This window comes from Centropristis striata, chromosome 5 (genome assembly GCF_030273125.1).
Source record: "Centropristis striata isolate RG_2023a ecotype Rhode Island chromosome 5, C.striata_1.0, whole genome shotgun sequence".
Taxonomy (NCBI): domain Eukaryota; kingdom Metazoa; phylum Chordata; class Actinopteri; order Perciformes; family Serranidae; genus Centropristis; species Centropristis striata.
Window position 1 is genome coordinate 4,313,441 of NC_081521.1, and position 288,358 is coordinate 4,601,798.

The 288,358-nt window shown below is 37.9% G+C and overlaps 7 protein-coding genes across 21 annotated transcripts in view; 4 read left to right on the forward strand and 3 right to left on the reverse strand.

The window, feature by feature from the left end:
• Positions 1-33,992, forward strand: part of huwe1 (HECT, UBA and WWE domain containing E3 ubiquitin protein ligase 1) — a 72,935-nt gene extending 38,943 nt beyond the window's left edge. For 8 of the 11 annotated variants that reach the window (XM_059332603.1, XM_059332613.1, XM_059332608.1 and 5 more), the window contains 37 exons: positions 344-567; positions 954-1,165; positions 1,296-1,478; positions 2,654-2,826; positions 2,915-3,054; positions 3,925-4,000; positions 4,215-4,313; positions 4,433-4,560; positions 5,210-5,369; positions 6,535-6,763; positions 7,659-7,837; positions 8,679-8,768; positions 9,858-10,018; positions 10,123-10,165; positions 11,552-11,923; positions 12,097-12,307; positions 13,092-13,216; positions 13,300-13,520; positions 14,387-14,778; positions 15,604-16,261; positions 17,645-18,359; positions 18,470-18,561; positions 19,145-19,301; positions 19,391-19,522; positions 20,170-20,385; positions 21,506-21,750; positions 23,085-23,187; positions 24,071-24,220; positions 25,339-25,584; positions 26,136-26,253; positions 26,348-26,488; positions 27,958-28,245; positions 29,194-29,299; positions 29,594-29,711; positions 30,666-30,847; positions 32,333-32,523; positions 33,126-33,992. In XM_059332603.1, the coding sequence (XP_059188586.1) occupies positions 344-567; positions 954-1,165; positions 1,296-1,478; positions 2,654-2,826; positions 2,915-3,054; positions 3,925-4,000; positions 4,215-4,313; positions 4,433-4,560; positions 5,210-5,369; positions 6,535-6,763; positions 7,659-7,837; positions 8,679-8,768; positions 9,858-10,018; positions 10,123-10,165; positions 11,552-11,923; positions 12,097-12,307; positions 13,092-13,216; positions 13,300-13,520; positions 14,387-14,778; positions 15,604-16,261; positions 17,645-18,359; positions 18,470-18,561; positions 19,145-19,301; positions 19,391-19,522; positions 20,170-20,385; positions 21,506-21,750; positions 23,085-23,187; positions 24,071-24,220; positions 25,339-25,584; positions 26,136-26,253; positions 26,348-26,488; positions 27,958-28,245; positions 29,194-29,299; positions 29,594-29,711; positions 30,666-30,847; positions 32,333-32,523; positions 33,126-33,228 (7,379 nt within the window). In that variant the 3' untranslated portion in view covers positions 33,229-33,992. Of the gene's footprint in view, positions 1-343; positions 568-953; positions 1,166-1,295; positions 1,479-2,653; positions 2,827-2,914; positions 3,055-3,924; positions 4,001-4,214; positions 4,314-4,432; positions 4,561-5,209; positions 5,370-6,534; positions 6,764-7,658; positions 7,838-8,678; positions 8,769-9,857; positions 10,019-10,122; positions 10,166-11,551; positions 11,924-12,096; positions 12,308-13,091; positions 13,217-13,299; positions 13,521-14,386; positions 14,779-15,603; positions 16,262-17,644; positions 18,360-18,469; positions 18,562-19,144; positions 19,302-19,390; positions 19,524-20,169; positions 20,386-21,505; positions 21,751-23,084; positions 23,188-24,070; positions 24,221-25,338; positions 25,585-26,135; positions 26,254-26,347; positions 26,489-27,957; positions 28,246-29,193; positions 29,300-29,593; positions 29,712-30,665; positions 30,848-32,332; positions 32,524-33,125 lie in introns of all 11 variants that reach the window. The other 3 variants (XM_059332609.1, XM_059332614.1, XM_059332612.1) reach the window with 2 other exon arrangements.
• Positions 33,993-91,193: 57,201 nt separating this feature from the next.
• Positions 91,194-132,332, forward strand: l1cama (L1 cell adhesion molecule, paralog a). 4 transcript variants are annotated; one of them, XM_059333172.1, is made up of 28 exons: positions 91,194-91,876; positions 93,815-93,829; positions 97,454-97,556; positions 98,552-98,754; positions 103,458-103,580; positions 103,988-104,158; positions 107,216-107,330; positions 107,501-107,685; positions 108,574-108,705; positions 110,031-110,177; positions 110,305-110,416; positions 111,087-111,247; positions 111,910-112,069; positions 112,260-112,384; positions 113,458-113,559; positions 114,550-114,747; positions 114,834-114,904; positions 116,966-117,191; positions 118,419-118,534; positions 119,940-120,156; positions 121,374-121,496; positions 122,468-122,644; positions 123,768-123,881; positions 124,336-124,485; positions 125,803-125,934; positions 129,008-129,080; positions 129,237-129,248; positions 130,379-132,332. In XM_059333172.1, the coding sequence occupies exons 1-28, from the start codon at positions 91,750-91,752 to the stop codon at positions 130,620-130,622; spliced, it is 3,834 nt and encodes a 1,277-aa protein (XP_059189155.1). In that variant the 5' UTR covers positions 91,194-91,749; the 3' UTR covers positions 130,623-132,332. The 4 variants fall into 4 exon arrangements, with proteins under 4 accessions (XP_059189155.1, XP_059189152.1, XP_059189153.1 ...); XM_059333169.1 differs by lacking the exons at positions 91,194-91,876; positions 93,815-93,829 and having other exon boundaries at positions 96,901-97,556; positions 125,800-125,934; XM_059333170.1 differs by lacking the exons at positions 91,194-91,876; positions 93,815-93,829; positions 129,237-129,248 and having other exon boundaries at positions 96,901-97,556; positions 125,800-125,934.
• A 1,390-nt stretch (positions 132,333-133,722) lies between these two features.
• ribc1 (RIB43A domain with coiled-coils 1) lies at positions 133,723-141,150 on the reverse strand. The gene is made up of 8 exons (XM_059333799.1): positions 141,055-141,150; positions 140,072-140,290; positions 139,752-139,969; positions 137,996-138,110; positions 137,612-137,730; positions 135,306-135,542; positions 134,257-134,423; positions 133,723-134,121 (listed from the first exon to the last, which is right to left on the reverse strand). The coding sequence occupies exons 2-8, from the start codon at positions 140,268-140,270 to the stop codon at positions 134,040-134,042; spliced, it is 1,137 nt and encodes a 378-aa protein (XP_059189782.1). The 5' UTR covers positions 140,271-140,290; positions 141,055-141,150; the 3' UTR covers positions 133,723-134,039.
• A 504-nt stretch (positions 141,151-141,654) lies between these two features.
• Positions 141,655-163,595, forward strand: smc1a (structural maintenance of chromosomes 1A). Its single transcript, XM_059333702.1, has 26 exons — positions 141,655-142,084; positions 143,997-144,185; positions 144,790-144,902; positions 145,059-145,262; positions 146,070-146,308; positions 147,361-147,619; positions 148,004-148,144; positions 149,323-149,405; positions 149,508-149,607; positions 150,199-150,306; positions 151,141-151,326; positions 152,345-152,524; positions 154,886-155,032; positions 155,222-155,359; positions 155,452-155,568; positions 156,111-156,217; positions 156,308-156,449; positions 157,275-157,420; positions 157,510-157,663; positions 157,758-157,865; positions 158,830-158,986; positions 159,080-159,234; positions 159,914-160,065; positions 160,169-160,238; positions 161,296-161,406; positions 162,711-163,595. Exons 1-26 carry the CDS (start codon positions 141,976-141,978, stop codon positions 162,789-162,791), a joined length of 3,696 nt encoding a protein of 1,231 aa, XP_059189685.1. The 5' UTR covers positions 141,655-141,975; the 3' UTR covers positions 162,792-163,595.
• A 3,472-nt stretch (positions 163,596-167,067) lies between these two features.
• LOC131971831 (dihydropyridine-sensitive L-type skeletal muscle calcium channel subunit alpha-1-like) lies at positions 167,068-207,518 on the reverse strand. The gene is made up of 45 exons (XM_059333463.1): positions 207,181-207,518; positions 201,993-202,098; positions 196,503-196,642; positions 194,725-194,858; positions 194,435-194,587; positions 193,258-193,463; positions 192,430-192,533; positions 192,179-192,324; positions 191,630-191,708; positions 191,373-191,533; positions 190,428-190,653; positions 190,063-190,270; positions 189,795-189,915; positions 188,556-188,670; positions 188,370-188,469; positions 188,218-188,287; positions 187,178-187,310; positions 186,175-186,304; positions 186,028-186,087; positions 185,498-185,604; positions 184,554-184,641; positions 184,194-184,301; positions 184,033-184,085; positions 183,803-183,949; positions 182,386-182,587; positions 181,246-181,404; positions 180,660-180,770; positions 179,654-179,737; positions 177,966-178,013; positions 175,611-175,637; positions 175,386-175,511; positions 175,222-175,287; positions 173,948-174,039; positions 173,711-173,870; positions 173,456-173,583; positions 172,972-173,068; positions 172,164-172,266; positions 171,896-171,997; positions 171,681-171,814; positions 170,467-170,592; positions 169,312-169,520; positions 169,157-169,221; positions 168,787-168,827; positions 168,622-168,696; positions 167,068-167,361 (listed from the first exon to the last, which is right to left on the reverse strand). Exons 1-45 carry the CDS (start codon positions 207,360-207,362, stop codon positions 167,068-167,070), a joined length of 5,526 nt encoding a protein of 1,841 aa, XP_059189446.1. The 5' UTR covers positions 207,363-207,518.
• A 6,318-nt stretch (positions 207,519-213,836) lies between these two features.
• LOC131972362 (deoxynucleoside triphosphate triphosphohydrolase SAMHD1-like) lies at positions 213,837-232,091 on the forward strand. Of its 2 annotated transcripts, XR_009394459.1 has the most exons (17): positions 213,837-214,152; positions 215,548-215,614; positions 215,761-215,833; positions 217,035-217,195; positions 218,900-219,015; positions 220,224-220,294; positions 222,746-222,904; positions 223,999-224,099; positions 225,117-225,225; positions 225,326-225,417; positions 226,559-226,674; positions 227,305-227,444; positions 228,811-228,906; positions 229,616-229,720; positions 229,849-229,986; positions 230,090-230,253; positions 231,062-231,188. XR_009394459.1 is itself a non-coding variant. In XM_059334189.1 (16 exons), the coding sequence occupies exons 1-16, from the start codon at positions 213,972-213,974 to the stop codon at positions 231,206-231,208; spliced, it is 1,872 nt and encodes a 623-aa protein (XP_059190172.1). In that variant the 5' UTR covers positions 213,837-213,971; the 3' UTR covers positions 231,209-232,091. The 2 variants fall into 2 exon arrangements, 1 of the variants encoding a protein (XP_059190172.1); XM_059334189.1 differs by lacking the exon at positions 230,090-230,253 and having other exon boundaries at positions 231,062-232,091.
• Positions 232,092-264,234: 32,143 nt separating this feature from the next.
• Positions 264,235-266,956, reverse strand: snai1b (snail family zinc finger 1b). The gene is made up of 3 exons (XM_059333494.1): positions 266,591-266,956; positions 265,701-266,240; positions 264,235-265,150 (listed from the first exon to the last, which is right to left on the reverse strand). Exons 1-3 carry the CDS (start codon positions 266,670-266,672, stop codon positions 264,969-264,971), a joined length of 804 nt encoding a protein of 267 aa, XP_059189477.1. The 5' UTR covers positions 266,673-266,956; the 3' UTR covers positions 264,235-264,968.
• Positions 266,957-288,358: the final 21,402 nt, after the last annotated feature.

Genomic DNA, 288,358 nt, shown 5'->3' on the forward strand with positions numbered 1-288,358 from the left:
TCATAAAAGCCACAGGTATAAGCTCTCCAATACTTTTGAATTGAATTTCTATCTGCTACAGAGGCTGAAAAATCAATTATTTAGCAGGAAGTGTGACATTTCTGTTGTCTGTTTTTTTTTAGGGGGTTATTTTAAAATCTCCCAGAGGTTTTACAGGCATTTTTTACAGGCGTTTATGCCTAAATGGGTTAAGCCAGAGTTTGTAGGATTCGTCCATTGATCTTTTTGTTTTTCAGTTCAATATAAAGGGGTCATAAGGCTAAAAAATTTGCTTCATATCCACCTTATTAGTGTCACACGTACATGTGTGTATCCTAAAATCTTGTAGTCGTTCCTTCCACAGCTTCCACACCAGAGGAAATGCGGGAGGAAAAGAAGGAACAGGAGGGAGAGAAGAGCACCAGCTCCGAGGAGGGTAAAGCAGCCAAGGTAAAGGCGAGCAAACCTCTGATGCCGACCTCCACCATCCTGAGGCTGCTGGCTGAGCTGGTGCGCTCCTACGTGGGCATCGCCACTCTGATCGCCTCCTACTGCTACACCGCTGGACAGTCCGAGCTGATCAAGGAGGTTGGTAGTTAAAAAAAAATCTTTTGCAGACCAATTTTATAAAGTGTGGGAACCCTATTTGAATTATGTAGAGCCTGATGTCTCTAATATCATGCTGCAGGGATTTTCTTGACTGCTCATACTACACATTATTACTGTAACTGTAATTATTTATACAGATCTGAGCTGATGTTTTTTGTTTTTTTGTTTACTTGTTTATTTTTTTTGCTTTTTATTTCTGTGAACCATATTATGTAACCATCCTTTACTTGTGAAAGTGAAAAATTAATAAAAATGTTGTTAAAAAAATAAATAAAATCTTTTGCAGCCTGTCACACCTCTGTATTGTCATGCCATTACTTAAATAATTCCTCTGAACCCGTTCTGATCTCCCTCTTTCCTAACAGGACTGCAGTGTTCTTGCATTTGTGCTGGACCACCTACTGCCCCACACCCAGAACTCTGAGGACAAGGACACCCCAGCCTTGGCGCGTCTCTTCCTCGCCAGCCTGGCAGCTGCCGGCACCGGCACCGACGCCCAGGTGGCCCTGGTCAACGAGGTCAAGGCCGCCCTGAGTCGAGCCCTGGCCATGGCAGAAGGAGCTGAGAAACACGCCAGGTAAGCAGCACGAAGAACAAGTAAACAAACCTGTAATTGATAGTCTAGCCCTTGATTGGTTATTAATAATTCATAGGGATCTGTGCAAACATTCTCACTCCTCGTTCGTTCTCACACATCTTTTTCACAGGCTTCAGGCAGTGATGTGCATCATCAGCACCATCATGGAGTCGTGTCCCTCCACGTCCAGCTTCTACAGCACAGCAGCAGCCAAGACGCAGCACAACGGCATGAACAACATCATCAGGCTCTTCCTGAAGAAAGGACTGGTCAACGACCTGGCCCGCGTGCCTCACAGCTTGGATTTGTCCAGGTAGTTGATCACACCTTCATTTAATTATTTAGAGTTTGAATGATAGTAGACCAGGAGCCTGTTTCACAAAGTCTGAGCTGTGGTTTATTCACTTCATGGGGCCCTGCAGAATGTTCTTGTAAACAAACAAAAGTTATATTTCTACTTGTGCTATTCACCAGAATGCACTTTGTGTATGTATTATTTTAAACCCTGCATCGATTGCCTCCATGTCTTCCTCTTCCCTGACTTTGTTGTTGCATTGCCACATATTGGTGTGTTACCATCAACTGATGGTTGTTGGAATAGTGTGACAACATTTGTTGAACTGTGTATTGCATCACCAGCATGTTGGCCGATGATCAAAATAGGGACACACTCAAAACATCTCTGTAGTGTTTTGGGTTTTTTTTTAACAATATTTTTATTAGTTTTCAAGTTTTACAATAAAAGGCAAACAAACAATAAAACATAACATACATAAAGAATGCAGAGCAGAACCCAAACCTTCATACACACACACACCCATTTACACCAGGTAGATTTGCACGAAATTATACATGTATACATACACGCACACATACATACACATGCATGCACACGTATGCATACCTAAACAACATGTACATGCATATATTCTTATAAACACCTCTATATACATACTTAAACATACATACATGTAAACATATACACATAATAATAAAGATCATTTGATTTTCATGACCCTATTTTCCAGATGCTATAATGTTCAAATATGGTTCCCACAATTGTACAAATTCCTTCAGCTTTCCTTTGGTAATGTAAGTCAGTCTTTCCAATCCGATGCACTCTGATAGTTCTTTTTTCCATTGTTTTATAGAAGGAGCCTTTTATAGAAGGAGCCTATGTCTGTAGTGTTACTAGAGATCGAGAACTCCACAAGGAACCTTTTACCTGGGGTTAAGCCCTTTTAACGCTTTTTTGGTATCCTGAAGCTAGTTCAAATTAAACTGGGTCAGATCAACATGGCAATTGCTCAAGCCTATTAGTAAACCTGGCTTTCCTGGATCACCAATTCTAAGCTTAGTAAACAAGATAACGTTGAATTAAAGTTGTATTTCAGAATCACATTGTCTTTGCACAAAAAACAAATCCATGCAACGTATAAAACCTGAGTGAATTTAACCATATTTAACTTTTCTATAATCTTGCTTTAGTCCCAACATGGCCAACACAGTGAACGCTGCCCTGAAGCCTCTGGAGACTCTGTCCCGCATCGTTAACCAGCCCAGCAGTCTGTTCGGGGGCAAAGGAGGTTCTAGCAAGAACAAGACAGAACACGACACTGTGGGCACTGCCAGGGACAGCAACAGTAACACTCAGGACCAAGGTATGCTCATCAGATAAGATCCAGTCAACACTCTAGATCCAGTCAGGATAAATATGCCTGTTGCTTATTTGTGGCATCTTTTCTTCAGGAGAATCTGGCGAGGCGGAGCCAGTGGAGGGCAACCACAGGGTCCAGGGGACGGACAACGACCTGATGGACGGAGAGACGGAGGGAGACACCGTGGTTATCGCTGGTCAGCCCGAAGTCCTCAGCACACAGGCTATGCAGGTGATTGACAGTTACACACAACACTTAAAGGGCATTTCACCACATCAGGGTGATTCTCATGAACATGGTGCAGCTCATAGCAAAATTCCAAGAGCATTGAATACATATTTCTTTGACCCTTTATAACATATACAATCTAAAGTCACTGTTTATTATGAATGTATAATCTATTTAAATAATTTTAATGTATTTTCTGACATTTTTAGAGACACTGAGCAAAATTCATTACAGTAACACATATTTAAATAAAAGAGAAACAACGAAAGATTTTTCCCGTGACTAGCGCTTAAATATGCTCAAGGGTCGCTGGTATCACCAAAATTTATTTTATTAAAATATACACATATTTTAATGCAAACCATTCTACCGTAACATTTAACCATTTTTTCTCATCAATTTCCATTCAGATTTTGTTCTTTATACATTGTTAAAAACTATTATATTTGATAATAATTTGTTATATTATAAATTTTTAAACTAATGTATATTTATTTTTATGTTTTTAAGTTTATTAAATATTTATTGTATGTAAGTGTGGGGAAACCAAGACATTTTTATCTGGACACATTACGGTAATGAATTTGTGAATCAAAAATATGTTTGAATATATAGAAAATATTTATCACAATACAATGAATTGTGTCTCATTATGGCTATAGTGTTCACTCATATAAAGGTGAAATACATTTAGTTTAATAAAGTATGTCCTTATAATCTTCACAGACCGAACTTAGACTGGCTTCATGACAATCACCCATTACCTTATTATCTGTACTATCTATAGTTAATGCCTTGAGCTCCAAACTGTCATGTCCCTTTCTCTACTTTATGGCTGACATTGCATTTGTATTTTATTCCCTGTGCTTACAGGTAGAAAATGAGTTGGTGGATCTGATTGATGAGCTGCTGGAGAGAGATGCTGGCACTGTCAACAGCACAATTATAGGTGAGTCACTTGATTAATGTAGAGGGGAAAGAGACGATGCATGGTAAACAGAAAAGGCAAAGCAGAGAGTAGTCGTAGCAGCTGGACATAAGTGGGAAAGTTAGTGCATTCAAAAACATCTATATAGTTGTAATACGCTAGAATCACAGCTTCCTGTATTTCAAACACAGTAAAACTCAGAGCTGATATATCACTTGTGTGTTCTGTCAAACAGTGGGACGCAGCGGTGAAGATGAATCACAAGAAGACGTGTTGATGGATGAGGCCCCCTCCAACATTAGCCAGGCATCCACTCTTCAGGCCAACCGAGAAGGTAACGCATCGTTTATCGTAGTAAATAATAAAACCGTTTTTATGGCTGATTCCACTGCCAGGCTCTCATTTGTTAAGATCTTCTTGTAAAAGAGACTATTTCTCTCTTCTTCTCTTCAGACTCCATGAACATCCTGGAACCAGAGGATGAGGAACACACGCAGGAAGAAGACTCCAGCGGCAGCAACGATGATGAAGACAGTCAGGATGAAGAGGAGGAGGAAGAAGAAGAGGAGGAGGAGGATCAGGTACGGATTAATGCATGAGGTTCAGTAAACAAGTCCAGAGTTCGTACGGGTGCTTGAAATCCTTGAAAATGCTTGAATTTTAATGTTGAATTTCAAGGTTTAAAAAGTGCTTGGATTTCGGATTAAGTGCTTGTAAATGCTTTAAATTCTTACTGTAGTTCTCTTGCAATCTGACTACTACTAGATAACCGCATTTCCAATGGAAAAAAATATTTAAACCTCTTCTCACTGAAGGGAGTTTTTCTAATTCCTAGTGGATGTGAGGGCTCCTGAAGTATTTGTGGGTCTTTCCTCCTAGTTTGGGTCGTGTTTAGTTCCACCAGCTGCTGGTTGATGATTTTTGTGAGCTTACTTTGGCTCCTAGCCCCTAGATTCCCATACCAGTATGTTTTATGAGATTGGCAAACTTCTTTAGTTGTTAAAAGTGTAATACCATTGCTGGTGTTATGGTTAAGTGAAATTACCCCTTTTAGTATCGAAGTACTCATCTAAAACATGTCATTTACAACCGTTGAAAGGTCCTGGAAAAGCATGAAAATGGACCTTAAAGTCATTGAAAAGTGCTTGAATTTGACTACTGAAAAAGTGTAAAAGTGCAAGTCGATGTTTGGTCATCCTGAAGACTCACGGTCTTTTCTTTTTTCTCAAGGATGACGAAGAGGGAGATGAGGATGATGATGATGAAGGTTCAGAGATGGAGTTGGATGAGGACTTCCCTGACATGAATGCTGCGCCACACATCCGCTTCGAAAGGTTTGACAGGGATGATGACCTCATCATAGAGTTTGACAACATGTTCTCCAACAACGGTAAGCAGCTTGATTTATCACCAACATTTAAGGTCAAATTTCCTTTTTCTGATAATGTCCCAAAAAACATGTTCAGCCTGATTCCAAAGATGGGTCCAACCTAAACATTACAACTATCTCTTTCTCACTAAAGCTTGGGACCAAGGTTATTATAGTTAACGAAAACTAACGAAATAACGAAAACTACAATTGAGTTTTTAAAAAAAAAGATAACTAAGTGAAACTGTATTGTGTGGTTACAAAACTAACTGAAATTATAGTTAAAATGTCCTTCATTTTCGTCTTCGTCAACTTTTTTCATACATAATCCAGTGTTTCTATTTCTCTGTGCTGAGTGTGTGTATTCCTGCTTTGTGGGCTTCCAGGAGAAGCGCGAGTGAAATTACCGTAATGAACCATGTTGGCTGTAAAGAGAAACTTCTCAGCTTTCAGAAAACATTGGAATTATCCCGATAACATAAACCGTTTAGTTATTATGGTAAAACACTCAGTAAACTTTGGATGTTGTTCTTTAACTGTGTGAAAGTCTTCAATTCAACCATGAGGTTACAAATCACAGGTTTTTTGCGGTGGCCCTGAAAATCCAGCAGCGACTGCAGAATACATGTAGGGAAACGCTGCATAATACTTTTTGGTTGATATGAAATATATTTATTTAGCTCCAACTAAACAGCTGCTGGTTAGTGAACATGCAGGAACACATGGTAAACATGTTTACTGAGACTGGGATGTCGACACTAGAACCAAAATTCAAAACACCTGGAACTGTAAGAGTTAATAACCTCATTGGGGCTGAGATGGATAAACCAAAGGAAATAAAGGCAACATTTATTATGACCTCTTTGAAACTCGCACCCAACGCATAGCCCATTACAAAAACACTAAAACTAATAAAAACTAAGCTAAAACTAGCAAACTCACTCTAAAAACTAATTAGAACTAACTGAATTTGAAAACAAAAATTCACAACGAAATTAAAACTAAAACTAATGAAAAATCCCAAACTATTATAACTTTGCTTAGGACATCCCAAACTAAGAGAAATACACAAAAACTAGAGATGATGCAGTAAATTAAAGATCTTTTGCTCTATTTTTCATAAAGATAACTGTGGGTTGCTGCCCCCCTAATGTCTGCCTACTGTTTTCTGTTGTTTTCCCACTAGCTGACATCCCTCCCTCCCCAGGCAACATCCCCAGCTCCCACCCACTGATGGTGCGCCACGCGGACCACGGCTCCCTCACTCTGGGTGTGGCCGGCACCAGCAGCCGGCTGGCTCAGGGCATGGGCCGCAGCCAGAGAACGCTGCGCCAACTCACTGCCAACAGTGGACACACCATCCACGTCCACTACCCCGGGAACCGCCAGCCCAACCCCCCACTCATCCTGCAAAGGTGAACGCATGATTTTGTTTTTTACAGGCTTCGTACGGGTGCTTGAAATCCTTGAAAATGCTTAAATTTTACAAAATGTTGTATTTTCAAGGTTTGAAAAGTGCTTGGATTTTGGATAACATGCTTGAAAATGCTTGAAATTCTTACTGTATTTCTCATGCAATCTGACTTTAGATCAGGGATCGGCAATTTAAATGCTGGAGGGGGCCACAATAGGGCCATGCACATAACCAGATATGATGAAACTGCAATTTTCAATGTTTACAGTGCAGTAACTTAACATATTTCATGCTCAAATGCATGTAAAACAGTATAAATAGGAATACAAAAGGGTTGAAGCAAATCAAAAATAACCACTTACTGTGATTTATTTTTTATCAGTGCAAGAACAGCAGACTAACATGTATTGCAAGAAGTAATTTTGTGCATTTTTACACTGCACTTTTAAGATTTCATGCTCAAATGCATGTAGTTGTACTGAGGGCCACTTCAAGTGAGGGTGTGGGCCGTATGTGGCCCCCGGGCCTCCAGTTGCCCATCCCTGCTTTAGATAATCACATGTTCATTGAAAAAAAATTCTAAATTGAATATTGAGATTAGCAAACTGTACTTTTGGTTGTTAAAAGTGTCATACCATCACTGTCTGTATGGTTGAGTGAAATTACCCCTTTTAGCATGCAAGTACTCATCTAAAACATGTAACTTACAACCGTTGTAAGATACTGGAAAAGCTTGAAAATGGACCTTGAAAGTCCTTAAAGTGCTTGAATTTGACCACTAAAAAAGTGTATGAACCTTGTTTTTAAACAAAACTCTTTTTGCAACATCTGTTCCACCACCATTCTTTGTGAGTGATTATGCTAATTAACATAACCGTTCCTTTTAACTGCTCTAGATTGTTGGGCCCCAGTGCTGCAGCAGACATCTTGCAGCTGTCCAGCTCTCTGCCTCTGCAATCTCGTGGTCGGGCGCGCCTGTTGGTCGGAAACGAGGACGTGCATATCATCGCTCGGTCTGATGACGAGCTGTTGGACGACTTTTTCCACGAGCAGAGCAGCACAGGTGGACAAGCAGGTGAGAGTCACAACGGGTTGTCATTAATGAAACAATCTTTTACGTTTACATTTAGTCATTTAGCAGATGCTTTTATCCAAAGCTACTTACAGGAAGAAAAAAGCAAACAATCAAGGTATAGTGCAGTAAGAGCCATTAGTGCAGCAATAAGTGCTAGTGACAATTCTTGAAGGAGTAGAATTATCGTGTGGTGCTAGGAAAGAAGATGCTCTCTGAAGAGCTGGGCCTTCAGGAGTTTATTAGGAGTGTTTCTCAAGGATTTCTCTGTAGTCCAGACCTTTCCTTTTGGCATCTTCTGTGTTATGTCCTTGTAGCAATGGAAGTGGTGTTTCTACCACATTTTTTTCCATGTTAAATATGGAATGAAGCCATTTGCACATATCTCCTTCTTTTGTGACGAGGTTTCAATGGTCTTTCCAATTGCAAGTGAACAATGGCTTCAATAAGAGAGAACATTCCTCTTGAAAGTATGCATGCCGTTGGCAGCTGATGAGTGATCAGTTTGACTGCAATTCATTCTCTCTATGTAACACTTTGCACTGTAGTTGCAGCATCAATGTAAGTACCTTAAAGAAATACAAAGTACCACAGTTAGCACTGGATTTATACTGTTATGGCCACATTCTGTGATAACGCCCAGGGCAGCTTCTGAGACTGCATGTCTAGAAAACAAATCTACATAATGTTTACATAGGAATTCAGTGTATAATCTCAAACCAACTTTAATGCACTTTTCATTTAATCACAGACAGAGACTGAAGTTGAAGTGTGTATCTCACTGAAAAAATGCCAGGCTTATTATTAGTCTAAATTGCTTACCTGATGTTCTTTCTGTCTCTAGGAACCCTCTCTAGTATCCCCACTGCCTTAACCAGATGGACAGATGAGTGTAAAGTGCTGGATGCAGAGAGTATGCACGACTGTGTAGCAGGTAGGTTGCTCTTATTGTTGAAACTCATGAACAACATTTTTTATGATACAGGGACCTTGGTACTGATGTGACAACATTTAGTGGGTGACTGTTTGTGCTCCCAGAAAATATTTACATTTTTGAGAATTTGATCACAATTAATTTGGTTAAATGACCCAGTCGTTTGAAACATTCATATTCGTTCAACCACATTCTTATCGACCATGATCACATCTTGTTTGGAGTCTTTCTACTGATAATGGGATCCTGTAATGTGCTGATGAAGGTTGTGTGGCCAATAAAGTGAGAGACATCCCTAAGTTCAGCAAAAAAACTGTCTTTGAAGCATTAAAGTGATTCGACAGTTTGAGGAACTGCTTTTAAGTTTAGTTTAGTGCTTGGATTGATATAACGGTGCAGCAATTTGCTTTGAAAAGCTGAAGCACCTGCAGTTAATCCTCTAGAGTCTGTGATCTCACCGGCGTGATCACACGACGCGACATTTTCAAAGCGCCGTAAAAAAAAGAGAGATGCAGAAAGAGAAATTAATAGGATTGAATTATATTATAGGGTTGTCAAAAGTATCGATACTAAAACGTTGTATCCGGATACGATACTCATTTTCAAAAGTATCGATACCCCTCCGTGCACAGCATACAACCTCAAAATATCGTTCTAATTGTTATTGTTTATCGTATTTATTTATTTTTTGCACTACCTCAGACCTGAAGCTTGTTATCATAGTTGCAGTTTCTTTTTGCACAACTGTTTTTTATTATAAATATTTAACCTGTGGTTCAGTTCATTTTAACATGTTGCATTTTTCTTGTTAATACAAATATTTCTGTTAAATTTTGGGGTCTTTGTTTTTATCCTTGTGGTATCGAAAATGGTATCGAGTATGGAATATTTTCCTGAGGATCAGTATCGAGTTGAAAATTTTAGTATCGTTACAACCCAATTATATTATGACATTTCTTCACAATGCATTAACAAGGTAGCGTTTATATAGATCAGTGCACCTGGTTTAATGTCTAAAGATGAAGAGTTATTGATTGATTTGTTCCAGCCACAACAACAATGAATTCTGATATGTGTGCCTGCTTTCAGTGGTGAAGGTGCCTATCCTGCAGCATCTGGAGAGCCTACGAGATGAGGAGCTGGAAGAGCGTCGGGAGAAGAGAAGAAGGCAGCTGGCTGAGGAGGAGGAGTCTAAGCAGAACGAGAGGAGAGCCTCTGGAGCAGAACAGGCCAGAGAACAGAGCCTGCAGGTGAGAAAATCATGTTTATTGGCTGTGTAGGATGCTATTGTAAAGGAGTCACAGATAATTTTTTATTCACTTGTTTGCAAATGTCACCTGTGTTTTGTCCGTAGGGTTCTGGATTGGGAACGGTTAACGGTGCAGAGAACACTGCAGGTATTGACTTTTTAATAGATTTTGTCTTTGTTTCTGTCGTAATGTTGAGGTTTTTATCAGGAATGGACACATCTGAGTGAGGAGCAGCAGAGGCGAGCAGCCAGCAGAGCGTGCTGTGGGATGAGGTAGTAGTTTGTATAGTTTTAGGATCACACCAGATCTGGGAGATAACTATACAGTCTACTGTCTTTCTTATGGCTACGCTATACCAGCTGGACACCCCCACCTGCTCTAGGAGATCCTTCTGAACCTGCACATGGCTCAGATAGTTATCCAACTGAAAATGTCTGTTTTCTTAAGCACCTAATTCCACATTCACCCGATATATCTAACAATGTTGCCTCTTTTTTATACTGCGTGCACTGCATTTCCCTGCAGCTGGCTGTGCTGTGGTGAGGTAGTAAGTTGTGTTGTTGTTGGGGATCAGGATTGTGCACCCCGTTCAGGAGATAACTATACAACTTACTGCCTTCCTCAGTGGAGACCTTTGGCATCCGTGCAGGAAACCATCCATTACTAATCAGCATCTTCCTACTTCGGTTCTGTTTGTGCATCTGTGCTTCGTCTTTGAATGTTGAATGATTAAAATGTTTTCTGCTATTGTAAAATGTAAGAGCCAATTGGATGAGTAAGCATTGATAACTGAAACACATTTACAGTTGTATTTTATATTATTATTGTTGTTTTATAATGAGTATTTTACTTTTCATAAACCTTGTAATCTACCGTATTTCCTCAAATAGTAGCCGGGGCTTCTATTAATAAAAATAGTATTAATAGTAAAACAGTTTGGGACCCGGCTAATAATAGGGGCAGGCTATTATTTGAAGGAGGCTTTTATTAAGAAAAGAAAATCAGAGCAGCTCTGACCGGCACTTTTTAGAGTGTTTTACACAGCGCATTGTAGCCAGTAACCCTGATGTCGGCCATATTGGAACAGCACGCTGAATGTTCATTTTAAGCAGGATTTAAAATGTCTAAACTACTAAAAAGCCCAGAAGAACGTGCGTAAATGGCTCGACTTTACAGAGAATGACTAGGACAGCAAGAGAAACAACCATATTTACCTACAGTACTAACTCGTGTGGCCAAACTTCAAAATACATCAATATATCATCTTCATAATATATCGAAGGGGGAACAGACTTTGACATAACACCGGTAAGACACCCGGCTTATAAAAGAGGCCGGCTTTTATTTACTAAAAATAGTTTTTACACCCGGTTACTAAATGAGGCCGGTCATTAATAGGGGCCCGGCTTTAAATTGAGGAAATACGGTATGTTTAATCACTGAAAAAAACAGTCAGTTGGGGGTTTTTCCCCTTAAGACTTTAGAAGAACTATCTCCCTGTCTAAACACAAGTTTTGTGTCTGGATGTTGCAGAGGGTGAGCAGGCTCAGGGTGGTACAGTGTCATGTCTGGACCCACCCAGGGTCTCAGAGGGCTTCCTCACTGCTCCCCCATCTGGAGAGGTCACCCCCACCACACCTGCTCCTCATGAACAGGCCCTAGTCTCCCTGGAGACCGCCATCAGTCAGCAGGTCCACCAGCCAATCGCTGACCTGCTATTGGCTGAGTCGCACGCGAGCTCTCTGGCTGCTCTGGCGGGGGCGGGCCTTCCACCCTTGTCGGCAGCTGACAGGCCAAACAGCGAAGCGGAGGCGTCTCAGATGGAAATGTCCCCGGCACCCACAATTGGTGAGAGAGTCGGAGGAGGTGGTGGTGGAGGAGGAGCGTTGGATGAAGGCAGGGAAGGTAGACTAACTTTGAAAACTGACTTTATAAAGATTGGCCAACAGGAAGGATACACATCTGTCATTTTAGCTAGTATCTGTCATCATCACTGTGAAAAACACCTCAATTACCCAAGGAAAAGTCCCTTTTCTTAGACCATTTCCTTATCTTACCCTCTGTTTTTTCCCCCTCAGCCTCTCTGAGTCCAGACATTGTGGAGACCTCTGAGCCTGCAGTAGTGGGCGTGTCCCAGCTGGAAGGGTCCCCTATGGACACCAGCAGCCCTGCATCCGCCACTCAGGAAGAAGCTGCTCCCAACCCCGCCCAGACCGGCCAGCTGTCTCAGGAGCTGTCTGGCAGCGGGGAGAGTGGGCTGACCGACAGGCAGACAGATGCAGACACTGGGTGAGTAGCTCCAAGTCTCATCCCTCACCAAATTCATTTTCAGAAGCAGTCTCAGGCCCTGTTTACAAGAAGGGAAAACTCAGATATTTCCATGCGGTTTGGCCTCTCATTTACACGAAAACTCTGTTTTTATCACAGAAAAGATTATTTCAGAAAACTCCGGTTATGTGTTGTCGTGTCAACTGAGAGAAACAAACGGGGTTTTAGGTTCTCACGCTCATTCTATGCACCGCTGTCTGTCCACACGAAAGAACCTCGCGCCATATTAGTTGTTTTGAAAGGAACAGGAAGTCGCTTGTGTTAGTCGTTGTTGTTGATTCTGAGGATTCTGATTGGCTTGCATGGCTTTATCCTTCTCCCTACACTGCTGCCCATATAATAGGTTTGGCATAGTTATAATGGCGCTCGACGGGGTATTATGCGGGTTGATGTAAATGACACCTTTTTTGAAAACGGAGGGGGGGGAAATATTCGTTTCTCTAAATACCCTGCTATGTATAAACGTGGCTCTTGGCCAGATGACCATATGTTTTTAGAGTTACACAATGTGTTGAATGCCTACTTTCTGTTGTCACCAGTTCATGTAAAGATTGAGGAAAGCTTCATTTCTCACCAGCTTCTTTTGCAACATTTCAGTTCAGGTTCACTTGGGAAACTTTACATACCTTACATTCTGTTTAAGGTATTTTTTTTGTGAAAAGCAGTATTTTTTTTGTACGGTGGCTTCAATTTGACACAGTGTAAATCAGCTGAGTAATTCATTCCACATATTTAATGTTTCCAGCTCCACTTCTGTCTCGTCACCGGGGGAAACGATGCCCAGGAGTGACAGTGCTGACAGCCAGTCTCAGGCCATCCAGGAAGAGCCCCTCCCATCCACCAGCAATGAAGATGAAGACCCACTTGCAGGTAAAATATATTTCTCTCCTACTTTCTCTGCCCTTTTTCATATTTTTAATAGAATTTGACACCTTATGTTTTTGTCTCTGCAGGCATCAGTCTGCCGGAGGGTGTGGATCCCTCGTTCCTGGCAGCGCTCCCTGAGGACATCCGTCGAGAGGTGCTGCAGAATCAGCTTGGCATCAGACCCCCCTCCCGTCCTCCGGCTGCCACCACCATGCCTGCCACCACTGCTCCTGTACTGGGAGGACCAGGGGTCACAGAGGTCAGCCCCGAGTTCCTGGCCGCCTTGCCACCTGCCATCCAGGAGGAGGTAAGAGATTCTTTGCTGAAATAAGAAAAGATTACAGTAGACTAAATGCTTTAGACCCTCCAACTGGGGAAAATATATAATTTTTTTTTTTATTCACTTTTTATTGAGGGATTTTTAACAGTTGGGGTGGGGGGTACCTAAACCACACAGCATCATCTATTTCAGTGACATTCTGTCCATTTTGAGCAAGTTTTGTAAAATAAGTCCATTTGCAATTTTTTTCCATTTTGTAGATTTCTTGTATAATGTTGATCCAGTCCTCATTTCTTGGTTTCTGAGGCTTGAGCCATCTTCTGCTAATGGCCTTTTGCTTGCTGCTAAAAGAATATAAAGCAGTTTCTTGTCTCCATTACTAAAGCCGTCAAGTATTATTATGTTACAGAGATACACAGTTTCAAATAAAAAGACAATTTTTTCGTTTTCAATCTTTTTTAAGCTGGTGTAATGAAAAAACACAGAATATTTTGTCACTTTTAGAAGCCAACTGGAGACATTTTTATTTGTTCGGGCTTGATTAGTTGCTTTGGGGCTGCTATGGTTGTTTAATTGCTGTTTTTTGGTCTTTTAAAACTTGCTTGTAATTTTTTTTATTTTATTATTATGTTTTATTTTATTTTATTCTTTCTAACTTATTTATCCTCTGTTGGGGTTAACATTAGGTTAATGTGAAGCACTTTGTGACTTCTGTCTGCGAAAGGTGCTATATAAATAAAGTTTACTTAGTTACTATAATATTTTTCAACAAAATTCACGCCAGATATTTGACCCAGTTGAGACCCACTGGATTTAAAATATATATTCCTAAGCAGATTAGTAAAGCAGTCCCAGATAATGAGTTGTAACTAAGCATGCCGTTGGTCTTTTAGGTTCTGGCCCAGCAGCGAGCAGAGCAGCAGCGCAGGGAGCTGGCCCAGCAGCCCCCACAGGGAGACACTCCTCTGGACCCAGTCACCTTCATCCAGACGCTGCCCTCCGAGCTGCGGCGGAGCGTCCTGGAGGACATGGAGGACAGCGTGTTGGCGGTCATGCCCCCAGACATCGCTGCTGAAGCGGCGGCGTTACGTAGAGAGCAAGAGGCTCGTCAGAGGCAGCTGATGCACGAGAGGTTGTTTGGTCACAGCTCGTCTTCGGCCCTTTCCGCCATCCTGCGCTCGCCGGCGTTCACCAGTCGGTTAGGGAGCAACCGTGGCGTCCAGTACACCCGGCTCGCCGTGCAGAGAGGAGGCACCTTTCAGATGGGCGGAGGAACAAACCACAGGTACGAGGCCACTGTGATCTAATTGCATGTTTTAACAAAATCATTAAATACTGCTGACAGTGACTTTTTAAAGATCTAGGCACCCTTTATGTAAAAATTAAAATACAAAAAACATGCAATACATTTTTTTCTCCTCTTAACATAAGTAATCAACTGAGAAAGTTTCATGGTGATATCTATTATTTAATTTTTTTACCCTATTCACCTGTGGTGTCTTTACTTTATTGTCTTATTATGCTAATTATGCAAATTGCCCAAAGTGCAACTTTTAGCAACCAAGTTAAATTCCATCCATTAGGCCTATAGAGGACATTTAAACTTTAGGGTACTCAACATTTCTGGGTTCAAGAAATTACGACTAGACTACGACTACTACTTTAAATACGCTGGTAAAAGACTCACAACTATTGTATTAAAAGGGATGATAGATGGCAATGAGGGAAACTGGCTAACTGATGTTTTTGGGTTATAAGGAAGGACATTTATTAACTTGTAATTATTTTTAATTATCAAAAAAATTTAGCATTTTCTCTCAAAATGGAAATTGAGATTTTTGAAAAAATTGTTAATTTTTTTTTTGTTAATTTTTTAACGACTCTTCACTTCTTTCCAGATGTGTATTTGCTACATCACTGTCAGTCGTAATGGGAGCATTTTCATTGTATTGTCTGTATTACGTAATAAGTCATTGGATATTTGTTTTCTGTGGCCACAGTTTGTTGTTTTTGTCTATGTTGGAAAATGCAATAAAAAATATAAAAAATAAAAAAAAAATACTACTGACAGGTGGCAAAGTGAACATATCTTCCCCTTTTATTCCCTCAGACCCTCCAGCTCCAGCGTGGACTCCTTGCTGCGTCTGCGTGGCCGGTTGCTGCTGGACCACGAGGCTCTGTCCTGCCTGCTGGTGTTACTGTTTGTGGATGAGCCGAAGCTCAACACCAGCCGTCTGCACCGCGTGCTCAGGAACCTGTGCTACCACTCTCAGACTCGCGGCTGGGTCATCCGCAGCCTGCTGTCCATCCTGCAGCGCAGCAGCGAGAGCGAGGTGTGTGTGGAGACCTCACGGCTAGAAGACTCTCGTGGCAAGAGGAGCGCACAGGGAGGCTGCGGAGGAAAAGGCTCCGCTACCTCCTCCCTCTCCTCTTCCTCCTCCTCCTCTTCCTCCTCCTCCTCCTCCTTGGAGCTACTGAACAGGGTGGAGTCTCGCAGCTCCAGCCAGCTCTCCTGGCTCTCTGTTTCTATGGATGCGGCCTTGGGCTGCCGGACGAACATTTTCCAGATTCAGCGAGCGTCAGGTAGGAAGCACGCTGACCGGCACTCAGCCGGAGGCTCCACAGGGTCTGGGACGCTGGGAGGCGTGTCAGGTGCTGCTGCAGGAGTCACGTGTTCTGGAGGAGGGGGTTCCACCGTTCACATCCACCCACAAGCTGCTCCCGTCGTCTGTCGACATGTGTTGGACACGCTCATCCAGCTAGCAAAGGTCAGCATCCACTTCTCTTTACCCGATTCATCGTCAACTGTATATAGATTAACATTCACATTTGGTATCATATCTACCATTTATTCTGTTCTTATAACAGAAAATAAATAGTTTTTTTCTACCTGGACCTATACACTCATTACCATTTATTCTGTTCTTATAACAGAAAATGACCAAAAAAGACACACAATTACTTAAAAAAGACACAAAATGACCAAAAAAAGACACAAAATGACAAAAAAAAAGACACAAAATTACTTAAAAAAGGCACAAAATGACAAAAAAAAGACACAAAATGACCAAATATATAATAGTTTTTTTCTGCCTCGACTTATACACTCATTACCATTTATTCTGTTCTTATAACAGAAAATACATATTTTTTTTCTACCTGGACCTGTACACTCATTTCATAACATTTCTCCTCTACAATGTAGTCTTTTAGCGATGAATGGTGTTAGAATGATGCCATGTATGTCTCAGAGCAAGTACATGTGGTATCTTATTGCAGTAAAAGGTTGTCGGTGCCAAGTTTTGAAAAGTGTAATCACACTTGAGACCACTTTCAGCTCACTAATGCCCTGACTTACTGTGACTTAAACAAGCTGCAGGGGTGATTTAGTCACGTTGTCTCTCTTCTTGACATTCATTCAGTCGTTATCCTTTAACCACTTTACCACACAATTCAGTTGTTACCACTTAACCCATTTAGGCCTTACATGCCTGTAAAACCTCTGGGATTTTAAAATAAGCCCCTAAAACCTGAAGTTTTTCTGGAAATTCAACAGAAGTGTCAACTCTTCCTACTAAATAATAGATTTTTCAGCCTCTGTAGCAGATAGAAATGAAATTCAAAAAGTATTTGAGAGCTCATAGCTGTTATATCTGAGTCCCATGTTGCATTGTGACACTCCCACGTATACTCATTTTGTATTTTTTTTTAGTCATTTTGTGTTTGTTTTTATTAAGTGATTTTGTGTCTTTTTTTTAGTCTGTCTTTTTTGGTCATTTTGACTTTTTGGGGGGTCATTTTGTGTCTGTTTTGGTCATTTTGACTGTTTTTGGGTGATGATTTCAAAGTTCTGGAAAAGTCCCATGTTGCATTGCGACACTCCCACATATATTCTGATGATTCTGAGACCGAAAATAGGTGGAAAAAACTACAAATACTAAAAAACAACGTATCCGCTTTTCAAGCTTTAATGGTAGAATAACACAACAGCACCTCCGGTTTTAATGGTAGAAATGCGATAATGCTTTCCCGCCTTAAAAATGGGTTAAGGTGAAGACTTTGGGACCCAACCCTAATTGTATGTTGTCAACACTAAAACAAATAATTTCTTCAATTATTAAGTCCTTTTAATGTCTTGTCTGTCCCTGCAGGTGTTCCCCAGCCACTTCACCCAGCAGCGCTGTAAGGACCTCTCAGCGTCCTCTTCTGACTTGGACTCTCGTCTTTGTTCCATCTCCTCTGTGGGAGGGGGTGGAGGCGGGGGCTCCAGGTCAGGGTCTCTGAGTAACCCCAGCTCCAACGCCCCCAACACTCAGAACTCCTTTGGCTCCACTGCCGCTACTCTCCAGTCTCTAGGAATCTCCACTGATTTTTGGGACCTGCTGGTCAAGCTGGACAACATGAATGTCAGCCGCAAAGGCAAAGCCTCTATGAAGACAGTGCCTCTGGGGGGCAGTGCGGAGGCCGAGGGGGCTCAGCTGAGCCTGGAGACGTCTCCTCTAGGCCAGCTGATGAACATGCTGTCCCACCCCGTCATCAGACGGAGCTCCTTGCTCACTGAAAAGCTGCTGCGTCTGCTCTCCCTCATATCCATCGCCCTGCCTGACAACAAGGCCACCGAGGTGCCTGCGGGACACCCCACCCCGCAGGCCGCCATCCCCAACACAGCAACCAGCTCAGGAGTCACGGCCCCGATCCCCACGCAGGGCACGGTATCAGCTGGCTCCACCCAGCCCACTGTGTCCGTCCCAGGAGCGTCTGTGGGAGCCGTAGCCCAGGGAACATCCTCAGGGACGAGTCTAGCCGCCTCCCAGACCTCCTCCACAACCATCTCTATACCCACGTCCACTGGAATCACCTCTACAGGTACTGCTCATTTACTCCTAAATATAAAGTAATGAGTTCATTTAGATTTCACAGTAATTTCAGTGGAAAATAATAATAATGTGTCATTTGGGGGTGTTTTGCCAAAACAGGGAAAATGAGGGGCACTACTAGCAGTATAGAGAGCGACAACAAGTTGGCCTCCAGTGGACTCACGGAGAAACAGCTTCAGCTCTCTGTGGAGGTAAACATTAAGTGTCATAGCATGTTTTTATTATGCTGTCATCAAATGTGTGTGTCATGGTTCATACGGGTGCTTAAAGTCCTTCAAAAATGCTTGAATTTAAATGTATTTTCAAGGTTTAAAAAGTGTTCGGATTTTGGATAAAGTGCTTGTAAATGCTAGAAATTCTTACTGTATTTCTCTTGCAATCTGACTATATCCAAATCAGTAATATTTGTAAAAGATATTTTTCCCCCTTCCACTTATGTAATTTGGTATTAGTCCAAACATTACCATCTTGGGATCTTTATTATCAGAGTTCGTACGGGCGCTTGAAATCCTAAAAAAAAGGTTGAATTTAAATGTATTTCCAAGGTTTTAAAAGTGCTTGGATTTTGGATAAAGTGCTTGTAAATGCTTGAAATTCTTAAAAAAAAAAAATTCTTCAGTTTGTTACTTTAACAAAATCCAGTCTTTAAGGTTTGATGAACTGCACCATCTCCCTCAGTGTTTATTTACTCCTGTTCACTGTTGTGAATGCAATGCAAGTCTGTTTTTCTTACACCTCTCTGCAAGTCGAATAATAATTGTTTGTCCTTTCCAGGTGTTGACGTCTCACTCGTGTTCAGAGGAGGGTCTGGAGGATGCAGCTAACATCCTGCTGCAGTTATCTCGAGGAGACGGCTCCACCAGAGACACGGTGCTCAGACTCCTGCTCAGCGGAGCCAGACACCTCGGATACACTCTTTGCAAACAGATCGGTCAGTGCTGCCAAAACTACACAGGTACTTGTTCGCTTGCTCCTGTATAAGCAAATACAGTGTTTAAAAGCCTTTTTTCTCTCTCTCAGGCACATTGCTGGCCGAACTTAGAGAATACAACTTGGAGCAGCAGCGACGGGCGCAAGCTGACTCACATTCCCCAGATGCCCCCCCTGAGGAGTCCTCTATCTCAGGCAGACTGAAGGGCAAGATGACTAGCAGGTTAGCCAGTGAGGGTTCTGGGCCGACTAGGCACTGTGGGTTCAGTAGGCTGAGGTAGACTGGTTCAGTAGTTTATTTAGACCAGGGGTCTGCAACCTTTATTAACAGAAGAGCCATTGTTGGCCAAAAAAAGAGAAAAAATGTTGGAATGGAGCCACAAACCTTATTTTGAGCCTCACAATGAAGATAAAACAACCTACTCAGTCTAAATTAGCATATCAACATTACTAATAGGCCATAATGAGCATTTATTAATATGATTTCGTAAGAAATGTCTCAGGAGATTTGGAATCAAATGCTCGCCAAGCTAGAAAAACTCAAAACTAGACTTGAAATTAAGGATTAAGGCGCTGGCCCTTAGACTTTTGTAAGTTTTGTGAGCTATGATGCAAATTTTTGACTTTGACTTTTTTAATGCCATATATTAGCTGCATATTTTTACAATTGAATAATACAAATGTAAATGGGCTGACGCCATTGATAAATAAAAATGTAAAGGAATTAGTAATTCATTTCGTATAATTATTTTGTCACAGCCTCAGGGAGCCCCTGCAGACGGTCTGAAGTAGAGTAGCTGTGTTATCTGTTTTTGCATGAAAGTGAATTTTCCACAACTACAATTTCCTTTACCTTGTATGCGTTTGTTGGTTGGGGCACAGGTTTGACGGCTCGGAGAGTGTGGTCATTGTGGCTGCACAGAAACGTACACTCGGCGGACGTGAACTTCAGCTTCCCTGCATGAGCTCACTAACCTCCAAGACGTCGACGCAGAAGTTCTTCTTGCGTGTGCTGCAGGTCATCATCCAGCTCCGTGAGGACACACGGCGCGCCAACAAGAAGGCCAAACAGACGGGGCGACTAGGTGAGAAGAAGTTAAATATACACAGTTTACCCCGGGGGTGGGCAACTGGAGGCTTCCCCTACACGTCTGTTATGCTTTGTGTCTGTCTAGCAACACGTCTGCACAAACCAGTGTCGGTTGTGACTAGTAACTGTAGATTAACTTGTGTGTAGTGACTTGTTAACAATAGGTAAATAACGTTATGCTATTAGCTTGTTAGCTCGGTAGCTATAACTTAACCCAGGGGTAAGTGTAAAAATGCACAAAATTACTTCTTGCAATTAATGTTGGTCTGCTGTTCTTGCACTGAAAGTAAAAAAATCACAGTAAGTGGTTATTTTTTATTTGCTTCAAACCTTTTGTATTCCTATTTATACTGTTCTACATGCATTTGAGCATGAAATATGTTAAGTTACTGCACTGTAAACATATTTAAAATTGCAGTTTCATCATATCTGGTGAAGTGCACGGTCCTATATGTGGCCCTGTGGTAGTATTGATGAAAAATTGGGCCCCCCTCCAGCATTTAACCCTTAATATGGCACTCATTGAAATACTTGGAAATTCCAAAGGTTATTGGAGGATATTACATACAGCCAGAATGTGGACTTTTTTCTCCCAGATTTGCCACTTTAAATCTCTTAAATCTGCAACTTTTTTTCTTGTAGATTTGCCACTTTAATCTAGTAAATTTGCAACTTTTTTCTCGAAATGTTACCCCCCTACCCCGGGTTTGTATTTTTATTCATACTTGGCCCTAATATGCCGTCATAGTCAAGTTCTCCTGGTACAAGTCACTGAAGAATAACTCTGTTTGTACGACTGTTTCTTGCAGATTTTTTTTCTAAATTTTTCATTTTTACATTGGAGGTCAATAAAGTTAATAATATCATATCATTATCATACTGATTGGTCAGATGTCATGGTATCACTGTCTGTGACGTAGTCTGATCTTTGCTGATTAGCTGGAAGAAATCCATGTGGTTCTACGACCAAACAGAGAGACATGGGGAGCCAGTTTGATATCCACTGAAGTTACCAAATATAGTTCTTTGCCCATCCCTTGTATTACCTGAAGTGTGCGTTCAGTATTTATCTGTATAAAGCTAAACTCCCCTCTCCTCCCTCTCCTGATGACCAGGCTCCACCAGTTTAGGTTCAGCCAGCAGCATCCAGGCTGCGGTGCGTCAGCTGGAAGCCGAGGCCGACGCCATCATCCAGATGGTGAGAGAGGGTCAGCGGGCACGCCGCCTCCAACAGGCCCCCCCGCCCACCGCCTCATCTGCCTCTGCCGCCGTCGCTGCTGCTGCTGCTGGGTCCTCAGTGGCGGCCCCCCATGCCCCCACTGGTGCTGCTCCCCCTGCTGGCACGGCTGCTGCTGCCACGGTTAGCATGGGCTGCACTGACAGCAGGCGTACTCCTACTCACACACTGCATACACTCACTGTACAGGATCTCTTTAAAACTGGAAATAAGCACATGAATTATATAGAATGACCATCACAGTTATTAGTCATTTCACATGACTCTGGTGGTCATCAAGAGAAATGCTGTCAACATGCTTCATGTCTGATTTGGTCTAGTCTATATTGGTTTTGTGCATTTTGGAAAATTCTAAGCTAACTAATTTTTTATTTTTACATTTTTCATTAAAAAATACTATTATACTCTTTATAGCAGGGGTCTCAAACTCAAATTACCTGGGGGCCGCTGGAGGCAGTATCAAAATGACCCCAAAAAAATGACAGAAAAAAATAAATAAATAACTTAAAAAAGACATAAAATGACTGAAAAAAACACTAAATTACTTTAAAAAGACACAAAATGACAAAAAAATACACAGAATTACTGAAAAAGACACAAAATTATTTTAAAAAGATACAAAATGACCAAAAAAGACACAGAATTACCAAAAAAGACACAAAATGACAGAAAAAACCCTAAATTACTTAAAAAAAGAAACAAAATGACAAAAAAAAGACACAGAATTACCAAAAAGACAAAGGCAAAATTATTTTTTAAAAATGCACAAAATTATTAAAAAAAGACACAATTGTTAAAAAAGACACAATTATTTAAAAGGACAAAACATTTTCTTTTAAAAAGACACAAAATTACCAAGAAAAGTAATTAAAGGGACCTTCCACACACAACACAGTAAAGTGCCATTCATATAAAACTCTCATATCAAGGTGGGGGCCACAAAACATCGTCACGAGGGCCGCGAGTTTGAGACCCATGCTTTATAGGGTATTTCATTGTAACTGTGTACAACATAATGCAGTGTTTAAGCACCATTTATATATATCCTGCTATCAAGTGATTTAGGCATGAAGACAAGTGTTGCCATGACGATCACTGACAGCCCCATTGAGATAAAGAGATGTTTCTATATCAGTGTCTCTGCATTGACTTGTTCCACCAGTGAAATGGTCTAAATGTGGATGTGCTGCCTGCTCCAAACTGTCTGATCTGTTCTCTGATGTTGTCTGTCTGCTGGCTGACATGGCTTCATGCTTCTGGCCCCCCTCCTCCCTGCTCAGTCCCAGCCCCCCTTCTCTCTCAGTGAATCTTGGGAATGTCATTATGCATGGCAATGTCAATGCAGATGGTTACTGTGACAGATTAAAAATGCAAATCATTAATTCTTCCATGTTTCCCCCCCTGTTGTTCATCCTGTGTCTCTGCCTCTCTGGTCCTTCCTGGTTTGTTTTCTCTAGTCTGAAGTGCAGTCGATGTCTGAGGCCCAGGCCGCCCAGAGAGACGATTCTCCCATGGACGTGGATCAGCCGTCTCCTCTGGACCAGGACCCTGCACCTCTGGGTAGGACTCACTTACAAACTGCTAAATGGCATTTTTAACCCATAAGAACCCAGACCCAAATTTCCTTAAAGGAAAGTTATGGGGGGGTATATCACAGACCAAGTGGACCACATAGAACACATTTATGATGTTTTAAAAAAAAAAAAAAAAAAAAAAAAACACTACCCCTAAATGTCAAGGATCTGTGATGTGACATACACGTTACATTGGGCATTTATGCCATTTATGTTTATGATATTTCTTATTTTAAAATTTAAAAAAAGACACATTTTCTACTTACAGAAACACAAATTTGCCTTTTCTCTGCATCTCCACATTTATCAAAATTGTGGCGTTAATAGTGCTGTTTAACAAGTAATTATTTTTCAGATTTGTTTTTAAGTAACAAAATAAGAATAAATCAATAATAAAAACAAATAACCATTTGCCTTTTTCTTTGCATCTCCATAACATATATCAAAATTGTGACTTTAATTTGTTCAGGAAATATGGTCAGAACAAGTTAAATGCAATGCAGGACACCCTATTAAAGGTTAGAATTGTTGAATGGGTTTAATATTAGATTCTAGAAGATTTAAAGTGTTTGTTACAAGGGTGTCTATAAGGGTTCTTATGGGTTAAACCCTTGCAAATGTGCTATATTTTTGTTGTGTTCTGCCCATTATTGACCTGTACATCAAATAAACACAAAGTGTCTCTGATACTAACAGTAATTACTTGAGCAATTTCAAGCCATTTTTTTATTTTTCCGAGTCTATAGAATATGGGCTTGTTCAGCAACACTGAATCAATGTTTCGGCTGTTAAAATGATTGCTCCAGTCGTAGTTCATGACAGCATTACTGATATAACGGTTTAGTCAATATTTGAGCTTTTCTTTTCAGATGAAGATGGAAACGGCCAGTCAGAGAGTGAGGAGAGACTCCCAGACCTCCCACTGCTCAGCGAGCAGCTGCTGCTGGATGAACTGTGGGACATGCTCGGGGAGTGCCTGAAGGAGCTGGAGGAGTCCCACGACCAGCACGCCGTACTGGGTTAGTACAGTCCTCCTCTGGGAATGTGTCTCTTTGTGCTGCATGTGATGTAAAAAATATGGAATTCCCACCTACAGGATTTAAAAGGTTGTACAGATATTAATAGTAGGGCCAGGACTCGATTTAAAAAAAATAATCTAATTAATTAGAGGCTTTGTAATTAATTAATCGAAATTAATCACATTTTAATAGCATATAAATATTTGACCTGAGAACAGTGAGAAGTATTTTTTTCACATGGATTTTTAGTATACCGTTGAATAATGACTGAATACATAAGCTTAAGCAACAAAAATATTGTTTATTTTTGTTCAAGTCCAACAGACCAGTGCAATTTTTGCCATTAAGTGTAGCAACAGCATATTTAGAAATATAGTACATTTCATAAATTCAGGTAGCCTATAGGTAGTTTAAGTCCCGACCCTAATTAATCGATTTTTAAAAAATGAACAGATGCAGAAAAAAATTGTCAATATGTACTGGAAACTTAAACTGATTGTTTATGATCAGTTGTTTTTTTGTTTTTGAGATGTAAACATCTACTTGTATGGGTTTTTGTTTGTTTTTTGTCTTGTCTGTTTGTTTTTGTTTTGTTTTAAGTGTTTTGTTATAATCAAAGTTTTGTTGGTGTAGGCTACTGAACATGAATTGTATGTGATGTCAGACCATCATTTTTTTTATTGTTCAAGTAATAATAATAATAACTTTATTTATATAGCACCTTTAAAAAAACAAGTTATAAGGTGTTGTACAACAGAAATAAAACATATCAAATACAATTTACTGACAACAACAAAATAAAACAACAAGAAGAAATGACATTGGACTTAGAAAATGTAAAATTTAAAATCACCAATCACAACAAGGTAATCATACAACAATAATAAAAGGAAATTAAGACAAGGCCAATCGATAAAAAGTGAGTAGAAGTAGGGGGCAGACAAATATAAGAAATGCTCCTTTCCAATCATGAAGGTGTAGAGTGTGTCTCTGTACACTTTTTGTTGTCCACCTTCATGAAAAGAACAAAATAAATAAATAAAATAAAAAATATATATCGTATTTGTGTGTGGTGAAGGAGCATGGTTGATGTCAAATGTTGTTCTCTGTCCCCTCAGTTCTCCAGCCTGCTGTGGAGGCCTTCTTCCTCGTCCACGCCACAGAGCGAGAGAGCAAACCTCCAGTGAGAGACACCCGAGAGAGCCAGCTGTCTCACATCAAAGACGAGCCTCCACCGCTGTCTCCAGCGCCGCTCACACCAGCTACACCTTCATCCCTCGACCCCTTCTTCTCCAGGGAACCATCTTCCATGCACATCTCTTCAAACCTGCCGCCGGACACCCAGAAGTTCCTCCGCTTTGCTGGTGAGCCTTAAAAGACTTGAAGGTCCCATATTGCAAAGACTGAAATTTTAATGTATTTTTGATCATAAAGCAGGTCACAGGTGCTGTGTAAATACTGTGAAAGTATCAAAACGCTTAACCCACAGAGAAATACACAAAGCCTGTATTCAGAAACTGTGCCTTTAAACAAGCTGTAAGGACTTCTGTGACGTTGTGATGTCACAACTGTACGATATATAAGTAGAAAGTGTTGCTATAATGCAGCTACAGTCATTCCCCGGCTGCTCCAATCAGAGCAAACTGGCCTTTTTTCAGGAGAGGGGTCTTAAAGAGACAGGCGCTAAAACAGAGTGTTTCAGACAGAGGGTGAATACAGATATTCAGACAGACAGTATGAGAGACAATATGTGTTTTTTGAATATTAAGGCATGTAAACATATTCTAGTAGAAACCCAGAAAATACAAAAATGAACCTGAAAATGAACATAATGTCTCCTTTAAATAAGAGTGATAAATCTTTGTCCTCATGTTTGATTCAGTGTCTAAAGGGAGTCATTCTTGTTTCCTTTTAGAAACTCACCGCACAGTGCTCAACCAGATCCTCCGCCAGTCCACCACTCACCTGGCTGATGGACCTTTTGCCGTACTTGTTGACTACATACGCATCCTGGACTTTGACGTGAAGAGAAAGTAAGAGGGATTATCTTACACTTCTTATCCTACTTACTGTTTTATATGCAGGTATTTGTTTATCACTGATGTGCTGTTTTTTTTCTCTCTGCAGGTATTTCCGCCAGGAGTTGGAGCGACTGGATGAAGGTCTGAGGAAGGAGGACATGGCCGTCCACGTGAGGAGAGACCACGTGTTTGAGGACTCCTACAGGGAGCTGCACCGCAAGAGCCCCGAGGACATGAAGAACAGGCTGTAAGGCTCGATATTCGATATATATATCCTGATATTTTTATCGCAAAGTGAGAGCAAATGTTCAGTCAAAGTCAAATATGACATGTCACAAGTAATTTAATTGAAACCATTTATTTAAGTGAACATAAATACTGTATAACACGTGCCTTTTAAAATATATATATAAATATCAAAGCTCCACAAAGTGCACATTTAAGTAAAAAAATATCTTAATTAAAAATAGCCTATGAAATAGAATAGGCCAATGGTGGTGTAATTTGTCCAAAGGTTGCTGAAAAACACAATTTTATCTGTGGCCTCGAGGTTAGGAAATTAGCTTGTTACCACAGGGGTCGCTGGTTCGAATCCCAGGACTCACGAGTCAAGAACTATTTGTCAAATAATAGCAACAAATGACCACATTATGGGATGTCCAAAAATGACTCCCTCGGGGAAAAAAACTCATACTATAGTATGTGTATTTCTGTCAAAAATGGTCAAATTGTACTATGCCTAAAACATGCTTAAAATGGGTCAATTATAGTCTGTTGAAACATATTAGAGCATAATATAGCCAGAAATATTTATACTTATATGAGAAAATAATAAGGAACATTACAAAATAACTAAATAGTACAAACCCTAGTAAGGGCAGCATTTAGATATAAAGGAAGGGGAAAAATTAAACTATATCGATATATGCTCACTTCAGGCTAAACACTGTATAGAAACTTCCTGGAAGAGCACTGAACCTCCCACAGATAAACATTGGACACATTAGAGCTTTTTTAAGCTACGGGGACAATTTATTGAATATCTTGAAAGTCACTGATCAAGATGTTGAACACTTGAAAAGGACAATGAAGTGTATAAAGAAAATGTAATATTCATCACAGCAGCTACATAGGGAATACAGGGTTATAATTTTATTTTATTTCATTTATTTTTATTTTTCGTTTTTGTTTTGTTCTTTGTTTTAGTGGTTCTTGGTCTTTTCTTTATCTATAAATGTGGGCATGTAAACCCTCATTAATGTATGTGTCATGTTAATTCTAAAAACCCAATAAATTAAAAAAAAAAAAAAAAACTATATCGATATATGCAATATGGTCTAATTCCATATCACATCTAAAAATATATCTGTATATATTTTGTATCCAATCCACTTTATTTCTATAGCACAATTTTAGCAAACACAAGGTTTCCAAAGTGCTGCACAAACAATAAATAGATAATAAAATGCAAAGAGATGTAGTAAACAATAGAACAGTAAAATGTAATAAGATAAAATAAATTAAAAATAGGATAAAAATAAATAAAATGTAAAATGTACTGCCCGCACAAAATAAAATATGCATATATATAAATAAAAACAAACAAAACAGAAAAAATCATAAAATTATCGATATATCTTTTATATCTGTACACCTGCATTACCTCTCAGTCAGACCCAGCCAGCCTGAGTCTCACTCTGCTCCTCTGTGTTGCAGCTACATTGTGTTTGAAGGGGAGGAGGGCCAGGATGCTGGCGGCCTGCTGAGGGAGTGGTACATGATCATCTCCAGAGAGATGTTCAACCCCATGTACGCCCTGTTCCGCACTTCACCAGGCGACCGCGTCACCTACACCATCAACCCTTCATCCCACTGCAACCCCAACCACCTCAGCTACTTCAAGTTTGTGGGTCGCGTGGTGGCCAAGGCCGTCTACGACAACCGGTTACTGGAGTGCTACTTCACCCGCAGCTTCTACAAGCACATCCTGGGCAAGAGTGTCAGGTACTTCAACTACTGGCAGTTAGAGAAGAAGCTAATTGTTCAAGATGCCTGTAAAACCTATGTGCGATTTTAAAATATTCCCATAAAACCTGAAGTTTTTAGTCGTCTTCCGCCATGATTTCAATTCTGGAAAAGTCCCATCTTGCATTGCAACACTCCCACGTGTATTCTCATTTTGTGTCTTTTCATGTCTTTTTTGGTCATTTTGTCTTTTTTTTTGTTATTTTGTGTCTTTTTTTTGGTCGTTTTGTCTTTTAGTCGTTTTGTGTCTTTTTTTGGTCATTTTGTGTCCTTTTTTAGTCTTTTGTCTTTTTTTAGTTATTTTGTGTCTTTTTTTGGTCATTTTGTCTTTTTTTTAGTTGTTTTGTGTCTTTTTGTGTCTTTTTTTGTCATTGTGTCTTTTTTTTAGTTGTTTTGTGTCTTTTTGTGTCTTTTTTTGTCATTTTGTGTCCTTTTTTAGTCTTTTGTCTTTTTTTAGTTATTTTGTGTCTTTTTTTGGTCATTTTGTGTCTTTTTTTAGTTGTTTTGTGTCTTTTTGTGTCTTTTTTTTGTCATTTTGTGTCCTTTTTTAGTCTTTTGTCTTTTTTTGGTAATTTTGTGTCTTATTTAGTCGTTTTGTGTCTTTTTGTGTCTTTTTTTGGTCATTTTGTGTCTTTTTTTGGTGATGATTTCAAAGTTCTGGAAAAGTCCCATGTTGCATTGCGACACTCCCACATGTATTCTGATGCATTTCATTGGGCAAAAGAAAATAGGAATAGGAAAATAGGTCGAAAAAACTACAAATACTACAAAACGTCTTTTCCCGGCTTAAATGGGTTAATATCCCCATAAACCTTATCGATCGCTGCACTAAACACCGTGGCAACGAGAGAGCTCATTAGCTTTAATTTGCAGCCTCTTTCTTGAATATGTGCTTATTATTATGGATGTGTTTCTGTGGTGTTGCAGGTACACAGACATGGAGAGTGAGGACTACCCATTCTTCCAGGGCTTGGTGTACTTGTTGGAGAACGACGTGTCCACGCTGGGCTATGAGCTGACATTCAGCACAGAGGTTGGTGTCTCAATTAGCTTCAAGTGGAAAATTGATTCTTGTGCTGTATCCTCTCAGCTGTTGAAAAAAAAAAGACTGTGCTTGGAGGGTTTGAATCCCAAATGCTTCATGCTCTCATATAATAAGTGCTGCAAGAGTGTAATTTGCAATCTGATGGCCTTAAAATACTGTTAATGGACACGGTCTGTGACTTGCATTAAAATACTGAGCTGAAACAAGAGATACTGAAAGTCTGTGTGTGTGCTATGTGTGTGTGTCTGTGTGTGCTGTGTGTGTGTGTGTGTGTGTGTGTAGGTCCAGGAGTTTGGAGTGTGTGAAGTGAGAGACCTCAAGCCAAATGGAGCCAATATCCTGGTCACAGAGGAAAACAAGAAAGAGTATGTGCACTTGGTGTGCCAGATGAAGATGACAGGTGAGATTGTGGTTCTTTCACCAAATATTTCATTTCCTCTCATCAGCAGGGTTGTAATGATACCCAGTATTATTATTTTTTAATGCAATTGGACTTATCTTTTCATCAACAGGCTATTTTCTTTTTTTGTCATTTACTTTTTATTGTTTTTGATTTTACATGTAAATGAACAAACAACCAACATGAAGACCTATAGACAAATACAGAAAACATCAAGAGAAAAGTAAAAGCGTATAAAGGGGATTGGAAAACACCCCACGAAAAATAGAAAAAAGGCAAAGGTACAAAGAAATGAAAGTATTCTGATTGTCCAATCTGAGATTACCTGAAATCATATGCAATCCATGTTTGCCAATTTTCAACAAATACCTCTATTTGTGTTCTTAAATTGAAAGTAATTCTTTCCATTACAAAGATGCTGTATACACTATCAATCCATTCATCTGCACTAGGTGCCTCCCTCTTCAGCCATTTCTTCATTATTGATTTCTTACAGGCCACCAGTAATATTCTCAGGAAATATGTATCTTTATTCCTCCACTCCAGTTCCTCTAGATCCACCAAATATAACAAATTGAAACAAAAAGTTATTGTTGTTGAAAACACAGTCTTTAGAATTTGATGTATGATGCAACAGGCTATTTTAAACCTGTATGTAACTGTCAGTGGTGCAGAATGAAACACTAGGTGGCAGCACTGTGAAGCTGTGAACTGATCAATATGCAGCAGAGACTAAAGGTGTTTCTCTCCTGAAGAAGATGGCTGATTTATCACAAGCAGCAGCCTCCAGCTGCTCCGATACATTATTCACTAAAGCTTTCACTTTTCAGCTGCTTAATTGAAAAAAAACGCTACCGAGTTAATTACTAGAATAACACCAGTTGCATGAAAAGTAAAGAGTGTTCTCCCGATGACAGAAGGTTCCCTGAGTGAATATTTCTTACTTATTTCTAGGTGCGATCCGTAAGCAGCTGGCAGCGTTCCTGGAGGGATTCTACGAGATCATCCCCAAGAGGCTGATCTCCATCTTCACTGAGCAGGAGCTGGAGCTGCTCATCTCCGGTCTGCCCACCATCGACATCGACGACCTGAAGGCCAACACTGAATATCACAAATACCAATCCAGCTCCATTCAGGTAGAAATGAGTAAACACTTGTACAGTAGGGTCGCACATCTCTCTGAGATAAACGTTTCGATTCACATCTAGATACACAGGTTACGATACAATTCAAAAACAATATACTTTTATTATAAACCGATTAGAATCGATACAGTGTAAGAATTATACGATTTTATTTGATTCTATGGTTAATATTTGTTGTAGATAATTGTAGTTCGTCACTCACGTTTTATACTTTATTTATCTTCTGATTAATAACATAATATAAATGCGTTCCGTGTCCCTGAGCAGGTCACAGTTCACATATAAATACACAATGCAGCTTGTTATTCATGTGCAGCTGTTTGTTAAACAGAGAAAACACTCACAAACACACCGATCTCTGATTCTACAACCGATTCATCCAGGAATTCATGGCCGTTTTGTATCGATTGAGGAGGCAGCTAAACTTGTTAAACCGAATATCCGCATACAGCATTATTTTCTGCTTGTTGGTTGTAAACTTTTTGGTTTAGAAGCTTTTATTCATTTCATGGGGGAAAGTATTGCTACAGTGCAGTTATTCATTCCCCAGCTGCAATGATGGTGCAGAACAGGGACGCACCAATGTGGAAGACCCAGAAAAGCTGACTAATCAGAGCAGACTGTCTTTTTCCAAAATAACCCAGAGCGTTAAAGAAGGGTTAATACAGGTTTATTCAGACAGACCCGATGATAAAGATTATATGGTTGTTGTTTTTTTAAAGACCGGGTAAAGTCAGACCATTAACTATTTTTCCCTATTACTGTGTCCAGGATTTAAATCTCTAAATTCAGGGCTAGATGACTCATTGCACCTGATTGTTTACACTTATACTACATTAATTATTGATTCAAATGTGACTTTGTGTTCTTGTGGTGTGGAAAAGTCAGTACAAAGCTGAAATCTGGCCTGATAAATCCCCGTTAGATATCTGCCCAACTGAGAGAACTGATCCGGTTTGTTAAGCATGAAAACATTTTTTTACCGCCTCAGTCAAATGGGGACATTGCTCTTTTACATCCATTTTAATTTTAATGCAGATTTTGCGCTCACCTGTATGTAAGAAAAACAGATGTGGCCACTTTTTTTTTTGTGGAGAAATATTTTCCCAGACTGAAAAACAACAGAGACAAAATGACATTGGGAAATCAGCTCCAATAGCTTCCAGTCTTGTTTGTGCAATAAAATAAGACAAACATAAACATTCCATAAACACAAACTTACTTGGTTTTTCAGTTTAAGGTTACTTGTTTTTATTTTACTGTCACTGGTTTTATTTAACTGTTATTTATACCTCATGTATAAAGTGTTAAAGTTTTTTTTCTCTTTTTGATGTGACCATATGTTTAGTGTTCAAATGTTTTTCTCTTCTCTTGCCATTTCTGTCTGATTTGTTGTTTTGGAGCTGCTGTGACAAACACAATTTCTATTCTATTTCTTTCTAACTCAGCTGCTTTTGTCTTGTGTTCCTGTTTCAGATCCAGTGGTTCTGGAGGGCCTTGAGGTCTTTCGACCAGGCGGACCGGGCCAAATTCCTACAGTTTGTCACCGGCACGTCCAAGGTTCCCCTCCAGGGTTTCGCTGCTCTGGAGGGCATGAACGGCATCCAGAAGTTCCAGATCCACCGTGACGATCGCTCCACTGACCGCCTGCCATCTGCTCATACCTGGTAAACATCCACCATCAGAACAATCACATGTTGTGGAAATGCAACTTAGTTTTTTAACTAAGTTTTTATATTCTATATATTTGCAATAAATTAATTTCATCATTCACTATTGCAGGTTTTCCTCAAATAACTTGTTTTTGATGATCATACATCCACATTTTTTGTTTTCATTTCTTACTTTTTGAATAAAAACTTTTTTTTTTTTTTTTATCACTACGCTTCTAATGCTCAAGGTCATTTTGGACCCACGTTGTGCATTAGAAGGTGTTTATATGTTGTCACCTATTTAAAACCTGACAAAGAAGACACAAATATTAACGATCCTATTTTGCTAAATTGGTGTTTTTCCAATGGAAATTATTATTTGGTGGCTCTAATAAGTCTCAAATGTTAAAATTTGTGATTTTCCAATGTAATCTGGTGGTTCTAACAACTCTTTTAACCCTTTGATGCACAACATACAAACATTTACAAATTTACCTTGAAAATCCTTGAAAAGTGCTTGAATTTGACCACTGCTAAAGTGTACGAACCCTGTTATTAAAAGTTTTCTGGACTACTTTTCTGAAATGTAACTTTAATGTTTTTCCTCTCTTTCTCAGCTTTAACCAGCTGGACCTGCCAGCTTACGAGAGCTACGAGAAGCTGAGACATATGCTGCTGTTGGCCATTCAGGAATGCTCGGAGGGATTCGGACTGGCTTAAACGTTGAGACTCTTAACACACACAGACATGCATACAAACAAACACTTGATTTAGATTTGCCTACTCCTGACACATTCACACTGATAACCTTTGAACGCACGCACACACACTATCATAGACATTACTGGATTACTTGTTGAATGGCCTAGACTTACTGGTTTCTATTCCATATAAAACAGATAAAACCAGCGAGTGAAATGGACTGATTGACATTGCGTACAACACAGAGAGCCTCATATTGACACAATTGTGTCTCCCTTCCCAATTTAATGGCAAATGCAAGCGCGGATTCAGAGGATAAAACATGGACTAATATAAGAGACGTTTTCTTCATTTAGTTTGATTTCTCTGTACAAAAGGTTTGGGAGTTTATTATGTTTAATCTTTTTTGTTCTCTGGCTGTGTAAAAAGAAAAAAAGAGAATGTTGTTTGAACAGGATGGTTATAAAACCTTTGGGGAAAAAATGTTGGTGGTTTCTTGTTGCAAATTTGTGACCTCACAAGCCTTGACGCCGGGGAACGTTTTTATCAGGGGTATATGAACAACTTGAGAAGTTTGAGATATTCACAAAAATGCACTTTTCAAAGTTTTGTGGCATTTTTAAGGAAGGATGGTACAAAAAAATGAAGAGAAAACCTGAAGGAGATTAAAAAAAAAGACATTAACCATAAATTCTAGAGTATTTTTGGCTATTAAATCGCTGACCCAGCCTTGAGCCTTTGAATCAGAGTGGAATAACTACATGAATAAATGCATAAAATTGCGTCTATTGTCTCTTTTAACAGTGTTTTTACCTGCAGTTGAACTAATTTCATCAAAATTGAATGTGTTAAATTTGTCACCAAAGTACTAGTTGATTATTGGGCATTTTAAATCTTTTCTATTAAGTGTGTCCCCAATGATTGTGTGAAATCAATCGCACAGTTTACACCGACCGACATTGATCCCAGCGGTGAATCAGACAAACTGTCCTTCATGATAAAATCTATCAAGTACAGTCAGCTGATGTCTGATGACTGAAGACGTCCTGCAGCACATTTCTCATGCGCTGCCGCCGCAAGCTTTTAGGTTTAAACCAGGGGTCTCAAACTCAAAATGCCTGGAGGAAGTATCAAAATGACCAAAAAAGACAAAATGACTAAAAAAAGACACAAAATGACTAAAAAAAGACACAAAATGACTTAAAAAAAGACACAAAATAACTTCAAAAAGACATAAAGAACACAAAATGACCAGGAAATACACAGAATTACCAAAAGACACAAATATTTAAAAAAACAAAATGACCAAAAAAGACACAAAATTACTAAAAAACAAACACTAAATGACTTTAAAAAGACACAAAATGACCAAAAAAGACACAAATTTATAAAAAAAAAAAAGACACAAAATTACAGAAAAAAAACGAAAATACTTAAAAAAGACAAAATGACAAAAAAGACAGTGACTAAAAAATACACAGAATTACCAAAAAAGACACAAATATTAAAAAGAAACAAAATGACAAAAAAAAGACAATTACCAAAAAAAACACAAGATTATTAAAAGACACACAATTATTAAAAAAAGACACAAAATGACCAAAAAAAGACACAATCACTAAAACAAAGACACAAAATGACAGAAAAAAACAAAATTACTTAAAGACACAAAATAACAAATTACTAAAAGAAGACACAAAATGACAAAAAACGACATAAAATGACCAAAGAAGACACAAAACGACAGAAAAAAAACAAAATCACTTAAAGAAACAAAATGACCAAAAAAAAGATACAGAATTAAAAAAAAAAATTAATAATTATTGAAAAAGAGTTATTAAAAAAAGACACAATTACCCAAAAAAGTAATTAAAGGGACCTTCCACACACAACACTGTAAAGTGCCATTCATATAAAACTCAAATTAAACTTTCATATCAAGGTGGGGGCCACAAAATATCATCATGAGGGCCGCGAGTTTGAGACCCATGATTTAAACCATCAGTCAGGAGGTTAAAATGAGGCGTCTGTCCTCTCGGTGTCCTGCAGCCTGAAACAATCTGTCCTCCTGATGATGTCACACCGTGTCCCGTCTTGGCTGCCTGGCGTCCCTCAGGGCTCTGACTCGACTGTCTCGTCACGGTGCAGACCACAAGAGGATCTGGACTGAAGGATGTAAATGTTCTCAGCAGAAATGTTTGCATGTCAACAGGAGGTTATTGGAACATTAAAATGACTGCAGGGTTTCCTCCAGGATTTGTTTAAACCGTGAGGGAGGTCTGCTGAGTGGAAGAGGGGGGGTTACCACGACAACATGAATTTTGAAATGTGAAATTATGACTATTTCAAACACTGTTTTTCTGAATACGAAAACTTTATTATCCACTGAGTGGAAATTCGTCTTTGGTTTCACCATAGACATGTCTCAAAACAACAGAACAAATAGTAAAACAAAAACATTTCAAGGATAGAAAAAATATATATATAAATAAATAAATATATATAAAAATATAAAATCGCCTACAGCAATAACTGTACTTCACACATCACCCATTCAAATACATTTCATAAAAGCACACCACAGTACAAATCAAGTTTACAATAGTAGGCCTAAGACCTGCCTTATTCAGAGAATAAAACCCTCTGCAAAGGAAAAAAAAAAACATTATTTAGTATACGGTTTCTGGTAAATTAGTTGAAAAAGTTACTTTAAAGGGGGTGAATACTTATGCATTTATTTTACCTCATATATTTTTTTAAACCAGAAAAGTGCTGCTGAGCAGTGCAATCAAAAGTCCAAATTAAGTGCATTTATTGCACTAGGAACAAAGGAAAATGTAAACCTATTGGTTTTTACCCTGGGGGGCCTGTATCTCCGCCCAGAAGAGCTGCCAGGATCGACCCTGCCCTCTACAAAACTTGTCAGTCACAGATATCTGCCAAAGAAAGCGGCTGCATGCCAATTATTTTTCTGGCTACTTTAACAAGACTGAACAAATGATTTTTATTTTGCACAGAGAGGTTCCCTTACCAAGAAATTAAACAAAAGGTTAACATGGACTCAATAAAAGATTTATAAACTAAAGCCATCAGTGTCTTGTCCACATTAAAAGCATTCAGTCTGCACAAAAATGAAGTCTCTGCAGGCCTTTTTTGCAGATTGCAGTTGTGTTAAGGTCATGGTTCAGTTCTTATCGACCTGTTCACAGGTAGTTGTAGCACTCAACCGTCTTTTTTTTAAGAAAGGGAGAGAACTAAAAACATCCTGACAGTGATTTGACTCTGGATCGTCTAAGGCTTGAAGAAACACCTGGTAAAAGGGTCAGTTACTATCCATAAAACAATATTGAATATGCAGTAACACTATAAACAGTGCAGGATTCTTTCTCCTTTCAGTGAAGAATTAAAGGATTATCATGTGCTACTTGGACTTGAATCCAAACTTTACTATGTGCAAACAGTTTAATAGAAAATTGCCCTCACTCAGTAACACTTCATGTAGAAAATGTCACAAGGTATTAACCCTTAATAGGGCACTCATTGAAATACTTCCAAATTTCAACCCTAGAGAATATTGGAGGATATTACATACTGCCAGAATGTGTAAAAATAAGGACCAGGGGAAGGGGGGTTATATTTTGAGAAAAAAAGTTTACGAGATTAAAGTGGCAAATCTACGAGAAAAAATTCACATTTATGAGATTTAAAGTGGTGAATCTGCGGGAAAAATAGCAATTTCCCTACACTTTTTTCTCATAAATCTACGACTTTTTCGCCCGGATTTGCTACTTTAAATCTCTTAAATCTGCAACTTTTTTTCGTGTAGATTTGCCACTTTAATCTAGTAAATTTGCAACTTTTTTCTCGAAATATTACTATTATTATTTGTATTTTCTATTCATACTTGGCCCTAATTTGCCTTCATAGTCAAGTTCTCGACTGTTTCTTGCAGATTTTTTTTCAAAATTTTTCCCTTTTACATTGGAGGTCAAGGTAAATAAAGTTAATGTTATTATATTATTATCATACTGATTGGTCAGATGTCATGGTGTCACCGTCCGTGACGTAGCCTGATCTTTGCTGATTAGCTGGAAGAAATCCATGTGGTTCTACGACCAAACAGGGAGACATGGAGACCCCATTGATATCCACTGAAGTAAAGATAAAGGGTTATAGCTGATAACTTTCTGTGCTCTGTAACCCCAAATCCCCCCCAGAACCAGGACCCTTGTATTTGTTCCGTCTCTCTGGTTCTCTTCTTCTTCTTGAAGCTCTTGCGTGTCTGCAGTTTGCAGCTGTCCTTCCCTCTTTTTCTCTCCCTGTGTATCCATCGTTCACCTGCTCTTGCGTGGTGAATTTGTTCCACTTGAAGACCTTCTACAACAGTGGAAATCGAATCCCCCCCCCTCAACACCACCACTACCACTCCTGCAGGTGTTGCTGCGGTCGTCTTTGACCCTCCCCCTCCCCGACTGGAAGCCGTTTACAGAACACAAAGCGTCCATGTCTGATTTGGTATGTGCTGAGGCGTGATAAATGAAATTACAGTGCTGTCATGCAGGGATTTAGACCCCACACAGTGAGCCCTGCTTTTACAGTGCATCAGTGCACTGGCTAGCACCCACCCCTCTACCCCCCCCCTTCATGTACGAAGCACAGATGCAATTTTACATTGACTATGCTTGATTTACATATTCTGTAAGCATCTGTTGCTGTGTGGAAGCTTTGATTTGCAATTAAAGGAGGAAAATAATTAAGTCATGCAGATTTCACAATACATTTCCTCACAAATGGCGTGACTTTTCTGCTTCTCTGGGGATTTTAGTTTGCAGGAATAAATTCTGTGGCAGCTTTGGCTGAATATCTGTGTGTGTATATATATATATATATCAGGGATGGGAACTTAAATGCTGCAGGGGGCCACAATTTTTCATGGACACTACCACAGGGCCACATATAGGACGGTGCACGTATGATGAAACTGCAATTTTAAATATGTTTACAGTGCAGTAACTTAACATATTTCATGCTCAAATGCATGTAGAACAGTATAAATAGGAATACAAAAGGTTTGAAGCAAATAAAAAATAACCACTTACTGTGATTTCTTTTTTTTTTCAGTGCAAGAACAGCAGACTAACATTAATAACAAGAAGTCATTTTGTGCATTTTTACACTGCACTTTTAAGATTTCATGTTTTTGGTCATTTTGTGTCTTTTTTTGTTCATTTTGTGTCTTTTTTTGATGATGTCATCACTCTAGCCTCTCCATAGGGTAACATTGGGGGGGTTTTTGGTGTGTTTTTGTCTTTTTGTGTCTTTTTTTGTTCATTTTGTGTCTTTTTTTGCTCATTTTGTGCCTTTTTTTGTTCATTTTGTGTCTTTTTGTTCATTTTATGTTTTTTTTTAATTCATTTTGACTCTTTTTCTGTTCATTTAGCGTCTTTTTTCGGTCATTTTGGGTCTTTTTTGGTCATTTTGTGTCTGTTTATTTTGTGTCTATTTGTCTACAGTGCAGTAACTTAACATATTTCATGCTCAAATGCATGTATAACAGTATAAATAGGAATACAAAAGGTTTGAAGCAAATAAAAAATAACCACTTTCTGTGATTTCTTTTTTTTTTCAGTGCAAGAACAGCAGAACAACAATAATTGCAAGAAGTAATTTTGTGCATTTTTACACTGCACTTTTAAGATTTCATGCTCAAATGCATGTAGTTGTACTGAGGGCCACTTCAAGTGAGGGTGCGGGCCGTATGTGGCCCCCGGGCCTCCAGTTGCCCACCCCTGGTGTATATATATATAACTGTCAGTTATAGATGGAGATATCAGGCTGCAGTGCTCTGTGCGGGCGCTGGGTGGATCATCAGGCTGACGGAGCCAACAGGATGTTCCCCGTCACGCTGTCTCACTGTCACAGCGTTTTGGTTTCCAGCAAAGTCACTCTGATGTTTTCCATTTCATGCTCCTGGGGCAATTTAGCGGTGACTCTTACAAGAATTGGAATTATTTGTTTTTTTTCTCTCAGATATTTTTTGTTGAATTTCACAGTTTTTATCCCATCACGTATACATACATGTTCAAACAATGTACGTTTTTCATCGTGATCAAACATAAACACATAAACATCCCTCCCCTCTCACTAGACACATTATTATTATATTATAAACCATTATTATTCCTCAGGATTACTGTTCCTGGAGTGTTATAGGGAACTGCTGGAAGTCAAGTATTGAGTTGAAAGATAAGCAAATAAAAAGAGAGAAAATAAGTAAACAAACAAACAAACAGGCTAAATAGATAAATAAATAGAGGTGAATAAGTAGAAGAAGGCAAATTAAGACTCTGCCTGTGAGGACGTTGAGGAGAGCTTCAGAAATGATACGTTTTTGTCATTACATATACATACATTGTCGTTTATGCACTGATATTTTTGTGCATCTGTGTGTCCTTTAGGAACACTGCAAAAAGGTGTGTCTAAAAACAAGATAAAAACACTAAATCTGAGGGAAATGATCTTGCTGCATGGACAGATAATTTACCTTGACAAGATTTCTTAAATTAAGATTATTAAATCTAGAAATAAGCATGTTGAACGCTTAAAATAAGAAATTAACTCTTAAAACAAGATAAATTAAAGCTGCAAGCAGCGATGAACTGGCCCGAGCAGAGTGACCTGATGATTATTTGTTTCTTACCAAGATAAAAAAAACTTTAGATTTAGAAGTGTTAGATAATTTATCTTGTTTTAAGAGTTAATTTCTCATTTTAACCTTAAAAATGAGACAAACATAGTTACACATATACTCAAATTGTTAATTCAGTGTATCACTTTTTGTATCACTACGCTTCGAATGCACAAGGTCATTTTTGACCCATGTGTGTAAACTTGATGTAATAATACAAAAACGAATTAATTAATTTTAATTATGTATACTTTCATGATTATTATGATTGTGTATTATTGTTTTATTATTATTTATTTCCTCCCCATTTTTTACATTTATTTAAATTTAATTTATTTATTAATATGATTTAATTTAATTAATTTATTATTATTATTATTATTTATTAATACATTTATTTATTTATTTATTATTTTTATTAACTCAAGTATTTGTTTTCCTCCGAGATTACTGTTGGTTATGAGAGGGAGGGATGGGGTTTTATGACTTTATGTTCGTTGTTGTGTTACTTTTTGGGGAAAAAAACTCAATAAATAAAGTTTAAAAAAAAAAAAGATAATTCAAAAACTATTTTTCTTCATAGAATATGGAAGGAAAAATGGATATTGAAATAAAAAAAAAAGATATTCAAACACAGCCAGCATGAAATAACATGGGGAATGAATGAGGGTCATTTTTGACCCATGTTGTGTATTAGAAGGTTTTTATATGTTGTGCATCAAAGGGTTAAAGCATTTTTGCATGGATGCTACTTTTTAAATGTATATTTTAAAATATCATGTACCTCTGGAGTGCCTTCATGTCCCCCCAGGGGTACGCGTACCTCCATTTGAGAACCACTGAACTAGAGAGAATTAGCCTGGCTAACAGCAGACTAATCACAAATGAGATTAGGTCTGGAAACCAGCCGTTCATTTCTCCGTAGAGGAGGTGTGGTTTACGATCCTCCGGAGCCGTTTATTGGACGCTTAGAATGTCTATCAAAGCGTCTGTAGGTAGCTCTTAGCCAATCAGATCAGTTATACCAGATGACGTAGTAGAGCAACAGAAATGGATGTTTGTTGTGTGTGTGTCTGTGAGAGAGTGTTGCTTGCTGCTTTGCTTCTCCAGTTCTCGCTTTCTGCAAGATTATTTATTTTCACGCTTTATTCCCCCTCATGTCATTCTGCCACACACATCCACTGATTTTATGGGCAATAAACAAGCTGCTGGGGGTCTCTGGGGGCTCCGCTGTCCCCCGGCTGGTAGCCAGATCACTGGCGTTACGGTATCGGGGCTAGTAACGGCGGTAGTAGCGGGGCTAGTATCGGCGCTAGTAGCGGCGTTAGTAGCGGGGCTAGTAGCGGCGCTAGTTGGTAGATTAGTAGATTAGACTTTTCCCAAATCCTGTCTGATTTGGCTAAAACAGGCTAAAACATCCTTTTTCGTGGTGAAACAGGAGTGTAAAGTCAAACGTTGTTCTTTTAAAATAAACTTTCGCTCTAAACTGTTTAAAACGCTGTCTACTGCAAGATCGAAAGAGAGTTTCACGTCTGCAGCAGCCATGTTGGATCCGTAAGAAAACTACAAAACTACAAGCTTCTGTCTGCCGAGTAGTACGCGTCATCGTCTTGCCGTCCCTCCCCGCTCTGTGATTGGATCCTAAAACAGGGCTTAGAAACCTCCCTGGTTTCCAGACTGGATGGAGGTTCGAAATGAAATTCGAGCGAGCAAGGCAGTCTGGGTATACCCAGGCTAAGAGAGAATGGCGACTACATTAAAAAAGTAGAACCTGTTAGTGGTTTACAGTAAAGTGAAACTAGCAGCCGTCCTCATCAGTGATAGTGTGGCTGTGGAGGAAGTGAAGCCAGTGCAGCTGATTAATAATGACTACTTTGTGTATGAGCCAGAAAGCTTCCAGCCTAATACATTTTACTGCTGCTGTCTGTAGAATAAATCACAATATTACAGCACTCAGCCAGCGAAATGATAAAAGGCTTCTTTAGCTCAGAGCCCGAACGGGCAAGGGGACAAAATCAGTTCATTAGAGTAATTGGTTCAATGTTTCTAATTAGCTAGAGAGATATTTATACTGAATGAAATTAATGGTAGTGTTTAACCCTTTCTCTGCTCAATGCATCATCTACTTCTGCTCTTTTCTTCAGTTTACTGATCTTCCACAGCACAAGAAGGGGAAAAGGTGATTGATGAATATTCATAATCGTTTGCTTAATTTGCAGCAGAAAGTAGTTAGCAGTGTTGCTATTTGCAGGGTGTGAGCACCACTCTCATCATTGTTTCTTCCCATTAATTCAGTTTATTCATGATCCAAATATAAAGCATCCCAGTGGAAACTTGCAAATGAGACTCATGATGTTGGATTTGTCACATCTTTCTGTCACACTGCAAAAAATGGTGTCTAAAAACAAGATAAAACACTAAATCTGAGGGAAATGATCTTGCTGCATGGACAGATGATTTCACTTGACAAGATTTCTTAAATTAAGATTGTTAAATCTAGAAATAAGCATGTTGAACGCTTAAAATAAGAAATTAACTCTTAAAACAAGATAAATTAAAGCTGCCAGCAGCGATGAACTGGCCCGAGCAGAGTGACCTGATGATTATTTGTTTCTTACCAAGATAAAAAAATACTTTTTGTTGTCTTTTTATGTGTTTTTGGTCATTTTACGTCTTTTTGTGTCTTTTTTTGTTCTTTTTGTGTCTTTTTGGGGGGGGGGTGTTGTGTATTTTTTGTCTTTTGTGTCTTTTTTTGGTCATTTTGTGGGTTTTTTTGGCCATTTTTTGTCTTTTTACATCTTCAAAATGTACAAAAAAGATAAATTAAAGCTGCAAGCAGCGATGAACTGGCCCGAGCAGAGTGACCTGACAATTATTTGTTTCTTACCAAGATGAAAAAACTTTAGAAGTGTTACATAATTTATCTTGTTTTAAGAGTTAATTTCTTATTTTAAGCGTTCAACATGCTTATTTCTAGATTTAATAATCTTAATTTAGGAAATCTTGTCAAGGTAAATTATCTGTCCATGCAGCAAGATCATTTCCCTCAGATTTACTGTTTTATCTTGTTTTTAGACACACCTTTTTTGCAGTGCAGTGTTGCTATTTGCAGGGTGTGAGCACCACTCTCATCATTGTTTCTTCCCATTAATTCAGTTTATTCATGATCCAAATATAAAGCATCCCAGTGGAAACCTGCAAATGAGACTCATGATGTTGGATTTGTCACATCTTTCTTTCACTCAGCAAATGTTGTGCTCCAGTATATTTATATATATAGATGAAGGGAGAGGCTTGACGTATCAGGTTGGACAGGAGCGTCCCTGGTTTTGACAGCGGTGTGACGGGTTAGGGAGGGTGTGATGTTCTGTTGTGAGTCTGTCGGGTTTGTCATCACCTTGTGATTAGGCTGCTATCTCCGCTCTGCCTGTGAGGACGGAGAGGAGAGCAGCAGAGATGACATGTTGTGCTTCACGTTGTCGTTCATGCACTGATATTTTTGTGCATCTGTGTGTCCTTTAGGAACACTGCAAAACAAGGTAAAAACACTAAATCTGAGGGAAATGATCTTGCTGCATGGACAGATAATTTATCTTGACAAGATTTCTTAAATTAAGATTATTAAATCTAGAAATAAGCATGTTGAACACTTAAAATAAGAAATTAACTCTTAAAACAAGATAAATTAAAGCTGGCCCGAGCAGAGTAACCTGTTGATTATTTGTTTCCAAGATTAAAAAAAAAACAACCTTTTTGTGTCTTTCTTTTGTCTTTTTGTTTCTTTTTTTTTGTGATTTTTTTGTCTTTTTATGTGTATTTGGTCATTTACGTCTTTTGTTTCTTTTTTCGTCATTTTACATCATTTTGTGTCTTTTTTTCTGTATTTTTTGGTCTTTTTTTGACAAGATTTCTTAAATTAAGATTATTAAACCTCTGAAGTCCAGGAGATTTTGGTTGACATTTGTCAACTTCCTATGCATTCATTTCTGTCTCTGTTCAGCATCTTTCAGTCTGTCCTTACATCACATGCACGGCTCCTTTTTCTCCACACAAACTTGGCTATCAGTCAGATTTTTCATTTTATTTTAATTAACAAAGTATAAAGCTGCCAGGAACCCAAAATACAAACTAAAGACACAGGTGTCTGTGGAACAGAAGGAGAAAATAATAAATAATAACACTACAAAACAGTCTATTTGCATGTAAATTAAAAATAGTAATAGTTTTCATTGTAGAAAGAAAATTCACATTTTAAAAATGGTCTAGAAACATAAATGTCACATTTTGAAAGCTCCTATGATTGAACTTTTAACTGGCTTTCTCAGCTTGTCTACATATCATATATAAATAAAGTTATTACTGTAAATAAAATGTGTATTTTCAATAAATAGATGGACTCCAGAGGGTTTATTTAGACATAAGCGTGTTGTACACTTAAAATAAGAAATTAACTCTTAAAACAAGATAAATTATCTAACACTTCTAAATCAATCAATAAGGTTTTTTTTATCTTGGTAAGAACCAATAATCATCAGGTCACTCTGCTCGGGCCAGTTCATCACTGCTGGCAGCTTTAATTTATCTTGTTTTAAGAGTTAATTTCTTATTTTAAGCGTTCAGCATGCTTATTTCTAGATTTAATAATCTTAATTTAAGAAATCTTGTCAAGGTAAATTATCTGTCCATGCAGCAAGATCATTTCCCTCAGATTTACTGTTTTATCTTGTTTTTAGACACCTTTTTTGCCTTTTAATTTCATTATAAAGGATTTTTTTCTCCCCCTAAAAATAGAAATGACCCTTTGCTGTCCTTTCTCTTGTATTACAATGCACCGTGTAGCAATTACATCATCCCATGATTTGCATATTTTAGTGCAGTGTAATGTTGCGGCCATGAAAACGCCACAGAGAGCAGAGCGCTGTCATCACTTCCTGCTATATTTACACATAAATAAGCTGTTTATTTCAGACGCTGCCATCAAATCCCACAGCAGTTATTGCCTCCTGCTTTATTACGTCTCTCTCTCTCGCTGGCTCGACTGTATTACTTCTCCAAATGATAACCTTCAGCAGTTGACCGCATTACATGATCCCTAATATGACAGGGCTGAACTCATGCAGCGGCTTACCTGCTGGAAAAGGCCACAAGCTGCCCACTGCTGTGGCACTGAGGGGAGGGGGGGGGGGCTGGTGGGGAGGGGGCTGCAGATGCATTGTGGTAAATAGAGAGAGACTGCAGATAGTTGGGAGCTCAGAGGTAATAAAGACTCTGACCTTTACAGTAGACACACTGTCACTTCAGCTTTGGGTTTAAACTCAGTGCATGTTTCTGTGACCAAAGGCAGCTACACGCTCACCTGAGCCCAAAATCTTTTACACAGCTCATTCTCCACTCCAACACTGCAAAAAAGGTCTAAAAACCAGATAAAAACAGTAAATCTGAGGGAAATGATCTTGCTGCATGGACAGATAATTTACCTTGACAAGATTTCTTAAATTAAGATTATTAAATCTAGAAATAAGCATGTTGAACGCTTAAAATAAGAAAATAACTCTTAAAACAAGATAAATTATCAAACACTTCTAAATGTAAAGTTTTTTTTATCTTGGTAAGAAACAAATAATCATCAGGTCACTCTGCTAGGGCCAGTTCATCGCTGCTTGCAGCTTTAATTCTATCTCTTTTGTACATTTTTTGACTTTTTTGGTCTTTTGTGACCAAAAGAAGATGTAAAAAGACAAAATGGCCAAAGAAAGACACAAAATGACAAAAAAAGACACAAAAAGACCAAACAAAAGACATAAAATGACCAAAAAAACACATAAAAAGACAAAAAAAAGACACAAAAGTCGTAAAATCACCAAAAAAAGACAAAACTTTTTTTTTTATCTAGGTAAGACACAAAAAATCGTCAGGTCACTCTGCTCTGGCCAGTTCATTGCTGCTGGCAGCTTTAATTTATCTTGTTTTAAGAGTTAATTTCTTATTTTTAGCGTACAACATGCTTATTTTTAGATTTAATAATCTTAATTTAAGAAATCTTGTCAAGGTAAATTATCTGTCCATGCAGCAAGATCATTTCCCTCAGATTTACTGTTTTATCTTGTTTTTTTTAGACACACCTTTTTTTTTTGCAGTGCAGAAACAAGTTAGCATCACATCCATTCCTTTACTTTACCAACAAACAAATTCAATGCAAAACCAACATTTGAATGTCATTGAAAATTTGACTACACATAATCTGCATATTGTCTTTTCCCGTCAGTCTGACTGCCCTTTGATTCTCGGTGCTCTAACCTTTGGCCGACCACTGAACATCCATCCTGAGGCTCACTCGTCGCTATTTACATGCAGTTAACATGCTTAATGAGATGTGTTCTGGTGAGTGAAGTGCTGGTCATATCTGGGAGCCGGGCCACTCTAAGCATGGCAGGAAACTAAATCAGAGTCATTTCCCTTCAATTAGTGAGTGATTAACGGCAGGTCAGAGACGGCTGGCTGACCTTCTGGCCTCCTAATGACTTTAACCGGATCAATGGATCTCCAATCGGCAGCAGCCACACCAACCACCACCAGTCACACCCGTCTGTCACCTCTCTCTCTTTCTTTCAGTAAAATTGTCACATCAACCCCCCACCCCTCCTGTATTGTTGTCTCACTGCTATCTTTTTATCTTTTCCTGTCACTCTGTGGCTCCGAGCACCTCCTCAACACTCTCAACACGTTCTCACTCTCTTATTCTTTCTCTTTTAACCCTTTGTTACCTGCATGCTCAAGAGCAGCTGTCCATATTGGGGGTTGCAACAAATGGTTATTTGCAATATTAATCAATTTCATATAAAAATTAAATTTATTAGATTTATCTTTTAACCCTCCAGAAATCTTTGTTTTCTTGAAATTGAAATTGAAATTCTTGCTTGCCCAAAATAATTCTTGCTTGCCCAAAATATGCTGTTTGTCATAGAAAGATACTGTAAAACAGGCATTATCGGCAAAAATGTAAATTTCCAACAGTCTTTGTACCGATCATAAGCCGTGTTCCCACAAAGAGGAAAAGTGTGCACCGGGAAAGTCTCAGGCCACGCCCTCTCAAAAGACCTCTCACTCTGCATCTGCTGATCTGTCTCCATTACAAAAAGGCCCCCAGAGGGATTTAGAGACTTGGAGGTGGAGATTTGGAGGTGACGTATGGTTTTCGACTGTCACGTAATCACTTAGTGACATTTTCGACCGTGATCACATACGTGACGGATTAAACACGGGAGACTCAACTGTGCACAATGTCAGCAGCTGATCATAAACAAAGCAGCATGGCTAATTATGCACAGCGTCTCCACTGATCATAAACATAGTGATGGTGAATTAACCGGCATCACTAACTGTGCACAGAGTGTCTGGTGCTTGTTGTAAACAAACAGAGATCGCTAAGTGAACACCTCCTGCAGCAGCAGCACATACACACTGTACTGCTACAGAGCTAACTGTTAGCCTGTTAGCACATACACACTGTACTGCTACAGAGCTAACTGTTAGCCTGTTAGCACATACACACTGTACTGCTACAGAGCTAACTGTTAGCCTGTTAGCACATACACACTGTACTGCTACAGAGCTAACTGTTAGCCTGTTAGCAATTTGCAGACTGGACGCTGAGGATTAAACATCCCCTCCGGCTCTGCAGCTGGGAGAGACTGCTGCAGGAGGACTGTGCTGCTTCGACTCGTTCTTACTCTTCTTAACGAGCCGCAGCTCGTTAAGAAGAGTAAGAACGAGTCTCAAAGTCTCCAATAACACCAGAAAAAGTCGCTGGATTTGTTTTCAGTCGCTTTTTTGAAAAATAGTCACTAAGGGGGTCTGAAAAGTCGCTAAATATAGCAACAAAGTCGCTAAGTTGGCAACACTGCTTCGCTGGCTTTTACAAATGACGCGTGTTGTTGTAGCGTCGAGTACTACGTCACATCCTGCTTAGCATTCTATCCAATCAGGATCCAAACCAGGCTTTTTTCAGGGGAGAAAAAAGACCCTGCTCTTCTACAGGGACTAAAAAAAGTCCCGACAAAAGTCCGCTCCAGACAGCTCGTATTCAAATTAGGGGCGTTTCAGCGAGTGAGACCCGCCTCATTCCGGGTATTGGGCGGTAGTGGAAACAGCCCTAAAGGGTTAGGAAAGTTTCCAATTGAAAAAGTAACCAATAGAATCTCAAGATATTTCTGTCAAAATAATTTTATTCTACGTCTAATTTAAAGTCACCTAAAATAAACCGGTTGGAATAACTAGATCCTGTTAAAACATTAAATTCTGCTCCTCAGAGACACTGTGAAGACATGATTGATTCGGTCACGTGACAAATATTCACTGAAAATCTCTTTACACAGAGCTGAGAGGAGAGGACAGGAGAGGCTGTAAAATGTAAATGGTTCAATATGTAGAACACAATTTTTTCCAATATTTATGCCACTTGGAAAAGTGTTGTTCATATTTATAAATTCCATTTTTTCACATTTTTTTCAGAGAAATCTTTTTTTTTTAATGATTTATGTCATTATAACTGTTATTCTGCACAAAAGACATATTTGAGTTGTTCCCACTTCTAGCCATGATTGTGCTGATTCCACAGAGCTGCAGGATGACAAAAGAGGCCCTGAAACAGCTTGGGGTTCAGAGGGTTAAGGCCTCTCACACAATGCTGCTGCAAAAAAAGGATTGTTCCAGATGGACCAATTGGGGTAGTTGCTGGAAAATGATTCAGCCTGCAAATATTCTTTTGCTGACAGGAGGATGATGTTTTTTAGGGTCTTAGAGCAACAGACAAGAGTCTTTAATGAAGCACCTGGCTGCTCACACATTTTATCTTTACAGCACCGAGAAGAGACGACGCTTTAATGTGAACCGTTTTACTCTGTTATAAAGAATACCCGGCAGTTTTAACTACAGCTCATGTGCTTAGTTAGTTAGTTAGTTAGTTAGTTAGTTAGTTAGTTAGTAAGTACATTAGTTAGTTAGATAGATAGATAGATAGATAGATAGATAGATAGATAGATAGATAGTTAGTTAGTTAGTTAGTTAGTTAGTTAGTTAGTTAGTAAGCAACTAACTAACTGGATGTAACCCTCTTACATGTTATATTTGCAACCTTTGTTCACATTTGCAACATTCTTTATTGAGCATAATAGTGTTTTGAAAGTAAAAAAAAGACTCATAATCACATTTTATGTTGCACTAAAGGACTAAAAAAGACACAAAATTACTTAAAAAGACACAAAATTACTAAAACAGACACAAAATGACCAAAATTGTTACGCTAAACACACAAGACACAAATAAAATAGAGTCCCACTAGAATAAAAACCAGAGTTAATGACAGGATCACACACAATCACAAGATCACATTTATGTTGGTTTTTCTTTGTTTCTTTTTGGGTCAAAATCTTGATGTTGGTTGGTTGGTTGGTTGGTTGGTTGGTTGGTTAGTTGGTTAGTTAGTTAGTTAGTTAGTTAGTTAGTTAGTTAGTTACTTACTTACTTACTTACTTACTTACTTACTTACTTACTTACTTACTTACTTACTTACTTTATTTATTGTCTCCCTTAGGAGAAATTTGTTTTGGAAACAAGAGAATGACATATGTTGACATCACAAAAGTCTGTTTACATATCACATAAATTCATATATATATATATATATATATATATATATATATATATATATATATATATATATATATATATATTTATGACTCACCATCCTCATCTCCTCTTCTGTTTTAATCTGTTGTGCTCTCCATTCCAACACTAGTTTCCCTCTCCAAACCTCCACACCCATACTGCAGCCATTTACTATATTGCCTCCTTGCTCTTAAAGCTGATGGACTCTCTCTCTCTCTCTCTCTCTCTCTCTCTCTCTCTCTCTCTCTCTCTCTCTCTCTCTCTCTGTCTTTTGCTGACTGCATCTGTTTTTCCTGCAGCTCTGGCCTTTTAAGTTGTTCATTCACATCCTTCCTTCTCCCTCCATCTCTCTCTCTCTCCACGCTCCTCATATATCATTCCATCTCTCCCGCCAGTCTGCCAGCTGACTCACCTACAGTCGACTCGGGAGGAAAAAGAAAATGAGCAGAGAACATTTGCAAGGGCAAGTAAGAAGTCTCTCACAGATGACTGGTTCTGATCGAAGGTGGAAACCGTTGGAGGGAGTGGCAGCCGAGCTAAACGTCTCACAGTTTATACTTCAGAGGTCGGCTGGGGTTACTCTGCTGTTTGAGCTCCTCGTTAACATGAAACTGTGGCCATGAGGAGGTGAAACAATTAGAAAGAGACAGGAGAGACATTATCTCTATTGATCGGTCTGAGTGAGATGCCTTCCACTCGCTGCTGCCTCCTAAATATTACAGTGTGACTTTATGTTTTAATTGCTGTGGAGACGATACGACTGTCAGAATCACACTAACCATAAAGTCTTAATACCTTCCTGTTGATAAGGGAAAGTCCTGTTTTCTCACAGTGGTGGAACAAGTATTTAGATCCTTAACTTAAGTTAAAGTAATATTTACCAGACTGCAAAATGTCTCCACTACACAAAAGTACTTACTTACTTTTCTACCTCCCTCACTGATTGCATCTCTGAAATAAGAACTTGGTTCACCTTAAACTTCCTTAAATTAAACAGTAATAAAACATAGTAAAATAATTTATAGTTGTGAATTAACCGGCATCACTAACTGTGCACAGAGTGCCCGGCGCTTGTTGTAAACAAACAGAGATCGCTAAGTGAACACCTCCTGCAGCAGCAGCACATACACACTGTACTGCTACAGAGCTAACTGTTAGCCTGTTAGCACATACACACTGTACTGCTGCAGAGCTAACTGTTAGCCTGTTAGCACATACACACTGTACTGCTACAGAGCTAACTGTTAGCACATACACACTGTACTGCTACAGAGCTAACTGTTAGCCTGTTAGCACATACACACTGTACTGCTACAGAGCTAACTGTTAGCCTGTTAGCACATACACACTGTACTGCTACAGAGCTAACTGTTAGCCTGTTAGCACATACACACTGTACTGCTACAGAGCTAACTGTTAGCCTGTTAGCACATACACACTGTACTGCTACAGAGCTAACCTATTAGCAATTTTAGCAAATTAACATCCCCTCCGGCTCTGCAGCTGGGAGAGACTGCTGCAGGAGGACTGTGCTGCTTCGACTCGTTCTTACTCTTCTTAACGAGCCTCCGGCCCCCGCAGCTCGTTAAGAAGAATAAGAACGAGTCTCCAAAAGTCTCCAATAACACCAGAAAAAGTTGCTGGATTTGTTGCCAGTCGCTTTCTTGAAAAATAGTCGCTAAACGGGTCTGAAAAGTGGCGTTGAGTACTACGTCACATCCTGCTTAGCGTTCTATCCAATCAGTAACCAGGCTTTTTTCAGGGGAGGAAAAACTGCCCTGCTCTTCAACAGGGACGAAAAAAAGTCCCGACAAAAGTCAAAAGTTGGAGTCAGGAGATAGCAAACCAGTCCAGTCAATGAAACAAGATTTAAATGACGTGTAGAGCTACTTTGGCCTAAAGAAAACATCAACATTGTTTTGAGTTTGATATTCTTATTAGGTATGTGCCTTACATTGTGTTTGTCTATATATATATATATATATATATATATATATATATGGATGCAGATCGTATCACATTTTGCAACAAATCAAGGCAGAAAACGAGGTAATTTCAAAGGGTTCACATCTCCTTGTTACTGTAGTTCTTTTTACATTCTAAGGAACTCATAAAAAAACACATTTTACTGAAAAGTAAAGTTCCTACATCATCATAAAAGCAAATAATAATACAATACAATACAAAAATGAAACTGGCTTAATCTTTAATCTCACCTTAATCACATTTGACCTTTTCTCTTCGTTGACCAACATTTGCGTTTATTATTTGTGCAAAATATCGAATGTGAGACTTTTACTGAGTGAGCAGGATGCTGAAAAACTTGTCATGCTTTTGTTTTGAGTCGTGACATACTTTTTTTACTGCCTATTGCAAAACTACTGAGCATTCATAAAGCTGCTGGCAGGATTTTAACCAAACTAAAAGGAGAGATCATTTAACTCCAGTTTTATGCAGCCTCCTCTGGGCTCCCTCTATCTTTTCCATTGATTTTCAGGTCTTTCTCTCAGTTTTTAAAGCACTGAATGGCCTCGCCTCTTTTTATATCAGGCTTTTTATGATCCTCCACGGACCTTTAAGATTCTCTACATCTGCTCTTCTAACTGTTCCCAAGGTCGCCACAAAAACCTTTGGGGATGCTACTTTTAGCCGCCCCCAGAATATCGAACACGCTGCCTTTAAATATTAGACTTGCTGACCCAGTGGACAGTTTTAAACTCAAATAGTGTCTTTTTAATATAGCCTCCAACCAGTAGCTGTCAGTTTTAATATTTTATGATTTTCTCAATTTTTTAGAAAACAATAACAGCCACTTGTGGATTTTTGCTGCTGTGTCAAGTTTCAAGTGTTATGTGCACGAAAGGTGCTCGAAAAATAAAGTTCATGCATGAATCTCAAGTCTTTTCTCTTAATGAGAAAAGACTTGTGAGATTTGTGCATGCACCCCAATTGGGGTTGCAAGATGATTTCTGGGGGTCGATAAATAATTTTGGAAGTCAGCTCTGTCTCCACTGTGTTAAAGTGTTCATGTGTTAATGTGTTTTAGTCTTTTTGGTCATTTAATGTCTTTTTTTGGTCATTTTGTGGTTTTTTTTTTAGTAATTTTGTGTCTTTTTTGATCATTTTGTTGTCAATTTGTGTCTTTTTAGGTCATTTTGTTTCCTTTTTTTGGTCATTCTGTGTCTTTTTTTAGTCATTTTGTGTCATTTTTTTGGTCATTTTGTGTCTTTTTTGGTCATTTTGTGTCTTTTTTGGTCAATTTGTGGTAATTTTTTGGTCAATTTGAGTCCTTTTTTGCTTAATTGTATGTATTTTTTTGATCATTTTGTGTTTGTTTTTTTTGTAACTTTGTGTCTTTTTTGGTCATTTTGTTTCCTTTTTTGGTCATTCTGTGTCTTTTTTAGTCAATTTGTGTCTTTTGGTCATTTTGTTTCTTTTTCGGTCAATTTGTGTCATTTTGTGTCTTTTTTTTAATCATTTTGTGTCTTTTTTTTAATCATTTTGTGTCATTTTGGGGTCAATTTGATTATTTTTGGGGTAATTTTGTGTCTTTTCTGACAAATCCCAAAGTATCAAGTTCTTACTTTCCAAGGAGTCTCTGGCTTGAAGCTGACTGTTACACACTCAGGAGGTCAGAATGGACCTTTAAACTTACAGCAAAGGACTTAGATTAGAAGGAACAATAAAATATAAAAATAAGGCACAGACAGAGAGATATTTTAGTTGTTGTCTGCTTCATTATTTGTCCAAAATTCATCGTATCAACTGAGTTTGTCTGATCTGAACTGTGAGATTCTGTTCAGTGAGACAACATGATGTTAGATTGGGGGTCGCCACTCATAAAGGTTGAGGACTCCTGCTCTGTCACATGTTCGTCTCCACTCTCCCGTCCAGCCTTTGTCTCTGCTGCTGGCGTCCGTCCAGCCACAGCTCTGACCTCTCAGCCTTCCTTCAGCCACGCAGCCTCTCCCGAGGATAACAGCGAGGTTCTCACCTATCTAATCAATCATTATTCCCATGCCGTCTGCTCCCGTGGCAGCTTTTGTCTGCATGCCTGGCATATCCTCGGGCACCAGTGGCATATGGGCACGCTGGCACCCTCCGGTTGGAGAGGCACAAAGAGAAACTACAGCAGCTCACTGGGAATATGTTGGTTTTTTTCTTCTTCTTCTTTCTGACTGGACATCGTGCTGCCCCAGTTACCTGAATCGTTGTGAGGACTTTATTTTTAGGAACAAGTTTGGAACGAGTGCATATGTTTCCTCATGTCCGTTTGTTTCCCACCTCAAACTTCATCTTTCTTTCTCTTATTTCAGGTGCAGAGAAATTAATTTATCAGGGGTCAGCGCTGCCCAGCTGTCAACAGAGTGCATATGTTATATTTCAACTCAAGTCTGTTTATCTCTATTGCTACCTATACATCAGAAGACTTGGAAAAGACTCCCAGAAAACACCTGCTCACATCTACAGACAAGTGTTTGGAGTTTCTAGTCTCACACTGAGATTTTAGACAGACTGTCAATCTAGCAGGGAAACTATTTACAAGACTACAACTAGATTCTTTTAGCAGTTTTTTCCCATCATGCTCTTAGTAAAAACAAATGGAGGAGAAGCAGCTTTTGGCTCCAGCTGCTCTAGTGTGTGACTCAGTGGTTTGTGTTGAAAAACAAAAAAACAAAAAGAGGAGAAGACGCCACAAAATGCCCCTCACAAAGCTGAAAAGGGGTTTCTGTTTTTCTGACATGAAAAGTTGACTATTTTACAGTAAAAATAGATATAAGGGAGAATAAAGGAAAAGAACATTTAGAAATGAATTCATGATATACATTTATGTGCTTAATTATAATTTATTTAATCAAATAATTATATTTATCAGCTCTATAAACTTTCATTTAGTTAATCATACATTAATCATCGATTATTTATTACTTATTTATGTATACATTTATAACTGGGTCTCCTTACTGTTCTCTTTACTAAGAAACATCTAAATATATGACATCACTATATTTTTATTGAGGCATTATTGTGATGTTCCTTTTTTCTGGTGAAGTGGTTTCACTGGCCGGTCTGAACCGGGGACCTTTCCCCCGCTCATCTATTGGTTGGTGATTGTGTTACATCACTGAGACTTGAGATAATATCAAACACGTTTGATATGATCCAAACCAAGACTAGGAGAAGACTGATATGAAACAGAGCAGATTACTACCTTAAACTGAACCATGGAGATGACGGAGCGCCGTGACTCCAGTAAAACTCCTAGATTTACCAAAGACTTTCAGCTTTTAGTCTGGGACTGGGGACATCTTTTGGTGTAAACCCAGCATATGTTACACACTGGAAAAACAGATATTGTCCAAAGTCCCAGAGTCAGTAGATCAAAATAAAGGAAAATAATTGAGTACATTGATTTCATTATGCAAGTGTGAATTAATTTTGTAGAGGTTAAGAGAATGTGTTAGCATAGTCTGAGAAACACACATATTATAGTTGGTACCTAAAGCATAAAATTTGTTGTAACAAGAACTAGGAAAATGTGATAAATAGTATGCAGCTTTCTCTTGTTGACTTTTACCGGCAGCTAAAAGAAGGTTTCCAGAAATCACATTAATGTAATTGGGGGTCACTCAGTCTTGATCTTAATCTGTTCTTGTTTAAGTTCATGACTGAGAATGTTTGCTCACACAAATACATGCACTGCAAAAAAAGCTATCTTGTATTTTTTGGCCTAAAACAGTGATTTAAGTTGGTAAAACTTGGAAATATAAATTATTGACATTTAGGGCAATAATGTAAGTTAGCACAACAAAGGAAGCCAGTTGTCTGCTCAAAAACAAGTTGGTGAGTTGTTGTTACTTATATCTTTAAGTTGGGGTTCACAACAAGGGACAATAGTTCTGCTAACTCTTATTTCTTTGTTGTGAAATGCGGGAAAGCGGTGAAATTCGGTCATTAGCGAAAGCTAGCGGCTAACTGATGCTAGTGGCTAACTGATGCTAGCGGCTAACTGATGCTAGCGGCGCTGCTTGTTACAGGTACAAGAGTAGCCATTAGCGTATCAATGCTAACTCAAAATTGTGGTCGCAACATTAGCTGACATTTCATAGCGGCGTTACAATCGTGCCAATTCAGCACATTGCAGAAGTTAGCAGAAGTAAGGATTAAAAGTTATTACAATATAAAATTATAAGTTAGTACAACTTACAGTTGATTTGAAAAAAATCTGAATTCAGAGTTGAGCAAACTCAAAAACAAAACTTAAAATATTTAGTTTAATTGTCCAACTTAAAATTTTATCGAAGTTTGTTGCCTTGAAATTTTGAGTTCACCCAACTTTTCTTTTTTTGCAGTGTGGAGCTTAATTAGCTCTGCATTTTCTTAACAAATGATCGCATTTCTGCAAACCTGCTTTTATCCAGCTGGCGGTAAAAGTCAACAGGAGAAAGCTGCTGGTGTTTTCACGGTACTCATCGTCATACTGCAGCTCAATGTGCTCCAGCTGAAGCAAAATCCCAAAGTGCTTGTTAGTTCCACAGAAAGAGATGTTGCAACACTCTTTATTTACGCACCGATGATGTGTGAAACTGTCACTGACCCCTTTCAAAGCTTGGAAGTGTGCCGTGCGGGGCTCTTTTTGTGTCCTTTGAAAAGTTGCAGCTTGGTTCCAAATGCCTCGATGTGAGCGTAAAGCTGGCTCTCCACTGCTTCTTGTCCTTGAAGATTAACATTCAACAAATGCTTCGGTACGTCAACCAAAAAAGCAAACTTTGCCAGCCATAGAAGATCGGACAGTTCTTCCATTGGTTTCACCTTTTCACCCAACAAAATATCCAATTTTCTTTCTGAGAGAGAAAAATCGCTGCATGGCGGACCCCAACTGAGACATCTCACATCGTTGTGATGTATTTAGTTTCCGTATTATGTGATATATATTGGTATATGGATGTCAAGCAAAAACTGCTGAAACCGTCAGTGGTTTAGAGCTTTAGAGCGAATAGATTTGATTGCCTTTACCACTGGTTTCATAACATGGTCAAATATGAGATATTTGTTGCAGAGAGCTGGCTGGTGAATTATCCAGTGGAGTTTTATAGCGTTATCTCTTTCCTTGCTGACTTTATTTCATATCAGTGGTAACAATCTATGCCGCATGAAGAATCAATAGCCGTGTTTCCTTTAGGGGGACGAGTGGCCACCGGGAAAGTCTCAGGCCACGCCCTCTCAAATGTCCGCTCACTCTGCGTGTCTCCATTACAAAAAGCCCCCCAGAGGGATTTAGAGACTCTGGAGGTGATGTTTGGTTTTTGATTGTTGCGTAATCGCTTTGTGACAGTTTCGACCGTGATGTCACATATGCGACGGATTAAACACGGGAGACTCAACTGTGGCCGTCGTCGCTAACTGTGCACAACGTCAGCAGCTGATCATAAACAAAGCAGCATGGCTAATTATGCACAGCGTCTCCGCTGATCATAAACATCGTGATGGTGAATTAACCGGCATCACTAACTGTGCACAGAGTGTCCGGTGCTTGTTGTAAACAAACAGAGATCACTAAGTGAACACCTCCTGCAGCAGCAGCACATACACACTGTACTGCTACAGAGCTAACTGTTAGCCAGACTGGACGCTAAGGGGTTAACATCCCCTCCGGCTCTGCAGCTGGGAGAGAATGCTGCAGGAGGACTTTGCTGCTTCGACTCGTTCTTACTCTTCTTAACGAGCCTCAGTTCCTTAAGAAGAGTAAGAACAAGTCTCCAATAACACCGGAAAAATTCGCTGGATTTGTCGCCAGTCGCCTTTTTTGAAAAATAGTCACTAAAGTCGCTAAATATAGGAACAAAGTCATTAAGCTGGCAACACTGGTTCACCGTCTTTTACAAATGGCGCGTCTAGATGTAGCGTAGAGTACTACGTCACTTCCTGCTTAGCGTTCTATCCAATCAGTAACCAGGCTTTTTTCAGGGGAGAAAAACGGCCCGACAAAAGTCCGCTCCGGACGGCTCGTATTCAAATTTTCGCGTTTCGGCGAGTGAGACCCGCCTCATTCCGGGTATTGGGCGGAATAGGAAACAGCCTTATAGCATTAGAATGGATCTGCCACCATGTGGTTAAAGGGGAAATTACATATGTAAAGATTTATGATTTAACATTAAAGCCATTAACGATACCGTCTTCTTTTATTTCGAAGACCGAAGCTGCGGGCTGTATGAAATCTGACAGGGGCCCATGATTGGCCCCAGGGACATCCCTGCTTTAAAAGCAAGTGAAAGAAGATTGAGTTTAGTGTAACTTAATTCTGGATGAGCTGTAGGGGAATAAGGCCAGCTGACTGTCACAGAAATCCACAGTGATCAAGATACAAAGGGGTAAAAGCATGCAAATGAAAACATCTGTAGATTTCTAATCATTGTGCGTGTTGGATCACTGTCACTCGATGACATTTATCTTGTCACAACAGCAAACAGGCAGACAACAGCCGGATTAGCCGGCTCTTTATTACCCTGAAATCAGTGCATCTCCGCCAGACTCCGATAAGAGACGGCAGTAACTCCTGACACATTTTTATTCGCCAACGTTACGTAACATTCATCCCAGTCATGCCTTTGATTGCACTATAATGAACTGTAGCCCAGTCAATGTCTTAGCTGCAGAATGAATTAAAAGAGCTTATGGAAGTTGAGCCCAGTGGAGCGTAGAGATTACCAACACAAAAACTCCTACGGCCATTATTTCACCTTTGTAGTCTATCAGCTCCTGCAGGAGGAGGGAGAGGAGGTGCTGTGGGGCCATAGGCTGTGTGCTCTATGCTAATGCACACTATGCATTATAATGCTTGGCACTGCACGGCTGAATATAAGAGCAGTAATAATCCAGACTGTATACAGGGAGGAAGAGGAGGACTAGATAGAGGGCAGGAAGGAGGAGCAGGGGGGGTACAATAAAGGAATGGGCAGAGAGAAAGAGAGAGAGAGAGAGGTGAAGAGAGAGTGAGGGAGGGAACAGAGGAGGAGGGAGGGAGGGAGGGAGGCAGAGAAGAAGGGTGATGTCACCTCTAACAGGCAGCCAATGAGAGTCAGGGAGGGAGAGAGAGAGAGCGCGGCCGGAGGAGGGTGTGTTTTTCTATCACTGCAGCATCAGCAGAGAGGAGAGGTGCACAATCAATTTCATAGAGAAGAGCAAGAAAAAGGCAGATAAGAAGGAAGAGAGCAGGGGAAAGAGAAAAAAAGGAGTCAAGGAGTTTCCATAGGAAAGGATCATCACTGAAGAAGGTAAGAGGATGTTTTTGTGCCGAGGCAAACAGTTTGTCATGAGACATGTTGAGAGCGGGAGAGAGCTGGATTAATTAGGCTGTGAGGTGGAGGCGACTTGTTATGGAGTCGCACCTTTGCTTCATCTAACAGTGACGGTAAGAGATGACACTCTTGTTTGTTTAAATCACTTTAACGGGCTCTTTTTTTTATCATGCACTTTGTCCTGTTCTCATCACATGTGTTGATGTTTGGAAAACTGTGAAATTATCTCAGCACACTTCATTAATTAATGTATTCCATGTAATGTAACCAGAGGTTATGGTTTATTATACTGTTACACTGTGTTACTTTGAACTGTAAAAGAAAAAAGGAAGATATATAGACTATTGAAGCCAGGTGTCATTGATAACCTGTTGGTGCTAATTATTATAATTTTTGTCTTTGTGTAATTCTCTTGCTGATTGATCATGCAGTGCATTGCATGCAACAGGGTCTCCTCTGACATTAATATTGAAAATACAGCAGTGTGCTATCGTCCCGCCTCACTGGACACTTTATTGGCCAGATTACGAGATCATTTTACAATGTGTTATCTGATATATTGTGGTTATGAGAAACTAGATGCCACTTGTCTAAAGAAAAATGGGATTTTTAGAGTGTTATGTCTCAATCACTTTGAGTTGCACTTTAAATCTGTTGCACGCCGATATATTTTTTTGCAGAAATGTCCAGACAAATGGCTCCCAAATGAGAAAAATATCATGCAAATATACTTTAAATCCTCTCCTTTGCATTGCATATTGCAACGTGCATTTTTTCTTTTTGCAAAATTTATCAGGCAAATTCTATGCCTCGCCTTCTGCCTTGCTACTTTAATATGAATATTCATTTTCTCTCCACGTTCCCCTCCCCCAGCTAATCGCTGAATGGCTTAATGTTAAGTGTTGCCCATGATTGCAATGTGCCGCCACAATTTTCATAGATGCGGAGAATGAAACTCAGCTGTATGATGAACAGAGCAGCGGAACGGACTACAACAATTTTCTAGTCCACCAATCTTACCTCCAGCAGCTGCAGTGGCTCTGTTTTATCAGAGCAGAGTAACCTGAAACTACAGACCTTTGAGAGGGAAAAAGGAGAAGGAATCTTAAAAAAGAACTGGAAGAGGGAAAGAAAGAGAGAGTCAGATATCAACAGGAGATGGAAAGAGAAAGAGGAGGGAGGTATTTATATTTCTACAGAAGGAGATATGAGGAGGAGTGAAAATCAGGGTGGGGCAGCGCTCGCAGCAGACTATGTGGAGGTGTGCCCATGAAAAGGAGGCGCTCACCTGGCCACATGCCACCCAGCTGTCTGCTGTCACCCTCTGCGGCCTGCTGCACATCTGTTCCACCCAATGGCAGAAACCAGACAATGTTCCCCGAGTTGTGTTAACGATGTAGAACAGTGTTTAGCCAGAAGCATCTGCTATCGGCTTGTTCTGTCTGTACGTTTGTTTGTGCATGTCTGGGTTTAGTAGATCTCTGTGCACATGCTCATTACGTGCAAAATATCACAAAAAATATCACCAAATGTGCAAAGACGTATATGTGCATGTGTGTGCAGGTCAACCTGCCTCCTCCCTCCCTTCCTCCCTCCCTTCCTCCCTTCCTCCCTCCCTCCTTGAATGCCTCAGTTGCCTGCAGCTTGTCCCAGATGAACCCAGTCGAGGGACCGGAGGGGAGGGAAGGCACTGCGCCTGACAATGACTTGTTACCATCTGTACAACATCCATAAACATACTGCACTGCACACATTCACACAATAGATCAAGATACAGCTGCTGCTGCTGTGGAGAGGGCGTGCTGGAGTGACTGTGAGTGTTTGTGTGCGTGCGTGTGCATCTTCTCCGTGGCAGCGAGGCCCCAGAGACCCACTGTTGGTCACATTATCATACTATTTAATGCAGCGGGGTTTGTGTGGCAGTGGATCTCTACGTGGTGTTGGGAGCTGGGGATGGTGTCGGTATAGAGTAGCTGGCTAGACTTGTAGTGTATATGGTTCCACTCGCTACAGAATCGTGTGGTGCAGAATGTAATCTCCCCTCGGACACGGGCTGGTTAATTGAGCTGTTCCATCAAAGAGATGGATGGAAACAGGGATTTATGTGAGGAGAGACGGACAGGGATTTGTAATGAAAAGAGAGAGGAAAGGCACGGGAGGATGGTATAAGCAACATAAAAAAAAGATAAAGGAGATGGTGGACCTTCCTCTGAAAGGCTTTGCATGCTTTAATGCATGTCCACTGTTAGGTACTGAAGAGAGTAAAGAGAAGAGAGAAGGAGGGATCAAGTAGGATATAGAAAAGGGCAAGGTCACAAGGGAGGATGGGCTGGAAAAGAGAAAGAAGCATAGAAATGAAGATTAAAAGGAGGATTCTGATTATGCTTGGCCAAGATTACGAGAGAAATCCCCCGCAATCAGATATTTTTCTCTATTAATTTTTTGCAGGACGATTTTGTCGGAGACTGGCCTGTTTCCAAATGCCTTTAGTCCTGCAGTTGAAGTGAAGAGCTGGTGTTGTGTAGGAGGAGATCTGCTCTCAATCTGCCAGTTAGGAGCAACTCCCGGGAAGAGCAGTGCTGCGCTGGCCCTTTGCTCCTTAACCACCTGTTATTGCCTCAGGGCACCTTTGCCAGTCATCCTGCTCACCAAATAGATACATCAACACACACACACACACACATAAATACATCTGTGCAGGATCCACTTCTGCAATACACACAAACACAAACAAACGCCCTGTGAATACATACACGCTGCAGAGATCCTGTTGCAGTGCGCCAAATTAAAGAATCTGTGATGTTGCCTCCCTGGCCTGATTACTTAAGTGTCTGCGTCTGATCAAAGAGCGCGCTCGCCACTTTCTGGGGATTCAGCTATTAAAGCAGTGACGGGGTAAAATAAGGGTTAAGAGAGAGAACCGTCTCTTAGACTGAAGTGTCAACAATAACTGTTTCATCTCTGGATTCCTTTTTATCCTCCTTTGAGAGTAATAGTTGTAAAGTTACAAACTCACAAACGCAGATTCAAAGGCTCCCGAGTGAACTCCCTCGAGTTATCTTCCACATAGCTCAAGACGTGCAGCTTTTTGATGCCGTGCACGTGCGTGTGTGTGCACGTGTGCATGTGCAGGATGCTGTCAATGTGAAAGCGTCTGTCCCCCCCACCCCCCCTCCCCTCCCCATCCGCCCTTCCTGGTTGCAGCTTGGAGGCTGTTTGATTTAGACTGTGCAGATGGGAGTCAGCCCACAGGGTGTCAAGTGGGGGATCGTGTAGACATGCTGTCAGGGTTTGGTGGAGAATACATTGTGGTGATTTAGGGAGCTAAGGGTCAGATGGATTGACAGGCCAGCCACAGGAAGATGATTATAGAGAATTGACGAGGAGGGACGGAGGCCAGCGAAAGGGTTGGAATGAAATTTGCGGAGGTGAAATGAGGCAGGCAGGGAGGAGAAACTAAAGATGGAAAGGATTGATTTAAAAGGCAGCAGGTTGGTGCAGAGATGGTGAGAGGATAAAGGCTGTTATGGAACATGAGGCAAAGTGGAAGAAGACCGTCACGGCTATTTCCCTGAACCACCTTGTTCTAGTCATCACTTAAGGATCCTGTCCTGAGACAGCCAGAGCGTTTTTTTTCTTCTTCTTCTTCCTTTTACTGCGTCTGTATCTCTTCCCCTGCCATGCTCTTCTTTGGTTTCACTTGTCATATCAGTATTCATGCAGCGGTGGGCTTCACATCGGGGTCTTAATCAAAATAATGACTGAGGCTCCTGTTAGCCTTCCCAGAAAGAGGCTCTCAGACAAAGACTCATAAATCCAACCCTATTACACAATTGGAACCGTGATGGCTACGAGGGCACAAATAGAGGCGTCATGTATGGAAATGAATTTAATTTGGCAGAGTGAATTACCTTATTACAGCCTACAGAAGTGATGGTATGAGGGAGAAGAAGGAATTTTCGAATTCCCCAGGGTGACAAATATGATATTGGCAGTTAGAATTACAAAGCTGGAACCCCGTAGTGGATATTACTCGAAAACCAGGAGATAAATTAATTACTGCCAAACCAATAACGAAATTAGAGACCCAAGATATTGCAAAAAATTGATGGAATATAAAAAAAGCATTCTTTATCACTTTGTTTTATTATTATCGGGGAAAGAAATGTCTAATTCTGTGGATTTAATTGCTTCAGTCCACATTGTTTGGAATAAAAGGAGCAGACAGGAAAAGAGCAAAGCAATAAATCTACACATAAGAATGAATATGAAGTAGGGGAGACATGCAGCTTCATGTCTGACCTTCTCTTCGCCTTCTTGATGCCGTCTTCGTCCCTTTTTTTTGTCTCTGACAAAATTATGTCTTTGTCTCAGTGAAAAGTAGAATTCCCCTTAGCGTCAGTGCTTCTGGACCACAGTCAGCTCTGTTAGAAAGGATTTATTGTCCACATCAGTGACTATAATTGGACTAAATTGACCCTCTGTTCAGTGCGTTTCCCGACTGCGTCTATGAAGTGTTCTGTTGACCGTCAAAGATGTTTCTCTGCACATTTGTGTGCGTGCATGACTCAACGTTAACAGTGGTCAGTATGAAATGACCACATGAATTAATTTACTATACATCAAGTACCAGTGTTGGGTTATTGCCTTCCATTTAAGGAAGATAAGTGTTATTATCAAGGTTATAATAGTTTTGGATTTTTCATTAGTTTTAGTTTTTAATTTCCTTGTGATTTTTTGTTTTCAAATTCAGTTAGTTTTAATGAGTTTTTAGAGTGAGTTTGCTAGTTTTAATTATTTTTTTTATTATTTTTTTGGAAAATGCTCAGTTTTTATTAAGTTTTTATTAGTTTTAGTGTTAGTTTTTTTTTTGTAATGGGGTATTTGTTGGGTGCCAGATTCTAAAAACTCACAATAAATGTTTCCTTTATTTCCTTTGTCTGATCCGTCTCAGCCCCAATAAGTTTATTAAGTCATAAAACCAGATAGATGAGATAGATTACATATCAACCAAAAAGGTTTACGTATGAAAAAAGTTGACAAAGACGAAAATGAAGGACATTTTCGCTATAATTTTAGTTAGTTTAGTGAGTTTTGTAACCACAAAATACAGTTTCAGTTAGTTATCGTTTTATTAAAAACTCCCCTTTTGAAATTTTATTTCAGTTAACAAAAATGTTTTCGTTATTTTGTTAGTTTTCGTGAACTATAATAACCTTGGTTATTAAGTCTAAATTTGAATTAAAGTTTAGGTAATGTACAGGCTGCTACTCTTTCTGCACACAACGTTATTAATTATTTTGTTTTGCCTTTTATTCTTCCCATAAATCTCTATGACACTTAACTAAAGTTATTTTTTTTCACAATCCTTGTAATCATTTATTACTTTTTTTTAAAGATTTAGTCAGAAACTAAATATATTATGATTATTTTTTTTGTTATGATTATCATTGTAAGATCTGAGGTTCCTTTTTTGCACTTAATGTTCATCTTTTTTCAAAAAAAGTTGGCACTGCTGATGTTTTAAGAACTGTAGGGCCTAAATAATTATATTTATTTAAATCATTTCAACACAAAATTATCAGAAACAGTCATTAAAAAATAATAAAAACACATGGAAAAGGTATATATGGCATTTTGTTATTTTCCCAAGCGATTTACCAAAAAGTGGCCCAATTTAGCTGATATCACCTTACAGATGTTGTTTAATAGTTGCTGAATTAAACATCCACTATGGTGCTTTCATGTGCTTCTGGAAATACCAAAATAGCAGATTTAGAGCCAATAATATTAGGTATTATTTATTATCAACAGGTTTATTTGTTGCTTTGTACCAGTCTGGCTTTGATTACATCGCGCAGGCTGTTTATAAGGGGACGTGACAGCATTGGTTTACTAATTTATTGATTTGTTGCTGAAAGGCCAGCTGCATTTTTAATGAAACTTGGAGGCACGATGTGTCTTAGAGCTGTCGGATACTTCTAGCTTTGCTCCAAGTTACATCACAGTGCTCTGCTGATTTTCTTCCCCCCGGAATAATGTTGGAATTTATTCTTCACCTGTTCTCAGTTTCCCCTCTATAATGCTTCTCATTGTCCTTGGCATGACTTTTATTCTCGCCCTGTTTTTTTCAGCCTCTCAGAAGGAGACTGTGAGTGGAATAGCAGTGTTCTTGCCACCATTCATACTTACAGATGAATCAGCTTGGTGCAAAATGGTACATAGGCCACGCCCTCTTAAATGTCCGTTCACTCTGCGTGTCTCCATTACAAAAAGGCCCCCAGAGGGATTTAGAGACTCTGGAGGTGACGTATGGTTTTAGATCGTAGCTTAATCGCTTAGCGACAGTTTCGACCGTGACGACACATACGCGACGGATTAAACACGGGAGACGCAACTGTGGCCGCCGTCGCTAACTGTGCACAACGTCAGCAGCTGATCATAAACAAACCAGCATGGCTAATTATGCACAGCATAAACATAGTGATGGTGAATTAACCGGCATCACTAACTGTGCACAGAGTGTCTGGTGCTTGTTGTAAACAAACAGAGATCGCTAAGTGAACACCTCCTGCAGCAGCAGCACATACACACTGTACTGCTGCAGAGCTAACTGTTAGCCTGTTAGCAATTTGCAGACTGGACACTAAGGGGTTAACATCCCCTCTGGCGCTGCAGCTTGGAGAGACTGCTGCAGGAGGACTGTGCTGCTTCGACTCGTTCTTACTCTCCAAAAGTCTCCAATAACACCAGAAAAAGTCGCTGGATTTGTCTCCACTAGCTTTTTTGAAAAATAGTCGCTAAGGGGGTCTGAAAAGTCATATAATATAGCAACAAAGTTACTAAGTTGGCAACACTGCTTAGCCGGCTTTTACAAATGGCGTGTGTTGTTGTCTCGTAGAGTACTACGTCACATCCTGCTTAGCGTTCTATCCAATCAGTAACCAGGCTTTTTTCAGGGGAGAAAAAAGGCCCCGCCCCCTCGACAGGGACTAAAGAAGTCCACTCCAGACGGCTTGTATTCAAATTAGGGGCGTTTCAGTGAGTGAGACCAGCCTCATTCCGGGTATTTGGCGGTAGTGGAAACAGCCTAAAAGTTAAGGAAGTTCTCCTGACAGAAATTTATGGATGTTCACCACCAAGTAGCTCCATGAACATCTGGACTAGACTGCAATATTGAAGTTTATGCCAAAGTCATTTGAAGCATCACCGAAGCATGTCCAAAAAGTTTTACTGATCAAGATGATATATCAGTTGAACTCTGAATATTCAGTCTGGGAACTTGAGATGGAAATGAACCCTGCAGTTTTCTTTAAAACATCTTCAAAAATACACACATTTATCATAGAAAGAAACTGTTTAAACAGCCATTATTGTAGAAATTTGAACTTTCCGACAGTCCTTGAATGGCTCATGAATTACTAAAGTTTCCGTTAGAAAAAGTAACCAAAACACAGATTTGTGATATTTCTGTCAAAATAACTTTATTCTACATGTCTCATTTAAAACGTTGTCCTAAAATAAACACTGTGATGACATGATTGATTATGCTGATTCATTGAAAATCAGTTTACACAGAGCAGAGAGGAGAGGACAGGAGAGGTTGCAAATAAATGTTGTAAAATGCAAAAAATTCACTATCTACAGCATGTGGAAACCCATTTCTGTGCATGTAACTAGTGGAAACTGACACACCATCCCCGACACGTCCGAAACTGAAGCAAAGGGCTTCTGTGTGTATTGTATCACACGCTGAGGGCTGTGACAAAGCGCCATATCTGACAAGTGTGATGAGAAAGTGTTGATAGGAAGCCATGCTGCGTATGGTGCATAGTCAGAACATAGATGTAGATTTTCTTCCATAAAATGGAAAGAAGATGAAGCAGCTATACACGCACTGCAAAAAAGGTGTGTCTAAAAACAAGATAAAAACACTAAATCTGAGGGAAATGATCTTGCTGCATGGACAGATAATTTTACTTTACAAGATTTCTTAAATTAAGATTATTAAACCTCTGAAGTCCAGGAGATTTTGGTTCAAATTTGTCAACTTCCTATGCATTCATTTTTTGTCTCTGTTAAGCATTTTTCAGCCTGTCCTTACATCACATAGATTCTTGAATTAAGATTGTTAAATCTAGAAATAAGCATGTTGAACGCTTAAAATAAGAAATTAACTCTTAAAACAAGATACATTTTCTTACCAAGATGAAAAAAAACCTTGAGATTTAGAAGTGTTAGATAATTTATCTCGTTTTAAGAGTTATTTCTTATTTTAACCCTTAATAGGGCACTCATTGAAATACTTGCAAAATCCAAATTTCAACCCTAGAGAATATTGGAGGATATTACATTCAGCCAGAATGTATAAAAAAAAACATACATACATATTTTGAGAAAAAAGTTTACCAGATTAAACTGGCAAATATGCTTAAAATTTATTAGATTTAAACTGGTGAATCTGGGAGAAAAAAGTTGCTTTTTTCCCACTTTTCTTCTCGTAAATCTGCAACTTTTTTAGTGCAGATTTGCCACTTTAATCTAGTAAATTTGCAACTTTTTTCTCAAAATATTACCTGACGTTACCAAATATAGTTCTTTGCCTGATAAAGGGTTAAGCGTTCTTAGATTGAAGAAATCTTGTGACCTGTCCATGCAGCAAGATAATTTCCCTCAGATTTAGTGTTTTTATCTTGTTTTTAGACAAAACTTTGAAGCAGGATAGTTTTGTAGACATTTCTGCCATAAATCGGTGCAGGAAAGGATGCAACGGGTGCACAAATTGGTGCACAAATAAAAAAACACCAGAATACAAGTCTTTGATGCTTAAAGTCTCTTGAGGTAAAACCCCCAGGCCCTCCTTTATATGTGTCCCCACAAATGTTGAAAATAAACTCTTGAGTTAGGACAATAACTACAATAACTGTGTTTTTCAGAGTCAGTGTGCTGAATTGAACGTGACAGCTCGACACTGACCGAGTGGCACACATCGTTTGTGTGGTTTGATTGTTTATCTGAATCCTTCTAAAGGCCTATTTATTTGGAGTGTTTATGTTCAAGTATATTGATTTTGTTTCTCTTGTCTCTTCCCCACTCCATACCTACACTTCATTTGAATTAACCATAACTGAAATAGACGGGGCATGAAACACGAGCATCCATACACACTTGAACAGACACTGCAGGTGATAGAAAGCAAAGTCTGTGTTTGTCTCCTTCCTCCGCATGTCTCCATGATGTTGTGACTGTAGTTTCTCGCGGGCCCTTTATCTGCTGTGTCAGCCATGATATATTCATTAGGGTTGGATTACAGAGAGTGGGAGGAGATCAGGTTTGGAGTGGGTTGTAATCCCCATACACTGGCCTAATTTAATCTCACCTACTGTGCCATCCTATTACACACTACACCCACCACATGTGTGCAGGAGCTGGCTGCAGAATAGCAGACTGGGAGGGGGGGCAAGGTTAAAACAGGGTAATGTCAGACAAGAGGCGTGGAGACAAAGAGGGAGGATTTGGAAGAAAAGAGCTCCAGAGGAGGGGAGATTGATTATGAGCAGCAGGAGAGAGATCCAACTATTGAGAAAGAAATGTCAAGGAGTAAAGAAATGTCAGACAAAAGTGGAGACAGATAGGATTTATAGAAGTGTGCTCTTTAAGTTTGTTTTCATGAGAAACGGCATTCGTTCGACAGCGTCCTCTTTCAGATTACACACGAGGACATTTCATGTCTCATGACTTTTTAAACATATAGAAAATAAAGTATATATCTCTAAAATGCCATAAGTTGTTTTTTCTTCTTGGCATTTTAAACCGTATTGAGAGTGACAGCACAGATTGACAGGAAACACATTAAAAAAAAAATGTTTTCGTGACCATAAAGATCAACTTATGCCTCAGCTGGAGGAAAACATAAAGATTATTATCGCCTATTGCTTTCCCATTAACACCATCATAATTATTGTCATTGCATGCAGGATATTTTTTTCACCTTGTGTCCTCTGTCACACCTACCAGCATAATTGGGTTGATTAAAAAAATAAACATATTTTAGTTTGGAAACTGCCCAGTGTGCCTTCTGCTGAGTATATTTTGGGACCTCATTATAATTATTTGGCCATGTTGCAAATAATTTGCATGTCAGGGAGATTTGCACAGTAAAGTTAGGATTTATTTAAGCTTTTCTGTTGTTTTCTTAACTTTTTATGACCTACATCCCTCTCATGATCCTTCCTTATCTGATCATAGCCAGAATAAATGAGGCCATGCTAACCTGATGCACGCGCCACATAAAGAGCAATCTGTGAATCTGTTCTGAATGCAGTCTTTTAAATCAGGTTGGTGTTGGAGTTGTTAGAGTTTGCTCCCTGAATTGATCAGGGGTAATTGGGCATGGCGCTACAGAGAGCCTCGCACAGTGCCCGAGCTGCAATAATGAGCCTCTATATTTAGCTATAAAACTGTCTGTTTACATCAGACATCATGCTCCGTTGCACAGCGGGAAAAATTGAGCTATTGTGTTTTTGTGGCCAAACTTGCAGGGCGCACTTGGTGTAGCAATTTTTGTTAATCATTAGTTGAAATCTGTGGTAAGAGAGGGGCTGACTGATGTAGCAGGAAGCGATAAGGAGACGCAGGGTGAGGCTTCTTGTTAATAGGAGGAGGAGATAAAAGGCACAATCCCCATGAGAAAACACAGGAGCAACAAGGAGGAAAAATAGATTTATTCCGGGGTGCAGATGTCACATCGGGGGAAGGAGAGAGATGAAGAGAGGAAGAGCAGAGAACAAACCACATGGTGATAAAGAGAGATACAGGAGAGAACAGACAGAGGGCCCGGACATTGTTAACGAGCTTAACGAGGTAATTATACACATCAGCAAAGACCTCACCCTCCAGGCCTCACACAGCTGGGTGGGGCAGGAGACAAGGTGGGATACTGATACAAAAGGAAAAGAAAATACTTTTGTTATCAGTAAGCTTTTAATAATTTCGATTACAACACATCGAGTGTGATCGTACTGGAGGCGACGAGCAGGAAGTGTGAGAGTGTGGAGGTTAAAACGGGAGGACAATGTGGGGAAGATAAAGAGGAGGAAGATCCAGGGAGAGAAAGAGAAAGAGAGAAGGGTGGCAGGGGAAAGGACAGAGATCCTGTAGCGATTAAAATGTCACTGCGTGCAGGGGCATGCACACCTGCCAGGCACACACACACATTCACACACACATTCACACACACCTGCATCTTCTCCGGCTGTGTACAGAGCCACTCTGTGACACTTGGCCTATTAAATCAGCAACACGAAAGCAAACCCAAACAGTAGGACTGCCTACTGACAGGATAAAATGCGGCATGGGTGACTTTATCCTCGATGGTTACCATATATCATCCATCTCTACACTGCAAAAAAGGTGTGTCTGAAAACCAGATAAAAACACTAAATCTGAGGGAAATGATCTTGCTGCATGGACAGATAATTTCACTTGACAAGATTTTTTAAATTAAGATGATTTAATCTATAAATAAGCATGTTGAACGCTTAAAATAAGAAATTAACTCTTAAAACAAGATAAATTATCTTCCATCCATCCATTTTCTTCCGCTTATCCGGGGCCGGGTCGCGGGGGCAGCAGGATAAGCAGGGCATTCCAGGCGCCCCTCCTAAATCTAAAGTTTTTTTTTTATCTTGGTAAGAAACAAATTATTCGCAGTGCACTCTGTTCAGGCCAGTTCATCGCTGCTTGCAGCTTTAATTTATTTTGGTTTTCTAAGCGTTAATTTCATATTTTAAGCGCACAACATGTTTATTTCTTATCCGCAACCCGGCCCCGGATAAGCGGAAGAAAATGGATGGATGGAAGATAATTAATCTTGTTTTAAGAGTTAATTTCTTATTTTAAGCGTTCAACATGCTTATTTCTAGATTAAATCATCTTAATTTAAGAAATCTTGTCAAGTGAAATGATCTGTCCATGCAGCAAGATCATTTCCCTCAGATTTAGTGTTTTTATCTTGTTTTTAGACACACCTTTTTGCAGTGTACACATTCCTCGAATCTCTTTCCCTCCCCCATCCCTTTTGTCTTTCTATCCCTCCTTCCGTCTCTCCAGTCCAGACAGTGTGTGTTTTATTTATGATGTGTAGTGAACGCTGCTTTGACCAGCCTGTAGTTCAGAGAGGGACAAACAATCCAACAGTAAACGTAAGTGACAGGGCTGTTACTAGCCGTGCGGCCGTACTGTTCCCAGTGTTTCGGGCCCTCGGCCTGCCAGCCTACGGGGCCCGTCCGCCTCCACAAGTGTCAGAAAAGCTGCCTTTCAGTTTGAATAAAAGCAAAAAAAGACTGAGGTGTTTGAGAAATGTTGTCATGCAAAAAAAAAAAGCTGTTTGTTTGGCTCTGGAGTTGCTGACGTGCCGTGTGGGTGTCCTATATAGGAAGCAGCACCATCAGCATGTTTTTAAAGCATGCTATCATGGGATGGAGATGATTTATATGATATCTGCCACTATAGCAGGAGATTTAGTGGACCAGAACACTGCCACCGGTCTATTTTCTCCCTGAGAAGGTGTGAATAAGCGTAGCTCACATATTTGACTGTGGGAGTAAACACAGGAGTATCAACAGCTGGCTGCAAGCATCTTTGTTTTGTATAGATGTGGATTGTCAGACCTTGTTGGCCTTACTCTCTATGAAAAGCTCATCAGCTGGTTGTTTAGCCGCAGGGAAAGGTCACTGCAGCTTCCTTTGCATCCCCGTGGCCACTCTTTCTCTCCGTCTCTCTCTGTTTTTCTTCTCTCTCGCTGGAATTGGGGCCGAACCCTTTCTGTCATCTCTCATAACTGAAGCAAAACGAGAGGGAAAGAGAGATGAAAGAGTGCGGTGGAGTTGTGGCCACAGCTGCACGGGGCAATACCCCAGGAGGAAAAGAAGGGGGGAGAAGAGAAGAAAAAAAAAAGATGATGCAGGAGGAAGGCGAGGCGCAGTGAAACTCTGCAAAACAATATAAATAGAGAGGAAATGAAACCGCTTCCTCACTTTTTTTTCCTTTCTTTTTTTGCTTATTCACTGTCTGCCTCCCTGAATAGATAAATTGAAGGCAGATATACTTGTCACTCCCTTTAACCGTCTGACAGCAGATGACGCACAAACAGGCGGGAAGGAACAGGTTGTCTGTTTACTCTCTTTCATATTGCGCCTCGCTAGAAAATTGCTGCGCGTTCCGGAAATGTCACGTCCTTGATCTCCTTGCACCACTACACAGTGGAGCGTGCGTGTGTGGAGGGGCTAGAGCTGTGTGGAGACGTGGGGAGGGGGATTTGCAGAGACAGGGGTCTGCAGCAGAGACGGGGCTGTGCGCCTCAGATAACACTGCAGCCTTTGATGGAGCCTGGCCCTCCTCTGTTGGAGAGCACAAGCTGCTCCGCCTCAAATAGATCTCCGCTGCCGACTCCATTGGTAATGATTGGATTTAGTTACAGAGCAGAAATGGTTTGCTGATGATAATGATAACAGATGCGATGGGAGTTAGTCAGCCTCTTAGGGTCCGGGGATTGTATCGACGCCGTGCCAGCCTGCAAATTTCCCCTCAGACTGGACCGTCTCTCTCTCAGGCTGGATAAAAGTTGATGGCAGAGGTTGATAGAATGCTACCTGTAATTGCATTGTGTATGATGTTGGCTTGGAGGTTGTAATGAAGATGTAGTGCAGCACAGATGGAAGACAGAGTTCCATAAGCTGCTTTCTATAGGTAAGGAGACAGGCAGCAAGTAAAGGAGTTCAGGGAGAGGAGAAAGGGGAGTTTCATGCTGATGATGCAACTATTTAACACTCTGGAGTCTCCAAAAGCGCCACAGAAGCATGGAGCCCTACTGTAAATTTACCTCTAAAGTTAAAGAAAAAAAGAAGATTCAAAATCACATCTTATGTTGGACTAAAGGACTAAAAAAGACACAAAATTACCAAAAAAGACAATAAATTACTAAAAGAAAGACACAAAATGACCAAAAAAAGACATTAAATGACTAAAAGAGACATTAAATGATTAAAAGAAAGACACAAAATGACCAAAAAAGACACAAAATGACCAAAAAAAGACACAAAATGACTAAAGAAACACATAGGACACAAAAAAAAGACACAAAATAACTACGAAAAACACAACAACAGACACAAAATGACCAAAAAAGACACAAAAAAGACACAAAATCTTGTATTTAAGGCATCTTATTTTGACAGTCTTCTTGTAAGTTCTGTGGTGGATTCTGTTAACACACTGTGCTCTTATTTTGAAAGCTGCATGTGTTTAGCCACAGAGAGTAAGTAGCTTTTTGTGATTAAAACAACTTTAATTGTTAGCTAATGTTAGCTCGTGGCTAACGAACGGCATAATGCAGCAGTGTGTTTGTAGGGCAGTGGTCGGGGTTTGACTGACGGGTGACAGACATTCAACCTTACGCCACTACATCAAGAAGTAGGAACGTTGCCAATATCATGATATGCATTTTTTTAACCATAAAAAATATACCAATATTATCGTGAAGGATACGATATGGCACAGCCCTACTTGGAGGTTGTAATGAAGATGTGTTCCATAAGCTGCTTTCTATAGGCAAGGAGACAGGCAGGGAGAGAGAGAGGAGGTAAAGGAGTTCAGGGAGAGGAGAAAGGGGAGTTTCATGCTGATATAAGGAGCGAGAGGCAATCAGCGGGGAGCAGAGAATAGAAAAGAGAAGTGAAAGAGATAGAGGAGCACAAATAACAGGCAGACTTTCAGCAAAGACGGCAGTCAGGAAAAAGGGGAAACTCTTTCAAGTGTGGGTAGCATGTAGACATAACAGGGGAGCTGCAGAAAGCCAGAGATGGGGAGAGAGCAGGAGATGGAGACACAGGAGAGAGAGGAGATGAAGGTAGAGAGAGTATAAAGTAGTGATACATGACAGAGAGAGAGGGAGGAGGGAGGAGGGAGGGGGATGGGGTGAGGAGGATGAACATGTTGGAGGGGGAGGGGAGAGACATATTTTCTGTGTGCGGCTGAGCTGGAGTCAGGAGGTTGTCATGGTGATAGCAGGGTGAGAAAAGGAAAGGGAGGTAGGGGTATTGACACCTAGACCCTAGACACCACACACACACACACACACCACACACACACACAAGGGCACACACTACAACAAACAAAATCAGTCATGCATAACAATACTGACCTGTCACATCCTAAGTAAACACACACCTTCTCACACAAACCCACAAGTGCTCTCTCTCTCTCTCTCTCTCTCTCTCTCTCTCTCTCTCTCTCTCTCTCTCTCTCTCTCACACACACACGTACACACACACAAACAGGTGGGGCGTACCAATGAGCGGAGGCCATGTATGAAGCTCAGTAGCCGTATCACCATGCAAACTGTGTTTCTCATGTCTCTCTGATGTGTTTTATCTTCACTCACCTTGATTTGAATGGCAGGCAAATCCCTTTAAACTGACTTGTCTTGCCAGACAATTACCTAAACCAACCCTCAGTCTGCTGCAGCATGCATGTGTGTGCAAGTGTGTGCGAGAGTGTTGTGTGTGTCTGTGTCTGAGTCTGTGTGTATGTGTATGTGTGTCTGTCCTTCTGTCTATGTATCTATCTATCATTTTATCATATCTTATGCATGAATTATAACCTATCAGATTCATGTTTGTAACCAGTCTGTGTGTGTGTGTGTGTGTGTGTGTGTGTATGTGTGTGCAGGTTTGAGTGATGTGTGTGTGAGTCTTCACATATCTGAGTTTTGATGTCTGTCTGTGGGTGTGTGTGTGTGTGTGCGTGTGTGTGTGCGTGAGTGTGTCTGTCCGTCTGTCTATGTTCTATCATCTTATCATATCTTATGCATGAATTATAACCTATCAGATTCATGTTTGTAACCAGTCTGTCTGTCTGTTTGTATATCTGCGTGTGTGTCTGTGTCTGTCTATCTGTGTATATGTGTGTGTGTGTGTGTGTGTCTGTCTGTCTATGTGTCTATCATCTTATCATATCTTATGCATGAATTATAACCTATCAGATTCATTTTTGTAACCAGTCTGTCTGTCTATTTGTCTGTTTGTCTGTTTGTGTGTGTGTGTGTCTGTGTGTGTGTGTGTGTGTGTGTGTGTGTGTGTGTGTGTGTGTCTGTCTGTCTATGTGTCTATCATCTTATCATGTCTTATGTACGAATTATAACCTCAATATGTATCAGATTCATGTTTGTAACCACTCTGTGTGTGTGTGTGTGTGTCTGTGTGTGTCTGTGTGTGTGTGTGTGTGTGTGTGTGTGTGTGTGTGTTTGTGTGTTTGTGTGTGTGCAGGTTTGAGCGATGTGTGTGTCTGAGTCTTCACATATCTGAGCGTTGCTGTTTTCCTGTGTGTGTTGATGACACAGAGAGATGAAACAAGCTGATTCAGAGACAAGAAGCAGCTCCAGTGGGGCATGCTTTTTCTGAGCTGGCGCACACAGAGTTATATAATAATAATTTGTTTTTGTATATCGATTTTTTTTATATTTAAAAACACAAAAATTGCACAGAACAAAGCTGCAGGAGAAAAAGCTTTGAACCTGCAGTTACTGCTGAAAGGTATGTTCAACTTATCACTTCCTGTCACGAGGATTTCCACGGTGTTATATGAACTAAATATAATAGAAAATGTATTTAAAGACAGGAGCAATTTGTTAAGAATCACATGAACTTTAGTGACGTAAGTATTTCTGCAAGTCTGACTGAAAATATCCTGAATTCACACGGATAAATGTGACAGATTGACTTGTCATCGCGGTGTGGTGAGAGACTGTGAAGCATAAAAGAAACAGCAAAGTGCAAACACAGCAGCAGGAAGGAGAAAAAAAAAGATTTCCAACTAGAACAACAAAACAAATCGATAAAATTGCTCCCTCACAATGTAAGCACTTATATAAAATGTGTCTTTAGTTGCAAACTAACAGAAGCCGGTGGTGGGAGGTGGAGCGGGGTTAGATGAATCGATCCACAGTTTAAGATACTGTGATCATTTACTATTTGTCTGTTATTTCACTTCACGCCGTCTCTTTTTTCCTTCTCATCGTCTTCTTCTACTTCCACTCTGATTCCACTCGATAAACATTTACTAGCTGTTTAGGGGCGTTACTTCTCCTGCCTCATCCCCAGAAGACCTTGTATCTGATTAGATGAGGAGCACTTAAAGGGAAGTGCTGCTTTTGCAACTTTTAACAAACTTAATGGGATTGCCAAGAAGACGTTGTTTGACCTGGTTAACTCTATTGAGTCTTAAAGGGCTATTTTGTCCATTTTTGAATCCCTTTCATGTCTTTTTAAGTCATTTTGTGTCTTTTTTGGTCATTTTGTGCCTGTTGTTGTCTTTTTTTAGTTATTTTGTGTCTCTTTTTGGTCATTTTGTGTCTGACAAAAAAACCCCAAGGAGACTTTGGTTTTCTTTTTTTTGTCATTCTGTCTTCTCATTTTGGTCATTTTGTGTCTTCTGTGAGTTTTTTTTTGTCATTCTGTCTTCTTATTTTGTGTCTTTTTTTGGTCATGTTGTGTCTTTTTTAGTCATTTTGTGTCTATTTTTGGTCGTTTTGTGTCTTTTTTTAGTCATTTTGTGTCTTTTTGTGTCTTTTTATAGTCATTTTGTGTCTTTTTTTGGTCATGTTGTGTCTTTTTTAGTCATTTTGTGTCTATTTTTGGTCGTTTTGTGTCTTTTTTTAGTCATTTTGTGTCTTTTTGTGTCTTTTTATAGTCATTTTGTGTCTTTTTTTGACCATTATGTGTCTTTTTTAGTCCTTTAGTCCAACATAAAATGTGATTTTGAATCTTTTTTTACATTCAAAACACTATCATGCTCAACTTTTTTTTTTTAAATGTTGCAAATGTGAACAAAGGTGTCAAATCTAACATATAAGAGGGTTCCATCCAGTTCTATCATTTTATACTAAATCTATTTGAGCTTGTCTCCAGTTTTACTTGGTATATCATCATCAAACTGAAACTGGCCTCATGGAGTTTACAGCCAGAACTTTAGAGGTAAATTTACAGTAGGGCTCCACGCTGCTTTGTTTTCTAGTCTGGATGTCATGAAGAAGTCTTCTGGAGACTCCAGAGGGTTAAATCATTCTGAAGATGTGCATCACCTGGTACAATGGGATGTTTTTCTAAAGCTGCAGTTAACTTGTGATGTTTGACTCGTTATGGTCCAGCTGTTTGCTTTTCTTGTAAAGAATTTGCATTTGCTTTAGTTGCTTTAGTGCTTTAGTGCTTTAGTTACATCTGAGGCCATGCTGGTGGGAGTTTGTATTGTCCATTGTGCATGGGCGTAAACATGCTTGATGTATGTTTTTATACACAGACTTTCTATAATTGTATGTGTGACTTCTTCATGTTCAGCTAGAACAAAAAAAAAAAAAGTCAGCCACTTTCCCACAGTCGTTTAGCCACCGGGGAACTTCCATGCAAATGTGTTAGCAAAGCACTATGTGTGACCTTGCCCTGCCAGCAGCTCATTTCCCTGAAGTGGTGGAAAAGACAGGATTACATCCAACCTAAGGAGACCTTGACAAATGTTTCTGGCAACGTCTAAATCTTAGCAATGAGCTGTCTGCAGGGAAGCTTAGGGCTAAAAATATGACTTTTTAGGGAATATTGTCAAAACAACACATACCTGTAAATACAAACTTTTCTTCAAAACAAAGGCATGTCACAATTTCGCATCAGGCAAATTTGTTTTGTTTCTTCAATAAGGGTGCTTCTTTTAGTACACAGGTTACAGTGATTTTTTTTTTTACCATTACAAAGAACATTTTACAACAAAGTGCCCTTACATTCTCAGTAATAACTAACATGTTTAAATCACAATACAGTAAATTGATAATAATAATAATTATTAGTATAATTAAAAGAAGAAACCATCTATGTAAAATAAAGCAAACACACTGCAACAACCAATTGACAAAAAATAAGAAATAGATAACTAGAATTAAGCAAATACAGGCTTGAAACAAGTAAAAGTATCTGCCAGTGCAGTAAGTAAATGTTTCTTTGTAAGAATTATTTAAATAAGTAAAAAATATCTAGGAACTAGAAAAACCAATGATGTCTTGAAATAAATCCAAATACGCTTATTTTGAGCAATTGTGGCTTGAATAACCCGACTGTAGTAACATTAAAATAAGCCAGAAATACTTGAAACAAGCATGTTTTGGTGATAGAAAATGCTTTTGAAATAACATTAAAACTTCATGCAACTAAAACTCTCAACTGGAGCCAATATTTTAGGTAAAAACTCACAATATTTAACAGTTGAATAGGTTGAAAAGCATGAAAAAGCTCACAATGTCAATCCTAAAAACAAGTCTTTAAACAATAAGATAACTAAATATGCACATAAAGCTATCGTCAGTAGGTAAATTATACTCAAAACAATATAATTAAGATACTATTGCTAGATATAAGAAGAAAATACTTGGTAAGCTTCATGTTTTTTGCAGTGCACAGTTCACACACAAACTTGCAAGGCCCCTGACTGTCACTTCATCTTCTAACTAAATCTTCAGGTCCTCAGAAAGACAAAAGGGAATTCTAATAAATCACCAAGAGGCTAGTTAGGGAGCCTTTATTTTTTTGCCAACCTGTTGTGATAAAGGTCGTAGGTCACATACACACACCCCGCCTCTCCACTCGGGGTGTGGCGTGCTGAACGTCCCTACGGAGTCGCTCACGTGTCCTTGCGTGTCACACGAGTCGCCAGCAGCTGAGTCCTCCATCGCTATACGGGCCACTTATCACCTGACCCCAGAGACCACTCCCTCCTCCTCCTCCTCCTCCTCCTCCTCCTCCTCTCCTCCTCCTCCTCCTCCTCTCCTCTGTCTCACTGCATAGCCCCTCCTTAGACAACACTACCTGCAGCAGCAAACACAAACCTGCCCCCACCCTGTGTTAAATTAATATTTTCTATATTTTAAACATATTTTTGATTCACAAATTCATTACTGTAGTGCGTCCAGATAAAAATGTCATGGTTTCCCCCACACTTACATACAATAAATATTTAATAAACTTTATGAAAATAAATACACATTTGTTTGAAAATGTGTAATTTAACAGAATATAATCAAAAATAATGTTTTTTAACAATGTATAAAGAATAAAATCTGAATGAAAATTGATGAGAATAAATGGTAAATTAATGTTACGGTAATGATAGAATTGCTTGCATTAAAATATGTGTAAATTTTAATAAAATACATTTTGGTGATACCAGCTACCCTTGAGCATATATAAGTGCTTGCCAAAGAAAAAAACGAAAAACAAAAACCCTTTTGTTGTTTTTTTATGTCTATTTAAAAATGTGTTACGGTAATGAATTTTGCTCACAGTGTCTCTAAAAATGTCAGAAAATACCTTAAAAGTGTTTAAATAGACTATAAATTCATATTAAACAGTGACTTTAGATTGTATATGTTATAAAAGGTCAAAGAAAATATGTATTCAATGCTCGATTTTTGCTATTAGAATCACCCATATGCTCCCATTCACACCTGAGGCTCATCAGATAATCTTAGCACTGCTGCCTTCTCTTTGAGGCTTCTGTTTTATACTGTATTCATGCAGAGCTGACTTGAATATCAAGTATGGAAAAAATAAGTAACTCACATATATGCCATACTACAGTGTTGTTATTCAGGCATGTGCTCCTGATTTCCCTCTAGTGCAGTCGTAGCTGGTTTGTCATCTACTACGGTGTTAAGCTGCTGCATCTGGTTTCAGGGCTTACACTGATAGATACCATACTGATGTCAGCTCCTTTTTTACTGGCCTGCCTGGCTCCAATTTGATCCCCAAAGGCTTCACTCACACACACATAAAATCTCCCTTTCACCCGTCTGATCTCCCTCTAATTTCTCTCTCTGAGGGATGAATAAGTGCATACAAACACGTTTACTGAAGGATCTCCTCTGAGCTTCTCTTCCCCCCACAAACAAGTGGTGCATGTCGTCACAACGGTGCAGAGAGAGAAATAAAAGAAAGTGGCAAGTGAAGGTCAAAATGCACGTCAAGTAAGGAAAACACAAGCGAGGCTGTTGGCTCCAGAGGAGGAGGAGAAAAGGGGAGAGGCTGACTGCTAGAGATAAGGAGAGAGAGAGGAGGCACGGGGTGTAGGACGGAGCAGGAAGCATTAAAGGATGCAGGGAGGGGAAACAGGGAAGGTCACTCCTAATAGCTCTCCCACATAATTTCATAATGTCATAATTGCCTCTATTTACTCAAGCTAACGCCATCACTGCACACTAAACCATTCATTCTGCTATGGAAGCTTATAGCATGTATGTGTTCTTCATTGTATGTTGCTGCTGCACACACAGTGCATAACAATGTGCCTGGAGAGCTCAGGGGGGGCTCGTATGCATCGCATCTTATATCTTCTGCATGACACGGAGGGTGTGTCCGTAATTACTGCGCTTTGTGCTGCAGGCGCAGAATCTGACTGATGCTGCCGCTAATGAAGCAAATGATGCCTACAAGCAGCAGTGCAGCAGAGGAGCGAGACTTTATGTGCATTAATGTGTGTGTTTGCACATACAGAATACATGTGTTTCTCATTTAGTGAACAGAAATTAGTTCATTTGTTTCTTTGTTGTTGTCTGTGCTCATTTTTCCAATCAGACCAACTAGTGAGTCTTTCCAAATGTGTTTAGATTACAGGTGAATTGAAAATAAAATCTAAAACAGCACATGTTTTTTTTCATGCACTGGTCAATTTTAAGGTTTGAGGCTATTTTTTCCCCATGACATGTCGTCTTTAATGGGAATAAAACATCCAAAACAAACATTTTGGTGTATATTTGACTATATTTTGTAGCAGTGCAGCAGTGGATGGAGACTTTATGTGCATTAATGTGTGTATTTGCACATACAGAATGCATGTATTTCTCATTTAGTGAACAGAAATTAGTTAATTTGTTTCTTTGTTGTTGTCTGTGCTCATTTTCCAATCAGACCAACTAGTGAATCTTTCCAAATTTGTTTAGATTGCAGGTGAATTGAAAATAAAATTTAAAAAAGCACATGTTTTTTTCATGCACTGGTCAATTTTGAGGTTTGAGGCTATTTTTCCTCCAATAACATGTCTTATTTAATGGGAATAAAACATCCAAAACAAACATTTTGGTGTATATTCTACTAGATTTTGTAGATTTTATAGCAGTGCAGCAGTGGAGGGAGACTTTATGTGCATTAATGTGTGTATTTGCACAAACAGAATACATGTGTTTCTCAATTAGTGAACAGAAATTCGTTTTTTTTCATGCACTAGTCAATTTTGAGGTTTGAGGCTATTTTTCTCCTATAAGGTGTCTTCTTTAATGGGAATAAAACATCCAAAACAAACATTTTAGTGTATATTTGACTATATTTTGTAGATTTTTTAGACTTTATGTGCATTAATGTATATATTTGCACATACAGAATACATGTGTTTCTCATTTAGTGAACAGAAATTAGTTAATTTGTTTCTTTGTTTTTTTCTGTGCTCATTTTTCCAATCAGACCAACCAACGAGTCTTTCCAAATTTGTTTAGATTACAGGTTAATTTAAAATAAAATCTAAAAAAAGATTCAATATTGCAGCACATGTTATGTCTTTTTAAGGCTTTTTAAGTCTTTTTCATGCACTTGTCAATTTTGAGGTTTGAGGCTATTTTTCTCCCATAACATGTCTTCTTGAATGGGAATAAAACATCCAAAACAAACATTTTAGTGTATATTTTACTATATTTTGTAGATTTAAATGTAAATAACAAACTGGGGAAGTTTCGTGGTGATATCTATAAGTTAAATAAAATGGACCCTATTCACCTGTAATGTCTTCTCGTACAAAGCTCTGCAGTCTTGATTTTATCTACCTTCCATTCTGCACCATTGTGTTTATTTTCCCTTTCTGCTTATTGATACCATTCATATCCATTTCCCGTGACTAAGTAACTGACAGGCAGGCCAAAAGCAAATTACCTTATCAGTTGTGGACTTAAGTGAGCAGCAGCTAACATGCTAGAAGCAAAGAGAGAGCTGGAGGCAGCACTCCATCTGCAAGACCAGCTCCATTAGCTGACAAGAGAGATTAGCTGACCTGCTGACACACGGGCTGATCTCTACTGATACACACTGCAACACACATGGAGTCACGTGCACACGAACACACACACATGCAGGGAATCTGATACACTATTGCATTAGGGGGTAACACCCCTGTTTTAGATCGTTACAGAGCTTTTACTGGTCAGTGATCCCTCTTTCCACATCTGTCATTTTTTTTGGTTCTTTCTAGTGGCCGACTGATACAGGTTTTTTAAGGCCGATGCCGATTATTTTGACATTGTAATAGAAATCTGTTGAAAATGTATATGTAGTATAAGCAGTTAATGCACGATCTGGTGACAGGTAGTATTTCAGTTTTCATGGGAAAGGGAAAACTCTTTAGACGAGTCAGCTAAGCATAGCCGAAGCGGATGCTCTGGTTGATACAGTAACATTAGAATAGGAATCTGACCTTCCAAGTGTGCTCTTATATCAAAAGTGGAATATAACAAGAAATTACAGGACATTGAACTTTAGTTACACAGAAATAATGACGCACAAACCTGCAAAGTAAAAAAGATCCTTGTTCTGATCCTTGGAATTGTCTGTCACCTTTGGCATCTGTATCTGTTTTTGATACCTACAGTAAATCCCGCACAAGGCTGTAATTCGAATCTACCTGGTCGTCAAGTGTTTTTCTTTAAAGATTTTCTACGACAACATCATTCTTTACCGATCCCCAATATGTGCTGCCAATTTTTTGGGGCCGATTCTTGAAGTCGATATTGCCTTTTCTCCTTCCATTTACATGATAAAAATGATACAATGATAACAAATGTTACACAAGTCTCAATGTAAACAGAAAAAGAAACATTTATTAACAAAACAAACAAAACATATTAACAGTTGGATTGCAAACAATATATATGTAGTTCTAGGCCCAGTGAAATGGGCTAATTGATTGCTAATGGGCTAATTGATACGCACGTAAAAAACGTAAATATCGGCCGGATGTGTTGGTAGACCTCTAGTTCTTTCCATTCATTCCTATGAATATTTCAGACTTTTGACGTTGTTGTCAATCCTCCCTTTGATCTCCCGCCGCTCGATGTTGCCCTTCTTTCTCTTTGTCTTTGCCTCCTTCCCTCCATCCACCTCTCCTCTCACTTTCTCCAGCCCTCACGATGTCTTAATGAGTCCACTCCCTTCCCCTTCAATTATTCACCACTTCTTTTATTCTACCATTCCCATTGTGTCTTAAGGGGAAAAACATCAATGAATAAATCAGGCCAGAGGTAGCTTCTTTTGTAGTCCTGGCAATAAGGAGAGATGACTGTGTTTGTGTGTGTGTGTGTGTGTGTGTGTGTGTGTGTGTTTATCGGTGTACAAAGCAGAGGGAGATTTGTTCGAGGACTTTGGGAATCTTGTACTTCTGTTTTGTGTTTTAACTTTCAGTTGGATGATTCTGTGAACGATTTCATCTCATAAATCTTTGAGGGAATTTAAAAACTTTCTGCCAAGTTGAAGATGTTACATGCATCCATGTGTCTGTTTAAAGAGACAGTACACCCTCAAATCAAAAATACACATTTTTTTCCTATTACCTGTAGATCTACACCAACAGTTTTCAGGTTATGTTGACCATCAGAATGGTAATAATTCTACTTTATGTTTATTATTGAGGCGGTGTACTGGAGTGCATTATATATATTGTCTCATTTTCTGGCACTACCATGTGCATAAAATATTAGAAACACCTCTTAATTTAATGCACTCTATTCCAAAACTACTGCAAACTGCAACCTCTATAATGCAGATATAGTTAAATTAATTCTAACTTTGACAGTGCCATGGAGATGTTTTATTGGATCACATTAGTTTATACAAGTGGACCTAATAAAGTGGCCAGTTGGCGTATTAACAGTCTTAAATGTTTTGGTGTAAGTTGCAGACTTTTGGTGATATATGTAAAGATTTTATCTAGAATATCATAGTACTAGATAGATTATCTAGACTTTAATAGTACTAGATAGTACTCAGCTTACTCTAAACTCTATTCAAGTTTTTGTTTGATGATGAAAGACCAAGTAAAACTGGAGATAAGGTCAAATACATTTAGAATAAAAAGACTGAACTAGATTTTATCCTCATTTTACCTCTTATATGTTATATTTGCAACCCAATGTTCACATTTAATTCTTCATTGAAGCATCAATGTGTTTTGAAAGTTACAAAAGTATCATTTTCAAAATTTGATTGTATGGTTTTTTTTTTTTAATTCTTTTGGGTACAAAATGTTGATCTCGTAAGTAAGAATAAACAAAGCACTAGAATATAGATATAGATTAAGGCAAGTACTTAAGAAAACAGCAGCTTAATTAGAAAAAAAACATTATTTTCCAAATCTGATTTTATGTTTTTATTTTGTGTGTTTGGTGTTCAAAATGTTGATCTAGTAAGTCAAAGTGAAAAAGATTATCAGGTCATATAGGTGACGTTGTGCTGAAAAAAATGACACCAACATGGCATGGTGAACATTTTTAATTGATATACACATGCAAAATAGCCGAAAACTCCAAAGGGTTAAATATGCATAAATATTTAATGCTATGTATATATACATAGCATAGCCTTCAGTATTTGTACCTAAACATGTATGTGTGTGTGTGTGTGTGTGTGTGTGTGTGTGTGTGTGTGTGTGTGTGTGTGTGTGTGTGTATATGTGCATGTGCATACGTAAGTGATACCGCAAACCCCGTTAGTGTCCGTGTGTGTGTGTGTGTGTGTGTGAATAACTGAATTTGTATGTACAACATGGGGGGGATGCTGTGTGTGTGGAGACACTGTTGTCATGGCAACCAGGAGGATAGAGAGCAGAGAGTGGGCGGCTGCCCTCGCGGCTCCTCTGACAACCTTTATTTTTTCCAGCTTTGTGTCGCTCCAATATTAACCCCTAACCTTTTGACAGAGCGAAGGCAGCGGCGGTGGTGGTGGGAGTGGCCTAGTGGGGTCTTCGAAAAGAGGTGCAGACATTAGTGAAATAAGGTGTGAAGTGATGAGGAAATGTTTGACACTAGTGGGAGTAGCTAAGCATCCAACGACCGAGCTTATGCTAATAACAGTATTGATAAATGTGCTGTCTGTGTACCCTGATTCCAGATAAGCTGCAGATTTTTTCTGCTGGTAAATTTCCATTTGGAGCTGACCATGCATCATCGGTCCTGCAACCACTGTCACTTGGCCTTTTAAATAAAGAGTACCGGCATGTGAGAGATATTGGCTTCCCGCTGTGCTGTAAAGCCCTTTTCCCCATTGAAGTTGCTAATATTGAATTAATCAGCCGCGTTGCCTATTGTCCAAGCCAGAGAGTGCTACCGCAGCAGTTTATTAAATTGACGGAGAGAGAAAAAAAAGGCTGGAAGAAGAGAAGGAGGAGAGTAGGGAGAAAGAGAAAGAGGCGACTAGGAAATGTACTGTGAAAAGTGATCGGAGGGGAATTGAAGAAAGCTTTTAGTGTCAGCTACCAGGGGGGCTGAGAGAGGAGGAGAAGAAGAAGACTGATAAAAAGGTGACAGGGAAATGGGCACTCATCGTTCTTGGACAGCTCCTATTATACAGCTCCACTCCTAAGTAGAAAACGTAGGAAGAAAAAAATAAAAAGAAGGCTTGCAAAGAAATGCAATCATCACTGCGGTGAATGATGAAAGACGTGTCCGTGGAGCTGAGCAGAAACAGGTAGCCGGTATTATTTCACATGATTTGTGGTATTTTTCTGCTGTAGCGACAAAGTGCGTCTGAGACTCGTCTCACTGCAACAGGCTCATGCATTAAGTATGACCCTGGCAGAGAGAGGCAGAGGGGGGGAGGGGGGGGAGGGGGGGGGGGGGGGAGCAGACAGGCAGGTATAGATGGACAGCATCACACTGGGACACGACCAAATGTATGGAGAAGGGGTGTGAATGAATTATGAATTTGGGTGAATTTAGGGCAAATTGTGCCGACAGGAAGGGTATTTCTATGAATAATTCACCCAGTAGGGGGTCTGATCATCTCCCCCCCACCAGCATCACCTTGTTTCACTTTTACTATCCGTTGACCCTTATAATCTAGTCCACGCCCCCCCCCCCCCCCTCCTCTATCAGTCCATTTCTTAGTGAGTGCTCTCTTTGTTTATGACTAAATCACTCCGTCCGTCCTCCCTCCGTCCCTCCGTCCGTCCGTCTCCTCTCAGCCTGATGTGTCTTCAGACAGACGGACCCTGGGGGGAGAGCAGGGGGGTAAAGGGGGGGCATGTATTCATTTATTTTTCTCCCCTCCCTCCTTCCGTCCCGCATCCTCTCCCCCTACACATCTTCACAGCTGGAGGTGGTTAATATTTAAAAGGAAGGCATGACAGGACACAAGCCTTGCACACATGTTTGAACATGCACACACACAGACACACAGACACACACACACACACACACACACACACATACATGTTTAAGTACAAATACTGAAGGCTATGCTATGTATACATATGTAACCCTTTGGAGTTTTGGGCTGTTTTGTCCAACAAAATTCTGCATGTGTATTAATGTGTATATTACTTACTTATTACTAAAATGTTCGGCACACACACAGACACACACACACACACACACACACACATACATGTTTAAGTACAAATACTGAAGGCTATGCTATGTATAATACATATCATATGTAACCCTTTGGAGTTTTGGGCTATTTTGTCCAACAAAATTCTGCATATCTATTAATGTGTATATTACTTTAAAAAATGTTCGCCACACACACACACACACACGCACACAGACACACACACACACACACACACACACACAAATCTGATTAAAGTACGGAGAAGCTCTCAGGATTGATATTTGCATGACTCACTGTGTTGCGAGAAAACACACCAGACTACATTCATCAACACAGCAGCTACTCACAAGAGTATGTGAGGCTATGAAGCAAACAGTAATTCTCTCATGTACATGTGGGTGGTTGGCACGATGGAGATTAGACGAAGTGTGAAACTCACAACATGATTTGACTCTTGAGGTTTGATCTTGTGTGTGTTCCCCTCTGCCGATAAGACTATTCAGCATTCAAAGTCCTTGGCAACACCCAACATGTCTACTTAATGCTAATTACTACATTTTGCAGACGAAGGAAGGGTACAATTTTCTATCTAATGGATGAGAAGGGGGGGTACACACCACAGTGGCATGTGGCAATTCAATTCTGCTAATGATAGCAACACTTGCAGCCAAATAAAAAAACTAAATGTTTGGGTTATTTGTAAGCAAAACGCCTCAAAGCAGGAATTCATGAATAATTGAAGGATGTGCAAAATTGACTTGTTCGATTTGTCTCGTTTGATACATTGCCCGTTGGCGGCTAATTTTCTGCAGTCAGGCTTTCTTCTGGCAAACCGGCCACGCCCACAAATCTAACCGTGCTGCCGCTCATTCTCTCGCTCTACAATCTTTCCCATGATTGAACATCTTCTGATGGCGCCCGTTGACATCCCGGCATTGATAATAGTTTTTAAAAGCACTCAGAAACATCGTTGGTCGGGTCGGGTCAGCTCAGCTGCAAGCAGCCGTCCCAGGCGTGACCTTTGACCCTGTCCAATGAGGCAGGTAACAGGGCTGGGATTGGATCTCTGACAGCTGCACAGTGGACACCCTGAAGGAGTGAAATCAGGCATCTGCTTGGATGTCACTGACTCTCACCTCCGTGATAATGGAGCTCCGCAAGGCTCCATGCCGAGCACACAGCTTGGAAGTGTGTGTGTGTTTGTCTGTGTGTGTTTGTGTGTGTGTGTGCACATCAGTCTGCGCTATCAGCATGTTTGGGTGGCTGGCGGGCTCATTACATGGCAACCTTCCACGCCACCGTCTATCTCTGCCTCTCTCTCTCTCTCAGTCCCTTCCTTTACACTCCCAGCCCATTATAGTGTTCCCCTTTACTGCTCCGACTCAACATGACTGGAATATTCTCTGGCAGGGTCTTCCTCCTGACTGGAGCCACTGGACCATGCCCTTTTATCAGTCTGATCTCTTCTGTCAGACCACTGGAGGTGTCTGTCTGTCTGTCTGCATCCTCCCAGTCTATCCAAGCATTGCAAGCTTCTTTGTATGTCTGCAACTCCCTTCACTAGTGTGTACCTGAGTGTGTGTGTGTGTGTGTGTGTGTGCATGCAGTCCCTTTGTGGATTGTGATCGGCGGTGTGACAAGTGACGGCGTGCCACATCATTAATCAGCTCCCTGCTCCTCTGTTTGGGGGGGTGGGGGGGGGGGGGGGGGGGGGGGGGGGGGCAGGGGGGCATGCAGTGACAGGCAGGCTTCCACCTTAGATCCCATTAACACCAGTACTAATACCCTTACTTGCCTCACTTCATTCATCTGCTTCTAACGGCGTTTTGGAGAGGCCGCTTTTAAGACCGGATCACTGTAATTGGCTCTCGTGTCTCCAGAGAACAACAACCACTAAAGCTGCTGATAAAAACGACAAGAAAAGAAGAAGAAGAAGAAGAGGAAGAAGTGGAACAAGTGAACAAATGATGCATGGTGATTGGAAGAGCTTGCACATGTGTGTGTATGTGTGTGTGCAAGTTGATGGGTAGGATTAACGTCACAGCTGTCACCCTCAGTCATCCCTCCTCCTCCTCCTCCTCCTCCTCCTCCTCCTCCTCCTCTGCTTCCATCACCTCCCTCCTCCCCTCCCTCACCTCCACCTCTCCCTCTCCTCTGCCCTCCACTTCAAACCCTCTTCTCCTCTTCAAGTCCTCCACCTACTTCACCCCTCCCTCCTCCCTTCCTTTCTCCCTCTCTCTCTCTGTTCATTTCTTCTGACAAAGCAAGCAAGTTAGTATAATGGCTCATTTAATCCTAACGCTGTTCTCTTAAACTGCCTTATTAAGGGCTCAGCTCTTGTTTGATCTTTAATTTTAACTAATTTGGCCCTGCTGATTCCTGTTGCTCTTTCTAGGATGTTGTTCGATACATTTTTGCACTGAGGCCCCCGTTTACACAAAGGGAAAACGCAGATATTTCCATGCAGTTTGGTCTCTCATTTACACGAAAACCAAGTTTTTATCTCAGAAAACGATTATTTTTAAAAACTCCAGGCAAAGTGGAGAATTTTGAAAACTCCGAAACAGGGTTTTAGGTTCTCACGCTCATTCTATGCACCAGAAAATGCTTCATGTCATATGTTTACAGTTTGTTTGGCTATCATGGATGCTGTTAAGGTGGTACTCATTTTTACGTTTGTGCAAACGCTTTTGGTCTGTTTGAAATTGAAAATACAACTGCTCTACTATATCGAGAAGCAGAGGCGAAGGAGTGCACGGAGGTCAGCATTTTTACTGCAGCTTTCCCATCCAAGACGTATGTAGATTGCCTGCCAACGTCGCCGCCGCCCATTTTGGATCCGACCTTGGCAACGTATTTATGCGGGTTGATGTAAATGACAACTTTTTTAAAAACGATGTTGTGTGCACAATGTTATTTTTGAAAATGGAGGGGGGGAAATACTTGTTTTTCTAAATACCCTGCTATGGGCGGCTGTGGCTCAGTTGGTAGAGTGGGTTGCGCCCCAACCGAAGGGTTGCTGGGCAACTACTACATGTCAAAGTATCCTTGAGCAAGATACTGAATCCCGATGCTGTGTTCATCGGTGTGTGAATGAATTCCCAATGGTGGCAGGTGGCATCGTTTAGGGTAGCCTCTGCCACCAGTATGAATGTGTGTGTGAACGGGTGAATGAGCACAGTCTGTAGTGTAAAGAGCTTTGAGTGGTCGAAAAGCTCTATATAAGTGCAGGTTCAGTTACCATTTTACCATATGTATAAACGTATAAATGTGGCCTGGGTGACATGGAATTATCCCCCCTAATTAATTGGCCAGTCATTATCCACTGGATAATAAAATTAATGATAATCACATCTCTTCATCCACCATTCTTCTGCATCATCTTCCTCTCTCCCCCTCCAAGGTCAGCCATCACTCTCTGGTGGCGTTGCCAACAAACGGCAGCCTGCAGAGCCAGAACCTTCTCAATCAGGCTGCTGCCGCTGCTGCAGAGCTGCCAAACCAGCTCCCTCTCTCTCTCTATTATCGCCATTTTTCTTTTGTCTCGCATGTACGTCTCAATCATGGTGTGCTTTAACAGCTCTTTGTGTGTGATACTGAGTAGTGTAAACAGTCAGCGGGCTGCGCCACGTGGTGCCTTGGGGGAGGACAGCCTGCATGTTGCGGCGAGAACCAGATCCAAGGGTACAGATGGAGAACGGATAGACTCCTAGCAGGGCCGCCTCGCCTCACTCACCATGACTGATAGCATCTTTATCGCACACTTATCACAGCACTATCACCCAAGTACACTACGGACTGTGCAGTTCGTGCAACGACCAGTTAATCTAATTACCAGCTATTTGTTTGTCTGTCTTGCGTATTATCCGATTTGACACGTCATCCATCTGCATTTGTCTGTCCAAAGCCCATCTGGGTGCTGTGAGGCTCTGTTCAGCTTCTTGTTGAGGTATTCTGTCCATCTGTCCTGCTGACTGCCTCTTCCATATGGGCCACTGCTCGTGTAATTACCCAAATGTAGATTTCTGTTGCAGGAACAGGTTCTCTGATAGGCATTCTTTATGTCGGGATGTGTTGTTGAGCCGTGATTGGCGTGTTAACTCTGTGTATATAGGTCTGACCACATGGTGCACGGTCATTTTTCTCCCATTCTGACACATGGCCCCTTTCTGCCCCTCCCATTTACCCTTCTACCTCTGTCTCTGTTGCTCTGTGCGCAGTACTCCTTTTAGCTACGTAATGTAAATGAATCTCGGGCTCTGTCTCTTTCCCTTAAAGGAGGGGTCTCAAACTCAAATTACCTGGGGGCCAATGGAGGCAGTATCAAAATGACCAAAAAAAGACACAAAATTACAAAAAAAAAAAGACAAAAGTGACCAAAAAAAGACACAAAACGACCAAAAAGACACAAAATTACAAAAAAAAAGACAAAAAATGACCAAAAAAGACACAAAATGACCAAAAAAAGACACAAAATTACAAAAAAGACACAAAATTACTAAAAAAAAGACAAAAGTGACCAAAAAAGACACAAAATGACCAAAAAGACACACAATTACTAAAAAAAGACAAAAAATTACCAAAAAAAAAGACACAAAATTACAAAAAAAGACAAAAATGACCAAAAAAAGACACAAAATTTCCAAAAAAAGACACAAAATGACCAAAAAAAGAAACAAAATGACTCTGTTCAGCTTCTTGTTGAGGTATTCTGTCCATCTGTCCTGCTGACTGCCTCTTCCATATGGGCCACTGCTCGTGTAATTACCCAAATGTAGATTTCTTTTGCAGGAACAGGTTCTCTGATAGGCATTCTTTATGTCGGGATGTGTTGTTGACCCGTGATTGGCGTGTTAACTCTGTGTATATAGGTCTGACCACATGGTGCACGGTCATTTTTCTCCCATTCTGACACATGGCCCCTTTCTGCCCCTCCCTCTCGCTTCTCCACTTGTCCTCCCCTACCCTCACCTCCCTCCCTCCTCCCCCTTTTTCTTTTATGTTTCAGAGAGGAGAGCAGCAGGAGGGCGTGGACCTGACTTATAGAAGACAGCGAAAGGAAAGGAGGAAAAAAAAAAAATAAGGCCAAAGGGAGGCGAAGCCGAGGCCTGGTGGAAAAGAAACAAAGCCCTGTGTGTTGCCCTCTGTGTGCGTTTTACTGTACGTGTGTGTGTGAGCAGGTGGGACTTTGATGGGACAGTGAGCAATGCCTCACACGCAGCGACAGCAGGTTGGCAGTAGGGGGCGGTGCTCCCCTCGCCTCCTCCCCCTCCTCCTCTTCCTCCTCCTCCTCTCCCTCGCTGCCCAAGCAGCCATACACATCCCCTCCAACTGTGAGTACAGATCCACATCGCACCGCTCATAACAATGGCAACTGGTTCAAAGATCTATTTGTTGTGTTAATTACATTGTTGATTCATCAAAGCACGCCTAATAATCATCTTTCATCGTGATTAATTAGTGCAAATGAGCAGAGAGAACATGTGTTTCTCTTTCAGTAACCCCAATATTCAGGGTTGGATTGCGCTATTATGCTCCAAATACTACACTGTCTGAGTTTTTTTTTTCTTTTTTTCTTTGTTTAGTGCTCATCTGTGCCTGTGGTGTGTCTAATTACTTTGTAATTGATCCCCTCATACTGCATTGATTAGTCCCACTATTGATCTGGTTTCCTTGGTGCAAACCAGAATCTGATTGGGGAGTAATTTAATCAACAATCGAGTTATACAACAACAATAATCCAGCAAGGGTTTTTTTCTTCCACACTCACTCTCATTTCTTCCTCCTCCTCCTCCTCGATGCAATATGTGGGCATTAGAAATACAGCTGAGCTTGTGGCCCTGCAGGGAAATTGATCTTCATCTCTTCTGCTGCTGCCGACCTGCCCACAGAGCTCCGAGAGAGAGAGAGAGAGAGAGAGATAGAGAGAGAGGGAATATTGTTTCCACCGCTGCTTTTGTTGTTCTCTCTTTATCTAAGACTCCTTGCAATGAGTCACAGTCCTTCACCACCCACACAGACTTCAAAAGTATGTGTACAAACAAGATATCTCACATGAATAACCTGTAAATGCTGATGAAAAGCAGTAAATCTCCCCGTGTAATTCCCAAAAGGGGCGAGGTGACACAGAGGTGAGAGGGCCGAGGAGGATGATGAGGAAGGGGGGGATGAAGGAGGAAAGGAGGAGCAGGTCAAAGATGTAAAAGGTCAAGGTGTCCCCTGCCTTTCAATTAGCAGAGCCTCTGGCATGTCAATGAGCAGCACCGGGCCACGATCAGGATCAATAAAGGAGATGAGTTAGGATCTGTGACATGGAGGCTAAAAGGTTAAAATCTCTGCTCCATTACAGCAGGAATTACACTGTTTAACTGTCCATGTATCATAATCATTGTTCAATTATCAGTGAAACGTTTAACTATCTATCTATCTATCTATCTATCTATCTATCTATCTATCTATCTATCTATCTATCTATCTATCTATCTATCTATCTACCTATCTTATGCATGAATTATAACCTAAATGTGTTTCAGATTCATGTTTGTAACCAGTTTTTATTACCTAGAATTGCGTGAATTAACCGGCATCACTAACTGTGCACAGAGTGTCCGGTGCTTGTTGTAAACAAACAGAGATCGCTAAGTGAACACCTCCTGCAGCAGCAGCACATACACACTGTACTGCTACAGAGCTAACTGTTAGCCTGTTAGCAATTTGCAGACTGGACGCTAAGGGGTTAACATCCCCTCCGGCTCTGCAGCTGAGAGAGACTGCTGCAGGAGGAATGTGCCACTTCGACTCCAATAACACCAGAAAAAGCCGCTGGATTTGTCGCCAGTCGATTTCTTGACAAATAGTCGCTAAGGGGGTCTGAAAAGTCGCTAAATATAGCAACAAAGTCGCTAAGTTGGCAACACTGCTTCGCCGGCTTTTACAAATGGCGCGTGTTGTTGTCGTGTAGAGTACTACGTCACATCCTGCTTAGCGTTCTATCCAATCAGTAACCAGGCTTTTTTCAGGGGAGAAAAACGACCCTGCTCTTCTACAGGGACTAAAAAAGTCCCGACAAAAGTCTGCTCCGGACTACTCATATTCAAATTAGGGGCGTTTTGGCGAGTGAGCCCCGCCTCATTCCGGGTACTGGGCGGTAGTGGAAACACCCTTTATCTGTCTGTCTATTTATTAACTCTCTCTTTCTCCTTCTTGTTTACTGTAACTAAAATGTTTTTTCCCTCATTGCCCTTTCTCCGGCTCCCACTGTGGACTCACAGACCACATAAGTGATCGTAAGTGCTTTTAACTTTATTGACGTCGATCTGTCTTAATGCAGGTGCTGGCAAAGCTTATTGTAAACACTTTCATTATGCCAGAGAGATCATTTTCCATCCAGCACACAGTAAAAGTCCTGTCGTGTTGTGCTGCACTTTAATAAATAAAGGCATTAGTGTGCATTTGCAGTGTTATGTTTGTGTTTATGCATCTTTCATTTTAAGCAGAGTGCACGTGTGTTTGTATGTGAGGATGTGTCTGTGTGCTGCATTGTGAGCATGCTCCTCTTTCTGTATGTGGGTGTGTGGTGTTTAGCCTCGTCGGCTCCCAGTAGGTGAGATCCCTGCAGGAGAGGAGGGAAGAGGAAGTGTGAGGAGCGGCTGTCTGTCTGTAAAGAGGCAGCAGGGCTGTCAGATCAAAGACACAGGGAAATAAAGAGGAGTTAAAGCTCTAAGCACCGGCTCCTCTCCTCCTCCTCCAATAATGGAGCCGCGCCTGCAGCACAAACTTCAATTTGATCAACTGCGGAAATGGGCTTATTTCCTTCTATCAGTGGGAATTCTTTCATTAAATTCCCCCACTCCAGCTATCCTTCTCTTTCTGAGTCTGTGTGAATCTACCCCTTGTTTGTTTTTCACCCTTCTACCTCTGTCTCTGTGTGCTCTGCTCCTCTGTTGCTCTGCATGCTATTCATCTCCCCTGTCCGCCTCCTTCTCATCTACCGCAGTGCTCCTTTTAGCTACGTAATGTAAATTAATCTGGGGCTCTGTCTCTTTCCCTTAAAGCAGGGGTCTCAAACTCAAATTACCTGGGGGCCACTGGAGGCAGTTTCAAAATGACCAAAAAAAGACACAAAATTACAAAAAAAAGACACAAAATGGCAGAAAAAAAAAAAATTACTTAAAAAAGACATAAAATGGCCAAAACAGACACAAAATGACCAAAAAACACACAAAATCACAAAAAAAAGACACAAAATGACCAAAAAAGACACAAAATGACCAAAAAAAGATACAAAGTTACTAAAAAATACACAAAATGACAGGAAAAAAACTAAATTACTTAAAGAAGAAACAAAATGACCAAAAAAGACACAAAATTATTAGAAAAAGACACAAAATTATAAGAAAAAGACACAAAATTACAAAAAAAGACAAAAAAAATTACAAAAAAAGACACAAAATTACCAAAAAAAGTAATTAAAGGGACCTTCCACACACAACATTATTAGAAAAAGACTCAAAATTGTTTTAAAAAGACAAAATTACTAAAAAAAAAAAAAAAAAGACACAAAATTATTTTAAAAAGACACAAAATTACTAAAAAAAGACACAAAATTACGCCAAAAAAGTAATTAAAGGGACCTTCCACACACAACACAGTAAAGTGCCATTCATATAAAACTCACATTAAACTTTCATATCAAGGTGGGGGCCACAAAATATCGTCACGAGGGCTGCGATTTGCCCGCGGGCCGTGAGTTTGAGACCCGTGCCTTTAAGTCAAATTAAAACCAAGACGTATCAAGCTGTGACCTCTGTCCCCCTGCACTCACTGAAGCTGTGATTTACATTTCTGCCTATAAGTATCGAAAAAACACAACCTAAAAATAGGACACAAGCCATAAAGCATGCAGGAAAATCAAACCCGCTGGTTCAATACAGTACTCACAGCAAATCCCAGCATGTTGGTTTTTATGAGTCTGTTATGGAGTTATTGCTTTATGTCTGTGATGGACAATGGAGGAGAGAGAAGGAGAAACCTCTTCTGGTGGTCATTACTTTTTCCTCTTTTCAGAATCTCTGCTCCATTTCCCCACAGACTCTTTCCTCCCTTTGCCTATCTCTGCGTCTCACAGGGAGCACTGTGGCATATATCTCTTTTACATGGACTCTCCTCTTACATTATGCTATATCAATTTCCTCTCATCTCAACCCATTTTCTCTGTCCGCTCTCTCTCTCTCTGACTTTTTTCCTCGGCCTACATTTCATCTGCTTCTCCTGGGAGTCTTTTTAAGTGATATTGACTGAATATGCTTATCGGCAGCTGTTAAACCATGAAGATGAGTTATATCTCTGGTTATTCTCTGCTGTTTGCTAAGACATTTCCACCAGGCCTACATAGAGAGATGTGTATGACAAAAGGATGGTGCATGTGTGTGTGAAGCAGCATGCAGAATGAAAGCAGGTCATGTGGAGACTGCAGCACTATTCTTAATGTGTCTCTATGTATTTAACCCTCTAAAACCCAACATGTTGAAATGTATGTTTTCTTTAAAAGTTCGCCAAAAATACACTGTTTAACATAGAAAGAAACTGTAAACAGAGAAATTATAACACTGTAAAAAATGTCTAGATTTTACGGTGAAAAACAGCTAAATCATGACAGTAAAAGACGTAAAATGATAAATGGATTAATTCAGTTTCAGTAATAATGAAACACCGTATATGTATATATCAGCCAAAACATTATTTTTAAAATATATATTTTTTAAAATACATTACTCCACTATAAAATAGACTGGCACTATGTTTATAACAAAAAATATACTCTAATATATACAAGCATCACTGTAATTTTTGCATTTATTTTTTGTAAAAATACTTTTTTCTCACTGTTAAATGTACCAAACAGCATATCTCTAACAGAAGTATACTGAAATATTTAATGGTAAAATCGTTTATAAAGTATTTTCTTGTCAATTATATGGCAGAACAGCGTTTCTTTTAATGGAAAAACTTAAAACTAAACACCAAGATTGACCTTCTAAGTGGCTTGGAAGATATATTGGTTCTTATAGATTTTATATGGCTGCCATCTCCGATCCACAATCTTGATGAAGTGGCTCCTACCAAAAATTTGAAACCTATAGTGATAGCGAGCATGTGGAAAAAATCTGATGCTTTTGTCCGGCGTGTCCCCATTCTTCTTAAATCTGGTTCTAATAACCATGATCGTGCTGATTCCATAGAGGTGCAGGGCTTATATAGTATTTTATATATTGCAGTGAAATGCAAGGCCACAGTGAGTAAAATGGTAACTGTAAAAAAAATGTTTACTGTAAAAAAAATTTTAACTGTAAAAAAAAAAAGCAAAAAATGCCTTTAAACGGCTTGTTGGGGTTCAGAGGGTTAAACCCTATAGGTGCTCACCTGCTTCATAACTGTTGTCATGACAACTCTAACTTGGTTTTGATTCCTTGCAGTCAAGAGGCCTCCGATGATCACCATGCAAAAATAAATCGTAAAAAAATACTGTATATTAAAGTAAAAAACCCTAAAACTTTAGTTTTTCTCCGGATATATATTTTTTAAATACAACAAGAGATCAACTGTATATTACCTCCATTTTAAAGTAAATTACCTGTAAAATAACTTAAAAAATAAAATAACTTTTAGTATATATATATATATATATTACAGTGTAGTAAACAGACAACTGAACATAATCATTTGCATGAATGTGTCAAAACATGCACTGTAAAAAAAATTAATGAAATAAAATGAAAAAAAAAAAAAGCCTTTAAATGGCTTGTTGGGGTTCAGAGGGTTAAACCATATAGGTGTGTGATGGCACGTGTACGCTCGCCTGCTTTATATCTGTTGTCATGACGACTCTAACTGGTTTTGGTTCCTTACAGTCAAGAGGCCTCCGATGATCACCACACAGCCGGAGTCTGTCACCGTCTTCAGTGTGGAAGACTTCGTCATGAGCTGTGAAGCCGGCGGCAACCCTCCTCCTGAGTTAGTCAGCACACACACACACACACACACACACACACACCCTTACACCCTTGTACTTCTATCTTTGTGAGGGCCCTCATTGTAACAGTGAATTCCCTTCCAAGGTTATAATAGTTTAGATTTTTTCATTAGTTTTAGTTTTAATTAGGTTGTGAATTTTTGAAATTCAGTTAGTTTTTATTAGTTTTAGTTTTTTTGTAATGGGGTATTTGTTGGGTGGGAGATTAAAAGAGGTCACAGTAAATTTTTCCTTTATTTCCTTTGTCTGATCCATCTTCATTATGTATGAAAAAAGATGACAAAGACGAAAACGAAGGACATTTTCACTATAATTTTAGTTAGTTTTGTAACCACACAATACAGTTTCAGTTAGTTATCATTATCATGTAACCTTTAACCCTTAAAACAAAGTCTGAAATCTCAAAAATCTGTAAAAATGTCCTCACTCTGTGTTGTGGTCCTCACTATGTGGGAAGTACAAGAACACACACACACACACACACACACACACACACACAGACACTCAGAGTGTGATGATGCTACATCAGTGGTGGAGGAGCCCAGTCATTGGTTATCATGGTGACCTTCCCTCTCCTTGTTCAGCTGACATCTACATATTAGTATTACATGAGAGCACAGCTTCTCCCAGTCAGACTTCTCATTTCAACAAGGGATAAATGTCATTAAGCCCTGCAGCAATCTTTTCAGAGTGTCTTAGCTGCTCTGAAGTGGAAAACTGCTCCAATTGCCGAGGAAAAGATGAATATCGCAATTACACAGCACAAGCTTATGAGTCCCGCTGGGGCATCCCGCGTGAATTTTGCATTTTTCATTCATTTGTGCCCTCAAATCCACTGACATGTAAGGACATCTTGTATGTGTTTAAAAAAAAAAAGCTGCTTCTTCAAAAGGCCTGGAGATGATTTTTTTGACTTTGATATCTGAGTGAACACGCTCCCGTCAGTGTTAGTGATGTTTTTTCTTCTTCACTAAAGTTTCAAGTGGACTAAAGATGGAGAGGACTTCGACCCGGGCAGTGACCCGGAGCTGAAGGTCACTGAGCACTCCGGCTCCTTCGCCTTCTACACACTCAGTTACACCATGGACAGCCTGAAGCAGTACCAGGGCAAATACGTCTGCTACGCATCCAACGAGCTGGGGACCGCCGTCTCCAACGAGGCCATACTCACTACTGATGGTAAGAACGCACTGATGGCTGATTATACTCTTTCAGATTGGTACATTCCTCAAATCATCCTCAACATTTGCAAAAGTGTCTTTCTTACAACATGGTCTCACTGGAATCCGGATTTCCTTAACTCAAAATCCGTGGAATAGCCACGGAATCACTCAAATTTCCGTGAAACTGACACGGATTTCGCTACAATGCAAGTTAATGACAGTCATATCCCGTGGCTATTCCAACATACAAAGTGATTATGTACATTCACTGAGTGAATATTTAGAAAAAATATTTCTCACTAGAAATGTGATCAAAATGTATTTATTTTTGTTTTTTTTATGCAGAAACTAAGTCAAAATATAGATTTTTTCACTAAAAAAGAGAGAACTGTCCGCCATGTTTTTTGTTCTGACCGCCGGAACCTTGAAAGTCATGTGACTTGGAACAAACCAATAGGAAAAATAACCCTAGCCCTAACCCTAACTGTAAAAAGTCACTTACTGTCATATTAAAGTAAAAAACCCTAAAACTGAATGTGTCAAAGCATGCACTGTAAAAAAAAAATCTGTTTAATTTACGGTAAAAAACCGGCAGCTCTGTTGTCAAGGAATGTTTTGTACCATGTTCTTTCTTGTTGAATAAAAATAAAGTTAAAAAAAAAAAAAACGCAGCTACTAACCAACTTCACTGTAAAAATTACAGTAAGCAGGTTTTCTACTGTAAATTTAGATGTAAATATCAGCAAAAACTGTAATTTAGACTAAAAAGTCCCTTTATTTTTTTTAGGGTAAATGTGTCCTTGTGACAATATGGTATTTCTCCATTAATTTTACATGAAAATTGTATATTTTTACAGTAAATCTGTGTGTTTTCTACAGTTTTTCAAAAGTTTTGTACTATTCCTTGATTTACGGTAATTAAAAGTGTCTACTACGGTGATATGCAATTTTCAATTTTATGCCTTATTTCTCATGCAATTTGACAGCGTTTTACTGTAATTTCTACAAACATTTTTTACAGCGTGTGCAATGTGTTCACAGAATGAGAAACTGCTGTTTATGATGATGTGGAGGTTGAACGTGTAGTTTGGAGAATTAAAATTCTGATCTGATAAAAGGCACCAAAGAAAGTTAAAAAAAAAATCTGCACGCCTAAAGCAGCCACTGACCAGTTAACGAGACACTCATTAAATTTTGATGCTAAATTTGAATATTTAAATTCCACCATGCTCAGTGAGTATTGCTGATTTGTTATTTTTGGCTTTAGAGGCAAACCGCACCATTTGAAATAACATAAAAACCAATCAAACCCCCCTCTGATACGTTTTCAAACTAATTGCATCACATTAGAGGACTTACAAGTCTTTTATACATGTCAGTTTCAGTGTTTGGGCTCCTGTAAATGCCCTCAAGGTTCAGATTAGAAGCGAGCCATGTTGTTGTTGTTGTTGTTGTTGTTGGTTTTTATCAGCAATAACAGAAAGATTTAAAGAGCTGTGAGAGGCAGCGTGTAAACCTTCTCCTCGCCCTCTTTTATAGGGAGCTCATTTGTTTGCAGGGTGGAGGCTCCGAGTACCACCTAGAACATAATTACATGCAGCAACATGGTAGTTAGCATACACACACACACACACACACACTCACACGGGCCCCTGGGTATATGTAAAGAGCACCTCTGTGCATCCATCCACCTGTGTGACGGGCTCTCCCCTGGGCGACCTCCTTCCTTCACAGTTTCCCTGACAACGGTTTCCCCAGAAACGCTCTTGAGTTGATGTCATGTGAAGCACTCTTCAGTCGCTCCTACGGGGTTATGAACAATGGTCATGAATCATATTCTTCTACTTCTGCAAGGCAAAATGCAACCTGGTGCCTCCCCACACCAAGATTCTTAAAGATCACCTCCATGTTTTCTTATGTTTAGGTCTCATAAGATGTCTGGATTTGACTCTCCTAACTTGGATCTGTGCAGTTTGTCACTAGAGAATGTCTGTGCACTTAATTAAAATCTAAGAAGAAGGCTGAGATAAAAAACAAAACAAAAACAGAAACCTCACTGCAAAAAAGGTGTGTCTAAAAACAAGATAAAAACACTAAATCTTGCTGCATGGACAGATAATTTCACTTGATAAGATTTCTTAAATTAAGATTATTAAATCTAGAAATAAGCATGTTGAACACTTGAAATAATAATTCTCTTAAAAGAAGATAAATTAAAGCTGCAAGCAGCGATGAACTGGCCCGAGCAGAGTGACCTGACAATTATTTGTTTCTTACCAAGATAAAAAAATGTTTTGATAAATTTAAAATTTCAAAATTTTTAATTACCGTAAATCAAGGAATAGTACAAAACTTTTGAAAAACTGTAGAAAACACACAGTTTTACTGTAAAAATATAAAATTTTCATGTAAAATTAAAGGGAGAAATACCATATTGTCACAAGGACACAATTACCCTAAAAAATAAAGGGACTTTTTAGTCTAAATTGCAGTTTTTGCTGATATTTACATTTAAATGTGCAGTATCGAAAACTCGCTCACTGCTGGTATTTTACCGTAAATTAAACAGATTTTTTTTGCAAGCAGCGATGAACTGGCCCGAGCAGAGTGACCTGATGATTATTTGTTTCTTACCAAGATAAAAAAAAATTTGATTTAGAAGTGTTAGATAATTTATCTTGTTTTAAGAGTTAATCCCTTATTTTAAACATACAACATGCTTATTTCTAGATTTAATAATCTTAATTTAAGAAATCTTGTCAAGTGAGATTATCTGTCCATGCAGCAAGATCATTTCCCTCAGATTTAGTGTTTTTATCTTGTTTTTGTAGTGCAGAAACCTCCAGCACAGAGCAACTTGTCAGGACAGAGAGAAAAAACACACGTCACAGCGTATCTTGTTGTCATGGTTCTGGCTTCAATTAACAAGGCCAGGCCATGTCCTGTCATGCAAGTGAAAAACAATTTGTGTGTCTTCCCCGAGAATTGGATCACTCCAGAAATGTAATGGGTTGTTTTCGTAGCCTGTACATGCTTCTACCAAGTTTAATGAATATCAGGCCACTAGTTCTCCCATGATGACACAAACAAGCAAACTGAATATAAAGCATAAACTTCTTCATAAAAATCAGGATGTTATATAATATATCTTAAGATAAGACTTTATTTATTCCGCAGAGGGGCAATTTAGTCATCACAGCAGTTCAAGATACAGACATATAGACATATAGATATGAAAATAGAATAAAGAATAAAAAATAAGACATATACATACATAATATACATAAGTTATATACATAACATACTTACATGGCTGCTGTTTGGCATTTATTTTGTACACACACTACTAATACTGACGAGGGTTCAGAGAGACCCTCAAGACGTTCAGACAAACAAACAAACAAACAACAACTACAACAACCATTATTCATTGCATTATTACATTTGTGGGAACTTATTAAAATATTGAAAGTTGATTTTTTTTCTCTTCCCCACAAATAAGTCCTTGCCAACCTAATAGTTATTACCAGGGTTCATACGGGTGCTTGAAATCCTTGAAAATGCTTGAATTTAAATCTTGTATTTTCAAGGTTTAAAAAGTGCTTGGATGGGTTTTGGATAAAGTGCTTGTAAATGCTTTAAATTCTTACTGTATTTCTCTTGCAATCTGACTATATCCATCTATAGACTATAGATAATCACATGTTCAATGTAAAAAATAATGAGTAGCCTATCTGAAATGAAGACCGTTCCTCCTAAAAGTGTAACACCATCGCTGTTGGTATGTTTAACCCTTTATCGGGCGAAGAACTATATTTGGTAACTTCAGTGGATATCAAAATGGGGTCCCCATGTCTCTCTGTGAGGTCGTAGAACCACATGGACGAGTACGAGGAGAACTTGACTATGACGGCATATTAAGGCCAAGTATGAATAAAAATAAAGATACAAACCGGGGAGGGAGTTGCAAATTTACTAGATTAAAGTGCCAAATCTACAAGAAAAATATGTGTAGATTTAAGAGATTTAAAGTGGCAAATCTGCACGAAAAAAGTTGCAGATTTATGAGACAAAAGTGGGGAAAAAAACATTTTTTTTCTCACAGATTCACCACTTTAAATCTCATAAATCGGCACATTTTTTCCCATAGATTTGCCACTTTTATCTCGTATACTTTTTTCTCAAAATATTACCCCCCTCCCCCGGGTCCGTATGTTTTTTTTACACATTCTGGCTGTATGTAATATCCTCCAATATTCTCTAGGGTTGAAATTTGGAATTTGCAAGTATTTCAATGAGTGAAATCTCCCCCTTTTAGTATGTAAGTACTCATCTAAAACATGCAACTTACAACCGCTGAAAGGTCCTGGAAAAGCTTGAAAATTTACCTTGAAAGTCAATGAAAATTGCTTGAATTTGACCACTCAAAAAGTGTATGAAGCTTTTATTACATTTGTGGGAAATCTCGTGTTACGTTTGTAGCAGGCAGCGGCTATTACGTTTGTGGAAAATGTATTACGTTTGTGGGATTATTACATTAAAAGCTGCAGATTTTTATGACGTCTGTGGTTTATAACGTTGGTGGGCATTATTACATTCGCCTTACAGTCGCCTCAGTAAATCTTTACACGATTCTGTAAATGTAGATGTAAATGTGTGCAGGGGTGATTCTGTACATCTCTGCATGTGTACTAATGTTCGTGTTTTTCTCCCCTTCAGCTCCTCCGATCCAGCAGAAAGAAAAAAAGGTCCATGTGAAGTCTGAAGAGGGAGGCAGCATCGTTCTGAAGTGCAACCCCCCGCAGAGCTCCATGGAGCCCATCATCCACTGGATGGACTGGAGTGAGTACATTACCTTTCCATCTCTCCTTCCATTACATCCTTCCTGTTTCCTCAATAAAACCTCTACTTAGACGGTGTGTGTTTCCTTTCGCTGTCCACTCACATCACAGTGAGGTGCTTGATTATTTATTTATCTCAATGTCCATAATATCCTTTTCATGCATTATCCGTCCCTGGATTTAAATGTCTTCAGTACCTTTTCTAGGAGCCTTTTCTTCCTCCTATTCTCCGACGTCTCTTTATCATCGTTTTTCTATTTCTCTCATCCTATTGTAGCTCTCTCCCATTTCCTCTCACTGTTTTATCCTCTTGTTAAGCTCCTCATTCTCTCTCCCTTGTTCCTCATTTTCCTCGCCGCCTTTATCTGTCATCCATGTCTCTCCCGTTCTGTCTCCGTCTCTCTGCAGGGCTACATCACATCCAGCTCAGTGAGCGGGTGGTGGTGGGGAAGGACGGCAACCTTTACTTTGCCCATTTGACAAGTGACGACAGCAGGGTGGACTACACCTGCAACGTCCAGTACCTGGCAACCCGCACCATTCTGGCAAAGGAACCCATCACTCTGACAGTCAACCCCTGTGAGTTTTGCTCCGGATTAACTGACTGGATTACTGTAGACTGGACTGAAGTCAAGAAATGCATTTAGGGTCAATAGCCGTGTTTCCTTTAGGGGGAAGAGTGGCCGCCGGGAAAGTCTCAGGCCACGCCCTCTCTAAAGTCCGCTCACTCTGCGTGTCTCCATTACAAAAAGGCCTCCAGAGGGATTTAGAGACTCTGGAGGTGACGTTTGGTTTTCACATACATGGTGATCAAATACGTGATGAATTAGCCACGGGAGACGCAACTGTGGCCGCCGTCGCTAACTGTGCACAAAGTCAGCAGCTGATCATAAACAAAGCAGCATGGCTAATTATGCACAGCGTCTCCACTGATCATAAACATAGTGATGGTGAGTTAACCAACATCACTAACTGTGCACAGAGTGTCCGGTGCTTGTTTTAAACAAACAGAGATCACTAAGGGCGCTTTCACACCTATCTCGTCTGGTCCTGACTTCAGGACTTTTCAGTTTGATCCGAACCTATATTCCAGGTGTGAAAGGTGCCGCGGACCACGGTCCGACCAAAGTTTGGTCCGACCAAAGTTTGGTCCGACCAAAAGAGATGGTCTCGGTCCGGACCAAACGAACCAATGTCTGAAGTGTGAAAACAACTTTTTTTATAGTTCAGACCTTCATATCAATGACAGGAAGTTTTTTTCTTCTTCTGCTCTCGAAGTACGATACAGGAAGTTGGATTGCAGGATTGCAAGCCGTTTTCCCCCTTTCTCCTGTCGATGGCGACACAGTTTTGGCATGATGAGGAGGCTCATCTTGCAAATAGAAAGCACTCTCACATATTGCTCATTAAGCTGGTGCTGCTGGCAGCAAAAGAGCAGCTAAAGTATTACCACAGGTAATACTTTACACTCGCTGCATTCATTTAGTGTAAACACATTAAGGAAGTAACACTGAGGTCAGATGCCGGCCGGCCTAACAACGCAGCGTAACCAAAACAAAATGAGCCGCAGAAAGTCCACAGGGAGATGACGTGTCCAGTAGAATTGTCTTGTAAAGTCCGTTATTCCTTTTGTAGCGTGAAACCAAAACCAACAGGACCAAATATAGACAATTAAACAGAACACGGACCTTGGTTCGGACTTTCAGGTGTGAAAACGCCCTAAGTGAACACCTCCTGCAGCAGCAGCACATACACACTGTACTGCTACAGAGCTAACTGTTAGCCTGTTAGCTATTTGCAGACTGGACACTAAGGGGTTAACATCCCCTCCGGCTCTGCAGCTGGGAGAGACTGCTGCAGGAGGATGGTGCCGCTTCGACTTGTTATTACTCTTACAAAACAAGAACAAATAGGTAAAACATATTTGAAAATGACGGACCATCATATAGTTTATGCTGCTGGCACTGTTAAATATATGATTTCAGTAATTTGACTGAACTGAACCTTTAAGATCAAGTTTGTAAAGAACAATTAAAAAAAAAGCCTGTAAAGCATCCTTAAAAATCATCTTTTTTTCTATTCTTTGTATCAGAGAAACAGATAAATACTGTAAAGGTTTCCATGTAATTGGCCCACTGAAAGCCTCATAGTTAAACCAAAGTCAACCGGCCCCCATGTGGTGGCATGTTGTGCTGACCAAAGCAGTATAGCGTATCCGGTAAGTGGTGGCAGGGCCGGCGGGGGGCCCAGCACCTCCTCAGTCCAGCGGTAATGAGATGCAGCTCACACTGAGACGAGGCCGCCGGCATCTGTGGCCCGACTAGAGGTCAGAAGGATGAGCACATGTTAACACGAGACCTCTGAGAGAGAGTAGAATATCTGTAGCCTTATATACTGGAGAGAGGTAAAGGGTTCTCCACATGAGGCCACGCCCTGCCTCTGTGTGTGTGTGTGTGTGTGTGTGTGTCAGCTAAATGACATGTAATGTAAAAAAAATGTGATGTGTGTGTCTCTGCATCTGTGTGTCTGTGTGTGTGTGTGTTTGTGTGTCTGTGTGTGTGTGTGTGTGTGTGTGTGTGTGTCTGCATCAGTGTGTCTGTGTCTGCATCAGTGTGTCTGTGTGTGTGTGTGTGTGTGTGTGTCTCTGCATCTGTGTGTGCGTGTCTGCATCAGTGTGTGTGTGTGTGTGAGTGTGTGTGTGTGTTTGTGTGTGCGTGTCTGCATCAGTGTGTGTGTGTGTGTGTCTGCATCTGTGTGTGTGTGTGTGTGTGTGTGTGTGTGTGTGTCTCTGCATCTGTGTGTCTGTGTGTGTGTGTGTGTGTGTGTGTGTGTGTCTCTCTCTGCATCAGTGTGTCTGTGTGTGTCTCTGCATCTGTGTGTCTGTGTGTGTGTTTGTGTGTGTGTGTGTTTGTGTGTGTGTGTGTGTGTGTGTGTTTGTGTGTGTGTCTGCATCAGTGTGCGTGTGTATGTCTGCATCTGTGTGTGTGTGTGTGTGTGTGTGTGTGTGTCTCTGCATCTGTGTGTGTATGTGTCTCTGCATCTGTGTGTGTGTGTGTGTGTGTGCATCAGTGTGTGTGTCAAGGTTATAATAGTTTTGGATTTTTTATCAGTTTTAGTTTTAATTTCGTTGTCAATTTTTGTCTTTAAATTCAGTTAGTTTTAATGAGTTTTTAGAGTGAGTTTGCTAGTTGTAATTAGTTTTTCATTTTTTGGAATGCTTCAGTTTTAGTTTAGTTTTTATTAGTTTTAGAGTTAGTTAGTTTTTTGTAATGGGGTATTTGTTATTAAAAGAGGTCACAGTAAATTTTGCCTTTATTTCCTTTGTCTTATCCGTCTTCGTTATGTATGAAAAAAGTTGACAAAGACGAAAACGAAGGACAAAAAAATAATCGAAACTAACTGAATTTGAAAGCAAAAATTAACAACCCTATTGAAACTAAAACTAATGAAAAATTAAAAACTATTATAACCTTGCAAGGGAATTCACTGTTCCAATGAGGGCCCTCACAAAGATAGAAGTACAAGAATGTGTGTGTGTGTGTTAGAGTCTCTAAAGCTGTGTCAGCAGCACGCCAATTAAAAAAATGACCCATACATATGTATGAATCTTTCTCTCCGATTGTGTTTCCACCTCAGCCAACTCCGTCCTGCGGAACCGGAGGCCCCACATGATGAGACCTGCTGGAAGCCACAGCACTTACCACGCCCTCAGGGGCCAGACCGTGGAGCTGGAGTGCATCGTCCAAGGCCTGTGAGTGTGTGTGTGTGTGTGTGTGTGTGTGTGTGTGTGTGTGCATGTTTCTGCCTCCATCAATCAGAAAACTAGAGCCGCACCTTTTAATCAATCTGAACCGCCTCTCATCCATCTCTTCCTCTCTCTGGTCCATACATCTTCCTCTCTTCTCTCCTCCTCCTCTTCAGTCCGACTCCCAAAGTTTCCTGGGTGAGGAAAGATGGCGAGATGCCTGAAGCTCGGGCCGTTAGAGACATGTTTGACCGCCGCCTGCGCTTCGGTAACATCTCCGAGAGCGACGGGGGCGAGTACCAGTGTTTAGCTGAGAACTCCCAAGGAAAGGCCATACACACTTACACTGTGACTGTGGAAGGTATGTCACACACACACACACACACACACACACTCCTGTGCAGCACACCACACTGTAAAAAATGTCTGTAGATTTTACGGTGGAAAACTGCCAACATAACTGTTAAATGTACTAAACACCATATCTCTAAAAAAAAAAAAGTATTTTCTTGTCAATTATATGGCAAAACAGCGTTTCTTTTGTTGGAAAAACTTTTTATTCATACAGTAAAATATGGAATAAAATGGCAGTCTTAAACAGGAAATCAAAAGTGCAAATCTCTTTTTACCGTAATATTTTTTAAAATTCTACCGTATTTATTACGGTAAAGTTCTGGCAACTACAGCTGCCGTTTTTTTTACCGTAAAAACAACATATTCTTTTTTACAGTGGAGTAGTACATGCAATATTGCATGTGAGATAAGGATTATTTAAGCATGTATTATGATGCCTGTGGTGGAATAAGTATTCAGATCCATTACTTATGTACACACGGTGAAATTACTCCACTACAAGTAAAAGTCCTGTATTCACAACTTACTGAAGTAAAAGTACAAAAGCATCAGCATCAAAATGTCCTTAAAGTACCAAAAGTAAAAAGTACTACTCAGTGTTGACCAATTATTCCTAAACATTTAATCCAAATGGCTATAATTTAATGGTTTGATTCTGCAAACTGTCTTTTTAATTTAGAATTTAAAAATCCAGAAATACTTGGAGCAGTGTTGCTAGCCATTACTGACTTTAAAGTTTGTTTCATTCGCAGAGGAAGAAAATGAAATCCAAAAAATCTGAAATACTATCGAGTCTTTAATTTATTTGTTGCATGTGGTCATTGGTCATTGGTCATTTTATGTGATTATATTTTTGCTTGTCTTGTCTGTAATAAATATATTCTGGCCCCTGTAGCGGCTCCCTACTGGATCAAGGAGCCCCCCAGTCAGTTATATGCCCCCGGTGAGACTGTCAGACTGGACTGCCAGGCGGACGGGATCCCCTCTCCGACCATCAGCTGGACCATCAACGGGGAACCCCTCACAAGTCAGTACACACACTCATCTTTGAATACAACAACACAACACAACCTCAGCCACTGCACACAGAATCAGAATCAGAAGCCTTTATTGTCATTGCACAGAGTAACAAGTACTAGTACAACGGAATTTGCCATCAATCCGTCCAAAATGTATAAAACACACATACAATATGACAGAGGTGGCATATATGACAGGGAGACAGAGGTTTTTACGGAGGGGTTTGTCTATATATCATTCACAGCCTGATTTATTGAACATTTTGTTCCTAAAATATGACGATTTATTTTTTTTCCGACAGTATTTTCTGATTTATTAAATCAGATCAGACTCAGATTTTCCTTTATTGTAAAGTAATTATTAGAGTAACAAGTACTGGGACAACTAAATTAGCCATCAACTTGTCCAAACGTATAAAACACACATACAATATGACAGAGGTGGACAGGACAGGAAGACAGAGATGAAAGAAAAGAAATACAGCACAACGAGAGGAGAGGAAAGGAGGAAAAACAATGAAAAAACAGCGGAGTCCCGAGTCAAGGGTTTTCTACATGTATAACTAGAGAATGTCTCATTTTGTGTATAACTTTTATTGGACCATATTAGTAACTTACCATCCACTCCCATTACTCCTGCAATGGTTGTCCAAGACACATCCTTTCTATGGTTGTCCTTATATAAAGGATGTGACGGTCATAGATAATTGTATGATTTTGGACCTCCAGAATCAACATCTCCTCATCCATGGTGTCAGTGGAGCGAAAACATGAGTAAAAACCTCTTCAGGTCTGTCCCCGCCCATCATCACGTTTTCAATTTGTGAAATACGATCCGCCGTGAACCCGAGGTGTTTTATTTTGAAAATATACCGGATGTTTTATTTTGTGTCTGTGCACGACTTCCTGCCCCGAACGATCTGCTCTGTGCTGAATTGATGGGCTGACGGATGGCCGTGTGATGTCGGACTCACTACGCAGCGGATACGGAGTTGCTGGAATCTCACACAGTGATTATAATGAATGTGTATCGGCTCCGCTGACGGATCTGCAGCCGTTACGCATTCAGTGGAATTTAGGGGTCAGGCCTGCATTTGCCCAGTACCTAATCAGTCTTCATCTCAGCTCGCTGGAATGACATAAGCGATAACATAGCGGTTGCTATGGAGAGAACCTTACTAGGCCCCAGACAGCAGCAGACAGTCAACAGGTGTCTGTGGGAGGTTGAGGGGGTTAGAGTCTCTCTGCAGTGATCAAACAGGGGAATTTTATCCAGAACAGCCTGATAAAATTGGCCACACCTGCTGACTTCGTGTTTTTATTTGCATTGCAGAATTTGACAAGGACTCCAGACGCTCTCTGACAGCAAGCGGATCGATAATCCTGAAGGATGTAAACTTCAGTGACACTGCCATCTACCAGTGCCAGGCCTCCAACAAGCACGGGTCCATCCTCACCAACACCAACGTCTACGTCATTGGTGAATGGTTTTTTTTATATCACTTATTAACCCTCTGAACCCCGACTACAGGGCATTTCTTGTTGTGTGTGTGTAGGTAGGTCTGTGTGTGTGTGTGTGACATTTCTCTGTGTGTGTGTTGTTTCAGAGCTGCCTCCTCAGATCCTCACTGAGGACGGGAACACATACACATTCACAGAGGGCCAGAACGCCACGCTGGAGTGTGAGACCTTCGGTTCTCCTAAACCTAATGTCGTATGGTGAGGAACCCAACCACCTTGTTCTCTGTTGCTTTGTATCACATTATGTATTATAGCGTGCTGTCTGTCTGGCAGATTCTCATTTTAACAAATTTCACAGGGATGATGTTATTGCGTAGGTAGCTGTTTAAATGCATAAATTAACAGCCAAATACTGTTACATCTGGGCTGTCACTGTGAATTTCACCATCCAACCAGGCTCCAGCTTCTGTACACTGCAAGAAAATTTCACTTGACAGGATTTCTTAAATTAAGATTGATAAATCTAGAAATAAGCATTTTGAACGTTTAAAATAAGAAATTAACTCTTAAAACAAGATGAATTATCTAACACTTCTAAATCTTAAGTTTTTTTTTCTTGGTAAGAAACAAATAATCGTCAGGTCACTCTGCTCGGGCCAGTTCATCGCTGCTTGCAGCTTTAATTTATCTTGTTTTAAGAGTTAATTTCTTATTATAAGTGTTCAACATGCTTATTTCTAGATTTAATAATCTTAATTTAACAGAAATCTTGTCAAGGTAAATTATCTGTCCATGCAGCAAGATCATTTCCCTCAGATTTAGTGTTTTTATCTGGTTTTTAGGCACACCCTTTTTTGTAGTGCAGCTGCTAAAGAAGGTTTGTTTCTTACTCTGCTTATCGTGTTTCTACTGTGTGTTTATTTCCCAGGGAGAGCTCCAGCACTTCGTCCCTTCTGGCTGATCCCAGAGTGAACCAGCTCACCAGCGGAGCGCTGGAGATCTTCAACGTTTCCCGCGATGATCAGGGCTTCTACGGCTGCTCTGTGCTGAACTCTAACCTGTCTGTCAGTGCCGAGCTGGAGGTGCTCAGTGAGTGGACACACACACACACACACACACACACACACACACACATTCTTGTACTTCTATTTTTGTGAGGACCCTCATTGGAACAGTGAATTCCTTTGCAAGGTTATAATAATTTTGTTGTGAATTTTTGTTTTCAAATTCAGTTAGTTTTGATTCGTTTTTAGAGTGAGTTTGCTAGTTTTAGATTAGTATTTATTTTTTGAAATGCTTTAGTTTTAGTTTAGTTTTTATTAGTTTTAGTTTGTTGTAATGGGGTATTTGTTGGGTGGGAGATTTAAAGAGGTCACAGTAAATTTTGCCTTTATTTCCTTTGTCTGATCCATCTTCATTATGTATGAAAAAAGTTGACAAAGACGAAAACGAAGGACATTTTCACTATAATTAGTGTAGTTAGTTAGTTTTGTAACCACACAATACAGTTTGAGTTAATTATCACCATCATGTAACCTTTAACCCTTAAACAAAGTCTGAAATCTCAAAAAAGCCTTTAAAGAAGTGAGGACCGGCTGAAATGTTCTCACTTTGCAAAAATGTCCTCACTCTGTTGGTTAAAAACATGTTCCGGTCCTCACTATGTAGGAAGTACAAGAACACACACACACACACACACACACACAGAGCTTGTCCTCAGCCCATGTGTCTGTGTCTTGTGTCTCCTGCAGACAGGACAATGATCCGGTCTCCTCCGGAGGACGTGAAGCTTCAGCGTGGAGAGACGACCATCTTCACCTGTGAGTCCGTCGTCGACAACAAACTGGGCGCTCCGCTCATCCAGTGGAGGAAGGACGACCACAAGATCTTTGAGTCCCACAGTGATGAAAAGTAAGACTGAAGAACTGACAATAAGGAGGATAGTGTTAGAAATTACTAACAATAATCAAACACTTTTTAGACAACTCTTTTTTGCAGTGCATTAGTTATTTTCCCACTGTAACAATATTTATCTGTATTGGTCATGTTACATAAACATAAGTGGAAGATGAGGATAACAGTTATGACCTTTTTTCCTCAGATACACGTTTGATGGTTCAGACCTGAAAATAACTAACGTGGAAGAAAGTGATGAGGGCGTTTACACCTGCCAGGTCATCACCAAGCACGACATGGCTGAAGCCAGCGCCTCTCTCACTTTATGGGGTAAGATCCCTCATCATATATGATGTTCTGTCTTTCATAAAAAATATGCACTAAAGAAAAAAAAAATCTGAAAAAATGGTAAAAAGTCTGGAAGCAAAAATTTCAATAAGCAACTGTAAGTTATATCACAGATATTTTTTTAAAATACGGATATATACAGTAAAAAATGAATAAATAAATATGTATATATATTTACAGTTAACCTTAAAAATGTCTAATTAAGTATAGAGTAAATATCTATTTAAAAATATATCCGTAGAAAAAGTTTTTTTAAAACTAATATGAAGGTAAGTGATTTGGGTACTGTAAGAAAACTGAAAAATGCCTTAATTTTAAATTTAGCAATATGATGTCATTTTTGGTATTTCTCATACACTGTAAAAAAAAAAAAATGTTGCTTTTACGGTAAACAAACGGCAGCTGTGGTTGCCAGAACTTTACTGTAATAAAATCGGTAGAACTTTTTTTTTTTTTTAATATTACGGTAAAAAGATATTAGCAATGTTGATTTCATGTTTTAAGATTGCCATTTTATTCCATTTTTTATCTTATGAATAAAAAGTGTTTCCATCAAAAGAAATGCTATTTTGCCATATAATTGACAAGAAAATACTTTATAAATGCTGTATACCGGTAAATTAAAGATTTTACCATTAAATATTACAGTATATTTTTGTTAGAGATATGATGTTTAATACATTTAACAGTGAGAAAAATTATTTTTTACAAAAGATAAATGCAAAAATGACAGTGATGCTTGTATATATATATATATTACAGTATATTTTTGTTACAAACACAGTGCCAGCGTATTTTACAGTGGAGTAATGTATTTTTCAAAAAACAAAAAAACTGTAAGAAAATACTGTTTTGGCTGATATAAACATTTACAGTGTTTCATTGTTACTGAAACTGAATTAACCCATTTATCATTTTACGGCCTTTTACTGTCATGGTTTAGCAGTTTTTCACTGTAAAATCTACAGACATTTTTTACAGTGTAGAATTCACTGTAATTGATTACTCCAGAGCATTAAGCCATTGATTGATGATATTATTGTCGTCCCCCTCAGACCGTCCGGACCCTCCCGTCCTCCTCCAGATCTCTGACTCTGAGCGTCGAGCCGTCACCCTCAGCTGGACTCCAGGAGACAACAACAACAGCCCTGTCACAGGTACACAACACACATCTACACACTATGCTGCACACAGCTGACTCTGCTTCTCTTCTCTTCAATGCTAAAGCTCCTTTTATATGCATAGATAGTAGATTATTTTCTTAATTTCTCCTGCTGGGAACCAAGGTTATAATAGTTTTGGATTTTTCATTAGTTTTTGTTTCAATTTCGTTGTGATTTTATGTTTTCAAATTCAGTTCGTTTTAATGAGTTTTTTGAGTGAGTTTGCTAGTTTTAATTATTTTTTATTCCTTGGAAAATGCTTGGTTTTAGTGTTTTTATTATAGTGAAAAATGTCCTTCGTTTTCATCTTTGTCAACTTTTTTCATACGTAAACCTTTTTGGTTGATATGAAATTTATTTCATCTATCTGGTTTTATGACTTAATAAACTTATTGGGGCTGAGATGGATCAGACAGAGGAAATAAAGGAACATTTATTGTGACTTTTTTTTTTTTTTTTTTAAATCTTGCACCCAAAAAATACCCCATTACAAAAAAAACTAAAACTAACACTAAAACTAAGCATTTTCCAAAAAATAAAAACTAATTAAAACTAGCAAACTCACTCTAAAAACTCATTAAAACTAACTGAATTTGAAAACAAAAAATCACAACGAAATTAAAACTAAAACTAATGAAAAATCCAAAACTGTTATAACCTTGGAAACAACAAGGGAGGATACACACACACACACACACACACACACACACACACACACAAACAAACACTAAACACTTGATCTTGTCTAACACTGAACAACAGTCCCGTATCTTTCCTCCCTCTGGCCAAATGAAAGCTGCTCTGTTTATATGACTTGGACAGGATTAATATCTGATCTGCAGCATCACACTCTTATAAAGCTCAAAGTGCCTCAGAATGACTTTATCACCACGCTGAGTGTCTTTTTATGTTTCTATTGCCTCTTTATTGTTTACCCGCTGTCTCTCTCCATCACTCACTGACTCTTTCTTCTTCTCTCTGCAGATTATGTGATAGAGTTTGAGGACCAAGGCTCCAAGGAGAGAGGCTGGGAGGAGCTGAAGCGAGTGAAAGGAGGCGAGGAGCGAGCTCGTCTGTCCCTGTGGCCCTACATGTCCTACCGCTTCCGGGTCATTGCCATCAATGATGTGGGGAAGAGCGACCCCAGCAAGCCATCGGAGATCCACAACACAGAAGCTGAAGGTTAGAGCCCCAGTTTCCAAACTACAAGTTTTCTTTCTGGAAGTGAAGCTCCACTGACTCGACAATGTGTCTGTTTCCGGTCACAGCTCCGGATTATAACCCCGAAGACGTCAGGAGTGAGTCCCACGACCCCGACACCCTGGTCATCACCTGGGAGGTACAACTGTCACCTCTATGCACTTATTATCTAACAAAGACCAATATCAGGCCAATAGATATAGATATATAGATATTTGATAGATATAGATTTGAGTTCTGAAAGGTTTAATGTACACTACTGGTCAAAAGTTTTAGAACACCCCAACTTTTCCAGAATTTTATTGAAAATGATGCAGTTTAATGTCTCAGTGTACTCTGAAATTAATGCATATAACAAATAAACAATTGAAGTTAAAAAAATAAATAATAGAATCAATTTAGAAAGGAAAGTGTGTTCTAAACTTTTGACTCATCAAAGTATCCACCTTAACAGATAGAACAGCTTAACACACTCAATGGAAATCAAATATTCTTCAGAAAGTTCTTCCCAACTCTGTTGCAGAAGTTCCCTTAAATGTGGAGCAACTTGTAGGTTGTAAGTGATCAAGAAAAGTTGGGACACCTGTAGGAATTGGTAGCAACTTGGCAATTTTCAAGGCTTGATCAACCTCCGTTGCTGCAGAACTGCTTTAAGTTTTTAACCCATTTCTTGTTCCCTGAAAAAGGCCTTTTTGTATAATTATGAAATGTACATTATTTTTCAGTTTTGTTAAGCTTACCTTTTTTATTTACCTCTGGCAGTTCACCACTTACCTTTGGACCCTTTCTAGCTGTTCATTGGACTTGAAATTGTGGTGTTCTAAAACTTTTGACCAGTAGTGTATATAGAGCCGACCTTTGACGTGACTGGAGGCTCCTTTTGGATGAGGATTGGTAGATTATAATGTCAATCATTACTCTACAAAGTGGGTCACTGGTAGACTAACATTGGCGCAAAGTGACCCACTTTGTAGAGTAATGACTGACATTAGATCAGGGGTGTCAAACTCAAATACACAGTGGACCAAAATGTAAAACTTGGACAAAGTCGCGGGCCAACATTGATATTTATTGAAGAAAATTGACCTAAACAAGTTTAAACGAAATGGAACAAGCAAAGCTTGATATAACTTAATATTGCAAACATGCAAAATCTAATATAAAATAAAACAAACAAACACATCAATGGCATTCATTTCTTAAATAAAATTTAAATAAAAATTGTATGTCCCTTTATTTTATATGCGGCCTTCTTTAAATTTAAATTTAACAGTAATCTTTTTCCACAGGCTAAAGATAAATGTGAGAATAAAATAACAATAATAAACCAAATGGCTAATAATAATAATATCCTTCAATGAATGTGCAACCATTCAAGCCTTGGACTAGCAAGAAAAAGTGCATAAAGACAACTTTAATTGTTAATCTACTTAGTTCAAGCCAAAACACGAGCAGAGCATTCTGGGATTTGTAGTATTATTTGCGCTGTATAATAATAATAATTTGGTATTGCCTTTCGGGCCAAATATAATTATACTGTGGGCCAAATTTGGCCCGCGGGCCAGAGTTTGACACCTCTGCATTAGATTATGTTGTGAATTAATTTGAAGATGTATTAAATATCAGATATATAGCAGTTTAAAAATGCATCACATATGATTTGACAAACACACAGAATCTGACCAACAGTCACAGTCTCTGTACAGGAAACTCCTGCTTGATTAAAATATGAGCAGCTCTGATTTAGGAAATCCCACTGCACCATTTGGAACAAGAACAGGAAAACATGAGACCTGACACATGAACATTATGTATAATAGTAACAGAAATAGGAAAACTACGCAGTTGCTGTTCACACCAGGGACCTGTTTGTGTATCTTGAATATTGCATCTGTTTTGTGATACTTGTCATTAAATCCCGCAGAGGGCTGTCTTTCTAAGAAATTCTTGTCGTCTATTGAGATTTTCCACTACAATTTCAGTTTTGACTCTAGAACAGTCAGAGGGGTTGGCTCATAGGGAATTAATAATTCTGATACACGGTTAGGAGACGAGCTTTAAAAGTGATTTAAAATTGGACAGGAAGCCAGTGCAAAGATGCTAAAATCGGGGTGATGTAATGTCGTCTGTTAAAAACTTGCTTTTAAAAATAATAAAACTACATGTTGTGAGTCGTTGCTTGATGCTGCTGTCACTGCAGGAAATGGAGAAACGTAACTTCAACGGACCGGAGTTCAAGTACCGCGTGCTGTGGAGGCGAGTGGTGGGCAGCGGGCCCAACTGGCACATCAACTACACAACAGCACCACAACTAACAGTCAGCGACATCGGCAACTTTTCTGCCTTCGAGATCAAAGTCCAGGCCACCAACGACAAAGGAGACGGACCTGAACCTGACCCTGTCATTGGCTACTCAGGAGAAGACGGTAAAATATTCACCTCTTAAAATCATCTTGCCGGTGTTAAGACATCTCTGTCTTTCAGCTGAAGAAGGTTTAGGTTTAAAGCTAGAAGAAAGTGAAAAAAATGAATTTGAATTAATTATATTTGAGCACTTATTGATGCACTAATGGCTCTTACTGCACAATATCTTGATTGTTTTGTTTTTTTCTTCCGGTAAGTCACTTTGGATAAAAGCATCTGCTAAATGACTAAATTTAAATGTAAATGAATTTGAATTCCTAACTTGAATAATTGCATTAAAAACTGAATTTGAATCACACAAATTGAATTTGTATTGTTCAATTTGAATCATTGCATTAAAAAACTGAATCTGAATTATAATTTGACATTGAATTTATTAATTTGGAACTGAACATTCAGTTCTCACAATTCAAATTCAGTTCGCAAAATTCAATTTCAGTTTTCTGTGACGAACATCTGGGTAGTTGAGGCAGAGCAATTGAGCGCAGATACACAGATCGCCTCTTCAGCCAATCAGCACCTCCGTTTTCTGCGCTTGATTGCTCCGCCTCAATTAAACAAGATAAATTTAAGCTGCCAGCAGCGATGAACTGGCCCAAGCAGAGTGACCTGATGATTATTTATTTCTTACCAAGATAAAAAAAAACCTTTAGATTTAGAAGTGTTAGATCATTTATCTTGTTTTAAGAGTTAATTTCTTAATTCAAGTGTTCAACATGCTTATTTCTAGATTTAACAATCTTAATTTAAGAAATCTTGTCAAGGTAAATTATCTGTCCATGCAGCAAGATCATTTCCCTCAGATTTAGTGTTTTTATCTTGGTTTTAGACACACCTTTTTTGAGTGTAGAATAGAATAGAACAGAATAGAATAGAATAGAATAGAATAGAATAGAATAGAATAAAGTACAATAATATTGTGGGTTCTCCACCAAATCAGTGCACAGGAAATATATGAAAGAGCTAAAACAAGATAAATTAGGCACATGCAAAAACGAGTAAGGAAGGACAAAGTCTTGGTAAATATTTAAAGTTCAGTTTAGAAGATAATCCAAGTGACTGACTAGCTCAGTAAAAAGTACATTGCAAGTAAAATGTTGAGTATTGCACGTTAGATATTGTTACAAAAACAGATGCTCTGCAGTTTCTCAGCAGCTTTTCTTTTCCTGTTATGTGATTATTTCTACTTGTTTCTCACCTGTCACCTCCTGTCTCTCACTGCCTCTCAGTGCCGTTGGAGGCTCCCATGAACGTGGCTGTGGAGCTGATAAACAGCACGACCATCAGAGTGAACTGGGCCGCAGTAGACAAAGAGACGGTCAGAGGACACCTGCTGGGATATAAGGTACTGATCCAGATCTCCTCTGTTGTTTGGCCTAACATATTCAGCTCCTGTCCTCATTAATAATACATGCAACTAGATCTGAGCTTGGCAAGAGCTTCAGAGTTCTTTTTTAGTTTCAAGGTTGTGACAAGAAGAGATTTAAAAAAAAAAGAAAAAGTATTTATCTCGCCTTCAGAATGGATCACACTGCTTTGCTTTATCTATTTTAAGTTGTTGATGCATCATCCTTTCAACATCCTCGCCATACTGTAACTGCTTTTTAAAAATACAGTTTTAATGCTTTCAGATAATCTCTCTTGATATGTCATGAATTAATTATAACCCCAAAATGCTGCCGGCAGACTCGAAATGTATGTTTTCTTTAAAAGATTGCAAAAAATACACCATTTATCATAGAAAGAAACTGTAAAAACAGGCAGTTTAGTTGAGATTTCAACTTTCCGACAGTCCTTGAATGGATCATAGGTTAGTAAAATTTCTGTTAGAATAAGTAACCAAAACAAGGCTTGTTTGGATCACTTTATTCTACATGTCTCATTTAAAACATCGGCAGAAAGAAACAGTTCTGAATAACTAGATCCTGCTAAAAACATTCAACTCTGCTCCTCAGTGATGCTGTGAAGCCACGATTGATTCTGCTGAGACAAACGGTCACGTGACAAATATTCACTGAAAATCTGTTTACACAGAGCAGAGAGGAGAGGACAGGAGAACAAATGTTTGTTATGGACCCCAGAAAACTAAACAGCGACTCCTTGGAGTGTCTGTTAGTCCAACCAAACACTGAACAAGACATTTAATGAACAAAACGTTCAGATAAACTGTCATTAAGTGAAAAAAGTGATGAGACCAAACCGCTAAACGTCCTTTTTTATATCTATATAACGTTAGATATAACTTTATTGACACGTTGCCATGGATACGCATTGTTCTGCTTCTCTCCTGATGACGGCTCGCCTTGTCAGTGAGCTGTCAATCAAAGGTAGCCCCGCCCCAAATCATATGATTCTTTATCTTCTATTTTCTTCTAAATGGGGCCATTATTAGAACTATTAACATCAAATTGTCTTGAAGAGATTTTTTACTAGTGATTGAGACCATAGTGTTGTACTGAAAAAAAATTCTGAGGTAATAAATCAAGTGAGAAGTTTTCAAATTTTGCACTGAAATGAATGGACAGATTTTTTTTGCAACCAAACTTAGCACCCCCTGCTGGAATTTTCGGTAGAATGCAGCTTAAGGCACTTCCTGGTTGGCCTCCCTGCTCAGACCCGGAGGTTGCCGCCTGGTCCTGACACCCTGAAGCGGCTTGGGTTTCAGAGGGTTAAAGTTTAACATGTAAATCAGGAACTAACCTACAACTCTCTCGCTCATGATTTAACACCGACTGATTTCGTGGCTTCAGGTTTATTTGACCAGAATCGGCTCCAGGGTCCACCACCGAGGCCGGAGGTCCAGGGAGCCAGAGACCACTGTGGTGGTGGAGACCGGAGCCGGAGAGGAGAAGAAGGTGATCGGGGGCCTCAGACCGTACTCCCACTACACCGTGGCCGTCACCGTGTTCAACAGCAAGGGGGAGGGACCCCCCTCTGAGACGCTGGCCTTCAAGACCGACGAGGGAGGTGAGAAAATGAGAAAAAAATTGCAAGTGCAAGAGGAAAAAGAGGCCCACAAACTGGGAGGAGGGGATAGATCAAGTGGGGGAAGAGGTTTAATTACAGACAGGAAGTGACAAAGATGGGAGGAAGAGTGGATAGTGGATCAGAACAGAGGAAATGACACTGATAGCAGAGATAAAGTGGGAGGAAGAAGGGTGAAACTGATATTATTCAGCAGTGAAAATATTCGTAAAAATTCGTTCGTTCGTTCGTTCGTTCGTTCGTTCGTTCGTTCGTTCGTTCGTTCGTTAAACTGTAAAATGTGAGAAGTTGAGCTTACTTAAAAGAATCTAGGAAACGATTGCAGTAAAAAAAGGTAAGTAAATATAACTGATAGTCTTACGTTAGGTTTACTTGATATCTACTTGTTAAGTTTACTTTAAATCTAAGTGTATTTACTTAATTTTTTGAAGTTAATTAAACTTAAAAACAGTAAGTATTATAAACTTGATCTTTCCAATTGTCACTAACTTAAATAAGCCAAGTTAGTCTGACTTAACTGAACAGTTTGTTTACTTATTTTTGTTAAGTTATTCAACTTAAAAATAGCAAGTATAATGAACTTGATCTTTCTCTCGGTAGTTATTTAGTTAGTTGGTTACTTTATTGTCTCCCTTAGGAGAAATTTGTTTTGGACACAAGAGAATGTCACATGTTCACATATAGCACATCACAAAACACAAACACACACAAAAGGAAGTCTGTTTACATATCACATAAATTCATATCAGCACAGAACACACACACTCTCCATTTGCACTTTTGCAAACACTCTTATTGCATATATACCCATACAACAGCATTAATTCTATTACACTGATTATTCTATTGCACTTCCCTGTAGCATCGTTTTTATTGCACAATCCCTTTGTGAATCTCTCACTCACACACACTATCTTGCGCTATTTAATAATTTAATGGAGATAGGTATGAAGGACAGTTTGTATCTATTTAACTTGCAGTACCTTTTTCCTGAAGGCAACAGCTCATATTCTCTGGAGAGAACATGATTTGGATCACCAGCGATTTTGCGGCTTTGCCTCCTCAAAGATTTCCTGAAGAGAGGATGAGGGTGGCATACCGATTATTTTTCCTGCCCGTCCAACCAGATTCTGCAGTTGTGCCTTTTGTTTTACAGGCAGGTTACCAAAGAGTGTAACCATTGTTTTTTTCCCCGCTAGTTCCTGGTCCTCCTATGTCCCTGAGGCTGGACAGCCCATCAGAGACAGAGATGACCCTCCACTGGACGCCACCTGGCCAGCCCAATGGAGTCCTCATCGGATATCTACTGCAGTACCAACAGAGTGAGCATCATAAAACCCCATAAAAAACAACATCAGGGACAAAAATTCTTCTGTGTAAACTGCAAAAAAGGTGTGTCTAAAAACAAGATAAAAACACTAAATCTGAGGGAAATGATCTTGCTGCATGGACAGATAATTTCACTTGACAAGATTTCTTAAATTAAGATTATTAATCTAGGAATAAACATGTTGAACGCTTAAAATAAGAAATTAACTCTTAAAACAAGATAAATTAAAGCTGCAAGCAGCGATGAACTGGCCCGAGCAGAGTGACCTGATGATTATTTGTTTCTTACCAAGATAAAAAAAACTTTAGATTTAGAAGTGTTCGATAATTGATCTTGTTTTAAGAGTTAATTTATTATTTTAAGCGTTCAACATGCTTTTTTTCTAGATTTAACAATCTTAATTTAAGAAATCTTGTCAAGTGAAATTATCTGTCCATCGAACACAAATAGACACTTTGTAAAAAGGTAAAAAAGTCTGGCAGCAAAAGTGGCTAAATACTTACCATCAAATAATAGTAAACAACCGTAAGTTATTTTACAAATAATTTATTTTTTGAAATATGGATAATATTTATTAAATATATATTTTTTAAATTATATATCTATAGAATATCTAAAGATTTTGTTTGACTTTAATATGACTATTTACATTAAAAAAAATTTCCATGCAGCAAGACAATTTTCCTCAGATTTAGTGTTTTTATCTTGTTTTTAGACTCCTTTTTTGCAGTGTAAAACCCCATAAAAAACAACATCAGGGACAAAAATTCTTCTGTGTAACAAATGATGCATCAAGTGAAAACATCAGTAGTATGAATGACATTTTTAACTGAATCAATAACATAGAAACACGTCAACACACAGCGCCCTAACGATGCTCATCAGTCAGTCAATGTGTCAGCCGTAACGATGTGCTGAAGATCAAGTTGTGATTGAGCGTTTCTTCCTCTTCGCTGTGGTCAGTTGTGGAGACTGATGACAGCCCCATGCAGGTGGAGAAGATAGACGACCCCATGGTCACCCACCTCACGCTGAGCAACCTGGACCGCCACAGCCACTACCGCTTCTTCCTGAGGGGACACACGGCTGCAGGGGACGGAGAGCCCATCATGAGGGAGGGAGCCACCACACTGGATGGAGGTATTAACACTTTGATGCATATCAACATATTGACCCCCCTTCTAATGCACAACATGGGTCAAAAATTACCCGCATTCATTTCCCATGTTATTTCATGCTGCTGTGTGTTTCTGTGCTCTATCTTTTGATATCAACTTAGTTTATGAATATTTATGATTCTACCGCCGTAACTGGATTCATGACTGAAAAATGAAATATGTGGAACAATCTGTACCAAAAAACAAAGGGTTCCCTTTTTTGTCATTAGAATCTGCAGAAAAATCAATGCACATGAGTCATTTTGACCCTTTGATGCATGGGTCAAAAATGACCCGCATTCATGTCCCATGTTATTTAATGCTTACTGTGTGTTTCTGTGATCTTTTGATATCAACTTATTTTATGATTGAATATTCCAAGTATTCTTTAAATATCTTGTTTTTGATCATTATTTCCATTTTGCCTCACATACTTTATGAAGAAAAAAGTTTTTGTATTATTACATAGCTAACTACTTGGCTAAGTAGCTTGCTAAGCTAACTACTTAGCCAAGAAGTGAGCTAAGTAGTTAGCTTAGCAAGCTACTTAGCCAAGAAGTTAGCTAAGTATTTAGCTTAGCAAGCTACTTAGCCAAGAAGTTAGCTAAGTACTGAGCTTAGCAAGCTACTTAGCCAAGAAGTTAGCTAAGAATTTAGCTTAGCAAGCTACTTAGCTAACTACTTCGCCAAGAAGTTAGCTAAGTAGTTAGCTTAGCAAGCTACTTAGCCAAGAAGTTAGCTAATTAGTTAGCTTAGCAAGCCACTTAGCCAAGAAGTTAGCTAAATAGTTAGGTTAGCAAGCTACTTAGCTAAAAAATGGATATGGGTAATTTTTGACCCATGTTGTGCATAGAAGAGTAGTGACACAAAAATAGATTTTATTAAAAAATGAATAAAGGAAAACACAAAATTTGAATGTATGATGATCAAAAACTATTTGAGGAAAACCTGGAATACTGAATGCTGAAAATAATTTATTGCAAAGATATAGAACATAAAGACTCTATCCAGTCACTTTAGACCCATGTTGTGCATCAATCACAGATCTGAAACGAACAGATTGTTCTAGATCCATAATTTGATTCCTCTGTCTGAATATCTTGCAGCACCTCCTGCAAACATCAACCTGACTACTGGGGAGAACTCGGTTAACCTCAGCTGGGTGGCCAAGAAGAGACACCGGAACGTCAGCTTCCAGATCCACTACCTCAGGAAAAATGGTATATTATCTAAACTAATCATTGTATAAGAAAAACCTCATTACACTGTAAAAAACCTGTTGTTTTTACGGTAAAAAAATAGTTAATTTCTTATTTTAAGTGTTCAACATGCTTATTTCTAGATTTCATAGTCTTAATTTAAGAAATTTTGTCAAGTGAAATTATCTGTCCATGCAGCAAGATCATTTCTCTCAGATTTATTGTTTTTATCTTGTTTTTAGACACACCTTTTATTGCAATGGTGCTCTATCTGTGTAACATTAACAGCATTAGTAGATGTGCTCTGTTGTAGTCAGCACTACACAGTGTTAGTTATATAAACATACAGAACTCCCTCTCATCACAGAGAAGATCTCTGTTTAGTCTTTAGTCTGCTACTGCTCTATCTTGGGAATAGTTTCACAATCTTGACGGATAAAAAAACAACATCAAGGCCCGTGTCATGTCTCTGCAGATGGCAGTAAATGGAAGACAACGGAAAAGGTGAACTCCTCTCAGTCTTTCTACCAGCTCCAGGGCCTAACTCCTGGTTCTAATTATCAACTACGCTTCTCCTACAACAACAAGACTTTCTGGGAGGCTGACATCGACACAAAAGGAACAGGTACTATGAGCCTTCATTCATATTCTCTTCTTCTTTCATCTTCTCTGCTCTCTCCTCTGGGCTTCCCACATCTAAATATAAAAACCTGATCCTGCAGAGAGACTCTCGCGGCTCTCTCCTCTGCCTGTGAAGTGCTTTTCAAACACTCGATGTAAAAAGAGAGCTTGGTTAGCCATATGAAATGATCCATTACTCGTGTTTGTTTGGCGTATTGTGCTGTGTTCTTTGGTTCCCACGTGCAATGCCACTCTGTCAGAATGCATAATGTTCTGTTTCTAGATTCTTCTCTCTCTCTTTTATCTGGTTTCTCCTGCCTTTCCACACAGCAAAATCAGGAGTGTTAATTGAACTCACAGAGTGTTAACTTTAACACTTTTTCTGAGTGTATATAGTTCTAACGGATTCTGAGTTAAAATTACACTTTAAAAAGTGTTAATATTTTAACTCTTTAATAGTGTTAACCATCTGGAGTCCACGAAAACGCCGGAGATTTTGTGTCTTTTTTAGTAATTTTGTGTATTTTTTGGGGTGGTCATTTTGTGTCTTTTTTTGGTCATTTTGTGCCTTTTTTAAAGTAATTTAGGTTTTTTTCTTTCATTTTGTGTCTTTTTTTTTGTAATTTTGTGTCATTTTTGGGTAATTTTGTGTCTTTTTAAAAAATAATAATTTTGTGTCTTTTTTGGGTCATTTTGTGTCTTTTAAAAAAATAATTTTGTCTCTTTTTTAGTAATTTTGTGTCTTTTTAAAAATAATAATTTTGTGTCTTTTTTTGGTAATTTTTTTTTGCTGAGATTTTTCTAATTTAGCTTAGTGCATTTAGCATTTGTAATGCAATCTTTTGTGTTTACTGTTTTTAAAAAAATATGTAATTTCTTTGTGTTTTTATGTGGGGTTTTTTATGTGTTTTTTTTTTTTTTAATTTTGTGTGTGTTTTTGTGTAGTTTTTTGTTTGTTTTTCATGTTTTATGTGTTATATGTGTGTTTTTTGTAATTTTTTTGTTTTTTTGTGTGTTTTTTTTGTGTTCAAAATGTTGATCCAGTAAGTCAAAATGAAAAAAATGTCTCTTCTCTCAATAAAACTCAATATTTTCATTAACTTGCATTGTAGCGAAATCCGTGTCAGTTTCACAGAAATTTGAGTTATTCCATGGCTATTCCACGGATTTTGAGTTAAGCGAATCTGTGGCTATTTCACGGATTCCTGTGAGACCAGGTTGGATTTTGCTGTGCTCTCTTCTTGTACTTTCATCCTGTTTCCCCAGCACAAAAAACATACTCTCTTTCTTCCCCACCAACCTTCTTCTTTCCCCTCAGAAGCAGTGACGGAGGTGCAACCCAGCTTTGCGACGCAGGGCTGGTTCATCGGTGTGGTGAGCGCCATCGTGCTGCTGCTGCTCATCCTGCTCATCCTCTGCTTCATCAAGAGGAGTAAAGGGGGGAAGTACTCAGGCAAGTGCAGCCCACTATGATAAATGTGTTATAACCTGTCCTCCCTCTTAGCCTGTGTGTGTTAGAACATTTCAATTTTACACTGCAAAAACCAACTGACAGTAAATAAGGAATAAATAACTAAAATTAAGCAAATACATGCTCGAAACAAGTAAAATTATCTGCCAGTGCAGTAAGTAAATGTTTCCTTGTAAGAATTCTTTAAATAAGTAAAAAAATGTCTAGCCACAGGAAAAACCAATGATGTCTTGAAATAAATCCAAATATACTTATTTTGAGCAATTGTGGCTTGAAAAGGCAGACTGTAATAACATTAAAATAAGCCAGTAATATTTGAAACGAGCATGTTTTGGTGATAGAAAATGCTTTTGAAATAACATTAAAACAACATGCAACTAAAACTCTCAATTGGAGCCAATATTTTAGGTAAAAACTCACCATATTCAACAGTTGAATAGCTTGAAAAGCATGAAAAAGCTCACAATGTCAATCCTAAAAACAAGTCTTTAAACAATAAGATAATTAAATAAGTACATAATAATAATACTAATAATTAAATAAGCACATAAAGCTATGGTCAGTACGTAAATTATACTCAAAACAATATAATTAAGATACTTTTGCTAGATATAAGAAGAAAATACTTGGTAAGCTTTATGTTTTATCAGTGTAGTCTGGCTGCGTCACACTCTGCTCGACCTCTGTTGGTGACACCGGACAGTCTGGAGTCTGGAGCCATAAAACTGTCTGATAATAAAAATGACACCGCGGTAGAAAAAAGAAGCCTTCCAGTTACAGGAATGCTCCTCAATAAACAATATGCTTCTTACTGGAAAAAAAGGACAGTAAAAAAAAGCTACACCATGTTTAGCATTCTGCTTGTGAACCTTGCAGCGGCTACAGCGCCAAATAAATGATGAGGGGTGCGGTCAAATAGTCAAAAAATGACGTTTTATGTCTCCTCTGAACCACTTTAGCTTGACCTCTATGAAAAATGTCTTGAGGTTAAGGAAAGATGTGGAGGAGAATCCAAAAAAGACGATCACGGTGCTCAGATATTATGACTGCAGTTCGACTTTAATTCAGTGACAGGCTCAAATACCAAAACCTATAACTTATAACTACCATTTTGGTAACATTTTATATTAGGGAACACATATTCAACATTAATTAGTTGCTTATTAGCATGCAGACTAACATTGCCGCAAAGTGACCCAGTTAAAAACCAGAATAAAACCAGTTAAAACCAGTTCAAACCACTTAAAACCAGAATAAAACCACATTAAACCAGAATAAAACCATTTAAAACCAGAATAAACCCATATAAAACCAGAATAAAACCAGTTAAAAACCAGAATAAAACCATTTAAAACCAGAATAAAACCAGTTCAAACCGCCTAAAACCAGAATAAAACCATTTAAAACCAGAATAAAACCACATAAAATCAGAATAAAACCAAATAAAACCACTTAAAACCAGAATAAAACCAGTTAACCCTCCTGTGGTCATGGGGTCCTCTTTGACCCAAATCATTTTCAACATACGATTATTAAAGGTTAACTTTCATAGAATTGCTTGAAATTCTTGAAAAAAGTACTTCAGTCAAAAACAGCAGCTTTTAATTATCAGGTCATATAGGTGAGGTTATGCTGGAAAAAAAATATCAATACCATTTACAGGCAGAATGAAAAGGATTAAAAAATGGACAAAATAGCCCAAAACTCAGAAGGGTTAACTACTTGCGGGTCAGTTAGGAACCCCCAAAAAGCAAAAGTGACTCTAAGCCTGCACTACTGTGACAGTAAGAGCCTGAAAAAAACATGAAATACTAATCACAAACCACAGGAGTAACTGCAGCCTGCAGCCTTTCATCCCTTTACACACGAGGGAGAAACAACTCTAAATTTCCTTTTAAACTAAAAGCGAGGACTAACCAAACCCACTGGCACCATACCTCGGAACAATTAAATATTTGAATTGTTTGGGATTTTAACACACATTAAAAGTCAAACTTTAAACCACATAAATAAAGCAATTCTGTCCAAACACAGAGTCTAAATCCTTTAACCCTTTGATGCAAAACATATTGACCTCCCTTCTAATGGACAACATGGGTCAAAAATGACCCTCATTCATTTCCCATGTTATTATTATTAAATGCTTGCTGTGTGTTTCTGTGCTCTATCTTTTGATATCAACTTATTTTATGATTGAATATTCCAAGTATGCTTTAAATATCTTGTTTTTGATCATTATTTACATTTTACCTCTCATGCTTACTACTTAGCCAAGAAGTTAGCTAAGTTGTTAGCTTAGCAAGCTACTTAGCCAACAAGTTAGCTAAGTAGTTAGCTTTGCAAGCTACTTAGCTGAATACTTAGCCAAGAAGTTAGCTAAGTAGTTAGCTTAGGAAGCTACTTAGCTAAATACTTAGCCAAGAAGTTGGCTAAGTAGTTAGCTTAGCAAGCTACTTAGCCAACAAGTTAGCTAAGTAGTTAGCTTTGCAAGCTACTTAGCTGAATACTTAGCCAAGAAGTTAGCTAAGTAGTTAGCTTAGCAAGCTACTTAGCTAAAAATGGATATGGGTCATTTTTCACTTTATTTTATATTATGTTATATTATATTATATTATATTATATTATATTATATTATATCATATTATATTATTTATATTTTATTTTTCATTTCATACAGTCTATGTTTTTCACCCTTGTTGTGCATTAGAAGAGTAGTAACACAAAAAGGCATTTTATTAAAAAAATGAATAAAGGAAAACATAAAAATGAGGATGTATGATGATCAAAAACAAACTAATTGAGAAAAACCTGGAATACTGAATGATGAAAATAATTTATTAAGATATAGAACATAAAAACTCATACATATCGGGTCACTTTAGACCCATGTTGTGCATCAAAGGGTTAACTCCACAGACACAGACGTCTTTCTTTCTCTCGATGTTATCTTGTTGTGTGACAGAATGTCATTATCGATGTCTGGGGCGGTGGCTGAGAGAGAAACATGGCTGAGATCTTCCCGATAATAAAACCCAATAATCTCTTTCTTTTGCAGTGAAAGATAAAGAAGAGGGTCCGATGGATTCAGAGGCACGGCCGATGAAGGATGAGACTTTCGGGGAGTACAGGTTTGTCTGAATTGCCTTTTACATGATGATTCAACGGATCGTTTCTATTGTTCTTCCTAACAAAGGCCTGATTCCCTCAGCACTGTTTGCTTCTCCTCTAACCCTTTGTGTTCCTTTCATTGTCCCTCTTCTCCCCAATGCCTGGCCCTGCTTCAGATCTCTAGAAAGGTATGCTGTGATGTGATGTGCTGTCCCAAACCCACTTTTTATTACACCCTGCCAATGCCTGACTTACATACTCACTTCCCTCTAACATTTGGTTTAATTATAGAGTAATGCATAATGCTGATATGGGCTACAAAAATGTCCTAATCAAATAAGTATATGTGTAAGTTTATATGTAAATACACTGTAAAGAATTTACTGTGATTTTTACAGTAACTTACAGTACAGTCTACACTTTACAGTAGAACTACTGCATTTTTATTTACAGTACTGTTTTTTATACTGTAAAATAAAAACAAACACTGTAATTTCAGTTTTATTTACAGTACTGATTTGTTTACTGTAAGAAAAAAAAAACTGTTAAACACAGATTTTTTATGGTACTGTATATGACAATATGGCACAGTAAACAATGCTGTCAATTTGATAATAGTTTCATCATTATTTTTTTATAGAAATAACTAGTAATTGCAAGTAATTACTCAATACACTAAAGAAAATAATATTAATACATTTACTGTTTTACAATTGATTTCCATACTGTGTTTTGTATGAAAATCTTTAAGTTAAGTTAATTATTTAAACAGCATTTGCAGAGGACTGATTCTGATCAAAATTATGATAAAAATGGAAAAATACAGTAGTCTACTTTACTTTTCATACTGTCTACTGTGTTTTTTCTACAGTAATATTTTAACTACTGTGATTTTATAATATATATATATTATATTACAAGATAAATTAAAGCTGCAAGCAGCGATGAACTGGCCCGAGCAGAGTGACCTGCAAATTATTTGTTTCTTACCAAGATAAAGAAAAACTTTAGATTAAGAAGTGTTAGATAATTGATCTTGTTTTAAGAGTTAAGTTCTTATATTAAGCGTTCAACATGCTTATTTCTAGATTTAATAATCTTAATTTAAGAAATCTTGTCAAGTGAAATTATCTGTCCATGCAGCAAGATCATTTCCCTCAGATTTAGTGTTTTTATCTTGTTTTTAGACACATTTTTTGCAGTGTACACTTTCCATTTGTGCAAAAACTCCTCAAATGTATTCACTTGAGTCTTCAGGGAGAAAGTGCTCCTCCCAGTATTTCTTGCTTCACCTCCTCTGTGCTCTGACCTGCCGCAGTGACCTGGAGGAGAAGCGTACGGCCAGCCTGCCGTCGCTCGGCGAGGAGAGCAAACTGTGCAGCGAGGACAACCTGGACTTCAACGGCAGCAGCGCCATAACCACCGAGCTCAACATGGACGAGTCTCTGGTCAGCCAGTTCAGCCGGCCCAGCGAGGCTCTGCCCGACAACTCGCCGCTCAACCCCACCGCCGTCTCCCCGGCCGCCAACGGCATGCCCAACTCAGTCACCATCCTCGATTAACCCCCGCACCACCACCAAGGGGCCATCAGACCAAAACATGTCAACACATATGTGCCCATACGCTCCTGTTCCCACCTGACCTGCTGATCTGTAGTTTACCGACTGATACACAATCAATATATTGACTGTTCAGATGGCAGTCATCTGATCGACTGGACTGTTTTGACCAAAGGAGAGTCCAAAGTAGTGGACGATGTGATACAAGTTTGACTGACCTGAAGATGTCTTTAGACCTCCCCTAACCCTGTGTAGTTTACAACATATCTTAATGACTAACATTAATTCCTCTTCCTTTCTTCTCTTTCTTTCTCTCTGCAGACAAAGATAATAAAGACAGAATGTTGTACAGGTAGAAATATGAGAGGGATTGTAGGTGCGGTCCGATAGAGAAGCAGAGTAGTTCATTGTAAAAGGAGGAGGCTGGTTAGTGTCGGGGAAAGTGGATAAGTCTTAGATATTTATCATGCCTTATATTATTTAACACATTTGTACGTCCAATGCCATTCAATGTCTCAGATTGTACTTGCCAGTGACATTTTTTTAATTGTATGTAAATACAAAAACATCCTCTTTTGTCATCTGTGATTTTTTTTAATTTATAGCATCACCTTTTTTTATATTGTTTTCTACACTATTTATATAAAAAAAAAACTCATGACTTCTCTTTATTGACATACTCCACAGATCAAGATGTTTTCATTGAAACTAAGTGAAGCCAAGTTTCTTACTATAAATAACATTGGATGCATTAAGGGGAACTTGCTGTGAACATGCTGAGTAGCATCTGGTGTATATAGCTGCATCTACATCTATCTATTTAGCCATAATACAGTATTATAGATATGTACATGCTCCTTATAAGTTTCCTGTGCCTGCTGGGTCTGCATAGAGCACCAGATTGATGTCATTACTCTCTCGCCTTCCCACCAGAAGTGTAATGTCATTATTGGAAATGATATTGTAATTTTTTCGTGTCGAGACCTATGTGTAGCTTTCTGTATCTGTCTTCGTCTCTTTCTACACTGTATTAAAAACATTGTCGTCTCTAATTAACAATCTTTTCATACCTGTCCATCTCATACTTCGCAAAAACTGTTTGAGGAGCAGTATTTATGTATATTTACAGATCAGAGAGTGGAGGCTTGTGCGCAAACACTCTCATGTTTTATTTTCAGACCCTCATCAATGCAAGTTGATATTGCAGACAGGCGTAATGATGATGCCAGTTGATGTATAATAAAGGCAAGCAGTTGGTATTTACATCAAACACAGAGAATGTATTCTTTTCAGAGCTGGGCAGACATTGTATTTACATGCTACTGATTAAAACAAAACCTGAGCTACAAGGTACTGGAGTGGTTATGAGAAGAATTGTTGTTTTTTTCTCCACAGAATGTAAATACAACCCTTAAAAGATTGTTTTGATGAGCCCAAACCATGTTTGATATATAAAAAAAATGTGAAAAATGTGCAGGTTTTGAAACCCACTTAACTTAGTTTAAAAGTGTTGCAAGTTGTCCTTTTTTTCTTTTTTGTACTATTGCTAAAAAAAAAATCAGACTTCCCACTTTTTGAAAAATAATCGCAGTGAGATTTGGCTGTTAAAAAAAACGTTAAAAACCGAAGAAAAAAAATATCCACATTGTTCTGTAGATGTTTGCAAACATTTGAAAAATCAAAAAAATGTACATTAGTGTCATTTAGTGATAACAGTAGTCCCATTATAATGAAAGCTAAGATTGCGTTCATGCCTACAACCATCTTGCAATGCATTGCAGCGCAGTGAATATCTGTGGCGTTTCTGTCTGGTGCAGTTATGAGGCAGGGAGCCGGTTTGTGCATACCACAGGGAGTGTCTATATGCAACGTCGCTGCCTCCCTATTCAAATAAAAGCTTGACACTGGCCAAACACCACCTGACAGTCCCTGAGGTAAAGAATCTGGGATGTCTAACCAGGCCAGTGGCTCTGAAGGAGGTGTGTTTCAGCTCCCTGTTGTTGGTTACACAGACACACTCAGGAAAAAATAAAGCTTTTAAAGAAATCTATTTTCATACAGGAGCGATGAAACACAAAATATGCCAATATTCTAACTTGAATATCTGCTGCTAAACATCTGTGTTTGTCAGTGTTGGGGGCAAATGTTAGCTTTGAATGAGGAATGAGTGTACACACACAGATACTCACTCGACTGCCACTCACTCTTTGCTTTTCATGTGTCTAAGGGGAAAGCTGAGGACGCTGGTCTTTGCTTTTTCGCTGTTGTTTTCCCCCCTTTTTTTAATATTTAAAAGATAAAAACCTATTGAAAAAAAAGTGAATTGGTTTGTTCGGGGAAAAAAAGCAGATTTTAAACAACAATGCCTGAGTGGGAGGGCAGGGGGGAGGAAGCAGGTGCCTCTTTGTGGTGTGTGGGGTGCACAATGGGACTGATGGTTTCTATATGTATCATGGGTGCACGGCAGGAGTTGGGTGGCCAGTATAACTGTAACTGCATTATGATTCTACCGCTGTAACTGGATTTATGACTGAAAAATAAAATACGTGGAACAATCTGTACCAAAAAACAAAGGGTTCCCTTTTTTGTCATTAGAATCTGCAGATAAAATCAATGCATATGTGTCATTTTAACCCTTTGATGCACAACATGGGTCAAAAATGACCCGCATTCATGTCCCATGTTATTTAATGCTTGCTGTGTGTTTCTGTGCTCTATCTTTTGATATCAACTTATTTTAATGATATATTCCAAGTATTCTTTAAATATCTTGTTTTTGATCATTATTTCCATTTTGCCTCTCATACTTTATGAAGAAAAAAAGTTTTTGTATTATTACATAGCTAACTATTTGGCTAAGTAGCTTGCTAAGCTAACTACTTAGCCAAGAAGTTAGCTAAGTAGTTAGCTAGCCAAGAAGTTAGCTAAGTAGTTAGTTAGCAAGTTACTTAGCTAAATACTTAGCCAAGCAGTTAGCTAGTAGTTAGTTTAGCAAGCTACTTAGCCAAGAAGTTAGCTAAGTAGTTAGCTTAGCAAGCTACCTAGCCAATGATTTAGCTCATTAGTTAGCTTAGCAAGCTACTTAGCTAAAAAATGGATATGGGTCTTTTTTCACCCATTTTGTGCATTAGAAGAGTAGTGACACAAAAAGGGATTTTGTTAAAAAATGAATAATGGAAAACATAAAATTAGGATGTATGATGATCAAAAACAAACTAATTGAGGAAAACCTGGAATACTGAATGATGAAAATAATTTATTGCAAAGATATAGAACATAAAAACTCTATCGGGTCACTTTGGACCCATGTTGTGCATCAAAGGGTTAATATAAGCCGCAAGTATTGATTAATCAGAATACAATTGACAATCCATAAATTTTATTAGTGCATTGTCACAAGGGGGAAAGCCTGTGTGGAGGTCAGCGGGAGTTGGTGTTGAACTGATTGAAGTAGTCCTTGCTGGGTTTGTTGGTGTACAGCTTCTTGTTCAGGTACTCCTGACTGGGGCACAGAGACACAGAATATTTTAATCTGCATTCCACATTACAGCACTTCATCACCGACACCCAAAATACATTTGCTGACGTATGTATGTGTGTGTGTGTGTGTGTGTGTGTGTGTGTGTGCAGTGCTCACTGTGCCTGCTGCTCCCGGGCCAGCTGCATGTTGTAACGGTCTGTCTGAATCCTCATCTCTCTCCTCAGCTCTTCTGCTCTCCTCTGCTCCTCCTCTTGTTCCCTGGACTGCTTCAGGAGCTGGAGTTCCCAGGATGCCTCCTGAATCTTCTCGGCATCACGCTGTCTCTGCATATGGTGAGAAATAAAGGTCTGTGTTAATAAAGGGCTGAGTGGAACTGTAATCAGGGGTGCTGGTTTTAAAGGTGCACACTGCAAAAAAAGTCTACAAACAAGATAAAAACACTAAATCTGAGGGGAATTATCTTGCTGCATGGACAGATCATTTCACTTGACAAAATTCCTTAAATAAACATTGTTAATTTCTTATTTTAAACATTCAACATGCTTATTTCTAGATTTAACTCTTAAAACAAGATAAATCATGTAACACTTCTAAATCTAAAGTTTTTCTTTTATCTTGGTAAGAAACAAATAATCATCAGGTCACTCTGCTCGGGCCAGTTCATCGCTGCTTGCAGCTTTAATTTATCTTGTTTTAAGAGTTAATTTCTTATTTTAAGTGTACAACATGCTTATTTTTAGATTTAACAATTTTAACTCCAAAGGGTTAAGTTCATATAATTACAATTAGAGCTGCAACAATTATTCGATTAATCAAACAATAATCAATTATTAAATTAATGGTCAACTTTTTGATAATTGAATAATTGGTTTGAGCAGTTTTTTTTAAAGACAATAAGTCCAAATTCTCTTCCTTTATGACAATAAACTGAATATCTCTTTGGTTTGTGGACAAAACAAGAGATTTGACCACGTCATCTTGTGGTTTGGGAAACACTGATTGATATTTTTCAACATTTTATGACCAAACAACTAATCGATTAATCGTTTAAATAATCTACAGATTAATCAATAATGAAAATAATCGTTAGTTGCAGCCCTAATTACAATACTTAACAATACTTTTATTTGCGTATCACTTTTTCTGATCTGAAGAGCTTGGATCAGAGTAAGATGGGACTTTACTGTGACTGGTGACTCCAGTACCTGTCTCTTGAGCAGCTGCTCCTCTCTCTCTCTCTGGATGTCACTCAGCTGCTCGGGGCTCATTCCCTTCCACCTGTCAATCAGGACGTGGGGGGGCCTCCCTCCTCCCTCCTCTCTCTCCGCTGCCTCTGCACACTCTGTCATCATGTCCGATGTTAAAGTGTGCCACATCTCCGCAACTTTCTCCCTTTCCTCTCTCCGCTGCTGCTCCTTCCGTCTCTCCGTCTGCTCTGCAGCCTGTGGGGAGCAGGACAGGAGGAGAGGCCTTTACCACTGGCTCAGGAACAGCTGATCCATCATTCCCATGGTGGTTAGAATAGCAGGAGCGCTACAAGGAGGTGATGAGCATAGCTCCTCTGGAAAAACTGACTTATACCCTTCATGACAGTGTGGGAGCTTTCACAAGGGTATGGCAACCAGTTCTAGATATTATGGATCCCTCTGGATTGAGCTTCAATGTTCCTCAATAAGTGATGTAACATGGATGACTCTGACATATTTTAGAATTAGGATGTCAATCTGGTGTGTTTATGTTGATGTCTGTGTATGTCTATACGGCATGTAAGCTGCGTTACCTGGCTTTGTTGTAAAAAAAAAATGGTTCTGCAGAAATTATATGTAAAGGATGATATGTGGATTGCTTGAACCTCAATAATATATATATATATATATATATATATATATATATATAAAGAATAGCAGAAAGAATAGGAGTTTCGCGAAACCCACCTCTAATGTGTGGTTACTTCTAACACTGCAAAAAAGGTATGTCTAAAAAAGATAAAAACACTAAATCTGAGGGAAATGATCTTGCTGCATGGACATATAATTTCACTTGCCAAGATTTCTTAAATTAAGTTTATTAAATCTGGAAATAAGCATGTTGATCGTTAAAATAAGAAATTAACTCTTAAAACAAGATAAATTAAAGCTGCAGGCAGTGATGAACTGGCCCGAGCAGTGTGCCCAGCAGAGTGACCTGCAAATTATTTGTTTCTTACCAAGACAAAAAAAACCTTTCGATTTAGAAGTGTTTGATAATTTATCTTGTTTTAAGAGTTAATTTAAGAAATCTTGTCAAGTGAAATTATCTGTCCATGCAGCAAGATCATTTCCCTCAGATTTAAATGGTAAATGGACCTGCACTTATATATCGCTTTTCTAGTCGCTTTGCGAACACTCAAAGCGCTTTATACTACAGACTGCGCTCAATCACCCATTCACACACATTCATACTGGTGGCAGAGGCTACCCTAAACGGTGCCACCTGCCACCATTGGGAATTCATTCACACACCGATGAACGCAGCATCTGGAGCAATCTGGAGTTCAGTATCTTGCTCAAGGATACTTCGACATGTAGGCTGCCATGGTCGGGGATCGAACCACCAACCCTCCGATCAATTGGTGGCCGCTCTACCAACTGAGCCACAGCCGCCCAGATTTAGTGTTTTTATCTTGTTTTTAGACACACCTTTTTTGCAGTGTACTTGTGATCAATGCTGATTAGTGCACCTCAAAAAACATGAAGCTTACCAAGTATTTTCTTCTTATATCTAGCAATAGTATCTTAATGATCTTGTTTTGAGTATAGATTTACCTACTGACCATAGCTTCGTGTGCTTATTTTGAGAACATGAGTCTTTTTTGTCTTGTCATTTTGTAACAAAAAAGAGTGATTAACCCTTCACTAGGATTTCAGTCTTGTTTAAAGACTTCTCTTTATGATTGACATTGTGAGCTTTTTCATGCTTTTCAAGCTATTCCAGTGTTTAATATGGTGAGTTGTTACTTTTTTGCAGTGTAACATCAAACCAAGAGTCAGCCAGATGGTGAATGTCCTCCTGAGAGATCCACTCTGTCAGTTGTATTTGCTTGTGCATTGTGCATGTGAGCGGTTATTAGAGAAACCACATAATTGTCATGAAAAAAATAGCATGACCTGAAGGATTTATAATGATGCCTCCCCATGGAGGATTCAGCCGAGTGCGTTCAGGCTAAATGAAAGCTTTTAAAAAGAGACAGGGCCAATGCATACATCAAAGCAGTTAAACCATCCACGTTGCTTGGTACCTGCTAATATATGATGGCCGCCTTCATGCAGCAAGTGTGTGTACGCATCACTTAACATTCTCAATTAGCTATTTTAATTTCAGAAACCCACTTGAGAACACCGTGTCAGGGCTCAAAACCCCAGTGGATTTTTGCTCTGAGTATCCACATCAGCGGGCGGTGTGTGTGTGCATCTGTTTGTCCATCTGTGTGTGTGTGTGTGTGTGTGTGTGTGTGCACATGCGTGTGCTGTACCAGAGCTTGATTGTAGTCGTCAAGTGCAGTGCGGGCAGCTTTCTTACACTCCTCCTCCAGTGCTTCCAGCTGCACCCCTTTGAGGTCCTGATACACCAGCTCTTTGCTCACGAGCATCTCTGTGACACACAAAAAAGCTGGAAATCACCTACTGTGTGTTTTTTTCACACCTGCGTTATCCATTACCCATTGTGCAAGGCTCTTTAATAACACTCTCACACACACGCTCTGGGAAGAGCATCCATCAATGCCACCTGGAAATAAGGGCTGTGCGTAGGAGTGTGTGATTGTGTGTGCAGGATAGCATGAAGCATGTGTGTGATTTACAGAGGCTGTAGCATGTTAGCTCATCAGTGATTACAGTGTGTGTGTCTCTCTTTTCACCTCTCTGCTTGTCGGCCACACGCCTTCTCTCATCTTCTTCCTTCTGTGCACGCAGATCTCTGTCCGTCTTTTTCATTTGTTCTCTCCTCCTTTGCTCCTCTCCCATGTCCTCTCCCTGTGCATCAAACAAGGAGGTCATTATTTGCCTGTTTTTTGTCACACTGTATTAAAAACACTGTCGTGTTTGAGGAGCAGTATTTATGTATATTTACAGATCAGAGAGTGGAGGCTTGTGCGCAAACACTCTCATGTTTTATTTTCAGACCCTCAATAACCCTCTGAAATCTTTGGCTATTATGTCCTTTAAAAAATCCATTAAAAATCTTTACCATGCCATGTTGGTATCAGGTTTTGACCGTTACCTCACCTATATGTCCTGATAATTAATTTTTTACTTTGACTTACTTGATAAAAAAGTTGAACCCAAAAGAAACAAAAGAAAACATAAAATCTTATCTTGAAAATGATATTTCAATACACAGAATTTTAAATGTTGCAGTTATGAACACAGGTCGCAAATATTACATACAACAGGTAAAATGAGGATAATCTCTAGTTCTATATTTTTAGGCTAAATATATTTGACATTATCTCCGGTTTTACTTGGCCAAATATAATCCAAAAATAATCTGGCATGTAGTTTCAAGCCAGAACTTTAGAGAGAAGCTGATGGAGAGACTCAATGTTGGTTCATTTTTATGTCTTCACGTCATGAAGAAGTAATGTGCCGGTTGTTTCATGGACTCTAGAGGGTTAATGCAAGTTGATATTGCAGACAGGCGTAATGATGATGCCAGTTGATGTATAATAAAGGCAAGCAGTTGGTATTTACATCAAACACAGAGAATGTATTCTTTTCAGAGCTGGGCAGACATTGTATTTACATGCTACTGATTAAAACAAAACCTGAGCTACAAGGTACTGGAGTGGTTATGAGAAGAATTGTTGTTTTTTTCTCCACAGAATGTAAATACAACCCTTAAAAGATTGTTTTGATGAGCAACCATGTTTGATATTTAAAAAAATGTGAAAAATGTGCAGGTTTTGAAACCCACTTACACGTAAAAAAAAAAAAATCTGTTTAATTTACGGTAAAATACCAGCAGCTGTGGTTGCCAGAACTTCACCGTAAAAAATACAGTGAGCGTATTTAAATGTAAATATCAGCAAAAACTGTAATTTATACTGAATAATCCCATTACTTTTAGGATAATTGTGTCATCATGGTATTTCCCCATTAACTTTACATGAAAGTTTTACAGCAAAACTGTGTGTTTTCTACAGTTTATGGTGGTAGAATTTAAAGTTTTATACTGTTCTTTGATTTACAGTAATTAAAAGTATCTACTACGGTGATGTACAATGTTTAATTTTACGACCTATTTCTGACGCTATCTGACAGTGTTTTACTGTAATTTCCACAAACATTTTTTACAGTGTAACTTAGTTTTAAAGTGTTGCAAGTTGTCCATCTTCTTTTTTGTACTATTGTTAAAAAAAAAATCAGACTTCCCACTTTTTGAAAAATAATTGCAGTGAGATTTGGCTGTTAAAAAAAGTTAAAAACCAAAGAAAAAAATCCACATTGTTCTGTAGATGTTTGCAAACATTTCAAAAATCAAAAAAATGTACATGAGTGTCATTTAGTGATAGCAGTAGTCCCATTATAATGAAAGCTAAGATTGCGTTCATGCCCACAACCATCTTGGAGGTAATTATTTGGCTGTTTTTTGTCACATGCACACTGAGCACCTACCTGAAAGATCTTCATACTGGCAGGTCCCAGCTCCCCCTCTGGAATGGTGAACCTGAATGCCCCCTTCAGGCCACACTTGAGATCAGCATCCCTTGAGTCCTCTACACGCTGGTGAGTGGACCAATACTGGGTCAGGTCACTGTGCAGAGCTGCTCGCTTCTCTCCTTCATCAATGTCCTGCTGCAGCAGCACTTCATCCTGAAACACTCTCAGCTTATCTGCAATGCAACAAAATACTTGTGATCAGTGCTGATTAATGGTGAGAGGTGATTTCTGACCCCTCCTTTGATCCCGTCATTTATCTCATCGTTCTCGTTTACCGTAAGCTTTGCCTCGTTGTATCTCTATGAGTTGCTGCTGTTTTTTCTCCTCGACCTGTTGTTTGAGAGCCTCCAGGTCGAGGCCCATCACACGGAGCCGGGTGTTGAAGATCCGGGCCTTGCGTGCAGCTTCTGCAGACTGTCTCCTCTCTACAGCCCTTTTTGTGGACTCGTCTTCAGGCAGATCTAGGCTGTACATTTTCTTAGTTCTTAAAGAGCCTGGAGGGAGGAGACGCAGCAGGACAAAGCTGATTATTATGGCTAATAATCTAATCTTCAGACTTTAAAACATTCAGATTTTAAAAACATTAAATTCTGATCCTCTGCGATGCTGTAAAGCCATGATTGATTCTGCTGTTTACACAGAGCTGAGAGGAGAGGACAGAAGAGGATGTAAAAATGCAAATAGTTCAATAGGGTGGATTCAGGAAATGTGGGACACTTAAGGTTTGGCTGGTTTATTTCCTGCTTAAAGTAAATATAGTCATCAAAACCTTTACTATTGGTCTACCATGGGTGTCATGTGACTGAAATTACATGAAATATTTTTACATTTAGAAAAATATAGCAAAGTCAAAATTGCAAAAAGGGGACCACATTACCCAAATTCACTATATGTATAACATGTTGAGACACAGTTTTGTTTTTCAATATTCATGAAACTTATGGGCACTTGTAAGATTTCGTTTTTATCTTGTTTTTAGACATCCCTTTTTTACAGTGCATTTTTGGGTTGTTCACACTTCTAGCCATGATTGTGCTAACTCCATAGAGATGCAGGACGTGTAAGTTATATTTTATATAGCTATGTTTATATTGCAGTGAAATACAAGGCCACAATGAGTAAAATGTTAAAAAAAAAAAAAAAAGCAAAGAAACTCGTCTGTCAAACGGAGTTCAGAGGGTTAATGACATGCAGATGATCATAGATAATACTCTTCCTACTTTTGGAGATATAGAAAATATAAATGTTGCCAGTTTACCTCATTTGAAATAAAGTTTGGACCCCGGTGGATGAAGCTGCTTCGCTTTTGGATGGATCTTGTTGTGTTTGGACGCCATTGGTAACCATGGTAACTCGTAGTCGTTTTAATTTTACACGCTTCGTTTGACATTCTTTTTTTTCCCTTTTTTTTTTAACATAAAAGGGTAGTGATGCACCTGTGCAAAAACATTAAGGCGTTAAATCAGAAGATAATAACTTTATCACCATAATTATAACAACAGGAACAACAATCTTTTTTTCTGTTTTTCTTTTCTTTATTTATATCAAACAGCAATACATTGCATAGTTAAAAAGAAGAAAAAATTAGTTACGGAAAAATTAACAATGCTAAAAATAAATAGAAATAAATAATAAAAAAAAAACCAAGAGTAATTAAATGGAAAAGAATGAATCTAAAACAAACAAATAAATAATAATAAAATAAAAAGACGCAAGATTACATGTTAGTTAAAGACATTAAAGGCTTCACTTTTGGTGAAGTTTTCTGTGAAGTTTTCCTGCAAAACTTGAAAAAAAGAGTTTTAGGCGATTATTTTAACATGGTGATGATAGATATCCACGGCGAGAACGCCTTCTTGTGTTCTCGCGATAAACTGCGAGGTTTCGTGTCTCGCGCGCTCTAACGTCTTCCTGTCGGATTGTAAAATGGCGCATTGTTGTCACCACCGCGTCGCGTCTATTTGATGAAGATTAAGACGCTATTTAGATCATTAAACTAAGTATGCACTTCATAATGTGACATATGCATCGGCCGGCAACAGCTTGGACAGAGAGCTTCAATTTGTTTTGGCGCACACTTCGTCTGTGTGACGGTAAACATTAGTTGTTAGCGTTAGCCAGCGAGCTAACATCCATTGCAGCTTTTTTCCTGCAGGACAGCGACACAAATATAACCAAGATGGGTTATTTAAAGCTGATAGAGATCGAAAACTTCAAGTCGTATAAAGGGAGACAGATCATTGGACCCTTCCACAAGTTCACCGCTATCATCGGACCCAATGGATCGGGTATGTTATGATTATAAATATTAACTGGCGGCTAATGCTAATGCTGCTAAACACAGTGCAGCAGCAAAGCCCCGCTGTCTCTTCTGCAGTTTATATCTAATGCACAGCTGTTTGACTACCTTTAGTACTAAATATCATCACTCTATCTAACAATACTATCCTGCAATGTTGTTTGTTGTGCTACGATTTATATAGTATCAACGTGTACTGCGTTGTATGTGCATAGTAAATCTTTTATTGTGTTTTCTTGTCTGTAAACTTTGAATTTTGTGACATTTTCTCTTGCAAAGTTATAGTTTGCAGTAAGTGTGGATGCATAGAGTATGTCCAGTATGATTTATGCAGGAGGAGGACAAAATCTGGGATATACCCCTTCTTATGCAATTCAATCAAACTTCAGAACTCAATACAGCCTTTAAAACTACAAGGTTGTAATCAATTAAACAAGAATGGGACAGAAAACTGCACATTATAAAGGTCATGAAGTTGTAAAAGTGTACCAGTAACTTGTATCTGTTTATACCGTGTTTTCATAGTTCCATGACCTAATTTGACTACCTTTAGTACTAATTATCCTTCCATCTAACGCTACTATTATTCTGCACTGTTGTTTGTTATGATGTATGACTCATCAACGTGTACTGCATTGTGTATGTGCAAACTGCATAGCAAATCATTTATTGTGTTTTTTTGTCTGTAAACACTTTAAATTTGATCACATTTCTCTTGCAAAGTTATAATTGGCAGAAAGTGTGGATGCATTGATTACATCCAGCATGATTTATACAGGAGGACAAAATCTGGGATAAACTTCCTCCTTATGCCATTCAAGAAAACATCTGAATTAGATCCAGTAATCAACAAACGAAAGAGGGACAGAAAGGCCATAAAGATCAACTTAGTTGTACAAGTGTACCTAATAAACCAGTAACTAGTATTTGTTGATACTGTGTTTTGATATTAGATTTGCATATGTTGCTAAAAATCTGAATACTTCAGTTTATATCTAATACACAGCTGTTTGACTACCTTTAGTAATAATATCCGTCCATCTAAACGCTACCATTCTGCACTGTTATCTGTTGTGTTATGATTTACGATTAATCAACTTGTACAGTGTTGTATATGTACATATATAATAGAATAGAAAGTCTTTATTGTACAGCAATATATATCAAAATATGGAGTACTGCTCCTCATTTGGTGCCTTTGGGAGACAAGACCAGTGCAAGAAATACAAGAAAATATACTTTAAAGCAATATAACACTATAGTGCACACTGGATTTAGAATGAGTGCAAGTACAAATAGTTCTATGCATGGCTATATTCAAGTATGTAGGAGGATATTTAAGCTTACAGGAGAATGTGCAAAAAGACTGGGATGATGTGGGACAGATGAATAAATAGTGGCACTGCTAAAGTTAGAAATAGCAGCACAAGTGGGTGTAAAATACAGTTTCAATGTGGGAGTTTATCTGAAACTGATGTAACAGGTAGGCAGCACTTTTATGTTTAATGTGCTGCTGGTCCTTGGAATAGCAATTCATTTATTGTATATTTAACAAACTTATTTTTTTCTTTATCACATTTTCTCTTGCAAAGTTATAGTTTGTATTCAGTGAGGATGCATAGGTTATATGCAGCAAGATTTATACAGCAGGAGGACAAAATCTGGGATATGCCATTCAGTGAAACGTCCAAACTCACTACAGCCTTTAAAACTTGAGATTGTAACCAATACACAGGGTAAACTAGACAAACAAGAAAGAATCAAAAATCTGCACATCATAAAGGCCATGAAGATAAACTTAGTGCACGTGTTCCCTGATAAACAAGTAACTCACTTTTGTTTATGGTGTGTTTTTTGCAAGATTTGCATTGGTTACTAAACATCTGAATACCTTGTTGCAGGAAAGTCCAATCTTATGGACGCCATCAGCTTCGTGCTGGCAGAGAAGACCAGCAACCTGCGTGTGAAGACCCTGAAGGATCTAATCCACGGAGCACCTGTAGGGAAGCCAGCTGCCAACAGAGCCTTTGTCAGCATGGTGTACCAGGAGGACAACGGGGAAGAGCGCTCCTTCACAAGAGTCATCATCGGTACGAATCGCCTTAGACAGTCATGTTGAAATGTCTTCTTCAGCTTATGTTAAATATATATATCCTTTATTTTAGCAGGTAAAAGTCTCGTTGAGATTAAAAATCTCTTTTCCAAGAGAGACCTGGCCAAGAAAGCAGCATAAGTTACAACATTTAAACACAGTTATCATAAACAATTAAATACAAATCCAGCATCACAACAACACCGAAGGAGCCTTTTTAGTCATTTTTCATCATTTTTGTCATTTTAATTTTAGTCATGTTGAAATGTCTTCTTCAGCTTATGTTAAATTGTTGATCTAATAACTTTCTTATGTCACATGTTCCAGAAATTAGAAGGCCCTGAAAAATTAGTATAATGTTGCATCTCTGCAGCTGCACAACCATGAGTATCATCACATCATTTTGATGCACTGCCATGAAATTTTACTAGCACTCTTTGCATATTTAAGATTCTAAATTTGCTCAGACTTTGCTTTGCAGGACTATATTTTTGTCATTTTTGTTATTGACAAGTTTAATGAAAGACCCTTGCAGCGATCTGGAATGTGCTTTTGATATCTAATGTTTCTGATTTTTTTTAATCTCTTTTAATGTGCAACAGGTTCCTCCTCTGAGTACCGAATCAACAGTAAGGTGGTGGGCCTGCCTGAATACAGCGAAGAGCTGGAAAAACTGGGAATTCTGATCAAAGCTAGGAACTTCCTTGTGTTCCAGGTGAGAAATCCAAAAAAAATCATTTCTTATTCATCATTCTTTCCTAATTCTCAGGAATCTCGGGAAAGTTATGAATTATTCGCTTTGCTTATTGTAATTATAAAATCAAGATAGCACAAATAATTGAGGCCTTCTTGGTGCTTTTTCTCCCTCCAGGGAGCTGTGGAGTCCATCGCCATGAAGAACCCCAAGGAGCGAACAGCTCTGTTTGAGGAAATCTCACGTTCTGGAGAGCTGGCCCAGGAGTACGACCGCCGGAAGAAGGAAATGGTGAAAGCTGAGGAGGACACACAGTTCAATTACCATCGTAAGAAAAACATTGCTGCTGAGCGCAAAGAAGCCAAGCAAGAGAAAGAGGAGGTATGTATTCAGATTACTTTTCCTTCTGCGCTGCAAAAAAGGTGTGTCTAAAAACAAGATAAACATGCTTATTTCTAGATTTAATAATGTTAATTAAAGAAATCTTGTCAAGGTAAATTATCTGTCCATGCAGCAAGATCATTTCCCTCAGATTTAGTGTTTTTATCTTGTTTTTAGACACACCTTTTTTGCAGTGTGTCTTTTGTGCAGAAAACACAATTATAATGACGTACATAAAATCTAAGTTGAATTTCTTTGACTCTGATCAATTTTTTTTTAAATTGGAAAAAAAAATCTAATTTTAATATACAACAATTTTACAAGTGCCCATAGGTTTCATAAATATTGGAAAACAAAACTGGGTCTAAACATGTTATACATATTGAACGTCCTCTTCTGTCCTCTCCTCTCAGCTCTGTGTAAACAGCAGAATCAATGATAAACTGATTTTTTTTTTTTAAATAAGTAAAATAAATCCAAAGAAAGCACACACTATAAAGAATTTACTGTGATTGTATGTGTGTATTTGTGTTCTGCTTCATGTATCTTTCCCCCCTTGATTTTTAAGTTAATGTTCTGGGAGATGGAGGGTTAGTTGTTAGAATGTTCTGATTAATCCTGTAATCTGATTACCTATGTTGATTTACTGTATATATAGTTTTATTTATCTTCAATACATTTTTTGGTCATGACACTCACTAATCCTAGCGTTGCTTTACTGGTTAAATCAATGTGATAATTATACAAAACGTGTATTATACAACATGACATCATCTTGTTCTGTGTGTCCTCCCATCGTTCCACCAGGCCGAGCGTTACCAGCGTCTGAAAGACGAAGTAGCCAGAGCCAGTGTTCAGCTGCAGCTCTTCAAGCTCTACCACAACGAGACGGAGATCGAGAAGCTGAATAAAGAACTGGGCCAGCGCAACAAGGAGATCGATAAGGACCGTAAGAAGATGGACCACGTGGAGGAGGAGCTGAAGGACAAGAAGAAGGAGCTGGGCAGGTTAATGAGGGAGCAGCAGACCATCGAGAAGGAAATCAAGTAAGTGACACGATGCACTTCTGAGGTGACCTACTGTATCACCAACGCCATTTAAAATCTTTGTTACAGGGTTGGTACGGGGGCTTGGAATCCTTGAAAATGCTTGAATTTTAATGTTGAATTTCAAGGTTTGAAAAGTGCTTTGATTTTGTTATAAGTGCTTATAAATGCTTGAAATTCTTCCTGTATTTCTCTTGCAATCTGACAATAGATAACCGCATTTTCAATGGAAAAAAAACCTGTACCCTGTATCTTCTTACTGAAGGGAGTTTTTCTAGTTCCTAGTGGATGTGAGGGCTCCTGAAGTATTTGTGGGTCTTTCCTCCCGGTTTGGGTCGTGTTTAGTTCCACCAGCTGCTGGTTGATGATTTTTGTGAGCTTCCTTTTGCCCCAAGCCCCTAGATTCCCATACCAGTATGTTTTATGAGATTAGCAAACTACTTGTAGTTGTTAACCCTTTACCGGGCGAAGAACTATATTTGGTAACTTCAGTGGATATCCAAAACGGGGTCCCCATGTCCTTCTGTTTGGGCAAATCTACAAGAAAAAAAGTTGCAGATTTAAGAGATTTAAAGTGGCAAATCATTGCGGAAAAAGTGGCAGATTTACTAGAAAAAATTGAGAAAAAAAACAACTTTTTTCTCACAGATTCACCACTATAAATCTCATAAATCTGAACATTTTTTTCTCGCAGATTTGCCACTTTAATCTCGTAAACTTTTTTCTCAAAATATGACCCCCCTCCCCTGGGTCCGTATGTGTTTTTTACACATTCTGGCTGTATGTAATATCCTCCAATATTCTCTAGGGTTGAAATTTGGAATTTGCAAGTATTTCAATGAGTGCCCTATTAAGGGTTAAAAGTGTAATACCATTGCTGGTGGTATGGTTAAGTGAAATTACCCCTTTTAGTATCAAAGTATTCATCTAAAACATGACATTTGCAAGTGTTGAAAGGTCCTGGAAAAGCTTGAAAGTCTTTGAAAAGTGCTTGAATTTGATCACTGAAAAAGTGTCCGAACCCTGTTGTCATCACCTGCCTCTGCCCACAGAGAGAAAGACTCTGAGTTGAACCAGAAGAGGCCGCAGTACATCAAGGCCAAAGAAAACACCTCACACAAGATCAAGAAGCTGGAGGCGGCCCGCAAGTCTCTGCAAAATGCTCAGAAAATGTACAAGAAGCGCAAGGGGGACATGGACGAGCTGGATAAAGAGATGAGGGCGGTGGAGCTCGCCAAGCAGGAGTTTGAGGAGCGCATGGAGGAGGAGGCGCAGAGCCAAGGCCAGGACCTCACGCTGGAGGAGAACCAGGTCTGATATGTTGCAATGTTGTAAACATTTAACTAGGATTGTCACGATACTAAAATTTTCAACTCGATACCGATACTCAGGAAAATATTCGGTACTCGATACCATTTTCGACACCACAAGGATAAAAACAAAGACCCCAAAATTTAACAGAAATATTCCTTTTGTGTACAATGAGATTTTGTTTGAACAAAAAATAGGTAAGAATTGTTCCGTCGTTCATCGTTATAAATTTATCTTTTTTTTAACCATTTTTTATTTCAGTTAACGAAAATGTTTTTTCAATTCTAGTTTCCATTATTTTGTTAGTTTTCGTTAACTATAATAACCTTAGATTGAGTTTAACATACATTTGACTTTATCTAACCCACCGTTTCTCTCCCCCAGGTGAAACAGTACCATCGTCTGAAGGAGGAGGCCAGTAAACGTGCTGCCACTCTGGCCCAAGAGCTGGAGAAGTTCAACCGCGACCAGAAGGCCGATCAGGACCGCCTCGACCTAGAAGAGAGGAAGAAAGTGGAGACCGAGGTAAACGATGGCAGCGGGACCTGCGCCAGATTGAATAGATTTTTTTTTTATTCTCTTTGCTCTAAAAAGTGGAAGCTTGTCCATAACTTTGTGGCATAATATTGAAACTGTTTTAACTCTATGGAGTCTTGGACTATTTTGTCCATTTTTGAATCCTTTTCATGTCTTTTCGTGTCTTTTTTGTGACTTTTTTTTGTTTTGTTTTTTTGTCATTTTGTGTCTGTTGTGTCTTTTTTTGGTCATTTTGTATCTTCTGTGTCTTTTTTTTGGTCATTTTCTGTCTTTTTTTTTTTGTCATTTTTGTGTCTTTTCTTTGACGTCATGAAGAAGTCGTGCTCCGGCGCTATAATTCTCTTTTTATTTAGAAAGGCACATTTCCATCACATACATCAATTACAGCCGTAGTCATTCAAGGACATAGGAAAGGATGTATGTAGAAAGTTTAAGTGATTTGTCCAAACTGCCCTTCTGGGGTTTCTTTTACAGACCATTCATTTTCAGTTGGGAACAAAAAAGGAAAGAGAAAAAAACAACAACAACCTGTGTCTTCATTTTGTGTCTTCTGTGTCTTTTTTGGTCATTTTGTGTCTTTTTTTTGTCATTTTGTGTCTTTTTTTGGTCATTTTTGTGACTTTTTGTGTGTCTTTTTTTGGTCATTTTGTGTCCGTTGTGTTTTTTTTTTAGTTTTTTGTGTCTTTTCTTGGTCATTTTGTGTCTTTTTTTTTGTCATTTTGTGTCTTTTTTTTGGTCATTTTTGTGTCTTTTTTTTTTTTGACGTAATGAAGAAATCGTGCTCCAGCACTATAATTCTCTTTTTATTTAGAAAGGCACATTTCCATTACAGCCGTAGTCATTCGAGGACATAGGAAAGGATGGGTGTAGAAAGTTTAAGTGATTTGTCCAAACTGCCCTTCTGGGGTTTCTTTTACAGACCATTCATTTTCAGTTGGGAACAAAAAAGGAAAGAGAAAAAAACAACAACCTGGGAGCGCACCATTTGAGACGATCAAAACATCACATAGAAATAAAAATTTTTAAAAGCACAAAGTACAAGTATATTCAAATGAAATCAGATCTGATTGGTTTTACAGTCCATTTGGTCCAGATGTTATAAAAGATTTAATTGATTTTAACTGCTTTGGATGCATATAACCATGTATTTTGTTGTTTGTCTCCAGGCTAAAATCAAACAAAAGATCCGTGAAATTGAGGAAAACCAGAAACGTATTGAGAAATTAGAGGATTACATCACCACCAGCAGGTACGCTGCTTTCATATGTTCTGTTTGAACAGTGTTCAGCTTATTGATTAGAGTTTTTTTATTATACTTCTTCATCGATTCTTTCGTTGTGTTCCCCATCAGGCAGTCACTGGATGAGCAGAAGCGCATGGAGGAGGAGCTGACGGAGGAGGTGGAGATGGCCAAGAGGAGAATAGATGAGATCAACATGGAGCTCAACCAGGTGATATATACACACACAGCAATAAAAAAAAAGGAAATTACTTCAAATGTGTCATCTTAGCTGGCTGTCAATCATTTCAGTGGGCTGTATTTATTTATTTATTTATTTAAGTATTGGATCTCCATTAGCACCAGCACATTAGCATAGCTATTCTTCCTGGAGTCCAAACATTAAGTCAAATTGTCCATTGTCCGAGTTCATCAACAAAAACGACAACAGTCAATACAGTCACAACACATATACAATCATAGACACTGACAAACATCAATATCACAAGACATGACGCAACACGCGGGCCGCAAGTTTGAGATCCCTGATCTAAAGCTAACCTGTGCCCTTTAAGTGAGCAGGAGAAAGCTACATTTCTCCATGTAAATCAGTAGAAATGTCTCACTGCAGACGTTTTCACATACCAGCGAGCATAAAAGCAGCAAGTGTGACCGATAAAATGAATGACGGCTCGGTGTGCCAGCATGCATAACACTGGGGCCTGGCACTGACACTCCTGTTGATAATGTTATTAGCTACACCTGCATTTGACAAGTGAAAAATGTGTATAACAAATCCCATTATTATTGGCTTTTGCTGTAGGTAATGGAGCAGCTGGGAGACGCCAGAATCGACAGGCAGGAGAACAGTCGGCAGCAGCGCAAGGCTGAGATCATGGAGAGCATCAAACGCCTCTACCCCGGCTCTGTGGTGAGGAACTCTGACACTTTATAGCACAATATTAGCACGTTTTATCATGCTTGCAAGACTGCAGTTTTTTTTCTTTTTTTTGTCATGACCTATTTTTTTTCTTTTTTTTTATTTGATTGATTTTTTTAATGTGCAATAATACAATACAGTGACGTAGACAGACAGCGCCTTTGTGTGTGTGTGTGTGTGTGTGTGTGTGTGTGCGTGCGCACGCCTTTGTGTGTGTGTGCCTGTGTGTGCGCCTGTGTGTGTGTGCCTGTGTGTGCCTGTGTGCACGTGCGCGCCTGTGTATGTGTGCCTGTGTGCTAGCCTGTGTGTGTGTGCCTGTGTGCGCGTGCCTGTGTGCGCGCCTGTGTGTGTGTGTGTGCGCGCCTGTGTATATGTGCCTGTGTGCGCGCCTGTGTGTGTGTGCCTGTGTGCGCGCCTGTGTGTGTGTGCGCGCCTGTGTATGTGTGCCTGTGTGCGCGCCTGTGTGTGTGTGTGCGCGCGCCTGTGTGTGTGTGCATGTTTCAGTTATAGATCTAGTAGTTAAGTATTAATATATGATAATAAATATTATGTATCATTATTAGGCAGAGAAAGCAGTACTACTAAAATGTAAATAGAATAAATAAAAAATATATAATATATATATATATATATATAACAATAAAAAAAAAAAGGGAGCATGCATGAGGAACAACAATAATACTAATAATGATAATTACAGGAGAGAGGAGGAAAATAAGACAAAAAAAAAATGACTGCAGTTTTTTGCTTCCCTGGTTCATTTATTGAAAGCGTTCAATAAGCTCCGTTTATAAGAAATACGCTGTTCTCTCTCTCCTCCTGCAGTATGGGCGTCTGATCGACCTGTGCCAGCCCACGCAGAAGAAGTACCAGATCGCTGTGACCAAAGTGTTGGGCAAGAACATGGACGCCATTATTGTTGACTCTGAGAAGACTGGCAGAGACTGTATCCAATACATCAAGGAGCAGAGAGGAGAGCCAGAGACCTTCCTCCCTCTCGATTACCTCGAGGTGAATACTAGAAGTACACATGAAGGCTCTACTCAAGAGTCTTGGATAAAAAAAACGTCACATTTTAACCCTTTGATGCACAACATGGGTCTAAAGTGACCCGACCAAGTTTTTATATTCTATATCTTTGCAATAAATTATTTTCATCTTTCAGCATTGCAGGTTTTCCTCAATTAACTTGTTTTTGATCATCATACATCCTAATTTTTTGTTTTCATTTTTTTACTTTATGAATTTAAGAATTTTTTACTTTATGAATTACTTTATGAATTTTTACTTTATGAAAGGAAAACCCTTTTTTATCACTACGCTCCTAATGCACAAGGTCATTTTTGACTCATGTTGTGCATTAGAAGGTGTTTATATATTGTCACCAATTTAAAACCTGACAAATAAGACACAAATATTAACTATCCTATTTTGTTAAATTGGTGTTTTTCCAATGGGAATTAATATTTGGTGGCTCTAATAAGTGTCAAATGTTAAAATATGTGATTTTCCAATGTAATCTGGTGGTTCTAACAACTCTTTTAAAGTTAAACCTTCAAAATAAGACAAACATAGTTTCACATATACTCACATTGTTAATTCAGTGCATCACTTTTTGTATCACTACGCTTCTAATGCACAAGATCATTTTTGACCCATGTGTGTAAACTTGATGTAATAATACAAAAACTATTTTTCTTCATAAAGTATGAAAGGAAAAATGGATATAATGATCTGTTGTAATAATAAAAAAAGATATTCAAACACACAGCAGCATGAAATAACATGGGGAATGAATGAGGGTAATTTTTGACCCATGTTGTGCATTAGAAGGTGTTTATATGTTGTGCATCAAAGGGTTAACAAACTTGAGAAAGAAGAGGTTTAAATCTGACACACAAAATGTGCCAGTATTTTGGGTTCCTAGTTATCGCTTTTACAGCTGGCTGTAGTAGTTTATTAATGTCTTGAAAAAACAAGTTTTCCTGCAGGAAATGGTTCTCACTTACTCACTCTTGCCTCATCAAAGGTGAAACCAACAGATGAGAAGCTGAGAGAGCTGCGCGGAGCCAAACTGGTGATTGATGTGATTCGTTATGAGCCTCCCCACATCAAGAAAGCCCTGCAGTACGCTTGTGGCAACGCCCTGGTCTGCGAGAACGTCGAGGATGCAAGAAGGATCGCTTTCGGAGGTCCATACAGACACAAGGTAACGTGTTTCCCTTTGATTTATTCAGCAGCCGAGGTTGGAGATGATACATTCAAGAATTATGGCCTCTTTTCTTATCCTCATCTGTCTTATCATACTTTCCTGTCTCACCTACACTGTATGTGGTCCTGTCTTATAATGAAAAACAAGAAGTAAAGTATTGGATTAACCCATTTAAGCTGGGGCGCTGTTATTCTATCATTAAAACCGGGAAAACGGATACGTCGTTTTGTAGTATTTGTAGTTTTTTTCCCACCTATTTTCGGTCTCTTGGCCAATGAAATGCATCAGAATACATGTGGGAGTGTCGCAATGCAACATGTTGATATCTTTAAAAAACTTTACTGAAGGTTTGGACAAATAAACTCAACTTCTCATGAAAACCACGGGTATAAGCTCTCAAATACTTTTTGAATTTCATTTCTATCTGCTACAGAGGCTGAAAAATCTATTATTTAGTAAAAGCGTTGACACTTCTGTTGAATTTCCAGAAAAACTTAAAAATTGCCCAGAGGTTTTACAGGCATTTTTTTCCGGGTGTTTTAGGCCTAAATGGGTTTAACAACCTACAAGAGTAAGTAACTTTATTGTGACCATTATCAGCCTTTTTCCCCAACCAGAGTATTAAACTCACCTGACAATTCAAAATGTCCTTGTTTAAATTATAAGCTAAGTGTTTGAATAGTGACAGCGAGGAAGTTGTGGAAAAATGACATTGAAATATTTGTTCTATAGTAAATACACAAGTTGAAATATATTTGAATTCCTGTTAAATGTTTATTTGGAGAAAAATTAGTGATGATTATTGATGTACCTTAATTAATTACAAACCAGGCCTAACGTGACATTCATGAATAAACCGTGAAACTGCTTCAGATGATCCAGAACCAGTGATCGGAGGGTCGGTGGTTCGATCCCCGACTAGGAAGCCTACATGTCAAAGTATCCTTGAGCAAGATACTGAACCCAAATTGCTCCTGATGCTGCGTTCATCGGTGTGTGAATGAATTCCCGGGTGAATGAGCATAGTGTGTAGTGTAAAGCGCTTTGGATAAAAGCGCTATATAAGTGCACTCCATTTACCATTTACTCCTTAAAGAATTGTCACTAGCATTTATTGCTGTACAAATGGCTCTTACTGCACTATACTTTCATTGTTCCCCTTTTTTCCTGTAAGTCGCTCTGGATAAAAGCGTCTAATGCTAAATGACTAAATGTAAATGTCTCTTCAGTGAGCGTTGTTGTGACAGGTAGGTACCCAGACCGGCAGTTAGACCAGCAGCGTAGTCTGGACTGCAGCCAACTGCACTTTCTAATAACCGTTAAATACTAAATGGTGGCAATGTCTCAGGCTGTTTGGTTTATAAGCCTCGCCTGTTGCATATAGCAGGGCTAATCTTTTAACAGCGGCAGAGTATTCGGCTTAATTTAGGTCTCTAACTGAATAAGTAAGTAAGTACATTTTATTTATAAAGCTCTTTTCACAGGAAAAAACCCCACAAAGTGCTTTACAAGGGTATAAAACAACATACAGGCAAACACAGAAAAACACAATACATCAAGAAAACATAATTAAAGCCTCGACTTCTAGTTCAATAGTTCTCAACCTTTTTGAGTCGAGACCCCCAATTTAACATGCATGACCCCCGATCTCTGAACATAATCTCACACGTACAGTTCAGATCAGACAAACTCAGTTGATAAGACGTATTTTGGACAAATAATGAAGCAGACAACAACTAAAACATCTCTCTGTCTGTGCATTTATATATATTTTTTATATTTTATTGTTACTTTTAATCTAAGTGCTTTGCTATAAGTTTAAAGGTCCATTCTGACCTCCTGAGTGTGTAACTTGCTACTTTGGGATTTGTCAGAAAAGACACAAAATGACCCAAAAAAGAATCAAATTGACCAAAAAATCACAAAAAATGACCACAAAAAGACACATATTGACTGAAAAAAGACATAAAATGACCAAAAAAGACACAAATTGACCACAAAATGATCAAAAAAAGACACAAAATGACCGAAAAAGACACAAAATGACCAAAAAAGACACAAAATTACTTTAAAAAAAACACAAAATGGGCAAAAAAAAGACACAAAATGACCAAAAAAAGGACACAAACACTTCCAAAATGATTTGGCGATCCCCAGAAATCATCTCGCGACCCCAATTGAGAATGGTTGAGAAAAGCTGGTCTAGTTGACCGGGTACATATAGTCACTAATTGCCTGTCTAAATGTTTTTGTGTCATCATAATGGAAATCTTGTAATTCTTGTAAATCTAGCATGTTCACTTGATGATTTGTTAGATGTGACTTTGACGTATTCTCCTCCTGTCTCCCTGTGTCCAGACGGTGGCTCTGGATGGAACTCTGTTCCAGAAGTCTGGAGTCATCTCTGGAGGAGCCAGCGACCTGAAGGCCAAGGCCAGGCGCTGGGACGAAAAGGCCGTGGACAAGCTCAAAGAGAAGAAAGAGAAACTCACTGAAGAGCTCAAGGTAACTGTGATTACTACTAGTCCTCTCTGTCTGTCAATTAGCAGGATTATTTTGATGATTTTTGCGTCAAAATGTTGATTGGCATGCAGTTGACAACCCCGGATCACCTCAACATGTGAACTGGTTTTGATATGAAGTCATTGACTGCCACTTGAAGTAAATTCTTAACAATTTGACTTTTCTTTTTAGGAGCAAATGAAGGCCAAGAGGAAGGAGGCGGAGCTGCGCCAGGTTCAGTCTCAGGCCCACGGGCTGCAGATGAGACTCAAATACTCCCAGAGTGATCTGGAACAGACAAAAACCCGTCACCTCTCCCTCAACATGCAGGTACGCCCTGCTTACACCTCAGTGTTCTTCTCTTCCTGCATGTAGTCGCTCTATTAACTGTTGCTTTAACACGTTTCATTTGTGTCACGCAGGAGAAGTCTAAACTCGAGAGTGAATTGGCAAACTTTGGCCCTCGCATCAACGACATCAAGAGGATCATCCAGTCCCGCGAGAAGGAGATCACTGACCTGCGAGACCGCATGAACCTGGTGAGACTCACAACATGAGGAGCAGATAGAAGCCTGTCTCTGAATTGCAAATTTACTAGATTGAAGTGCAAAATCTGCGCGAAAAAAGTTGCAGATTTGAGAAAAAAGTGGGGAAAAAAGCAACTTTTTCCTCGCATATTCACCACTTTTAATCTCATAAATCTGCACATTTTTTCTCGTAGATTTGCCACTTTAATCTCATAAACTTTTACTCAAAATATAACCCCCCTCCCCTGGGTCTGTATGTTTTTTTACACATTCTGGCTGTATGTAATATCCTCAAATATTCTCTAGGGTTGAAATTTGGAATTTGCAAGTATTTCAATGAGTGCCCTATTAAGGGTTAAAAGTGTAATACCATTGCTGGTGGTATGGTTAAGTGAAATAACCCCTTTTAGTATCAAAGTCCTCATCTAAAACATGACATTTACAACCGTTGAAAGGTCCTGGAAAAGCTTGAAAATGGACCTTGAAAGTGCTTGAATTTGAAAGTGTACGAACCCTGGGCATTGCAGTAAAATATAAATGTTTTTGATCCCCAGGTGGAGGACGAGGTGTTTATTGAGTTCTGTAAGGAGATCGGAGTGAGGAACATCAGAGAGTTTGAGGAGGAGAAGGTGAAGAGGCAGAACGAGATCGCAAAGAAGCGGTGAGTTTCATTTATTTCCCCGTTGGTAGTTTACCTTTGACAGGTTTTTTTCTATGTTGTTTAACCTGACATGCAACATTTTTGCTTCAGTCTCGAGTTTGAGACCCAGAAGACCCGTCTGGGTATCCAGGTCGACTACGAGAAGAATCAACTGAAGGAGGACCAGGAGAAAGTCATGATGTGGGAGCAGACCGTCAAGAAGGACGAGGCTGAAATCGAGCGACTAAAGAAGGTAAAAACATTAATGTGAAGCGTGAAAAGTAGGAGTGTGATGATACTCTCAGCTCACGAGACGAGACGAGATTTTAAGAAAACTACAATGATACATGCACAATGTAGGCATGAGCTTTTAATAAACTTCTTCTTCCACAAAGTGAAACTAAAACTAAATTTATAAAATTTTAAATAAATTATGAGACTCCAGAGCTGACGTATGGATTAAACACGGGAGAAGCAACTGTGGCCGCCGCTGCTAACTTTGAACAACATCAGCAGCTGATGAAAACAAAGCAGCATGGCTAATTATCATAAAAATAGCGATCTTGAATTAACCGACATCGCTAACTGTGCACAGTGTGCCCAGAGTGTCTGGTGCTTGTTGTAAACAAACAGAGATCGCTAAGTGAACACCTCCTGCAGGAGCAGCACATACACACTGTACTGCTACAGAGCTAACTGTTAGCCTGTTAGCACATACACACTGTACTGCTGCAGAGCTAACTGTTAGTCTATTAGCAGGACTGTGCCACTTCGATTCGTTCTTACTCTTCTTAACGAGCCGCCGCCTCCTGCAACGTCATTCTGGCTGCTTACTGCTCCTTCTCCTCTTCTTCTTTTCCTTTTACTGCCCCCACAGGTCACAAATAGTAGTTTGGATAGCTCACAAATCTTGTGAGACTGATTTTTAACACGACGAGAAATATCGTCGAGTTTAATCTCGCGAGATCTTGTGGCACGAGATCTCGTCAAACCCCTAATGAAAAGTGAACTAACATTTACCTTTCCAATTTTTTTAACATCATGTTAATCCCCACTTGTGTCATTGTTGTTCCTGTAGGAGGAGCACAGACACATGAAGATCATTGATGAGACGATGGCCCAACTGCAGGACCTGAAGAACCAACATCTCACCAAGAAATCTGAAGTCAACGATAAGAACCACGACATGGAGGAGATCCGCAAGAAACTGGGCGGCGCCAACAAGTCAGTGGCTGCATCCAACATAAACTTTTTTGTCATCTAATATAATATTTAGTGTTGTGTTTACACCTTTTGTCTGTTGTATCTTCCAGGGAGTTGACTCAGCTGCAGAAGGAGGTGACAGCGATCGAAACCAAACTGGAGCAGAAGCGAAGCGACCGCCACAACCTGCTGCAAGCCTGCAAGATGCAGGACATCAGGCTGCCTCTTAACTCTGGAACAATGGACGACATCAGCCAGGGAGAGGTACAAACAAACAAACAAACAAACAGAGGAGTGAACTTGTATTCCCCTTGGTGTGCAACAGGAATGACATCCTTCTTTTGTTTGGTTCTTCCAGGGGAGCTCACAGAATGACGAGTCGAGCAGCCAGAGGACGTCCAGCACCGTTCTGGCTAAAGAAGCTCTGATAGAGATCGACTACAGCAACCTGTCTGAGGACCTGAAGGTAGAGTCATCACCACATCACAACAGGCCAGCTTCTAATCTTTGGGAATCTTTTAACTAGTTTAAACAAGAACATCATGATAAACAAAGTAGAAATTAACCCTCTGGGACCACTCGCTACATTTTCAGCCCTATTTGTCAATTTTCACTTTTGTTTTGGCCAAATTTTGGCTGTGATACTGCAAATGGCATGATTTTCAGATTTTTATATATATATATATTTACACACACACACACACACGTATATACACACGCATATAAAACCAACCAAATAATAATAAATAAATATAATAAAAAAGCACATTTAGAGGGGGGATCCAGAATGTTTGGAAAAAACAAACAAAGATTAGCTATAACAGTTTGTATATGTTGTTCCTAGAGTTTGACCACCAAATCAACATACCAAAAACAATTACTGGCCATTTAAAAGTTACATCAATTTATCTTAAATGCACAAGGTCATTTTTGACCCATGTTGTGCATTAGAAGGTGTTTATATGTTGTCACCAATTTAAAACCTGACAAAGAAGACACAAATATTAACTATCCTATTTTGGAAAATTGGTGTTTTTCCAATGGAAATTATTATTTGGTGGCTCTAATAAGTCTCAAATGTTAAAATATGTGATTTTCCAATTTAATCTGGTGGTTCTAACAACTCTTTTAAAGTTAAACCTTCAAAATAAGACAAACATAGTTACACATGTACTCAAATTGTTAATTTATTGTGTCACTTTTTGTATCACTACGCTTCTAATGCACAAGGTCATTTTTAGCCCATGTGTGTAAACTTGATGTAATAATACAAAAACTATTTTTCTTCATAAAGTATGAAAGGAAAAATGGATATAATTATCTGTTGTAATAAGATAAAAAGATATTCAAACACACAGCAGCTTGTTGTGCATTAGAAGGTGTTTATATGTTGTGCATCAAAGGGTTAAGCCCTGTGTGTTGTCTTACAGGATGCACTGTCGGAGGAGGAGATCAAAGCAGAGACCAACACGCTGCAGCAGCGTCTCAACGAGCAGCAGAGCATCCTGCAGAGGATCAGCGCTCCCAACATGAAGGCCATGGAGAAGCTGGAGAGCGTCAGGGACAAGTTCCAGGAGACCAGCGACGGTGAGACGGGGTTAAAACCATGCAGGTTACAGAACCGTTCTATGTTCTCCCTGTGTGATCTCACTGCTCTGTGTCTTTGTGTCTTCCTCTCAGAGTTCGAGGCCGCTCGTAAGAGAGCCAAGAAGGCCAAACAAGCCTTCGAGCAGATCAAGAAGGAACGCTTCGATCGCTTCAATAACTGCTTTGAGTCTGTGGCCACCAACATCGATGAGATCTACAAGGCTCTCTCACGCAACAGCAGCGCACAGGTACGTCTAAAAAACATGTTTTAATGTATTGTTTATTGTTTTATTTGGATCCTCATTAGCTGCAGCACAACTGTAGCTATTCTTCCTGGGGTCCGACATATAATATACAGTACATACAACTTAAATTAAAACAAACTTAAAGAGTTAACAATGGGAATAATGAGGCAAAAAAACAAAAAGAAAAACAAAATAAAACCAAGAATATAAAAGATAGCAAAGCATCAAAATCAGGATCTTTTAAACATTCTACATCGTTCTGTTTTAGGATTTCATTCCACATCTTTATGTTTAATATCCATTACTTAAAGATAGATTTCCTGATTTAGATTTAGTTTAATACACTATAGTTATATTCATTGCGTAGTAGTTAATATATCTTACTAACATATTAATCTATATTTTTAATAGTAAATTAATAGTAATAATTTCCATATATATATCCATTTAGGAGATGTTATTTCATCTTTACATTTAATATCCATTACTTAAAGCTCAATGTTATATATAATTCTTGTCTTTATTATTATTGGTAGTGAGAACTTTCCGCTGGCTGCATGTCTCGTCTGAACTAGAATGTAGCTTTTTGTATAGAACATAATATGACTGATATGAATTAAATCCCACACAGTACAAAATGCGGTTTATTCTTTGGCAGTAACATGAGCCTCTTGTTCTGCAGGCTTTCCTGGGCCCAGAGAACCCAGAGGAGCCGTACCTGGACGGCATCAACTACAACTGTGTGGCTCCAGGAAAGAGGTTCAGACCCATGGACAACCTGTCTGGAGGAGAGAAGACGGTCGCTGCCCTGGCTCTGCTCTTTGCTATTCACAGGTGACACAACAGAGCAGCACACAGACTGTTCATTCTTGTTTGATTCATTAAGATTTCTTCAAAGTTGTAGGAACATTGTTAACATCTCTCTGCTCGTCTCCAGCTACAAACCCGCCCCCTTCTTTGTCCTCGATGAGATTGACGCTGCTCTGGATAACACTAACATTGGCAAGGTCTGTATGAATATGTATATTTCAGTCACTTGAGTGTTTTATCAGAAGCCTTTATTGTCATTGCATAGGGCAGTACAATGAAATTAGCCATCAACCCGTCCAAAACGTATAAAAACACACAAACAATATGACAGAGGTGAACAGGACAGGAAGACAGAGATGAAGAGAAAGAAATACAGCACAACGTGAGGAGAGGAAAGGAGGAAAAAACTGTGGGGAAAAAAACATTTTACGTTTATTATACGTTTATTTGAAAGGCAAATTATTATCTAGATGGGGATGAGGTAAAAAAGTGAGAAAGTGATATTAAGACATTTCTTTATAATTTTGAGTTTAAAATTTGCACATCTTTGAATAGAGTTGTTAAACACTTAAAAACACGATTTGAAAATGTTATTCACTAAAAACAAAATATAAAAGCTGAAAGAAGACAACAAGATTACAGTTACTGCACTCTGTTTATCATTACTATTAGAACCTTTTACAGCGATGCAGTAACTACGTTTATGGGGTCAAAGGTCAAATAAATTATGATTTTTGAGCGTAATAATTACATCATCAATACATGTAGAAATAAGTGTCATAGCACTGACCTACCTATAACACTTTTGCGTAGTTACTGCAGTTAGACTTTGTAGAGCAGTATAGTATGACATTATTTCAATACAATGCTAATTTTAATCATACTATAATATGACATTTCTAATAACATTTTCATGTCACACTACACTATGACTTTTTAAATGTTTTATAACATACTATACTTTGACATTTTCATGGCATAGGATACTTTTTCGACATTTTTCACATCATACCATGACTTTTATGGCTGCTTTTATGACATACTACACTTTAACATTCTCTACTACAATCCTGATTTAAAAAAAAGTTGTGATGCTGTGAAACATGAATAAAAACAGAACGCATCAAGGATTTAAGATTCCTGCACTTATCCTGGTGATGCACACACCAATCCATTCTTTGTGTCTTTGTTATTCCTGTTGCTCATCTTGTTACATACAAACTACAACTTGTAATTCCTCTCTTTACCTTTAAGGTGGCCAATTACATTAAAGACCAGTCGGTGATGAACTTCCAGGCCATCGTCATTTCTCTGAAGGAGGAATTTTACACCAAGGCAGACTCACTCATCGGTGTTTATCCAGAGGTATGTTTCTTAATATTAAATTTAAAAAGTACAAATACAGTCATGAAGCTTTGGCCATTGTATATTACAGCCTTTCTGCTGGTAGTGAAAAGACTTAAAAACACTGAATTTTCTTACATTTTATTTAGAAATTCGTTTCTGTAGGGAGATGTTATGTGTGTCCAGATTAGTGTGTTGATGTTTTGTGCATCCTGGAGGCTGTTTAATCCTGTTTATGTTCAGTCATGTCGTAAACAGTCGCTCATATAGAGTCAATTTAGCAAATAATTAACTGAATTAATTGCTTAATCAAAAAGCATTTTTTTTGGGTCAAGTTGATGATGTAACTGAAATTAACATTTATATACAGTTATGAAGTTAATAGATTAACTCCACCAACCCGCCGGCAGAATTATAAATAGGGCTGCACGATTATGGGGAAAATGATAATCACGATTATTGTGATCAATATTGTAATCACGATTATTAATCATGTTCAGGGAAAACATCTGTATTTTTATTGCACTACTTTTAAACAAACAATAGGAACAGTTTTTAGTGTCCGGTGCTTGTTGTAAACAAACAGAGATCACTAAGTGAACACCTCCTGCAGCAGCAGCACATACACACTGTACTGCTACAGAGCTAACTGTTAGCCTGTTAGCACATACACACTGTACTGCTACAGAGCTAACTGTTAGCCTGTTAGCACATACACACTGTACTGCTACAGAACTAACTATTAGCCTGTTAGCAATTTGCAGACTGGACGCTAAGGGGTTAACGTCCCCTCTGGCTCTGCAGCTGGGAGAGACTGCTGCAGGAGGACTGTGCTGCTTCGACTCATTCTTACTCTTCTTAACGAGCCACGGGGGCCGGCGGCTCGTTAAGAAGAGTAAGAACGAGTCTCCAAAAGTCTCCAATAACACCAGAAAAAGTCGCTGGATTTGTCTCCAGTCTCTTTCTTGAAAAATAGTCGCTGAGGGGGTCTGAAAAGTCGCTAAATATAGCAACAAAGTGGCAAAGTTGTTGTGGCGTCGAGTACTACGTCATATCCTGCTTAGCGTTCTATCCAATCAGCAACCAGGCTTTTTTCAGGGAGAAACACGGCCCCGCCCCCTGGTGGTTGGTGGACTACTGGTGTAGAAAGTACTTGATTAGATCTGCAGGAGAGACGCATTTTAAAATGGAAATATCTCAGACGATCAGGTTAATTTAATCATGGCAGCCAAAATCATGATCACGATTAAAATTCTATTAAGTGTTCAGCCCTACATACTATATGATTTAAGTGTTAACTGTTTTTCTTTCTCCTCCACTCACAGCAAGGAGATTGTGTCATCAGCAAAGTGCTGACCTTTGACCTCTCCCAGTATCCTGACGCCAACCCCAACCCCAACGAATAGGACGTACACTCCCAACACTGACATTTTGGCGAGTTGGACTTCATCTGCTACTCTGTCTCTGGATTGCTAACATACTCTGTAGTCACAGATCATGTACTCATTAGGTCCCATATGTTATTTCCTATTGTTTTTTATGTTTATGTATTTTTTGGATATGCTAGAGTAGTGAATTAGTGAGTTTCTTTTAGTTGTTGGGGGGTTTGTTCTTTATAGGCAGCGCAACCAGGATGTATGTACATTTATGAAAATCCAGCCCTTTCTGAATTTGACCATACAAGAGTGATTATAATAATCCATAAACCTCAATTATAATCAAGCGAAAACGAGAGGGAATAAAGTTTTTAACAGACTGTAGAATTTGTATCACGTGGTAAAATGTGTCGAATTTACCTGAAACAAGTTTTTGTTCTCAGAGCTTTTATACTGTTGATGGCCCTCTTTTCAATGTGCTTCAAAGCCTTTGCCTGTCATCTGTCGTGTGTGTACTAAAATATGTATTTGCATTTTCATGTGCTACCTTTTTTTAAAAGCTTAATCAGGAAACTGTTGTTACAGTATGGTGGATACATTCCCGTGTGTGATAGCTAAAGAAAACCCCCACTGAGCCTCAGCTGGCAGTGCTATAATGAGATAATGAAGCTTCGTCAAAACGTCATCTGTAATAATGATAATGAATCTCTTTTTAACTCCTTGAGTGATATTCAGAATCAGCTTTAGGAAAATGGAAAAGTCGATGTGAGACTATCCTGTCAGGTCTGTTTTATTGATTGCTTTGCCTCAATAAATAAAATTTGATTTATTTAAGCTCTTTTTATTTTGTTTACTTTTGATTTGTAATGCTAGCATGCAGCAGGTGCAGCTTTGTGCATTCTTATGTAGCATTTTTAATCATGGTATCAGTATAGTATGCCCAAAAACATGAAAGAAACTGCCATATTATTTTGTCAAGAAATGGAAAAAAGTCCGTCATAGTTTAGATTCTTCAAAAATGCCCCAAAACACAGTAAAATAGCACATTGATCATGGTAAACAAAGTCATAGTTGGTTTATCCAAAAATTCCCCAAAAATGTTTGTCCAAAAAGGCCAAAAAAACACAGAATATCATGTTGATGATGGTAATAGTATGTCTAATTTTTTTTTTTTTAAAACAGCATATTATAGTAAGTCAAGGAATGAAAAATGTCCAAAAAAATTTGAAAAACAAAACCCCGCCATTGTATAGTATGTTGATAAAGGTAAAAAAAAAAAAGAAAACAATTCATAATGTAGTTTATCCAAAAAATTGCCCAAAAATGCCACGAAATTACATGTTAATTTTATAGTATGTTAATTAAAAAAATACATTATATTATGTCCGAAAATCATTAAAAACAACTACCATATCGTAGTAACTGCAGAAATTGCAACAAAAAATGCCATAGTATGTCAAAAAAGGATCATACTGTGTCCAAAAATGCAAAAAAAAACTGCCATAGTATAGTATGTCGGACAAGGCAAAGTAGGGTCATAGTGGAGTATGTCCAAAAATTAGTTTTTTAAAACAGCTTATTATAGTAAGTCAAGGAATGGAAAAAAGTCAAAAATGTCCCAAAAATTGAAAAACAAAACCCGCTATAGTATAGTATGTCGATAAAGGTTAAAAAAAAAAAAAGTCGGTGTAGTTTATCCAAAAAATTGCCCAAAAATGCCACAAAATAGCGTGTTAATTGTATAGTATGTTAATTTAAAAAATACGATATTATATTATGTCCAAAAATCATTTAAAAGAACACCACCATATTATAGTAACTTCAAAAATTGCAACAAAAAAATGGCAATGTCAAAAATGCCCAAAAACTCCATATTATAGTGTAAAAAAACTCACCATATTATAGCATGCAATGCATATGTTTTTCGTGCCTTTATTTAAATCTATAGTGCATCTTGCTGCATTAGTTTCCATCCCATAAGGGGGAGTCCATGCTTCGCTAGGCTAGACTATTTTTAGAGGGTCTCAGTTTTCACACTGTTACTTCTGTTGGGGGCAGCAGCCAAAGCACACACTGATCTGTTCATGGAGGCTCAGTCTGCACTAACTAACTCACAACAAGGTGTTTCTATCATATTTATTATTGTTTATTGGAGCAAACTCACCTGTTCTGTGACAGCTTGTTCCTTCTCCGTTTGTGTCCATCTTTAATTTGTTTGCAGAAAGAAAACTAACACAGAAAATGAATGTTTGGATGATTTATTTCTTTTTGCCATAGTCAAAATGTAACATTAACCATAATGGCATAAATCCAGAAGTGAAGGAGATGTGAAGGTGAGTTTAAAGTTTACTCAAACTATCTCCAGAATTGTGCAACATAGTGTATGTACGACAGCAAAACACAGGCTGATTAGAAGATAATCAGATCATGTAAAAAAAAAAGAAGAAGAAATAAAGTCCTCTGCAGGGACCGTCTCTGTTTGCATCGAGGAACAAAACATGAAACAAGTGCAATAAATTTTGCCCATGCAATTCTAAATAAAGTGTGTTTAAGCCCCGGTGAGCTGAAAAGCTAAATCCACCATACTCCAGGTATGCTGAAGATACAATATCTGTCTGGATCACATGAAGTGATCCCTAACTCAAAGGTTCGACACATTTATGTAAATTAAAAACACAACAGGCAGCAGTGGAGTGACTGAAAAAAATCACACCGACTGCTCGACAAATACTTTAATAAAGCTAAATCTTTGGATAATCGTTATAGAGATGAAATGTACCTCTATGTCCAAAATAAAAAAATATGTTTCCTCTATAAAACTGCTGATACCAACTGCAATAAAGAACAGTGTTGAGCAGGAGAAAACTCATTGATAAGAAATGAAAAGACAGCAAGTCCTAGAGCAGTGATTCCCATTTTTAAGGGGTGTAATAAATCTAATGGGTTGAATTTATACATCTATACCTATACATTTGAAGAAAAAAAAAAGCCAATCTACAAACTCACAACACATGGCAATTCATGCAAGTTTGAATATCTGCGTTTTTCAAAGGTAAGTAATTTAGCATATAAGTCAGGGATGGGCAACTTAAATGCTGGAGGGGGCCACAATTTTTCATGGACACTACCACAGGGCCACATATAGGACCGTGCACTTAACCAGATATGATGGAACTGCAATTTTAAATAGGTTTACAGTGCAGTAACTTAACATATTTCATGCTCAAATGCATGTTTAACAGTATAAATAGGAATACAAAAGGTTTGAAGCAAATAAAAAATAACCACTTACTGTGATTTTTTTCTTTTTATCAGTGCAAGAAAAAAGCAGACTAACATTAATTGGTAAAATGAAAGTAATTTTGTGCATTTTTACACTGCACTTTTAAGATTTCATGCTCAAATGCATGTAGTTGTACTGAGGGCCACTTCAAGTAAGGGCCCCGGGCCTCCAGTTGCCCACCCCTGATATAAGTGTAAATTTAACCTCTTAAAACCGAATGTCCACACAAACTTGGTGTCCCGTGAAAGCAGAAACTACGCTGATTACAAAGATATGTGTCACAGCGAAAACTCAGCTAGCTAGTAGCTACAAGCTAGTAGCTACAAGCTAGTAGCTACAAGCTAGTAGCTACTAGCTACGAGCTAGTAGCTACAAGCTAGTAGCTACTAGCACCAAAGTTTACAATGGTAAAATTGTGGGTCCCTCAAGAAAAAGGTTGGGAATCACTGTCCTAGAGGATGCTGCTTCAACAGAAAAATGTTTTAACTTGCATTGTCACAGTAGCACCGGAGCCCTTTTTAAAAAAGTCTGAACTAAATAGTTGAACTTTTCTGGGCCTGGATGCACAAACTCAGTCTTAATTCTCTCCAAAGTGGAGTCCTTTCCTACTGTCCTCACTTCTCCTCAGTGAGTCAGTCCTTCAGTCACTATCCTCCGTCCGTCTGTCCCTCTGTGAGGCTGCAGTAAGACACTGAGCTCTCTTACATCACATGGTTGTCCCATAAGTCATATGGAATGGATAAACTCATCAAACGCTACAAAGAAAGAAGTGCGTCAATCTGTTCGCTCTGAGATAAGTTCGTATTTTTATTACTTTTCAATAAATCTGAAAATTAAGATGTTCCATCATCAGATATATTGTTTCTCTTTGGTTAAGTTTTAACCACACTTGACAGTATATTGAACCTGAGCCAACCAGCCTTTATGTCTACTAGATACAGACTTGCTTGGTAAAGTGAGGTGAGGTGGAGCCACCTGTGCACAAGTGTAAAAAAATCACAAGATAAAGTCAAGAGACATCCTCTAAACTTTGGAGTCGGCCTCCTTAGCGGAGGGGATGGAGGGGATCGGGCGTTTCTTCCTCCTGACAGCCGGGTCTGGCTGCCCTGTTTCCTGCACCGCCACATTAAGAGCAGGAGGAGGGACGGGGACGGGACGCCTCTTCTTCACCGTGGCCTTGCGCTCGCTGAGGATGGCCTGAGCCACGCTCTCCATGTCGTGCAGAGTGGTGTGCATGGCGTCGGCCATCTCCGTCTTAGCCGCAGAGACGAAGTTTGGGTCCTGGGCCAGCTCCGACAGACCGCCATGAACCAGAGCCTGGAGGGGAAGAGAAGGAACCCACAACTGAGGTTTAATGTTCTTTATAAGCAATTTAATTCTTCACAGTTTGAATAATGTTCTTCATAACTTTATTGAACCCTGCAGATGAAGGTATGCAGACTCTTCTTCTTAAGCACAGTCTCAACAGAAATTAAAATGTGATATCTAAGGAAAAAAGTCCAGTCCGTCATAGTTTAGATTCTTCAAAAAGGCCCCAAAACGCAGTAAAATAGCACATTGATCATGGTAATAGTATAGCATGTCCAAAAAAGTCAAATAAATAGTCATAGTTGGTTTATCCACAAATTCCCTAAAATTGCCACAAAAAAATGCATAGAATATCATGTTGATGATGGTAATAGTATGTCCAAAAATATATTGAAAAACAAAACATAGTATAGTATGTGGATAAAGATAATAAAAATAAAAAAGTCATATCATAATATAATGTAGTTTATCCAAAAAATTGCACAAAAATGGCACAAAATTGCATGTTAATTGTATAGTATGTTAATTAAAAAAAATACAACATTATATTATGTCCAAAAATCATTAAAAAAACACCATATTATAATAACTGCAAAAATTGCAACAAAAAATGCCATAGTATGTCAAGAAAGGATCATACTGTACTTTGTCCAAAAATGACAAAAAAAATCCATATTATAGTATGTCCAAAAAAAAAAAAAAAAAAAAACTCTGTAAAACAGCACTTTAATAGTAAAGTAAAAAATAACATTTGTACTGTAGTTTTTCCAACAATGCATCCAAATATAGCATGGTAATAGTATATAATGAAAATACAAAGAAACTCACCATATTATACAGAAATTAAAATGTGATATTTAAGCTTTAATTCAGCTATAATGAATAGTTTTTCCTTACACTGACTACTGATGTGATAATCTAAAACACTGAATTTGAAACATATTTGGTTTGTAAAGAGCAATAACTGAAGAATCTGCCCTTCACTCATTTGATCCTGTTTTTTTCTAATTAATTTGATACTCATCATGTGAATGGAAGCATTTGTTTGCATGAAATGCCATCATCACTTCTTTTTCCAATTATGTTGGCTGTTTAGCTGTTTGTTTTTTTTAACTTTACTTTCTCTATTGTCTCGAGACTATCTCTTAAGCTACCCTGCACAATATATAACAGAGTGGAGAGATGGTCTCCAAGGTTACAGTGTAACTGTACATTTTAGAGGTTCTTATTAGTGTGTGATTAAAGAAGTGTACAGTGTTTGTCACTGACCTCACTGACGAGCTGGTCGGCTGCTGTACGGGAGCTCTGACTCTCACAGTCTCCGTAGTCAGGCTCATAAGGGAACTGCAAAGAAAAGATATGCATATATATTTATATATACGTCATCATCATTTATTCTGGATGAGATGATCTGAATCGAAGATGAAATATTACCTGTGTTTTGTCTGTTCTCACAATCCAGGAGCGAGCGTTGCCTAAACAAGAGAGAATAAAAGAAAAACGCAATTAATTAATTATACTTAACTGCTGATCTGAACTTGATTTTTCTTTACATTATTATAAATGTAGATGTTTGTGGTCTTTTTGTTGTTCAGACCCACAATAAAAAAGATACATGGTGAATCAGAAGATAAATAAAATATAACCGTGGAATCAAATAAAATTGTATCGTTCTTACACTCAAATCTAATTGATTTGTAATAAAAGTATATCGTTTTTTAATCGAATTGTTACCTGTGTATCTAGATGCAAATCGAATCGCTTATCACAGCTTACAGTCTTATTTTCAGCTTTAAAGTCTTACCTGGCTCTGAATCCTCACTGGGATTATAAAACTCTTCTGGACTTCCTTCTCTATCAAAGGAAAATCTGGAAGAGAAGAAAAGAAAAAGTGTGGTCCATCAGACATGTTCTCCCTGATCTCCCCTCCTGATAGACTGTGTGGTGTTTGGTACTCACTCTGCGAAGGCGTTGTTGTTGGTGTTGGTTTTTTGTGCGGTTGTGGGGAAGAACTCGGTGGTGGGCGTCAAGGCAGCAGAGTTTGGAGGCGACTCCGGCTGACTCTCTGAGAAGATGAGAGGTCTCTGCTGGGTCATCTGCTGGGACTGAGAGCTGACGGGCTCCGCAGAGAACGACTCCACCGGGTTACCGAACAGACCGTGAGTACGCTGGAACACAGAGACAATACACACAGATCAGTGAGCTGACCAGTCATACTTAATAATCTGTGTATTATTTGTTCTTTCCATTTTCAACTGGCAATCAAAAATCAAGTAATGAAAAATTGACTGGTTATTTTGTTATTTGTTTTTTATTATAACACAAAAAACGAAAAAAAAATGCTTGTTTTTTCATATTTCAATATTAGGCTCAGATCAAAAATACGAAACGGAAAAACAGGCACCAGGACTGAATTTGATTTTAATATTTAATTGGTCGGGTTTACGTGACCCGGAAGTTTGACTGTAATATTTTACTGTTCAGTCTATATCCTATCAAAAGGTGTTTTACTTGTAAAAAAAATCCACAGTGAACAATTCTGTGAATATTATGCAATTAATCTTATTTCCATATTTATCTGGTATTTGGGCCTGGTTGTGTAACACTTTACTCACGCCAAACTTAACGTTGACACAACAAATACATTTTTGGTGCGACGCAATTTAATTATTTCACATGGTTAAGTTAAATACTTCATCTCCTCTCTACGGGAAACAGTTTTGTGCTGAAAAAAAGTGAGAAAAAAATGACAGTAAAGTGTTTATCCTTCATGTCAGCTCGCTCTGAGCACTCTCAATTAATTTACCATAAATATCACAATACAGGCGCACTACATTATATATTATTATTGTTGTTATTTGATTAAAATCAAATTCAGTCCTGGTGCCCGTTTTTTTACATTTTGTATATTTGATCTGAGCCTAATATTGAAATATGAGAAAACAAGCATTTTGTTTTGTTTTTTGTGTTATAATAAAAAAACAAATAACAAAATAACCAGTCAATTTTTCATTATCTGATTTTTGATTGCCAATTGAAAATGGAAAGAACGAATGATACACGGATTATTCTTAATTATGTCTGTGTTTTAGTTTTTGTTTATTTGTCCCTCACGTGGTAGATGCCTTCTTCTCCAGCCTCCTCCATGGCTCGGTCCATCTCCTCCTCATTCTGCAGGTCTCCTGAGATGGCCCTGTGCATCTCTGGAGCCGCCTCCTCGTCAATACTCCTCAGGCCCGCCTGGACAAACATGAAGGATCGGAGAGCAAAAGTCACATGGCAGCAAGTTAAATAAAAAATATCACAAGATGTCATATTATAGTATGACATGAAAGATGTCATTAAAAAGTCACAGAATAATATGGTAACAAACTATAGTATTGTTGTTTTTTTATTTGTTTTTTTGGACATTAATTAACATTAAGGTGGCCCTGAGAGCTCACAGCGCTGCTACTTAAGAAAACACAAAACACAACAAAACTGAGAAAACATCTTCATCAATTTGACAACACAACGCAGCATTTAGAAAACGCGCCTCCTTTCCTCTCCTCACGTTGTGCTGTATTTCTTTTTTCTTCATCTCTGTCTTCCTGTCCTGTTCACCTCTATCATATTATATGTGTGTTTTATACGTTTTGGACGGGTTGATGGCACATTTCATTGTACTAGTACTTGTTTCTCTGTGCAATGACAATAAAGGCTTCTCATTCTGAAAGACCACAACACAATAAGAAAAAGAGCTGCAAATAGGTCACAACACAACAGAAGTGTTTCCAGAGGACACTTAAAATTATGATATTTTCATGTTATAACGTGATATAGCGTTAGCCCACTAGCTCGTATCAATCACATTGCAGTTAAACAAATCAAATAAATGAATGATGTGAACCCGCTAATGCTAGCAGGCTATTGATCGCCGGCCATTTTTGGACAAACTATTCTACTCCATGTATCAAGAGACTATAACTATATGATTTTTAGCACGTTTAGGCATTTAAAAATTTGATACTTTTCAACATACTATAGTGTCACTTAAAAAAAACCCATTAGTACAATACATAGTAGGTATCTCATCAAATCTCCTAAAAAACATAGTCAGCAAAATTGCACGAAAAAAATCATATGTCGTCAAATTTTGTGAAATAAAGTCATACTTCAGTATATCCAAAATACCAAAAAATAGCCATATTATGTAAACACGGAAAACACGAAGTAGTATAATATGATGAAAAAAGCGAAAGGACAGTCATTGTGTAGTTTGTCCTAAAATGCCAAAAAAGGTCTGTCACCTCTAACATTATAATCCTGAGGTTATGACCGCTGCTCACCTGGATCTCGGGGCCCGAGGCGCTCTTCTTGCTGGGCCGGTAGCCGTAGTATTCCTCCTGACGCTTCAAGAACTTACGGAAATGATCCTGGAGCAGGAAGGTGGAGTAGAACTTCCCCACAGTCACCTCGTCATCTGCAACCACACAAGTCAGCCTGCTGTCACTGTGTGAAATGATAGAATATTATGTCAATGTAATCATGTCAACATACTGACCTCCTATTGGTGGGATGACCTGGTCCAACAGTTTCATACTGGTGCGTTTCCAGATGGACTTGATGATGGCTCTCAGCTCCTCGTTGGCCTGCTCAAAGTTACCTGTTCAGAGGAATCCAGAGAACATTTCAAGGACGCTATCTACATCACGTTGGAGCACAGAACATACACTTTATGATGCTTTATGACACTTTAAGATGCTTTATAACACTTTATGATGCTTTATGACACTTTAAGATGCTTTATAACACTTTATGATGCTGTGCACCTTCTGTTTTGATCTTGAGCGCCGTCCTGACCAGAGCGAACAGCGTGGCGTTGAAAGTGACGGTGCCGTCGCTGTTGAGAGGCATGTTCATACCCACCAAACGCTGCAGACAGGAACATTTGAGAATTTGGGCACGAAACAAGAAAATACAATACCTTTTTTTAAGAACTAGAGCATGGGTCTCAAACTCACGGCCCGCGGGCCAATTGCGGCCCTTGTGACGATATTTTGTGGCCCCTACCTTGATATGAAAGTTTAATGTGAGTTTTATATGAATGGCACTTTACCGTGTTGTGTGTGGAAGGTCCCTTTAATTACTTTAAAAAAATAATAATTTTGTCTTTTTTTAATAATTTTGTGTCTTTTTTGGTAATTTTTTCTTTATTTATAATCATTTTGTGTCTTTTTTTAAATAATTTTGTGTCTTTTTTAGTGATTTTGTATATTTTTTTGGTCATTTTGTGTCTTTTTTGGGTCATTCTGTGTCTTTTTTTCATAATTTTGTGTCTTTTTGGGTCATTTTGTGTCTTTTTTAAATAATTGTGTGTCTTTTTTGGTAATTCTGTGTATTTTTTTCATTCATTTTGTGTCTTTTTTGTCATTTTGTGTCTTTTTTTGGTCATTTTGATACTGCCTACAGCAGCCCCCAGGTAATTTGAGTTTGAGACCCCTGATCTAAGATATTTCGTCTTACTAAGATTTCAGTTTTTGCAGTACTGATAAATTGGATGAGTTATATATATATATATATATATATATATAAATGTATATATATTTTAGGCCCAACATGGTCTTGTACTGTACGTACTTTGCAAGCAGCACGATGAGGACAGAACTTGCCGAAGCCCAGCGGAGGCTGGAGACGTCGCAGCAGCGTCACCACGTCCAGATGTTTAATTCTCCCCCTGTTAGATCACAGGAACGTCTTATCATTATTATCTGGCCTATATGTTATGAGCACACTGCAAAAAAAACACTAAATCTGAGGGAAATGATCTTGCTGCATGGACAGATAATTTACCTTGACAAGATTTCTTAAATTAAGATTATTAAATCTAGAAATAAGCATGTTGAACACTTAAAATAAGAAATTAACTCTTAAAACAAGATAAATTAAAGCTGCCAGCAGTGATGAACTGGCCCGAGCAGAGTGACCTGATGATTATTTGTTTCTTACCAAGATTAAAATAAACAATTTAAGATTCAGAAGTGTAGGTAGTTGAGTTAGAGTTAATTTCTTATTTAAAGTGTTCAACATGTTTATTTCTAGATTTCTGAACATTCAGGCTCACGTGGCTTCAGGGTCGTATTCAGCCCAGATCTTCTTGAACTCGTCCAGGTGATGTGGACCAAGAAGAGACCAGTCCCGGGTCAGGTAGTCAAAGTTGTCCATGATGACGGCTACAAACAGGTTGAGGATCTGAAGTAGGGAGGAAAAAAAGACACTTATTCACAAAGTTTTAACTTTTTGAGGCAAAGAAAATGATTGTTGAATAAAACATAACAACAGCTACAAATGCAGCTAAAAGACAAATATTTGAGCTCACCAGGAAGGCGCAGATACAGTAGAAGCTGAGGAAGTAGAAAACAGCAAAGTTGGACCCGCAGGTGTACTCCTCTCCTGGCAGGAAGTCAGACTTGGGGTCACATTTCTTCCCGTACATGGACGCCATCATGACCTCCTGCCAAGCCTCTCCAGTAGCACACCTGGAGACGGAAACAACTGTGACATCTCCGCTCTGTTTTTGCAGCTTCTAACCAACGATCGCAGCTCTCACACTCACCGGAATAACATGAGAACAGCCTGAGGGAATGTCTGGAAGTTGTTGTTGCGGTTGACTTGTGTGCCATCCACTAAGGCCACCTTTCCAAAGATCTGAAGGGTTGTTAAAACATCCAGTCAAAATCAGAGAAAAATACAGAAACTCGCCTTAAGCCTCTGAACTCTTGAAACGTATGTTTTCTTTGAAAGATCACCAAACATACACCGTTTATCATAAAAAGAAAATATAAAAACAGGCATTTTTGTCAGAATTTGACTTGACCGACAGTCCATGAATGGATCAAAGGCACAAAAGTTTCAGTTAGTAAAGGTAACTAAGACAAAGCTTAAAATTGTGATAAGCAAGGTTATAATAGTTTTTTATAGTATAATAATTTTCATTAGTTTTAGTTTCGTTGTCAATTTTTGTTTTCAAATTCAGTTAGTTTTAATGAGTTTTTAGAGTGAGTTTGCTAGTTTAAATTAGTTTTTATTTTTTGGAAAATGCTTAGTTTTAGTTTTTTTGTAATGGAGTATTTGTTGGGTGCCAGATTCAATAAGGTCACAATAAATGTTGCCTTTATTTCCTTTGTCTGATCCATCTCAGCCCCAATAAGTTTATTAAGTCATAAAACCAGATAGATGAAATAGATTTAATATCAACCAAAAAGGTTTACGTATGAAAAAAGTTGACAAAGACGAAAACGAAGGACATTTTCACTATAATTTTAGTTAGTTTTAGTTAGTTTTGTAACCACAAAATACAGTTTCAGTTAGTTATCGTTTTTTTTAAAACTCTCGTTTCTGTTTTTATTTCAGTTAACAAAAATGTTTTTGCAATTCTAGTTTTTGTTGTTTTGTTAGTTTTCGTTAACTATAATAACCTTGCACTGGTGGGCACATGTTTTATATATAAAATCAATTTCTTTCCATCTTTTAGAAAATAATTTATCAGAGAAATTCAACTTAGGTTTTTTTCTTTACTTTGTGATTTATGTCATTATTTATTGCACTATACCTTGATTGTTCCCCTTTTTTCCTGTAAGTCACTTTGGATAAAAGCGTCTGCTAAATGACTAAATGTAAATTATAACTGTGTTATTTTGCAAAAACCAACATTTCTGAGTTACTGCTTCTAGCCATGATTGTGCTGATTCTATAGAGCTGCAGGATTTGTATATTGCAATGAAATACAAGGCCAAGAGAAAAGCAAACAACAACCTGAAACGTCTTGGGGTTCAGAGGGTTAATGAGAATAATATTAATAATCTAAAGAAGTTTTCATGTGGTGAGTACCTGCATCCCGATGACAGCGTAGATAAAGAAGAGCATAATGATGAGCAAAGCTACATGAGGGAGAGCCTGGAGACACAAACACAAACAAAGAGCCCATTAAAAACATGTTAAAAGAGGAGATAAAAACAGAAGATGATGATGATGATGGCTGCAGTGTGACAGACCTGGAAGGACTTGATGAAGGTCCACAGCAGGTTCCTGATGCCCTCCGAGCGGTTCAGCAGCTTCACCAGACGCATCACACGGAAGAGTCGGAAGAACGTGATGGAAACTGAAGCATTTTCAGATGCCTACAAACAAGAAGAACCACAGGATTTAAGGGAAATGAAAACTTAACAGAAGCTATCATTATATTTCTGGTATCAACTAGAGGGGAAGTTTAGGCTTACCGCGATCGCTTGCATGGGATTTGTTTCCTGCACAAAGTAGATGAAAAGATGACATACTGTAGATACATGAGTTATGTTTTTATAGAAGTTAAATATCATTAATGAGAGGCACATAGCAGACATAGCACTGACCTGTTAAATAAGTTATGATTTACAACCACAGATTAGGGTTAATGTAAGAAAGTTTCCACCGTTTAAGGGGACCTATTATGCTGCTTTTCCGGGTTTATACCTGTATTTTGGGTTTCACTAAAACCTAATATTTTAATGTTAAAAAAATACTTTTCTTTAAGCCTGAAGGAGCCCAATCTGCTCTGATTGGAGGAGCTATTTGAATTGTGAAAAAAAAAAATCACCAATAAAAGCTTCTAAACCAGAAAACTACACATTCGTACATGTTCCAGCAGGAATAGGAACTGAAATCGAGCGAATAAAAAACAGTTGAGTGTTCAAAACGGTCGGAAACCTGAGGTTACCGTTACGATTAAGGTTGTCAAAAGTATCGATACTAAAACGTTGTATCCGGATACGATGCTCATTTTCAAAAGTATCGAGTATCTGAAGCTTGTTATCATAGTTGCAGTTTCTTTTAGCACAACTGTTTTTTATTATAAATATTTAACCTGTGGTTCTGTTAATCTTTACATGTTGCATTTTTCTTGTTAATAAAAATATTTCTGTTAAATTTTGGGGTCTTTGTTTTTATCTTTGTGGTATCGAAAATGGTATCGAGTATTGAATATTTTCTTGAGTATCGATATCGAGTTGAACATTTTAGTATTGTGACAACCCTACGATACTTCTTCTCTCGCTCCTCTTGTCTCATCTTGTCTTCTGTCTCATACTTTAGAAGACTTTCTCTACACTGCCCTCCAAACTAAAAAAACATGGATTTGATCAACTGGTCTCAACTCAATTGACACCATTTTCTCGATGAGAAGCCTGTGTTCGGGGGAGCCCACCTGCCCTGCCGGGACCTTAACAGTTGGCTACACGATGGACGCCTGGGAGAGGTCGCGTCTCTTTCTGTTGAGGATATTGAAGATCTTTATCTATTCGGAACCTTGATAACAGGTCTTTTGCTGATTGGATGAGGCATTGCTCTGGTTTATCGAGATACACAGAAAACAGTGACAGTTGTCCAAAGCCACGTAATGCTGCCCTTGTTGTACTAGTTCTTGTTACTCTGTGCAATGACAATAAAGGCTTCTGATTCTGATTCTGACAATATTACATAATTATACATCTATATATGACAGCAAATAAAGAAAAGCATATTAAGTCCCCTTTCAGGAATTACAAAGTCTCCAGTTCTTAGTTGCTTAAAACTAGAAGAACAACTGCAACTTCTAACTCATGCACAATAAACTATATATACACAACCACCGTATTATAGTATCTCCATAAAATTGGGGGAAATAAACACACACAAAAAAACCCTTAGCATATTGAAAAAAAAGTCAAAGAACGGTCATAGTGTAGTTTGTCCAAAAATGCCAAAGAACAGTGTGGTATAGCATGTTTATCATGGTAACATAATGGCATGTCCAAAACAAATAAATATGTAGATTGTCCAAAAATGAAAAAACACAAAAAATAAAAACACTGTGAAGTGTGTTGAAAATAAAAAATAAAAAATTGTCGTAGTTTATTTTGTCCAGGAATGCCAAAAATGATTTAAAATGTGTTTTTTTTTCTTCTTCAATTTTTGGATAAAAAACACCATAGTATAATATACTATACTACATATTATAGTATGTCAGAATTTTTGAAAAAGCCATAGTATAGTATGTCGAAAAAAGTAAAAAAAAAAAAAAGCATGTAGTGTAATCTGTCCAAAATATCCCAAAAATGTCGGTATGAAATGAACAGCATTCATTCATTATGGTAAGAAACAAAACAAAACAAAACAAAACAAAACAAAACAAAACAAAACAAAACAAAACAAAACAAAACAAAACAAAACAAAACAAAACAAAACAAAAACAAAACAAAAAACAGTATGTTCAAAAACTGAAGACCCCCCCCCTCCTGTCATGTCAAAAAAAAGTAAAAAAAATTGATAAATAGAAACTTTGAACTCATGCGAAATAAACTCTTCATACACACTTTGTCAAAATATTAAAAGTTTTCAGACAATCCAGCCATCATTAATAGTTTCTGTGTCAAGTCCTGTCGAGTTTAACGTATTCAAACACAAGACATCAAACACCTCGAGGTCTCATCTTACAGCTGCTCTGTCAGATTAGACACACAGTAGAAACACAGACACAGAACTAGAGTTTAGTAGAGAACATAGTGCGGTGCTCACACAGCAGGCTCAGGCTCATGCAGCGGTGCAGTGGAGATATTTACAGCGCAGCCATGGAGACAGTACAGGCCTCCACTGGCGGCCAGGGCGCTCTGTGGAGGATAGACAGATGTGGAGTGAGGTGCAGAGGGATTAAGAGGGAAAATAACAAAAAAAGGAGAGGAGAGATGGAAGAAGAAACAGGTGAGGAGGTGAAACTTGATGGAAAAACTGCTACAAGCTTGTGTTTTGTTGTGGATAAAAAAGGTGAGGACAATGCAGTGAAACAGGCCAGAAAAACATAGTGTTTGTGTAGCAGACCCACTAAATTCTTCACTGCAAAAAAGGTGTAAAAAAACAAGATAAAAACAGTAAATCTGAGGGAAATGATCTTGCTGCATGGACAGATAATTTACCTTGACAAGATTTATTAAATTAAGATTATTAAATCTAAATATTAAATTAAGATTATTAAATCTAGAAATAAGCATGTTGAACACTTAAAATACGAAATTAACTCTTAAAACAAGATAAATTATCTAACACTTCTAAATCTAAAGTTCTCAGGTTTCTATATATATATATATATATATAGAAAAAAATAAAAAATATATTATTCCATATAATATATATATATATATATATATATATATATATGAATATATATATATATATATATATATATATATATATATATATATATATATATATATATATATATATATATATATATATATTCTCTGGTTTTGAATCCATATATATAATAATTTCCTGAACGGCATGCCATAAGATAATTTAAAATTGATTAATTAGCAGAGTGCACTGCAAATTATTTATTTATTACCAAGATAAAAAAAAAACTTTAGATTTAGAAGTGTTAGATAATTTATCATGTTTTAAGAGTTAATTTCTTAAAATAAATTAATTTATTTTATTTTAATTTAATTTGATTTAATTTATTAATTTATTTTATTGTTGGTATATTCCTTGTCTGCGTGCTGTGCTATTTGTTTATTTTTTCCCCTTTTCTGTGGTTTGTCACGTGAGTGCTTTATGTGGGAAATAAAATAATAAATAAATAAATAAGAAAAAAAGAAAAAGAAAAAAGAAAAGATGATTACAAAAAAAGGTGAAAAGACTTTTTAAAGTTGAGATGAAGAAATTAAAGAAAGTCAATGCAATAATTGATTAAAAAGATGGAATTGACTGTTTGTGAAACTGTGTTTACTTTTTAAAATCTCTTCTTTCACATATAAGAATACATTTTACACTTTTTGACAACAAAAAAAGAGTTAATTCCTTTTTTTCAAGCATTCAACATGCTTATTTCTAGATTTAATAATCTTAATCTAAGAAATCTTGTCAAGTGAAATTATCTGTCCATGCAGCAAGATCATTTCCCTCAGATTTAGTGTTTTTATCTTGTTTTTAGACCTTTTTACAGTGTTCACTTTGTGCTCAGTGCTCAGAAAACACACAATCACTGTAGTGTATAACTGTGGGAATAATGGAGAGTTTGGTGGCTTGGTGATGGGAATGGTAATGTTGTGGTGGCCAACAGCAGTACTGACCACGTCCTGTCAGCTAGTTCTGCTGGCACCAATCAGCTGTTTATATGCTTCTGTGTCGGAGCATTGGATCAATACATTTCAAGTCTAATCACTCTATTGACTGGGAATGTCTCATTAAGCCCCTACGATCAGAATCTGAAGTCTGTGGAAAACATTAGAACAGCTCTGTCGCTTTTACTCACATCGACTTCGCTCAGGATGACGTCAACCACGCTGCCGATGACGATGATGAAGTCAAAGACGTTCCAGGGGTCTCCAAAGTAGCCCTGCACACACAGAAACAAACAAACACACAGTGAGCGATTAATAAACCAGATGAAATGTTGCTACTAGTTTCGTAGCATCGACTGAAGGAATCCTCGTGTTTGGAGTCTAAATTAAATAGTGAATCAACGTATTCAGCAGCGTCTTTACCTTCATTATCAGGCAAAAATCTGTGTAGCAGTACAAATCCCATCTTTATTTAACTTTTATTTATCCAGATAAAATACTAATAGGCCTTGTGAAACATACAATAGTATTTGCTGGGATGTTATAGTGTGCTCACATTGTTACAGCCTAATTATTTATTTATGAGAATATATATTAAAAGTCTGAGAATATATAGAGAAACCAGAGAATATATAATAAAAGTCTGAGAATATATATAGAAACCTGAGAATATATATCAAAAGTCTGAGAATATATATTAAAAGTCTGAGAATATATATTGAAACCTGAGAATATATATCAAAAGTCTGAGAATATATATTAAAAGTCTGAGAATATATATTGAAACCTGAGAATATATATCAAAAGCCTGAGAATATATAGAGAAACCAGAGAATATATATTAAAAGTCTGAGAATAGATATAGAAACCTGAGAATATATATTATACCCTGAGAATATATATTAAAACCTTTGGTTAAAATCCTCTATGTATATTCTCAGACTTTTAATAGGATACGTTGACATTTAGGCTGCCATGGTTGGGGATCGAACCATCGACCTTCCGATCAGTGACCGCTTTACCAACTAATGGTATGTGATGTGTGAAACCCTGGCTGTCTATAAATGGTTACTGATACACTCACAACACCGGTTGTTGCTCAGCCATGGAGTTACTTATGTTGTTCAGGCTATGAATTGTAGCATAAAAAACCCACCATATGAATATGTTAATAAGGTTAGAGACTTGATATTTTACCCTCGCTTTGAAGGCCATGAGCTTGAGAATCATCTCCACAGTGAAGAGCACGGTGAAGATCAGGTTCAGCATGTCCGACAGCTTGGTCACATGGTCCGACTGGTTACAGTGCTGTTAAAAAAAGAAAAAAACATCTAATAAAATTATCCTTCAAAGTTCACTTTGACTTTAATGCAAACACGGCTACAGACATCTGACTTCTAGTGGGTCATGAGTGATGATTCAGAGGATAACTTTTGTTTGAGTCTTAAAAATCCTGCACAGTATACCTTTAAAAATCATCCTTACCACAGTTATATCAAAAAAAGTTTCGGAAATTATTTTACAGAAGATTTATGTAGGGCACCCTGCATTAATATGCTCTTAATCCACCCTAATATTAATTAGTCTGGGATTTTGCTGGAAAGTTTTAGTGCCCCATATTTAAAATGCAGCATCAAAGTTTTCACTTTTCTCATTGATTAAATGAATTCTAATTTTGGCTCAGAAATAACTTCACCCACATCAAAAGACTTTCAATATCGTCTCTGAGCCCTGATACAATCTGTAACATTTTTCGGTTGCAACATGACCTTAGCTGACGTACCTGCATCCCCAGACACAAGGTGTTGAGCATAATGAGGAAGAACATGAGGTATTCAAAGTAGCAGGAGGTGACGATGTACCACACTCGGTACTGGTACGGGTTTTTGGGGATGTAGCATCTGAGAGGTCGAGCCTTCAGGGCGTACTGCACACACTGACGCTGAGGGGAGAAGAATCATTTGAGTTATACATGTTTTATATTTCTTTCTGTCTTCACACAGCAAAAAAGGTGTGTCTAAAAACAAGATGAAAACACTAAATCTGAGGGAAATTATCTTCCTGCATGGACAGATAATTTACCTCAGATTTAGTGTTTTTATCTTGTTTTTAGACACACCTTTTTTTGCAGTGTATGGCAAAGCTTCCATTCATGACAATGCAAAATTGCATAACTTCATGTATGGAGCAGGGAGTCCAAAAAGAGATATCATTATCACATGTATATTATGTACCGTTTGTTTTAATTCAATGTTGATTGGAAATGTCATAGCAACATAGTTCTCAGTCCTTTTAATTTGTGACACCAGCTTAGACCCAGTTTCCATCTTTCATGAATATTTTACTGTTAATTACATAAGTGTAAATTACATTTCAAATCAACATTGAATTTAAATTTTTTTTTTACATAATATACATGTGATAATGATATCTCTTTTTGGACTCCCTGCTCTATACATGAAGTTATGCAATTTTGCATTGTCATGAATGGAAGCCTTGCCACACACTGCAAAAAAAAGGTGTGTCTAAAAATAAGATAAAAACAGTAAATCTGAGGGAAATGATCTTGCTGCATGGACAGATAATTTCACTTGACAAGATTTATTAAATTGAGATTATTAAATCTAGAAATAAGCATGTTGAACGCTTAAAATAAGAAATTAACTCCTAAAACATGATAAATTAACTAACACAGTTTTTTTTTATCTTGGTAAGAAACAAATAATCATCAGGTCACTCTGCTCGGGCCAGTTCATCGCTGCTGGCAGCTTTAATTTATCTTGTTTTAAGAGTTAATTTCTTATTCTAAGCGTTCAACATGCTTATTTTTATCTGTCCATGCAGCAAGATCATTTCCCTCAGATTTAGTGTTTTTATCTTGTTTTAGACACACCTTTTTTTGCAGTGTGGTGTCTGTGTGTACCTGGTTCTTGTCCAGCTCACAGTCCTTGTACTCTTCCTCTCCCTGCTCCTGGAAGGTGACGATGACGAAGCCCACGAAGATGTTCATCATGAAGAAGGCGATGAGGATGATGTAGATGATGAAGAAGATGGACACGTCCACACGGTTGTTGAAGACAGGACCCATGTCTTCTTTGTCTGAATCAATGGCTCTGTACAACAGTCTGGGAACAAATGGAGAGATGTTAAGAGATGAGTGGAAGTTGGCAGGACAAAGATCAAAAGATCAGAGAGACCACAAAGCTAATTTATACAGATAAAATGTATCATTTAGTGGATTAACCCTCTGAACCCCAACAAACCATTCCAAGGCGTTTTTGCTCTTTTAAAATATATATATATTTTTTTTTACATTTTATTCACTGTGGCCTCTCCTGTCCTCTCCTCTTAGCTCTGTGTAAATAGATTTTCAGTAAATATTTGGGAATATATTTTATATTCACAACACTTTTCCATGTGCCCACAAGTGGGTCTCCACATGCTGTACATATTGAACTAGTTGCATGTTTCCAGCCTCTCTTGTCCTCTCCTCTCAGCTCTGTGTAAATAGATTTTCAGTGAATATTTGTCAAGTGACCGTTCGACTCAGCAGAATCAATCTTGGCTTCACAGTGTCGCTGAGGAGCAGAGTTTCACGTTTTGAACAGGATCTAGTTATTCAAAAACAATGTTGTTACTTTAGTAACTTGTGAACTGTTCAAGTACTGTCGGAAAGTCCCCATTTCAAAGATCATACCTGTTTTTACAGTTTCTGTCTTTCAGTGCATTTACATGCACAGTTTAATCGAGCTATGCTTAAAAATAGATTTTAGCGTCTAATAGGACTTCTGTCCTTGTCCCAGTTTACATGCAACAGAGAAAACTGAATAACTGACGGGAACGTGTCCTCCTCCTCAACACATAAATCAACTTTCAACACCTTGTACAAACCAAATATGTGAGAAATATGTGGCGTTTCAGCGGGTTAATATGGCGCCTTTTCAGGTTGACCTCAGTTCAACACTTTGTGCCGCAACTGACCAGCTAACGCTACCGGCTTTCTTGGATGTTTTTGTTCCGGGGGCGAAAATCCAATTCCAATTGCATTATCTGCGTGTCCCAATCGGAGTTGGAGAACTGGACATTAGTCAGACTAACACGTTTACATGCACTTCAATTGTCCAGTTATAGTCAGATTAAAGCAATTATTTGTTTTTTTCAAGTGTCATGTACACGTACTCTTTGATAAATGGTGTATTTTTGCTGATCTTTCAAAGAAAACACGTCTCAAAATGGGGTTCAGAGGGTTTAAAAAAAGGCCATATTGGCTCTAAAACATCCCAAAACAGATAGGATAAAAAAAATGCAACTCATCAAATCAAGATTTATCCTGTGCTTACTTGGGCCATCCCTCAAACGTGGAGACAGTGAAGAGAGCCAGCATGCCGTAGAGCACGTTATCAAAGTTGAAGTCACTGTTGAGCCACTCTCTCTTAGCCAGCGCTGTGTCCTGCAGGGAGTTCTCCATGTGCTTCATGAAGTATCCCCTGAGAGCAAACACACAGAACGGTGACTCTAAAATAGCTTTATATGTTTGATGGATGAATTGTGTGGTGTGTGAAAGCCTTACTGGCATTCCTCCCCGGTCGTCTTTGACGGATCCGTGCAGCTGTAGAATTTACCCTGAGAGGGAATTAGGATTAGAGACACATTAAAGCAGCAAGGCCTCTTTATTAGTCAGAGATTATTCTGGAAATGTGACTTTTACAGAGTCATCCTTTGAACAGTTACCTTGAAGAGCTGCACTCCGATACAGGCAAACATGAAGTTCAGCAGCATGGTGACCAGGACGATGTTCCCGATGGTTTTAATGGCCACAAACACGCATTGGACCACATGCTGTCATTAAAAACAAACAAAAACAATAACAATGAATGGAATACCTCTACTGGATGATTTATATTTTCATATCTGTTACTGCCAGTCTCTAGTTCTCCCCTTTTCTATTTTCTATATAATTGCTTCAATTGAATTTGTCTATTTAATTGTGTATATATATGTATGTATGTATGTATGTATGTATGTATATATATATACCGGTATATGTATATAAACATCCTCTACTCCATATACGCTTGTGTTGTGTTGTACCTTTAGGCCCTTGGCTCTGTTGATGGCTCTGAGAGGCCTCAGCACCCTCAGCACCCTGAGAATCTTCACCACAGAGATTGCACTGGATCTGTACACAACACGTGACAAAAGGCAGTCAAATTTGTAATTTAGGGAGAAAAAAACATTACGGATGTTCTATATCTAATACAGCATCTCCAATACCCAGAATGAGGCTTGTCTCACTTGCCAAAATGCCCCTAATTTGAATACGAGCCGTCCAGAGCAGGGTCTTTTTTCTCCCCTGAAGAAAAACTAGTTGCTGATTGGATAGAACGCTAAGCAGGATGTGAGGTAGTACTCTACACCATAACAACACGCGCCATTTGTAAAAGCTGGTGAAGCAGTGTTGCCAACTTAGCGACTTTGTTGCTATATTTAGCGACTTTTCAGACCCCCTTAGAGACTATTTTTCAAGAAAGCGACTGGAGACAAATCCAGTGACTTTTTCTGGTGTTATTGGAGACTTTTGGAGCTGCAGCTCGTTAAGAAGAGTAAGAACGGGTCAAAGCGGAACAGTCCTCCTGCAGCAGTCTCTCCCAGCTGCAGAGCCAGAGGGGATGTTAACCCCTTAGCATCCGGTCTGCAAATTGCTAACAGGCTAACAGTTAGCTCTGTAGCAGTACAGTGTGTATGTGCTGCTGCTGCAGGAGGTGTTCACTTAGCGATCTCTGTTTGTTTACAACAAGAACCGGACACTCTGTGCACAGTTAGTGATGCCGGTTAATTCACCATCACTATGTTTATGATCAGCTGAGACACTGTGCATAATTAGCCATGCTGCTTTGTTTATGATCAGCTGCTGACGTTGTGCACAGTTAGCGATGGCGGCCGCAGTTACGTCTCCCGTGTTTAGACTTTCCCGGTGGCCACTCTTCCCCCTAAAGGAAACACGGCTTATAATACATCTCATAATTTTTACTCACTCCATTCCCATAGAAAGCAGAGAGACTCCAACCACAATCAGATCCAGGATGTTGAAGGAGTTACGGCAGAAGGATCCTTCATGCATGAACGCTCCGTATACCGTCATCTGTCAATCAGACACATTATAGTCAAACACAAAAACAGGCTTATTGTGTAAAGTAAAAGTAAAAAGAGCATAAATCCACTCATTCCACCTTTTTTTGAGCTTATAAAATATTAAACTTAATATCTATTGAACTGTTGTTCTAGGACATTTTATAGACCAAATATTTAATCCATCAATTAAGAAAATGATTGACAGATTCATTGATTAGTGCCAGTTGCAGCCCTAATGTTGAAAATGTTAAGAGTTTATTTCTGCCATTACTGACACACAGATCACTGAGTTTAATGTTTGCAAGTCAGCTGTAAAAAAGTAGGTTTGCATAGATTCTTTCAGGTTCTGAATTTGGTATCTCAGTGGAACAAATGCTGCAAAGAAACCACCCTCACCCTTTAAACACAGTACATAAAATATAAAGTATGTTACCTTCAGTACAATCTCTATGGTGAACACAGTAGTGAAGACAATATCAGCATAGGCCAAGATCTGCAGGAGAAGCACAAAGCTGTTAGCAGATGTTGTCTTCTTTTACCAGATAATGTCACATGTGTAGGTGTGAGAACTGATGGTCACCTGGTTCCTGTAGGACTTGGGGTCGATGGGGTCCTCAGCTGCCAGGGAGATGGAGGAGAGCAGGATGAAGAGGAGGATTAAGTTGGTGAAGGAGGAGGCGTTGATGATCTTGTAGCACAGTTTACGGAACCTGCAACAAATATGTTGATATTGAGTTAAATCAAGTCACAGAGTTGTTGCCAAAATGGGAAGAGTTGTTGCCATAACGCGTAAACGTGCTCCATTTCTCAACCCACAGTTGTTTCATCAAGTAATGAAGCTGTTCATTGGTTTTATGTCATCTTGATTACTGATCAGTTGTTTCGTCTGCTGCATCCAACAGTTTTTTTAAACAGTTTAAAAGTGGCTCAAAAACAAGGCTGCAATAATGGTTCTTGGTTGTTCTCCAAGAAGTAGTGTTGGAGAAATGCATGGACGTCTCACCTGGTTAAGAGTCAAGGATAGACTATCTGCTAATGCTAATGCTAATCTGCTAAATATTTTTATAATAATATAATTTACCGCTCAAATACTCATTTTTATAACACTCAAGGGACAAATAGTGGACTGATTACTCTACCTCTACCTGAGACTGTTTCTTTGAAGTTGTCAGTATTTTATAGGTCGATTACGCTTTGAAACAGTCTTCCAGGTTGGTGAAATAAAGGGAAAGTCTGGTTTTAAAAGAAGATTAAGAATGTATTTGATTCGTATTCGAACACCTTAATTATATCGTCATTTTATTTGAGTGTGGTTGGGCTATGTAATACAAGACTAATGCTTTCTTTTTCTTTTCTTTTTTTCATTTTTATATATTTTTCTAATGACTTGAGTTTGTAATGCCTGTGATATTCTATTAAAAATTATTGTCTGGACACCAGGAAGACTAGCTGTCGTCTTGGCGTCAGCTAATTGGGATCCTTTTAAATAAACAATAAACAAATAAACTGTTGTGCTTGTCATGCAACAGCGTGAGAAAACACTGAAATATAACCACTCTAAGGTTGTGGTGTCTGGTTCCTACTTGTTCTGAGGGCCAAAAATGAAAAAGGAGCTGGCTTCAGGCAGCGGGACGGCTTCTTCCTTCAGCTGCAGGTCGGCCATCGGGCGGGGCCGAGGGCTGATGGGGATCTCAGGCTCCACCTCCTCGTCATCACCTGCCACGTGGAAGAAAAACAGACACAACATCATATAATGCAATGAGAAATTAACTTATTAGCCATCTTAGTCATCCTATATATATATATATGGGTCAATGACGTGATCTAACGCAGTCAGTTGGTGTAACCAGTATTTTTTTCCCCATAAAAATCTGATTATATACAGGAAAATAAATGTGAACTAAAATGAGAAAAAAATACAAACTTTAGAAAAAAAATGGTTGTATTTAGAATATGTTCTGCTCAATATTGACGAAATGTGTAAATGTATAAATACTAAACAAAATAATAATAATTTGATGTTTTTTAAAATGAAATAATTATATGTATAAGTCCCCTTAAATACAATGTAGGTAGATGAAGTATTTAATAGTTACACACAAAAGAAATTACAATAAAAATAGTTTTAAAAAATAATCATCAATCAAAATAATCATTAAGTAATAATAATTTATGTGCATTGGTATGTAGATAAATTCACACATGAAAATCAACTGTTTTCTTATGTACTATTCTTTTGTTGGTTTGTTTATTTATGGTCTTGAAAAAAATAAAAAAATAAGATTTCAATCAATTTCAAGAAAAACGATCCAGCAAATGAAATTAAACTTGTAGGAGTAAGGGAATCTAGACTGAATCCTCTCATAGACTTTATATGGTCGTCAGCAGAGTAGTGTGAAAAAAGCCTAACTTTAGACTGAGCTATAAACTGGCTCCGTCTAATAATAATGACGGCTTACTAAACTTAAACTGTAACATATCCAAGAAAGCAGCGCTGGTGATCTGCCAGTGAAATTAATATTCCATCAGTGACCTCCTTCTGCCACAACTACACCGCTGAGAAATGTCAGAGCTTTAAGAGGTCAAATGCAAAGAAAAAAGTAGAAGTTTAGACATTTATTACCTGGGAAGTCATCAGGTGGGAACGGATCTTTCACTTCATTGACGTTGGACTCAAACTCGTCAACTTTGAGCTGAAGAAACAAAGCAAAAAGCTGAATTAATACTTTATTCCCAAGAGTAAATATAAGATCTGACAGCAGAAACAGCGTGAACCTTTGCTGTAGTGGGCATGCCCTCCATCTTGGCTCTCTGATCCGCCAGTTTCTTCGCCATCCTCTCCCTCTCCTCATCCGTCTTGTCGGGCATTTTGGTCCTGGAACAAAGAGAAGTAGTAATAGTTTAGCTGTGAGGAGACAGAGCAGATCATTAATTGGATTAAATATTATTTTATTCTTTCACCTGCGCAGTTTTCTCTTCAGCTTCTCCTCGGCCTTTTCTTTCTGAGCTGAAGTCAAACTCTCAGCCTCCGCCAGGTTATCCACGGCGATGGCCAAGAACACATTGAGCAGGATATCTGATCGCACTGAGCTCAGGAAAAACAAAAACTAGATCGTTTTTTAACAATATTGTAATGTATATTAGTTTTAGCCAAACTTATGGCAGAGGTCAGTCAGGAGGCCACCACTCTGGTCCAGACTGAAGCCTCTTTCACACTTACACTAGTGCTCACCCAGAAAATGTCTGTGTTGTTTTACATGAAAACAAACTGAATCCAAAATATAGTAAAGACATTTACAAGGGTAGAAATAATCCTTTTTGATCTGTACAAATCTCCATCTTTATCTATAGATACTCAACCAGCCTGAGGAATGCTGGGCTTACACCGAAAGATTTTCCCAGTCCCAGACTAAAAACTAAAAGTCTTTAGTAAATCTACTCTTCTTAACGAGCCGTGGGGGCCGGCGACTCGTTAAGAAGAGTAAGAACGAGTCGAAGCGGCACATTCCTCCTGCAGCAGTCTCTCCCAGCTACAGAGCCAGAGGGGATGTTAACCCCTTATGGTGCAGTCTGCAAATTGCTAATAGGCTAACAGTTAGCTCTGTAGCAGTACAGTGTGTATGTGCTAACAGGCTAACAGTTAGCTCTGTAGCAGTACAGTGTGTATGTGCTGTTGCTGCAGGAGGTGTTCACTTAGCGATCTCTGTTTGTTTACAACAAGCACCAGACACTGTGCACAGTTAGTGATGCCGGTTAATTCACATCACTATGTTTATGATCAGGAGACGCTGTGCATAATTAGCCATGCTGCTTTGTTTATGATCAGCTGCTGACGTTGTGCACAGTTAGCGACGGCGACCACAGTTGCGTCTCTCGTGTTTAATCTGTGACGTCACGGTCGAAACTGTTGCTAAGCGTTTACGCGGCGGTCAAAAACTAAACGTCACCTCCAGAGTCTCTAAATCCCTCTGGAGGCCTTTTTGTAATGGAGACATTCAGAGTCAGCGGACATTGAGAGGGCGTGGCCACTTTTCCCCCTAGTGGAAACACGGCTATTTGAAGTAAGTGTATATGCAGGCAGAATGAAAAATATTAAAAAACAAACAAAATAGCCCCAAACTCCAAAGGGTGAACTAAGCGGTAGCATCTTTTTAGTCTCCTTAAATCCTAGATTACAATGTGAGTGTATGTGAAGGATACAGTTTCCACAGACGAAGAGGACAATAAAGTAAATGGCAACCAGGATCCCAGGAAAGACCGGCCCACCGTAGGCCATGATGCCGTTGTACATGATGGTGGTCCAGTCCTCTCCTGTTAGGACCTAAAAGTGTTAAAAAACAAACGATAACTTATTAATGTCAGATACGAAAGGATGCTGCTCCTGTGGATGCACTTAATTTACACAATGGATCTGAAATCGTTGCTCAGAGTTTAGAGTGTAGATCTAGGAATGAGAGTCTAAACTCACCTGGAACACGCTGATGAGGGCCTGGGGGAAGTTGTCAAAGTTACTACGTTTGGGTCTGTGGTCGGCGAAGTTAAACTTCCCTCCAAACACCTGCATGCCAAGGAGCGAGAAAATGACGATGAAGAGGAAGAGAAGAAGGAGCAAGGAGGCGATGGAGCGCACAGAGTTGAGGAGAGAGGCCACGAGGTTACTCAGAGAGGTCCAGTACCTGCAGAACAGGAAGAAGATTATATTATATTATTATATTAACCTGAACCCTGGAACGTTTCTTTAAAAGCTCACCAAAGATACACAGCTTATCAGAGAAAGAAATCACATTACTATTAATTTAATGCAACATGTTATTTTGAGGGGGCGTGGCTTACTTGGTGACTTTGAGGATCCTCAGCAGTCGGATGCACCTGAGCACAGAGAAACCCAGCGGAGCCACGGCTCCTGCAGAGAACATGATCATCTCCAGGATGCCACACAGCACCACGAAGAAGTCGAAGCGGTTGAACAGGGACATGAAGTATGCTCGGGGACCCAGAGCATACATCTTCACAAACATCTCTATGACAAACAGCACCAGCAGAACCCGACTGGCCACATCTGTTGGGAGGAGAGAGGAGAAGATGAAGAAGCTGGAAACAATTGAACTGATATAAAAAAAAAACCCCAACACATTAGGGCTGGGCGATATGGACCAAAATTCATATCACATTATATATTTAAGCTGAATATCGATATACGATAAATATCCTAATATTATATTTGCAAAGAGCAAATGTCAAGTCAAAGTCAAAGCCAAATATGATATTTCATAAGTAGTTTTATTGAAACCATTTATTTAAGTGAACATAAATACTGTATAACAACAGGAGAACCTTTTAAAAAAAATCAAAGCTCCAATGAAAAAATGTGATATGGAATTAGACCATATATATATCGATATAGTTCAATTTTCTTTCTTTCTTTTATATATAAATGCTGCCCTTACTAGGGTTAGTCATATTTAGTTCTTTTGTAATGTTCATTATTCTTTTCTCATATATATATATATATATATATATATATGCACACACACACACACACACACACACATATATATATATATATGAGAAAAGAATAATGAACATTACAAAAGAACTAAATATGACTAACCCTAGTAAGGGCAGCATTTATATATAAAAGAAAGAAAGAAAATTGAACTATATCGATGCATGCGATTTGGTCTAATTCCACATCACATTTTTTTTTTAAATCAATATATTTTTTTATATCGATATATCGCCCAGCCCTACAACACATGAATAATAAATGTACTAAACCTTGTAGGGCAGTGAGTGACTCTGACTGGTGGTGGTGCTCTGTTGCGATGGTCAGAGTGTTGAGGAGGACGAGGAACATCACCAACCAGTAGAATTTTTTACTTTTCACGTACACCAGACACTTCATCCTGAAGAAACGGTTCCAGCGACGCGCCAGGCGGCTAAACACAAAAACAACCCCAGCTTACTGAACCCAGTCTTTGTGAAACATGCATGTACTGTAAATATTCATACGTTTATAAAAACTGCAGACTCACTAGTAGTAGATGATTTTACTCTTCCCTTCCAGGCCGTACAGGCTGTCGCCATCAGAGTCGCTGGTTAGAGGGAGGAGTCCTGGCAGGAGGAGACATTTTTATTTTTTTTTAATTGATTTTCCTAATTTTGAACATAAAACATATCAGACACTACAGGCACCATGCACATATACAAGAACACGTTTACGTAAAAAGGTAATTTAAGTTGTATTAACAACTCAAAATGAAAAGTAGACAGATTTCCTTCTATTAAGAGCACTTCTATAACTTGCCCTCAGATAATCTGTTCTGGTTAAAATAATCAATAAATGGTTCACAAATTCTATAGAACTTTGTTTCCTGATTTTGAGTAAGAATCTTATTTTCTCCAGCTCTAAATGTCTCATAATTTCTGTGGAGAAGGACATTTTTACTTGGTTTCAACGATTTTTATTATGGAGCATGTCTTCAGAACTAATAAAGGTTTGTGGAGTGATTATCATGGCTTATTCATTTATAAACAAAGTATCTCTACATGTGAAGGGGAGTGAGATGGTTAATCGTGCTGACCTTTGCCCTCTCTGTCGGCGTCCAGGACTTCAGCGTGAGTGATCCACTCCATGTAGCCGTGCACGTCTTCATCCAGCTGCTGACGCTCTCGCAGCTTCTGAAACTCTCCACGCGACCGGGCCTTCTCTCGCTCTTTGGTAAACTCTCTGAGTGTAAAGAAGCAGCATGTAGGTTTTTTTTGGGGGGTTTTTTAGCGTGTGAAAGGCCAGATGGAGACAGTAAGAAAGGATAGAAGGTAGAGGTTGTCTTACCCACTGAGCACGCCCAGAACCAGATTGAGCACAAAGAAGGAACCCAGCAGGATGAGAGGAACAAAGTAGATCCAGGGCCATTCGTTCCCTATGGCATCATTCACCTGAAAGACAGCACATTCTGTTAGGTGAATATTATGATGATTGATGCGATGGGCAGAGCTGTCGCCACTCAGACTGTGGTCACAAACAGCACTTTGGATAAAATCTGGGATAGATTGACGGCCCTGGAAAAGCAACTGGATCGATCCGGAGACCAGTATGGACAATATGAACACTTTCGCCTAAGCCCAAATTCCAATCTTATCTTGCCTCCCCTAAACAGCCCTGGCTCAAGTCTGTTACTGGATAAAATTCCCCTGGATGTGCACTGCAGCAAGACAGATCTTCTCTACTTCCCCTGCCCCCTCAACCTCCTACATACACCTGGTGACTGTCTGCTGCTGTCTGGGGCCTAAGCAAAGCTGTCTCCATAGCAACTGCTATGTTATCGCTTTCCAGCGAGCTGAGACACAGACTGATTAGGTACTGGGCAAAGGCGGGTCTCAGGCTTACACACTCAAACTCTCAAACAGCTACAGATATGCAAACATACATACATTTATCTCTGTCCACCTCTGTCATATTGTATGTGTGTTTTAAGTATACATTTGGACGGGTTGATGGCTAATCTCGTTGTACTAGTACTTGTTACTCTGTGCAATTACAATAAAGGCTTCTGATCTGAGGTATACTTTGCAAAATAAATACTTAAAATGTAGATAAATGTCAGTGTTTTGGAGGCAAAAGCACAAATTCCCCACAAAGTGAAAAACACCAGTGACTGACCCAGTAGAGCACTTTGGTCCATCCCTCCATGGTGATGCACTGGAAGACTGTCAGCATGGCGAAGCCGATGTTATCAAAGTGGGTGATGCCGTTGTTGGGACCCTCCCAGTACGGCCGACACTCTGAGCCGTTGATAATGCAGCGCCGTCCGTTACCCGCCTGAGCACACGGAGCAGGCAGCTCAGCTTCTGCTGTAGCATAGATACCTGCAGGCAACGGAGAAAAGATGAAAATCAGTTTTTAGGGAATTGTTACTGCTAATATATTGACTATAAATGTAGCTGTTCAAGCTGTTTCAGGGTGTTTTTTTCCTTTTTAGTTGCAATATATAAAATCTATAAGTCCTTCAGCTTTGTCGAATCAACACAATCAGTGTGAACAACTGAAAAATGTCTTTTATGCAGAATACCAGATATGATGACATGAATCATAAGGAAAGAAAAAACGCAAGTTTAATTTCTCTGATGAATCCAGCCTGTCCTGTCCTCTCCTCTCAGCTTTGTGTAAACAATATATATAGTATAAAGGTCCTGCACCTCTATGGAATCTGCACAATCATGGCTAGAAGTGTGAACAACTCAAAAATATCCTTTGTGCAGAATAACAGTTATAATGACATAAATCACGACAATAGAAAAAAACGCAAGTTGATTTTATCGAATAAATTATTTTTAAAAAATTTGAATAGAATCAAATGTATATATATACAACGCTTTTTCAAGAGCCCACAAGTGTCATGAATATTGGAAAAAAATTGGGTCTCCACATGCTATACATATTGAGTTATTTCCATTTTTGCAAGCTCTCCTGTCCTCTCCTCTCAGCTCTGTGTAAACGGATTTTCAGTCAATATTTGTCACGTGTTTGTTCGTCTCAGCAGAATCAATCATGGCTTCACAGTGTCTCTGAGGAGCAGAATTTAATGTTTTTAACAGGATCTGGTTATTCCAAATGGTTTATTTTTAGCGATGTGTTAAATGAATAAAGTGATTTTGACAGAAATATCACAATTTTAAGCTTTGTGTTGGTTACTTTTTCTAATGGGAACTTTTGTAACATATCATCCGTTCAAGGAGTGTCTAAAAGTTCAAATTCCAACAATAATGCCAGTTTTTAAAGGTTCAATGGTGTGGTTCAGAGGGTTGAAACAGTAGCTGGTTGTGCCCTTCATTCACACCTGTGCCAGTGTAATAGCAGGTTTTATGCATTTTGCACTTGAAGAGCTCCAGTCCCATGATGGCGTAGATGGTGACCAGTAAGAAGACCAGCAGGGCGATGTGCAGCAGAGGCAGCATGGCTTTGAGGATGGAGTTCATCACCACCTGCAGACCTGGGTGAGAACAGTCAAACAGAGAAAGTCTCAGCAGTTTCTCCAGAAAGCTTTCTCCACACAAACAGAATTTCCACATGAATCACACAGTGTGACACAGGGCTGCAGTATGTTTGGGTTATAAAAGAGGGTCTTACTGGGGACTCCAGAGACGAGACGTAGGGGCCGCAGCACTCTGAAGGCTCTCAGGGCCTTCATGTCGAACCCCCCGCCCTTCTCCATTGGCACACCTGCTATCTTATTGATGGTATCCAATGCAAAGGTAAAGAGACTGGAGGGGGAAACAAAAGTCCAACCATAAGTGTCTACGAATACAAATACTAAAACTTTGTTTTCCACTGAGTGGAAATTCCTCTTTGGTTTCATCATAAACATGTCTCAAAACAAAAGAATAAATAGTAAAACAATAAAGAAAAAAAAATGTCAAGGATATAAAATAGCCTACAGCAATAACTGTACTTCACACATCACCCATTCAAGTACAAAATTTCATAAAAGCACACCACAGTACAAATCAAGTTTACAAATGTAGGTATAAGACCTGTCTACCTACTTTTATAAATTAGGCATGCAGCAGAAAGATCTTGCACTTTTGATGTTGGCCTACACTGCAAAAACATGAAGCCTACCAAGTATTTTCTTCTTATATCTAGCAATAGTGTCTTAATTATATTGTTTTGAGTATAATTTACCTACTGACCATAGCTTTAAGTGCTTATTAGTATTATTATGTGTTTATTTAATTATCTTATTGTTTCAAGACTTATTTTCAGGATTGACATCATGAGCTTTTTCATGCTTTTCAAACTTTTCAACTGTTGAATATCGTGAGTTTTTACCTAAAATATTGGCTCCAATTGAGAGTTTTAGTTGCATGTAGTTTGAATAATATTTTAAAAGCATTTTCTACCACCAAAACGTGCCGTTTCCTTCTTTCCTCTCCTCACGTTGAGCTGTATTTCTTTTCTTTCATCTCTGTCTTCCTGTCCTGTCCACCTCTGTCATATTGTATGTGTGTTTTATATGTTTTGGACGGGTTGATGGCAAATTTCGTTGTACTATTACTTGTTACTCTGTGCAATGACAAAAAAGGCTTCTGATTCACTTGGAAAAGTGAATGTGTTAAGTCCATTTTATTCCAATTAAAAAAAAAATTTATCAGAGAAATCAACTCTTTTTTTTAATGATTTATGTCATTATAACTGTGCTAGAGCTGCAGGACTTAACCCTCTGGAGTCCATCTATTTATTGAATATACACATGTTTAATTTACAGTAATAACTTTATTTATATATGATATGTAGACAAGCTGAGAAAGCCAGTTGAAACTGCAATTATAGGAGCTTTCACAGTGTGACATTTATGTTTCTAGACCATTTTTAAAATGTGAATTTTCTTTCTACAATGAAAACTATTACTATTGTTAATTTACATGCAAAAAGACTGTTTTATAGTTGTATTACTTATTATTTTTTCTTCTGTGTTGTGTGTATAAATAAAAATAAAAAAATAATAAAATAAAAAAAAAAATGGTACATTTCCATAGAAACCTGTGTCTTTTGTTTGTATTTTGGGTTCCTGGCAGCTTTATACTTTGTTAATTAAAATAAAATGAAAAATCTGACTGATAGCCAAGTTTGTGTGGAGAAAAAGGAGCCATGCATGTGATATAAGGACAGACTGAAAGATGCTAATCAGAGACAGAAATGAATGCAGAGGAAGTTGACGAATTTGAACCAAAATCTCCTGGACTTCAGAGGGTTATTATATTGCAATTAAATTCAAGGCCACAGTGAGTATCATGTAAAAAGAGTAAAAAAGAAAAGGCCCTGAAACAGCTTGTTGGAGCTCAGAGGGTTAAAAGGGAAGCTGTGGTGTAGATATATCTCCACCTGCAGCTCAGAGCTCATCTTACCCCATGAAGACGATGACAAAGTCCAATATGTTCCAACAGTTCCGTAAATAGGCGCCTTCATGGAACACGAGCCCGTACGCCACTATCTTCAGAAAGCACTCTAACGTGAATATGATCAGGAAGATGTACTCCAAACTCTCCTGCAGCAAGACACAAACACAATTACATTTTACAAAGATCACAACCTTCATGTTCTCTTCTCTGAGTCACTAAATGACAATTCTGGCATTTAAAGCACCTGCCAGGAGGAAAAGCTATTGATGTTGCTGGAATTAGATGAACTCATTAGCTTTTATAGCCTCTTTGTAGATTAAACACGACCTTAGAAGGTTTTTAAACAGATGGGAGTCACGTTATGATTAATGAAATGAGCTTTAACAAGCTTTGTCTGATGTCTTTTTGTCTAACACAAAGCAAACTGCTGCGACATGTTTTAAGTGCTTTGTTCAGATATTCTGTTTGCACGTCAGGCCCGAATATGTATTTTTATCATGAAGTTTTCAGAGACACAGAGCTGAGTATCATGTCTGTAGCCTTGTTACAACCACAGCACACTGGAAAAAATGTCTGTAGATTTTACAGTGAAAAACTGCTAAACCATGACAGTAAAAGACCGTAAAATGATAAATGGTTTTTTACGGTAAAATATGGAATAAAATGGCAATCTTAAACGTGAAATCAACAGTGCTGATATCGTTTTACCGTAGTATTACAAAAAGTTGCACCATATAAACATGGGAGACACAACTGTGCACAAAGTAAGCAGCTCATCATAAAGAAAGCAGCATGGCTAATTATGCACAGTGTCTCCACTGATCATAAACATAGTGATGGTGAATTAACCGGCATCACTAACTGTGCACAGAGTGTCCGGTGCTTGTTGTAAACAAACAGAGATCGCTAAGTGAACACCTCCTGCAGCAGCAGCACATACACACTGTACTGCTACAGAGCTAACTGTTAGCCTATTAGCAATCTTAGTAAATTAACATCCCCTCCGGCTCTGCAGCTGGGAGAGACTGCTGCAGGAGGACTGTGCCACTCCAAAAGTCTCCAATAACACCAGAAAAAGTCACTGGATTTGTCGCCAGTCGCTTTCTTGAAAAATAGTCTCTAAGGGGGTCTGAAAAGTCGCTAAATATAGCAACAAAGTTGCTAAGTTGGCAACACTGCTTCGCCGGCTTTTACAAATGGCGCGTGTTGTTGTCGTGGAGGGTACTACATCACATCCTGCTTAGCGTTCTATCCAATCAGTAACCAGGCTTTTTTCAGGGGAGAAAAAAGACCCTGCTCTTCTACAGGGACGAAAAAACTCCAGACAAAAGTCCGCTCCGACGGCTCATATTCAAAATAGGGGCGTTTTGGCGAGTGAGACCAGCCTCATTCCGGGTATTGGCCAGTAGTGGAAACAGCTTGTGGTTGTGGTGTGGTTGTGGTTACATGAGGCAACATCTGTGGACTCTCCTGTATGTATCTGCGTCAGTGGGGGGTGATGCTGCCTGGGTCGACCTACTTCTAACAGCACCAGTGGAGGGTGGGGGGGTGAAGCTAACCAGCTCTTCTTACAGCGTTCACCTCTGAGGAATGGCACAGTAAGAAGTAAGAAGGACTTAAGTCGTGTGAGTGGGCCAAAGCAAATATATTAAAGAAATGGGGTCAGGTTCAGGCCCAGGTGCCTGCACTGCAAAAAAGGTGTGTCTAAAAACAAAATGAAAACACTAAATCTGAGGGAAATGATCTTGCTGCATGGAAAGATAATTTCACTTGACAAGATTTCTTAAATTAAGATTATTAGAATTAGAAATAAGCATGTTGAACGCTTAAAATAAGAAATTAACTCTTAAAACAAGATAATTTAAAGCTGCAAGCAGCGATGAACTGGCCCGAGCAGAGTGACCTGACATGTTTCTTACCAAGATAAAAAAAAAACCTTTAGATTTGTAAGTGTTAGAAAATGTATCTTGTTTTAAGAGTTATTTTTTATTTTAAGCGTACAATATGCTTATTTCTAGATTTAATCATCTTAATTTATTAAATCTTGTCAAGTGAAATTATCTGTCCATGCAGCAAGATCATTTCCCTCAGATTTAGTGTTTTTATTTTGTTTTTAGACACACCTTTTTTTGCAGTGTGGTGTTATGGTCTTGAGGAGTCAGAGACTTGATATGTGGATTGGTGTCTCAGACATCCAGCTCAAATGTCAATATACATCACTTTCTCTCCCCCATCCTGCCAATATCTCTACACATCACTGGGTTAAAGCTGTCAATTTTGTTGGTTCCCAACTGATCACACTGCAAAAAAGGTGTGTCTAAAAACCAGATAAAAACACTAAATCTGAGGGAAATGATCTTGCTGCATGGACAGATAATTTACCTTGACAAGATTTCTTAAATTAAGATTATTAAATCTAGAAATAAGCATGTTGAACGCTTAAAATAAGAAAATAACTCTTAAAACAAGATAAATTATCTAACACTTCTAAATCTAAAGTTTTTTTTATCTTGGTAAGAAACAAATAATTGTCAGGTCACTCTGCTCGGGCCAGTTCATCGCTGCTTTAATTTATCTTGTTTTAACCCTTTGATGCACAACATATTGACATCTCTTCTAATGCACAACATGGGTGAACAATGACCCTCATTCATGTCCCATGTTATTTAATGCTGCTGTGTGTTTGTGCTCTATCTTTTGATATCAACTTTTTTTATGATTGAATATTCCAAGTATTCTTTAAATATCTTGTTTTTGATAACAACACATCATTATTTCCATTTTGCCTCTCATACTTTATGAAGAAAAATCGTTTTTGTATTATTACATAGCTAACTACTTGGCTAAGTAGCTTGCTAAGCTAAGTACATAGCCAAGAAGTTAGCTAAGTAGTTAGCTTAGCAAGAAACTTAGCCAAGAAGTAAGCTAAGTAGTTAGCTTAGCACGCTGCTTAGCTAAATACTTAGCCAAGAAGTTAACTAAGTATTTAGCTTAGCAAGCTACTTAGCTAAATACTTAGCCAAGAAGTTAGCTAAGTAGTTAGCTTAGCAAGCTACTTAGCTAAAAAATGGATATGTGTCATTTTTGACCCATGTTGTGCATTAGAAGAGCAGTGACACAAAAAGGGATTTTATTAAAAAAAATAATAAAGGAAAACATAAAATTAGGATGTATGATGATAAAAAACAAACTAATTGAGGAAAACCTGGAATACTGAATGATGAAAATAATTTATTGCAAAGATATAAACATAAAAACTAAGACCCAACTTTAGACCCATGTTGTGCATCAAAGCGTTAAGAGTTATTTCTTATTTTAAGCGTTCAACATGCTTATTTCTAGATTTAATAATCTTAATTTAAGAAATCTTGTGAAGTGAAATTATCTGTCCATGCAGCAAGATAATGTCCCTCAGATTTAGTGCTTTTATCTTGTTTTTAGACACACTTTTTTTTGCAGTGCAGGATGGGGGAGAGCAAGTGATGGCTGCTGTTGTATATTGACATTAGAGCTGGATGTCAGGCCTGTCAGAGACACTAATCCACATATCAAGTCTCTGACACCAGTGTCAATACAAATATCCAGACATCGGCAAGATGTGCACACTGAGCGAGAGCAAACATATATATTTTGTTCACCACAAACAGCACACACACACAGACGCTGTGATCATCTCCGGGTTGTATTCGATCAGTCGCCCACCTTAAACACACATCCACCTCCTCACAGCAGAGCAAACACACACCTGAGGCTGAAATATAATAACAGCTGTAAACATATCAGCAGCATACAGTGTTCAAACACCTGCCGTCAGATGGTTTACACTACTTTAACATGAGAGATGCATGAAGCAGCTGCCAGCTCAAACCCTCAGGCATCATATTTCTTTGATGTTTCCATATTTATTGTATCGTATATTTATTCTAAAAGTCTCCTTAGACAGGATGCTGCTTACTGTTCCAACAGGCTGCATTTTACAAATAGAAACTGACTGTTTTACATTAGAGCAGCAGCAGCAGCTGAGGAACGCAGGTTAGGAACTGTTTTTTGCTTTGAATCACAACTCACATATCTGTTGTTTTTCTGGTTTGTATCAGACATATTATGTACATAATATGTGTTTTTTATGTATGTTTTTTAATTAGTTTCTTCTTGTTTTTATCTTGACTGTGTGTATAATTTTATCTTTTTTTGTGAAGCGATTTTAAACTGTATTTTAAAGTGCTATACAAATGAAGTTATTATTATTATTATTATTGTTGTTGTTGTTGTTGTTGTTGTTGATGATGTATAAAACAAAATTATAAAAAACTAACTAAATTAAAGTCAAGAGAACCCTGATATTATTATTATTTATATTATTATTTATTGTTATTATTTATTATTATAATTATTTAATATTGTATTAATACAAGAATAAACAAAAAGATAAGCAAACCCTGACATTATTATTATTATTATTGTTAGTATTATTATTATTATTAATAATAATAATAATAATAATGATAACAATAATAATGATGTTGATGATGATGATGATGATGATGATGATGATGATGAGGGTTATTATTATCATTATTATTTTCATCATTATTGTTTTTTGCAAAAGGCCAAGCAAACCCTGATGTTATTATTATTATTATTATTATTATTATTATTATTATTATTATTATTATTATTATTATTATTATTATAGTGATGGCTATTATTTATTGTTATTATTCATTATTATAATTATTGTTGTATTCAACAACAACAACAAAATAAAATAAAATAAATAAATAAATAAATAGATAGATAGATAGATAAATAGATGGATAAATAAATAAAAGCCAAGCAAACCCTGACATTATTACTATTATTATTATAATAATGATGATGATGGTTATTATTTATTGTTGTTATTATTATTATTATTATTATTATTATTATTATTATAGTGAAAGTTATTATTTATTGTTATTCTTTTTATTATTATTATAATTATTGCTGTAATTAGCAAAACAACATAAATAAATAAATAAATAAAACCCAAACAAACCTTGTCAACTCATCCACTCACATGTAAGAAGCTCAGTTTTAAATGTTTGTATATTTCAACCAGTCTGGGAGCATTTCACTTCATAAATTCATAAAAACATCATGAAACATTTCTGCACCTAAAAAATATGACACACACATCATCACATCCCACATACTGATCGGTTAAATCCTGCCAAGTATAAACTAATGAACTAACAGCTCAGTTGTTTGGAGTCCAAATAAAGAAGGAGCTTGTGTGTGGAAGCATTTAAATGTGTCATGGCTCTCAGAGCGGTGACCAGCTGGGACTCTCAGATATAACGTGTCTTTAGTTTGAGGCTCAGAGCGCTCGAATCAATCTGGAAAACAGCTGCACAGTCATCGAGGCGTCATGGTGAAAAATACTGTTTCCCTTCATGTCTGAAGAGCCAAAAGCTGAGTCACACATCAAAGAGCAGCTTTGTGTTTACTCACCAGGCTTGTGTTGGTGTTGTTACTGTCTTCTTCAGGCATCGGCAGGAACACGGCCAGAGCGATGCAGTTTGCAAAGATGGTCAATAAAATGATGATTTCAAAGGTTCTGGGTTGGAAAAATCAGGATCATAACAACTGTGCATGATGATAATTTCCTTTCTTTTATACATACACTGTAAAAAATGTTTGTAGAAATTACAGTAAAACCATAGATTGTATATAAATATAAAACACTGCCAAATTACATCAGAAACAGGGCGTAAAATAAAAAATGTAATATCACCACATTAGACACTTTCAATAACCGTAAATCAAAAAATAGCACAAAACTTTTACTTTTGCTGACTACAGTACACTGTAAAAAAAAAGTCTGTTAAATTTTTGGTTAAAAAAAAATGTGGTTGCCGGAAAAAAAATACAGTGAATTTTCTACTGTAAGTTTAAATGTAAATATCTATAAAAACTGTAATTTAGACTGAAGAATCCCGTTATTTTAGGGTAATTGTTTCCTTGTGACATCAAGGTAATTTTCCATTAATTTTACATGAAAATGTTATATTTTTACAGTAAAACTGTGTTTTTTCTACAGTTTAAAAATGTTGTACTATTCCTTGATTTATGGTGATTAAAAACATCTACTACAGTGATATACAATTTTTAATTTCACGCCATATTTCTGATGCAATTTTACAGAGTTGCACTGTAATTTCTACAAACATTTTTTACAGTGTAGGAAGGCCACTCACTGTATGGCAACCACAGCTGCCAGTATTTTACTGTAAATTAAACAGATTTTTTTTACAGTGTATATTGTATTGTATTGTATAATGATTTCTATTGCTTTTATTGTCCTTAGTTGTTGTTGATTATGATTTTGTTTAAATTGTTTCTTGTTTGTTTTTTAATATGTAAAGTGTCTTTGAGTACCTTTTAAAGTACGATACAAACAAAATGTACTATTATTATTATTATTATTATTATTATTATTATTATTATTATTATTATTATTATTATTATATTTTAGTTCATGTGTGCACATGTCAAATAAACAGGCTACCAGTACTGTACTTGTATTTGTACTGTACTACATTTTAGGGGCACATTTTTTTACTTTTTACTCCACTACATTTAGCTGCCAGCCTTTTCAGGTCGAGATTTAACATAAAAAACATGATTAATGTAAAATGATCATGCATGTTATTAATTTAAAGCACTTAACAGTATATTACATGTCAAGTAAACAGGCTACCATTGGTGGAATGTAACAAAAGTACATTTTTTGAAGTACTTAAGTACAATTTTGAGGGAACTTAATCCTTAACTACATTTTGAGGCAAATATTGTACTTTTTTTTTGCTACACTCCATTTAGCTGCCAGCTTTAGTTACTTTTCAGGTCAAGATTAAAATTGAAATAATTAAATGATTACAGATTTAGAATTAAATGTAGTAGTTAAAATGAGCCCTAAGGACGTTAGTAAAATACTGATTTCGTCAATGCATCAAAGATAAAAATGCAATAATATATTTGGCCATTCTGCACAACAAGTACTTTTACTTTTGTTCCTTTAAGTACATTTTGATGCTGATACTTAGTAAGGTCTGAATGCAGGACTTTTACTTGTAGTGGAGTAATTCTGCAGTGTGGTATAAGTACTTGTACTTTACTGAATACTTCTCCCATCACTGCAGGCTGCTAACAAAAGACTTGTGTGGAAGGTCCCTTTAATTACTTTTTTGGTAATTTTGTGTCTTTTTTTTTTTTAGTAATTTTGTGTCTTTTTCTGTCATTTTGTGTCTTTTTTTTGTTGTAATTTTGTGTCTTTTTTTGGTCATTTTGATACCGCCTCCAGCGGCCCCCACATAATTTGAGTTTGAGACCCCTGTGCTAGAAGGTTAGTTTAATATATTGACAATTATGTCAGCTAGAGCTGTTGTAGTAGGATCATGACAATCATTAGTTGTTGCAACCAAAAATGAAATAAAAAATAATAGTGTTGCCTCTCCTAGTCTTCACTGGTGAATACCACATTATGCCATTATAAGTCCTTCATTTAAATCTTTTTAACCCTTTGATGCACAACATGGGTCTAAAGTGACCCGACTAAAGTGAAACGAAAGTTTTTATCTTCTATATCTTTGCAATAAATTAATTTCATCTTTCAGTATTGCAGGTTTTCCTCAATTAACTTGTTTTTGATCATCGTACATCCTAATTTTTTGTTTTCATTTCTTACTTTTTGAATAAAAAAAGTTTTTTTTAATCACTACGCTTCTAATGCACAAAGTCATTTTTGACCCATGTTGTGCATTAGAAGGTGTTTATATGTTGTCACCAATTTAAAACCAAACAAAAAAGACACAAATATTAACTGTCCTATTTTGTTAAATTTGTGTTTTTCCTATGGAAATTATTATTTGGTGGCTCTAATAAGTCTCAAATGTTAAAATATGTCTTATTTTTAAGGTTTAACTTTAAAAGAGTTGTTAGAACCACCAGATTACATTGGAAAATCACAAACATAGTTACACATATATTCAAATTGTTAATTTAGTGTATCACTTTTTGTATCACTACGCTTCTAATGCACAAGGTCATTATTGACCCATGTGTGTAAACTTGATGTAATAATACAAAAACTACTATTATTCATAAAGAATGAAAGGAAAAATGAATATTATGATCTGTTGTAATAAAAAAAAGATATTCAAACACACAGCCAGCATGAAATAACATGGGGAATGAATCATTTTTGACCCATGTTGTGCATCAGAAGGTGTTTACATGTTGTGCATCAAAGGGTTAAAGCACCAACAGCTCCACAGACTCTGCTTACATTGATCAGTGGCTCTAAATTCTGCCTGAAACATCATCCAGCGAGCTGCTCACAGTAAATGTAATCTTGTCTGCTGTGCTGCTTCATTCCCGTCCACAGGGGGCGCTCTGAGAGAATTCCCCTGCCAGGTCAGCATCATGTCTTACTGTGATGCCACACGACAGCTGCACAACCCAAGAATATGACCAAACCATTTAAACTCAGACTGCTCATCAGGGAAAATACCTTCTGGTTATTCTATAATATATATGTATTTATCCTTAAAGCTGTGTAGCATTGACATGACATTTTTAAAGTACAACGAGGAGGATTTAGGGGGTCTGATTGTGTAATTCTGCACTAATCACAGTAAGTTTCTGTGTTACAGAATCACATACCAATGTGATTAAAGTGTTGCAGTAAAAACCAATGACGTAGGTCAGCTTATGGAGTCCAGTCAAACTGTTCAGATAAATCATAATTGTTTACTTACACCCCTAATGTTATAAAACAATAAATCATAATTGTTTACATCCCTGTAGAACCTGATAATGTAATAAATTCCAGATAATGTAATAACCCCGATAATGTAATAAAAATCTGCACTTGAGTCCATTGAATATGTAATAAAACCTGATAATGTAATAACTTCCTGATAATGTAATAAAGTGCATTTCCCAATAATGTAATACACTTTTTTCCCCCTTTTTTTTTTTAACCAATAATGTAATAAAGTATAACACCAAGCACCTTTAGGTTTCAAGAAGCTGTTGAATGCATTCGGTTGTCATGGATACCTCGTTTGTGAAAAACGGATAAACGGGGCAAAAGTGAATAAACATTCAACTTTGACCTGTTGGTGGCGCTAGAGCTCTTGAGCTAGAGTTGATACACAGTTTCACCACTTGAACCCAAGTAATGGGTGGTCTGCTGATAAATTATTACAATATTGGGGAATTATTACATTATCAGGACTTGTGAAATGAAGGCTAACCTGATAATTAAATAACCTCCCATTAATGTTATACTTTATTACATTATTGGTAAAAAGTGTATTACATTATCGGGAATTTATTACATTATCAGGTTCTACAGGCCCTAATGTTATAAAATTGGCATTGAACTCTGTATTGTGGTGACACAGACGTCACTGGATAGATATGATTCTATTTTGGATGCAGAATATGTATTATCCAGGAATGGACTCAGGTCAGGCTAAAAGCAGGATATATATACAAGCTCTATAGGGGCCATAACATCAGTCAGCAGCCGCCTTGTGTTCAGGCTTCTAATCATCTTTCAGAGCTGCTATTTCCACATTAAAAGCGTAATGTCAGCTATCAGGACACTAACAGGCGGCTGACAGATGTAAATAGATCGGATTAAGGAGCTCTGCAGGTGAAAATACGGAGGCTTCCAAACTTGACTTTGACACACGGCTGCAGGATACATAACAAAAGTCTTAACACTTCAGGGATCGCCTTAACACAGATTTGACAGGGACTTGGCCTGGCTGTGTTTGGTACAGGTGAACTACATGCTGATAATTCACCGGCCTGCAGGAACAAGCTGCTCTAAGACATGTGTGGTACATTGGCAATACTTCTAAAACATGCAGGCTTTAAAAACACTTTAAAAGCACATTTTGGACACAAACACAAAGTCTGTGAGGTGTGTATAATGTAGGCAGGTGTGTGTGTTTGTGTGTGTGTGTGTGTGTATGTATGTTCTTGTACTTCCTACATAGTGAGGACCAGAACACATTTTTAACCAACAGAGTGAGGACATTTTTGCAAAGTGAGGACATTTCAGCCGGTCCTCACTTCTTTAAAGGCTTTTTTGAGAGTTCAGACTTTGTTTAAGGGTTAAAGATTACATTAGGTTTATGTAAAGGTAACCATAATAATAAAAAAAAAGAAGAAACTGTATTGTGTGGTTACAAAACTAACTAAAATTATAGTGAAAATGTCCTTCTTTTCCATCTTTGTCAACTTTGTACATACATAATGAAGATGGATAAGACAAAGGAAATAAAGGCAAAATTTACTGTTTCCTCTTTTAATCTCCCACCCAACAAATACCCCATTACAAAAAAACTAAAACTAATAAAAACTTAACTAAAAATAAAGCATTTCAACAAAATAAAAACTAAACTAAAACTAGGAAACTCCCTCTAAGAACTCATTAAAATCAACAGAATTTGAAAACAAAAAATCACAACAAAATTAAAACTAAAACTGATGAAAAATCCAAAACTATTATAACCTTGCAAGGGAATTCACTGTTCCAATGAGGGCCCTCACAAAGATAGAGGTACAAGAATGTGTGTGTGTGTGTGTGTGTGTGTGTGTGTGTGAGTGATTTAAAGGATACTTCCACTCCACAATGCTGGTGCAGGCCTTGCGGAAGGGGTTTTTCAGGTTGAAGAGGAAGAGGGTCCTGGCAGGTCGAGGGTTTCCCCCGGTCGCCTGCATCTTCTTCAGCTTCTCCCTCTGCTTCCTCTTCAGCTCCTCTTCATTCATGATGACCGGCTTGGCCTCCGCGTTGGACGCCATCTTGACGCCTTGGCCCTAAAAGCTGCTCTCAGTCCTGTAGAAACGAGTCTCCTCACTGTCCGTAATCCCACAAAGACTCTTTATACCTCCTGGTTTTTGTGAAAGGCCCCCCTGGGTTCCTGACCGTCGCTGCTCCTCCGCCGGCCGGCCTGTCGTCTCCCCTCGCTCCCTTTGACTCCCTCACACACAACCACAGGCCTCTCCTCCTCCTGGCTGAGGGCCTCTGACTGAAAAACCCCCTTCAGCAGGGAGAAATAACAGGAGCCTGGAGCGGCTGGAGGAGCAGTTGGCCCTGCTGGAGTTTAAATTTAGACTGTGAACCAGTGACAGGCCATGCTTGGGGATGGTTAAGAGGGTGGGGGGGTCGGAGGGGGAAGATGGGAGTAAATGGGATCAAAGGGGGGGGGGCAGGGGGTTGGAGCAGGGCAGCAGAGGCAGACGAGAGCAGAAAGTGGAGTAGTTTGTAGTTTGGGGGGTCTTACAGTACACCGGCCCCCTGAACCTGCACTGGGTTTCAAAACAGACTGAGCTGCTTAACACTGAACTCTAAACTGTGAGAGGAAATATACACTGTGTGACATTGTGCAGGAGGGAATCATTTTTTTTGCACAACCAAAAAATTATTGAGAGACCATTTGAAATTGAAATCCAAACTTTCACACAGTGTGGGAATCGATCTTTGTACAAGAAATGTGAACTGGGTGGTCTGGTTAGCAAGTAATGGTTTATAAGCAGAGCTTAAACACTTGAAAATGTTTTTAAACACACTATAATGTAGATATTATTATGCAACTATAACTCCACCTGCAGAGGAGTGTGTTAAAAAGACTCCAAACAGGTAACACTTTATATTAGGGAACACATATTCAACATTAATTAGTTGCTTTTTAGCATGCAAAAAAGTAACATATTGGCTCTTAATTAGTCCTTATTAAGTAGTTATTAATGCCTTATTCTGCATGGCCTTATTATACAACCAGTAAGACATTAACTAAGAGTTTTACTCAGAATTATTGCTTATTAGCAGTATGAGGAAGTTGTTGTATATGACTTACGATCTTAATATGCTTTACTTACTTTGTAGAGTAATGATTGACATTATAATCTACCAATCCTCATCCAATCATCCAAAAGGAGCAACCAGTCAAATCAAAGGTCTGGAGAAGGTGGCTAATTTGCCGTTTCCATGGTTTCGTTCACCGCTATGTAGAGACTTATAAAGTCCTTACAAAGTAAAGCATGTTAAGATCATAACTCATATACAACAACTTCCTTACGTATTACTAATAAGCAATAATTCTGAGGTTATTGAGGGAAAACTCTTAGTTAATGGCTTACTGGTTGCAAGATAAACTATCTACCACTTCTAAATCTAAAGTTTTTTTATCTTGGTAAGAAACAAATTGTCAGGTCACTCTGCTCGGGCCAGTTCATCGCTGGTTACAGCTTTAATTTATCTTGTTTTAAGAGTTATTTCTTATTTTAAGCATTCAACATGCTTATTTCTAGATTTAATAATCTTAATTTAAGAAATCTTGTCAAGTGAAATTATCTGTCCATGCAGCAAGATCATTTTCCTCAGATTTAGTGTTTTTATCTTGTTTTTAGACACACCTTTTTTGCAGTGTAGTGCTTAGTATGTGGTAAATAGTTTCCAAAGTGTGTCATAATATAGAAAATGCAAAGAAAAATAAGTCATTTAACTGATTAACTTCAACGCCCCATTTTGTCATTTATGATTAACATGTGCTAAGAATCATTCATTTGAACTGCAGAATGTTGCAGAATATATCAAAAATATGCTCATGTCATCACATTTCCATTTAAAGTAGAGTTAATAAATGATATTAATCTAGGGCCAAGCCCTAAAGAAATTAGTTTGGATATTGTTATGTGGATTTTTTGGGGACAAAATGTGTCAGAAACTGACAATATAATGCTCAAATTGTTCCCAAACGCTGAACACCAGATCAGATGTGAGGACTGAGTCACATATTGTGTTCTGTCGCCCCCTACTGACGGTCAACACACTCAGTGGTGACTTCTGCAACAAACAGGAGAAATAGAATGAAAAGAAATCTCATTCAGTGTTTTTATTTTTTTAATGAATTAATCAAACTGAATGTGTAGACATGAGCAGTGTGGTGCTCAAATTAGGCTGGAGATAATGGTAGAATGGTCTTGTCATATTTTTTCATCCTTGTTTTTTTGTATTTGTAATATTTCGAAACAGTAACACTGTCAAATTACATCAGAAATAGGGCGTAACATTAAAAATTGCATATCACCGTAGTAGACACTTTTAATAACCGTGAATCAAAGAATAGCACAAAACTTTTTTCTGTCATAAACTGGAAGAAACACACATTTTTGCTGTAAAAATATAACATTTTCATGCAAAATTAATGGAGAAATAGCATGATGTGTAAATGAATGACATAATTCCCCTAAAAATAACAGGAATATTCAGTCGAAACTTCAGTTTTTGCTGATATTTACATTTAAATTGAAAATATAAAATCCATTTACTGTCATTTTTAAGGTGAAGTTCTGGCAACCACAGCTGCTGGTATTTTACCGTAAATAAAAACAGATTATTTTTTACAGTGCAGCATTGAAGAACAATGAAATTATTTCAATTTAGCCTTGCCAGGCCCCCCTAGGGGTCACGCCCCCCAGTTTGGGAACCACTGTACTAAACATTGATATCACTCATAATTTTAATTAATTATTAATTAATTATACCTAAATCAATGAAACACACTTCAAAAGACAAATAATAAAACTCTGTCAGCTCCCAAATGGCTCTTCATTTTACCATTTATACCTTTTATAATTCAGCCAAATTTAGCGCTGTTTTGACTTGTGATTTGTATTTGAACACATATATCACTTAAATTAACATAAATTGCTGTAGCTAGTCGCATTTACAGTTGTAAAATCCCTTGTTAACTCTCTAACTTGCTTGAAGAAACACTCTACACTACACAAAGCAGATAGAAAATGCCTATAAAAACCTAAGCATAGAAATTAAAAAAGGACAGCTATTGACATTTAAAAAAAAATCTAAACACACACACCTAACAAAACAAGTAAAGTACTGAAAAAATAGAGATTAAATACAGCAATCAAGTAAATGTGCTTTGTTAATGGCAACTACTGACACCTGGACAAAAAAATACAGTTTTTTGTATAGAGTAAAAATAATAATAAATAAACAACATAATAAAAAGAAATGTAATATAATGTGCAAAACAGCAGCATCAAACAGCAACTGTAACTTTTTATTATTTTTTTTCAGGGCGGATTGGCTTTGAGAAGACCAATTATATATATTATTAATATTAATTACTTCAAATTAAATAATATTATTTTATATTATAATAGTTCTGTCATTGTCACCGTCTCAGCTGAAAACATAATGATGCACATGAAGGCCCAACAAAGCCAGGAGGCCTCCTGATTCTGCCATTTAACCGTATTATCAGCAGCTTTACTGCTTTATGACGTCCTCCAGTGAAGATAGCTTTAAAGCTCTGATAAAAGCCACAATTTATCTCTATGCATCGGAAAGTTTGTTCATTTTCTACTGCAAAATACAGGACAAACAAACCTATTTCTAATCTGGTGAATTCACGGTCAAAATTGAATCTACAGAATCAAAATAGAAGGAGTCTCTATCTGTCCTTTGACTATTTAACTGTTCATCCAACTAACTTTACACCAAGTACAGACAAAGAAAGAAACTGAGATGTTACACTGTTGAGTATGAACTCTTGTTCCTGGAAATAGCCTGGTCCCAAATGATGCAAATATAATAATGTCAGTGAAGAGGCCTGTTGCCAAAGGGCACACTGACATAATGCACAAACTTTTTCAAATTGGCATCATCTAGCAACCCTGCAGATCCCTCAGGTGAAGTGTAGCTGGTTTAACTGGTTGGGTCATAACTGGATTGTGTTTTTGATTGTCATGCCAGGTGTTTAATGATCCCATTCACAGGTATGTGGAGTTACACCCTCTGCTCATCAGAATCACTGACACACCTCAGTTCCAGAGACTTCGATACATCAACAACACTTTGTTTACCCAGGAACATGCCACAAACAATTCAACACCTGATTGGGTATGTCCACATGTTATCAGATAGATACAGATATGTGTCTTAAGGTCATCACAGTCTTAATAAAGTTAAGATTGGTTTGCTTTGAAGCACCTTATACAATCAATAAATCAATAAAATCAAAGTAAACACATTGCATGCTGTGTTATAGGTATAATAAAAGTCCATATGACATGTTTGCAGCAGGATGCTGATGTGGTAATTGTGTGATAAATTCTGTTTGGTTAAAGGGTGAGACAGCCGGAACTCACCATCACTGACAGAGACGTCCTTTGTGTGCAGATTGCTGGTCTTTGCCATGATCTGGGTGAGTGATACACATATTTTCACTATTACATGTGATACGTTCTGAATGGCAATTCGAAGGTGTGATTACGAGTAAAAAGGAACGTGAAACTATCCATAAATTATCAAATACCAGTTGCTGTGGATCCAATGTTCAGGGGTCATGCATGTAATGGCTCAAATGGTCACATGAAAATATACAATTTATCTTCTTTAAAAAAAATACAGTTTTCTTATTTCAGTGTTGAGTGACGACCAATTAAAACTCAACTGTTCCTGCAGATCGGAACAATATATTTGAAGCACTTTGAATTACTTGGAGGGATTTTAAGGATTTAATGAGGACTAAGGACTAATTTTGCAAACTTTTCTTTGGTATATTCAAACTCAGTTGGCTTCCATTCTGTTCAAACACATGATCAACAGGACCCGAGGAGCTGGCTGAAGCATGCAGGAGTCTGTACTATTCCATCTCTGAAAACCACTTTCCCAGTGAAATAAATAAAAAATATGAATATTAATATATATATATATATACACATATACACACACACATATAAGTATATATATATATGTGTGTGTGTGTGTGTGTGTGTGTGTGTATGTATATATATATATATATATATATATATATATATATATTCTGACGTGGACCACTCTACATAATCTGTATTTATAATTTTGGCTCTTATAGTAGCATTGTGTAAAATAGTTTCACTTCTTGAATATATAGGACTTCTTCTTATAGCCCAATGCATTTCTACATTGTGGTTCCTTTACTTACGTAAGTTCTTCTTAAATATAGACAACTACAGTGGTGGACTATCTAAATAACATGTCCTGCCATGTGCACAATGCATGTCTGGTGCATTTGCCTATAAAACGGAACATTTTCGGGTCGGTGGTGGCGTTTAACTTACAGTCCTGTTCCTTCAAGTATTAATGCTGGTCTAGCCCTGAACACGTGGACATAAATGACTTCCCTTTACGTTAAATGCGCCAGTAAACAGCTTTCAAAAAAGCCGGCACTGCAAGTCCTTCCTCTTCGTCACTGAACACAATCCGAGAGTGATTTGGCCTCGTTCACTGCACAATATGTGGCTCCACCCACAGCGCGCCAACCAATGGGGAGCGACCTCCGTCAAGTTAACCGCAACCAGCAAGTAAAACATCCAAAGGAAGGTGTTTCACTTGTGAAATAAAATCCTAAAATATGTACCCATATTACATACAGTTTGCTAAAGCGGATTAACATTTATAAGGTTTTAATTAAATATTTATTTGTTTGATTTTAAATTTTCCGTAAAAGCATATATAGACGCCTTTAAGTGGTTTTGTATTAATTGGTAAATACAGCATGATGGAGAAAGGTTTAAGCAAATGAATCCATAATCAAAAAAATAGTTGCAGTTCTATGCAAAACAGTTAAAATAAGTTCCACCTTCCATTTATTTATTTTTTAAATTTCTTCTTCATTGTTGGTTTGTTATGGTAAAAAGAAAAGCATTCAATAACAAACACTATATTTTAAACAAAAAAAAAATGAATACAATAATTATCTTTATTATTGTTAAACACAATTAATGATTACACTAAAAAGGAAAATACGGCAAATATATATATATATTAAAAAAAAGTAAAATACGGCATATATATATATGCCGTATTTTACTTTTTTTTACTTTAAAATATATATATATATATATATATATATATATATATATATATATATATATATATATATATATATATTTTAAAGTAAAAAAAAGTAAAATATATGTCGTATTTACTTTTTAGTGTAATCTAATCTAATATACTTATTGCTATACATAAGCTATATATAAGCTATATATAAGTGCTATACGAAGAAAGTCTGACTGAGTGATTGAAAGCTGAATACTTCCTCGTCCATTGTATGTAGATTAGCATTAGCATTCAGTAGTAGATAAAGTATCATATCAGTATCAGTATAAGCGAGCTTTCAATAGACTTTTATTTTGAAAACCAGTACCGGAAACGTCGGTGTTTCGGTTGGGCTTGACGCAACCGGTTCAGACACTAAAACCCGGGTGTTTTCACCGCCGGACTGTCTTCTGTGCAGATCAGCTGTACCGGTCGACGTGTCTAACGTTACCGGGTGTAATTCTGCGGGTCTCTACTGCCTTCACTAACGGTAGTTACCGTCTGCTTGTTGGACCAACATGGCGAACCGAAAACGACCTTTAGAGACGGTTGTGACCAGTAACGACAGCTTCAAAACCCCGGAGAAGAGAGAGCCGGAGGTCCGGCTGCTGGAGACCGACTACATGGGATGGGGAGTGGAGGACACGTGCCGGTACCTGCACACAGAAGGACTCGGAGAGTGGGAAGATACATTTAGAGGTTGGTTTTGTCATTTTTGATCGTTTAAATGTATCATTTTTGCATGGCGGCGATCTCAATAGCAAAAGTCCGTTGCTAATCCGTGGACAGGACAGATATAAAAAATCTTTCCTGCCACATGCCATCACACTGTACAATAACAAATAATAACCTGGTTTATTACATACTGTCTATGCACTTTATGTGTTTTTATGCACACTGTTCATTGCACCTTATTTGTTTCATAGCACCAACATTTTTATACTGTATATTCATATTTATTCTGCACTGGAATTCTATTCTACTCCTTCTTTAGACACTTTATATTTTATTGTATTTTTATTGTATTTTATATATTTTATTGCTTGAAGTATGCCTAGGTTGTTCTTTTTACTTAATTGTGTTGTTATTGTCTCTGTGTGTAATGCTGCTGCTACACTGTAATTTCCCAGCTTGGGATAAATAAAGTATATCTATCTATCTATCTATCTATCTATCTATCTATCTATCTATCTATCTATCTATCTATCTATCTATCTGTGACTCTAAACTACCATCACTTGTGTTTGCTCTGAAGTCTATTATGCTTATTGTCACCCTGTTAAAATACTCGCCTCATCATTTTCATCAATTACATTTTTCAAGTTTTGCAGGAAACACAAAAAACTTCACCAAAAGTGTAACATATGACATGTATAGATCATTTCACTCAAAAAGGATGTAACAAAGGATGGCTATTGGCATAGTAATAACACTGTGTGTAAATTAGGTAACTTAAGAGAAATAAATGACTTGGTAGCACTTTATTTTGAAGGTGTCTACATAAGAGTGACACAAGCCTGTCAGAAACATGACATGACAAGTATCATGAGCATTAATGTTACTTCAAAGTGTCATTAATGTTCATGACACATCCCATGTCATGTTTATGACACGCTCATGTCACTCTTATGTAGACCCCTTCAAAATAAAGTGTTACCATATCTTGCTTAAGTCACAAAGGCATGTTCAAAAAATTGCCTAAGTCACATTTTATTTTGACTTAGGCATAATAAATCAGCTTAAGTCACACACTTGACATAGGCCATTATCTTAAAGGGGTAAAATCACATGATCTGATCAACTGAGGATGTGGGCGATTTTACCACAGGTGGCAAAAAATGACTTAGGCGATTATTTTAACAGTGTGACGTTATGTTTATGTTGATGAGTTTTTTTTCATTGTTTTTTCCTCCTTTTCTCTCCTCACGTTGTGCTGTATTTCTTTCTTTTCATCTCTGTCTTCCTGTCCTGTTCACCTCTGTCATATTGTTTGTGTGTTTTTATACGTTTGGACGGGTTGATGGCTAATTTCGTCGTACTACCCTGTGTAATGATAATAAAGGCTTCTGATTCTTCTGATTCTCTGTTATCCAGCACAAAAAGTCACAGGTGTCGGGCTGCGGTATCTCAAGGATGCTGACCTGGAGAAGATTGGCGTACAGTAAGTGTGTCCTGGTTTTAATCCCGTTGTGGGGTCTGTTAAAAGGTGCCTGGGGCACTATGAGGAGGAAGGAATGTGGCTAAACCGAAATGCAAAATGCTTCTTCACCTAACTTTCCTGTATCTTTTCATCCTGTTGATGTCAAGTTGCCTCGGTGACCGCCTGAAGATCCTACACAGCCTCAGGAAACTGTGGCACATCGAAACGGAGGCAAACAAGGTAACAGCCGTATCTGAATGGTACATTTTCAAGGCTAACTGGATAAGAAAGACATAACATGATAAAGAAGAGGAAATTGTATGATAAACAGTGAAATGTGAAAATGTACAGGGCTTAGTGCAAGATTGGGCCTTGTGTTCTTATCTTATCCCTTCTCTTACTTCGTCAGTTATAGTTTATTTGGGTTTTAAATTCAAAATCACTTCAAAGTAATGACATATAAATCTATTATTGAACAATGACTCCAACAACAGGCACTTTGGTGACACAACACAAGTTGTCAGACCAGTTTTGACAGCATTGTTTCCTGTTCAATGACCTATTTATCTGCCTCAGATCTGCTCATCCTTAACATCACGCACGTTTAAAATGTAACATACTAGTTTAGCTAAATCTACTTCCTTATATTTTACCCAGTTTTTACTTGGTTGTTTCTCACTGCTTTGTTTTGAGCCTGTCATGCTTTATTCTACTCTTTGTTTTAAATCAGGGGTCTCAAACTCAAATTACCTGGCGGCCGCTGGAGGCAGTATCAAAATGACCAAAAAAAGACACAAAATTACTAAAAAAGGACACAAATGACCAAAAAGTCACAAAATTACAAAAAAAGACAAAATTACCCAAAAAAGACACAAAATTACCAAAAGACACAAAAAAAACCTAAATTACTTAAAATAGAAACAAAATGACCAAAAAAATACACAGATTTACCAAAAAAGAAAAATTAAGAAAGACACAATTATTAAAAAAAGACACAAAATGACACAAAATGACAAAAAAAGAAACAAAATCTTTTTTTTTTTAAAAAAGACAAAATTACAAAAAAAAATAAACAAAATTACCAAAAAAGACACAAAATTATTTTAAAAAGACACAAAATTACTAAAAAAAGTAATTAAAGGGACCTTCCACACACAACACGGTAAAGTGCCATTCATATAAAACTCACATTAAACTTTCATATCAAGGTGAGGGCCACAAAATATCGTCACGAGGGCCGCAATTGGCCTGCGGGCCGCGAGTTTGAGACCCATGTTTTAAATGGTGTAAAACATTTGAAATGTTTATTAGTATATGTATATGTGTTCTATCCTAGTGTCCTAGTGTTGGTTGAAAAACGACTTCAAAGCACCAAAAGATGAACACACATTATGAACTGTGAAGTCAGTTTGTTAACCGTGTGTTGTCGTGTCTCCTGCAGGTGTTTAACGATCCGATCCACGGTCACGTGGAGCTGCACCCTCTGCTCATCAAAATCATCGACACGCCTCAGTTCCAGAGATTGCGACACCTCAAGCAGCTCGGAGGGGCCTACTTTGTGTTTCCTGGTGCATCCCACAACCGCTTTGAACATTGCATAGGGTACGTCCTCTGTTACACACAGGGTCTTAAACATTACGCCTTTAGAATGAGGCATCTCGACTAGGGCTTGACAGTAAACCTTAACTCTGACACTGTAAAAAAAAAATCTGTTTAATTTTCTCTAAAATCCCGACAGCTGTGGTTGCCAGAAATTCACTGTGAAAATTACAGTGAGTGGGTTTTCTACTGTAAATTTAAATGGAAATATCAGGAAAACTTTATCTTAGACTGAAAAGTCCCATTATTTTTAAGGTTATTGTGTCCTTGTGACAATATGGTATTTCTACATTAATTTTACAGGAACATTTCACATTTAACAGTAAAACTTTTTTCTTTCTTTACGGTAATTAAAAGTGTCTACTATGGCTATATGCAATTTTTAATTTTTACGCCCTATTTCTCATGTAATTTGACAGTGTTTTACCCTAATTTCTACAAACATTTTTTACAGTGTAGCTCCAAACTCCTAAAAGAAAAAGGTTTTGGTAAAAAAATTGACCAAAAATGCTACCCGCCCCTACTAAACTGGTATGTTGCATCACTCCAGAGAACATTTTTGGGGAACCAGCTCTCTGCCTTTTGCTTTAGTCATTTGAATTTCCTTTCGCTCTCTGTAAATTACATGTAAATCTGCTCTGGACTTCAGCTACACCATTAATTATGGTGCAGGTGCAGCAGCAGGACAGTCATGTCAAAACTGAAAGCTAAAATCTCGATTGCCCCACCCGTGGCTGGCTGTTAGCTTAAGTTTTCTATGAGTAGTTTAGTTTATTATCAAGATCCCTATTAGCTGCAGCAAAGCCACAGATATTCTTCCTGAGGTCCAACGGTATCAAATATACAGTTGAAAACACAAAACATAAACATTATAAAAATTAAGAACAAAACAAAACAAAAAAAATCACATACTAATCCATATTACACACGTTTCTACATATCATATATGTATACATCATTACATCTACTAAAACATAATACATGTATTGTATATTAGGGTTGTCAAAAGTATCGATACTCAAAAAAGTATTGATAGTAAAACGTTTTATCCGGATACGATACTCATTTTCAAAAGTATAGATAATAAGTTTACATAAATGTTGGTGACTGAAAAGTGTTAAGTCCCAGAATGAAGCAGAGAAAAGTCGACCTGCAACCAAACAGCAACACACACAAAAATATTGTTCTAATTGTTATTGTTTAATGTATTTATTTATTTTTTGCACTACCTCAGACCTGAAGCTTGTTATCATAGTTGCAGTTTCTTTTTGCACAACTGTTTTTTACTATAAATATTTAACCAGTGGTTCTGTTAATTTTTACATGTTGCATTTTTCTTGTAAATACAAATATTTCTGTTAAATTTTAGGGTCTTTTTTATCCTTGTGGTATCGAAAATGGTATCGAATATTTTCCTGAGTATCTGTATCGAGTTGAAAATTTAAATATCGTGACAACCCTATTGTATATACATTCATTCTACAGCATACACATTATAATAACGTATATCATATAGCTATAGAAATATACTATATGAGTAAAGCATGCATTTTAAACAGCAGTATCGCAGTCGATCATATTCATTTGATTGTGGATAGCAAAAACCATGATTTTGTTATATGATTGGTTGTGCTACATAGGCTCTTTGGTCATGTTTTGTTGAACTGACATTGTATATGTGAGGTGTTTGGTTGTGTGTTGGTGCAGGGTGGGACACTTGGCAGGGAGACTCGTCCAAGCTCTGAATGACAGACAGCCAGAACTCCTCATCTCCCGCAGAGACATCCTGTGTGTGCAGATCGCTGGGCTCTGCCACGACCTGGGTGAGCTTTACACCACAAGTCCTCACATGTTTCAGACTCCAACCTCTGGGGATAAGAATGGAAGTGAAACCATATTTATGAACTCCCTTTTTTCCAGAGAGGAATAGAGCACAAGTAACTTAGTGCAGAGTTCAGACACGGTAATAAAAATAAAAAAAACCTTTTATTAAACCCCATATTCAAACCATATTTATTAACATCCTTTTTTCCAGAGAAGAATAGAACACAAGTAAATTAGTTCACATGCAGCAATAAAAATCCAAAAACCTTTTATTAAAACCCATATTGAAACTATATTTATTAACTTCCTTTTTTCCAGAGAAGAATAGAACACAAGTAAATTAGTTCACACGCAGCAATAAAAACTTAGTGCAGAGTTCATACGCAGCAATAAAAATCCAGAAACATTTTATTGAACCCCATATTGAAACAATATTTATTAACTTCCTTTTTTCCAGAGAAGAATAGAACACAAGTAACTTAGTGCAGAGTTCACATGCAGCAATAAAAATCAAAAAAGTTTTAATTGAACCCCATATTTATTAACTTCTTTTTTTCCAGAGTGGAATAGAACACAAGTAACTTAGTGCAGCAATAAACAGCAATAAAAATCAAAAAACCTTTTATTGAACCCCATATTGAAACCATATTTATTAACTTCCTTTTTTCCAGAGAAGAATAGAACACAAGTTACTTAGTGCAGAGTTTACATGCAGCAATAAAAATCAAAAAACCTTTTATTAAACCCCATATTGAAACAATATTTATTAACTTCCTTTTTTCCAGAGAAGAATAGAACACAAGTAAATTAGTTCACACGCAGCAATAAAAATCAAAAAACCTTTTATTGAACCCCATATTGAAACCATATTTATTAACTTCCTTTTTTCCAGAGAAGAATAGTACACAGGGAACTTAAGGCAGAGTTTACCCACAGCAATAAGAATCAGAAAACCTTTTATTGAACCCCATATTTATTAACTTCCTTTTTTCCAGAGTGGAATAGAACACAAGTAAATTAGTGCAGAGTTCACACACAGCAATAAAAATCAGAAAACCTTTTATTGAACCCCATATTGAAACCATATTTATTAACTTCCTTTTTTCCAGAGAGGACTAGAACACAAGTAACTTAGTGCAGAGTTCACATGCAGCAATAAAAATCCAGAAACCTTTTATTGAACCTCCCCCCCTTTTCTATTTTCCAGGACACGGGCCATTTTCCCACATGTATGATGGGATGTTCATCCCCAAAGCACGTCCAGGAATCACCTGGAAGGTAAGCAACAATGTGGTTTAAATTTCTCTTGTCCTTTGCTGAATGTACTAAGTGTCAAAACAAACTTTGAGCCAACGTTGGAGATTATTTAATGGTTTAGTTCATACACTAACTTTGGGTTATTTACTTCGAGTTCATTAGTTGCAAAGGTAGATTATATAAATCCACTTTTTCTTGAAAACGCAGACAAACTGGGAAAGTCTCTTCTAGTCTTCTGACTAATCTGAATCTGTTTAATTCCCTCTGGCCTGTATTGGCCTGTGTTGTTGGCGTGTTCTGTTTTACTGAGGTTTCAGATCCCTGTCATGATTCATCAGAAATGTATTTGACAGTTAAGGACGCAAACAAACAACCTTTTAGTAACAACTGCAACATACTAGCCCAGGCATGCACCATCTGAACCTAATTACTGCAGAGAATGTTTGGTTTTTGCTCTTAAAGTTAGTTTGCAACTGCTTTGGAAAGATATTTTCAAAGAGATGGACATACTGTGTGTAGAAAAAATGGGAAAAGTCAGGCGGACGGATAATAACTACCTTCTGGAAAAAGGCTGGCTATTTTTGAAAAGTTACTGGAATAGGCCTTGAGTAGATAATAGCACTCAGAAGAAAGGCTCTCTTCTGAGTGCTATTATCTACTATGTAATGTGGTCCACTGTAACTTTATTTGTAATTATCTGAGAGTCCAACAAATGTAAAGCTGTTTGCTAGAATGATCTACCTGCCAAACACAGATTCTCTCATCACATAACCCCAAAATCAAATAATAAATTCATCCATCCATCCATTCTCGTCCGCTTATCCGGGGCCGGGTCGCGGGGGCAGCAGGCTATATACAGGGTTCGTACGGATGCTTGAAATCCTTGAAAATGCTTGAATTTAAATGTTGTATTTTCAAGGTTTGAAAAGTGCTTGGATTTTGGATAAAGTGCTTGTAAATGCTTGAAATTCTTCCTGTATTTCTCTTGCAATCCGACTATAGATAACCACATTTTCAATGGAAAAAAATATATAAACTGAACAGCCTATAGCCTATAATCTGAAATGAAGACCGCTCCACCTGCGTCTTCTTGTTTCTGAAATGTTTCTTGTTGCTCTACTCTGTATCTTCTTACTGAAGGCAGTTTTTCTAATTCCTAGTGGATGTGAGGGCTCCTGAAGTAGCCTATTTGTGGGTCTTTCCTCCTAGTTTGGGTCGTGTTTAGTTCCACCAGCTGCCGGTTGATGATTTTTGTGAGCTTCCTTGTGCTCCTAGCCCCTAGATTCCCATACCAGTATGTTTTATGAGATTAGCAAACTACTTTTAGTTTTAAAAGTGTAATACCATTGCTGGTGGCATAGTTAAGTGAAATTACCCCTTTTAGTATCGAAGTACTCATCTAAAACAGCCATTTACAACCGTTGAAATGTTTGAAGCACCTTGAAAAGTGCTTGAATTTGACCACTGAAAAAGTGTACGAACCCTGTATATACACTACCGGTCAAAAGTTTTAGAACACCCCAATTTTTCCAATTTTTTATTGAAATTCAAGCAGTTCAAGTCAAATGAACAGCTTGAAAGGGTACAAAGGTAAGTGGTGAACTGCCAGAGGTAAATAAAAAAAGGTAAGCTTAACCAAAACTGATAAATAATGTACATTTCAGAATTATAAAAGTAGGCCTTTTTAAGTGAACAAGAAATGGGTTAACAACTTAACTCTGTGGAGTCTTGGGCTATTTTGTCCATTTTTGAATTCTTTTCATGTCTTTGTAAGTCATTTTGTGTCTTTTTTTGGTCATTTTGTGTCTTTTTTTTAGTCCTTTAGTCCAACATAAAATGTGATTTTGAATCTTTTTTTTACTTTCAAAACACTATCATGCTCAATCAAGAATTTTAAATGTTGCAAATGTGCATTTCAGAGTACACTGAGACATTAAACTGCATCATTTTCAATTAAATTCTGGAAAAGTTGGTGTGTTCTAAAACTTTTGACCAGTAGTGTATATAAATAATAAATCACCATCTAAAACTCCATCCTTGCGCAAACTATAAGGACACTCTTTGCCCTCTTTTCATTCGTCCTTGACATTGGTTAATTGGTTCATAGTTATAAAGTTTAATCCCGCTCTACAAGAAGGTGTGAAGTTCCAGCAATAAACAGCAAAGGCTGTTTTAAAGACCTTTATAATGACCATGATGTCATTTTAACTGTAAGCATGACCATGTAGGGCTAAGATAGCACTGTTCAGCACGCCAAGTATCACTGATAAGAACTACAAGGTACACACATTATGTATTATAACCACTGACTTGTCGTACGCCAAACGTGAGATAAGACCAGTATTCATTCATATCCTGTCATGTAATTGCTGAGATAAGCTCTTTCTATTTGAGTAATGAGTCTTTGTGCTTTCATTTTCACACTGTGACCATTGACATTACCATATTAATAGGAGTCTGTTTACGTTGCAGCACGAGGAGGCCTCTCTAGAAATGTTTGACTACCTGGTGGAGGACAATGGCCTGAGCCCAGTGATGGAGCAGCACGGCCTGGTGCTGCCTGAGGACCTGGACTTTATTAAGGAACAGATTGCTGGGCCACTGGGCTCTAATGCAGCTCAAGGCCAGAAGGTAGCCAATTCCACCTTAACTCACTTGTTATTTTCGGTTACAAAAAAACAAAGACAACAAAATAAAATCATGTTTTTACGAAAGAATCCATCAGACAGCAACCGAAAAAGGAATAGGCTGAAGCCCCAAGGCTTATTTTTGCCTCTCCTGTACCATCTACATGTATACATTATATATATATTACATTTACTGAATAATTCACATTGTTACAAAACACGATACCTTAAACTGAAAAATCAAATTCAATCAAATTTCATTGTAACCCTTGATAATTTTATACTTTAAAGTCTTCTTGAAAACTAACATAGAATTACACATCTTTATTTCATCATTTAGTCCATAATTCCATAATTTTACACCCAAAACTGACACACATCTGTACTTAAGATTAGTTCTGACTTTGTGAGTTTCAAACATTAGCAACCCCCTTAAGTTATAAATCCGCCGCCTTAATTTAAACATTTTTTTAATACAAACAGGAATTGACATGTTTACCGCTCGAAACATAATTTCTAATGATTTTGAATATACAATGTCCTGAAATTTTAACGTGTGTGATCTTATAAAAAGCTGATTTATAGAATCACGTTATCCAACTTAATTTATTATCCTGATAGCTCTTTTCTGCAGTTTAATTATTGGATCTAGGTTTGTTACACTTACACTTAGAATGGCAGCTTGTTTATTTAAGCCTAGAACCTGAAATCTTATATAGAAACTGTATGTTGTCTATTTGTTGTTTTATACACTGCTTGTACACCTAATAACTAGTAAATAACATATTTGCCTTTGTGTTTGCTTATCTTTTAGTTTTGTTTCCTGGTGTATTTAGCTTTATGTCTTGGTGTACCTCCATCTTCTTATCAATCAATGAAAATCAAATCAAAATCAGAGTTGTATTTGAACAGGAGTGGAGCCAGAACAGTGCCTTGTGGAGCCCCTGTGCTGCTCATTAATGTCCCAGAAACACAGTTTCATCTTATCACTGTATAAGAACACGGAAAGACACCACAACCACAGTCAACTTCCTTGTATGCTTGAACAGGCTTGAACAATGTAACTCATTCTTTGCTGTAATCCTGTCATCTACACAGTGGGCGTATAAAGGCCGCCCAGAAGACAAGTCCTTCCTTTATGAAATCGTGGCCAACAAAAGAAACGGCATCGATGTGGACAAGTGGGACTACTTTGCCAGGTGGGGCTTGTTGATCTGTTTGTTTCTTTAGTAAAAATTAGGGTTGTGAACGACAAACTGACGCGACCGGATATTCGGTTTAACAAGTGAGAGATACAGCTGCGTGGGTAGCAGCTTCCTCAATCGATACAAATCAGCCATGAATTCCTGGATGAATCGGTTGTAGAGTCATAGATCGGGTATCACCAGACTTGGAATCGGTTGGCGGCTTCACAAATTTACAGTTTGCGACATCCGTTTCTAATGACTGCGGCAGCTTTAACAGCTGTAGACATGCACTAATAATAATAATAATAATAATAAAAGTTTTCTCTGTTTAACAAACACCTGCACATGAAGCTGAATTGTACTGTGAACTGTGTCCTGCTCAGGGACACGGGAATGCCTTTATATTATGTTATTCATTTATTAGCCTATTATTTGCGTCTTTATATAGACGATCCTGGTGATAAATTCATTATTTAATATCCCAGCTGAACACTGGCCAATGTTTTATTAGGTTAGATGATTAAGGGAAAGTATAAATTATGTCACTCAGATCAAACCTGCACTCAGGAATTATCAGCCTCACGTGGGACTGAATTGAAATGACAAAAAAAAAAGCTTCTAGAATGATCTTTCTTTTAATTTATTATAAATGTAGAAAGATGTTTGTGGTCTTTTTGTCATTCAGACCCACAATGAAATAGATTTTTAACTCCATGGTGAATCAGAAGATAAATAAAATATAAAACTTGTGAGTGACACACTATAAAATGTCTACAATAAATATTAACCGTAGAATCAAATCGTATCGTTCTCACACTGTATCGAATCGGTTCGTGATAAAAGTATATCGTTTTTTAATTGAATCATAACCTGTGTATCTAGATGCGAATCAAATCGTTTATCACAGAGAGTTAGGCAATTAAACACAAAACATGAATATTCAGTGTATGATTGGGTGCATTTTTACTAGGGTTGCCTAACTGCCTGTTTTTCCACACATTTGTTGACTCTGTCTCCGTGCTCTCTCAGGGACTGCTACCACCTCGGCATCCAGAACAACTTTGACTATCGGCGCTTCCTAAAGTTTGCCAGGGTGTGTGAGGTGGACGGGCAGAAGCACATCTGCACTAGAGACAAGGTGCCCACTTTGTTATATCTGCTCTTTAATCTGCTTTTAAAGCATCCATTCCTTTTGTTGATTAGGTGTGACTAACATTCAGATCATTCTTTTTTAACAGGAGGTGGGAAATCTGTATGACATGTTCCACACGAGGAACTGTCTCCACAGAAGAGCCTACCAGCACAAAGTGGGCAACATCATAGAGACTATGTGAGTAGCTAATCGATTCGATGTATCTTGTTGACTTTGCTTTCATATTAACTTATTAAAAAGGGATAATGTTGGTCAAATGAGTTGAAAGGTCAGGGTACAGAAGAACAATCTGCGGTTACACAGATGAAGACCCACTCAACAGATTATATAAAACAAAAATGGGAAAGAGAGTTGGAAATTGCAATCTCCTCAGAGGAATGGACTGCCAGATGTCGACCACAAACTCACACACTGCAGAAAACGTGTGTCTAAAAACAAGATAATAACACTAAATCTGAGGGAAATGATCTTGCTGCATGGACAGATAATTTCAGACAAGATTTCTTAAATTCAGATTATTAAATCTAGAAATAAGCATGTTGAACGCTTAAAATAAGAAATTAACTCTTAAAACAAGATAAATGATCTAACACTTCTAAATCTAAAGCTTTTTTTATCTTGGTAAGAAACAAATAATTCCTGCTAATTCGTGTTAGCATTAACTGGGATGTTCATTTTGGCTAGCAAAAAACAAAAACAAAATGTAAGTTACTTAACGTTCAAATAAACTGTCATTAAGTGAAAATACAGTGAAAGGGTCAAAGTTATGAGACCAAACCGCTAAACATCCTTTTTTATATCTATATAACGTTATATATAACTTTATTGACAAGTTGCCATGGATACGCCTTGTTCTGCTTCTCTCGCCTTGTTAGTGACCTGTCAATCAAATGTAGCCCCGCCCCAAATCATATGATTCTTTATCTTCTATTTTCTTCTAAATGGGGCCATTATTTGAACTATTAACATGAAATTGTCTTGAAGAAGATTTTTTACTAGTGATTGAGACCATAGTGTTGTCCTTAAAAAAAAAATTCTGAGGTAATAAATCAAGTGAGAAGTTTTCTCATTTTGCATTGAAATGAATGGACAGTGGACAGGTGTTTTTTGCAACCAATCTTAGCGCCCCCTGCTGGGATTTTTTGGCAGAATGCAGCTTAAGGCACTTCCTGGTTTGCCTCCTTGCTCAGACACGGAGGTTGCCGCCTGGCGAGCACTTATGTGTATTATTCAATGTGAAAGAATTTGTGTGTATATGACCCCATGTTTGTGTTATGAAAAGAAAAAAAAAGGGATAATGTTGGCTGTGATTATCCAGGATCACAGAGGCCTTTTTAAAAGCAGACAATCACATCTGGTTTGAAGGCTCAAAAGGGAAGAAGTTCACTCTCTCCACGGCCATCGACGACATGGAGGCCTACACCAAGCTGACAGGTCTGTAGAAACCACTGTGTTCCATATCAACACACTATTTTGTGTTTATTTTTAGGAAAATGCTTAGTTTTAGTTTAGTTTCTGTTAGTTTTAGTTTTTTTGTAATGGGGTATTTGTTGGGTGCAAGATAAAAAAAAGTCACAATAAATGTTTCCTTTATTTCCTTTGTTTATCCATCTTAACCCCAATTAGTTTATTAAGTCATAAAACCAGATAGATGAAATAGATTTCATATCAACCAAAAAGTCTTACGTATGAAAAAAGTTGACAAAGACGAAAATAAAGGACATTTTTACTATAATTTTAGTTCGTTTTGTAACCACCACCTTTTATACAGTTTCAGTTAGTTATCGTTTTTATAAAAACTCTCGTTTCTATTTTTATTTCAGTTAACAAAAATGTTTTTATGTTAACTATAATAACCTTGCTCTGTACATGTATACTTTAGAAAAGAAAAGAAGACGAGCTGGCATCTTACCAAGATACAAAATTTTAAAAAAAAAGTAATTCTTAGTTTTTCATGCTGTCTCTGACGTTTATAAGTAATTTCATCTTTTAAATGATTTCATTTAATGATTTTGTTTCTTCAGTTTGCTTCATCTGACCTGTTCCCCCTATAATGTCCCGTAGATCACGTGTTTGAACAAATCCTCCACTCCTCTACCCCGGAGCTGGCCGAGTCCAGGCAGATTCTACGCAACATCATCTGTCGACGGCTCTACAAGTGTCTCGGACAAACGCAGGCGGATAAACCCATGACTGTCAACAGGGTGTGTGTTTGTGTCTTTTGTATAGCTGTATGGCAACACGCATCCTCTGCAAATTATTATTTTACAGGGTTCATACGGGTGCTTGAAATCCTTGAAAATGCTTGAATTTAAATGTTGTATTTTCAAGGTTTAAAAAGTGCTTTTGGATTTTGGATAAAGTGCTTGTAAATGCTTGAAATTCTTACTGTATTTCTCTTACAATCTGACTATATCCATCTAGAGCAGGGATCTCAAACTCAAATTACCTGGGGGCAGTTTCAAAATGACCAAAAAAAGACACAAAATGACCCAAAAAAAAATACACAAAATGATTGAAAAAACACTAAATTACTAAAAAAGACACAAAATGACCAAAAAGATATAAAATGACAGGAAAAAAAACTAAATTACTTTAAAAAGAAATAAAATGACCAAAAAAAGACACAGAATTACCAAAAAAGACACAAACTTATTTAAAAAAAGAAACAAAATTATTTAAAAAAGACACAAAATTATTTTAAAAAGACACAAAAATTTTCAGAAAAGACACAAAATTACAAAAAAAGACACAAAATTACCAAAAGAAGACATAGATTTACCAAAAAAGTATTAAATAAAAGACACAAAATTATTAAAAAAGACGCAAAATTATTATTTTTTAAAAAGACACAAAATTACCAAAAAGACACAGAATTATAAAAAATACACAATTTTTTTTTTAAAAGACACAAAATTATTAAATCAGACGCAAAATAATAAAAAAAAGACAAAATTATTTAAAAAAGACACAAAAGTGAAATCTCCCCCTTTTTAATATGTAAGTACTCATCTAAAACATGAAATTTACAACAGGTGTAAGATACTGGAAAGGCTTGAAAATTTACCTTGAAAGTCCTTGAAAATTGCTTGAATTTAACCACTGCTAAAGTGTACGAACCCTGATTTTAGTTATAACCACGTTAGTCCCATTTGAATAGTACATCTATAGTAAAAACGACTATTTCAGTGTTTGAGTACTCATATTTTGTGAAGCAATTTGTTGTATTATCCACTTGTTTTTTGTGTGTGTGGTTGTTCGCTGGTCTTGCAATGTATTCTGAGATGCTTTTGTGTTGCCGTGTAGGACTTCAACTAACAATAATTATCATTATTGATTAATTTATCATATCAGTGATCTGTTATTAAATCTAAAACAATGTCAGAATAAGGTGAAAAATGAACTTTGCCAGAGCTTGAGGTGGTTGAATGTATTTTATGTATCACTTTTAATAGCTGAAGTTAAATTGGTACCAATATGATAGAAAGCCATGGTTCAGATGTTATGTAATGTCCCTACAAAGATGAAAAAGTAACACTCCACCACTTCCTGCTCTTTTTTCTATATAAGGAGGTGCTTCGCAGCTGGGAAAAAGAGCTGGCTCGACTGGTCCCTCAGAGCGGCTCCCAGGACGTCGAGCTGCAGCCAGAGGACTTTGTAGTTAACGTAAGTTTTTAATATGATTGCTTTAAATATGTTGCATTTACTAAAACCCATAGACTGTATAAATAATGGACGTAGTCACCGTGACGACACCCATTGGTGAAAACTGAGCAGCGACTCCTTGGAGTGTCTGTTATGAGACCAAACTGCTAAACGTCCTTTTTTCTATCTATATAACGTTATATATAACTTTATTGACACGTTGCCGTGGATACGCATTGTTCTGCTTCTCACCTGATGATGGCTCGCCTTGTCAGTGACCTGTCAATCAAAGGTAGCCCCGCCCCAAATCATACGATTCTTTATCTTCTATTTTCTTCTAAATGGGGCCATTATTAGAACTATTAACATCAGATTGTCTTGAAGAAGATTTTTTACTAGTGATTGAGACCATAGTGTTGTCCTAGAAAAACTTTCTGAGGTAATAAATCAAGTGAGAAATTTTCTCATTTTGCATTGAAATGAATGGACATAAATGTTTTTGCAGCCAAACTTAGCACCCCCTGCTGGAATTTTTGGTAGAATGCAGCTTAAGGCACTTCCTGGTTTGCCTCCCTGCTCAGACCCGGAGGTTGCCGCCTGCTAAAGCCTCAAAACATTATATTTTTCAGTTATGAATTTTATCTCCATTGTATGCTATAAATGGCTTATCCTTTGGGGTTTACAGCATGATGAGCTTGATGATCTAAAAGCTCCTCCTCTTCTCTTTTAGGTCATTTTTATGGACTATGGGATGAAAGAAAAGAACCCCATCAACAATGTGCGTTTCTATTGCAAGGATGACCCAACCACAGCAATCCAGATACGCAAGAACCAGGTCAGAACCGTGGAAGAGACCACATCATTCAAGTCCTTATCTGCCTTTGCGTTTCTTTCTTTATGAGTGTGGAGACACAGTTTGTCTCAAATTGATGCCTCAAAATAAACTGCTGTTGTTCTTGTCAGGTGTCTAAACTTCTCCCGGAGCAGTTTGCCGAGCAGCTGATCAGAGTCCACTGTAAGAAGACAGATGAAAAGAGTCTGGAGGCAGCCAAGAAACACTTTGTCCAGTGGTGCATGAACATGAACTTCTCAAAGCCTCAGGTAAAATTAATTAGCTAGGATGGAGAGAACTGTACAGTTTAATGCAATGACAATGTCCGTTGTTGCCTCAACCCCAATCAGGTTCCCCATTACTCCACTATAGGGCTGTTTCCACTACCGGCCAATACCCGGAATGAGGCGGGTCTCACTTACTGAAGCGCCCCTAATTTGAATACGAGCCGTCCGGAGCAGAGTTTTGCAGGGTCTTTTTTCTCCCTTGAAAAAAGCCTGGTTGCTGATTGGATAGAACGCTAAGCAGGATGTGAGGTAGTACTCTACCCGACAACAACACGCGCCATTTGTAAAATCCAGCGGAGCAGTGTTGCCAACTTAGCGACTTTGTTGCTATATTTAGCGACTTTTCAGACCCCCTTAGTGACTATTTTTCAAGCGACTGGAGACAAATCAAGCGACTTTTTCTTGTGTTTTTGGAGACTTTTGGAGACTCGTTCTTACTCTTCTAACTGCAATGTCAGGCCCTGCAACAGTAATGTTACTTAAACCAAGGTTATTATAGTTAGCGAAAAATAACGAAAAAAATAGAATTAAAAAACATTTTCCTTAACAGAAATAAAAAATAAAAACAAGTTTTTAAAAAATGATATCTAACTGAAACTGTATTTTGTTGTTAGAAAACTAACTAAAATTATAGTGAAAATGTTCTTCGTTTTCGTCTTTGTCAACTTTTTTCATACGTTAACCTTTTTGGTTGATATGAAATCTATTTCATCTATCTGGTTTTATGACTTAATAAACTTATTAGGGTTAAGATGGATAAGACAAAGGAAATAAAGGCAAAATTTATTGTGACCTTATTGAGTCTGGCACCCAACAAATACCCCATTACAAAAAAACTAAAACTAATAAAAACTAAGCATTTTCCAAAAAAATAAAAACGAATTAAAACTAGCAAACTCACTCTAAAAACTCATTAAAACTAACTGAATTTGAAAACAAAAATTGACAATGAAATTAGAACTAAAACTAAAGAAAACTCCAAAACTATTATAACCTTGGTTTAAACTCTATGCTGCTCGTTTTAACGCTGATCTGTGTTGTTTTTTTTCACACACAGGACGGAGACATAATAGCACCTGAGCTGACTCCTCTGAAAGCCAGCTGGTCGAACAACAACGATGGCGACGGCGGCAGCTCGAGGGAGGTCAACGGTGTTAGTGTAAACGGACAAAAGAGAGCCAAAGTTCAGCTCACATTCACCTAAGTAAGAGGAAGAGAACACATCCCCCTCTGTTACACATTCAGTAAATGAGACGGCGTTGTCTGAAAATTATATTTTTCTACGAGTTGTGAGAGGTGAGTGTGTCGGTGAGCACAGCAGAGATTAAAAATAATTATGTTTTGAAGAATTAAATGGCAATTCAGGGCCTGAACTCTGGGTTTTTACACAGATCCCTCATGTCTTTGTTTTACTTTGATCATTTTAATCAGGTTTTTATTTTCCTTTTTTCCATTTGAAGCTTTAAGTTGACACGATAGCTGACTATTCTGTACGCAGTTGTGTTACGAACAACAAATCATGGTGTGTTGGAATGTTTTACTCTGAATATGTGCACAGAAGCTTTCAGGGCAGCGTGTTTTTACAGCCGATGCGTTTCAGGGTATTTCTTTTATTCAGCTTTCAGTTACACTTTGGGTTTGTTTTTGTTTTTCGAGGCTTTTAAAAGAAGTGCATCATGCATCTGCAGTCTAAATGTTTCTGTGCACCGTGCAGGTTCTGACATTTAAAAGCATGCATTCGTTTTACCCGACTTTATTTGAATGTATTTATTTTTCAAAGGTGTTTTCTGGTTGAGTGTGTTTTGTATTACTTTATTTATTGTTCTTACACAAAGAAGCTGTCTCAGAGTTTTTCTCCCCAACTTATAGATCTGCAACATTTTAAATGGAAACTTGGATCACTGTTAAAATGTTTTTCCTCTCAAAGAAATGTGATCTCGTCCCACTTGCCTCATAGCTGCCTGTTTTTATTTTGCTGATTGTGTAAAAAAAGAAAAATATTTTTGGAACAATGCAAAGGGAAGTTTACCTCTGGGTTTTAGTACATATCCTATAACAAGTATTCTTGGTAAAATAAAAAATAAAACTCCTCCCCTTAGTTGTCTCCTTGTAAATGAACTAGTTGTACCACCTCTCTGGGTCAGGTTATCCGCTCACATGGCTTCTCCTATCACCGCTATGCAGATGACACTCCGCTCTATCTGTCATTTCCTCCTGATGACCCATCGGTCTCTGAGCCTCTCTGACATCGCCACTTGAATGAAGGCACATCACCTCCAGCTGAACCTCTCAAAAACTGACCTGCTGCTCCTCCCTGCTAAACCTACAATACACCTCAACATCAAAACTGACTCCAACTCACCTTATCCAGTCATGTCGCCTCAGTTGCCCGGTCATGCCGCTTTGCACTTTACAACATCAGAAAAATCAGACCTTACCTAACTCAACATGCCACTCAACTCTTGACACAAGCTGTCTTTATTTTCTATTATTTATTTCTAGAGCACTTTATACACAACCAAGGTTGACCAAAGTGCTTTACATAAATGAAAAACAACAAAAAATCCAAAAGATGCATAAATGAATAACAATAAAATCATAGATAAAATTAAAAAAGACAGTAATATATGAGATGATATGAACAATAGAACACACATAAACAACTTTTTTCTCACACAGGTTTGAAAGCCTGGGGGAAATGTGAGTTTTAAGAGAAGATTTAAAAATGTCCAAAGTCTCTGACGACCGAATATGCAGCGGTACACTGCATATCCATTTTGGAAAAAAGGGATTTTCTTCTCCATTTAGAGCAATGGAGTGAAAATAAAGTCCGGCGTCAGGGTTAGGGTTAGGGTTAGTATGGATCATCCAGGTATGACTCATTTGCAGACCTCAGGGCTCTGGTCCTCCCTCTCTACCTTTAAAAACCTCCTGAGGACCCAGCTCTTCAGAGAGGACCTTCTCTCCTAGCACCACAGAACAACTCTACTCCTTAAAGAATCCTCACGAGACCTTATTGCTGCACTAATGGCTCTTATTGCACTAGACCTTGATTGTTCCCCTTTTTTCCTGTAAGTCGCCTTGGATAAAAGTGTCTGCTAAATGACTAAAAGTAAATGTATGTTAATTAGTTGAACACCAGAGGGCATCATGCACTCAGTTTACATTAGAGCTAGACTTTCCATGAAAATGTTTTTAGCTTTTTAACCACTTAAAACCTTCCTGCCATCTGCAGGTAAGAAACATGTTTGTTTTAACTGATGTAGTTTATGTTTTGTTTTAACACAAATATCTTAAATTGAAATTAGAAAATGTTACTTTCAAATAAAGCATTATTTATGCATTTTGGCCTTACAAGCCCAAAAATGTTTCGGTGTAACCAACCATACCTCTAAACCCTCGGTGGGTTTTGGAGATTTAACTGTTTCACAATAAAAAGAAAACAAGCACAAATTATCAAACAGGAAAGCTATTCAGAGGTGAACTAAAATCCAACAAAACTCTTCTTTTTTTTTTTTTACTCTGTCACTAAAAAGAACAAATACATCAGTCCAAGAGGGAAGAAATGTATTTTATTGAAGTGGAGAATGTAACTTAAAATAACATCCCTTGTTAATGTCAGTGATGGGGAACAAAATCCACAGTGCTCTTAGAAAATACCATTTTTATGTTTCTATCTGCACCTGACCATATTTTAAGACGGGCTTGAGAAATTATGAGACGACTATCTTTTAAAGCGGCATTTTTGTGTGATGTTTAAACAGCTAGTTACAATGTTTTGTAGTTATTATGACTATACCATTTTAATTGGTTTAATCTGAGTTTAGGGTCTGTATGGAAGCTTTTTGGAGTGCCTGGCTGTCAGGTAGGCGAATGTGAGGCTGCAGGAGAATCAAATCAAATCAACTTTATTTATAAAGCCCTTTAAAACAGCCTCAGCTGATACAAAGTGATGTACATGGCAGAACAGACAGACAATAAAAACAGAGAACAAATAAAAACAACTAAAACAGAGCAAGTCTCATGCTGGGTAAAAAACAGTAAATAAAAATGGGTTTTAAAATTAATTTTAATTTAAAAAAAACCCCAAAACCCCCAGATAAAAACAAATAAAACAGAACAAAGGCTCATGTTGAGTTTAAAGCCAGTGAATAAAAATGGGTTTTAATATTACTTTTACAGTGAGGAGGCCTGCCTGATGTGCAAGGGTAAATTAACAAGGTCTGAACAGTCGTCTGAATTTTCCAACACATAAAGCTTGTCAATTTTGATTTGAGAACAACCCAAATGCAGAAACTGGAGGCCTGAGGACGTAATGACACATGTTGAACACTAGAGGGGGTCATACACATGTGCACCAAGCTGCTGTAAGTCCTGTCAGTGAGCTCAACTCATCAAGGTAATTGATCATTTTAGGATACAATATGAATATCCCTTAACGAAAAAAATGCACATTTGTTGCTTCAGATTGTATAAAGATATACAAGATGTATGACTATGTATAAAGGACATGACATAGGATAAAGCAAACATTTGCTCTATTGGTCTGTGACAGACGGGGAATTACTATTTTGCCATCAAAAAATCCCTAAATAAATAAAAAACAAAATGGATCTGATATGTAAGCTAGATACATATTTACATGTAGACTTCTTCTTTCAAAATACTCTGTATTTTTGAAGTTTTATGCACATTTAATTGATTAAAAACATGGAATGTGGTAATTTAATTGAACCAAGTTTATCTTACAGGGTGTGTGCAGAACTACACCACCACCGTGGGCACACACACACACACACACACACACACACACACACACACACACACACACACACACACACACACACACACACAAACACAAACACACACACACTTGTACTTCTATCTTTGTGAGGACCCTCATTGGAACAGTGGATTCCCTTGCAAGGTTATGATAGTATTGAATTTTCATTAGTTTTAGTTTTAATTTGGTTCTGATTTTTTGTTTTCAAATTCAGTTATATGAAATTTGTTTTAGAGTGAGTTTGCTAGTTTTAGACTAGTATTTATTTTTTGAAATGCTTTAGTTTTAGTTTAGTTTTTTATTAGTTTTAGTTTTTTGTAATGGGGTATTTGTTGGCTGGGAGATTAAAAGAGGTCACAGTAAATTTTGCCTTTATTTCCTTTGTCTGATCCATCTTCACTATGTATGAAAAAAGTTGACAAAGACGAAAATGAAGGACATTTTTTTCTATAATTGTAGTTAGTTTTGTAACCACACAATACAATTTCAGTTAATTATCATTATCATGTAACCTTTAACCCTTAAAACAAGGTCTGAAATCTCATAAAAGCCTTTAAAGAAGTGAGGACCGGCCGAAATGTCCTCACTTTGCAAAAATGTCCTCACTCTGTTGGTTAAAAAACGTGTTGTGGTCCTCACTATGTAGGAAGTACAAGAACACACACACACACACACACAACCACACACACATACACACACACTAACTCTTCCTCATCCTGTGGCACCGTGGCAGGCTAGAAACATCCACCACACACACACACTCCCTCAGTGTGCTCCGGCAGCACCAAGGCCAACTGCCGGCTAGTATTTTTATAATCTTCATCCTCTCTGACCTGTTGCTCCCCTCCTGGCGCCAGTGGTCTCAGCCCTCCCCCTGTGATGCCTCAACCTTACACACACACACACACACACACACACACACTTGCAAACACACATGCTCCTGTACACTCAGCAGCCCCTCCACGGATAATTGAGACCAGCTGTTGCAAGGTGCCTCTTCCCTCGACCCTGCAGCCCTGCAGCCCTGCTTCACCCTGCTGCTGCTGCACTTGCCTTCCTGGCTAAAAGCCCCCTCCCTCTCTTCCCTTTCTCCCTCCTGACTCACACCCTCTCCCTCCCACATGCCTCTCAGTGTGTTTGCCTCTTCCCATCAGTTGTGCTGATTGACAGGTTGTCTTATTATTGATACCTCACAAAAGCTAAACTTGAATCCCTGTCTAGTTTCAAGAATGGGCTGGGATTTCAGCTTCCTGCACTTCAAAAAGGGTGTTTAAGAACAAGATAAAAACACTAAATCTGAGGGAAATGATCTTGCTGCATGGACAGATAACTTCACTTGACAAGATTTCTTAAATTAAGATGATTAGATCTAGAAATAAGCATTATGTACGCTTAAAATTAGAAATTAACTCTTAAAACAAGCAAGCAGTGATGAACTGGCCCGATCAGAGTGCAAAACTTTAGATTTAGAAGTGTTACATAATTTATCTTGTTCTAAGAGTTTATTTCTTATTTAAAGCGTTCAACATGCTTATTTCTAGATACAGATAGATTATTATTATTATTTGCCACACGACATTAACTCTATGGAGTCTTATTTATATTTTGTCCATTTTTGAATCCTTTTCATGTCTTTTTGTGTCTTTGTAAGTCATTTTGTGTCTTTTTTGGTCATTTGTGTCTTTTTTTGGTCATTTTGTGTCTTTAGTTATTTTGTGTCTTTTTTGGTCATTTTGGTCATTTTGTGTCTTTCTCTTTTTGTGATTTTGAATCTTTTTTTTTTAACTTTCAAAACACTATCATGCTCATTAAACAAAATAAATGTTGCAAATGTGAACAAAGGTTGCAAACACAACATATAAGAGGGTTCCATCCAGTTCTATCATTTTATACTAAATCTATTTGAGCTTGTCTCCAGTTTTACTTGGTATATCATCATCAAACTGAAACTGGCCTCATGGAGTTTACAGCCAGAACTTTAGAGGTAAATTTACAGTAGGGCTCCACGAAGTCACGTGTGCTCCTGACTTTAAGGACATGGCTGTCTTGCTCTCCTTGCCCCCCTGGTCTGAGGTGTATTTGGGAGGTGAGACATGAGCCGCTGCTCCGCGGCTGGAATTTGTGGAGTTTGGGAGAGGAATGGAGGAGGCGAGTGGGAGGGGGAAGAGGAGGAGGAGGAGGAGGAGGAGGGAGAGGCATGTCTGACTCTCTTCTCCAGCTGGTCCTGAGGGGTCAAACTGTGTGTGGATGTGTGCATGTCATGGCCTCTCATTAGGGGGTGAGACGCTGCGGCTCCAGACCCCCATGGTAGGATCGCTGGGTGAGTCTGCAGTGATCCTGCCACTTTGATGCCCCTGACCCCCCCACACACCCCCTCCCCCCCACCAGGAGGTTAATGAGCCACAGTGAGCTGTGTGTGTGTGTGTGTGTGTGATTTGAGGTGGGGGCTGTCAAAAGAGGTGCAAGAACTCTCCAGACCCCTGATATGCTTTTACTGTTACAGATCACATGACGTCTGTGTATGTTTGGGTGAGAATACCTTCATACATTTTAAACAGCACCTGCTCCATGTGGTGGCTTTCTTCCATTCCTGCAAAGTGAATAAAAATATAACATGAAACGTTGTAATAACTTAAACAGCATCGAAGGTGCATAACATAAGATTTTGTGTCATTGAGTACACTGCAAAAAAAGTGTGTCTAAAAACAAAATAAAAACACCAAATCTGAGGGAAATGATCTTGCTGCATGGACAGATAATTTCACTTGACAAGATTTCTTAAATTAAGATTATTAAATCTAGAGATAAGCATGTTGAACGCTTAAAATAAGAAATTAACTCTTAAAACAAGATCAATTAAAGCTGCAAGCAGTGATGAACTGGCAGAGTGACCTGACAATTATTTGTTTCTTACCAAGATAAAAAAAAAACAATTAGATTTAGAAGTGTTAGATAAATGATCATGTTTTAAGAGTTAATTTCTTATTTTAAGCGTTCAACATGCTTATTTCTAGATTCAAAAATCTTAATTTAAGAAATCTTGTCAAGGTAAATTATCTGTCCATGCAGCAAGATCATTTCCCTCAGATTTAGTGTTTTTATCTTGTTTTTAGACACACCTTTTTTGCAGTGCAGTATTCTCAAACTGCTGATTAATGATGATATTCAGAGCTGCCAAATGTTGCTAAAATGACCCACCTTTGCAGGAGTGTTTATGATAAAGTTTATCTATACATCTCATGCATGCAAAGGCCTCTGTTAGGCAAAATGAGGACCCCTGTGGGCCCAAAGTTCAGTTCAATTCACGACTTTAACCACCAGCAATTACTGAGCATAATTACTAGACCATCTTGAACTTTTTCCCCGTTTCTGTTTGCCTCTAACCTCTGAGAATGACCCAGCACTACCTCACATAGCTGAACAGGCAGTGAGACCTGACTGTTGTTTGGGGCGTGGGCAACACAAGCCCTGGCCTGCAAAAAAAGGAAGGCATGGCAGTCTAAAACAGGTGCTCAGACTCTCTTCTTTTTTTTCTTGTTTCTTTTCATCCTTCACTCCCTTTCCCTCTTTCTTCTCTCCACACCTGTTGAAGTGTGAGGACTCATGCTGGTTCAGTCAAGCAGCTTAATCAAACCTTAGCTTAGGTTGTGGGGGGTTGAGTTGAGTTGAGTTGTGGGTAATTACTTAACATGTATATACTTTATCTGCTTTGACACCTCTTTTCTGCCGGCCCCCAGTCAGGCCCTGCTGTCCCTTGATGCAAGGCAGGGGTCTCAAACTCTAATTACCTGGGGGCCGCTGGAGGCAGTATCAAAATTACTAAAAAAAGAGGCACAAAATGACCAAAAAAGACACAAAATTACAAACAAACAGACACAAAATGACAAACAAAAAGACACAAAATGACAAACAAAAAGACAAAATTACCAAAAAAAGACACACAATTATTTTTTAAAAAGACACAAAATCACTTTAAAAAAGACACAAAAATATTTAAAAAAAGACACAAAATTATTAAAAAAGACACAACATTATTAAAAAAGACACAAAATTACCAAAAAAGACACTGATTTACCAAAAAAGACACAAAATTATTTTTTTAAAAAAAGACACAAAATCACTAAAAAAAGACACAAAATTACCAAAAAAAGACACAGAATTACCAAAAAAGACACAAAATTATTTTTAAAAAGACACAAAATCACAAAAAAGGCACAAAATTACCAAAAAAGACACATTATTAAAAAAGACACAAAATTAGCCCCCAAAAAAGTAATTAAAGGGACCTTCCACACACAACATGGTAAAGTGCCATTCATATTAAACTCACATTAAACTTTCATATCAAGGTGGGGGCCACAAAATATCGTCACGAGGGCCACAATTGGCCCGCGGGCCGCAAGTTTGACACCCTTGGGTTAGAGGCAAACAGAAACAGGGAAAAAGTTCAAGATGGTCTAGTAATTATGCTCAGTAATTACTGGTGGTTAAAGCAGTGATGTAAGGTGTTACTCTGGGATTTATTTGTTCGTGCTGCAGCTGAGGATGAAAAGGGGGAAGGGGCAGAAAGGTTGAAGTGGGAGTTTGACCTGCTGTGGGAAACCCCATAATTACTTTTATTTAAGAATACAGATAGAACATATAGAGGGAAAAATCAATGACACAGTGAGTTATATTACAAACGTGGCGTTAAAGAGCTCCACTGATTGTTTTGGTGTGACTGATGGCTGACGGAGGGTCTCTGCCCCCTGGTGAAGCACCTCACTGGGCCCACTCTTATTCTTCGGCCCCCCGTCTGTTGTCACCATGACAGGATCAAGGTTTACCCAGCTGTTTGGATCTGTGGGTAAATAAGTGGCTGAGAGAGTTTGCTCTACAAAAGAGTGATTTGAAAACCACATTTGATGATGAATTTTGAAGGATTACATGTTCCTTTATGGCAGGGGTGTCAAACTCTGGCCCGCGGGCCAAATTTGGCCTGCAGTGTAATTTTATTTGGCTTGCGAGGCAATACCAAATTATTATATTATTATTGTACTATAAAAGCTGACCCGCCGGTAAAAGGTTTATTTGTTCAATGTTGGCCCGCGATTTTATTCAAGTTTTAAATTTTGGCCCATTGTGTATTTGAGTTTGACACCCCTGCTTTATGGGTTGAGGAAATGTTCATACTTCTTGAGTTAAATAAGACAATTAAAAAAACTGCTTTGTCACAAAACCTCATAGGTCATGAAAACTTTTGAATGTTTGTGGATTTGACAGGATGGTAAATAATTACGCTGAGGCAGAACCAAGGTGTTGACTCATCTCATCTGAAGTCTATGTAGCCTACCTATCTTTAGGAGTTTTAAAGTGGCTACAAGGTTTGATTTTCCAATAATATTCTAATAGTTTCCAGCGAATATCAACGTTTAACGTGTATGTGCTGGATGGTGTGGTACCTTATGAAAAGTAAGTGTTTCATGGAGTTGCAGACGTTGTAGTGGTCTGCATAGCCACAATATATAAAACACAATAGTTATCAATCAATCTACACATTCCACATTAACACACCTAATAACTCTTACTCACATCCATCTGTTTGTGCTGCATGTAAACTTCTTCCCTCCTATATCTGTGTCTGTATATATGTCTAACCATGTTGAATGATTAAGTTTCTTTTTCTTAAAATAACTATTTCTCTGTCTCTTTATATCTCGATGTACATCCATGTATTACCCAATATGCACTTTGTATATTAACACTACGCATCAAGAGTATTACACCTCATTGTACATCCCACTTTCACACACAACCTCATTTGGCCATAATTGAAAAATCTACACTGTAAAAAATGTTTGTAGAAATAACAGTAAAACACTGTCAAATACATCAGAAATGGGGCGTAAAATTAAAAATTGTACATCACCGTATTAGACACCATTAATTACCGTAAATCAAAGAATAGCACAAACCTTTTACTTTTTCTGTCATAAACTGGAAGAAACACACAGTTTTGCTGTAAAAATATAACATTTTCACACAAATTTATGGAGAAACACCGTGATGTGTGAATAAATGACACAATTACCCTAAAAATAATAATTATTATTATTCAGTCTAAATTAGTTTTTGCTGATATTTACATTTAAATTTAGAATAGCTGCCGGTATTTTTCCGTAAATTAAACAGATTATGTTTTACAGTGTACTTAATCTCCCACTATACGAATACATACTTCCTACATACACCTGCACTAGTTCTACAAATGCACCATTAACTGCACCCGCTTTATTTATTTTATCTATTAAATGTGATCAAATTTAGAGGTGAATCTCAGTGGAGTGACATCATTCCAGTGAAACTGATTTGGGCACATGTGACATCTGGAAAGGCTTTGAGGGATGATTCCAATTTCAAATACTCAGTTACTGTGTGTGTGTGTGTGTGTGTGTGTGTGTGTGTGTGTGTGTGTCATGTGGGAATCCTCTCAGTATTCTCCACAGGAGGCTGTTGTCTTTGGCTTTCAAAAAAACAAGAAGCTCTCAGGTAATGACTTCAGTGTGTCGCTGTGTTTTTATTCCACTCGTGTGACACCAAATTCACTTTAATCCGCTCAGACAGACGCACCAGGTGCAGCTGCTCTCCTCCAGGATTCCTCTGCAGCATCCACAGTGTCCTTGAGTGTTTTTTAATAGATGCTGCAGGTCTGTAAACCCAGTGTTTGTGCTTGTTTGGGCACATGTGCGTGCATGCATGCCACCCTGTGCTCCTCTCATCTGGCCTGGCCCTCTAGCTGGTAATCTGAGCATAGAGATTAGAAAGAAAAACAGCAGAGAAGAATGTCTTTGGTTGAGCCAGCGAGGAATTTACAATGGCCTTCAGGCTGATTTGACCTCTCCCTCCCTTTCTCTCTCCCACTCTCTCTCCCTCCTCACACTAAAATACCAAAAGGAACATTCATTTTTTTAATAGAGCTCATTTCATACCTCTGGATATCATTTTTTTATAATTACATTTTGCTCACCGATTTATAAAAAATCAATATAAAAAATCTTTCCTGCCACATGCCGTACTATCACACTGTACAATAACAAAAAGTCTGGTTCATTACATACCGTCGTTATGCACTTTATGTGTTTTTTATGCACACTTTATTTGTGACATTTGTAACATGTTTATACTGCATATTCATATTTATTCTGCACTGGAATTCTACTCCTTAATACATACTCCTTCTTTAGACACTTTGTTTTTCATTGTATTTTTGTATTTTATTGCTTGAAGTATGCCTAGGTTGTTCTTTTTATTTAATTGTGTTGTTATTGTCTCTGTGTGTAATGTTGCTGCTACACTGTAATTTCCCAGCTTGGGATAAATGAAGTCTATCTATCTATCTATCTATCTATCTATCTATCTATCTATCTATCTATCTATCTATCTATCTATCTATCTATCTATCTATCTATCTATCTATCTATCTATCTATCTATCTATCTATCTATCTATCTATCTATCTATCTATCTATCTATCTATCTATCTATCTATCTATCTATCTATCTAACTTCAGTAAAGGTCTCAGTGACATCACTATAAAGGAGAGCCAACAGGCCCAGCAACACGCTCGTCATATGATCACACAGCTTATAAACAAACCACAGACTGTGTTACCTCATTTGTTGGAGCTAAATCAAAAGTGGCACACCTGGCACACAGCGTGCTTATGTAAGAATTATTTATATCTAAAAAAAACCCCAACTACATCCACTCCAACTCATTCACAGTGGAATTAAATGTGAACAGTTAAGTCAAAGTTTATTTATAGACCACATGTCCTGCTTAGCCTGGTTCCCCCGCGACCCGGCCCCGGATAAGCGGACGAGAATGGATGGATTTAAAAACAAGCTCAGTTGACCAAAGTGCTGTACAGTTATTTAAATACAATAAAAATCATGCACAAATATAGTTATACATTTTATTTAAATTGAAAAAGTTTAAGTGGACATCTGGCAAAAAAAACACATTTTATTCAATTTTATAATTTTAATTTATTTTATTCTATTTTTATTTTTTATTCTATACATCAGCTTCCCTCTAAAGTTCTGGCCTGAAACTCCATGCCAGATTTTTTTTGGATGATATTTGGCCAAGTAAAACCAGAGATAATATCAAATATATTTAGTATAAAGATATAGAACAAGATTATCCTCATTTTACCTCTTATATGTAATATTTGCAACCTGTGTTCATAATTGCAACATTTAAAATTCTGTGCATTGAAATATAATTTTCAAGATAAGATTTATGTTTCCTTTGTTTCTTTTGGGTTCAACATTTTTATCAAGTAAGTCAAAGTTAAACATTAATCATCAGGACATATAGGTGAGGTAACGGTCAAAACCTGATACCAACATGGCATGGTAAAGATTTTTAATGGATTTTTTTAAAGGACATAATAGCCCAAGATTTCAGAGGGTTAACAGCATTTTTATTGTTCTTGGATATAGAGATAAGATATGTTTTGATACGTTTCCATCTGTTGCCGCGGGGATGTAATGGTCCAACAGCTTGCAGCATGCTCACCGTGTGGCAGAGAGGACACCAGGCTGCAGGAAGTTTGAATCGGGCACTTCGATGGAGTTCTAGTTTCAGGGGGACAGCTGTGTGATTACTCAAGACAAACTAGACCACCTGATCTGATCCCCTCGCTCCGTCACAGCTCAGCAACCTGCCTTCCTCCTAGACAAACCTCAGCCACTCTGTGTGTGTGTGTGTGTGTGTGTGTGTGTGTGTGTGAGGAGGGGTATACAGGTCCTTGCACAGACGAAGGGGACAGGTGTTGGGACAGGAGGTGCCGTGCTGCCCGGGGGTGTGGTCAGGTGGTGACACACCTGTCCCTGCTTGCACAAGAGGGTCCAGTTACACCGACACAAGCATGCACATCAGCCTGACCATGTGTCCTGACATGCAACGCTAAACCAACTCGCCTCTCATGCAATGTGAACCTGCTCTCCATGACGAACCAGGGCCGGTTCCTCTCATGCCAAAGAAAACACGGCAAGCTCAACTCTGCAGCAAAGTAATGTTATCATTATGCCAGGGATGATGGGACATTCAGCAGTGGATATGCAACACAAAGCTCAGAGATGTGGAGATTTGGTTACCTTAATAGAGAGTGTGCGTGTGTGTGTGTGTGTGTGTGTGTGTGTGTGTGTGTGTGTGTGTGTGACAGGGAGAAAGCGGCAGCGAGTCTATGGTTTTGATTAATTATTGCTCTTAATGCACGGAGGCTTAAGTGTCTCCATGCTCTCTGTGGATCATGTGGCTTGTTGTTCTGGAGAAAAAAGGGAGCAAATAGATCCATGAAAGGTCAACTTTTTGTTGACTTTGCTGATTTATTTAGGTTTAGTTTAGGTTTGTATGAAACTACCGAGAAAACTGCTAAAATGCACCTATTTGAGCAATGCACTTAAATGAGCATGCTAACCAGCTAGCCCCGGCCCATCCTGTCTTGTAATATTGTAACATCACTTGCACCTCACAGTCCCTTTCATTAAGGTGTTTCCACTACCCCCCTAATAACCATCATGAGGTGAAACACCCCTAATTTGAATACGAGCCGTCAGCAGTGGTCTTTTTACGGGACATTTTTAGTCCCTGTCGAAGAGCAGGGCCGTTTTTCTCCCCTGAAAAAAGCCTGGTTGCTGATTGGATATACAGGCAGGATGTTACGTAGTACTCAACGCCACAACAACACGCAACATTTGTAAAAGCCGGCGAAGCAGTGTTACCAACTTAGCTATATTTAGCGACTTTTCAGACCCCCTTAGCAACTATTTTTCAAGAAAGCGACTGGAGACAAATCCAGCAACTTTTTCTGGTGTTTTTGGAGACTTTTGGAGACTCGTTCTTACTCTTCTTAACGAGCAGCCGGCCCCAGCAGCACAGTCCTCCTGCAGCAGTCTCTCCCAGCTGCTGGAGCTGGAGGGGATGTTAACCCCTTAGCGTCCAGTCTTTCAATTGCTAATAGGCTAACAGTTAGCTCTGTAGCAGTACAGTGTGTATGTGCTGCTGCTGCAGGAGGTGTTCACTTAGCGATCTCTGTTTGTTTACAACAAGCACCAGACACTCTGTGCACAGTTAGTGATGCTGGTTAATTCACCATCACTATGTTTATGATCAGCGGAGAAGCTGTGCATAATTAGCCATGCAGCATAGTCAAGCAGCAATCCGGTCCTGCAGCCATTTGAGGTGCTGTCACAGACCCCCTTTAAGCACTTTTACTGTTGAACTCACAACGGGCACTTTAAAGGTAAAACTATCAAAATTGATGCAACAAATGCAGATGTTGTTTGTTTTTTGTAATTCCACGTGTTGTTCTTCCTCCACATCCCAAGATATTTTTCATACTTGTTAGTCTTCAGCTCTGAACATTTATCAGATTTCACTCTTGACCACAAAATCTTTTTTTTTCTTCTTACAAATGCATTCGTTCTACCAAAGACCTGTTAACAGACCTTTCGTGTATAAAATGTAGAGTACAACACAACTTGATGTCCCTCTCCTTCTTAAAAGAATGTAAGTGGACACCAGTGTGTGTGGCACATGCAGTGTTTCTGTAAAACCTTGGAGATGGGGGAGATAGGCGTCTGGCCCCGGGGTGTGGATTTCAGGCAGGTGCACTGGCCTGCCCCGTGGCTCCTCAAGGGACAGGACAGGACGGGACAAGACGGGAGGAAGAGGAGAGGAGGGGAGGCAATCTGTGCTCTCTACAGACACACACACACACACACACACACACACTCAAAAAAATAACTTGTTCCCTGAACGCAATAGAATTCTGGAAATCATTTGCGCCTAAATAAAATGCTTTAATTTAGCGAGAAACAGTTTTGTTGAGTGAACAAAATGTAAACATGTTGGGTCAACATGATGTATTTGCGTTACTGTTACTTAATTACCAGGGTCAGTCCAACTAGATTTGTAAGGGTAATTGTAACATACTAATGTAATTTTCTTGGGCCATTTAAACAAGATTAAAGTGGCAGATCTACAAGAAAAAAAGTTACAGACTTAAGAGATTTAAAGTGGCAAATCTGCATGGAAAAAAGTCACAGATTTATGAGAAAGAAGAGGGGAAAAAAAGCAACTTTTCTTGCAGATTCACCACTTTAAATCTCTTAAATCTGCGACTTTTTTTCTTGTAGATTTGCCTCTTTAATCTAGTAAATTTGCAACTTTTTTCTTGACCCCATTTTGATATCCACTGAAGTTACCAAATATAGTTCTTCGCCTGATAAAGGGTTAAGAGTTACTTTATTGAATAGGGTAGTTACAGCTACTTTATTAAAATAGTGAAGTACATGAAATAATTGTGCTGAGCCAACAAAACAAAGTTAGGTTGAAGTGGTTTAGCCTAAAAGATTACCTTTATCATAGATAGTTAGGTTATTAGTATAGTAGTATAGTTAGATATTCAGTTTTGGGTGTAAAATTATGGAATTATGGACTAAATGATGAAATAAAGACGTGTAATTCTATGTTAGTTTTCAAGAAGACTTTAAAGTCTAAAATGATCAAGGGTTACAATGAAATTTGATTGAATTTGATTTTTCAGTTTGCGGTATCATGTGTTTTGTAACAATGTTAATTATTCAGTTAATGTAATATATATAATGTATACATGTAGATGGTACAGGAGAGGCAAAAATAAGATAAAATAGCCTATTCCTTTTTCGGTTGCTGTCTGATGAATTCTTTTTATAAAAACATGATTTTATTTTATTTTATTTGTTTTTTTGTAACCGAAATAAAGCATTCATTCATTCATATGAAAATGAACATAATAGTAATTATTCAGGAAATAAATAATTTTTAAACAGAGAATTATATTCAGCAATTTAATTAGGTTGGTTTAACATAAAGTATTCTAGTAAATTTTAAAGTGTTGCATTTTATCCTATACATGAATTAATTGTGCTGAGCCAACAAAACAAAGTTAGGTTGAAGTGCTTTAGCCTAAAAGATTACCTTTATAATATGAAAATGAACATAAGAGCAATTATTCAGGAAATAAATAATTTTCAAACAGAGTATTATATTCAGCAATTTAATTAGCTTGGTTTAACATAAAGTATTCTAGTAAATTTTAAAGTGTTGCATTTTATCCTATACATGAATTAATTGTGCTGAGCCAACAAAACAAAGTTAGGTTGAAGTGCTTTAGCCTAAAAGATTACCTTTATAATATGAAAATGAACATAAGAGCAATTATTCAGGAAATAAATAATTTTCCAACAGAGTATTATATTCAGCAATTTAATTAGCTTGGTTTAACATAAAGTATTCTAGTAAATTTTAAAGTGTTGCATTTTATCCTAAAACTACATGTTTTAAAACTGTTCAACCACAAAACATGATTTTATTTAGTAGAAGCTACATGTTAGACTAAGGAGAAGGTAACAGACACCCAGATTGCTTTTTTTTTTAGTGCAATCTGTAGATCCCCAACTCAAAGCCTGGTCTCCACCCGTCTTTGCCCTCCCTCCCTCCCTCCCTCCCTCCCTCGCTCCCTCCCTCCCTCGCTCCCCACCATATCCTTCATTGAGTGGAATGCGTCGGGACAATAGAAGTGTCCCGGTCCTTTGGCTGGCGCCCCCCTGGGCCCACACAGGCCCTGACAGGAGGACAAAAGTGCACCTTGCACCTCTCAGCACCACCAGCAGAACCCTGGGGGCAAATACCTGAATACCTGTGGTAAATAAGAGGGAGAGAGGGAGTGAAAGAATGACACAACATGAGGCAAGAGAGCGAAGAAAAGACGAAGAAAAAAAAAATCATTTTCTGCTCTCGACTGCCAAGTGCAACACATACACTGTAACACATTGCTGTTAGAAATTTTTATTTAGGAATTATACTGTAGAAAACAATGCATTCTGGGCAATATTTGTAGGTAGCTTGCCGTTTCCCATCAAATATATGATATTTTAATGGCTGTATTTTACTTAACTAACTCATTCAGTATATGATATATTAAAATTACTGAGGTTACAGTGTAGACAGCGCTTAATTCATAGTTATTGGCTTTCAGACAGTAATATGCTCTATTTACAAAAAATGACTGCATTGTATACTGCAACAATAAAGCAACTATAGCACTATACTGTGTTTTAGTCTACTGTAAAAATAAAAAAAATCAATGAAATGCACGATTTTACTGTAATTCAGTATGTGGTTTTATCACAGTAACATACTCTAAAGTAGATAACAGTAGAGGAACTGTACAATTAACAGTAGAATGGTGGCAACCCTGCTGCCAGTATTTTACTGTTAATTTATAAGACAATTGTTTACAGTGTAGTCATGTAATGGTCCAAGCCAAACCAACAGCACTCTCCCTCCTCTCCTATTATTATAATTCACAATGCCACTCGTTCTTTTATTTCTCTCCTGACACCTGCTTTCTTACCAACATCCCCCCAGTTTGTCCTCTCTCCACATATCCTGCTATCTATCTGTCTCTGACTCTCTCATGTCGTGACTTGCTGGCCACTGCCTTGCTCACTCTACGTGCACTTACACTCCTTTTCTTGCGCTTCATTCAAACCGGGTTGGCTCACAGTTTAAATAAATCAAAGAAGATTTCACTGACATCTAATGTGCAGGATATAGATGACTGATTTCACTCAGCTCACTGCAAAAAAGGTGTGTCTAAAAACAAGATAAAAACACTAAATCTGAGGGAAATGATCTTGCTGCATGGACAGATAATTTACCTTGACAAGATTTCTTAAATTAACCCTCTGAAGTCAGTATTGGCTTAGGTGGGTTTTGCAGACTTTCTGTGCATTTTTTTTTTTTTGCAGCTTTTAAGCTTTTAAATTGTCCTCATGTCACATGCATGATGTTATTTCTTCAGCACAAACTCAGCTTTAAGTCTGATTATTCATTTTGTCAAAGTGTGCAGCTCTACAGGGCCTATAAAATTGTCATTATCTTTCCAAATACTATGTAAAAACAGTTCTAAATTGTAAAACATGTTGGAAAATGTATAATGTAAAAAAATAAAACAATACATTTGTGCATTTGAAAGATTATAAATCTCTAAAAATGTGAATAATTCACACAAAACAGCACTTTAAATTGGTTGCTGCAGCTTGTTAATATATAAATAAAGTTATGTTAATGTAGATAAAACATAACTCCCTGATCAATAGATGGACGCCAGAGGATTAAGATTGTTAAATCTAGAAATAAGCATGTTGAACGCTTAAAATAAGAAATTAACTCTTAAAACAAGATAAATTATCTAACACTTCTAAATCTAAAGTTTTTTTTTATCTTGGTAAGAAACTAATAATCGTCAGGTCACTCTGCTCGGGCCAGTTCATCGCTGCTGGCAGCTTTAATTTATCTTGTTTTAAGAGTTAATTTCTTAGTTTAAGTGTTCAACATGCTTATTTCTAGATTTAATAATCTTAATTTAAGAAATCTTGTCAAGTGAAATTATCTGTCCATGCAGCAAGATCATTTCCCTCAGATTTAGTGTTTTTATCTTGTTTTTAGACACACCTTTTTTTGCAGTGTTCTTATTAACCAACGACTCTTAAAGGTTTCCTTTCAAGCAATCTGTGTATTTCAGTCGGTGTATTGCACTGACCCCCCCCCCCCTGTCTCTCTCTCTCTCTCTGGGTGAAGGTGTGCCAATCAGTGAAATGAAGTGTGTTAAGCCACGCTCACATTACACAATGCAACACAATCACTGAGCTCCAACAACTAGTTGAGGCTGTGAGGTCGAACTACTGGAACAAGTCGAATCACTTTTAACCTCCCACAACTGTTAAACCACGAGAAACGCTGATACAAGTAGTGATAAAATCGTCAAAACAATTTCATGGGGTGCACCAACACACTGCAAAAAAGGTGTCTAAAAACAAGATAAAAACACTAAATCTGAGGGAAATGATCTTGCTGCATGGACAGATAATTTCACTTGACAAGATTTCTTAAATTAAGATTATTAAATCTAGAAATAAGCATGTTGAACGCTTATAATAAATAATAAATAAATATAAATATACTCTTAAAAAAAGATAAATTATCTAACACTTCTAAATCTAAAGTCTAGAGTTAATTTCTTATTTTAAGTGTGCAACATGCAACATCAGGCAAATACCTATATTTGGTAACTTCAGGTAATATTTCGAGAAAAAAGTTGCAAATTTACTAGATTAAAGTGGCAAATCTACAAGAAAAAAAGTCGCAGATTTAAGAGATTTAAAGTGGAAAATCTGCGCGGAAAAAGTTGCAGATTTAAGAGAAAAAAGTTGGAAAAAAATCTACTTTTTCCTCTCAGATTCACCACTTTAACCCTTAATAGCACACTCATTGAAATACTTGCAAATTCCAAACTCCAACCCTAGAGAATATTGGAGGATATTACATACAGCCAGAATGTGTAAAAAAAAACCATATGAAAATAATATTTTGAGAAAAAAGTTTACGAGATTGAAGTGGCAAATCTACGAGAAAAAAATGTGCAGATTTATGAGATTTAAAGTGGAGAATCTGTGGGAAAAAAGTAGCTTTTTTCCCACTTTTTTCTCGTAAATCTGCAACTTTTTTCGTGCAGATTTGCCACTTTAAATCTCTTAAATCTGCGACTTTTTTCACGCAGATTTGTCACTTTAATCTAATAAATCTGCAACTTTTTTCTCAAAATATTACCTGAAGTTACCAAATATAGTTCTTTGCCTGATAAAGGGTTAGTAATCTCAATTTAAGAAATCTTGTCAAGTGAAATTATCTGTCCATGCAGCAAGATAATTTCCCTCAGATTTAGTGTTTTTAGACACCTTTTGGCAGTGCACACAGTAAACCATTCTGTCTCCTTTTTCAGTTGCATAACATAACATTAATCAGATAAAGTATAATTGTAGCAGATGGCTGGAGCTTGCAGATCAGACTCTGGGACGTGTGATATTCAACCCTGAGGTCACTGTGACATGAGAAACCTCTCTCTCATCCTTATGTATGCTTAGATAGAGATCAACAACTCTAACATCTACAAATGCTCCAATATAGGTCAAAGTCCTGCATTCAAACATTGCTTTTGATATGTAAAATCATAATCCTTAGAGTAACTAAAGCGGTTACTTTTATTATTAACACACTCTTGCACTGGCCACTGTTAACTTAGCTGCCCTGGAAGATTTACGAATGCTTCATGCCTGTTTTTACCTGGATTTTACTGTGTTTTTATTATTTTTTTACCTGCACTCAGGGACTGGATTGTTTTATTTATGCATGAATGTTTAAAGTTGTATGTGAGGGATGCTCTGGTATTACCTGCGCTGCAATAAAGGTGTGTCTAAAAACAAGATAAAAACAGTAAATCTGAGGGAAATGATCTTGCTGCATGGACAGATAATTTACCTTGACAAGATTTTTTTAAATTAAGATTGTTAAATCTAGAAATAAGCATGTTGAACGCTTAAAATAAGAAATTAACTCTGAAAACAAGATAAATTATCTAACACTTCTAAATCTAAAGTTGTTTTTTTTATCTGCTTGGGGCCAGTTCATCGCTGCTTGCAGCTTTAATTTATCTTCTTTGTTGTTGTTTTTTGCTATTTTAAGCATACAACACGCTAATTTCTAGATTTACTAATCTTAACTCTATTGAGTCTTGGGCTATTTTGTCCATTTTTTAATCCTTTTCATGTCTTTCTGTGTGTATTTTTAGTCTTTTTTTGTCATTTTGTGTCTTTTTGTGTCTTTTTTTAGTCATTTTGTGACTTTTTTTAGTCATTTTGTGTTTTTTTAAAGTCTTTTTTTAGTCATATTGTGTCTTTTTTTGGTCATTCTGTGTCATTTTTAGTCCTTTAGTCCAACATAAAATGTGATTTTGAATCCTTTTTTTACTTTCAAAACACTATCATGCTCAATAAAGAATTTTAAATGTTGCAAATGTGAACAAAGGTTCCAAATCTAACATATAAGAGGGTTCCATCCAGTTCTATCATTTTATACTAAATATATTTGAGCTTGTCTCCAGTTTTACTTGGTATATCATCATCAAACTGAAATGGAGTTTACAGCCAGAACTTTTAGTCATATTGTGTCTTTTTTTGGTTATACTTTTTCTGCAGTGTAACATTTATATGTAAGCATGGCCTTTATTTATGCAAAGACTCACAACTTGTATAATGTGTAAAGATGAAACAGTTATATCTTTCTTTCTTCTTTTGCATATGTTGATTTTGATTTAATTAAGTGGAATAGTCTGGAAAAATCACCTCTTTATACCTGATAGAAGACTTTACCCATATTACCTTCACTTTCTCATGCTTATGTACGTAAGTATGTGAATAGAGCTGAACAATTTAGTTCAACTGTCCCTTTTTTACTGTTTGGGTGTTAATGGAAACCTGCAAATACACAGGATGGCACAAGGTTGGAAACCTCTGTTACACACAACACGTCTCATCTGTTTACCCTCCTGTCCCTTTATGGCGCATCCTCTCCCCTCTGACCCTGAGGGACAGAGAGGCTCTGTGTTCAGAAGGAAACACACACACACACACACACACACACACACACACACACACAGCACCATACACACACACATACATTCTTGTACTTCCATCTTTGTGAGGACCCTCATTGGAACAGTGAATTCCCTTGCAAGGTTATAATAGTTTTGGATTTTTCATTAGTTGTTGTTTTAATTTAGTTGTGAATTTTTGTTTTCAAATTCAGTTAGTTTTAATGAGTTTTTAGAGTGTGTTTGCTAGTTTTAGTTTAGTATTTATTTTTTGAAATAATATAGTTTTAGTTGAATTTTTATTAGCTTTAGTTTTTGTAATGGGGTATTTGTTGGGTAGGAGATTAAAAGAGGTCACAGTAAATTTTCCCTTTATTACTTTTATTTTCCATCTTCATTATGTATGAAGGAAAACGTTGACAAAGACGAAAATGAAGGACATTTTTTCTATAATTTTAGTTAGTTTTAGTTAGTTTTGTAACCAAACAATACAGTTTCAGTTAATTATCATCATCATGTAACCTTTAACCCTTAAAACAAAGTCTGAAATCTAAAAAAAGCCTTTAAAGAAGTGAAGACCGGCCGAAATGTCCTCACTTTGCAAAAATGTCCTCACTCTGTTGGTTAAAAATGTGTTCTGGTCCTCACTATGTAGGATGTGCAAGAACACACACACACACACACACACACCATTGAAGAGGGACAGCAGGAGTGCGGAGGTGGGCAGGAAATGGCGTGTACCCCCTCCTAGACACCATATCCTGTCCTTGGATGAAACTGGTTTATTTGTCCAGAGATGCGAGCTCTTTGTGTGAAGAAGCATCCACGTCGATGTGCATGTTAAGACTTTGTGCACTGCATAAAAAGGTGTGTCTAAAAACACAACATGATCTCACAGGAATCCGTGAAATAGCCACGGATTCGCTAAACTCAAAATCCGTGGAATAGCCACGGAATCGCCCAAATTTTCGTGAAACTGACACGGATTTCGCTACAATGCAAGTTAATATCCCGTCATATCCCGTGGCTATTCCAACATACAAAGTGATTATGTACATTCACTGAGTGAAGATTTAGAAAATAAAACATAAATTTCTCGCTAGAAATGTGATCAAAATCCATTTTTATGCAGAAATTAAGTCAAAATATTGATTTTTTCACTAAAAATGAGAGAACTGTCCGCCATGTTTTTTGTTCTGACCGCCGGGACCTTGAAAGTCACGTGACTTGGAACAAACCAATAGGAAAAAATATCCATGGAATAGCCACGGGATATGACTGTCATTAACTTGCATTGTAGCAAAATCCGTGTCAGTTTCACGGAAATTTGAGTGATTCCGTGGCTATTACACGGATTTTGAGTTAAGCTAATCCGTGTCTATTTCACAGATTCCTGTGAGGTTCAAAAACAAGATAAAAACACTAAATCTGAGGGAAATTATCTTGCTGCCATTAAGATTGTTAAATCTAGAAATGTGTTATTTTTTATGCTGTTTTTGTGTGTATAAATAGTAAAACAAATTAGTACATTTCCATAGAAACCTGTGTCTTTTGTTTGTATTTTTGGGTCCCTGGCAGCTTTATACTTTTAATTAAAGAAAGAAGAAGAAAAATCTGACTGATAGCCAAGTTTGGGTGGAGAAAAAGGAGCCATGCATGTGATGTAAAAAATGTGATGTGTCGAAAGTCTGGACATTTTTGGTTTAGGTACCTCAAAAGGGCCTGATAAGACCCTGAACTTTCCTCTCAAAAGCTGCAAGAAACCCTTGCACACTGCAAAAAAAAAAAAAGTGTGTCTAAAAACCAGATAAAAACACTAAATCTGAGGGAAATGATCTTGCTGCATGGACAGATAATTTCACTTGACAAGATTTCTTAAATTAAGATTGTTAAATCTAGAAATAAGCATGTTGAACACTTAAAATAAGAAATTAACTCTTAAAACAAGATAAATTATCTAACCCTACATCTAAAGGTTTTTTTTAAAATCTCGGTAAGAAACAAATGTAAAACCAAAGATATGATAGTTAGTTTTAATTTGATAGTACAGAAATATTTGAGCGTTGGTGTAGCTCTCTGTGTAATTTCACATTATATGTTCATATTTGTATCCTAAGTTTACATTTTCAAGTTCCAAAACAGTTCAAACAACTCAGATTTCATGATATTTGGGCTCAATATGCTGATAAAGTAGGTTAAAGTGAGAAAATAACTGTCAGATCATATAGGTGAAGAAAAAATGGATACCAAATATGGGTATAGTAAACATTTTTTATGTGGTACATGAAGGGCAAAATCAAAAGTATTCAAAAAACGTCCAAAATAGGCTCAGAAACCAGAGGGTTAATTTTCTTGAATTAAGAAATCTTGTCAAGTGAAAATATCTGTCCATGCAGCAAAATCATTTCCCTCAGATTTATTGTTTTTATCTTGTTTTTAGACACACTTTTTGGTAACCCTTTATAATAAGATCCTTAATAACCATTAATTAACAAGTAATAAAGCATTGTTCTCGCCTTAGATCCGGTAGTTGCAAAAAGCATAGTTAGCTTATAGTTAACTTATAATAGTTGAGCAATAAAGTATATTTTAATATCAATAAGCAAACAAAATAAGATTAATAAAGGCATGGCAAAGACATAATGGGTGGGTCATGGGTGTTTGTAATTATTAATGCTAACTCAACATTGTGGTAGCAACATTAGCTGACATTCATAGCAGCGTTACAATTCTGCCAGAGAAATTCAGAGTTGAGCAAACTCAAAAACAAAACTTAAAATATTTAGTTTAATTGTCCAATTTAAAATTTTATCGAAGTTTGTTGCCTTGAAATTTTGAGTTCACCCAACTTTTCTTTTTTTTGCAGTGCACAATAATGTTAATAAGCATCTTGTAAGGACTTACAAGGGCATTATTACTTGTTAATTAATGGTTATTACAAGGACCTTAATATAAAGCGTTACCCACTTTTTTTTACAGTGTGGAAGTCCTGAAATCCTCCAGAATTGTACAACAGCATCAGATTAAAAGCCTCCACAGTGAGCGTATCTTCAGCCCTCACAGCACATGTCATTGATCAAGTCTAGATTGCAACATGTGGCATTCCTCAGCAAATTCTACTCCCTACTGATTTGATAAACGGCCACAAACAGAAACAGTCATTCTTCAGCGGACACCCCCTCCTCCCCCACTGTCCAATCTCTTCCTCCTCCCATTATCATCTTCTTATCCCCAGTTCACCCTCTCCTCCAGACCTCATGCTATTAGTTTCGCCATCAGACATGCCAGTTGTTTAACACAGGCTGGAGAAATGTTGTCAGCCTGTAAAGATATGTGAGAAGATTTTTTAAAATGTCTTTTAACCCTTTGGAGTCTTGGGCTGTTATGTCCATTTTTGAATACTTTTCATTCTGCCTCTTACTGGATCAACATTTTAAACCAGTGAAAAACTGAAAACAAAATCCCAATCCTTTTTTAATCCTTTTCATGTCTTTTTGTGTCTTTTTTGATAATTTTGTGTCTTTTTTAGTCAGTTTGTGTCTTTTTTTTAAAGCCATTTTGTGTCTTTTTGTGTCTTTTTTTTGGTCCTTTTTAGTCATTTTGTGTCTTTTTCTGTCTTTTTTAGTCATTTAATGTCTTTTTTTGGTCAATTTGTTTTTTTAAGTAATTTTGTGTCTTTTTTTTGTAATTTTGTGTATTTTTGTGTATTTTTGTAGTCATTTTTTTGTATTTTTCTGTCTTTTTTTAGTCTTTTTCTGTCTTTTTTGGTCATTTTGTGTCTTTTTTTTGTCATTTTGTGTCTTTTTTTTGTCATTTTGTGTCTTTCTGTGTTTTTTTGTGTCTATCCTTTAGTCCAACATAAAATGTGATTTTGAATCTTTTTTTTTTACTTTCAAAACACTATCATGCTCAATAAAGAATTTTAAATGTTGCAAACGTGAACAAAGGTGTCAAATCTAACATATAAGAGGGTTCCATCCAGTTCTATCATTTTATACTAAATCTATTTGAGCTTGTCTCCAGTTTTACTTGGTATATCATCATCAAACTGAAACTGGCCTCATGGAGTTTACAGCCAGAACTTTAGAGGTAAATTTACAGTAGGGCTCCACGCTGCTTTGTTTTCTAGTCTGGATGTGGTGAAGAAGTCTGGATTTGGAGCTTTTAGAGACTCCACAGGGTTAAAGGGCACTTTTGTTTTTACGCCATGACATCATAAGGAAGTAATGCTTCTGTGGACTAAGATAACTGTAGATGAGAGAGTCCAGTACTCTGGAGGCTGGTACTGAAGCTCTGGGCAGTGACATTGTGTAAGAGGTTTGAAACTTTAACCCAGTGACTTAACCTCCTTGGCTCAAATCTGATCCTCCATTGATTCAGCTCTGCAACCCCTGTCAGCTCTGATTTCAGCAGCACACTGTGCCCTCTCTCCTCTGTGATATGTAGAGACACACTCATGCATCCATGTACACACAAACAGCTGTAGCAGCACCCAGATGCTTTATATCAGCATTTTTTTTTGGAAGGGCTGTGTTTATACAAGACTGACAGGCCACTTCCTGCGTCCCAAACATTACCACAAACATACACACTGAGAGCTGAGCGGCTGAGGGAGAAAACTACAATTTAAGCTTTCAAAAGTGCTACTCCAACATGCTGGAGAGGGTTTGTTTCGTTGTTGACGTGCAGCATTGCCTTCCATGTTGCTCAAATCAAGAGAGAAGTTTTTTTCAAGTAATTTTGTATCTTTTTAAAGTCATTTTGTGTCTTTTTTTTGGTCATTTTGTGTCTTTCTTAGTCATTGTGTATCATTTTTTAGTCATTTTGTATCTTTTTTTAGTCATTTTGTGTCTTTTAGTCATTTTGTCATTTTTTTTGGTCATTTTGTGTCTTTTTTTAGTCATTTTGTGTCATTTTTTGGTCATTTTGTGTCTTTTTTTTGTCCTTTAGTCAAACATAAAATGTGATTTTATGTTCTTTTTTTTACTTTCAAAACACTATCATGCTCAATAAAGAATTTTAAATGTTGCAAACGTGAACAAAGGTTGCAAATCTAACATATAAGAGGGTTCCATCCAGTTCTATCATTTTATACTAAATATATTTGAGCTTGTCTCCAGTTTTACTTGGTATATCATTATCAAACTGAAACTGGCCTCATGGAGTTTATGATTTTTTGGTCATTTTGTGTCTTTCTAAGTCATTGTGTATCTCTTTTTAGTAATTTTGTATCTTTTTTTGTCATTTTGTGTCTTTTTTTTAGTCATTTTGTGTCTTTTAGTCATTTAGTCTTTTTTTTTTGTGATTTTGTGTCTTTTAGTGACACAAAATGACTACTCAAATCAAGAGAGAAGTTTATGCAGCCCTGTAATCTGCCCTACTTATGACTCTCCACATGATGATTGTTTAGAGAGAGAGCTATATGTATATTTTCTGTTTCCAAGATGACGACACTCGAAAACAAAATAAAACTCATCCGGCTGCAAGCTGTCAAACATTAGCTTTTGTGTACACAAAACCAAAGCAGAATTCATGACATCCAGGCTTCCAGTTGACTAAAGGAGCAATTAAATTTTTATTGTTTGCATTTATAAGAGCGAAGCAATAATGCTTAGACATTCTTTCCATGGGAATAACACATGTGAGAAATTAAAATGAACGGCAATCCCCTTTTCTTCGTAATTAGGTCAGCATAATATTATTTCCTGTTACAGGAAAATCTAATTATTACTTTGACTCAAGAGCAGACTGTGGGGACAGCAGACAGAGAAGCCCTCTCTTTCTTTTCTTTTTTCTTTTCTCCACTTTTGGAGGACAACTTTATTTGTTTTTACAGAACAAGAAAAGGTCAAACAACTTAAACAGAAAATAAGGTAAATAATTAAAAGAAAAAGTAGATATTTTCAACACCAGTTGTTGTTAACATTGATTTCTGATGGTTAACCCTCTGGAGTCTCCAAAAGCTCCAAATCATGACTTCTTTATCACATCCAGACTAGAAAACAAAGCAGCGTGGAGCCCTACTGTAAATATAACTCCATGAGGCCAGTTTCAGTTTGATGAGTCATCATCAAACTGAAACTGGCCTCATGGAGTTTACAGACAAGGTCAAATATATTTAGTATGAAATGATAGAACTGGATGTAACCCTCTTATATGTTAGATTTGCAACCTTTGTTCACATTTGCAACATTTAAAATTCTTTATTGAGCATGATAGTGTTTTTAAAGTAAAAAAAGATCAAAAATCGCATTTTATGTTGGACTAAAGGACTAAAAAATACACAAAATGACCAAAAAGACACAACAACAGACACAAAATGACCAAAAAAGACACAAGATGACAAAAAAAGACACAAAATGACCAAAAAGACACAAAAAAAAAACATAAAAGACACAAAATGAGAAGACAGAATGACCAAAAAACCCCCACAAAATAACTAAAAAAGACACAACAACAGACACAGAATGACAAAAAAGACACAAAATAGCTAAAAATGACACAACAGACACAAAATGACAAAAAAGACACAAAATAACTAAAAAATAGACACAACAACAGACACAAAATGACAAAATAAGACACAAAATGACTAAAAAAGACACAAAATGACAAAAAAGACACAAAATTACTAAAAAAAGACACAAAAAGACACAAAATGACAATAAAAGACACAAAATGACAAAAAAGACACAAAATAACTAAAAAAAGACACAACAACAGACACAAAATGACAAAATAAGACACAAAATGACTAAATAAGACACAAAATGACTAAAAAAGACACAACAACAGACACAAAATGACAATAAAAAGACAAAAAAACTAAAAAAGACACAAAATGACAAAAAAAGACACAAAATGACAAAAAAAGACACAAAATCACTAAAAAAGACACAAAAATTACTAAAAAAAGACACAAAATGACAAAAAAGACACAAAATGACAAACAAACAGACAGACAGACAGACAGACAGACAGACAGACAGACAGACCAATGGGGGAATTTTATGTAAATGCTATAGATGTGAGTGTGTGTGTGTGGGTAAGTGTGCATGTACTTGGATGAAAAAGATGTGTGTAGCAGAGTTGTGGTGAATTGTGATCAGGCGTTTGTGGAGGTGACTCAGTTCTGTTGAACGGGGTTTTCTCTCTTTCTGTCCGTATTGTGTGTCTGTCACTAATGGCTCAGGAATGTCACATTAGTCAGGGGCCGCATGCGTGACGCTGCGAACATTAAAACACTTTGAGGAGACCAATATGATATCACACACACACACACACACACACTGATAAAGGAAGGTGACAGGCCCAGTGATCTCATTGCCTCAGAGCTACAGAGTGATAGAGTGCCTCCTACACACTGCAAACCAGAAAAATGTCCCCCTAGCAAGGTGTTAGAGTTAGATTTCAAAACGGCCGAAACATATTAGAAATGACAGTCTGTTCAGGGGCATTTTTTGTACTAATTTGTGGAGGTAGAGTTTAAATATCCCAAGGTGAAAATGGAATATCATCTAACTCTACAACAGCAGTTATGTGTCATCGTTTGCAGGGTTCATGCAGCTTTTGAGAGGAAAGTTCAAGTTTCTTTTCAGGCCCTTTTGAGGTAACTAAACCAGAAATTTCCAGACTTTTGCAACCTTTATCAGATCGAAATTGTTACAAGAAATGCAACTAAAGTTGATAGAATTAATTCATCCACACAGCAAATGTGTATATTGACACTTTGCTTATTTACCCAGCAGTTTGATCATGATTATTTAATGCTTGCAAGTTTCCACACTGCAAAAAGGTGTTTCTAAAAACAAGATAAAAACACTAAATCTGAGGGAAATGATCTTGCTGCATGGACAGGTCATTTCACCTGACAAGATTTCTTAAATTAAGATTATTAAATCTAGAAATAAGCATGTTGTATGCTTAAAATAAGAAAATAACTCTTAAAGTGACATTTTCTGTCCATGCAGCAAGATAATTCCATCAGATTTTGTGTTTTTATCTTGTTTTTAGACACACCTTTTTTTGCAGTGTGCAGGGTTCGTGCAGCTTTTGAGAGGAAAGTTCAAGTTTCTTTTCAGGCCCTTTTGAGGTACCTAAACCAAAAATTTCCAGACTTTTGAAACCTTCATCACATCAAAATTGCTACAATAAATGCAACTGAAGAAATAAAGTTGATAGAATTCATTCATCCCCACAGCAAAAATGTATATTGACACTTTGCTTATTTAACCAACAGTTTGATCATGATTATTTAATGCTTGCAAGCTTCCAGGGCAAGGGTTAACAGAGGACTTATCTAGCTTGAACAAAAGCAGAGACAATTTTGGTTATAAATGGATTAAATGACCAACATTATCATATTATCCTGGAAGAATATTGACTTTTGAGAAGTTTAGTGCTCATGACAGCTAATCCAGTTATTTTAGGCTTGTAGACAACATGGCAGTGGTGGAATGTAACTAAGTGTACTGCACTAAAGTACAAATTTGAAGTACTTTATTTGAGTATTTCCACTTTTTGGGGGGAACTTTATACTTCTCCTCCACTATATTCATATTCAAGCATGTTCCTAACCATGCACTGCAAAAAAAAGGTGTGTCTAAAAACAAGATAAAAACACTAAATCTGAGGGAAATGATCTTGCTGCATGGACAGATAATTTACCTTGACAAGATTTATTAAATTAAGATTATTAAATCTAGAAATAAGCATGTTGAACGCTTAAAATAAGAAATTAACTCTTAAAACAAGATAAATTAAAGCTGCAAGCAGCGATGAACTGGCCCGAGCAGAGTGCAAGATAAAAAAAACTTTAGATTTAGAAGTGTTACATAATTTATCTTGTTTTAAGAGTTTGTTTTTTTTACAAGAAGTGTGTATTGTTGTGTATGTATATAATTAACTAGTACATTTACACATAGCTGTAAATTAACACTTGATATGTAAACATTTAGCATGAAACATTTAACAACGACAATAAAAAAACTCACTTGTTATTAGTTAGAATACACTAATTCTAAGGTATTTGTGGCTTCATTGAGATTATATTTTTACTTGTTTTGGAAAGTCTTGACAAGCCAAATTGTCTTGTTCCATCTGCAGATTATTTTGCTATTTTTAAGCAAAATACACCTAATTTTCACACTTTTTTTCTTCTTTTTGAGAGATTGCACTGTGATCTGCAGTTCAGGCAGAGTTCAGCCTGTTTCTCTGCTTCTCTGACTCATTACCTGCGTAGGTGTGCAGCAGCTAACTGACTGTCACCCTCTCGCTTCAAAACAAAACAGCGCCATAGGCAGACAAATGAAAAATCCCCCTGTGATCAAAGTGAAAAGTTCTTTATTCAATCTGCATGTGCATGTGCATGTGCATGTGTGTGTGTGTGTGTGTGTGTGTGTGTGTGTGTGTGTGTGGCTGTCACACAGTCTGCAGGGTGCTGTTTACATTGGGCAAGCTAAGTCATGCAATCTGATCCCAAGCTTTTTGAGAGCCTCCTCAAACCCCCTACACACACACACACACACACACACACACACACACACATGCACACGCGCTATTGGAGGAAACGTGTTGTTACCTCACTAGGACATGCTGGCGTCAGTGTGTGTGGGTCAGCAGGGCAGTGGGGATTGCAGACACATTGCTGCCATATGTGCAGGCTGGATGTTGGCCCTCATAAGCTCAGACTTCCTACAAAAGTTCCTACAAGGTAACCAGAGTGCAGCCATTACTGAGCAGATGGCTGCACAGACTGACTGGGTCTGAGTCAGTCCTGCAGGTTCTGTCTGACTCTCTGGGGTGCATTTGTTGGTTTTGAGCCTAAGTTTTTCTGCTTCCATCTGTGGGCCGCTCCTGCAGCAAGAAGTGGGTCAGTGGGATTCCCACACTCAGCTAATTTCACACTGACTTTTATTCTGCACAATTCAGCCCCTTGAGTCTCCGTTCTTCCACTTCTTTAGTTAATTAAACCTCTGAAGTCTGAAGGAGATTTTGGTTCAAATTTGTCAACTTCCTCTGCATTCATTTCTGTCTCTGTTCAGCTTCTGTTTTATTGAATTTTGCAGAGTGGATTCAGCATTTTAATTCAATTCATTTTGTGTGATTTTTGTGTGTTTTTATGTGTTTTTGTGTGTGTGTGTGTGTGTGTGTGTGTGTGTTTTGTCATTTTTGTGTGCTTTTGTGGGGGGGGGGGGGGGGGGGGTTGTGTTTTTTGTGTTTTTGTGTATTTGTTGTGTGTTTTTCTGTTTTTTGTAATTTTTTGTGTTTTTTTGTTGTTGTTTTTTTTTCATTTTCTTGTGTGTTTTTGTGATTTCTCATTTTATTTTAGTTAACAAAGTATAAAGCTGCCAGGAACCGAAAATACAAACAAAAGACACAGGTGTCTATGGAAATTAAGCTTTTAAATGTTTTATTTTTTTTACTATTAATACACACAAAAACAGCAATAATAATAATAATAATAATTATAATAATAAAAATAATAAAACTACAAAACAGTCTATTTGCATGTAAATTAAAAATAGTAATAGTTTTCATTGTAGAAAGAAAATTCACATTTTAAATATGGTCTAGAAACATAAACGGCACACTGTGAAAGCTCCTATGATTGAACTTCAACTGGCTTATATGGCTTATATGGCTTATACTGGCTTGTATTTTCAAGGAATAGATGGACTCCAGAGGGTTAAAGAATATTTATGACTATTATCATCCATTCATCTACCTGCACTGCTGCTATACTGTACATTCTTTACTGTATATATTTCTATAACATATTCATTCACTGTATATATCTTATAGCATATTCAATTCATACCTGCACTATATTTATATTTATATACTCTGTTCATATGTAAATACCCTTGCACTTTACTACTCTGCACTTCTGGTTAGATGCTAAACTGCATGTTGTTGTCCTAGTACTTGTACTCTCTTCAATGACAGTAAAGTTCAATGTAATGTTTCTCCACTCGCTCCTTTTCTCCCACCTGCAGCCTCTCTGTGTGACCCCTCCCCTCCCCTCGTCTCTCCAGCTGACAGGCTGGCAGGTGTGTGCAGGTGTTCCTCATATCACTCAGCATCACACAAACCTGTCCCCACTCCTCTAAACACACACAGCTCTATCTTCCCTTTCACAAACTGTCATGTCTGTCTTGATGAACTCATTTAGAGCTGGGAGTTAATACAATGCCTGTTGGATTTAACTCTATGGAGTCTTAAAGGGCTATTTTGTCCATTTTGAATCCTTTTCATGTCTTTTTTTTTGTCATTTGTCATTTGTGTTTTTGTTTTTTTGTCATTTTGTCTTTTCTTTGTCATTTTGTGTCTTTTTGTATCTTTTTGTCATTTTGTGTCTTTTTTAAGTCATTTTGTGTCTTTTTTACAATCTTTTTCTGTCTTTTTTGGGTCATTTTGTGTCTTTTTTAGTCATTTTGTGTCTTTTTTGGTCATTTTGTGTCTTTTAAAAATCTTTTTCTGTCTTTTTTTTGTCATTGTGTGTCTTTTTTTAGTCATTTCGTATCTTTTTTTGGTCATTTTGTGTCTTTTTTAGTCCTTTAGTCCAACATAGAATGTGATTTTGAATCTTTTTTTTTTTTATTTTCAAAACACTATCATGCTCAATAAAGAATTTTAAATGTTGCAAATGTGAACAAAGGTTGCAAATCTAACATATAAGAGGGTTCCATCCAGTTCTATCATTTTATACTAAATCTATTTGAGCTTGTCTCCAGTTTTACTTGGTATATCATCATCAAACTGAAACTGGCCTCATGGAGTTTACAGCCAGAACTTTAGAGGTAAATGTACAGTAGGGCTCCACGCTGCTTTGTTTTCTTGTCTGGATGTGTTGAAGAAGTCTGGATTTGGAGCTTTTAGAGACTCCAGAGGGGTTAAGAAGTAGGTCCACACCACAGCAGGTTGTTTTTTAACAAAGCTTTTATTTACATGTAGCAGAAAAAGGCACATTTGAATTTGAAATGTATTTTCACAAAAATTGTTTATAAAAACTGCATCCCCAAAAAACATGTCTCAATGTCATTTTTGACATTAAAATGACAATATCAGTGAAGCCAAGAAGTTGCATTTTTTTGGTCAAGTTTAAGTGGTCCTTTCACCTCCCGTAACACACAACAAGTGTGTGTGTGTGTGTGGGAAGTGTGTGGCATGAGGAGGGTCACCTGTTGTCGAGGTCACAGCTAACATGTCTCTCAGCGCCCCGCCTCCACAGTACACCATGCACAGACAGCTGTCTCAACACACACACTTGCTCATATACACACACATATGCCATGCATGTATAGTATGGTGAGGAATGACATCCCCACATACACACACACAAACACACCCTGGCAGCTGCAACATGGCCAGAGTCCCGGACCGGCCGGCACCGATGGAGTTTCCTGGGAATTAACTGGATGTCCAGCTGCCCTCAAATCACACACACACACACACACACACACACACATACACGCAGCAAAGATGTCCTGCAGATACCCCAAAAAACTACCTACAGAGTCCTGGAAAAGGCACTTAGGAAGCCATTGTATAAAAGCAACAGTCCTGACATGGCTTAAATGTCCACACTCCTCTGTGAATATTGGGACGTGAACCAGCTTCAACCGGCTCCTGAGAAGAGTTCAGGGAATGTGGTTCTATGAGGCGGGGCAGCATCCCGACGCTGTGTGTTTGTGCAGCAGCGACATGCGACTGAAGGTCCGCGAGCACGAGCCACACTGGTACTTCTTCACCTCGGAGTGGGTCTGCAGGTGGGCGCGCAGGTTGGATCGGTCAGCGAAGGCCCGGTTACAGTGTTGACAAGCAAAGGGACGCTCACCTGGTTAGAAAGGAAAGAGAGAGAGAAACTGTTAAGATTCAGGCATACACTTCATTAACATTAACATCATTAACAAGCCAAAAAGCAGGTCCTCTTGTTTTTCAAATGATCTTCAGCATGGGTCTCAAACTTGCGGCCCGTGGGCCAATTGCAGCCCTTGTGATGATACTTTGTGGCCCCCACCTTATATATATATAAAAGTTTAATGTGAGTTTTATATGTATGGCACTTTACCGTGTTGTGTGTGGAAGGTCCCTTTAATTACTTTTTAAAGTAATTTAGTCTTTTTTTGGTCATTTTGATACTGCCTCCAGGTAATTTGAGTTTGAGACCCCTGATCTACAGATAAGTGACAAAAGAGCAGGAACACTAACCTAACTTACTTATGCAGATTTGCCTTTTTCATGCAGAACCATTGTGAGGCTAAGATTACATTGTTTCACAAGGAAAACACCAGGAAACATCAATGAATATCAATGAGCACATGCCAATAAATCTTAAAAGAAATCAACATGTTTATGCAGACTTGTGAATGTGAATTGTCTCTTACCTGTGTGTGTGCGGATGTGTCCCCTGAGCAGCCACGGTCTGGAGAAGGCCTTGCCACAGGTGGGGCATACACAGGGCAGAGTGTGTGAGCGAATGTGCATTTTTAGGGCCCCCAGGCTGGTGTACTCCTTGGGACAGTGTTTGCAGTGGAAGGCTGGCCGTGCAGCAGAGACTTCAGCGGACAGAGCAGGTGTCTGCTGTGGAGCGCAGTGGGACAGCTGATGGTGGGACAGTGCAGAGAGGCTGCTGTAACTGTTGCTGCAGTGCATACAGTGGTAGAGGTGCTGCAGGATATCCGGGCTGGGGGGATCTGAAGTGCGCCCCCCATCCTCTTCTTCCTCGCCGCTGCTGCTGGACGGAGAGCTGCTGAGGTCCAGAGGGCCGAGTGGTGAAGGGGACAGAGACACGGGGGTGACTGGGGAGAGGGGGGCAGGCAGGGCGTCCCTGCTGGAGAAGAAGGGGTTGGTGGGGTAGCAGGTCAGGGCAGAGCTGTTGTTCTGCATCGGGAGTTCAGCCAGTGGAAAGCTTTCTGGGACAAAAGCTGGCAACACAGAGAAAAGGAAGTCAGGTGAGTTTTAAGGGACAGTTAATCTAATCAAGCACTGAACTTGCTTCATTCTTGGGTGTCTTGTTACAGCTTTTAAGAGGACACTAAAGCAGCTAGCATTTTCTTTTAGCACATTTCCCAAGTGACCACAAACTCTTGTTTTGCACCCAGGAAGCTAAATGCGAGATAAATATCCATCTTATCTGCCACATGTGTCTGTTCTGCCCCTGAAGGTAACTTGATAAAGTTATCTTTTCGTGTCGAACTGTCTTTGCTTCACTCAACATGTCAAATGTAACCACAGATGCACTAAATTTAGTCAATCAGGGAGAAAACAAACATACCAGTTTGGCTCTCCAGTTGGCTCTCTCTGTAGTATGGCTTCTTGCTGGAAAAGTACTTCTTGACAAGAAAAGACCGAGGCATGTTGAGGTCTGGCTTCAGCGATAAATTAAAAAAAAAATGACAACAATAATTCCCACGGTTGTTCGCTCAGATCCAAAAAAAAATCTCTTCTTCAGACAGCTGCAGGTTCCAGTCGGACAGAGAGAAAACTCTTGGAGAGACCAAAGTTGAATGTAGTGTGTTGAGGGATCGCAGTTTCCTCCTCATATAGTAACCAGAGGGGAGAAGCAGCGGGGTGGGTGGGCAGATCTCCGCCCAAAGACACACCCCGTGTGTCAGGGCGCTCACCACAGGTGCCCAATGTGCCAAAATCTGCAGTAAAGCGCAAATCTAATTGCGCATTTCACGGCTCTAATGGCTCACTCCTTACCTACATGAATACACCCATTGTCTTTAAATAAGGATAGATGACTGTGCAACTCAAAGTAAAGTTCGACCAAAATGTGTTTTTGTACTTTTTTGTTTGTGCACAAAAATTATTTTAAATGTGGAAAATAAATGAAAGATAGAAAACATGCATGCATGCATGCAAAACAAATAGAGTCAAATCATGGATTCGCTCTGGATAATATGGAAAGTTTTACATTAGTAAACTGTCCATTCCTTTACTAAATGTGTGTTGCAAACTGAAGCTGGAGCGTCCTCTGTCGGCTCAAAAATGATCTGTCTGCAACAATTACATTTGACTGCTCTCTAATACATAAAAATGTATATATGAACAAGTTTTTGTGATTGCAGTTTTAAAGGATTTAAGATAATTTAGACCCATTCACATTCCTGCAAACAGAGACGTTTTATGATGGTTCATCTGTGCGCCTCCGGGCTTTTACGCACCCTGGTGAGGTGGAGACATTTTTGGGAAGGTGGAGGAAACAAACGCTCTGTTCTCTTTGCTCCACTCAACACAAAAGATAAGGTACTCAATCCAGGCCGAATGAATCTCTCTTTCTCTGTCTCTCTGCGGGGAATAAATCTGTTCACATAAAAGAGCCGCTGTCCTCCAGCTTTGCTCACAGCACGATCTGACGTAAAATTACCAGCGACGACAGGAACAACATGATGATGTAATTTAAAATCAGACAGGGCTCTGTTGTATCTGGTGCCTTAAGGTGCCATGAAATGCAGCAACACTGAAGACACTGCCCCGAGAGGAAATCGGTTTCTCATTACGTTTTATCCCCTTTTATCTCCAAGTGCGTAAAGTTTGTGCGCAACTGAACGCAGCTCCACACTCCAAAAATTGTACTCCTTTTTCTTTATAATTTAATTTTTCTTTTAATAGTTGCTTACACACATGTTGTGGAATTTGTCTCATTGTGTCAAAACACACAAGCCAACTAGAACAGATCACTTCTTTTGTCAAAATGAAACCGCAAGCAAAACCAAACAATTTTCGTTTTAATGACACATTTCGCAACAAAATGACACATATATGCACCATATGAATTATTGTTTAAAAGCAGCAACAACAACAAGACAGTGGTGTATTTCATACAAAACACTGCTTTTGTACCTTTTATATTGTCTAATAGGTACAGTACATCCACTCACATTTGGTGAATACAAAAAATAGAGGCGATAGATAGAATAAATTATTATTTAGCTCTTTTTTGTTTTTGCTATTACAGTTTTTTACAACCACAGCAGAAAAAGAAAAAATGTGAATTATTGTACAACAACCAGTAGGCTTCAATGTGTTACTGTAAAACCACTCGATAAACTCGTTAACCACAGTAATTGGAGTAAAATTGCGTTTTTCGTTTCTCCAAGCATTCATTGACAGTGTGTAAGCAATGAAAAGTAGAGGGTGTGTATAATTAGAATTCATCTAAAAATAGTTAAAGGAAATCAGAAGAAACAGAGTGATTGTTGTGTTTTAAAAATATGTATTCCCCCAATATTTATTACTATTTGACCACGTGTGTTTAACTGTCACAATTAGTTTATTTTTTTGTCAAGCACTTTGAGTTGCACATATGCATTAACTCTGCTATGTATTATTATCTAATGATTAAGATTAAGAGGTTTTAAGACCCATTTTTATTCCCTGGCTTTTTAAACTTTTTTATTTTACTACGTTTAACTACGTCTTTTGTTTATTTTAATATGTTTATCTGTTTGATTTTATTGTTTTATTTATAGCATCAGTTTAGATTTATGCACTTGTTGATTATTTATTGCTTATTGTTACATGGAAATGTTTGTTTTTATTGTTTTTATGATTCTATGTACATCACTTTGGAGACGTTTTTGTTGTTTAAATGTGCTTTATAAATAAAGTGGATTGGATTGGGTTATTCTTAAATATCATATATTCTATCAATATCATTTAATTTGTAATTTATTTATTTCAACATTAATCTTGTACAACAACAGAATATGCATTGTGCCAGATTCTAGCAGATTGCTATTTTCCACCTGTAGTCCCTGGGCAGGTTGATGGAACAGTACATAGAACATTAGTATAGAAAAAGAAAATGATTAAATAAAAAATTACAGAACAAGGCAAAGAGACAATAGGCTATATAAAATAGATAAAAAGAAACATTGAAGCAAGATTCAACAGGACAGGACATAATCTTGAAAGTAAGTTTTTGTTTTGTCTTTCCTGTTGGAGCACCCACACTGAGGGTGTAAAACATCAGGTGCCAGCCATTATATAGGAATGTCACAGTCCTTATGGTCCTCTTCAGTATTGCTAATACCCTAAAAGCTCTTCGGTGGCAGGGTGAGTGGTGGGTGGGGGTGGGTGGGGGTGGTGAGGGTGCATGCACCTGTCTGAAAAGGCGCCATTGTCACGGCATGCCCAAAAGTTCACACGTCGTTAGAGCCGCTTGTTGACGCCGACGCCACATAGACTGGAGGTCAGGAGGGCAGGCCGGCAGTAAAAACAAAAAGCAAATAGCAGAGACACACGTGAAAGTAATCTGAGTTGTGGGTCTGCGGCTGAGGATGCCACTCAGTGTCCAAATGGTCTCACAGAGCTAAATGGTATCAAACACACCAGCAGGATGTAGGATGTCCTGCATGATGAGCTGTCTGTATGTCTGTAATTATCACTCACATTAACAAAAAAATAATTGAAAAAATGAAACATGACCTAACACACACACTGTAAAAAAAAAAAAAAAAGTCTGTAGATTTTACGGTGAAAAACTGCTAAACCATGACAGTAAAAGATAAAAATGATAAATGAGTTAATTCAGTTACAGTAACAATGTATGTATATTTATCAGCCAAAACAGTATTTTTTTTACAGGTTTTTCCAATACATTACTGTAACTGTAAAATACACTGGCACCATGTTTTTCAAAAAATATATACTGTTAAATATATACAAGCCATCACTGTTATTTTAGCATTTATTTTTTGTAAAAAATACTTTTTCTCACTGTTAAATGCATTAAACCACCATACCATATCTCTAACAAAAATATACTGTAATATTTAATGGTAAAATCTTTAATTTATGCATCATTTATGAAGTATTTTCTTGTCAGTTATATGGCAGAACAGCGTTTCTTTTGATGGAAAAACTTTTTATTTTTCATGGTAAAATATGGAATTAAATGGAAATCTTAAAAGGGAAATCAACAGTGCCAATATCATTTTACCGTAATATTTTAAAAAGTTGCACGCTAAAGTTCTGGCAACCACAGCTGCCGGTTTTTTACCGTAAAAACAACAGTTTTTTTTTTTTTACAGTGCACACACAAACACACACACACATATACACACACACACACACACACACATGGAATAACTGGCAACTGGCATCTTAAATGTGAAATCAACAGTGCTAATATAATTTTTACCGTAATATTTAAAAAAGTGGCACCGTATTTATTACGATAAAGTTCTGGCAACCATAGCTGCTGGTTTTTTATTACCGTAAAAACAACACAAACACACACACACACACACACACACACACAGTGTATGAGGCTGTAAGCTGGAAACAGCTGATTACACACTGTTGAATTTGCTCTTCCGAGGAGCAGTTTGTGCAAAGGGCCCGACTATTACCAGACACTTTGTGTGACCACGGGGTCAGAGTGACCTCATGAAAGACGTGGAGACATGAAAAGTTTTTCAGCTCAGTCAGAACAGATGTTTTCTCCTCTCTGGCCTCGGGGATGAGCCAGCCGCTGTTCCCACAGAGGCTCTAACTTGTGTTTTTGTCAAATAAAACAGTGTTGGGAAAAGTATTCAGACCCCGTACTTAAGTAAAAGTATTAATACCACACTGTGAAATTACTCCACTAACAAGTAAAAGTCCTGCATTTAAAACTTACTGAAGTAACAGTACATTATCAGAAAGTATCAGAATCAAAATGTACTGAAAGTCTCAAAAGTAAAAGTACTCATAATGCAGAATGAACACACTTAGATTGTTATTATATTCCAAATGTATTATTGTTTTAATATTTTTGCTGCATTTATGTAAGCAGCGTTTCACTATTGTCCAGGTAGGGCTCATTTTAACTGCATAATATACTTTTATGTGTAGTTTAATTTATAAACATACGTCATCATTTTAAATTGATCACATTTTTTCATGTTAAATACTGAACGTAGTGGAGTTAAAGTGCAATATTTGCCTCTAAAATGTAGTGAAGTTGAAGTATAAAGTTACATTTAAATGAAAATACTCAAGTAAAGTACACTGTAAAAAAAAATGCTGTTTTTTACGGTTAAATATCGGCAGCTGTGGTTGCCAGAACTTTACCATAATAAATACGGTAGAACTTTTTTTAATATTACAGTAAAAGGATATTGACACTTTTGATTTCATGTTTAAGTTTGCCATTTTATTCCATTTTTTACCGTATAAATAAAAAGTTTTTCGATCAAAAGAAACACTGTTCTGCCATAAAATTATAAGATTTTAAAGATTTAAAGATTTTCCCATTAAATATTACAGTAATTTTTTGTTAGAGATATGGTGTTTAGTACATTTAACAGTGAGAAAAGGTATCTTTTACAAAAGATTAATGCAAAAATGTCAGCGACGCTTGTATATATATTACAGTATATTTTTGTTACACACACAGTGCCAGTCTATTTTACAGTGTTTTCAAAAAACAAAAAAACTGTAAAAACAAAAAAATACTGTTTTGGTTGATATATACATTTCCAGTGTTTCATTTTTACTGAAACTGAATTAACCCATTTATCATTTTATGGTCTTTTACTGTCTTGGTTTAGCAGTTTTTCACCGTAAAACCTACAGACAGACAGACATACAGATTTTTTTACAGTGTACAAGTACCTCAAAATTGTACTTAAGTACAGTACGTGAGTAAATGCACTTCGTTTACATGCCATCACTGAGCTGCTGTAACCATAGCTACCCCCCAAAACAATTTCCCATTTTAACAGGATGGCTGTGAAGTTAAATCTTCAAAATGTTTTTGATTGAAGGTGGTGGAGGGGCAGTGGCCTCATCCTGCTCTGCTGTTCTTTCATGTGCATGAAGAGAAGCCAACTCCCAAACACCTATTGTACCAGTGACACAAGTACCTGAGTGCAGCTTTACATGTTAAAACCTCTTGCTGATAGCTCTTTAAACACTCAGGGTCATTGTTACCTTTCTGTCCATTCACACAACAGGTAACGGTCACTTGACTGCATTTACATTTGATGTTTATGCAGACTGACTGACTGACTGACTGACTGGTCTTTTTCCAAGTGATTATTAAAAGGATACAGTAGATCTCCCAAACATGTCAATCAGTGGGTGGATAAGGGCCACATTTGATCTGATATTATAGATCATATTTATACAATATTCCTGTCCTGTTATGTTTACATATTCTTATACTCTTAGTATATTATCTATTGTATGTACATATTGTATAGTCAAGTCTATATATAATGCCGGTACTATATATATATATATATATATATATATATATATATATGTACCGGCATTATATATGCATGTAGATACCTGACCATACAAGATGTACATACAATGGATAATATTGTATGTATGTATATATATATGTTTACATATTATATATTATGTTATGTATATATGCACACCCTGCACAGGCTAAATATATGACACGTTGCTATGTCATTATTATCATTATTATTATTATTATTATTATTAGTAGTAGTAGTAGCAGTATTATTATTATTGTTATTATTATTATTATTACTACTACTACTACTACTACTACTACTACGACTACTATAATACTGGTGCTGCCATTATTATTATTGTTATTATTATTATTATTATTATTATTGTTATTATTATATACTATTATAATATACCATATAACTATAACATGCCATTATTACCATCATGTTGCCACTGTACCTTACCTACCAACTGATCTTCTTTTTAACTTCTTAAGTGTCCTTGTTCTATCCTGTGTTTTTTTTTCTATCGTTGTTTTTATTTATTCTACCTCAGCCTTTAATTATATTGTATTTTATTGTAGTTAAATATCGGATACTGCTGTGACAACCAAATTTCCCTTCGGGGATAAATAAAGTAATCTATCTATTTTGTCCTATCAGACTTGAGTTTGCGCATGTGTGTGTGTGTGTGTGTGTGTGTGTGTGAGTGTTGCCCTACAGTTCAGAGGTCCATAACTCAGCAGGGGGGAGATAAGATTATCCCACTGGAATGTATGGACACACACTCCCACACACACACACACTCTGTAGTCTGTCTCTGCTGGATTCTCTCCGTTAGACACACATACTTACAGAAACGTACATGTCTTAAGTGAACGTCCATCTTGATCAGGGACGCTTTGACAAGGAGAGGAGCAGACAACATGACCTGCAGACTGAAGTGGGATCCTCCTGTTTACTGCACGTCCACATGGTTCTCACAGCAGATTAGATGTTTTACTCAGCGAGTTATGTAACAGTGTTTTTACAGAGTTTATTCAATTATGAAGCAACATCATGTGGGTGATTCTCATGAACATGGTACAGCTCATAGAAAGTATCCAAGAGCATTGAATACATATTTTCTTTGACCCTTTATAACATATACAATCTAAAGTCACTGTTTAATATGAATTTATAATCTATTTGAAAAAAATGAATGTATTTTAAGACATTTTTAGAGACACTGTGAGCAACAAAATTCATTACCGTAACACATTTTTAAATAGAAATAAGAAAACAACAAAAGTTTTTTTCTTTCTGATAAAACATCTGCAGCATCTTACTACAGATGTCCAGAGATCTGAGCTTCCTTAAGAAAAATTGCAGTTTCATCATATCTGGTTAAGTGCACACTCCTATATGTGGCCCTGTGGTAGTGTCGATGAAAAATTGTGGCCCCTCCAGCATTTAAGTTGCCCATCCCTGAACTAGATACTTATAACTTGGCACCACCTCATCGAGGTATCTATCCTCCCTCTAGGAGCACTTGCTGAGAGTTTGGGTTCCACACACTTCTTGTGTGTGTGGTCGCCCTCTGCAGGGCTGGAGTACATCAGAGTGTATCTCGTGAATGAATTGTGATTTGACACAACACTAATTATGTTTATTATAAAGTCTCGTGACTGATTTTAACTCAGAATACAGTGGTGAAACTAACATACACACTGTTAGAAAAATTGCATGAGGAAACCTTGAAAATTGATAATCTGTCACCAACAGAAAAAACCTCACCATTTTTCTGCGCAGATCGTTGATGGGGAAATGAAGAGCTGGAGACGTCCAAGTTTCTCAGTTTAACAAAGTTTTATTACAATACGTCAAAAAATGTGCACTTTACAGAGAAACTCCGGGTTCAAAAACTCATGTCCCTGAATACAAACAGACGTGTTTCAGTTCGTGAAGTCTGAACCACGACTCTCTCCCTGAACCCATTAAAATACTCACATTTGTTTACAAAACATGCTGGTCGATTTCCCCCAGGAAGTCCCGCCCTCTTGATCTGCTGATTCGCCAGTTTTAATTAATACAACGGCACGTCAATGCCACCTGGTTGCTTGCTGCCCCGGACAAGGCCATCCTGACGTGGCCTCTTCTCCAGAACATTCAACAAAAAACCTCCTGCCTTGTTTTGTCTTCCAAAGATAGTCTGTCTGCAGAGTCAAAGGATTTTTACTGTCTCACATAGATTCTAAAAGTCTAAAAAATATGAAACAGACAATGAAATATATGTAGTCAAAGTTTCTAAACCAAAATTAACACACAAACATAATCATTGTATCAAAATCATATTGTCTGACTTAATATAAATGCATAGAGATATTTATTACACTCAAGGTTTGACCTTTGATGGTGACCTGCGTCACTCACAGGGACAGACACAGGGACAGACACCAGGAAGTCAAACAACAGAGAAGCAGAAATAAAGCATAAAATCATTTACAAATATAGAAAATAATCAATTATTTTAACAACACTAATATCAGTTACCTTCTGCAGATGCTAACAGAGGTGAAAGTTGGACAAGTGTGTGTGTGTGTGTGTGTGTGTGGGTGTGTGTGTGTGTATCTGGACAGCATGCAGACACCACAGGAACCCTTTGATGTAATATATGGCACCATTAAAGGTCACCTAGTGGTCAGATGTTTACAACCTGAGAGAAACTAAACAATCTTGGAAAGGTGAAAATGCACAGTCAGAAAAAGTCTTGAAAACTTTGAGCTGCCTTGTTGTTAAATGGTGCCATACAGATAAATGTGCTGCCTAAAACCCTTTCTTGCACATTTCTTGAATACCTTCTAATTGTGGAATAGGTCCTTCAATCATTTGTTATTTATTTACCCATTTATTGATCTTGTATTTCCTACACCATGTCCACACTGCAACAAAGGTGTGTCCAAAAACAAGATAAAAACACCAAATCTGAGGGAAATGATCTTGCTGCATGGACAGATGATTTTACATGACAAGATTTCTTAAATTAAGATTGTTAAATCTAGAAATAAGCATGTTGTATGCTTAAAATAAGAAATTAACTCAAGCTGCAAGCAGCGATGAACTGGCCCTAGCAGAGTGCACTGCAAATTATTTGTTTCTTACCAAGATTAAAAAAACTTTAGATTCAGAAGTGTTAGATAATTTATGTTGTTTTAAGAGTTAATTTCTTATTTTAAGTGTGCTTATTTCTAGATTTAATAATCTTAATTTAAGAAACCTTGTCAAGTGAAATTATCTGTCCATGCAGCAAGATCATTTCCCTCAGATTTAGTCTTTTTATCTTGTTTTTAGACACAACTTTTTTTCCAGTGCAGGTGAAGATGCCACACCTGCGACCCTGTAATCTTTGGGACAGGAATAGAAGAGGCTATGGAGTGGTGCCACCCTCAGTCACATGGTGAACTGATCTACAGAGGGATGTTCTGACAGCAACCACAAGGAGGCGTTCAATGACCTCTAATGGACACATCAATGGAGTTTCCAGGTCAGTGCTTGACTCAGAAGTCAGACACAATTTCATCTTGATTGCACAAAGATACAGCAAGTTATTGAGGGTAAAAAGATCACAGTCATTTAGAGAACATTAGTGTCACTCAGCAGTCACACAGTAGCCACCGTGACATCAGAGATTGGGCTGTATTAAAACTGAGAGAGAGAGAGAGAGAGAGTTGCCCTACAGCAGGGGTCTCAAACTCAAATTACCTAGGGGCCGCTGGAGGCAGTATCAAAATGACCAAAAAAGACACAGAATTACTCAAAAAAAAAAAAAAAAAAAAAAAAAAAGACACAAAATGATGGGAAAAAAACTAAATTACTTTAAAAAGACACAAAATGCCAAAACAGACACAAAATTACTAGAAGAAAAAAAAAAGACACAAAATGACCAAAAATGTATCCTGATGACTCAGGAACAAAACCATCAGGTTGAACTATACATGTACACTAATGACTTGGTGATTCATAATGAAGATTTATTAATGTCACAACAACAAGAGAAACAGACCAGATCTTTTTTCTTTTTTCTTTTTTTTTCTTTCTTCTTTATACACAGTCGCCCATAAAGTTGGAATAAAATTGTTTTTTAGGGCCCAGCACTGACTCAGTCAGTCAGGGACCTATTGTATCCACAAGGATTATTTTTCTTACTTATTTTTTTCTTATTTTATCACTTTGGGGGGGAAAAAATGAGGTGTTTGGCTGTGTGTACACCTGTGTGTGAGTGTGTGAATTCTGGTTTCAATAAAGCCCAATCTGTGATGTCACGGTGGCTACTGTGTGACTGCAGAGTGACACTAATGTTCTCTAAATGAATGTGATCTTTTCACCCTCAATAACATGCCGTAACTTGGCTTAATGCACAGCTGCACTATACTTCCTGAACTTCAGCCAGCTCCTTTGTTTCCTGTCTGCCATTATTGGACAAACTGATTAATCCAGGTGTGTCTGACCTCAGTTGTCACAACAACAACAATAATCAGACACACCTGGATTAATCAGTTTGGTCAAAAGGTATTCTGATACAATTAGAAAAACATATAACATCATCTAAATATGCAAACTAGATCATTTCCAGTCCTTGGATGATGACAGCATTTTACTCACTGTGTCCTTGTATTTTACTGGAATATATAAAATGTATATGAATCTATAAGTCCTGCAGCTATATAGAATAAGCACAATCATGGCTAGAAGTGGGAACAACTCAAACATGTCTTTATGCAGAATAACAAAGTTTGAATGACAGAAATTATCAAAAAAGTTCATTTCTCTGTTAATGTTTTTTATATCCTCACACAACAGGCTTACAGAGTTTTACTACAATCTCTTCACAAAATGAATATGTGCTCAGTGTGTCGAGCTGTCCTCACGTCACCTCGCTGACTCACACGTCAGTCCACAAAAGGTTTGTCTGTGTACAGAAACTTCACCTGATATGATGTTATGATTATGATTAGATCACATTTGCATTGAGTTTGTTTTGGAAATACACAGAGCAACATGTACCAATACAGTGTGTGTGTGTGTGTGTGTGTGTGTGTGTGTGTGTGTGAGAGAGAGAGAGAGAGAGAGAGAGAGAGAGTTGCCCTACAGCAGGGGTCTCAAACTCAGATTACCTAGGGGCCGCTGGAGGCAGTATCAAAATGACCACAAAAACACACAAAATGAAAAAACAGACACAAAATGACAAAAACGACCAAAAAAAGACACAAAATGTTAGAAAAAAAACACATAATTACCAAAAACAGACACAAAATGATTTTTAAAAAAGACACAAAATTACCCAAAAAGACACAAAATGTATCCTGATGACTCAGGAACAAAACCATCAGGTTGAACTATACATGTACACTAATGACTTGGTGATGCATAATGAAGATTTATTAATGTCACAACAACAAGAGAAATACACCAGACACCTTTTTTCTTTCTTTTTTTTTTTCTTCTTTATACACAGTCGCCCATAAAGTTGGAATAAAATTGTTTTTTAGGGCCCGAGCACTGACTCAGTCAGTCAGGGACCTATTGTATCCACAAGGATTATTTTTCTTAATTATTTTTTTCTTATTTTATCACTTTGGAGGAAAAAATGAGGTGCTTGGCTGTGTGTGAGTGTGGGAATTCTGGTTTTAATACAGCCCAATCTCTGATGTCACATGGATGTTCCTTTAGTTTTCTTTATTATGAGACATCAGAATACACTGCCTAGGTACAGCGGAGGAGAACTTTGTCACTTTTAAGGCTGCTGATAAAAGGTGTCCCGAGTCCAATGAAGCCCTGGTCCTCTCTGCCTTTTCTCTCTTTGTTAGGGCGTTTTTAAGCACTTCTGTTAACCCTAATTGTAACAACCCACATCTTCAACATATGGGGCACATTTTCGTGAACGAGCACGCTGCTAGGTCTACTTTTCACCTCAAAAGGATACAACCTATACTGTTTATATTTCTGCCTCTACTGTCTGACAAATCCCAGATCCTACAGTTCATTATTCTGGTTTGAACCAGTCGTTAGAGTTCTGTTCTGAACAAAATTGTCAGACTGGGGCCCTTTAGTAAAAGACTTCCATTAAAAGTAACATAGAATATACCACTTGTAACATAAAATATACTACAATCTCTTCACAAAATGAATGTGTGCTCAGTGTGTCGAGCTGTCCTCACGTCACCTCGCTGACTCACACGTCAGTCGACAAAAGGTTTGTCTGTGTACAGAAACTTCAGCTGATAGTTGTTATGTTTATGATTAGATCAAATTTGCATTGAGTTTGGTTTGGAAATAAACAGAGCAACATGTACCAATACAGTGTGTGTGTGTGTGTGTGTGTGTTTCTGTGTGTGTTACCTGCCCAAGGTGTCCGTCACAGGGCAGTGGGCGGAGCTTGTCGTAGGGGAAAGCGTTGTCCAGGTAACTGTTGTAGGCGTGGTAGAACACGGATCTGATGCGCTGCATGAAAAGTGAAGCACATCCAATGTCATGTATTTCAAATATTATATTTAAGTTATGTTCTGGGTTTGTGAATTTATTTATACATTTTTAGGTCATCAGTTTAAAAAACCCTCTCGGCTCAGCTGTAAAGTCCTCGTCACAAAGCTGAAACAGCTGTTTTTGTGACTTTGTAGAGATACGTGGTTCTCACAGGACAGCCACACTACAAACATATGATGATCTTATACAATGTGATTTATCACTGCAGGTTAACTCTATGGAGTCTTGGACTATTTTGTCCATTTTTGAATCCTTTCCATGTCTTTTCGTGTCTTTTTTTGTCATTGTGTGTCTTTTTTTTTGTTATTTTGTGGGGTTTTTTGTGTCTTTTTTTGTCATTTTGTCTCTCTTTTTTTTGTCATTTTGTGTCTTCTGTGTCTTTTTTGGTCATTTTGTGTCTTTTTTTCTAGTAATTTTGTGTCATTTTGTGTCTTTTTTGTGTCTTTTTTGTCATTTTGTCTCTGTTTTTTGTCATTTTGTGTCTTCTGTGTCTTTTTTGGTCATTTTGTGTCTTTTTTTCTAGTCATTTTGTGTCTTTTTTTCTTGTCATTTTGGTCCTTTTTGTGTCTTTTTGTAGTCATTTACCTTTTTTAGTCATTTACTACCCAACAGGATATAAAGTAGTTCAAACATCTACAGCATTAAAATACAACAAACACATTAATGCAGCAGGAATATTCATCCAGAAACATCAGATAGAATCTGAGCATTTTATTGCAACATATATACTTTTACTCTATACTGAACCCCAAATTGCTCCCGATGCTGCGTTCACCAATGTGTGAATGAATTCCCAATGGTGGCATCAGTGTTCCCTGGTAGCCCCTAACAACACATGGATTAAAGTTCTGCCTTGCTACGACTAATTTCCGTCATTTGGAGTTCACAGAGGCCATTTATGATTAAACACGGGAGATGCAACTGTTGCAAAACAAAAGCAGCATGTCTAATTATGCACAGCGTCTCCACTGATCATAAACATAGTGATGGTGAATTAACCAGCATCACTAACTGTGCACAGAGTGTCCGGTGCTTGTTGTAAACAAACAGAGATCGCTAAGTGAACACCTCCTGCAGCAGCAGCACATACACACTGTACTGCTACAGAGCTAACTGTTAGCCTGTTAGCACATACACACTGTACTGCTACAGAGCTAACTGTTAGCCTGTTAGCACATACACACTGTACTGCTACAGAGCTAACTGTTAGCCTGTTAGCACATACACACTGTACTGCTACAGAGCTAACTGTTAGCCTGTTAGCACATACACACTGTACTGCTACAGAGCTAACTGTTAGCCTGTTAGCACATACACACTGTACTGCTACAGAGCTAACTGTTAGCCTGTTAGCACATACATACTGTACTGCTACAGAGCCAACTGTTAGCCTGTTAGCACATACACACTGTACTGCTACAGAGCTAACTGTTAGCCTGTTAGCACATACACACTGTACTGCTACAGAGCTAACTGTTAGCCTGTTAGCACATACACACTGTACTGCTACAGAGCTAACTGTTAGCCTGTTAGCACATACACACTGTACTGCTACAGCGCTAACTGTTAGCCTGTTAGCACATACATACTGTACTGCTACAGAGCCAACTGTTAGCCTGTTAGCACATACACACTGTACTGCTACAGAGCTAACTGTTAGCCTGTTAGCAATTTAATTGTGGTGTTGTTTGTTTGATGCTTGTTCTGTTTGTTGTTAACTTTTTTTTTAATAAGACAAAGCACTATAGAGATTTGCACCCGTTGTTATTTAGTCATGGGGCAGTTTGTTGATGTATTTTTTTTTTATTCCTATTTGGTTTACTTGAAATAATAAGGAAAATTAAAATGTGTAATGAAATGTTATGTAGATGCTTGATTATTTTAGAGAGTAAAGACACGCTTTGCAAAAGAAATAATAATTGAAAAGACAAAAAAATTCAATAGATTCAATAGAACAGCTGTTTAAAATCCTCCTCCTGTAAAACAGTTTTGGTTGAGCATTGTTAAAATAATTGATTATTTTCTATATTGGTATGTGATTTTATGCTTTATTTCTCTGTTCTCTGTCTCTGTTCTCTGTTCTGACGCAGGTCACTATCAAAGGTCAAACCTTGACTGTAATAAATATCTCTATGCATTTATATTAAGTCAGACAATATGATTTGATACACTGATTGTGTTTGTGTGTTAATATTGATGTAGAAAACTATGATTACTTTAATTACATATATTCCATTTGCTTAAACTGATTAAGATTCTATAACTCACAAAGAATGACATCCAGATATATTGATGCAGAGTTTTTGCTGTGTGTGTATGTGTGTCTGGAGAGGAGGGCCACAGAAGGCCAAGTGAAAGTCCCGTGTGAAAATGTCTGTAAGTCATAACAAGGAAAAATGTTTGTGCTAACAAGTTTGTTAGCAGGCCAAAAGGCCTTGTCCTGGGTAGCAGTGATTGTATTGCCCAGGTGGCCTGATGTGTGACGGTATGAAAGAAGACTGGCGAATGAGCGGATCAGGAAGGCGGGACTTCCTGGAAGAAATCAACCAGCATGTTTTGTAAACAATTGTAAGGTTATTTTAATGGGTTCCAGGGAGGGAGACGGGGTTCAGACTTCACGAACTGAAAACACGTCTGTTTGTATTCAGGGACATGAGTTAATTTTGAACCCGGAGATCTCTGTAAAGTGCACATTTTTTGACGTATTGTAATAAAACTTTTGTTAAACTGAGAAACTTGGACGTCTCCAGCTCTTCATTTCCCCATCAAAGAATGCGCAGAAAAATGGTGAGGTTTTTTCTGTCGGTGACAGATTATCAATTTTCAAGGTTTCCTCATGCAATTTTTCTAACTAATGGTGACCCCGACGTGATGGGGAATGGAAGCTGGAGGACGTGAGTATTAAAATTAATTTTTTATATATGCTTGATCTGAAATTTAACCTGTAATTCTCTTTGGAAATAGATAACAGCCTGAATTATTGCTGATACCACTGACATCCAGACTTTGTTGACAACAGCAGGGTACCCTAAAAAAGGAAGGTGAGCACAAACCTTTTTAATAAAATCTGTGCAAATTGGCCTAATTGCAAAATTGAGTTGTTGTCAATAGAAAACAGATGTCATAGTTAGAAATACAATACGTCAAGAAGATTTATTGACTTATAAAAAATAATAAAAATAATAAAAAAATAAATAAAACAAATAAAACATTTTATTTTAATTAAAAATTAAAATAGAATAAAATAAAAATAGAAGAAAGAGGGGGCATACGACTGTCCAGCTCGAAGACAGGGGATAACGGTCCCGCTGTAAGGCCTTTTTGATGTAAAGGGGGACCGGGGTGTCTCGCCGAAAACAGGGATCCGCGGTTGGAGTCCGCTGTATAAACTGCAGAAAAGGTGGATTACGTGATTTTAATCCAGCCTGAAGACAGAGAATACGGTTCTCTGTGTTGATTTTAAAGGGGGATTTTCTTTTTAGAAAATCCGGCCAAAAATCAGGAGGCAAAGTGTCTCGCTGTATTTCTCCAATCAATATTCCAATCAAAATGTTTGAATTAAGACTGTTCTAATCAAGAAGTTTTATTAACATGTGTGTTTATATAATAATCAATCAGAGTGATTAATGAAGGGTTGAAATGTATGGGCTGGGTCTTTTCTCATAGAGTGAATTTAAAGATTACACGTCTTGTGTGTCTACTCTGAGAATTGTCTGTTGGTATTGTGGGAGGTTTGTTTTAATAATTGATGACTCTGTCAAGATTGTATTTAAAACTGTGTGCGAACTGAGTTAACTCCAAGTGTCTGAGCGCAACATTTCTTTTAAATGTTGTAGAAGCTTCTCAGTCTGGTTCATAACACGGGGCAATGCGTCCAATACAATCTCTGACTCAGCATGGGTTGCAAAGTAATTTATCTGAACATATATATCATAGAAAAAAAGGTTCTGCATTTCATTCAGTGGAGTAAAAATTTGGAATGGGATGTGTGAAGAATTAAACACTTCAAAGTCAAATTTAAAGAGCATGTCTTCACTCAATATAGGGATGAAAATAGGTGTGTGAGATGAAAAGTGTGTGCTGCGTGGGTGTGTGTGTGGGGGATGGTATCAGGTGGTGTAGGTTAATAATGGTGATAATAAGTTTAAATACTACATTACTATGTGTTATACATACAAAAATATAGGTGGAAGTATCCACACACTGGTCAAGGCCAGTCACTACCCTGCTTGTACTTAAAATTTGGATATTTTTCTTTTAAAAATATACTAAGTCTTACTTTAAATTCCTTTTGCTGGAGATACATCTTTAATTTACTGTTAGTACAAATTTTAATGCAGTACGTGTAAAAAAAAAAAAATTGTTTTTGTTTGTTTGTTTGGTTGTTTTTCCATTTAAATAAGGGTATGAATAATCCTTACACCACTGCTCAAAGTTTAAGAGACTGTTTCTGTCTTGACCTTCCCCCAGAAGTTGTTTTGAGCATGTCTGTGTGAGTGAAACGTTTTTGAGCGTGTCTGAGTGTGTGATTTCTGTAATGAATGTTGAAAGAGGGTGATAAGTTTTCACTACATATTTAAAAAGTACTATTCCAGATCTGTAATAAGTACAAAATAATTGGGACACCTGCACAATCTAATGAAATATTTATGTCCAGTAAAACAGCTTTGCCAGTTTCTATTTTGGTTAAAATTTTACCTGCTCAGTTTTTATTGTATTTTATTTTTACAAAGTCAAAGGTGATTGATTGACTTGTTCTGTAGTCACTTTGTTTTACTTAATATATTTGATAAAATGTATTCAATATAAATGTGTCCTTGATTTTGAGGCAGTTGTTTAAGTAACTTTAAATATAAAAATGTTTGAGAAGTATTCTACTTATTTTTGATCATATTAAATATAATCTTTATGTGTATGTAATTCTAAATCAAGAGAATTTTGTCTGTTTCTAATTGACAGGCACTTCCTTGCGTGCAAACTGTTGCCTCATTTTTTATTGAGTAGCTATTGTTTTTTGTTTTTACAATGTACAGATATATAACGTGTTCTTACATTTTTGAGTAAAATGATGTTCTTGTTTATGAAAAAACAAATAGACTTTACTTAATTTGGTTAAATAAATATAACTTAAACTTGGATGGAATTAAGTAAATGTTACTTAATATCTTCAGAACTGTTATGTTTTATGGAATGTAAAATTTACTTGATACTTGCAAGTGAGTGTTACTTGATATTGCAGCATTACATTTTACTGAAATCATTTGTGTGCAAATACTGACAATATATTTTTTAAGTAAATCTTTTGAGTTATTTTCAGTGTGGAGAGAGAAAAGAGAGAAGCAGGCAGAGAGACAGAGGCTCCAAGGTTGCCTGGTGTTCTCTCCTTCAGGCCTGATTGTTTTGTTTATGGAGACATAACATTTTTCTTTTCAAATTAACAGTTACACTCACTTACCTATTCTGACTTTTATCTTTGGTTTATGTTTTTTTCCCCTTTATGAGTTATGTTTTGGGTGGAGGAGGTTTTTTTTGGTTGTTTTTTTCCTGCTCTGTGTGGAAGCGTAGTATAATTGTAATTTACTGGTGTGCAGAATGTTATTGTAATGTAAACAAATGTTCCCCTGTGAGGCCAAGTGGCGTTACCCCTTTGGGTTTCGTCATATTTTTTGTTTTACTAGTGCTGTGGTGGCTCTGGTTAGAGCATTTGTCTCGGGAGCACATCATGGTCAAGGGGAAGTGGCCAGTTCTGGTTGCTTCACCTCGCCATGAGTTTCAGTGTTTAAATACCCACCGCTGGTCATCCACATGAAGACTAGGGTTGAGATTAGCTAGATAGTAATGGTCAGGTAGTCAGCTAGAGGGGAGCATTGTTTACTGTCTAGGCCATAGTGTTTGGCTGGTTGTGTATTGATTTTTTGCACACACCCAAGTATGACAAGTGTTGATGAGTTATTTTTTATTTTTATTTTGTTCTTTATTTTTTATTTCTCCTTTCAGTGGAGCTTATTGGCTTTCTGCACAAAAAAGCAGCTGTTAAAAATATCACAACATTTTGGCCTTGACGTTGGTGACAAAATTATAAAAGACAGAGTGAAACTTGTCTTGAAGGCCAGTTAAAAAAATTAAAAATTAAAAAATAAAAGAGGGGGGATTTATCAGAAGTCCCGTCAGCATATTTAAATTTTGCCCATTCATTATATTGCAAATATATATTTATATAGTAAATTGCAGCCGTTTTAAATGCAGTCTGTTTTTACCCCATTGGTCAAAGTTATGTTTTGGAACTGATATAGATTGTTAACGCAAGTTGCTCAACTTCCTGTGTAAGTTGATGTGATGTCTTGCTAAAAGATAGATGACAGGTGGTTGAAATCAAGTGAGTGTAATAGATGGAAAAGAGTACGTAAGGGAAGAGAGACAAAAAAGAAGGTATTAGTATGTGTTGACAAGAGAAGAAAAGAAAAGAAAAGAAAAGGGCAACTTGCTTGCTACGAACTGTATGTAATTTAAAAAAAAATTTTTTTTTTTGGATGTTTGAACTCACAATCTGCCTGAATTTATATTCTTGCCCCAACATTTCTTGCAATTTATTCTCCGATACTGATTCAGTTATCAGTGTACTGAGATATTTTGTTACATTTTGGTTTCATTTCCACTGAGTGTGCTTCACTATTCTACAGTAAATGTTTTAAAGGACCAGCCACTGTGGGTGAAAGGGGGGTGCCCCTGGATTTACCACAGTTGGATCATGTGTCCTTTTGCTGTACATTAACTGCACTGGAAGCCTCCTGTCTACACAGGTCCAGGAGACATGACAGCTCCAGACAGAGAAAAGCTCGGGTAAGAGTGTAAGACTCTCTGAGTGTGTGTGGCTGAAGGTCATCAACAGGAAGTGGACAGAACCACGTTGGGCAAGTCCATATCAGGTTAAAAAAGAGCTGTGAGAATCATACATTCATGAAAAAAATCATATTCATATAATCAATTGTTTTTGACATTATATACTGCAAAATTTTTTTTTTGATAAATGGGTACAGAAAGATTGTTTTGGGTACGGCTGTGTTGTTCTGTTTGGCTCTGCTATCTCTGTTTATAGTGCTTCCTGTTCTGTGTCACCTGGAGCCGAGGGGGAGAGTGGACGGTGGTAATATTACTATATTATGTACAGAAATTGACATATTGATGACACAAGCATAGTGGTGTTGTGTGTTGTGTGTATTTCTCATATCTGTTCTGTCTGTGTTTTGCATCTCCATGGTAACCAAGGTAAAACCCTTTCCCCATATCAAATGACATTAATCCACTCTGAAATGCTTTGCTGCTCACTGATATTGCTACTATTCATAATTTTGTTTGAGTTGGCCTAATGAATGTTAGGCCAAAAGAGGGAATTGTTAAAATAATTGATTATTTTCTATATTGGTATGTGATTTTATGCTTTATTTCTCTGTTCTCTGTCTCTGTTCTCTGTTCTGACGCAGGTCACTATCAAAGGTCAAACCTTGACTGTAATAAATATCTCTATGCATTTATATTAAGTCAGACAATATGATTTGATACACTGATTGTGTTTGTGTGTTAATATTGATGTAGAAAACTATGATTACTTTAATTACATATATTCCATTTGCTTAAACTGATTAAGATTCTATAACTCACAAAGAATGACATCCAGATATATTGATGCAGAGTTTTTGCTGTGTGTGTATGTGTGTCTGGAGAGGAGGGCCACAGAAGGCCAAGTGAAAGTCCCGTGTGAAAATGTCTGTAAGTCATAACAAGGAAAAATGTTTGTGCTAACAAGTTTGTTAGCAGGCCAAAAGGCCTTGTCCTGGGTAGCAGTGATTGTATTGCCCAGGTGGCCTGATGTGTGACGGTATGAAAGAAGACTGGCGAATGAGCGGATCAGGAAGGCGGGACTTCCTGGAAGAAATCAACCAGCATGTTTTGTAAACAATTGTAAGGTTATTTTAATGGGTTCCAGGGAGGGAGACGGGGTTCAGACTTCACGAACTGAAAACACGTCTGTTTGTATTCAGGGACATGAGTTAATTTTGAACCCGGAGATCTCTGTAAAGTGCACATTTTTTGACGTATTGTAATAAAACTTTTGTTAAACTGAGAAACTTGGACGTCTCCAGCTCTTCATTTCCCCATCAAAGAATGCGCAGAAAAATGGTGAGGTTTTTTCTGTCGGTGACAGATTATCAATTTTCAAGGTTTCCTCATGCAATTTTTCTAACAGCATCTAAATCTGAAGGCTGCATTTGGTGCTGAATTCTTATGCATTAGTATTTCTTAAGCAGGTGTCAACTAACCTAACCTGGAACATGTTTCACACACTGCACGTGACTTGGCTGTAGCGCGAATAAAATTTCAGTCAGAAGATTTATTTTTTTTACCGTAATCCATGACACCAGTATGAATGTGTGTGTGAACGGGTGAATGAGCGCAGTCTGTAGTGTAAAGCGTTTTGGATAAAAGCGATATATACAGTGGCTTGCAAAAGTATTCATCCCCCTTGTATGTTTTACCCTTTTGTTGCTTTTACACAGTAAATAATTGGTCAATATCAGGGATGGGCAACTTAAATGCTGGAGGGGGACAAAATTTTTCCTTGACACTACCACAGGGCCACATATAGGACTGTGCACTTAACCAGATATGATGAGACTGCAATTTTAAATATGTTTACAGTGCAGTAACTTAACATATTTCATGCTCAAATGCATGTATAACAGTATAAATAGGAATACAAAAGGTTTGAAGCAAATAAAAAATAACCACTAACTGTGATTTCTGCAGACCAACATTAATGCAAGAAGTAATTTTGTGCATTTTTACACTGCACTTTTAAGATTTCATGCTCAAATGCATGTAGTTGTACTGAGGGCCACTTCAAGGTAAGGTGCGGGCCGTATGCGGCCCCCGGGCCTCCAGTTGCCCATCCCCTAAATATATACGGTGAATATTTATGCAATCATTTATTTAAACATATATATTTTTAATTAATTGATACTATTATGTAAAAAATTGTTTTTAACTTTGATATTAAAGAGGGTTTTTTTGCAAATTCTTTTGAAAAAAAAGCCAAATTATATTGACCATGATTTCATGTGTAAAAGCAACAAAAGGGTGAAACATCCAAGGGGGATGAATACTTTTGCAAGCCACAGTAAATGCAGTCCATTTACTTGTAGTGTAGTATTTTCACAGTGTAGTATGAGTATTTTCAGTGCAGTAAAGGCTCTGAATAGGTGCTTTTTTTCCTCCCAGGTGTGTTCCTCTCTGTTACCTGGTAAAGCAGCTGTTTC

Coding starts and splice junctions, on each gene's coding strand:
- LOC131971831 (XM_059333463.1), bottom strand. CDS start 207,362: ATGGCGTCCAACGCGGAGGCCAAGCCGGTCATCATGAATGAAGAGGAG. Junction 202,099..207,180: donor ACCAGCATTGTGGAGTGGAA/GTATCCTTTAAA, acceptor TTTCCAACCCAG/AACCTTTGAAATCATCATTT. Junction 171,815..171,895: donor GGTCATCCCACCAATAGGAG/GTCAGTATGTTG, acceptor GTGTGGTTGCAG/ATGACGAGGTGACTGTGGGG.
- smc1a (XM_059333702.1), top strand. CDS start 141,976: ATGGGTTATTTAAAGCTGATAGAGATCGAAAACTTCAAGTCGTATAAA. Junction 156,218..156,307: donor AACGAGATCGCAAAGAAGCG/GTGAGTTTCATT, acceptor TTTTTGCTTCAG/TCTCGAGTTTGAGACCCAGA. Junction 161,407..162,710: donor TCATCGGTGTTTATCCAGAG/GTATGTTTCTTA, acceptor CTCCACTCACAG/CAAGGAGATTGTGTCATCAG.
- ribc1 (XM_059333799.1), bottom strand. CDS start 140,270: ATGTACAGCCTAGATCTGCCTGAAGACGAGTCCACAAAAAGGGCTGTA. Junction 135,543..137,611: donor ACGACTACAATCAAGCTCTG/GTACAGCACACG, acceptor TGCTCCCCACAG/GCTGCAGAGCAGACGGAGAG. Junction 134,122..134,256: donor GCCCGGGAGCAGCAGGCACA/GTGAGCACTGCA, acceptor TCTGTGCCCCAG/TCAGGAGTACCTGAACAAGA.
- LOC131972362 (XM_059334189.1), top strand. CDS start 213,972: ATGGCGAACCGAAAACGACCTTTAGAGACGGTTGTGACCAGTAACGAC. Junction 215,834..217,034: donor TCGAAACGGAGGCAAACAAG/GTAACAGCCGTA, acceptor TGTCTCCTGCAG/GTGTTTAACGATCCGATCCA. Junction 222,905..223,998: donor ATGCAGCTCAAGGCCAGAAG/GTAGCCAATTCC, acceptor TCATCTACACAG/TGGGCGTATAAAGGCCGCCC.
- snai1b (XM_059333494.1), bottom strand. CDS start 266,672: ATGCCTCGGTCTTTTCTTGTCAAGAAGTACTTTTCCAGCAAGAAGCCA. Junction 266,241..266,590: donor CCAACTGGAGAGCCAAACTG/GTATGTTTGTTT, acceptor CTGTGTTGCCAG/CTTTTGTCCCAGAAAGCTTT. Junction 265,151..265,700: donor ACACATCCGCACACACACAG/GTAAGAGACAAT, acceptor CTTTCTAACCAG/GTGAGCGTCCCTTTGCTTGT.
- l1cama (XM_059333172.1), top strand. CDS start 91,750: ATGCCTCACACGCAGCGACAGCAGGTTGGCAGTAGGGGGCGGTGCTCC. Junction 110,417..111,086: donor CCTAAACCTAATGTCGTATG/GTGAGGAACCCA, acceptor TTTATTTCCCAG/GGAGAGCTCCAGCACTTCGT. Junction 125,935..129,007: donor TAAAGGGGGGAAGTACTCAG/GCAAGTGCAGCC, acceptor TTTCTTTTGCAG/TGAAAGATAAAGAAGAGGGT.